Source organism: Bufo gargarizans, chromosome 2 (assembly GCF_014858855.1).
Source record: "Bufo gargarizans isolate SCDJY-AF-19 chromosome 2, ASM1485885v1, whole genome shotgun sequence".
NCBI lineage: Eukaryota > Metazoa > Chordata > Amphibia > Anura > Bufonidae > Bufo > Bufo gargarizans.
Window position 1 is genome coordinate 176,750,607 of NC_058081.1, and position 234,369 is coordinate 176,984,975.

Genomic DNA, 234,369 nt, shown 5'->3' on the forward strand with positions numbered 1-234,369 from the left:
CCTTTTTTTTAATACCGTATATTTTTCTGCATACTAAATTGTAATTTAATAAGCTGGTAACGTCAGACTGCAATCCACAGTTCAGGCCATGATGAGCCCAATTTTTAAATCGGAAAATAATAGAGATTTTCCACCTAGCCACTATGACTAGCATTTTACCTCATAGCAAGCACTGTATAATACAATAACAAAGGGGAATTCTTATTTTATCAAATAAAGGTTATTCTACATAAAGTGAGAAATGATAAAATGTTCACAACATTTCTGCATGGCTTTCAAGATTTCTACTTGCGGTGTTTCAATAGGAAAATATCATTGCTTACTTCCAAATTATTCAAGTCTGTCTGATCATGTGACTATTGCTAGGTTCACTACAAGACATATCCTGCAACTAGCCAGGCACCTGTGCGTCCATCATATGACCAGGACAGGCTTTGATGTAGTGAAAGTAAACAATGAAAGTTCCTATCAAATGATAGCAAGCAGAGATCTTGTGACCAACCACGAATTGATACAAAGAGTATATTACAAAATCATATAACTTTTCACTAAAGCAAAGCAAAATAAAATGTTTTCACTGAAATAGTAATACCCCTTTAAATGATATTTCGAGTTGATTTATTTATTATTATTCAATTGTAAATAAGTATAATTTGTATTAGAATTGTCTTCCTGCCCACCCCATTTAAATGAATGGTGTAATAGTACAACCCCAGGGCCAGAAGCCCAAAAAGTTGCCCATGCACCTTCAATTGCTGTCAGCAGATAATTACCTCTCACATACACGCTTGGGTCGACCAAACTTTAATGAGAGAGGAGACGGCAGACACTTCTGGCGGCATCTTATATCTCTGGAGAACAAAAGGACGGGTGCTGAAATTTATAGCATACTATCGTTTTCTCCCTCGGCATCATCAGCTCCCCATGTATGTTCGACTGTCGGCCTCTCCCGCTAACATGGTGGGTTCAGCGGACCAAAGTATAATGTGTATGGGGGCCTTTACTTTACGTGCCTTTTGGAGGGTCAGGCTTATCACAGGGAAGTGAAATAATTAGTTCCTTTTAGTTATAAATCCCTGAATTGAGCGCTATGTTCCTGAATTCAGATACACTGCTCCTGCATTTAAGTGGTTGCTGGGAACCCTGTGCCATTATTGATATCTCAGGGATTCCCTATTAAAGGGCTTCTGTCGCCAGAATCATGGTAGTGAAGCAGGCTGACCTGCGACATGTGCCCACGTCAGCAGAAACTAGCAGTCTTGGTCCCATCCCCATCTGTGGCCTTATTTCTGAGAAAACTGTACTTGTAATATATGTTAATGAGCCTCTAGGAGCTACAGGGGCCTAGAGGATCCATTCTCTCTGCCGCTGCCGCACCCACTGCACTTTGATTTAAAAGGCCAGGCAGTATAAACGTCATCACGCCTGGCCCTGACTTCACCTAGTTTTGTGCCTTTACTATTGCCACCAATAGTTAGTACTAGTGCTTCCAAAAGTGATAATGCGTCCCAAGAGGGCCTTTTAGTAGTAATGCCCTCCATATTGTGATGAATAATAATGCCCCTACAGAATACCCAGTAGTACTAATGCTCCACAGTGTCCCTAGTAGTGATAAAGCCCACATAATGCCTTGCAGAACCCCCAGTAGTTACAATGCCCCCTATATTGCTCCCAGTAGTTGCAATGCCCCCTTAAGTACTCCCAGTAGACATAATACCCCATGTTCCCAATAATTATAATAACCCTGTGTAGTGCCCCCCAGTAGTTATGCCACATACAGTACCCTAAGTACTCCCAGTAGATGTAATTCCCCCTATAGTGCCACCAGTACTTATGCTTTGAGTTTTAAAAAAAAATACTCACCTGACTACCTGCCACTGTCTGGGATGCAGGCCACAGGCCTCTTCCAGTCTGCAGCCAAAGTTTCCATCTTCCCAGCTTAGGCGGTCACATTGAAGTCAATTTGCCTCTTGCATCTTGACACAGACAATTACATCATCATGAAGCCTGAGACCCGATGTAGATGGCAGCTTAGTGACATACTGGCGATTTTCTGTCTGTGGTCTGTGGCCTATGAGAGAGAATGGCAGGGCAGGGAGAAATTGCCTCCTGTGTCTCTCCACAGTGATTCAACTGTATAACTGCAGCTGTATAGCCAGCAGCCAGTACATTCGAGGCCCTGGCCCCAGATCTTTTCACTTACCATTGCCCCTGATGGGAGGACTGAGGATTAATTTTTTGTGGTAAAAAGTGTCAAAAGTATGGGGCACATGTATTAATACCGGCGGATCCTCCACCGCTTCCTAGCCCACTTTTAAGACCTGGTGTGAGCGGGAAGAAGTCGCAGATTGCGATGCAACTAGCTGTTTCGCCGCAATGTGCGCCTGAAATACGCCTAATGTAGGCGTTTTTGAGCTTAATAAATGACCCATGTTTTTATTTTTATTGATTCTCAACATTCTTACCTAAATAACTCTTACAAAATTAAATATTACTTTCAAATTCCAAGCCCTACTCAAAGTAGGTTAGACTGAAAAATAAAATTAAAAAAATGTAAAAAACATCAGATTTATACAACCATTTCTGGCCCAAGGGCTGCATTGTCAGGGCCATAATAAAACTTAACCACTTTGTGACCCCAGACATACCTGCACGTCTGAGCTAAGCCCTCTCCTTGCAAAGACAACTCCAATCTTGGTTATTTTAACCCCTCAGATGCTGTGGTCAATAGCAACTATGGCATCTGAGGGATTAGACATAGTGAGGAACCACACTCTGTCCACTCATCAGAGCCCCAGTGACAAAACTGGGGGGGTTGGTATAAAGGCTTCCTGTCCTACCATGGCAAATTTTTTGTTAAGCCTAGAAAGCCTGTCAACATCCCACATACTGTAACAGTATTCTATTGCAGTCGATGGAATAACTGATCAGAGGATTGTATAATAAAGTTCCCTAAAGTGACTACAAATTACAGTAAAAAAAATATATATTTTTTTTAATTCTAAAAAAATATAAAAAACTCAACTCACTCCACTTTTCTAATTTTACAGACCCAGTGATATAGAATGCTACTGGAGTATATGGTATTAGTTGGAAGTTTACTATGGCAGGCCATGGAGCCTTCACTGATCAGAAACCTGCGATTTCACCACAGTAAGAACTCATGCACACAAACGTATTTTTGGTTCGCATCTGATCAGCATTTCTTGCGGGTCAGATAAGGACTCATTCACATCAATGGGACCACAAAATATGCAATAAAAGCACACACGTGTGCTATCCGCATCCGTATGTCCGTTTTGCAGCACCTGCAAAAAAATAGAACATGTCCGTTTTACGGACAAGGATAGGACAGTTCTATAGAGGGCAGGACGTTTTAAACAGTCACTGTACTTTCAGGCCATTTCATTTAATAGAGAATGTTGTAACTAGAACATTTCTAAATCACTATACAGTGATACCTCGGTTCACGAACTTAATTCGTGAACTGACTCTGGTCGCGAACCGAATTGGTCGCGAACCGAGGCACATTTTCCCATAGGGTTCAATGTAAATCCAGTTAATCCGTGCTGACCTTTTTTGGGGGGGTTTTGAAGCACAAAAATATGAAACAAATTACAATACACATTAGTACAGTATAGTAATGTATAAAGAGAGGACACTAACCTTGCTTGAGATGACTTCTGGCATGGAGGAAGGCAGGTGGGAGGCAGTTATTGTTTGGAGGGGGAGTCCCCCTCCATAATTACATCAGGGGGAACTGTACAATACAGTAAGTACAGTACTGTATGTGCTAAAAAGCACACCAAAAATAAAAAAAATCACTTAAAATGTTTGCAGAGTACTCACAGTACTTCTATCTGTGTCTCTTCTTCTCTCCACGGTCTTCCTACAGGAAGTCACGACCATGTGACAGCCTGGAAATAGCATTAAAATGGCCGCGGCTCCTGTTCGTGAACCGAGGCGGAGTTCGTGAACCGGAGCATATTTTTATGAACTTTTCTGTTCGTGAACCGAGTTGTTCGTGAACAGAAGCGTTCGTGAACCGAGGTATCACTGTATTCTGCAGCGCTTTACAGACATTAGCATCACGCTGTCCCCAATGGGGCTCACAATCTAAGTTCCTATCAGTATGTCTTTGGAGTGTGGGAGGAAACCCACGCAAACACAGGGGTAACATACAAACTCAAACCTAGGACCCCAGTGCTGCAAGGCACCAGTGCTAACCACTGAGCCACCGTGTTGCCTCAGTTCTGTTGGTTTGGTCCTGTCTACTAGTGCAATCAATGCCTTACTTACTTGTACACTAGATCTGCCTAGTGAAAAGGCGCATTGTTTGCATTGGCCCCACCAACCAGCATTATGACCATGCCTAAGGCCTTTTTCACACGGGCGAGTTTTCCATGCAGATGCAATGCGTGAGGTGAACGCATTGCACCCGCACTGAATCCGGACCTATTTATTTCTATGGGGCTGTGCACATGAGCGGTGATTTTCACGCATCACTTGTGCGTTGCGTGAAAATTGCAGCATGCTCTATATTGTGCATTGTTCACGCAACGCAGGCCCCAAAGAAGTGAATGGGGCTGCGTGAAAATCGCAAGCATCCGCAAGCAAGTGCGGATGCGGTGCGATTTTCACGCATGGTTGCTAAGGAGACGATCGGGATCTTTATTAAAAGGGAAAATAATAGCATACTTAATACAGAATGCTAAGTAAATTAGGGATGGGGGTTAAAAAAAATAAACAAATTTAACCCATCCACTTGGTCGCATAGCTGATCTTTCTTCTTTCTTGAGGGCCTGGGTAAAGCGCAGTGATGTCATCAAAGGTCCTTTACCCAGGTCCTAAAAAAAGAAGAGGAGATCCGCTACGCGACCAAGTGGATGGGGTGAGTTAAATTTGTTTATTATTTTTAACCCCTCAATGGACATTTTACTAAGCATTCTGTATTAAGAATGCTATTATTTTCCCTTATAACCATGTTATAAGGGAAAATAATAAAATCTACACAACACCTAACCCAAACACGAACTTCTGTGAAGAAGTTCGGGTCTGGGTACCAAAAATGACGATTTTTTTCACACACGTGCAAAACGCATTAAAAGGTTTTGCACTCGTGCAGAAAAATTGCACATTTTCCTGTGACGCACCCGCTTCCTATACGGCCCTCACACGCAACGCCCGTGTGAAAGAGGCCTAACGGTTTGCTGACCCAGCCTACTTGGCTTCTACCAGTTTGGCTCCACCTACAACACATGGCCACTTCTACATTTTTAAAACCTTTGTGGTGGCTGCTACGTCTGTCTTCCTCAGCACCTCTTTCATCTCTTAATTAGACAACAAGAGGAGGAGGAAGTGGTTGAGAAGGCACCAAGACCAAACCGGTATTCACTCTGGAGATGATCCGTCGGGTGGTCTGAACTGACTGATGTGCTGCCTCCTTGCTCCTTCCTTCTTCTCCTTCTCTGAATCTGAAGTGATGCTGGATAAAAAGGGGACATGGAGGAGGCACAGTGCTACCGTAAAATTCTGTCTCAAAATAAGTCAACCGATAGTTGGTATAGAGTTAGACAAAAGTGTTTATCCCTGCACCACATCTATCATCCAGCCTGGGCCCCTTTGATAAATCTGGTGCAGGTCTAGACAGCCTAAACTTACGCCACCTACAGGCATAGTAAATCCGCCCCATTGTAAAATCTGTCACACTGCATGGTTAAAAAGTTCATATATTCTGATGTTCTCACTATGCCAGGTTGCGGCCAAAGTGGCATTGTGCCACCCTTTCCATGAACCTAAATGTGGAGAGTGACATCATGGCATGCTCTATAGATATATGTGGAGCTACAGAAAATGGCTGACAGCTGCCTTGGCTGCCATGTGGAATCATAAAGTGGAAGTGAGAGTTTTCATTAATTTACTTGCCGTTTTTATTGGACCGATTTGGAGATTTCTGTGTCGGTATTGTGATTATCATCACTCACATGTAAAATGGCTGTTTTTAAACCATATGTAATTAGTAATTGAATAAAAACATCTTGGTTGAGAGCTCGAAGACTTCCTCTGCCAACAAGCTCCTTGGTTTATAATATAACACAAAGCAGTAAGTGCTGAACAGAAATGAAACAGAGTTTAATAAAACATGAGGAACGGAGAGAGAGAGCTGTGTTGTCCTTCCCTGGCAAAGCTCCTCAATTCTATGAATAAACCACCGTTATTCTTAGACTTCAATTTTTACTATGAATGGAGTATGTTTTCAGACTAATATTTTTTTTTTAAAGGCTGAAAGTACAGTACACGTCTTCCTAAGGGCTCATGCACATGAGCATGTGTGCGAATAGAGGTCCGCAATGTACAGGCACCATCCGTGTGCACGCCATTTGCTGACTTCTATGGGTCTGTGATCCGGTAGAGATGGTCTGCAACCGAAAAAAATAGGACATATTCAATTTTTTTGCGGTGCGGAGGCACAGACCGAAATCCCACAGATGTCATAGTGCTTCCGTGGGCTTCTGATCCGTTCCTCTACTCCACACCGCTCAGTATCTTGAGAATTGCAGACCTAATGAACTCAAGGGGTCTTTATCCGTGATAAAGGAGTGCACACGGCCAGTGCCCGTATATTGTGGGCCTGCTGTTTGAGCCCTAAAGCAGCATTTTGTGTATATATATATATATATATATATATATGGGATGTGTATAAAAAAGAGCAATCCAATAATATTCAAAATGTAGTAAATGTCAGATCAAACTTCATTAGAGTCAGATCTTTTGCATTGCATCTAAACCCTTAGGCCTCATGCACACGGACGTTTTTTTTCACGGTCCGCAAAACGGGGTTCCGTTGGTCCGTGATCCGTGACCGTTTTTCCGTCCGTGGGTCTTCCTTGATTTTTGGAGGATCCACGGACATGAAAAAAAAGTCATTTTGGTGTCCGCCTGGCCGTGCGGAGCCAAACGGATCCGTCCTGAATTACAATGCAAGTCAATGGGGACGGATCCGTTTGATGTTGACACAATATGGTGCCATTTCAAACGGATCCGTCCCCATTGACTTTCAATGTAAAGTCTGGAGTTCTGTTATACCATCGGATTGGAGTTTTCTCCAATCCGATGGTATATTTTAACTTGTAGCGTCCCCATCACCATGGGAACGCCTCTATGTTAGAATATACTGTCGGATATGAGCTACATCGTGAAACTCATTTCCGACAGTATATTCTAACACAGAGGCGTTCCCATGGTGATGGAGACGCTTCAGGTTAGAATATACAAAAAAACTGTGTACATGACTGCCCCCTGCTGCCTGGCAGGTGCTGCCAGGCAGCAGGGGGCAGACCCCCCCCCCCTGTTTTTAACTCATTGGTGGCCAGTGGGCCCCCCCTCCCCTGTTGTTAACTCGTTGGTGGCCAGTGTGCGCACCCCCCTCCCTCCCTCCCTCTATTGTTTTAATACATTGGGGCCAGTGTGCGCGCGCCCCCCAACCCCCCCTCCCTCCCTCTATTGTTTTAATACATTGGGGCCAGTATGCGCACCCCCCCACCCCCCTCCCTCCCCCCATTGTAATCATCATCGGTGGCAGCGGAGTAGAAGATTTTCATACTTACCTGGCTGCTGGCTGCTGCGATGTCTGCGTCCGGCCGGGAGCTCCTCCTACTGGTAAGTGACAGCAATGCGCCGCACAGACCTGTCACTTACCAGTAGGAGGAGCTCCCGGCCGGACGCAGACATCGCAGCAGCCAGCAGCCAGGTAAGTATGAAAATCTTCTACTCCGCTGCCACCGATGATGATTACAATAGAGGGAGGGAGGGGGGGGGGGGGGGGGGGGGGGGGTTGGGGGGGGTGCGCACACTGGCCCCAATGTATTAAAACAATAGAGGGAGGGAGGGGGGGTTGGGGGGGCGCGCGCACACTGGCCCCAATGTATTAAAACAATAGAGGGAGGGAGGGGGGGTTGGGGGGCGCGCGCACACTGGCCCCAATGTATTAAAACAATAGAGGGAGGGAGGGAGGGGGGTGCGCACACTGTGCCACCAACAGTTAACAACAGGGGAGGGGGGGGCCGCACAATGATATTCAAACTGGGGAGGGGGGGGGGGGTCTGCCCCCTGCTGCCTGGCAGCCCTGATCTCTTACAGGGGGATATGATGGGGTTAATTGTACTATCATATCCCCCTGTAAGAGATCGGGTGCTGCCAGGCAGCAGGGGGCAGTCTTGTACACAGTTTGTAGTGTATTCTAACTAGAAGCGTCCCATCACCATGGGAACGCCTCTGTGTTAGAATATACTGTCGGATCTGAGTTTTCACGAAGTGAAAACTCAGCTCTGAAAAAGCTTTTATGCAGACGGATCTTCGGATCCGTCTGTATGAAACTAACCTACGGCCACGGATCACGGACACGGATGCCAATCTTGTGTGCATCCGTGTTCTTTCACGGACCCATTGACTTGAATGGGTCCGTGAACCGTTGGCCGTGAAAAAAATAGGACAGGTCATATTTTTTTCACGGCCAGGAAACACGGCTCACGGATGCGGCTGCCAAACGGTGCATTTTCCGATTTTTCCACGGACCCATTGAAAGTCAATGGGTCCGTGAAAAAAAACGGAAAACGGCACAACGGCCACGGATGCACACAACGGTCGTGTGCATGAGGCCTTAGTTTAACGTATTTTCCAAAAAAACTCCCAAAATATAAAGTAAATTTATTCATAGGGCTACTGTCACCTGATGGAGGTCAAAGAGGTGTCCTTTTGGCCTCTGTTGAGTCAGTATGTGTTATGTGTGTAGGAAAACAATGCAGAAGGCTACTGCAAAAAAACTATATATATACTTTTTTTTTTTTCAGTGGGACCCTATGGGCAATTTATGTCACTGTAGGCCTTTGCATACATCAGTGCATAATATAACACAAAGTTTGTTTTTATTGATATTATTTTGGGGTGTGTATGACTTTTTGATCACTTTTAATAACATTTTTTGAAGAGGTGAAGCGACGTCAAAACAGCTATTTTGATATTTTTTTTTTCCTTATGCTATTCGCCATACGGGCTAAATATTTTTATATTTTAATAGTACGGGGAAAGGTGTAATATAATCATTAGATTACCATTTATATTCACTAATGGAATTTTATCCATTACTGAATACAAATTTCGGTATATTCCAATGCAGTGCTGCCACCTGAAGGCCCGCATTGGAGTATACCAGTGATAAGCCTAGAAGCCTTGTACAGGCTCTGGCCTATTACTACTATGGATCTTAGCCAGGGGAAGTGTGTGCATCTGGGTTTCTTACTTTTCAGATGCCATGGTTTCATTTGACCGTGGCATCTGAAGGGTTAATGGTCCGCAATCAGAGTTATTGCTGATTGCAGACATTAGCTCCGGGGGAAACAGCATGTACCCAGTGGCTATAGCCAGGGGCGTCGTTAGGTCAAAACATTCGGGGCTGGAGCCCCGGATGTTTTGACCAATGCCCCGAATGCAGGGCCGGCAGGGGCCCACGGTGCCGCCTCCTAGCTAATTTATTCACTTCACTTGCCTCTGTGTAGTCTCGCACAGGCGCACTGGCAGAGGCATCGTTGAGCGCAGTGCGCATGCGCCGTCTTCCAGCGCACCTCGTTCGACGATGCCTCTGCCAGTGCGAGATTACACAGAGGCAAGTGAAGTGAAATTAGCTAGGAGGCGGCGCTGGGCGGGGAGGGGATCTGTGGATGACACTTATGGGGGATCTGTGGATGACATTTATGGGGATCTGTGGATGACACTGATGGGGATCTGTGGATGACACTTATGGGGGATCTGTGGATGGCACTGTTATGGATGATCTGTGGGGTTGCCCACACGGCTAGGCCCTTCACTGTAGTTATTAACCCCATTCAGCAGTCCCCCATTCACTGAAGGGGGGACTGCTGAAAGGGGTTAATAACTACTGTGTAGCCCCCCCGGTGGTGATGAGGGCGTGGCTTCACGTGGGCTTGTGCCCCAGATCTCTTCAGACTCTAGCAACGCCCCTGGCTATAGCGCTGGCTCAACTTCAGAGTGGACTCCATCATTACAGACTACTACTGTGGATGTCGGGAATTAAGTAAACTTGACACTTTTGTGTCACGGTCATATTGGTGTTTGACCGTGATGCAGTTGCCGTGCAGACTCGTTGCTTGTTGCAACGTGTAATTTGTGGTTTGCACGTGCACTTCCCCTTTAAGTTGTGTCTCCCTGTTGTGTGCATGAGGTTAATACCCTGACTTGGTTAGTTCAGGGCGTGGTCTCTTATAGCTATTTAGCCTTTGCTTGTAGCTTGGAGGTGAGTTGTGCTCTAGCCTTGCTTTCGGCTGGAAGCTATGCGCCATTCTGTGGCTATTCCATCTGCCAAGTCATTGAGGGCCACCTTGTTGGACATCGAGGTCTCTTAGCAATGTCATTCCTTTGTCTCCCTTGTATCCTCTATGTACCCAATCCTCACTTGTTGTCTGTTTGGTGTGGATTTATGTTCAGGGTTTGTTGTATGTCTTGTTTGCTGTAACATGTCTGAGATGTTGTTGGTGTTTGTCCCTGCATGTGTGCAAGACGTTTCCCTGTGTGTGTGTTTTCCCTCTGGAAGGCGGCTGGTTTCCTGGAGGGGTGAGCCATTTTCCTAGGATCTGCAGTTGCTGCAGTCCTGGTTCCTGTGTGTCAGTTAGGGTTGTTGCGGGTATCGAAATTTCGATACCCAATCGATACTTTTGTCCCGGTATCGATACGATACCGGGATTTCCGTTTTTTCGATACTGGGCTGCGCTTCTGCGCAGTCTAGTATCTCTGAACATGAGCGCGCTGCTATCGGCGCGCTCATGTTCTCTCAGCAGCACGGGGAGAAGGAAGCTGTCCTCCCTCCCCCCTGTGCTGCTGCCGCTGCCACCAATGAGAAGAGAGGGGCGGAGGAGGGGCGGCACCACGGAGGAGGGGCGGCAATGAGAAGAGAGGGGCGGAGGAGGGGCGGCACCACGGAGGAAAGGCGGCAATGAGAAGAGAGGGGCGGGCGCACTGCGCCACCAATGATAGGTTTATTTCCACACAGAGCGGCGCCGAGCGATGTCTCTGCACTCACCATTAGTCCTGGGCGCCGTTCCGTTCGCCCGCAGTGCCCCATTACTGTCTCCTCTCCTGCTCCACATGCTGCTGATTACTATCGGAGCGATGGGAGGAGACATCAGCTTCACTAGTGGGCGTTCCTTCTCCCTGCGCTGCGATTGGACAGCGCTACAGCCAGGAAGAAGGAACGCCCACTAGTGAAGCTGATGTCTCCTCCCATCGCTCCAATAGTAATCAGCAGCATGTGGAGCAGGAGAGGAGACAGTAATGGAGCACTGCAGGCGAATGGAGCGGCGCCCAGGACTAATGGTGAGTGCTGAGACATCGCTGGGCGCCGCTCTGTGTGGCCTGATAGTGAAATTCTGGAGTCCCATATAGTAGTCAGTCTTTAACACATACAGGAGGCGGGTGCTGGCAGCAGAATCGCATTGCCGGCACCCTGCCCCTGACAGGGAGCTGCGATCAGCGGCAGTTAACTGCCGCTGATCTGCCAGTACCCGCCTCCTGTATAAAGGGGTAATTATCATTGGTGGTGCAGTGTGCCCCCCAACCCATTAAAATCATTGGTGGCACAGTGCGCCGGCCCATCTCAACCCCCCAGTATTAAAATCAGGGACCTCTCCCCTCCCCTCATTGGTGGTGCAGTGGCAGCTTCTGATCGGAGCCCCAGCAGTGTAATGCTGGGGCTCCGATCGGTTACCATGGCAGCCAGGACGCTACAGAAGCCCTGGTTGCCATGGTAACATCCCTGATGCTGTGTGCACAAAGCACAGAGCAGCAGGGACAGTGTGAAGTCCTATTCACCCTGATAGAGATCTATCAGGCTGAATAGGAAAAGGGATGAAAGATCCCAGGTTCTAGCCCCTAAGGGGGGGAAATAGTTATTAAATAAAAAGTGTAAAAAAAAAAAAAAAAAAACACTAAAATATGAAGTATAAATCACCCCCTTTTCCCAATTTCACATATAAAATATATAAATAATAAACATATTACGTCGCCACGTCAGAAAAGTCCAAACTATTAAAATATAAAAAAAAATCTAGGTGGTGAATGCCGGAACAGAAAAAATAAAATAAAAACTGCGCGATTCGCCATTTTTAAAAATGAGGAATGCACGTGGCTTTTTTTTTTTTTTTGCGTGGTATCGAATGGTATCGAGTATCGCAATACTTTTTCATGGTATCGAAACCGAATCAAAAATTTGGTATCGCAACAACTCTAGTGTCAGTACGGACTGCATCCGGAAGGTGTTTGGATGGCAGCTCGTCTGTTTGGGTTCCAGGTTACTTCAGCTGTGTTCTTCGGTGTCTTCCAGCAGCTGCAGCAGGTAAGTGACCAGATTTACTGTTGTGGCTAGTTCAGTTGTCTCTGGCCACTGGTTACCTACCTGTCATTTCCTTGGTGTTGTTGTCCTTTGTTGCTAGGCCTGTGGGAGACTTTGGTTCATCCGTGTCGTGGATGTACCAGTTGGTCTCTTGTCCCTTTCTCCTTAAATCAGGGTATTTTTTTAGGGTTCTGAGGATCCGGCGTAAAAAAAATTCCGCCAAGATTTTTTGGGTTTTGACATTACGGCATTCAATGTGCACTGGGAATGACACAACATCCTTATTCTGCAGCTCAATATGATTACGGCGATACCAAACTTGTATAGTTTTTATTTTGTTTTATTACTTTAAAAAAATAAAAACCTTTGAAAAAAAAGATTAAAATTTTCTGCCATATTCTGGCAGCTATAACTTTTTTTATATTTTGGTCTAGAGCTGTAGAAGGGCTTGTTTTTTGCAGGGCAAACTGTAGTTTTTATTAGTACCATTTTTGGGGTACATGCAGCTTTTTGCTCACTCTTATTCAACTTTTTGGGGTGGAGGTAACTAAAGTGGTGAATCACGACTTTGTTTTTGTTTTCCATTACAGTTAGAGATGAGCGAATTTCATATTTTGAAATTCGTTCACACTTCGTTTGGTAGTAAAAGGTGAATTGCGTTATGGATTCTGTTACCATGGACCTTCTGAGACACTTCAAGCTGAGACTTTGACATAACATAGGAACCATTTTCCTACGTTCTTTTGACATCTAGCTTCTGTATCGAAGCTGAAACAAATGGTCAGGGCAATGCTCTCCATAGGATGCAACTCTCTGATGTGACTGTAGCTTAAAGTCCAGAGAAAAGACACAGCCTTTGATGACTTTAAATAAATGTAATTTATAATCTTCTTTATAAAGAGGACCTTTCATCTGGCAAAACATTGTGAACTAAGTGTCATGATCTGTACAGTGGTGCCCAGGGATCTCACTGCACTTACTATTATCCCTGGGCGCCGCTCCGTTCTGCCACTATGCACTCCGGTATGTTTGGTCACTTGGTTATAGTAGGAGGAGACTGACCTTGTTCTGCAGGCTGTGAGCTCTGCGCTGCGATTGGCCAGTGCTACAGCCTGGGAGAAGGCGACGCCCAGCAGAACAAGGTCAGTCTCCGCCTCGTATAACCAAGTGACCGAACATACCGGAGTTCATAGCGGGAGAACGGAGCGGCGCCCAGGGATAATAGTAAGTGCAGTGAGATCCCTGGGCGCCGCTGTAGATATCATGTAACTTAGTTCACAATGTTTTGCCAGATGAAAGGTCCTCTTTAAGCTTTTAAAAGCATAAAATAATGTTATGGTTCCCGATTAGATACATCTCCTCACATTATTATCATCTCACAAACAGCAATTGCCAGTGATGTCAGAATGAGTTATTAGTGTGGATGGGCAGCAGCTCGTCACATGAGACAGTCAATCGCCTGCATCTTCCAGGATGCGTTGAAATTAGCTCTAGGTAAGCCATTCCTCCCTGCGGTAAAACAGTCCCACACATATAGCCTCAGAAATACATATGGTGTGTCCCTACAATTTCCTTTCTGATTTAAATGGGTTCTATACCGTACGACTGCGCACCAAGAGCAGGAATCAGGACAAAGAACAGCTTTCAATGATTGTGGGGCTAACAAATATAATAGCTGCATCATAATGACACGTCCAGGAACTGCTCTTCACCAACTTCACAGATGAAAGATGCCAACATTAGTGTGCACTCTGTTGTACTTACCAGGCGCACTTGTACTAGCTAACACACTGCACATACAGGTACTGGTTGACAACTAGAAGTGCAGCCCAATAATGAGTGGTGAGCCACATGCAGATCCCATTGCTGGGGCTAGAACGTGTACGGGCAGTATAAGAGTTCATTTTTGTAGAAAGTGACTGAATATGTGCAGCAACATCTCCACTGATAATTCTATTTCTAAAAAAGTTTCATATATGGCACAGAAAAGTTTTCTTTAGTCAATTACACCTTTATGAGATATCTGACATTTTAGAGCAACGTTTTTACATTCCACCTGCTGTGCAGCATATATCCTTGGACATACAAGATGTGAGTCCTGAGAATTCACGTGTCGTGAAGCAAAATGATATAATTCTATAAAGCATCAAGATATTATAACCCAATCGGTGTTCACATGGCGATTCTCCTGCAGTACATCCCGACTTTTTGCTTTTATTTCTGAAAATGTTCCCCTCCCTGAGTTCCCTGCATGTACCTTTCCTTTATATTCATTGCTTATACTGTTTGTTTGATTTTCTATCATTTCAGTGTAGATTCAAGGGGTATTTTTGAATTTATGAACTATCCTCTGGATATTTTATCAATATCTGATCATTGGGGGTCCGACACCTGGGACCCCTGCCGATTTAGCTGTTTGAGAAGGCACCGGTGCATTTAGCAGCGCCGAACCCTTCTCTCAGCTGACCAAGCACAGCGCTGTACGTTGTATAGTGGTCGTACTTGGTTTTGCTGTTTTTGCTGTACAGCTGCACAGGGGTCCAGTAGGTAAAGGGGCTTACTGCTACCCTAAAAGCATTTTATTGCCATTTAATACATTTCATATAAGGGTCTGAATGAATGCATTAGTACATCAATTAGTGATTAATCATAGCTCATTCTAACTATTAGATTGTTAGACATAAACGGGTGCTCTATGATTAGCTACTAGAAATCAAAGGGCCTGTATACGGTCCTAGAACATGGGCCATCTGCTGTCTGCCCCGTTCCTGGAGCTTCCTTAAAGGGGTTTTCCAAGATATTTTAACTCTCTACTACAAGTGCTAGTGTCTTCTCAAACAGCTGAACGTGGGTTCTCGGGTGCCGGACCTTAACTATTCAGATACTGATAACCTATCCAGAGGACAGTTCATCAGAAAACCCTTATGAGAGCATAAAAAGGTGGCGTTAGCGAGATGGTTCCTGGGAGATACCTCTTTTATAACTGCAGAAACACCTAATTTATTAATTTACATTATTAGATGCTACTCATAAATAGAAAAATACATGATCAGGGTTCAAATCGCACAAAGTCCATAAGGAGTATACAGGACATCAGAACAGCATTTTGGATTACTTGTCCTGCACACATTACTTTTTACTAATTAATAGTAATTAGAATGGCTTGATGATTATTGTTAATAGATAAAAAAGGCACAAACACTACATCTGAACCTATAGGCTGTAGAGGGTAGAGGGATACCTTGTCTCTCCTAAGAGCTAGCATCTTATTCTAGAAGAGAGCTGCAGATCTCTCAAGATGATTTGGCTTCATGTTTTGTAATAAAGGTGTGCACACTGGCCACATGGCCAAACAGAAGTGTCTGTTGGAGGAGGTAACCACCACTTCCTATATGGAAATGTTTGCATACTTTTAATTGAAAGCTTCTTAAGGTGTTACTGAAATAAATAATACAACCTTCATTGCCTTGTACACCTAAGTGATGAGGGAACCTGTTACCATAAAAACGCAGTGCAATCTGCAGGCATCATGTTATAGAGCAGGAGGAGCAGAGCAGATTGATATACTGTATAGCTTTATGTGAAAGGATACAGTATAACTGATTTATTTAAATCTCTGCTCATTCTGAGTTTAAGTCCAGCGGGTTGCGGTCCAACTAAGTAACTGACAACCTTTTCTGTATGACTCTGTAGGACCGCCCTGTAGACTCCTAAACTCAGAATGAGCAAAGATTTAAAGCAGTGGCAGAACTAGAAATGACTGGGTCCCACAGCAAATTTTGAATAAGCCTCCCCTCAGTAGCGACTTCTTTGCAACCCCCTCCTCCTGTGCAATCCCCACTTCTGTGGCTAGTCAAGATCGCTCTCTTAGACGAGGCCCAGAAGCCGCTTCGTCCGTTTCCTACAGTGTCTCTGTGTATAATCTCATTTTAAATAATGTTGAGAGAGGCCCTGACAATAAAAATCATTTAGTCCCCCTCCTTGGTAGGCCCCTTTTGAGTTCGGGCCCCAAAGCAGCTACTTCCCTTATAGCTACACCCCTTATTAAAATAATTTAATAACAACTTATATTGACTCATTTCCCACAAAGCTATATATCAATCTGCGCAGCTCCTCCTGTTCTATAACATGTTGTACTGCATTTTCATGGTGACAGGTTCATTTTATATACAGTCAGGTCTATAAATATTGGGACATCAACACAATTCTAACATTTTTGGCTCTATACAGCACCACAATGGATTTGAGATGAAACGAACAAGATGTGCTTTAACTGCAGACTGTCAGCTTTAATTTGAGGATATTTACATCCAAATCAGGTGAACGGTGCAGGAATTACAACAGTTTGGACATGTGCCTCCCACTTGTTAAGGGACCAAAAGTAATGGGACAGAATAATAATCATAAATCAAACTTTCACTTTTTAATACTTGGTTGCAAATCCTTTGCAGTCAATTACAGCCTTAAGTCTGGAACGCATAGACATCACCAGACGCTGGGTTTCATCCCTGGTGATGCTCTGCCAGTCCTCTACTGCAACTGTCTTCAGTTCCTGCTTGTTCTTGGGGCATTTTCCCTTCAGTTTTTTCAGCAAGTGAAATGCATGCTCAATCGGATTCAGGTCAGGTGATTGACTTGGCCATTGCAGAACATTCCACTTCTTTCCCTTAAAAAACTCTTTGGTTGCTTTTGCAGTATGCTTTGGGTCTTTGTCCATCTGCACTGAGAAGCGCCGTCCAATGAGTTCTGAAGCATTTGGCTGGATATGAGCAGATAATATTGCCCGAATTCTTCAGAATTCATCCTGCTGCTTTTGTCAGCAGTCACATCATCAATAAATACAAGAGAACCAGTTCCATTGGCAGCCATACATGCCCACACCATGACACTACCACCACCATGCTTCACTGATGAGATGGTATGCTTCGGATCATGAGCAGTTCCTTTCCTTCTCCATACTCTTCTCTTCTCATCACTCAACAAGTTGATATTGGTCTCATCTGTCCATAGGATGTTGTTCCAGAACTGTGAAGGCTTTTTTAGATGTCGTTTGGCAAACTCTTATCTGGCCTTCCTGTTTTTCAGGCTCACCAATGGTTTACATCTTGTGGTGAACCCTCTATATTCACTCTGGTGAAGTCTTCTCTTGATTGTTGACTTTGACACACATACACCTACCTCTTGGAGAGTGTTCTTGATTTGGCCAACTGTTGTGAAGGGTATTTTCTTCACCAGGTTAAGAATTATTCGGTCATCCACCACAGTTGTTTTCCGTGGTCTTCCGGGTCTTTTGGTGTTGCTGAGCTAACCGGTGCGTTCCTTCTTTTTAAGAATGTTCCAAACAGTTGTTTTGGCCATGCCTAATGTTTTTTATATCTCTCTGATGGGTTTGTTTTGTTTTTTCAGCCTAATGATGGCTTGCTTCACTGATAGTGACAGCTCTTTGGATCTCATCTTGAGAGTTGACAGCAACAGATTCCAAATGCAAATAGCACACTTGAAATGAACTCTGGAGCTTTTATCTGCTCATTGTAATTGGGATAATGGGGGAATAACACACACCTGGCCATGGAACAGCTGAGAAGCCAATTGTCCCATTCATTTTGGTTCCTTAACAAGTGGGAGGAACATATGCCAACTGTTGTAATTCCTGCACCGTTCACCTGATTTGGACGTAAATACCCTCAAATTAAATCTGACAGTCTGCAGTTAAAACACATCTAGTTCATTTAATTTCAAATCCATTGTGGTGGTGTATAGAGCCAAAAATGCTAGAATTGTGTCAATGTCCCAATATTTATGGACCTGACTATGTTTTTAAAATATAGTAGCCAGTTTCAATACATGTAATTGCAATACTTTGTAATGCTATGTAATGTTCATGTGTATCTTAGAAGACATGGAGAATGCAATACATGATGGGAAGATGTGTCAAACTGGTGTAAAGTAGAACTGGTTTAGCTGTCCATAGCAACCAATCAGATTCCACCTTTCATTTTTCAGCGCTCCTTTGGAAAATTAAAGGTGGAATCTGATTGGTTGCTATGGGTAACTAAACCAGTTTTCCTTTACACCAGTTTTAATAAATCTCCCCCGACATGTCTTTACCATATACGCAATCAAAAGAGAAGACCACTCCCAGAACGTTACAAAAGTCTATTTATTTTTCCAAACCAAAAAAAGAAAGGAATAAAGTTAACTATAGAAAGGTAACAGGTGGGCATCTGATTGATCTCTTCCATATATTCTAGAAATAATGGAAGACAAATAAGGTCCATGGCTTTCTTGTCTCGCATATTCATTTTGGCTGGCAATTAACAAGTCCAAGTAATTTGGTAGAAAACAAATACATGTAATACTGCAACTGTCATAAAATAGAAAAATTCATAAGATGCAATGGAAACAAGGCAAAGTGGATAAACCGAATATATACTGCTGAGAGGACCCAAACATACTGATAGATCTTCATGCTTTATCTGAAATTGGACAGTGCAAATTTATAAATAAGGATTGGTGGAAGAAAGGCTATTTTTGTTCAGAGATCCTCTGTAAGCACTGCTTCATGTAAGAGCTCTTATCACGGACCTCGATTACTGCATCTCTGACAAGTTCAATGAACATCTGGGGCCACAACTTCTGCAAAGACTCATTCTTCAAGTTGATATCATTTGCTTCATTCACAAGGTCCTTAACATACGCCTGGCAGAAAGCTTTCTTCTCTGTGAGTTCCTGCATAGAGAGTTTATAGTTACCAATAAGTAACCAAAAATTCAATTAAGGGTATTTTCCCATTAGTGGCAGGGGACTCCGGCAGGCTGTTCCGGCAGATGAACAACCTGCCGGAGCTGTCCTGCGGCTAGTCGACCTGTGCCCCGAACTGCCGCTCCTCCCCAATTGACTAGAATGGAAGCGGAGTTCCAGCAGCGCACGGTGAGAGGAAGCCGGACTAAAACTACGACATCCAGTACTTTTAGTACGGCTGCCTCCCGCCGTGCGCTGTTGCCGGAACTCCGCCCCCGCTATAGTCAATGGGGACGGAGCGGCAGTCCGGGGGCACACGTGAACTAGTGGCAGGACGGATCCGACAGGCTGTTCACCCGCCGGAACAGCCTTCCGGACTCCTCTGCCGCTACTGTGCGACTAGCCTTACTTATCTGAACACACATGCAGTTTTGATGCAGTTTTTGAGTCAGGATTGGATACAAAAAGAATGGAAAAAATAACAACAATGAACTTGCATTATGTTACATTATGTTAGCACAACATAGCAGTCCGGACTGTGTATTTTCAGCACAGGTTTGAGTGTTGACAGTGGAAGAAGGGGAGGAGGGGGAATGGGAAAATGGGGGGGAAAAAAAGCTATTTGGACTCCATATGTGCAGTACTACTTATGTATTATTGCAAATGATAGTCCATAATCATGGTGACAAATTGCCTTTAAATATTACAAATATGAGATTTCCATCTGATGTTCAATCCCAAATTCCCCCATTATTTTCTCAATAAGATCAGCCATAATATGAAATGTTAACACAAAAGTAAAGTCAAATTTAACAAGTTATTAATTTAACATTTAAATATATTGCATACTTTCAAAATACAATAAAGTTTCCCATTAATAAAATGACTTATTTACATTGTATCAGAAGCCATTAGACGTGAAACCAACGTCAAGGAAGGGTAATTGTTTTGTTCCTGCCTAAAAGCATTAGATTATGACTTGGATCATGTATGGTGATCGTGAGAATTAAGTTTGAAAATACACAAAATCCTTTCCAGCAAATTATTATGGTGAAGTGTGTTTTTCTTTGCAAGTAATCCCAACTGGGAATCCTCATTAACGGTGCTTTTTGTGGCAAATCATATTTAATTTGCTGCCTAACGCTAATAAAGAACAAGTCTTGGCACGTTTTCCTATGCCTTAAAAACCGCTACATAAGGGAAAAATGCAGACTATATTTCAATATAGTAGACATTGATATTACAATTTTATTTTTTTTATTCAACTTAATTTTGGTTCATTTTACCACTAATCTGGGGCCTGACGAAATTGTAGCAGGAAAATCTGCAACAATTTACTGTACAATACTAGTGGATTTGTGTAATGTACACATCATCTAAGGACATGACCTGTATGCAACTGTAAGGGGTTAATCCATTTCCACTCAATCTTGCAAATTGAGCATAAAACAGCCCACCACCACCCTCACACACTCAAGACCCTCCAGATACACAGCTTGTTGCCACCACTTAGAGAGTTTAGGCCAGTAGGTACCAGATGCACACACATACTGCTCTCTAGCAGTCAAAGGGTTAACACACTTTAAGAAACACTACTTTTACACAGGCACATTATCGGGAAGGAGCGTTTACCCAAAAGATCATCCCTTGTCCTTTAAAATAAAGACTAAAACAATTACCTTACCTTTTCGGCAAATTACCTAGATTTAAAGGAGTTTTCTGAGAGTTTTTTTTTTCTACTGATGACCTAACCTCTGGATACGTCATCAGTATCTGATCGTGGGGTTCTGGGAACCCCGCCGATCAGCTGTTTGAGAAGGCAGTGGTGCTTGCATTAGTGTGCCGGCCTTCTCTCTGCTTACCAATCACAGCATCATACATTGTATAGCGGCTGTGCTTGGTATTGCAGCCTAGCTCCATTCACTTTAATGGGGCTGAGCTGGGTCTAGCCTACGAACGTGACATCACATGGCCTAGGAGAAGCTGGAGAAGGGCGCGGCGCTACAGGCAATGACTGGTAAAGATATGGCGATGTCCCTTGTAAAACACTGAATCCTAAAGTGAGTTTATCAAATGCCCCTGTGGCTCTATATTCATAAAAAAGAGGTTTATATCACCTGTCAATCACTTCGAAATGTGGGACGTCTCATGGTTAAAGGTGCCCGGCTGCATCCATCTCATTTAGGTGCCCAGCGCCCAGGGCCGTCTTTACCAAGGGGCAGCTGCCCAGGGCCCAGTTGCTCCTAGGGGGCCCAAGACAGCTGCCTCTTAAGCCCTGCTAGCTACTGCCTGGGTGTCAAGCTGGCACTGAGTCCAGGCATCACGATTGTACTGTGTTAAAGTTTTGATCTAGGACCTTAATGACATCATCACCATGTGACCAGTAACCTAGCAATTGCTGGTCACATGGCTATGAGGTCATCACAGGTCCTGTGGAGTGTTGCAGAAGTTAACTGTGGAGCTTTTTTGTGTGAAGATTACATCAGAAAAAGGTGACAGGGGCTGTTATGTTAATATTCCTTAAACTACTGTATAGTGGGGTTCTGTATACTGTGTGGGGGCTTTATATTGTGTGGGGGCTGTATATTGTGTGGGGGCTGTATATTGTGTGGGGGCTGTATATTGTGTGGGGGCTGTATATTGTGTGGGGCTGTATATTGTGTGGGACTGTATATTGTGTGGGACTGTATACTGTGTTGGGGCTGTATACTCTGTGGTGGGCTGTATAGTGTGGGGGGCCTGTATAGTGTGGGGGGGGGCCTGTATAGTGGGGGGGTCTGTATAGTGGGGGGGGGCTGTATAGTGGGGGGGGCTGTATAGTGGGGGGGCCTGTATAGTGTGGGGGGCTATACTGCTGTACTGTATACTGTGGGGGTCTGTATACTGTATACTGTGGGTGCGGTATAGTGTGAAGTGCTATACTGCTGTACTGTATAGTGTGGGGGGCTGTATTGTGTATAGTTTGGGGTGCTGTATACTGTGAGGTGTTGTATACTGTGGGGTGCTGTATACTGTGGGCTGCTATACTGCTCTACTATATACTGTGCGGTACTGTATAGTGTGGGGTGCTAAACTGCATACTGTGTGGTGCTGTATACTATAGGGTGCTATACTGCATACTGTGGGGTGCTGGGGTACACTGTAACACTAGGGTGAGCCGAGCCCTGGTCTACTTCCTGCAGAGCGGTGCTCACTCCCAACCTGAGCCTCCTGCCTAGAGCACTGATCCTGAGCCGCTGGAGTCTTCTTCAGAACTGGAAGTATTTACAGTCATTCACTGTACTCTACCAGGGGTGTGGATTTTTTGTGTGTGTGTGTTGTGGTGGAGGGCGTGATTGCCTGCTAAGGTGTGGGAAGGCGGGATCCAGGGGGCCCAAGTAAATTTTTGCCCAGGGTCCAATCAATAGTAAAGACGGCCCTGCCAGCGCCGCCTTCAATGCTGAATTCGCCGCTCTCCCTTTCTTTCGATCCGCCTACCTCAGTTCAACGCCGCCTCTCGTACGTCCGCTCGCTTCAGCCAGATCCCGCGCGTGCGCACTAGGTATAACCTGATGAGCCTGTGTGGACTACTGGCAGCGGCCTCATTTAGCAAAGTGCGCATGCGCCGGCCGGCGCACTTCGCTCGAGCCTCCACTGACTGCCCTATTACAGCCCATCCCAGCCATCCAACCTCCTACAGCCGGGTTCAAAGGATTTGGTTTGGATCGCACAGGTGGGATCTTGCTGAATCGAGCGGACGTACGAGAGGCGGCGTTGAACTGAAGTAGGCGGATCGAAAGAAAGGGAGGGCGGCGATTTCAGCATTGAAGGCGGCGCTGGGCACCTAAACGAGATGGATGCAGCCGGGCACCTTTCACCATGAGACGTCCCCTTGGACACATTTCGAAGTGATTGACAGGTGATATAAACCTGGAACGTCCATTCAGAAATAGAGAACCACCTCCCGGACGTTTATAGTAAATGGGCGGACGGGAGGTGGTTAAACCAAAAGTATGTCCTTACAGCTCTTCATACCTTCTTTCCATAAGTTTTCTTTTCCCTTGGAGCTCGCTTTATATCTTCATAAAAACCCACGCTTATCCTTATGCTAATGAGGCAGTAAGGTGTCCAGAGGGGTGTTATTTTCATTCAAAAGGTGCCCAGGAACGCCCTTGATCGAGTGCCCAGGTCCACCTCCTTGCAGAGCCCAAGCCCGCCTCTATGTCCTTTTATACAGTACGCCCCCAGCATTGCCATTATGCCCCCTCCCGGCGATGTCGCTAGTAGCCGATAATCCCGCCCACCCTTTCCTTCAGCTTCACCAACAGGCGCAGGGCAAAACAATTCCGTCACCTGCGCTCTGAGGGCATCAACCTCACCTGTTTCACTGGGCATGTGCCGAGCCCAGTGATGTTTTCGGCGCATACCCATTTGACTCATTAGCATAAGAAATGGAAAAGAAAAGAAAACCTATGGAAGGAAGGTATGAAGAGCTGTAAGGACATACTTTTGGTTTAATATTGATTATCCAGGTGTCAGATTCCCTATAAAAACATTGCCAGTTATTGCCTGTTTAGCCAGGAGCTCAATAATTATAAGCAAGTCAGTATCTACAAAGGACGATTATCTACCATGTATTTTTCTAAGATTTTGCTGATTTGCAGCTTTGTAGCTCGAGTCTATAAAAGGCAGAGCTGTGATGGCAGACTCCAGTCTAGCTGCAGTGTCTACAGGGAGTCAGAGGTGGTCTGAACACATCTCATGTCTCGTCGGTGGTTTAGGCTCCTGTTCTCTCCCTACCTCTGAAGCTCAGGCTCCTCAGATTGGCTGTATAAACAAAAGCCTATCAGACTCATCAGGAAGTCAGTCCATGGATTTATATTACAACACGGGCAAAATTATTATAAAGTACAGATTGCCGAACTAGTGAGAAAAAAATGATCGGATAATTGCCACACATAAACTGAGGGGAATGACCTTTAGTAAAGGGAAGCCTGGAAGGACATTTTAAAGGATCACTGAGTTTTAATAAAACTTTTGAGATGTCATAGTGACATATCAAAGGTTTTTATTGGTGAGGGTCTTAGTGCTGAGGCCCCCGCTGATCACTAGAACAAGGAGAGAGAAGTCCTCACATATAATGCCCTTTCTCCTGAGACGGGCTCAACACAAAGTCTATGGGCATGTCTTGATTTTGTCTCCTGCAGCAATGACAGAGAATGCAATATACGAGCGCTTCTTTCTCTGTGAGATCTCAGCATTTAGACCCCCACTGATTAAAACCTTTGATGTATCTATATGACCTACTGAAAACTCTTTTAAGGTCTTCATCTTGGCTTCTTAAATGAGGTCTCTTTTTTTCCTTTTGACTCAGGCTAGATTTACCTCTGTGTTAGAGGCTCCGTAGATTCTGTCACAGTTGCTGAAAAAATTATGCTACACGCAGTGCACTTTTTTTCCAACAAATGAGTGGACAACTTGGCAGGACCTGAATAACCCCACTGCAAGTTAGTGTGGTAACTTAGGCATTGTTGGTGTCCATTGGACGATAGATCTGCCACCACATCATGGTTTCCGTTATAAATGAAAACCACCATACATACTATACAGGTGAAACGCGAAAAATTTGAATATCGTGCAAAAGTCCATTTATGTCAGTAATGCAAATTAAAAGGAATCGCATTAATGCAGCTTAAAATTAGAATTTTGTGAAGAGGTTCAATATTCTAGGCTCAAAGTGTCTCACTCTAATCAGCTAATTAATCCATAGCCCCTGAGCAAAGGGGACCTGAGATTGTGAATTTGGGGTTTTCATAAGCTGTAAGCCACAATCATCCTAATTATATCAAAGGCTTGAAATATCTCGCTTTGCATGTAATGAGTCTATCTCATATGGTAGTTTCACCTTTTAAGTTGCATTACTGAAATAAATTAACTTTGCACGATAGTCTAATTTTTCGAGTTTCACCTGTATGTGAGGATGCGCCAATTCAGTAATAAGTCATTCTATGAATACACCAATTTACCTCTAGCTTCTCAGTGAGCAGATCCTGTGGAATGTATTGTAGTGCTGCTCGAGTTGGGGTTTCTCCGACAATTCTCTTATTGTCAATATTTTCTTCACCGCCTATCGGAACCTTCTTAGACTTAGTCTCTAGTAGGTGATGTAATGTCTTCTTTCTTTTAAACACATATAAACTATTGTCAACAGAATGCACATGCTCAGGACTTACTAAAACAGTAACTGAATAGTAGAGGTACAAAACACTAGAACATAAAAAAAAATTTGAAAATAATTTTTTATTAATTTTTACCAATTATACATACCAGAAAGTACATGTAAAAATATAGAAAAATAAAAACTACCCAACAAAGTATATACCTCCCCAACCCCTCCCCCAACACTAGAAAATAATAACCATACGTTCAGTTAAACTCACCTTAAAGGGGATTTCAGATAGTGAAAAACACATCAAATAAACAGTAGAAATTATAAATAAAAGAGAAAAAGTGTTCATCTGTTAAGTTCCCAGCAGCTCCAGAGGTCCCCCGCTGATCCTTTTTTAATGTCCAGGAGTGATGATGTGTTGTACCAGCATGTGACCACTGCAGCCAATCAGCAGTAATGTGAGGAACCTACTGGCATCAATGCTGTGGCCAATGATTGGCTTCAGCCAGCCCATCATCGTTCCTGGAAAGCAAACAAGTACCAGCAGTGGACAATTGAGGCACCGCTGCAGGAGTGGAGTGAAACTTAACAGGTAATTTTCTTTCCTGATACTATATTTTTTTATTATTATTCTAGGACAAACCATTTATAAGTGTTACCTCCACTTTGGAACACCATTTTACCGTTCACATATAGCATAAATGTACATAGAAAACTGATGCGCAAAGAGGTATCTCACAGAGAGAGAGAGAACCATCTCGCTAGTGCCATCTTCTGGAAGTGGCTCCCTGAGAGTCAATGTCTGACTTTTTAACAAGTCTCGGAAGATGACAAGGGAAACATAGAAATCTGAGTTACTTTGGAATAACATAGGCTACCAATCTGTACTATAGTCTTAACCCCTTAAGGACACAGGGCGTACAGGTACGCCCTTGTGCCCTGGTACTTAAGGACACAGGGCGTACATGTACGCCCTGTGCATTTTCGATCACTGCCGTGCGGCTGGCAGTGATCGGAACCCGGTGCCTGCTCAAATCATTGAGCAGGCACCTAGGCTAAATGCGCGGGGGGGTCCCGTGACCCCCCCATGTCGGCGATCGCGGCAAACCGCAGGTCAATTCAGACCTGCGGTTTGCTGCGATTTCTGCAGTTTCTGATTTAGTATTCCTAAAGTGCATCTGTATCCCCCCCCCCTGCACCCCTTAGTGATTTTTGCCTGGTGGGAGGTGCAGGGGGAGGGTTGCGGGCGGTGCGGGAGGCGGGCGGTGCGGTAGGCGGGATCGCGATCCCCCGCCCGCCTCCCATTGCGTAATCGTTGGCGTCTAGTGGGTATACCAGGGTGCCAGCACATTGCTGGCACCCTGGTATAAACGGCTGACATCGTGATGCGATGTCAGCCGTTTAACCCTTTCCATACAGCGGTCCGTACGGTTAACAGTAAGAGGGAGCTCCCTCCCTCTCCCATCGGGGGGCTGCTGTGCCTTTGCAGTCCCCCGAATGGAGAGGGAGAGAGCTTCCAGGCAGCCCCCCCAAGCCCCGTCCTTACCCTTCCCCGTCTGCGCAGTTCTGGCCACTACTGAGCAGACGGGGAAGGTTCCCATGGCAACAGGACGCCTTCTCAGGCGTCCTGCTGTCCATGGTGCTGAACAGATCTGTGCTGAAAGGCATAGATCTGTTCAGACAAAGTGTAAAATACAGTATAGTACTATATATTGTACTGTACTGTATTATGCAGACATCAGACCCACTGGATCTTCAAGAACCAAGTGGGTCTGGGTCAAAAAAAAAGTGAAAAAAGTGAAAAATAAAGTAAAAATCAAAAAACACATTTATCACTGATTAAAAATGAAAAAAATAAAATTCCCTACACATGTTTGGTATCGCCGCGTCCGTAACGACCTGATCTATAAAACGGTAATGTTACTTTATCCGAACGGTGAACGCCATAAAAATAAAAAATTAAAAACTATGATGAAATTGGAATTTTGCCCACCTTACTTCCCAAAAAAGGTAATAAAAGTGATCAAAAAAGTCGCATCTATGCCAAAATTGTAACAATCAAACCGTTATCTCATCCCGCAAAAATCATACCCTACCCAAGATAATCGCCCAAAAACTGAAAAAGTTATGGCTCTTACACTATGGAAACACTAAAACATGATTTCTTTTGTTTCAAAAATGAAATCATTGTGTAAAACTTACATAAATAAAAAAAAGTATACATATTAGGTATCGCCGCGTCCGTATTCACCGGCTCTATAAAAATATCACATGACCTAACCCCTCAGATGACCACCGTAAAAAAATAAAAATAAAAACGGTGTAAAAAAAAGCCATTTTTTGTCATCTTCCGTCACAAAAAGTGTAATAGCAAGCAATCAAAAAGTCATGTGCACCCCAAAATAGTGCCAATCAAACCGTCATCTCATCCCACAAAAAATGAGACCCTACTTAAGATAATCGCCCAAAAATTTAAAAAAACTATGGCTCTTAGACTATGGAGACACTAAAACATTTTTTTTGTTTTAAAAATGAAATTATTGTGTAAAACGTACATAAATAAAAAAAATTGTATACATATTGGGTATCACCGCGTCCGTGACAACCTGCTCTATAAAATTACCACATGATCTAACCTGTCAGATGAATGGTGTAAATAACAAAAAAAAAAAAACGGTGCCAAAAAAGCAATTTCTTGTTACCTTGCCGCACAAAAAGTGTAATATAGCGCAACCAAAAATCATATCTACCCTAAACTAGTACCAACAAAACTGCCACCCTATCCCGTAGTTTCTAAAATGGGGTCACTTTTTTGGAGTTTCTACTCTAGGGGTGCATCAGGGGGGCTTCAAATGGGACATGGTGTCAAAAAAACCAGTCCAGCAAAATCTGCCTTCCAAAAACCGTATGGCATTCCTTTCCTTCTGCGCCCTGCCATGTGACCGTACAGTGGTTTACGACCACATATGAGGTGTTTCTGTAAACTACAGAATCAGGGCCAGAAATAATGAGTTTTGTTTGGCTGTTAACCCTTGCTTTGTAACTGGAAAAAAAATATTAAAATGGAAAATCTGCCAAAAAAGTGAAATTTTGAAATTGTATCTCTATTTTCTATTAAATCTTGTGCAACACCTAAAGGGTTAACAAAGTTTGTAAAATCAGTTTTGAATACCTTGAGGGGTGTAGTTTCTTAGATTGGGTCACTTTTATGGAGTTTCTACTCTAGGGGTGCATCAGGGGGCTTCAAATGGGACATGGTGTCAAAAAAACTGTCCAGCAAAACATGCCTTCCAAAAACCAAACGGCGCACCTTTCACTCTACGCCCCGCTGTGTGGCCGTACAGTAGTTTACGGCCACATATGGGGTGTTTCTGTAAACGGCAGAGTCAGGGCAATAAAGATACAGTCTTGTTTGGCTGTTAACCCTTGCTTTGTTAGTGGAAAAAATGGGTTAAAATGGAAAATTAGGCAATAAAATGAAATTCTCAAATTTCATCCCCATTTGCCAATAACTCTTGTGCAACACCTAAAGGGTTAACAAAGTTTGTAAAATCAGTTTTGAATACCTTGAGGGGTGTAGTTTATAGAATGGGGTGGTTTCTTATGTAAGCCTCGCAAAGTGACTTCAGAGCTGTAGTGGTCCCTAAAAATTGGGTTTTTGTAAATTTCTGAAAAATTTCAAGATTTGCTTCTAAACTTCTAAGCCTTGTAACATCCCCAAAAAATAAAATATCATTCCTAAAATAATTCAAACATGAAGTAGACATATGGGGAATGTTAAGTCATCACAATTTTTGGGGGTATTACTATGTATTACAGAAGTAGAGAAACTGAAACTTTGAAATTTGCTAATTTTTCCCAATTTTTGGTAAATTTGACTTTTTTTTATGCAAAAAAAATTATTTTTTTTTAACTTTATTTTACCAGTGTCATGAAGTACAATATGTGACGAAAAAACAATCTCAGAATGGCCTGGATAAGTCAAAGCGTTTTAAAGTTATCAGCACTTAAAGTGACACTGGTCAGATTTTCAAAAAATGGCCTGGTCCTAAGGTGTAAAAAGGCTGTGTCCTAGTACATTCATAGTTTTGTAGGGTTTAGGGGCTAAATGTCCCAGCATTCCTTTCTGACTCGAGTACTATAGAAAAGGCTGATGTAGTAACCATGAACTGTCCTGCTGCAATATATGAGCTCAGCTAAGTTGTTGAGAATGTGTCTGATGACAGATTTTCTAACTGTATCTAATCAGAACAAAAAATGCTGCTCTGGGCTATAATATGGGTTATACATCAGAATTACTAAGTAATGAATGTAATGTAATCTCCGGTCAATAGTGGATGGTGCCGGGCTCCAACACCTTTCCTTTCCACCCAAAAAAGGTCCAATCTTCCACAGATGGTTTCCTCTATAGGGTTCAAGGAAATTGATACAATAGTGAAGCACCCTTTGGCTTGATGTTATTAAAAGGTTTTATTGTACTCACAAGAGTCGATCAACAAAAGGCATATATCAATAGATACAATCGTCTGGTTTCTGCCCGACCCGGGTTTCGCTGCCTCGCTTCTTCAGGGGCGACAACTGCGCATATGCGCAATGGGGCCCTTTAAATAGCCTAGCTTATTTCGATAAATGAGCCGGCGGTGATCCGGATCAAATCCCAACATTGCAGAAAAGTTTCCCATCATGCATTTTACAAGTATCTTCATATACCTTCCCATTCCGCATAAAAATTAACACATATACATATAAATAGATACAAAATTATAAAACTCTTGTTGTTATAAACAACTTGATCTCCAACACATTTATCTCTTATTCCTCATTATTTTATACACCGCAATATTATTTAGTGGATATAGATCTTCATCCCACTTAATTCACCTACAACATTACATAAATCGTCCGATTTGCGATATGCTCAATACTTAAATATTCAAATATTCACAAAGCCATCATTAATCCTCCACCCACTTTTGTGACGTCACTTGGGTGCTCCGAACCCCGCCTCCCCCCTCCGACATCCGCGTCACACTCCGTCACGCGGATGTCGGAGGGGGGAGGCGGGGTTCGGAGCACCCAAGCGACGTCACAAAAGTGGGTGGAGGATTAATGACGGCTTTGTGAATATTTGAATATTTAAGTATAGAGCATATCGCAAATCGGACGATTTATGTAATGTTGTAGGTGAATTAAGTGGGATGAAGATCTATATCCACTAAATAATATTGCGGTGTATAAAATAATGAGGAATAAGAGATAAATGTGTTGGAGATCAAGTTGTTTATAACAACAAGAGTTTTATAATTTTGTATCTATTTATATGTATATGTGTTAATTTTTATGCGGAATGGGAAGGTATATGAAGATACTTGTAAAATGCATGATGGGAAACTTTTCTGCAATGTTGGGATTTGATCCGGATCACCGCCGGCTCATTTATCAAAATAAGCTGGGCTATTTAAAGGGCCCCATTGCGCATATGCGCAGTTGTCGCCCCTGAAGAAGCGAGGCAGCGAAACCCGGGTCGGGCAGAAACCAGACGATTGTATCTATTGATATATGCCTTTTGTTGATCGACTCTTGTGAGTACAATAAAACCTTTTAATAACATCAAGCCAAAGGGTGCTTCACTATTGTATCAATTTCCTTGAACCCTATAGAGGAAACCATCTGTGGAAGATTGGACCTTTTTTGGGTGGAAAGGAAAGGTGTTGGAGCCCGGCACCATCCACTATTGACCGGAGATTATAGTCCAGAGCAGCGCGGTTCCAAAAACTCTCATTACCTGCATTTCCAGTGTGATACACCTACCACACTACTCCGGAACCAGCAGCAGCGCAAGCAATTTGTCCGTGTGAGGATACAGGACTGACTTTTTTATTGTTGATTTAATGAATGTAATGTATTCACAAAATGAAAAAAAAAAACTTTAATTTAAACACCCTCATACCACTGAAGGTTAAAAAATAAATAATCATCCTATCCTCACCTGTTTCTCCTCCACCATCTTCAGCGCTGCAGCTCCGTCCTATACCCATTGTTTGTATACAAGGCTGCAGTATAGCCATAGAGGTATACTGAAAGTGACCTTACAGCCAATCACTGGCCTTAGTAGTATACAGCACAAGACTGCTGAGGCCAGTGATTGGCTGCAGCTGTCACAGGCTGTATAAAATACCAATAAGAGGACCGGAGCTGCAGCGCTGAAAACTGTGGGAGAAACAGGGGAGTATGGAATCATTATTTATTTTATAAAATGTACTGTACCTGCATGGGGGAAATTGTGAATTAATTCAAACAACTCTTTTAAGTGAATTTTATCTGATAATAGGTTGATAACTATTATTAGGACACCAGAGCTCTCAATCCATCTTTCTTCTAAAATTATGAGCAATTAGAAGCATTATTTTTTAAAGGTTCTGCCCAAAAGCACATACAAGCATAGGACATAGATCAACAAAAAGACACATTCATGAGAACAGCACTGGTCTTCCCGTGAAATAGTAGCATGAAAACAGTAACAGCTGAATTCTGAAGTATCTATATTGAAAAATGAGAATGTACCTGGAATCACCGAGGAGTGCAGCGAGTCTGTAGTGTGGTGACTCTGAAGCGGCAACATAGGCAAGAATTCCAAAGAGCCTTTCTGACATAACCACATCATTCTGAGTAACCTGCCAACACACAAAAACATATGGCACTCCGTAGTGCTAGTGGAATACAGATGTGTGTCCCTCCTTAGCTTTCCTCATGACTCCAGATATCCCCAGATGACTAGCACAAGATGAAGCAAACTTTCTTAAACTGTTCACGTCAGTCCACCCATCTAGGGATCTCTAAAGCCAAGAGAAAAGGTAAGAACGTACGTCTGTGTATATGTTTTACTTTATGAACTTTGAGGCCCTTACAAGTCTTGGAAATAAAATGCTTATTTAGGACAGAACTTTGTGTATCAGTATGCATTCACATGTTGTGTCAATGGTTTAGCACAAAGCCATACCACTGCCAAAACAGCATACCTTAAAGCGTACCTGAAAAAAAGTTTGCATAATGGCTGTGCTTCATAACTGTGGAGGAACAGTTATGTTTGGGCTTCCCTAATGTTATTTTCAACCATATTATTCCGCTTTTCAGCTGCACAGCTAGATGCATTTCTCTCAGAAGAAGGGGGCATATTCATTCTATGGAAGACACCCAGGATGCTCCTGTGATGTTCAGAAGTGGTGTGGAAGCAAGAAGCAGTTGCTTTATCAGGTTCAGGGTCTCAGCTAGCTTTGACATGCCCCTTCCTCCTATGAGCCGTTTTCTGTGTCTCTGTTGCCAGGGACGGATTTTGCCTGCCAACAGGCAAGTTAGATGGACATAAAACCCCTAGTGGCGATGTCTTTACATTTTTTTTCAGGTGGATGCAGGCATAGTTTTTAAATGAAGTGATTCAGAAATTAGCCATTTATACCATTCTCTATAAAATGAAATTTTGTTAAAAGTACAGTGACTCTTTAAAACCCCCAAAAGCCCCATCCTCACTACATCAGTACATGAATAGCTGAGTGGAAAATGCTTTAAGAAATAATCTTAATGTTTGGAAATAAATTTATACTTGCTGACATGGCTTGTCATACCTCATTTTCATTGACTTTCTGAATGCCGAAGTTGTTCAGTCTGAAAAGAACATAATACTTCCAAAGAGTAAAATTAACAACAGGGTTTCCCTGAGGATCCACAGTCAACTGATCAAGCCGACGCAACTGAGCCAAAGCGTTGAACTGATTCAAGGTGATCAGATTGTTTTCCTTAAATTTAAGGTGCTGTTAAAAGATAAAAATATTTAGTTGGTGACATACTGTATAAAATATAGATGTCATCAGAAACATGATAATCTAACATTCAAATTCATTGACAAATGGTGTAAGATATGTTCTCCAACTCAAAGCATTATGCCCAGACATAATATCTAACAGGCTATGTTATTCACATTAATCTGTCAATACACGTCTGTTCTGCATCTACAATACATTAAAGGGGTTGGCCACTCTGTTAGCACTTATTAAAACTGTAAAGAAAGGTGGGAGATATTACACTCACTAATATATCTACTTAAGCAGATCTGCCTCCTGTCCTGCTCTCACCACGCCCCCTCCTGTCCTGCTCTCACCCTGCCCCCTCCTGTCCTGCTCTCACCACGCCCCCTCCTGTCCTGCTCTCACCACGCCCCCTCCTGTCCTGCTCTCACCACGCCCCCTCCTGTCCTGCTCTCACCACTGCCCCTCCTGTCCTGCTCTCACCACGCCCCCTCCTGTCCTGCTCTCACCCTGCCCCCTCCTGTCCTGCTCTCACCACGCCCCCTCCTGTCCTGCTCTCACCACGCCCCCTCCTGTCCTGCTCTCACCGCGTCCCCTCCTGTCCTGCTCTCACCACGCCCCCTCCTGTCCTGCTCTCACCACGCCCCCTCCTGTCCTGCTCTCACCACGCCCCCTCCTGTCCTGCTCTCACCACGCCCCCTCCTGTCCTGCTCTCACCACGCCCCCTCCTTGTATAAGAGGTGCTTTCCTTCTGTGACTGGCCCTCTTGGCTGTGCAGGGCTGGCAGGGGCTTAGCAGGGACACTTGTTAGGGAGACTGAGGGGAAGCTGTGATGGCTGATCTGACTGCAGGCTCTGCCCCCTCTGTACTGAGAGGATCCTGCCTACATGTGAACTAAAACTATGAACAATTCCAGTGTCTGTCCTGTTTATGGCCCCTCTGTTCTCCAGTCACTGGTGTCACCATCTAAAAATGTGTGCCCTCTCCTTCCTACACTCTGTATATGGTGATATGTGACCCCCACCACTGCATATAGGAAACACAGGTGGGCGGGGATGTCATGTGACTGCTCCTCTGTACATGCTTGCTGCAATGCATGCTGGGATTTTTACTTTCACTTTGCAGCTGCTCCGCCCACACAGCCAGTCCGAGGAGCTCCTCCAGGGAGGCACGTCATGGTGAACAGGTTAGAAAAATGATATGTAGCCAGTACATGTCACATGATAGAAATACTTCATGGTTTTGGCTATTGTCTGGGGCAGTTTGGATTTTTGATACTTAGGGTGGCCAACCCCTTTAAGCACATAAAGGAATATCCAGTCACTTAAATTTCCCTAAAGAGTTACACTAAACATAATAAAACCCAATAAAATCATCCATAGCTCATCTGATGCTACACTTACTGTTCCATTGGGAAACTTGATTCTTATTTTTGGCAGAATCTGAACTATGTCTTCAAAATTTATAAAAGTGAACGAGATGGTGTTAACCGAGCCAGCTGTCTGTACACTCCATGTCCTGTCAAGAGATTCAAGGGCTCCCAAGCCATACAGGGACAAAGTATCTCCTTCGAGCTCCACAAGATGGGAATCCACCACAGAAAGTCCTTGCACAGCACTGCTAAGTACGGTATCAAGCGATCTAGAGAGGAAGAAGGTATGATCATTAATATTCTAACAAGGTTCCATTGTCTTGACAGCTCTGTAATATTGGTAACTTGCTAAAAGGGATCCTGTATATATTTTGTAAAACATACTGTGAAGACAAGTCATTGACTTCCTTAAAGGGGTGTGGCCATCTAGGACATTGATGGCATATCGCTAGGATATGCCATGTCAGACAGGTGCAGGTTCTACCTCTGGGACCCTCTGCTATCTACACAACAATGCCCTCTGAAGTGAAGGAGAGCGTGCTGCGCAAGTGCGGCGAGCTTTCCATTCATCCCTATGGGAGTTCCTAAAATAGTCAAGCAAGTGTGTGCTCCATTCACTGCTAGGGGACTGCTGGAAATAGCCGATCCAGAGCTCAGCTATTTTGGAAACTCCCATAGCAGGTGGTTGCGCATGCACAGTTGCTTTCTGTTTACGTCAGGGGGCTTGTTCTGGAGATAGGAGAGGGTCTCAGAGGTGGGACCTGCACCTGACATTGATTCCATATCCTAGTGATGTGCCATCAATGTGCCAGATGGACCAATCCCGTTAAATAGATAATTACAATGACAAATACAATAGTCAGCAGCCCTTAAGGGGGTTTGCATCACCATCCTTTAAAATAATGATTTAAAAAGGAAGATGGAATTCTGTATTTTAATTTTTTTCCCCTCTTCTGCTTTGAGCTGTGGTCACATGACCATGTCCATGCAGCTCTTTCTTATTTCCTGTAAAATGATGTCCATGGGGATGTCAAAGTAGCAACAGCGAGAGATAAAGGGGCGTGTAAGTAGCTGGGTGGGAGGGGCTATAAACTAGCTGGGGCGTGGTTAGGGGTGGTGCTGGAGCTGTGGCAGAGAAAAGAGAAGTGCATCATGGGTTTGGTTGGAGCAGCAAAAGGAAGTTCTACATCCAGGATGGAAACAACCCAGAGTGATTGGTCTACAAGGTAAAAACGGGTCAGGAGAGTCCAAATTGAAAAAGAAAGACCAGGTGGAAGATGTACATGAGGTAAGAATTTGACTGAGTGTAGTAGATGGCCGGAAAGCTGTACCTCAGTACAGCGATGTTTATAGCCGTAGCTGGATGAAAAAGTGACCCTATGGCTGCTTCCTGTGTGATCCAGATTATACCACTGAAACACGTTACTATTATATATCATCAAAGAAAAGGTATAGAAGAACATAAAGGAACAGACAAGCGAGAGACAGTTTAATAGCGTTGTCTTCTCTGAGTCACGCAGTTGTCTTTGTATATCTACTTAGAACAAATATTTCTATTTTTACTGTATAAAGGGCAGATTACATCATGAGTTCTCAATGCCATGTTTTTCTATCTTGGAGGCTCAGGCTGTGTTCACATCCGCTTTAGGGGCTCCATTAGAAGCCTTCAGTGCAGATTCCAGCAAGAAAGCCATGCTGGGTATCCTGATGTTGTCTCTCTGGTGTGTGTCTGAGACTGAGTAGGTGGTGAGCCCAACTGGGGACAGGGACTAAATGTGAGTGACAATCTGTACAACACTGCAGAATATGTTGGTGCTCCAGAAGCAACAGGAATTAAATAGGAAATGATAAAATACAAAACAAATACAATGTTAAGGACCGTTTTTGGATAGCATCTTATCTGCCCCCAACATTAAAGGGAACTTCTACTATGCTACCCTCACTGAGCGTTTCTAAATGTTTATTGTGTTACCCTAAACATATAAATTACACTTTAAATTTCATTTGCAGACTAATTCAATAAGTATTATGCATTTTGTACTTCCTGCCTTTTATGCAAATTAACATAAAAGAGTCATATCTTACTTGTGTGAGAAGAGTCATATTTTCAAGCTCTGACTACTCTCTGGTTAATTTGCATATGTATCAAATCGGTTTATTTTACACAATAAAAGCACACAGAGCTATGGGGACTGGGTATTGCGGATGTGCTAGCGGCCATCTAGCAACCCATGTCCTCAGCTCTATACCCCAAATCCAGGTGACAGGTTCCCTTTAAAGGGATTGTCTCACTTCAGCAACTTGCGATGTATTATGTACACAAATACAAGGCACTTACTAATGTATTGCGATTGTCCATATTGCCTTCTTTGCTGGCTTGGTTAATTTTTACATCACATTATACACTGCTCGTATCTAGGGATTCTGACCACCCTACAATCCAGCAGCAGTGGTTGTGCTTGTACACTATAGGAAAAAGAGCTAGCCTCTCTGGTAGTCGGGAGCATGCGAGCGTACATAGGCACACATGCGCAGCAGCTCCTGTCCCGACCACCTCATATCTGCGCTGCAGTGGTGGCTGAAACCTCTGGAAACGAGCAGTGTATAATGTGATGTGCCTTGTATTAACATTAGCTACATGATAAATGCATGTGCTGAAGTGAGATAACCCCTTTAAGGGGCCATTATATGAACTGATCGAGCAGGCAATTATTTATTCCCAATAATTGCCTTAGTGGCAGCAGAGCTGCAATCATGTCCAGACTATTGATAGTCCCCATACAGACTCATTGGGGGAGATTTATCAAAACTGGTGTAAAGGAAAACTGGCTTTGTTACCCATAGCAACCAATTCCATGTTTACTTTTTCAAAGGAGCTCTGACAATTGAAAGGTAGAATCTGATTGGCTGCTATGGGTAACAAAGCCATTTTTGTTTTGCACTAGTTTTGATAAATTTCCCCCACTGTCTGGGCAGCAGGTCGCTGTTTGCGCAGGTTGTTCTGTCCAGAAATGATGATTCCACACCGACAATGCTGCTGAACGACCGATTGCTTGGCGGCACCTTTATACTGGTCATGGTCAATTATCGAGAACGAGTGTTTATATGGATGTTCATTCATAAATACAGACGTGGACAAAATTGTTGGTACCCTTTGGTCAATGAAAGAAAAAGTCACAATGGTCACAGAAATAACTTTAATCTGACAAAAGTAATAATAAATTAAAATTCTATAAATGTTAACCAATGAAAGTCAGACATTGTTTTTCAACCATGCTTCAACAGAATTATGTAAAAAAATAAACTCATGAAACAGGCATGGACAAAAATGATGGTACCCCTAGAAAACACAGAACATAATGTGACCAAAGGGACATGTTAATTCAAGGTGTGTCCACTAATTAGCATCACAGGTGTCTACAACCTTGTAATCAGCCATTGGGCCTATATATATGGCTCCAGGTAATCACTGTGTTGTTTGGTGATATGGTGTGTACCACACTCGACATGGACCAGAGGAAGCAAAGGAAAGAGCTGTCTCAAGAGATCAGAAAGAAAATTATAGACAAGCATGTTAAAGGTAAAGGCTATAAGACCATCTCCAAGCAACTAGATGTTCCTGTGAGTACAGTTGCACATATTATTCATAAGTTTAAGATCCATGGGACTGTAGCCAACCTCCCTGGACGTGGCCGCAGGAGGAAAATTGATGACAAATCTAAGAGACGGATAATCCGAATGGTAACAAAAGAGCCTAGAAAGACTTCTAAAGAGATTCAAGGTGAACTTCATGCTCAAGGAACATCAGTGTCAGATCGCACCATCCGTCGTTGTTTGAGCCAAAGTGGACTACATGGGAGACGACCAAGGAGGACACCATTGTTGAAAACGAATCATAAAAAAGCAAGACTGGAATATGCCAAACTACATGTTGACAAGCCACAAAGCTTCTGGGAGAATGTCCTGTGGACAGATGAGACAAAAATCGAAGTTTTTGCCAAGGCACATCAGCTGTATGTTCACAGACGAAAAAATGAAGCATATCAAGAAAAGAACACTGTCCCTACTGTGAAACATGGAGGAGGCTCTGTTATGTTCTGGGGCTGCTTTGCTGCGTCTGGCACAGGGTGTCTTGAATCTGTGCAGGGTACAATGAAATCTCAAGACTATCAAGGAATTCTAGAGAGAAATGTACTAGCCAGTGTCAGAAAGCTTGGTCTCAGTCGCAGGTCATGGGTCTTGCAACAGGACAATGACCCAAAACACACCGCTAAAAACACCCAAGAATGGCTAAGAGGAAAAAATTGGACTATTCTAAAGTGGCCTTCTATGAGCCCTGACCTCAATCCTATTGAGCATCTTTGGAAGGAGCTGAAACATGCAGTCTGGAAAAGGCACCCTTCAAACCGGACACAACTGGAGCAGTTTGCTCATGAGGAGTGGGCCAAAATACCTGCTGAGAGGTGCAGATGTCTCATTGACAGTTACAGGAAGCGTTTGATTGCAGTGATTGCCTCAAAAGGTTGCGCAACAAAATATTAAGTTAGGGGTACCATCATTTTTGTCCATGCCTGTTTCATGAGTTTATTTTTTTACATAATTCTGTTGAAGCATGGTTGAAAAACAATGTCTGACTTTCATTGGTTAACATTTATAGAATTTTAATTTATTATTACTTTTGTCAGATTAAAGTTATTTCTGTGACCATTGTGACTTTTTCTTTCATTGACCAAAGGGTCAATTTTGTCCACGTCTGTATCAGCCCAAGTGAAGGGTCTTTAGGCAAGCTATAATATTGCACAAGTAAAATGTAAGCTCGGTGAGCACCAAATCTGGCCTTCAAATGGAGCCACCCAAAGCAAATGGAGCCAGCCCACAAAGACCCAGTTCACGCAGTAATGTATTGCAGGCAAACCCCAGAAAATTCTGTAGGCTAAGCGTACTTTCACACTTGAGTTAAACTTTTCCGGTATTGAGTTCCGTCCTGATTAGTTTTATCCTAATGCATTCTGAAAGGAGAGCAATCTGTTCAGTATGCATCAGGATGTCTTCAGTTCAGTCACTGTACAGTTTTTGGACGGAGAAAATACTGGAGCATGCTGAGGTATTTTCTCCTTCCAAAATTCCGGAACACTTGCCGGAATGCCGGATACGGCATTATTTTCCATTGAAATGCATTAATGCTGGATCCGGTCCCAAGTGTTCCAGAAAAACAGATCCGGTTTTGCATTTATTGGGAATAAATAGTCTCAATAATTGCCTGCTCGATCAGTCCATGTAATGGCCCCTTAAAGGGGCTATCTCACTTCAGCACATGCATTTATCATGTAGCTAATGTTAATACAAGGCACATCACATTATACACTGCTCGTTTCCAGAGGTTTCAGCCACCACTGCAGCGCAGATATGAGGTGGTCGGGACAGGAGCTGCTGCGCATGCGCAGACCTTTAAAAATGTGAAAAAAGATAAATACCGGATGTTTTTCCGGATGACAACCGGAGAGACGGATCCGGTATTGCAATGCATTTGTGAGACGGATCCGCATCCGGATCTGTCTACAAATGGTATCCGTTTACATACAGATTGCCGGATCCAGCAGGCAGTTCCGGCGACGGATCCTACAACACAAGTGTGAAAGTACCCTAAGTGTTCATCCAGTGGCCCGGAAGAAGCCGAACGGGAGCAAAATCCTCGGTTGGACATTCTGGTCAGCGTTTTGCATATTTACTTTTAGATATGCAGTTTTTATATTTTCCCTTTGTATGAGGAATAAAAATTCAGTTTTTAAAACTATCCTGGCAGCCTGCACTAAACCTCCTTTCTCTGTTAAGCAAATCCAGCAGCCTAACCAGCAGAACTGTGCTACTGAACCCTGTGGATGACGTGCGCCAGATGAACACTTGGCCTACGGCACTGCATAGAGCACGTGGAGATTTTTTATGGAATTGAAAGACTGCCTAGGAGACCTACTGACTCTCTCTTGCCCACTTCTTGTTTGGGCAGTGGTGAGTGGACTTTGAGTATTGTGCTTCCAGATTCCAAACACAACAGCCCTGGGTTTTGCTTGCGATAATTTATTAAACTATAATGTGTCCACCATTTCCCAGACACAGAACCTATAGTTTAGAGTTTTCATAGTGCTGTGGTCTCAGATACATATGCAGGGGTGTGGAAATTTAAAAAAAAAACTACTTGTCGAAGGACTAAAGCGGGGTCTCAATCTACTTGTCCCTCATGACAATCTACTTGTCCTGATACAAAAAGTAATTTTAAATCAAAACCATATTTAAGTGAATCCCTTTAATGTACATGCCATACTGGGCCAGTAAATCCCTTTAATATACATGCCATACTGGGGCAGTGAATCCCTTTAATATACATGCTAGGGGTGCACCGAAATGAAAATTCTGGTCCGAAACCGAAAATTCAGGATGCCCTTGACCAAAAACCAAAACCGCCTTTTTGCCCAAATACTTTTAAAATACTTTTTCTAAAATGATTTTATTAATAATTCTTTCACATGCACCCCACACACAGCTGCTCTGGGTAGGCAGACACACACAGCTCTGCTACATACACCACACACACTACTGTTCTGGATTCACACTATACACCTATCTTTGCTGCATTATACACATGAAGCACCCTCAGCTCTGCTACATGCACCCCACACACAGCTGCTCTGGGTAGGCAGACACACACAGCTATGCTACAAGCTCGCTGTACATCTTGTTTGCAGATTTGACTAAATCTGCAATGTGTGAATGAGGCCATACACATCATCCCTGCATTAACCCCTAAGTACCCGGAATTGTAAGTGCTAGGGTGCTAACCTCATATGTTCAACAGTTCAAGCCAAAGTCAGGAGCAGATGAGGATCATAAAGGCGCTACCAGTCCACAGCCTGGCTCCTCCCACCCACATGACCGGTCACATGGTCATGACATCATCAAAGGTCCTGTAGCTTAGAAGGATCTGGCATCTACACTGAGCTGCAGGGCGCAGAGCCCCTATGTCTGGTATACTGGGAAATGGGGGTGCAGAGCTGAGGGATCCCCATATGTTTAGCTCTGCAGGGATAGACAGTGCACGCTGCCGACCATATTTTCTGCCGATATGTACCAATATCGGCCGAAATGGATTAGGCCCATTTTCAGCCGATATTTTCGGCCGCCGGAATTTCGGTGCACCCCTAATACATGCCATACTGGGGCAGTGAATCCCTTTAATATACATGCCATACTGGGCCAGTGAATCCCTTTAATGTACATGCCATACTGGGGCAGTGAATCCCTTTAATGTACATGCCATACTGGGGCAGTGAATCCCTTTAATGTACATACCATACTGGGGCAGTGAATCCCTTTAATGTACATGCCATACTGGGGCAGTGAATCCCTTTAATGTACATGCCATACTGGGGCAGGGCAGTGAATCCCTTTAATGTACATGCCATACTGGGGCAGTGAATCCCTTTAATGTACATGCCATACTGGGCCAGTGAATCCCTTTAATGTACATGCCAGTATGGGGAAGTCCCCGCCCCCCCCCCCCTATTCATAGAGGGTGAGTGGCTGGAAGTTGGATCCTGGCAGCACTCCTATTGACACTTCAATGCCAGGGAGAAGAAGCAGAGCGGCAGCCTGACAGCAGAGCATAGCTGACCCAGAGCAGTCACCACACACACTACCTGCTGGGCTATCTATCACGGCACGGGCTGCCACCATGACAGGAGCTCCTACTACAGCCGCTGACTAACGTGTGCCTCCGCTGGGAGCTGACTTCCGGCCCGTGGCGCCCGACTTCCGGCCTGCACAGGAGCGCTGATAACTAGTGATGGGAAGTTCGGATCTTTTAGGTGAATCGGTTCATTTGAATCAGCTCATTCAAATGAACCGATTCATGAATCGGATCTTCGGTTCACTTGCTGAGTCACTGACTGCTGAGCTGACTCGCAAGTGAACCGAAGACTCTAGGTGCCGGTGCGCATGCGCAGATGCTATACAGTCGATTCACAATCACTTGCTGCTGCTGACTCAGTGCAGTCGGCTCTTCAGCTCTCTAATTAGTAATGAGTCAGGATCAGGAAGAGTGATTTATTATAGTGATAGTGAAGGGAAGCTGAGGCCGGACAGGAGGACGCAGGACAGGAGTCAGAAGCTGTCACTGTGGTGTGCAATGTGCATTGTTACCCACAGTGACAACAGTCTGACACTGATATTAGTACAATGAACCAAGTGAAGTGATGTGAACCCACCCTTAGTTATATAGCTACTGAATGAGATGCCTTTAACATATATATCTCCTGACAAGCCAATTTGATCCTAAAGGGTTAATTTAATTCAACCTGTAATCTAAACTCTTGTGTCATCTGTCACTTCTCCTATCTGTTGCAACAAAAGCAGCCTCAGCCTCAGTGTAATGTAACCTGCTCTACACTCTGACTCACTGCTCTACACTCTGACTCACTGCTCTACACTCTGACTCACTGCTCTACACTCTGACTCACTGCTCTACACTCTGACTCACTGCTCTACACTCTGACTCACTGCTCTACACTCTGACTCACTGCTCTACACTCTGACTCACGGCTCTTTTAACTCAATGAATCGAATGAGTCACAAACTAAGTCGGATCTTTAGATTCTTTTAACTTGTGACTCATTCGATTCATTTCTATTCTTAGACTCCCTGCACTTGTGTGACTCAGACAGAGCTGCTAGTGTGCTTGCCTTGCCCCCTCAGCTCTGATTGGTTGGTGGGCGGGGAGGGGAGGGGCTGGCAGAAGCAGCTTCCACTCTAAGATCATATTACGCTCCTCCCCGTCCCTCCCTCAGGCTCCCTGCTGCCAGCGTCTCTGCATCGTCCGTGTGACTGAGCTGAGCCGTTTCAAACGGATCGGAATCAGTCAGCCCTGCTACTTGCCCGCAGGGCTAAGCTGCCTGCACAAACTACCTGCCCGGCGCCCGGAACTGCATGTCCCGGGCGTCGGGCGATAGGAATTCCACACCCCTGATATGCATTGACTTTATTGTGTGTATTCACACATCAATGGTTTTCCACAGACACTGGGTCGGTTCTGACACTACGGAAGCATGCCCTATTTTTGTCTGTGATTACACGTACATTATAGTCTATGGGTCTGTGAAAAACCAGGGACACAACATGGATGTTATCCGTGTTTGGTCTGTGGTTCTAATGACCACTGGTAGAAGATGCTCTGGAAATACATTTTCAGCCTAGCAGTGTACGTGGAATACAGACGATACAAGGAGAGCAAAGGGACACGTCCTCTTCACGGATGAACCACTGACCATCTTGTTACGGATGTCATGAAGGACAAGGATGTGTGAAAGAGGACTTACTGCTAGTGTAGATTTCTCCCAGACTTTTCAGAATGAAGTTGGCCTCAAGCAGTTCACCTTCGGTATTTTGCTTCATTGTGTCATGCATGAAAAGGTACATTACAATGGCAGATCTGGACACGTATGAAATGGTAGAACTTTAAACATGTCCACACTGTCTCAATGCAGACTAGAAGCAGGCATTTCTATGGAAAGTCTCTATAACACTATGTAGCAAATATGATATGGTTGTTCTGCCATCACAATGATCCTCAGCCAAACTTTTAGTATTGAAGTCATCAGCCTTACATTCACCCAACTAAGCCTGCCTGCAATGCGGATCGTATTAATTTAGCTCATGTTGGCACACACATTCAGCTCCAAGAAATTACTACTTGGCAAGAACATATAGTCTTTTTCTAAGCAATACTTTTTTTGTTTGGTTTAATAAGGGGCAAATCCAACTGAGCACAAATCCCAGTTCTATTTCCAGGTCTGTACAATCATGGGCAAGTCATTTCCTTTTCCTGAAGTGCCAAACACATTTGGTAAGTGCTTATATAGGGTTGTCTCGACGCAGAGGCTGGAGCTTAATACAATAAGCATGCTTCAGATTTTTTTTGCTTTTCATATTTATTGCCAGATTATAGGTTATACAGTAGGCTATAATTAATTTGATCATGCCTGCTATGTCATATAATGAAGAATATTTCCCGCATGGCAAAAATGACAACTTGAAAAGTAATAATATATTGTAATATTATATAGTTTTTAGAATGGAGATGTACTACCGTATTTTTGGGACTAAAAGACACAGTTTTCCCCAAAAGTGAGAAAAAGTGGCAGTGCGTCTTATAGTCTGAAGGCTAATGACCGCTTCCATAATGGTGGTCTGATCTGAGGCTGATGGGGGCTGATCTGACGCTGATGGGTAGTGTTAAGCGAATCGAAGTATACGAAGTGGAGTTCAATCTAAAGTTTAGGAAAAATTAGATTCACCACGAATCCCAATTTCCTTGTGCTTCGTGGTAACGGCTGCTGCACATTTTAAAAAGTGAGCACAAGAAGCTCAGGAATAAGATATGACCTATAATGCTGTGCAGCCTGCCAATGCACAGACAGCCATCCCCTGTGATGTCGCAGCCCTATAAAAGCCTCATCCCATGCGGTCTCCTCACTGTGAGCTAAGCTTAGGGGGAGAAGTGACAAGCACTTATGCACTAGGGACAGTGTTGCAGAAAGTTATTAGTAGAAGAATATCAGATAGGGAGAGTGCAGTGACAGTGCAGGGAGATCGTAGGGAGAATTTTGAGACTGTAGGGAGAGCATAGGGAGACAGCAGGGACAGTGCAGGTTGAGTGTAATCGTTATGTGCATCTTGTTGAACTGCTGTCAAATTCCCAGTATACAATTTTGAACAGGCCCCCCCCCCCCAAGCAACTTATTCACAACCCCCTCATCCCGTATAACCCTAACTCCTGTGGCTAGTCAAGATCGTTCTCTCAGACAAGGCCCAGCAGCTGCTCTATCCGTTTCCTACAGTGTCACTGTTGCACTGACTATAAATTTTTTAGTCCTCCTCCTGGGTTCGGGCCCCTGCAGCTATGCCCCCGATATATTGAATTATTGTGCCTCAGTATTAAAGGGCGGTCTAATATATCGCCATATACATCTTTTTGAACTGCTGCCACATTCCCAGTTAATCTGCTAGTTTATACATAGAATTGCTGTTCCTCAGTATTAAAGGACAGTCTAATATATTGCCGTGTGCATCTTGTTGAACTGCTGCCACATTCCCAGTTAATATGTAGTTTATACATAGAATTACTGTGCCTCAGAGCAGCACCACCTCCATATGCAGCAACTTCAGTCTGTGATGAGCAGCTTTCTTCAGCTGCCTACTGAAGAAACCACCCAGCAGCAGCAGGACATGCAGCAGAACCTCAGCCATACTTGGACTGCACTCTGTTACCCATGATCCAACATCAAAGATCCTCTGGAATACTGAGAATCAACCAGGATTTCCAGACGCCGGTGCCTGATGCAACAGAATAGGTCAATCTAACACTAATAATCATACTGTAGTGTGCTGCCACACCAGTATATTCTACACAATGGGCCATTACTTCTGGCCACATCCTGCTGCCACCATTCTGATGCTGCCACCTGCCTGCTGCCATTCCTACAATGGGGCTTCTTGGCCTACTAATATGTACATGTTAAATTTTTAAAAGGATATGCATGCCACTGGGTCTTGCTATCACACTGCTGTTTTTAAGTTCTGCTACTACTGCGACCTGCCACCATCTTGAGCTGTATGCCACTGCTGCGGCCCCCCTCCCCACTCTGTCATGTAGCAACTATTGTCACTGTCACTGCTGCTGTGCACAGGTAAACCTTTCATACCTTGAAAAGTCAGGTCTTAATTAGTATCTACCCAGTCACTTCAGGTGTCAGCAACCAAAAAATAAGCCCAACACTGTTTCCACAATAAATGTTTCAGCCACAAAATACCATTACCATCCATACATACAAATTTACATTTTAATTTGCTCTGACTTCCTATATTCTCTCATTGGAAATATAAACGTCTTATAGCGATTCAATTGCATATTCATACTTTGTGCCATGCTGTCGACACACTGGGGTGCCAAAATAATGAACGTCACACTGACAACGGCAGCCCTAGTTAAAAGGTCAATGAACTAACAAATGTTTATGCAGTATATTTAATTTCAGTTATTTAATTTTCATGAAGAAGTGTTCTTTTTCAGTAAGGGTTGGAATAACATAAAAACACCTCGTCATCTTTATGTTCCTGTAGGATTAGGTACAAATTTGTATGCTGTACGGTATTAAAATCTGTAAAAAGCATAAAATACAATATAAATTGTATTCTAAACCAAATCAGTCATTACAATGCAGATTTTGTAGAAATCTAAGTAACATAACACATAATTTGCACTAGATGAAGTTTATTTTCAATGGGATCCCTCAGAAGTCCTACTCTAAGATGACGTAATTTTTCTGTCACCTGAGACTGTCACCTTTGAAAACCTCCCTAAACTACAGAAATTAGTAAATGACTGACAAAAAACACGGATTCTGAACCTGTAATTTTTATCTTTCTAATTATTTGCATTCCCTCGCTGTACATTTGCAAATGGGCCGGAATAATCATGGGAGATTCTGTGCTGCATTGCCTTCAAACAGCTGATTGACGGGGGTGCCAGGAATCTGATATTGATGACCTATCCTGAGGTTGGAAACCGGACAACCCCTTTATGTTTTGGTTCAGGTGGTTGGAAAGCCCGTCAAACTGATTAAAGCTATAATGATCAAATGTGACTTTTTAAAAACTTGCATATACTGCTGCAATCTTAATCCAGCAAAGAGATGGGGTAAAGTGGAGTAACATCTCAAGACACAAGTGTTAAAGGAGTATTCCCATCTTAGACAATGGGGGGCATATCGCTAGGATATGCCCCCCATTGTCTGATAGGTGCGGGTCCCACCGCTGGGACCCGCACCTATATCGAGAACGGAGCGGGAAACACTGTGGCTGGAGGACCCCAGATTTACCGGGGTCTGTCCACCACCAAGTGCTAATCCCCGCCTCTCCCACAGAAGTGAATGGGAGTGTGCCGCGCATGCTCCCATTCATTTCTATGGGGCAGACGGCGATAGCCGAGCCAGCGGTCGGCTATTTTCGGCGGCCCCATAGAAATAAATGGAGGGCGGCTGCGCATGCGCAGTGCGCTCTCCTTCACTTTCGGGGCTCTGTTCTCGATATAGGTGCCCGGTTGGACCCGCACCTTCAAGACAATGGGAGCATATCCTAGCGATATGCCCTCATTGTCTGAGATGAGAAAACCTCTTTAAAGATGCCCCAAATTATCAAACATCTTGCAACATTTGATAAATTTGGTGCAAATTATGCAAAGTCCTGCAAAACCAACTTTAAAAATCTCCCTCCTTACAGAAAGAACCCCTCCATAGAGTCTTAAAACAAATGGAAAGGACAAGACACAGCACAGAATGTGACAATGGCAGCAGCTGGTCAAATACCTTCTGAAGTTCCTGCACTGTTGTAAGGCCGATTCCTCTATTGCAAGCCGTAACCCACCCATAAACCAGTGGCCGCATAGGTGACAATACGGACTAAATTGCCATAATTAAATCTGGAGGCTCACATTATCTCACTTTTACACCTTGAACAGGGTTCCTTTGTGGCACGGTTATTGCTCTTGGGATCTTGCAATCATTCTGACAGTATAATTAAGGACAGCAATACGCCGTATAAATCACACTGTGTTCAGGAGGAATGCATACTACTTTAGGACGGGATTTGAACATTGAGCCTTGGAGGTACACATGGAAAGCTGACAACTGAGGTAATCCTGTACAGTTAATGTGCACGTTCTAGTCTCTAAATACGTGGCAGACTGCAAGACTCCAGGCAGGTATTACTTGGAGATACAAATACCTCTCAGGTTTCCCTTATAATTTCCTTATGTATGCAAATTACTGAAGTGGAATAATAATTAGACGAAAGGCAAGACAAAGGGTTTGTGTTTTTGAAGTCAAATCCTAGACTAGCCTGGATATAGGTACTTGCTTGGTTCGGTCATGCAGAATTACTTTACACTGGTATCAAAACTGCACAACATTTATGGGAATCTGTATGTCTGTAAATTACTTATAAAAGCAGATAATGGCGGCCATTTTATTACTTATATCACCGGCACAAGGTAGGCCTCTTTTGCAAAATTCTTAAATTTTTTCATGAAGTGGATGTGTTGCAGTCAGATGTACCTCTAAACCACACCACCACATTGTCCAGCCGGAGGGTCTGCTTTTTTGTCAACTTTATTAGCTACATCACATACAAGTCAATTCTTAGCATGGTCAAGGCCATTAACCAAGGCATCCAATTGATAAGAATGGGAGGTACCGTAAATGCCTTGGGACTCTTTGGCACAGAATTTGCCAGAAAAAATGCTGTGAGAACAGCCTAGTTTTTTATTCCAACGTATTAACATCTGCATTAAGGCTTTAACTTTCGCAAGTGGTGAGGCGAATCCTCTACGCTGCTTGTCTGGAGAAGCAAGTCTTGAGCTGAACTGGTAAGCAGCGCTGGTGCAGCAGAGCCAACAAACCAGTGTGGTGGATATGGATCTGGTGCAGTAGAGTGAATAGGAGAAGTGGAGTTGTATTTGCTCAGTACCCAAGTAGATATTGTGATGTAGCAGACTGGAAGCAGAGATGCAGAGGAGTTGATGCAGCTATATAACAGAGTTAAAGAGATGATACAACAGATTTGATGATGCAGTGACCCAAACAATGTAGCAGAGTTGAGACGGTGATGCGGGAGAGTAGTGTGGGAGACTATGTAGATGAGTGGGAGTAATGGGGAGTAGCAGAGCTGAATGGTAAAGACTTATGTAGCAGAAATGTAGGATTTTTTTACAACCAAGTTTTGATGTATCTAATTTTGGTGCAGAGGTGAAAAAAAGAATCTACAGGTGACAAAGGGACAACTGGCTAAGATCAGGAACACTGTAGACTGCTAACCTGATGGCATGACATCATACAAATGTGCCGGGTTGCTGCTGCAACTCGATGTGCTGAAGAGGAAGCAACAGAGAAGAAGTGATGCAGCTGGACATGGGACAAGTGAATACCAGTAACCCCTCCCACTTTTAGGGCCTCTCCTAAAAATTCCAAAAGAGAAGAGCGAGGATGTTCGGCATGGAACATCATGAGCAGAATAGATGCATTCATGTCCTTTATAGGCCTCGTTCACATCACCGTTTTTCCTTTCAGTTCTCCGGCTCCGTTGAGGAGGAGAATGGAAAGGATGGATTCTGCAGATAACTGAGACCTAACTGAGCGTAACAGAGCCTAAACACCCCATAGACTATAATGGGGTCCGTTCGGTGTCCGCTCAGAACATGATTTTTGAGCGGGTCTCAGTTATCTGCAGAATCCGTCCTTTCCGTTCTCCTGCTCCTCAACGGAGCCGGAGAACGGAAAGGAGAAACGGTGATGTGAATGAGGACTTAGGAACCCAACAGCTCTCTTCTGGACTGTATCCCTTACAGTAAATTAAGTAAAACAGGTTCCCAAGGACCTTTTTGCTGTCTAGGATTTGGTTGATTTTGTATTCAGTGTTGGAATCTTGTACCGAGACAGGTGATGTTTTGACTTCAGTGAAAAAATGTTTAACAACCAGAAGTCAAAGAAGGGAAGCACTTAAACTATTAGGAATCCTAAGAACAGAGTATAACTTCAAATGGAAAGTGACTGGATTAATTTCTTCAAGCACTCTAAAAGAACTGATAAATCTTGGAGCAAGGTTTGAGCAGGAGGCCTTAAGATGAAAGGTTTTAGTGGAGAGCTAAACTTTAGGGGTAAGATGTGTATGTTTGTCTGCACTTCATTTAGCCTTAGCTGCCCATACACATTCAATAGCTGGTGGACAATCATTCAGCCAACAGCTATCTCTCCTGACTCCCTCCCAGGCTTCTCCATACACATTCACCTTTGTCGAACATATGTGTATTCTATGGGGATAGAGGAGAAAGCTGCTGCCAGACACTAAAGGCAGCTGTTTATCTCCGAGAAGAACAGAAGGATCGGGTGAAAATATTTATTTTACCAAATCCTTCTTTCTCCTGACATTATCTGTCAGGAGAGAGACGGGAGCTCCCCATACTTATTAAGTATATGTCTTTCTCAAGTATATGCCACTCTTGCTCCATCAGAGTAGAACTGGTCATATCACAGTTCAATATGTACCCTTCATTGGTTGATAAAGCCCTTGCACACATTAGAGTTTCCATCAAAACAGACATGTGTGGGTTCCCCTAGTGGTAGCCTCAGAAGAGGTTCCAGGGCAGTTGGAAGCTCTGTCAGGGTGGCACGATAGGCATCCATCTGTGCTTAGAGTTCATGTACAGCCTGTATTATCTCTCATTTACTTGTAGCAAGCTGAATCACCAGTCCCGCCAATTCATCAAGGTGAAGCAGCAAAGTTATAGATGACAATGTACCTTTGGGATCCATGGCCTGATTATTCTGTTACGTTCTCAGCTGGTGAGGTGGATATTCAAAACTGTTTGTCCAGAGTTACCCTCAGAGGTTGGCGGCACTGGCACAGCAGAGCGGAGAGCCAGATGTAGTTGTACCTGAGAACTGGTGTAGCGGAATATGGACCTGGTGCAGTACGGTGAATAGAAGAAGTAAAGCTGTAGCTGCAGAGTATCCAATAGATGCTATAATGTAGCAGAGTTGAGGCAGCGATGCAGCATGGTTGATGCCATGATGAAACAGAGTTGAGATGGTGATGCAGTAGAGTAGCAGTGGTGTAGACTATGTAGGTAGGTGGAACAGCGGGGAGTTGCAGAGCTGAAGGGCAGAGACTTTATGTAGCAGAGGAAAGTGGTAAATCTGTACAGCAGAGTTTTGATGTAGCTGATTTGTAGTGGAACAAAAGTAAAGGTGGGGAAGAGGCTAAGATCAAGAATGCTGCAGACAGCACTGAATAATCAGGTGGCATTCCATGGACAGAGCTGGATTCAAAGAACTCATCATCCTGACTTCATGGAGGCAAGCAGATGCACTGGAAGGAAACCGTGTCACCTGGAGAGAGGGCGCGAATCAGCACTTATCGCTACACTACAGGTGATTAACAGGCTGCTAAACCATTCCGCGGTTCTACTGAAGGGACCTAGATCACCACAGTGTTCTATGTTAGTTTGAACAGAACTATCAAAGGTCAGGGCATTGTGGCAGCAATACAAGTAATGAAACATGCATGTGAAACCAGCCTAGAAGACTGAAGATTAAAGGGTTGTCCCATCTCAGACATCAATGGCATATGGCTAATATTTGCCATCAATGTGATATAGATGCGGGTCTCACCTATGAGGACCCACTCCTATCTCTCGAAAAGGAACCCTGAAGTGAACTGCACGTTCACCGCCGCTATGGGAGTTCTCAAAATGGTCAAGTGCTGGGATGGCTATTTCTGGCAGCCACATATTGGTGAATGGAGCAGTGGCTGTGCTTGCGATGTGCACTCTCTATTCACTGCAATGGGACTTGCAAAAACTGTTGAGCGTGCTAACGAAGCTAATGATATGAGAGTATGCTGCACATGTGTGGCATGTTCTCCTTCACTTCAGGGGCTCTGTTTTGGAGATAGGAGCGGGTGAGACCCACACCTTTATGACACTGAAGCCATATCCTAGCGATATGCCATTAATGTCAAAGATGGGTCAAGCTCTCTAAAAAAACATATCCCGTATCCAAAGGATAGGGTGCGATAAGTGTCTGATCAGCGGGGATCCGATCACAAGAAAGGAGTCCCCATTTGATTGAAGTATAAGACACACATGTATGTCCACTGCTCCACTCAACTCTATGTCTTAATGGGACAACCCCTTTAAATAGGAACCTGTCAAGTTGAACCTTTAGTCCTACCTGTGGGCAGCAAGTTATAGAGCAAGATGAGCTGAGCAGATTGATATACAGGTTTGTGGGAAACGATTCAATAACTTGTATTTTATTCATTTTTCCACAAACTATATATCTATCTCCTCCTCCTCTATAACACACCTCCTGCAGATCAGACATCATGTTCAAGGGTACAGGTTCCCTTCAGGTTGAAACTAAAACCATGCAATTGCAGAAGATTTACATTTCCCATTCCAAACGTGACCTACTGGATTGCTACTTGGTGACCATTAGGCCACTGGAATTTGAACTTATTGTTATATTTATGGATCCAGAGGTCAGCAACTACCAGGAAAATGTGCCCCACATAATTAGACCAAAAGCCTGAACTACTGACAGACTATGGCTTCATGCACATGACCGTATGTATTTTAATGTCCGCGGATTTGCAGGACGGACAGTGTGTGCTGTTTATTGAAATGAATGGGTCCATATCAAATTCCCCAAAAATGCTGATCGTATGCGGGAAAATAATATGTTCGTGTGCATGAGGCCTAATCAACATTTTTCCAGTGTTAAGCTGGCAGGACTACTCAGCATTATTTTTGTGCTTTTACTTGACAAACCCAGAACCTGCAATGGCCTTCTCCTGTGATAGCCAATCCATCAAGGTCTAATGTGCTGTACAGAGAGGTTCATCTACTGTGCAATCCACTGTTGTATCCCATGGTTATTTGAGTTAGGCCTCTTTCACACGACCGTGCTTGATCAGTGATTGTGAGCCAAACCCAGGAGTGAAGGTCAAAAACATAGAACAGAAGCAAATCTCTTCCTTACACCTTATCTCTGTGCAGCCTCCACTCCTGGTTTTGGCTCCGACCATGATGGAAATCACTGACCATACACTGACGTGTGAAAGAGGCCTAGTGGTACCTTCCCAGTCAGCTTATAAAATTAAAGTAACAAATAGAAGTGAAATTGAGAGAAGAACAAGAAAATTATAGTAAAAATAAATCAAAAAAAAAAGACAGCAGTGGGGCCTAAAACTGCCCTGGAAAATATAGCTTATAAACCTTGCAAATGACATCACAGACCTGATCCTATTTAATGGTTTCCCAGTGTTTATATACTGGTTAGTAATTTCACTTGCACAATCTGCTGTGTAAAATGTGTACTCGTAGTTGTGTAAAACCTTTCTAAACACATCCATCTGAAGCTCATAAAAAAAGATGCCGCTGAACGTTCTGCTGTGCTTTTATAGACTGACATCAGGAAAGCTTTAGAGAGCTCCTGATTGAAGAGCCAGTATGGTCCTCCAGAAGGCTTCCATTACTGGGACATAGCCGGACTTCCTTTATAGCTGCACTCATGATCATGGCTGTATACATCCAACACAAACTTTAACCTACTCTCTACGGAACAAAATACTGTATCTGATAAGATTTTGGTTGTAGTGTTTGCATCCTGAGTCTATTAGGTGAAACCTATGTGGCACATTTGAAACACTATAATACAGTATATATATATATATGTATATATATATATAATGGAAAGTAAGCCATTTGGAGTCGTGCAGGTAGCAATGTTATCAAATATCTTTATGAGGATACCCTCTTAGAGCTATACCTCTGTAACGGTGCGCCCACCTGGCGCAGACGTGCTTCGGACACCACGTACCAAGCAGCTGTTCAAGGGGGATGGCAAGACGATCAAATTGTTTCATTGCTAATGTCTGCACAGTTTGGCGGGTTACTGCATGACCATTAACAATGAACACCGAATAAACAATTTGCCTTTAATCAGTTCATATGATTCCCCTGAGGATTGTGCAGTACTCAGCTGCATGGTGGTTGCATTCCAAATGCAGGATGTGTGGGTGTACTCTTAAAAAAAACCTTAGTTGGAGGAACACTCAGCTACTTCCCCTGCTCCCCTCACCATGTACATGAATGCTCGACTATGCGCGCATGAAAGCCACGGTCAGACACCTCTGGTGGCAGTTTATCTCCCGTGAGAACAAAGAATTGGGCATGTTGGATTTCAACATGATGATTATTCAGGCGTTTCTACAGCCCTAACAAATACCAGTACACAATGTGTGTGTGGGGACCCTAACAGGCTACAATCAGATCCTGATCCTGCAGGAATACTCCCTTTCTTTTGCCACGACTTCTTGAAAACATTCATACTGCACCATCATACCATCAGTTGCATTGGTATATACAATAAATTATATTTTATACTAAAAATTAGATCTTTAGATTTTTTTTGCTAGTGTCCACCAGTGATGGCCAGTTCGCATTGTTCGCCCGCGAACATATGCGGCTGCCATCTTTTTTTACAAGTCCGGCGAGGCACAGGTAAGTCCTTAACTTTGCCTGTGCACGAGGCGGTCTGAAAACAAGTGCAGTCAGCGGGAGCAGGCAGTTCCGAGAACAGCCACCGGGGGCCTTCATCGGGCTGTTCTCGGAACTGCCTGCTCCTGGTGACCGCATTTGTTTTCAGACCGGCTCGCGGCACAGGCACAGGTAAGGACTTACCTGTGCCTCGCCGGACTTGTGAAAAAAGATGGCAGCCCGCATATGTTCGCGGGTGAACAATGCAAACTGGCCATCACTGGTGTCCACCAACAGCGTCATTAAGAGGTAAACATCTCAAAAGACAAAAGTGCATTTTTAGTGAATACGCTCAATTACTAATTATTCCTTAAAAGGGCTTCTAAAAGAGAAACTGGAAAAAAATGATAAATCCTGTTAAGTGCCTTTAAAGAAGCAATCACAATTTTTTTAAATTCTCTGGCCTGTTAGAAAGGTATATGATATAGACTGTAGTGAAGGCAATCTTTTTACCAGTCGATGTATTTATAAGTTATAACCTCCCTTCTGGTCCTCAGCTGTGTCATGTGACCAACACTTTGATCTCCAGCGTCTTATGTGTGGTTAGGAAGACAGTTTCTCTATTCATTCCTGAAAGAGTCAGTTAAATCATAGGAATTAATAGAGAAACTGACTTCTTATTCCCTCATAAGACGCTATGTCAGTTGGAGAGTCAGAGTGTTGGTCACATGACATAACTGAGGACTAGAAGGGAAGGGATAACTTACTAATACAGCCACTTGTAAAAAGATTACCTTTACTACAATTTATATCATGTACCTTTCTAATGGGCCAGAGAATAAAGATTTTTATGGGAGAGTTTCTTTAACCCCTTGGCGGAAATCGTCACCTTAAAGATTGTGCCCGCTCGCATGTGCAGTGGGCATCAATGGTTTCAAACAGCAGAGGCCCGGACGAAGGTATGCGATCAGCTATAAGGCCAATCGTATACATTTAACCTCTGAGATGCTGTGGTCAAATGTGATCACAGCATCTGAGTGGTGCAGAGGCAGGAGCTGGGAACCTCTGGTGGCAGTTTATCTCCCGTGAAAACAAAGGATTGGGCATGTTTCACTCCTGCACCCCTAACACCGTTCCCCGGCTGAGACAGAGGAATCTGTAGTATGCCTGTGATGGCTCAGAGCTTCAAGCAGGCTCTGATACCCATCATTGGTATATACCAATATAGGCCTGCAGGTGGCAGCGTTGTACTGGTATATGGTGAATGGTGTTTTCTGTGAAGAATAAATACCCATCACAGAATAGAACTGGTAATCTGATGATTGCTAGTTATAGTCACCCAGGGTGACTTAAAAGAAAGTAGTAAATATATATATATATATATATATATATATATAAATAAATAAAATCTAGAAGTTAAAATCATCCCCCTTATACCAAAAAAATAAATAAAAATTCAAAACAGAATTATAGGCATTGCCACGTCCAAAACCACCGGTACTATTAAAATATAACAATATTTATGCCATACGGTGAATGGTGTAATGGAAAGAAAATTCAAAATGGCCAATTCACCATATTTTTTCACTTCGCCCCCCAAAACAAATTGAATAAAAAGCAATGAAAAGTAACACATGCTTCAAAATGGTATCACTGAAAAGTACATATCACCCCACAAAAAAATGAGCCCTCGCACAGCTCCGTACACATAACCACAAAAAAGTTATAGGGGTCAGAATATGGCGATGAAAAATAAATACATTTTTTCAAGTTTTTAAATTTTTTTCAGTATTAAAATGCAAGAACTACTATGTGTGGTATCGTTGTAATCGTACTGACCTGAATAGGGCAATTGAGTAATGGCCTATTTATGTGATTATTAACCTTTTAATGTCTTGTTTTTATATCTTTATAGGGACTGTAGCTCAGTTTGATATAAAGTTATTAAGGGATCAACATTATTTTTTCTAATCTTTTTATTTTTTGATAGATATGTTTGTATTAGTGGTCATCTTGCCTGAGCAACCCTTAACAGCATTCTGAGATATGCTTTATAGCAGCCTTCAGGAGATGTTCAGTGACTTCTATGGCAGAAGTTAAGGTGCTGGCAGGGCCAGGAGGTGATCTGTAACTGTTTTAATTAGGTGTTACTTTTCATTGTGATGGTATCCTTAGTCCTCTTGCACACGGCCGTAATGCTCCCGTGGCCGTATTGCGGGCCGCATACGGCGGTTCTGCAATACACAGGGCACCGGTCGTGTCTGCAAATGAGGGTCCGCAAATCCTGAGATGCGGTGCGGAACGGAAGCACGGAACGGAACTACGGAGTGCTTCTGTGGGGTTCCAATCCGTGCCTCTGTTCCGCAAAAAAATAGAACTTGTTCTATCTTTTTGTGGAACGGACGGATCACGGGCTCATTCAAATTGCGGTCCACAATGCACGGAATGGAACCAATACGTTTGTGTGCAAGAGGCCTAACACTGCACTTAAAGGGGTTGTCCGAGTTTTATGCAAACAAAATATATATATTTCCTCATTTCTCTGGTTCTTTTCTGGCCCTTTGTTTACATGCAATAAAAACAACCTCTGCCCCCCCCCCCCTCCCCCTGCACTGCTAAGGGAGTGAATACAAGAGCTGCCCTGAGTGACATGTCTGCCTGCTGGGAGACTCTGCAGCATGTTGTATGTGTAGGACTACAAGTCCCAGCTGTATAATGACACTGCTAAGGGAGTGAATACAAGAGCTGCCCTGAGTGACATGTCTACCTGCTGGGAGACTCTGCAGCATGTTGTATGTGTAGGACTAGAAGTCCCAGCTGTATAATGACACTGCTAAGGGAGTGGATACCAGAGCTGCCCTGAGTGACATGTCTGCCTGCTTGGAGATTCTGCAGCATGTTGTATGTGTAGGACTACAAGTCCCAGCTGTATAATGACACTGCTAAGGGAGTGAATACAAGAGCTGCCCTGAGTGGCATGTCTGCCTGCTGGGAGACTCTGCAGCATGCTGTATGTGTAGGACTACAAGTCCCAGCTGTATAATGACACTGCTAATACACACAGGATCTTCTCCCTACCTTCTTGTGCAATGCTCTCTCTAGTCTGTCAGATCCTGTGCCCAGAATTGTCTACTCACTGCCTGCTGCAGCCAGCCAGTATGTGCAGCTGAAGGGGTTAAGAATCTTAGGAGAGAGAGGGCAGAAGGCAGTTAGGGGGGCGTGGCCAGCACAGTTACATCTCGTTTACAGGCTTGTAAAGGTCATATGACCCTCAGTGAAATCTGAGAAACCAGCCACTGGGGATAAAGGGAGTTAATTGGAAAGCTGTTACATTTGCTTAGTTAGGAACATAGAAAGAACAAAAAAATAACTTGGATAACCCCTTTAAAAGGCTTTTCAAACAGCTCAATTCAATATTAATGGGCAAGAATGATCACTATTACGATCATTTGACCCTGTATTAATTCAGTTTACACAAACACTGCTGACAAAATTTTAGATGACCCATGAAAGATGTGATCACCCAAAAAAAGCGTGTTTTGCTCATCGTTGGGCGATCAGTGGCATCTTTATACAACCAATTACTGTTCATTCCCGATAATTAGCCCAATCCTTAGCTCCTGCAAAAGGGTACAAATCCTGTCCGTGATGATAATGAGATAACTACTGTCAGTGCCAGTCTATTACGAGGTTCAGTGCTATGAAAAATTCTATATGTTAGTATGTTTTTAATGCATGAAAAATTAAAACATTGGCAAAGACTTTAAAAAATATTAACATATATAGACTGGGAAACTGAAACTTGTATATCTCATAAGGGAAACAGGTTCTTGGCAATAACCAAAGACAATTACCTCTTCTAACTGGTTCAGGACCCGACTAAAGGGACGGCCATACTGGACTTAGTATTAACCAATAGGCCTGACAGAACAACAGACGTGCGGGTTGGTGGACACCTGGAAAATTGTGACCATAAAGTAATAACCTTCCAATTATCATTCAAAAGAGCGTTTCTACAGGGAGGAACAAAAATACCAAACTTCAAAAAAGCTAAATTTAGCCAACTAAGAGAGGCCATAGGCCTAACTAACTGGGACAGTCCTCAAAAATAAAAATACAGCCACAAAATCGGATATCTTTAAAAATATCCTAAAATCTCATTGTGAGAGGTACATACCGTATGGGAATAAAAGGTTAAAGAGGACCTTTCACCGATTATGACCATGTGAACTAAGAATACAGACATGGAGAGCGGCGCCCGGGGATCTCACTGCACTTACTATTATCCCCGGGCGCCGCTCTGTTCTCCCGCTATTCCCTCCGGTATCTCCGGCCACTAAGTTATTGTAGGCAGAGATTTCAGTCACTAGGTTATGGTAGGCGGAGTCTGCCCTTGTTCTCCTCTAGCGCTGGCCAATGGGTTATTTTCTCCCAGGTTGTGAGCTCTGCAATGCGATTGGCCAGCGCTACAGAAGAACAAGGGCAGACTCCGCCTACCATAACTTTGTGACTGGAGATACCGGAGGCCATAGCAGGAGAACGGAGCGGCGCCCAGGGATAATAGCAAGTGCAGTGAGATCCCCGGGCGCCGCTCTCCATGTCTGTATTCTCAGTTCACAGTGTCATAATCGGTGAAAGGTCCTCTTTAAGGAACAAAAAGAAACCAATGTGGATAAATAGAACTGTAAGGAAAGCAATAAATGACAAAAAGAAAGCATATAAATCACTAAAACAGGAGGGTAGCATGGAAGCACTGAAAAACTATAAGGAAAAAAATAGAACATGTAAAAAACAAATAAAAGCGGCCAAACTAGAGACCGAGAGATTAATTGCCAAAGAGAGTAAAAATAAAATGTTCTTCAATTATATAAATGTTAAAAAGTATAAATCTGAAGGTGTCGGTCCTTTAAAGAGTAATGAGGGGGGAGTCGCAGAGAGCGACGAGGAGAAAGCAAAGATGTTAAATAAGCTGTTAAATAAACTGGAAAATAAACTGTCAGATGACATTCAGAATGTAAAAATAAATTCCCCATTAAAAGTGTCCTGTCTGACCCAGGAAGAAGTACAACAGCGACTTAAAAAGATTAAAATAGACAAAAGACAAATCGCCAGGAACGGATGGCATACACCCCCGTATCCTAAGGGAATTAAGTAAAGTCATAGCCAGACCCCTATTTCTGATATTTGCGGACTCTATACTGACAGGGAATGTCCCACAGAATTGGCGCATGGCAAATGTGGTGCCAATATTCAAAAAGGGTCCAAAAACAGAGCCTGGAAACTATTGGCCGGTAAGTTTAACATCTGTTGTGGGTAAACTGTTTGAAGGTTTTCTGAGAGATGCTATTTTAAAGCATCTTAACGGAAATAAGCAAATAACGCCATATCAGCATGGCTTCGTGAGGGATCAGTCATGCAAAACTAATTTAATCAGTTTCTATGAGGAGGTAAGTTCTAGACTTGACAGCAGCAAATCAATGGATGTCGTATATCTGGACTTCTCCAAAACATTTGACACTGTACCACATAAAAGGTTAGTATATAAAATGAAAATGCTCGGACTGGGAGAAAACGTCTGTATGTGGGTAAGTAACTGGCTCAATGATAGAAAACAGAGGGTGGTTATTAACAGTACACACTCAGATTGGGTCACGGTCACTAGTGGGGTACCTCAGGGGTCAGTACTGGGCCCTATTCTCTTCTATATATTTATTAATGATCTTGTAGAAGGCTTGCATAGTAAAGTATCAATTTTCGCAGATGACACTAAACTGTGTAAAGTAATGTACACTGATGAGGACAGTATACTACTACAGAGGGATCTGGATAGATTGGAGGCTTGGGCAGATAAGTGGCAGATGAGGTTTAACACTGACAAATGTAACGTTATGCACATGGGAAGGAATAATGCAAGTCACCCGTACATACTAAATGATAAAACACTCGGTAACACTGACATGGAAAAGGATCTAGGAATTTTAATAAACAGCAAACTAAGCTGCAAAAAACAGTGTCAGGCAGCTGCTGCCAAGGCCAATAAGATAATGGGCTGCATCAAAAGGGGCATAGATGCCCGTGATAAGAACATAGTCCTACCACTTTACAAATCACTAGTCAGATCACACATGGAATTCTGTGTACAGTTCTGGGCTCCTGTAAACAAGGCAGACATAGCAGAGCTGGAGAAGGTTCAGAGGAGGGCAACTAAAGTAATAACTGGAATGGGGCAACTACAGTACCCTGAAAGATTATCAAAATTAGGGTTATTCACTTTAGAAAAAAGACGACTGAGGGGAGATCTAATTACTATGTATAAATATATCAGGGGTCAGTACAGAGATCTATCCCATCATCTATTTATCCCCAGGACTCTGACTGTGACGAGGGTACATCCTCTGCGTCTTGAGGAAAGAAGGTTTGTACACAAACATAGAAAAGGATTCTTTACGGTAAGAGCAGTGAGACTATGGAACTCTCTGCCTGAGGAGTTGGTGATGTGAGTTCACTAAAAGAGTTCAAGAGGGGCCTGGATGTATTTCTGGAGCGTAATAATATTACAGGCTATAGCTTCTAGAGAGGGGTCGTTGATCCAGGGAGTTATTCTGATTGCCTGATTGGAGTCGGGAAGGAATTTTTTATTCCCCTACAGTGGGGAAAATTGGCTTCTACCTCACAGTTTTTTTTTTTTGCCTTCCTCTGGATCAACTTGCAGGAGAACAGGCCGAACTGGATGGACAAATGTCTTTTTTTGGCCTTATGTTACTGTTACATACAAACGCTATTTAAATAATGAGTCATTTTCTGAGGATACATTTCCTCCATAGACATAAAGTTAAATTATACAATTCTGGTATCTGCTACATTAGCAGAGGGAGCTTAGGAACTTACCACATACACCAATATTGAGTTCAAGGTATAAAACACACTAAAGTTCCTGCTATCACCAAACAATATGTGCAATATGCTTCACATGACAGATGTGCTTAAAGGGACACTGACAGCCCCAATTAGCATATTTAGGTATATATACATGAGTACAGGTCTTATAAAGTCTATTAAAATGATCTAAGTATCCCCCCTGTCCACCTTATAAGTACCAAAATATAAAGTTATATAACCTGCTTGTCCGGTCACCAATCTGCCCAAGGGGCGGCGTTTCATCACAAAATGCGCCCAGCCAGCCGCTCCTAACTGCCGTTCTGAAGCCCCGCCCAGCTCATCAATATTCACTTAGCTGGGCGGCGGCTACAACTCTTCCGACTCAAGTGCCCGGCGCATGCGCATAAAGCAGAGGCTGCAGCACTTGAGTCCGGAGAATTGTAGCCGCCGCCCAGCTAAGTGAATATTGATGAGCTGGGCGGCGCTTCAGACTGGCAGTTGGGAGCGGCTGGCTGGGCGCATTTTGTGATGAAACGCCGCCCCTTGGGCAGATTGGTGACCGGACAAGCAGGTTATATAACTTTATATTTTGGTACTTATAAGGTGGACAGGGGGGATACTTAGATCATTTTAATAGACTTTATAAGACCTGTACTCATGTATATATACCTATGCCAATTGGGTCTGTCAGTGTCCCTTTAAAGGGAGTCTGTCACCACATTTTAGCATGTTAGACCGTTAAAATAGGGTTATGTGATCCAGCCAGAACATAAAAACGGTACCTTTGTGGTAGAAAACGGACTTTTCAATTTGCAGAAAACGAACTTATAAGATTATCTTCTGAGCCCTCTCAAGTGCCCAGGGCGATCTCTCAATCCTCGGAGCCCCAGGCAGGCACCTCCTAAACGGCTGATAACTCCGCCCTCCGTGCACCTCTGCCCGCCCGTTTACTCCCCTCCCCTGTCCCTTTCCACTGCGGCTGTGCGGTACAAATCGTAGCAGGCGCATGCGCAATGCGATGCCCGCTCCTGGCAGGGCATCGCAATACCTATTGCGCATGCGCCCGCTACGATTTGTACCGCACAGCCGCAGTGGAAAGGGACAGGGGAGGGGAGTAAACGGGCGGGCAGAGGTGCACGGAGGGCGGAGTTATCAGCCGTTTAGGAGGTGCCTGCCTGGGGCTCCGAGGATTGAGAGATCGCCCTGGGCACTTGAGAGGGCTCAGAAGATAATCTTATAAGTTCGTTTTCTGCAAATTGAAAAGTCCGTTTTCTACCACAAAGGTACCGTTTTTATGTTCTGGCTGGATCACATAACCCTATTTTAACGGTCTAACATGCTAAAATGTGGTGACAGACTCCCTTTAAACAAGTTTCAATATGGCCATTAACGCAGCAGATAGATGCTTTTGTGCATGTGTGAACACACTGTAAGGTAACCCAACTTATCATCTCAACCAGCACACTCATCAAGAGTTCGCAATGCATATGGAACGGCAGCACCTGCACTTACAGTGAAATATACCTCCTATGGATTCTAAAAGCATAAAAAATAAAATCTGATCTGATTTACTAACTTCGAAGAACTATACTTTTAGGAGAACAAACATTTTATTACAAGCATTTAAGTGGACATAATTTATGAAGCAGAGAGCTGAAAAGCTATTTAAAGGCCTTGACGAGCCCAATATTTTGGCTTCTTAAACCTTAGGGACTGTAATACTCAATATTTCAGCCTGTAATGACAAAATAGATCAGGATATTGAAACCCAGATGTCATGTATTTTAAATGTCTTACACTAAAATATCCCACTGCTAGCTAGACAGTCATAGCGGAGATTAAGTTACAGCCCTGCAAGCTCGGGAAAACTACTTTGGCACTAAATATTAAATCCATATGTAGGGCTGATATGACTAGGCACATCTACATTTTTTCCAGTTCTTCAACCTTAAAGGGGTATTCCCATACTGGATATGTATGGCATATTCACAGGATATGCCATAAATGTCACACCTCTGCATCATACACCTTTGTGGAGAATGGTGGTACGCAACCATTCTCGTGAGCTGGCCTGCATCTAGTTTTAAACTTGGTAGAGGTGGGCAAGACTATGCTGGATGTGAGCTCTGTAGTTCATCGGGTAATAGGCGAAACGCTTGTTCATCGGGTAGTAGGATTGTTAGTGGAGTCACCTTTATCATCTGCCGGCAGCAGATCGTGGTGTCTAAACAGAACTCTGCTGCCAGCGCACAGTGATCTATATAGGGATGAGCAATGGCATTAGCTATAGCTCTTCCCCATACTGTGGAGGAGATTGCTCCAAGTAAATGCGGCTTTCTTCTCCACTTACGAGCAGGCAATTGTCAGAAAGGTATTCTTCTTGGTAGTTAGAGCGAATAGATGATAGCAGCATGTCAATCAGCACTCTCGACTTGCAGCAATGGCATTAGTATGGAGCTAAACGATCATTAATGCGATCATTCCTTCCCATACAGTTTTCTTTTGTCAGCAGCACAGTTCTTGTTTACACAGGGCAATGTGCCATTGACAATGGTTTCAAAAGATGTGATCACAGTTTGTCAGGTGATCAGCAGCATGTCTAGACAGGGCAATGATCAGGAACAAGTCTTGGAATGGAGTTCATGAGGAGACATAAAGTATAGGGAGGACAGACTGTAGTAATGCCTTGCTCTGGTAAAGGAAACTGCATACAAGTGCTGCTGCTCCCCATCCTTCCCTGTGTATTTCATGTCTCCTCATGAACTCCATTCCCACAGAGATTCAGCTGAAGATCTTATCAGCTGAATTCAGAAAGTAACTTGTCCCCCTGTGCGATTACGACAGGTTTTGTGTGTAATAATAGGATGGCGGCGATTTTATCTCTCCTAATGATTGCTCCCCAGACAAAATGAGCCATTATAACTAAATTAAATCAGGTATAAAAAATAACCCCACAAATAACACTAAAAGAGAAAATGAAAAGAACAGCAATGCATAAGTAGGATTAGCATTAGATACACTGTGGACCGGGTGTTCCTGAATTCTCCAAGATGCTGGAGGGGACAAACCACTTTCTAGACATGTGGTGCTCCTGCATAGGGGTAACCCTAATACACTGCGCTTCTCGATGATAGAAACAATTAAACATTCTATCAGTGGAGGCGACATTGATAGTATCTTAAAACAAAAAGAATCGAAATGGATCTATGTTGAACACCATGTCACCATCAGGACTTAATGAGAACATCGATTTCTCATGCTTTTTATAGCTGGCCATTACATTACTTTATCAATGAGACAGTGGACATCTGATCATGGTTCTACATGTTGGTAGGGGGTTACTGTGGCCACCCCCAACACCTGATTTTCCACTCTCTCTAACCCTTTTTTCCCCCACATCTACCTGGTATAGTAACAAGATGCAAAACATCGATGTATCTAGTCAGACATGGGCTTAGTATCTAATACCCCTCCCCTCCATTTACCATCTGCCCTTACCTTCTTCCTTTTATCTATCATAAATATGTCATCACCTGTATAGGTTCCTAATATAGGGGACACAATATATTAAAGTGTCATTATACCTAACCATACCAGTGCTCCCAATATCTACCCTCCTTTGATGTTGTCTGATATGTGTTGGTCCGTTGTGACCTAACATAGATCCGATCATGTGATCAGGGCCGGCAAAGGCACGCCAGGCCATGACGCGGTGGGATCATGTGACCGAAGGGGCGAGGCATCGTCATGTGACGAGTGATGTATCAATGGGACGCGTATTACGTCACTAGGCCACGCCTCTCCCGGCTTATCACACATGCGCGATGTCTGGCGCTACACGGCTCGGCAAAAGGCCCTCCCCTTCCTAGATTAGGCGGGGTATTTAAATTGTAGAATGAACCGTCACCTGCGACCTCATTTTCAATCCAGTGAGGCACTGGCGCAGGTGGGTTCAAAGTAGCAGGGGCTACTTTGACTATCGGACACTAAGGTTGGTAGTAATTTTATTGTGACTGTGATCTCTTCCCTTACAGACTATCGGCGATGCGGCCGGACTATTGTAGTAACCATACTTATCAGTTACTCCATAAGATCACCTTGATCATCTATTCTGGGGCACGCAAGTACCATTGGCATATCCATTTGGTGCAGTATCTTCTATGCACCACATTTCCCTGAAGCCTATGGGAATCTCTTTCACCAATACTTTTGTTGAGGGGCTGGTTATGGTCCATGTGTTGGACTAGTTAGAATGGTTTAGCACAATAATTGTCTGCTGGAAATGACAAATCCATCACTGTCATTAGTGATTGTCTGCTGTTGATAACAAATCTATCATTGTCATTTAGTGGGACAGTTGATTTTTATCTATGTTTGATGCCTACTGGGACACTGTATTAGGTGTCCCCTGATGAGCCCAGGTTATTGTTGTAAGCGAAACGCGTTGGAATTTAGGGACCTAAAGCATGGTGTTGCCAACTGCAACAAGCTTAGGCACCTATATCATTGTATCATAAACTGGCGAACAGTGTACTTGGCATCTAGTTGTCGATAGTTATACTTTCTATTGCATAAATGATATTATGTACTCAGCAGTTACTTGATATCTATAAAGATAACCATGTGTACTGAGCATCATTATTTTTTTGTATTCAGAAGAACGACATCGTGTACTCAGCATTTATTTAGTATTGTGTACTCAGCATTTAATTAATATCCACTATAACAACTACGTGTACTGAGCATTTATTATTATTTTTGTACCTAGAATAGGCCACAATACATCAATATTGGGCATCCTATATGGCTCTGCCTGTGTCACCTATCCTTAGGGCCATTCTAGGGCATATAGGATGTTCCTAAATACGGGATTGCCCCTACCGGGGCGGCCATATCGTTCTTTAGGCAGGGGCCATCAAGAAAAGGGTCAGCATTAGGGACAGGTCCCAAATCGAATGCTATAACCCTGCCCAGAGAACGGTCCCCTCCAGCATCTTTGAGAATTCAGGAACACCCGGTCCACAGTGTATCTAATGCTAATCCTACTTATGCATTGCCGTTCTTTTCTTTTTCTCTTTTTGTGTTATTTGTGGGGTTATTTTTTATACCCGATTTAATAAAGGCTACTTTTTATAATAGGTGGTACTCTGTGATTAAATGATATATACATACCGCCCATAAATACTCTGACGGGTTATTGTCTTAGCTGTGAATTCTCCATTATAACTAAAGAAAGGTATTTGGTAATATACTTATAATAAATTAATATTTAAAGGGGTTGTCCGGGTTCAGAGCTGAACCCGGACATACCCTTATTTTCACACAGGCAGCCCCCCTGAAGCTAGCATCGGAGCATCTGATTCTCCGATGCGCTCCCTTGCCCTGCGCTAAATCGTATTGTTTTCAATAACACACTGCTGGGCGGAAACTTCCGCCCGGCAGTGTGTTCGGTGACGTCACCGACTCTGATGGGCGGGCTTTAGCGCTGCCCTAGCCGTTTTACTGGCTAGGGCAGCGCTAAATCCTGCCCATCAGTGCCGGTGACATCACCGGGGTTCCTGGCAGCCTCATAGAGAGCCCCGGTACGTCACCGGATCTCCAAAAAATAGGAATGCTCCGATGCTCAGGTCAGGGGGGCTGCCTGGGTGAAAATGGAGGGATGTCCGGGTTCAGCTCTGAACCCGGACAACCCCTTTAAGTATTTTCACTGTCCTAGTTCCTGTAGTTCCCAGTCCGCCCCTGGGCCATTTCCTTTTTTTTTTTATCCACAGAGCGCATTTTGGGTTGTAAATACATCTGCTGCATTTCATCTTCTGAATTCCTTGCTTCGTACCATTAGGCTTTTTAATGGTTCTTTCACTACTTCATTATGCATGTGAATAGAAATTACACTTCAGTAACATACTATCAGTTTCTAAGCCTCATGCGTTGTTTAGATTACAGCATCCTCCATATTGGTGAGTGGAACCATAGGCTGAGTCCACATAAACTGATAAGGCAAAAAAATAAATAAAAAAAATACAGAGGTCTATGCAGAGTGTATATATTTTACACTCATCTCTTTTTGACCCCTTTTTGAATATTGCAATGTGTCAGTACAGTAGAACAGATTCGGTCATCACAGAATGCTGTTGAATTTCTGTGCATTTCCCCAACAAAACAGCTTGCGTTTTCTTTTTGGTGCAGATTTGGTGCAGTTTTGCGGCAGGTCTCACCCTTGCATTGAAATAGGTTAAATCCACACAAAAGAACAGCACAAAGAATAGACATGCTGCAGAATTCATAATCTGTACAGAGGTAGGAAATTTCTCTGCCTAAAAAATTGTATCAGCATATTTTGTGTTAATAATTTGGGCAACATATCTCTACTCTTGTTTTAAGGGGTTATGCAATACTATAAACAGCCCCCCCTATTGCTGGGCCCCTCATAGTAAATATACTTACCGCGCTCCCTGCGCCGCTCCTGGTCCCCGTACCTCCGCTGCTGCTTCTCCCCGTGCGCGGATGAAAACACCTGGTGAGGTGACGCTTAGGAGGCTCGTCCCCGTCTGCCATTGGCTGCCCCCCCCCCCCGAACACTGGATGTTTTCCACTGTGCACAGGGAGAAGCAGCAGCGGAGCGGGGTAAGTATATTCCCTGTGAGGGGCCTGGCATATGGGGGGCAGTTTATAGTACTGGATAACCCCTTTAACCACCAGCCCTAAAAAGGCAGGTATCTATCTCCATTAAAGTGAAGAAACATGTTTATGATTATATATTTTAAAAATGAAAGTATTTTATGATATTTAACACCTTAAGGACCTTGCCACTTTTCACCTTAAGGACCAGGCCGTTTTTTTTAAAACATGACGTGTCACGGCCATGGTTATGGTCGTGACTCCTTGAACCGCATGCAGTTGCCTGCGGTCTTGTTCTTGTTGTCAATCACAGGTGAGGGCTGAAGTATGTTGCCTCACCTGTGGTTGCCGCTGGCAACATTATGTATTGGCAGTATAGCAGCCTGAGCTGTGGCTAGGCAGCTTGCTGTCAAGTGCATGTGGTTGCACCTGCAACGTGTGTTTATATGTGTGCACTTTCCGTTCTGGTGTGCACAGGGTTTATTGTGTGTGTATTCCCCTTTTAGTTGCTGTTTTCCCTTTGTCAGGTGTAGGAAGGGTTAACTCCCTTCTTTGTGTGAACACTGGGTGTGTCCATGTGTGGGTGTGGCTACATGGGCTATTTAGCCTCAGTTTAGAGCAGAGCTCTGAGGGGTACTTCAGCCATTGTAAGCTGGAGTCATCCTCCTGGTTATATACCATCTGCCAGTGGGGGCCAACCTTGTGGTCATACTGTCACAGCTGAGGATGGGGATACTCCTCAGCCGTGCGATGCCAGAAGATGTTAATGGATACTCGAACAGCACAGAACAACCCTCAGGGTGGCCCTGGACTAGGAGCTGGGTAGACAACCTGTTCCTCCTGGACGCGGAGAAACAGGAGTCTAAAGTGGCCAAGCTACATAGAAAAGGGAGACATGAACAACTTATGGTAATGGCAGGTTTATGTTACATGATGTTATGAAGATGTTTGTTTGGTCTTTATTCTGTGCAGCTTATGGTCCTGGGTTCCTGTGTGATGTGTGGTGTGTGCTGTGTCCGTTTGGGTTGTTGTAGACATCAGCACTTGTACATGGGTTCCAGGCTTTGTTTCTGTGGCAGGTAGGTGTTGTATTTGTTACATTTACCTGCCATTGCCATAAGTTGTTCATGTCTCCCTTTTCTATGTAGCTTGGCCACTTTAGACTCCTGTTTCTCCGCGTCCAGGAGGAACAGGTTGTCTACCCAGCTCCTAGTCCAGGGCCACCCTGAGGGCTAGCAGGGACTATTAGGTTCCGGTGTATGAGCCCTCCTACCATCAGGGTTGGCTCATACGGTTAGGAGTCAGGGTCAGATTAGGGACGCAATAGGAGGTGACCTGCTCCCTAATTCTGTTGTTCTGGCCGAGTACTCATTAACATCTTCTGGCATCGCATGGCTGAGGGTTTTCCCCATCCTCAGCCGTGACATTATGTGGTGATAACTTCAGAACGCTTTTACTTATCCAAGCCATTCTAAGATTGTTTTCTCGCGACACATTGTACTTCATGATAGTGAAAAATGTTAGTCCAAATAATTCACCTTTATTTATTAAAATTTTTAATTTCCAAAACCCACTTTAAGGACCACTTCAATTCTAGAGTCACTTTGTGGGGCTTACATAGTGGAAAACGCCAATAAATTACCCCACTGTAGAAACTACACCCCTCGAGTTATTCAAAACTGATTTTACAAACTTTTTTAACCCTTTAGGTGTTCCACAAGAATTAAAGGAAAAGGAGGTAACATTTAAAAATTTTACTTTTTGGGCAGATTCTCCATTTTAATTAATTTTTTCCTGTAACACATCAAGGGTTAACAGCCAAATAAAACTCAATATTTATTACCCTGATTCTGCGGTTTACAGAAACACCCCATATGTGGTCGTAAACTGCTGTATGGGAACACTGCAGAGCGCACAACTTTTGAAAGAAAAACAATTATGTTTTTATGTCTTCGTTTTCAGGGCTTAGTTAGGGTCTCATGTTTTGTGGGATAAGATGACGGTTCGATTGGTACTATTTTGGGGTACATACTATTTTTTGATCGTTTGGTATTACACTTTTTGTGATGTATGGTTGCAAAATATATATATATATTTTTTATTTTTTTAACGGTGTTCACCAGACTGGTTAGCTCATGTGATATTTTTATAGAGCAGGGATGCAGTGATACCTAATATGTTTTTTTTTTTAAATATATTTTGGTTTTAAACAATAAAAGTATTTTTGAAACAAAAAAATTATGTTTCTATGTCTGCATTTTCTGAAAGTCATATCTTTTTAATTTTTTGGCCGATTGTCTTATCTAGGGACTCATTTTTTGCGGGATGAGATGACGTTTGATTGGTATTATTTTTGGGTACATATGACTTTTTGATCCCTTGGCATTACACGGGGACCCGATGGGGATGTACAAGCTGCCGCAAACCCCCTGTATGCCGCGGTCAGCGTGACCACAGCATACAAGGGGTTAATCCGCCGGCATCAGTGTTTTCACCGATGCTGGCAGATACAGCGGCAGCGCGTGTGGGGCAGCCGGTTAACCCTAGGACGAGAATGCTCGTCCTAAGGCGTTAAGTACCGGCCAGTTTGGACGAACATTCTCGTTCTAGGTTGGCAACCTGTTAAGATTAATTTCATTTAGTTCGAAAACATAAAGATAAATATGGATACATGATACACAGTACCTTGACAGTACATGACAGGACATCAAAGAGGTTGTCAAGTTTACAATATTGATGACCCATCTTCAGTCCAATACCTGGTCCGACACCCAGCACTCCCGCTGTTTGAGGAGGCTGCAGTGCCCTGGTGTGCCACTGCCTCCTCACAAGATTACCAAGCACAGCGCCGTCCACTAGATTGCGGCTGTGTATGGTATTGCAGCTAAGCCCCATTCATTTATGGGCTGACTGCTGTCTAGGACATGTGAGCGATAAATGTGATGTCACTGGCCTAGAAAGTGCTGTAGCCTCTTCACATAGTTGATTGGCGGGTTTCCGAGAGTCGGGCCACCACTGATCACATATTGATGAGCAATCCTGATGATAGGCCATCAATATAAAAATCTCACACAACCGTTTAATGGTATTTTATTTTCTGATGATTATTTAGTGTTCACATACTTTGCACCGTTGCACACAATACATTCACTGAGATTTACATTTTATATTACCTCTTGTCTTCATTGAATTCATAAGGAGTAGATCCATTCAAATGGCATGGTTTATGAGAAGGGCTTGCAGAACCTCCACCTTCCTGGTCTGAATTTGTGCCAGGTAAGACTCGGTTTTGCTGAATATCCCACTGTCGTGCAGCATTGTGAATTGCAATTCTTTTTTTCTCCTGAAACAACAATAATAATTAAAACTGTATGCTCCAATTTAACCAATTAATGACTGCCTCTTTTGACCCTCAAGGGGTTCTTTGGGAATTAAGTATTAATTACCTAGTAGTTCCAGTTGACTGGTAGGGCGCCAGGAGAAGGAACCCCCTGATAGCTCATTGATGACCTATCCTAAGGGCTCATGCACATGAGTGTAATGGCTCATTGCCCGTGCTATGGTCTCCAAACAGTGGTCCGCGATGCATAGCCAGTGGCTGTGTACACTCTGTTTGCGGATGCAGACCCATTGACTTGAATGGGTCAGTGATCCACAACATACGGCCAAAGACAAAGCATGTTCTATCTTTTTGTTTGGGCTTCCGATCCGTGCCTCTGCTCCGCAAAAGATAGGTGAAGTCCTATCTTAGGTCGTATCTTTCAGATTGTGGACCAATTCAAGTCTATGGGTCTGCATCCTTACCACAGAGTGCACGTGGGCAGTGCCCATACATTTTTCAGCCATTTCTTTAAGCTATTTAAGAGCTTGTTTTTTGCAAGACAAGTTTTTTTTTTGTGTAGGTATTTTTTTTGGGGGGGGGGGGGGGGATGAGAAAAACAGAAATTCCACAATTTTCATTTCTATTTCATTTTTATGGTGTTCACTGGTCAGTACAATTACGACAATACCAAATATAGGGGGTCATTTATTAAGATAGGCATTTTAGTTTCTTATGTTTTACTACTTCTGCACAATAAACACACTATTAAAAAATAAATAAATAAATGTTTTTGTGTAGCCATATTCTGAGAGTTATGACTTTTTTTAATTTCCCATCTATGTGAGAGCTTATTTTTTGTGGGATGAGTTGACATTTCACTGGTACCAATTTGGGGAAGATGTGACTATTTGATTGCCTTCTATTTCATTTTTACTGTGTTCACCATGAGGGTGAAATAACCTGATAATTTTATAGTTCAGGTTGTTATGGACAACTTTGTCTTAATATTTAAAAAAATTTCAGTCCTACTATCGGACTTGAACACTAAGAAACTAGATCACATTTATAATATACTGAAATACTTCTGTATTGCAGTGTATTATTCCTGTCATCATTATACTGACAGACAGCCTATTAGGTCCTTGTGATCCCGTTGCCGTGGGCTAATGGCTCCTACCAAACAGTCTACCACATATCAAATATAAATAATCTTTATTGTTAGACACCATAACACATTATATATATATATATATATATATATATATGTATGTATATATCACACACACATTAAAACATGGGATAAATAAATAATAAATAAAGTCTCCAATACATGCATAAAAGTAATAGTAACACCAGAAGGAGGAAAGTCCCACCCCAACTTATGTTTCGCCTTAGCTTCTTCTAGTCCTATATGGTATGTAATCAATAGACCCTCATTTTTTATATTGGTGTTGTGGGGCTGATGGCATTACAGCTTTCTCCCTCTGTCTAGCCACTTAGATGCCATAGTGGTTATTGACCTTGGAATCTAAGGGGTTAAACTACTATGATCAGAGTTCTATTTGATCCCTCCAGTCGCAGCAGGAACAGATCTCTGTATTACAGCACCCTCAAGATCCACGACCTTAATTTTCATCATAGGTTTTAATTACATGCAATTACAGTTGTATCTCAAGTTACAATAGGTTCAGTTAATTGGTTCCAGGACGGCCATTGTAGGTTGAAACCATTGTAAGCTGAGTAATCGGTTCCAAAGGCCCAAAATGTCATCCAAGATAAGAGAAAATGAAGATTTAAGAAAAAATAAGCAGATAACTAAGACAGATAAAACAGTCAGGAATATTGTTACTTATAAGTGCTGTAATAGGGAAGGCGCTCCCCACGTCCCCGGAACTAGCATTGCTCTCCTTTGAGCTGGAATGTTTAGAGTTAGCGGACCTCACTATTGCTTTTCATATACTAACAGCAACGAGAGTTGCAATAGCTAAAAGGTGGAAGAGTAGGGACATCCCAACCATACCAGAAATCATTGCTAAAGTCCACTATAATTATGGCATGGAGCTACTGATTGCAAAACAGCTTTGCCGATTATCATGTGTCAGTGCAAGGTGGCGAAAATGGGCGTCTTATATATCCAAACACTATCCATCTTTGCCAGATCTACAAGTGTAGAAGATACATACCTCAATTTTACTGCTTGATTTTAAATGTGGCGCAGTGTTTATTATTGTTTGTTTGTTGGTCGTTCTCTTACGGCCTTGTTTTTTTTTGTTTTTTTTCTTTAATATAAATGAAAACTTTACATCCAGTGTCTTTTATCCTGCAATGTGATGAGCAAATTATACTGTACTGTACGGTAATTTGACATTGTGGAAGATGATGTATGCTATGATTTTCTAATAAAAAATTTGTGAAATAAAACAGTCAGGAATAGCTGCTAACTAGTAACTAATCCAGCTACTTTACCAGAGACGTGGCCTTGTCTGGTTGGATCTGAATCTGGGGCATTGTACGTTGAGTCTAGTTTCAATGTTGAAAATATTGTGGCCTGAAGCCATTGTATCTTGAGGGATCACTGTACAAAAGTATTCAAATCCAGGTGCTGGTTTGAAAACTGTAGAATAATTTTCATGGGACAACCCTTTTAACCTTAAATTTTTGGGAGAAATATCAGGGGAATGGGACAGCATTCTAAGAAAAGATGCTTCAGAATTGCTATATAATGTGGCATATATTTACTAAGCAGGTATGTTAGGAGAACTGACAGGTCATGCCATTTACTCATCACTTGTCATCATATAGGTTATAGAGAAGGAGACAACCTTCAGGATGACTGACATACTATAAGCAGCAGTCCTATAAGAGCTAATATGACTAGGGCCTCATGCACAATAACAAATGTAGGTCTGCAAAAAATGTGTAAAAATCTTTAATACACAAAAGGATTTTTTCGCACTTAATCTGTAGAAATAGAACCTGCAGTGGGACTCTGTGGTTGGGCACCCAGGTCCCTGAAAAAAAAACAGATGGCCCCACTGACTTGTATGGGTCAGTGTGCCATCCGTTTAAAAAACGGATGAATAGATTTGTATACATGAGCCCTAAAAAATCCAGCCCATCATTCCCCATACCACAAACTGAAGCCTCTAAGTGAATGATACTGGAGCAGAGTCAAGTTTTCATTTTGGGTTGGAGGTATGCTGTTGAAGAATTTAGAGCATAAATAGTTTTTTTTGGGTCATTTTCTTTATTTAGTATTCAGTGCCAGGAATTAATTTATCAGTTTGGCGTTAAGTATGCAGGGTTCACAATCACAATGCAAGGGCATGTTTGTCAGTGCTGGCTTGGAACAACACGGGCTCATTAGAAAATACCAGAATCCAAACACAACAGGGATTGGAAATCAGAATTTTTTTTTTTTTAACATTTGAAACATGGAGGAGTTGTTTAATTGACAGTCCCTAGGATTTCCGAGCCAGTGGCAATGACACGGGGAAACCAGGTGAACCCAATGGGATGGCTCCACCCATGTGCACCGAAAACCTTTTATGCATAAAATAAAAAAGAAACATTTCTTAGGATTAGTGCTAAGGCACACAGCTGAAGCCGTCTTTGCGGTCCGCAAATTGTGGATTCGCAAAACACAGGTACAGACCGCGTGTGTTCCGTATTTTGCAGATTGAAGACATACAAATGCATGTGCTTTCCGCATCTTTTGTGGCCCCATTGAAGTGAATGGGTCCGCATCCAACCCACAAAAAATGTGGATCAGATGTGGACCTAAAATACGTTCTTGTGCATGAGCCCTTAAGGTACTTTCACATTAGCGTTTTTCTTTTCCGGCATAGAGTTCCGTCACAGGGGCTCAATACCGGAAACAAACGGATCAGTTTTATCCCCATGCATTCTGAATGGAGAGTAATCCGTTCAGGATGCATCAGGATGTCTTCAGTTCAGTCATTTTGACTGATCAGGCAAAATATAAAACCGTAGCATGCTACGGTTTTATCTCCGGCCAAAAAAACTGAAGACATGCCGGATTTTTCCCCATAGGAATGTATTAGTGCCGGATCCGGCATGACAAGCGGAGAGACGGATCCGTTCTTGCAATGCATTTGTGAGACGGATCCGAATCCGGATCAGTCTCACAAATCCTTTCAGTCACATCCAGATCGGTGGATCCGGCGGGCAGTTCCGACGACGGAGCTGCCCGCCGGATCACACTGCCGCAAGTGTGAAAGTAGCCTAAGAGGATCAGATTTTGACAAGCAAGGTATGTTTATGTTTCGGGGAACACATGGCGGTATGCTTACTTTGAATTTGATTTTGAAGGTGTCAGACTCCCTTTAATATTGACTCAGACAGAAGCAAAGGATAACCATGAAAGAAACCTCAAATAAGCGGCATATTCTTTTTACCGCTTTTGCTTCTTTTCCTTTTATATTATAACCAAGTCCTCCTCCTCCGCACAATAATGAGGAGCGAGTGGAAAGTAAAATGAAAAGCATGCTATGTCTCAAGGTGTCTGGGAGTTATTTATATCCGTATTAACAGGGTATTAAAATGCGGTGTCTTTGCTGGTGTCTCGCTGGCAAATGACAGGAGTTTGGAACGTAACAGATTTCAAATTAGAACTGTCGTACAGTAGGGGAGGCTAAGGTCTGCCAACTGGCTATGGTTGAGCACACCTTACTGGACAGAAAATAGCAATTAAATAAATTAAATGTATTCATTTGAAAGAGTAGAAGAGTCCGAAGTAAGAATATGAAGTCCACACAATGTGCCATTCACAGCTCCTGGAGGATTATGTGATCAAGATATATGGGAACGACTTGAATTGCTTGAACGTTCTAAGACAATGAACTGAAGCATCAGGTCTGCAAAGGCTGCTCTTTTTTCATTAATTTAGTGGGAAAGCTAACCTAATTTGGGCCAAAATTAGAGTCTCCTTTCTTACCTACAGTATACAGTAACATATCATTTGCAATTAAAGTAGGAGGCTATATGTTAGCTTATATGTTGTGCTATTCCTTTATTATTCCTGCTAGTTAGGAATGAATTACTAGCAGTTTGCAATAAAGGTCCAGATGGATATTACCAGTTGGGGTTGTGTTCCTGCACAGCGTGACACTATCCAATCAGTGCTGTCAGTGTCAGACTGTGAAGGGACACCCCCCCGCCTGGTGACACCCATCTGGCACTGCAAACCATTAGAAATCCATTCCATAAAGGACTGACCCAACATAAAATCATAAGAATAGATGCTCCAGATTTGTTATTACATGGGGAATGTAGGTAGTTACTAAAACAGACGTGTCAGGAGTGACAAGTTCAGTTTAACCCCTTCCCCTGCATGCATTTTGGACGTTAGTGAACATGCAATATTTTTTTCCATTTTTTGATTGTTGCCTATAACGGTTGTTTTTTTCAGTTAATGTAGCCATTAGAGAGAAGTGAATTTCATATATTGAAATTCGTTCACGCTTCGTTTGGTGGTAAAAGGTGGTAATGGAATCCATAACGCAATTCTATGACGGAATGCCTTTAGAGGAATTCCGTCATAATAGAAGTCTATGGGCTGCAAAACGGATCCGTCCAGTTTCCGTTATGCAGGGAAGGCCTCTAAAGGCATTCCGTTATAGAATTGCATTATGGTCCGTGGTAACGGAATTCATAACGCAATTCACCTTTTACCACCAAACGAAGTGTGAACGAATTTAAAAATATAAAAATTCGCTCATCTCTAGTAGCCATAACAAGGGCTTATTTTTTGCTGGACAAGTTGTAGTTTTTAATGCCCGCATTTTGGGGTACATATAACTTACTGATTAACTTTTATTAACTCTTTCTTTGGGGGAGATAGGGGAAAAAAACTGCAATACTTGGTTTCAGACATAAATGACATGATAACTTTATTCTCTTGGTCGGTACAATTACACCGTTACCAAATACATACGTATTTTTTAATTTTTACTACTTTTGCAATAAAAAAAGTTTTTGCATCACGGCATTCCAAGACCTAAAACTTTTCTTTTTTTCGATTTCTGTGGATCTGTGTAATGGCTTGATTTTTACAAGACAACTTGCAGTTTTCATTTGTATCATCTTGGGGTACATACTACTTTTTATTCATTTTTTTTCTTTTTTTTGTGAATAAGCAAAAAAACTGCAATTCTGTCTTTTTTTTTTTTTACGGCATTCACCATACAGGATTAGTTACATGATAATTGTATAGTGCGGGTCATTATGGATGCGGCTATAACAAATATGCAGAGGGGATTTTATTTTTGCTATATTTTTTTTATTGAAAAGCTTTTTTTCAAAGAAAAAAAGTGTATTTTTAACTTTTACATTTTTTTCATTTAATAAAGCTTTTTACAAGGGGACTTTTAGTATGCAATCTTTTGATCACTTCTAGAATTCTCTGTATTGCTTATGCATTTCAAAGAATTACACTGTCAGTGCTATACTGACAGTCCTTTAATAGACTGCACCTAAGAGGTGCAGCCTGCTAGGATACACTACAGGCAGTGTTGGGGGCTTCATTAGATTACAGCCTGCCATGTACAGAAAATGGCACTCCACAATCTCATTCTAGTTTTTTTAGCACCAGGATACAGTGGTCACATTTGACCAAGGCATTTGAGGGGTTAAATTACTTGAATTGACATGGTCAATCTCAGATATTAGCCCCAGGTGTCATGAGGCAGGGGTGCTGCAGTATGCCACGGCCTCAGGAGGAGAGCATTTTATGTGGGGGCATTATTCTAGAGGGGGACAGCATTATATGTGGGGGCATTATTCTAGAGGGGTAGAGCATTATATATAGGGACATTATTCTACTGAAGGAGAGCATTACATATTGGGGCATTATACTAGAGGGGGAGAGCATTATATGTTGGGGAATTATACTAGAGGAGGAGAGCATTATATGTGGGGGCATTATTCTAGAGGGGGAGAGCATTATTCTAGAGGGGGAGAGCATTATATGTTGGGGAATTATACTAGAGGAGGAGAGCATTATATGTGGGGGCATTATTCTATAGGGGGAGAGCATTATATGTGGGGGCATTATTCTACTGAAAGAGAGCATTATATGGGGGGCATTATACTAGATAGGGAGAACAGTATATGTGGGGCATTATTCTAGAGGGTAAAGCATTATATGTGGGGGCATTATACTACAGGAGGAGAGCATTATATGTGGGGGAATTATACTAGAGGGGAGAGCATTATATATGGTGGTATTATTCTATAAAAGAAGAGCATTATATGTGGGACCATTACACTAGAGAGGGCAAACATTATATGTGGTGGCATTTTTCTAGAAGGTGAGAGCATTATATGTGGGGGCATTATACTAAAGGGGGAGAGTACTGTATATGGGGGAATTATTCTTCAGGGGGAAGTATTATATGTGGAGGCATTATACTAGAGGGTGAAAGCATTATATATGGGGTCATTATTCTTGAAGGGGAGAGCATTAAAAGTGGGGGCATTATTTTAGAGGGGGAGCATTATATGTGGGGCGTTATTATAAAGGGAGAGATCATTATATGTGGGGGCATTATACTACGGGGAGTGCATTATATAAATGGGGACACTATATGGGGCATTATTAATATTGGAGGTACTGTGGGGGCATTATTATTGGGAACAAATGGAGGGCATTACTATTGTTGGAGTTGCTATAGGGGGTTCTGCAGGGGGCACTATTACAGTTGAGAGAAGTCTGAACTATTGGGGAGACTATCTGTGTGGCACTATCATCTCTGCAGTATAGTATTTGTGGGCATTGGAGAGCATAGTATTGGGGATATCAGCAGGATGACTGTGTTGGGGCACCATACAGTATACATTAATGTCTCCTTATTGCCCCCATACAGTATAATTTCTCCTTGTTGCCGCCATACCAGATATAGTAATGTCTCCTGGTGGCCCCAATGCTATGGGGGCAACAAGGAGATATTACTGTATAACTGTATGGGGCAACAAGGAGACATTATAATGTATGGGGGCAACAAGGAGACATTATACTGTATGAGGGCCCCCAAACAGTAAAATGTCTCCTTGTGGCTCACTGCTCCATAGAGTATAACCACTTCTTGTGGTCCCAAGTGCTTTTTTACTTCAAAATAAGTATTTATCGCGATATATATAGTTATCGCGATAAATTTCCTTATATTGTTATCGTTGGAATATTTTTGATATCGCCTAACCCTACTTTATACCTGTGGAGATTCACTCCAGTGCTTTGTGAACATGAGCACAGCAAGCAGAAGAAACAGAGGAAGAAGAAACTAACCAAACTGATAGAATGTGAGTGCACAGAGGAAAAAGCCTGGTCATGCCCCATTAGTAACCAGCATGAAGGCACTGTCTCAATATGAGTACATCCTATCTACTTATAGTCACATCATTAACCACAAAGCACATTCAGCCACCATTAAAACATGCTCTATCCTAAACACCCACATTTTCCTGTTTAAATCTGAAATGTGTTCAAGCAGAACAGGAATTTTATGTCAACGAGGGCACTGTATCACAACATTTAGATTCTACAAGTGAATTATGAGCTTAAAGGTCACTTAATTATGTAAAAAATTCTGCCTACGACACATTTTAGAACAGGGAGGCCAAACAGCCAATCTTTCCAACAATTTCCTTGAGACTCTTGGATTAGCAAAAATCCCTAAAGCTCTTGTTATAAGTAACCCTAACCATGGAAATACTTTAGTATCCCATATAATATATGTTTCCTATATCAAACCCGCATATCATCACGATTGGTACTGATGATGAGGGTGACTGCTGTATTACTGCTGCAGACAGTGGTGTTTTAGTAAAATCTTCGATATCTAGCAGCATTATATATCGCCAGGCAGAGGTCGCGCTACGTTTTATCCAGAACAGTAAAAATACTCCTCTTACCTTTTTTTAATAGTATCTCTTTATTAAGTTTCAAAGAGTACAAACTCCAAATAAAACTATTAAAACAGACAAGTACATCAGCAAATGGACTTCGGTGAGCTCCACTAAAGTAGAGACCGTGTCACAGCACAGGGTAAAATTCACAGTAGACATCTCTCTAAGGAGATGGTAGCAAAGCCCTAGGTACTAGATATAAAGTGCATCAACAAGACACAGTCATTCATACACACATTCAAACATCCCCCCCCCCCCACCCGGGACTAGACCAAAGAAGCCTACACAATCAAGGTACCGCTGTTTGAGTGTTGATCCAAGGATCCCAGATTTTCAAGAATCGGTGCTCATAGACAAGCTTGTATAATTCTAAATCAGAGTTGACTAATTGTATCTATTGTTGTTTGGTGGGAGTCTTGGGGGTCTTCCAATTTGGAAGGATGGTTTTCCTTGCATAGTACAGAAGTAACCTGTATAATCGTCTACCATATTTAGTGGGGATAACCTCATTAACTAGTCCCAAAAGACTTGTTATTGGCGTGCAAGCATCTGGAAAACCAATTTTAGTATTTATATAGGCATGCACCTCCACCCAGAAGCTCTGTATAACTGGGCACTGCCACACCATATGAATGAAGCAGCCACTCTCGTGCCCGCATCTTGTACATTGGGGACTGGGCAGTTTATGCATCATAAAGGTGTTCTCCGGGAATTAAGAAAATGAAAATACTTAAATATTACTTTATTATAAATATATTCTCAAATACCTTTCATTATGGCTCATTTTGTCTGGGGAGCAATCATCAGGGGAAACAAAATGGCTGCTGTCCCATTAGTTCACACAAAACCTGTCCTGATCACACAGGAGGACAAGTTAATTCACAATACTGAGGTAAAGAGCTGCCTCATCCTCCTCTCCTATTAATGTCACATACAATGTGGACACCGGCTTAGCTAATTTAACTCATATCACCACCGCCTCTTTAAGGTTACACTCCAATCTCAGAGGGCCTCCACCAAATAGAGCAAAGCAGGCATGCCTGAGCTGGAAGTTTCTATACAGACAGTGTTGAAGTAGATTAAATTCCTGTTTCAGACTATTAAAAGACCTGAATAAGCCCTTGTCATAAAGTTGTGTAATATATTGCAAGCCTTTCTGGGGCCAAAACTCAAAGTCTGCTAGAGATAACAGTCCAGGCAAATCATTATTACTCCATAACGCCAAACATGGCGACCACCTCTCCCCACCATCCTTAATCGTATGTATCGTCACCCACTTAGCCCACATCGCCACCGTAGCAGCCATAGTAGGCGTAAAATAGCGTGCTGCATAAGCTTCCTTCCTATACACTAGGTTCGTGAGGGCCCCCTAGGAACCCACTAAAGCAGCTTCCAACACCACTGCTAAATTGCTTGCATGGGGTCTAATCCACCATGCCACATAGCTCAGCTGTACTGCCACATAATAGATAAAGAGATTAGTCAGTGCTAGACCTCCCTGTATATACGGCGCCTGAAGGGTATGTCTCGCTATTCTTGGACAGAGTTTGCGCCACAGAAAGGGAGTAAACATCCTATCTATGAGTATCAAGTGTAGTTTCGGTAGCACTCGCGGTGCCACCCTATAAAGATATAACAACTTAGGTAGGAGGACCATCTTTATAACATTGACATGGCCTATCAAAGTCAGTGGCAAATTCTCCCATGCCTCGATCTTCCTAGTAATATATTCCATTGTGGGAGCTACATTAAGCTGATAGAATTTTGCAGGCTCCCTATGAATAACAATTCCCAAATATTTAAACTGTTCTACAACCTGGAGTTTAGACTGTGATGACATATGAATAGGATCAAAATCATCAAACCAAGACTCAATTTAACCCAGTTCACTCACAGACCAGAGAAATTACCAAACCAAGACTTAATAGCCAGCTCAATCTCAGAGTCTGTGATCTGTGTCTCCAAGATTCCCCCCTCATCTATCACAAGCGTGGGAAGTGCAATCCCAGCGAAAAAGTGGGATATATTTGCTGAGGTACAAGTGGTTTTAGAAGCATATACAGCCAGGTCTATAAATATTGGGACATTGACACAATTCTAAGAATTTTGGCTCTATACACCACCACAATGGATTTGAAATGAAACGAACAAGATGTGCTTTAAAGGGAACCTGTCACCGGGATTTTGTGCATAGAGCTGGGGGCATGGGTTGCTAGATGGCCGCTAGAACATCTGCAATACCCAGTCCCCATAGCTCTCTGTGCTTTTATTGAGTTAAAAAACTGTTTTGATCAATATGCAAATGAACCTCATATGTGTCCTGTATCCGGAGATGAGTCCAGCGGAAAGGAGCCCAGCACCGCCCCGCGTCCTCCGAATCTCCTCCTTGCTGGCTGACGTCACAGAGCTGGAGCGCAGTGTCGGCATAATGTTCATTCCCTGTGCTGGCATCAGCACAGGGAACGAACTACGCATGCGCTAGCTCGCGCATCGCGAGATTTCGGCGCTCCAGCTTTGTGACGTCAGCCAGCAAGGAGGAGATTCGGAGGACGCGGGGCGGTGCTGGGCTCCTTTCCGCTGGACTCCATTTTGACCATCCCTCTAGTTTTCCTAAATCCTTTTCAATTTGGTGTATCCCTCCAGGAACATCAACCCTGTTACAAATATGTGTGTCTTCAGCAAAAAGACACACCTTACCATCGAGGCCTTCTGCAATTTCGCTGATAAAGATATTAAACAATATGGGTCCCAGAACAGATCCCTGAGGTACCCCACTGGTAACAATACCATGGTCTGAATATACTCCATTGACTACAACCCTCTGTTGTCTGTCCCTCAGCCACTCCCTAATCCATTCAACAATATGGGGAGTATAAGCTCAAAGACTGCAATTTATTGATAAGCCTTCTATGTGGGACAGTATCAAAAGCCTTACTAAAGTCCAGATAAGCGATGTCTACTGCACCTCCGCCATCTTTTATTTTAGTCACCCAATCAAAAAAATCAATAAGATTTGTTTGGCATGATCTCCCTGAAGTAAACCCATGCTGTTCTTCATCTTTCAATCCGTGGGAGTAACAGGGCGCCGAAAGGCGCGCTCGGTCTCCCATCAGCCGCAGACCTGCTGCTTAGCTTCGGGAGCGATGATCTGTGTTTGGCCTCGTTCCCAGTACAGCTTTGCTAGCTGGGAGGCTCCCTGCTCCTAGGTCTGCCTTGAGCACCGAGCTGATCACTCGGTGATCGATTTGTCTGTCTGTCGGTCATGTGACGCTGGCCACGTCACATGACCCTCACTCCCCACAATAAATACAGGCGGCCTGCTGGCTACAGGTTGCCTGTGATTTTCGTCTCTAGGGCTGTGTGTACTATTATAATTGCTTCCTACTTGACCTCTGGTATTGACCTTGTTTGTTTCCTGACCTCGCTTTGCCCGCTCCCTTGGTACCTACGCTATCTCTCGGATTTGACCTCGGCTCGTTTCAGATTTCGTCTCCTGCCTCATCCCTTGTATTGACATGACCTCCTGCACCGACCTCGGCTAGTTGACCCGCCATTGCCTTTCCCATCACTGGGTACTGTTGTCTTATCTACCCCCCTGTCTATCCGTTTGCCTTAGTCTTGTGTACCGCCTTCTGCCTTTCTCTGTTCGCTCTGCTCTACACTTACATAGGTCAGGGACCGTTGCCCAGTTGCTCCCCGTCACCTAGGGCGGGTGGTGCAAGTAGGCAGGGGCAGGGTTGAGGGTGGCAGTTTAGGGGGTGCACTTCCTCTCTATCTTCCTTACCAGTGACAATGGGATTTTAGATGTTCCCCAATCCTCTCCTTAAGTATGGTTTTAATTAATTTCCCCACTATTGATGTCAGGCTTACTGGCCTATAGTTGCCCGATTCCTCCCTACTACCTTTCTTGTGAATGGGCACAACATTTGGTAATTTCCAATCTTCTGGGACGACTCCTGCTACCAGTGATTGGGTAAATACATCTGTTAATTGTTTTGCAAGTTCACTGCTGAGCACTTTTAATAGCTTTGGGTGTATCCCATCAGGCCCCTGTGACTTATTTGTATTAATTTTAGACCGCTGACTTAGAACCTCTTCCTCTGTAAAGACACATGCATCAAAAGATTTATTAGTCTTCCTTCCTAACTGAGGTCCTTTTCCTTCATTTTCCTTTGTAAAAACTGAACAGAAGTATTTATTGAGGCAGTCAGCTAGTTCTTTATCTTCTTCCATATACCTTCCTTCTTTTGTTTTTAATTTAGTAATTCCTTGTTTTAATTTCCTTTTTTTATTTATGTATCTGAAGAATGTTGTATCGCCTTTTTTCACTGACAGCTAATTTCTCTTCTGCCTGAAGCTCTTATAACTTGTTTGGCCTCTCTCTGCCTAATCTTATAAATTTGCCTGTGTCCGTTCAGAGCCTCGGTCACAAATTCTGTCAAAAAGACAGGACAAAAGGTCATGGCATGCATTGTCCAGTAAAAAGATCCCAAAAAGAACTCGAAAGGGAATTTGTATTATATTTTTGCTGGACTTTGCAGGATGGAAAAATGTGGTACAATAAGCTTTCCCAACTATCATATGTGCATTTCATGGAATTTGTATTAACAAAATTCTTCAAAGAGCTGTGCTTACAGTCACCATTTTTGACTATAAAATATACAAGTATTATAAATGTATTACTGTATCATACCTGTGCCTAGCCTTACACATAAAGAAAGTCCATTTGAAAACGGATCAGAAAAGGTTTAAAATTAAGTTTCTCTACTGCAGCACTACAGGGGGCAAGGGCAATATAACCATTGGGGGGACTACAGGGGGCAGTATAACCACTGGGGCATTACAGAAGGGCATTGCAACTACTGGCGCACTACAAGGGGCATTACAATTACTGGTAAACCCAGGGGGTATTATAACCACTGGGGAACTACAGGGGGCATTAAAAGTACTGGGGCATTATAAACACATTTCTAAAGGTAGTCACAAAAATCTCCATGGAAAACCCTTTAGTAAGATCAAGGCAAGTAAAAACAGTGGCTTTCATAGCCCAAACAAAAAAAAAAAAAAAAGGGGTTGTCTGGGTTCAGAGCTGAACCCGGACATATCCCCATCTTCACCCCTTTGGCCCCCCGATATGAGCTTCGGAGCATTTCATGCGCCGATGCTCTCCCTTGCCCTGCACTACATTGTGCAGGGCAAGGGCTTTTTAGTTTACAATGGCACACTGCTAGGCGGAGGATGGGCAGGCTTTAGCGCTGCTCTAGCCGTTTTAAATGGTAGGACAGCGCTAAAGCCCACCCATTAGTGCTGGTGACGTCACCGGGCTCACTGCTAGGTGGAAGCCCGGTGTAGATCTTCCAATACAAGTTGAGAAAGCTACTTCTGCATATGTCAAATGTATCCATAGGCCTCCAATTCACACAATAGAGGACAAAATTCTGTCCTTCTGCTGCAGTAAAAAAAAAAAAGTATACAATTATTTTTTACATATGGAGCCTACAGACCACATTATTTTTTACATATGGAGCCTACAGACCACAGATGCCACTTTATCTCAAACCAATGACATCTGTTGGAGGCATACATCTGGAAATCCTTCTACGTATACCTCAGCAGGACACTATGTCTGCCACTTCCCTGCAGAGAAAGGCAAAATGGCAGGAGCAGAGAAAACTGAGGTGCAACTAGAGACAAGTATATCTCGATAACGGTTTATGGATGAGCTGAGACTGCTGAAACCTTATAAGTGAAATGTTCAATTTGCCTTGAAATTCTTGCCTGACAGATATTACCTTTAACAGTGCTTGCTTATGGCTTTCACGCTTCCTCTCTTCCTCTTTTCTTGCCAGAACAGATGCGGTACGTCTTTCTTCTTCCTAGAAAGATTAACAACACAACGTAAAAGATGAACAACCAATACTTCTAAGTCTCAACAATACTCAAGGGAACCTGTGAGGCTGTTCATCTGTCTTCACTGAAGGTAGCAGGCAGTAGCATCCAGGTGGCTGTTTGCTGCCTGGTTTTTCTGCAATTAGTGTGTATATTGGGGCTAAATTCACAGTTAACTTGTTGCAGCAGCCTATCAATGTTGTGAATGATCCCATCATTCATGATATGACGGATTCTCCTTGGTCTCTGACCGCTGATTGACAGACTTCTGACCATGCACAGTAATAGGGAGAAAACAGTCAATAAGTGGAGAAGGGGGGGTCCAGCATCTCATAAATACATTGGACTCTTGCTCCACAGCACTATTACGGAGGTGCAACTAGTAAATTCTAAGTTTAGCTGCGGATGATTGACGGCTTTCTTCCTATCATGTGTATAGGAAGACCATCAGACGGGGAAGAGGGTCAGGGGATCATGAATATGACTCTCCGGAACGTGCTGTGCATTAAACAGCTTCAGCGCTCGGCTTCTGCTAGAGCTGCTCAAAAGTGATTTTGACAAAAGCACTGGACCCAGCATCATAATCAGGGTCTCACCTTATGCTGCCCTCAGGTAAGGCAGCATAGAGTCCTTTTAAAAAGGGACTGTTAATTCTTGATTGATAATGACCGTGCAGTTTTGTGGGGACTGAAATTTCAGTATAAAAAAAAAACAAAAAGCCTCTGTTGCTATTAACTTGTTACTATAATGAAAATATAATTACTCATGTATTATTATTGCCTCCTTCTGCTCTTTTCTGTGGGTAGCCCCTCGCTTGCTGCTTTGCCACTTCCTGTCCCTGTCAATCGAAGCAGCGAGGGAGGGGCTGACCACACAAAGGAGTGGCGTTTGGGTGCAATAAGAGCAAAAGTAATGCCCTCATTGCAATAAGGGTCTCATTTGCATATTAAAGGGGTTGTCCGGGTTCAGAGCTGAACCCGGACATACCGTTATTTTCACCCCGGCAGCATCCCTGAGCCTAGCATCGGAGCATCTCATGCTCCGATGCGCTCCTGTGCCCTGCGCTAAAACTTCCGCCCGGCAGTGTGTTCGGTGACGTCACCGGCTCTGAGGGGCGGGCTTTAGCTCTGCCCTAGCCATTTTACTAGTTCACCGGAACTCCTAAAAATGCCTTTGCCCTGCGCAATTTAGCGCAGGGCAAAGGAGAGCATCGGAGCATGAACTGCTCCGATGCTCATGTCAGGGGGGCTGCCGGGGTGAAAATGGAGGGATGTCCGGGTTCAGCTCTGAACCCGGACAACCCCTTTAAGAAAATCAGGAATAGAGACTTAAATCTACAAAAGAAAATCTGAGTTTTAATTAGGTGAACCACAGTGTCTATGCAAACAGTTGGATAGGGAGGTCGCTGGTGACAGATTCCCTTTAATCTTTTATTATTATTATTTATTTTAAAGCGGCATTTATTCCATGGCACTGTACATCCAGACGGGGTTACACAAATATAAAAATACAAGAAACTACAAACACACTGATACAGAGGGATAGAGGACCCTGCCCACAAGAGCTTACAATCTATTTTCCATGAAAAGTGGAGACAATCAAAAAGACTGCTGTTTCAGTCCTCACAGGGGTTGTCACATAGTTTCTTAGAGACTAATCTGCTCATTTATTCAAATGTATGATGGTACGGTATATCTAGGCAGGAGTCTGTGAAAGCCAACAACATGTCATGGATACAATATTGATTGAGACCTCGTATTTCCACTGCAAAATTTTTACATGGACCCAATATATTGAAATGGACTTGTCCAGATGGGACAACTCCTTTAAAGGCTATGGATACCTTTAATTCAATAGTTTTCATTAAACTGCATCTATTATGTAATAAAAATCATATTTGTAATTGGCTGCAATTAAAAATCCTCAACAGTTTGTATTCTGCAGCCTGCACGTCTTCCCAAATATTGCAGGCTGCTCAATCCAAATCAGAGCGAAATCCAACCGACAAGCTGTTCAATGTATATCTCTGCTCTCCTGAATGGCCTTTTAGGCTGACATCTTTTTGATTTAAAGGGAACCTGTCACCGGGATTTTGTGCATAGAGCTGAGGACATGGGTTGCTAGATGGCCGCTAGCACATCTGCAATACCCAGTCCCCATAGCTCTGTGTGCTTTTATTGTGTAAAAAAAACTATTTTATACATATGCAAATTAAACTGAGATGAGTCCTGTCCCTGACTCATCTCAGGGACAGGACTCATCTCAGGTTCATTTGCATATGTATCAAATCATCAAAACAGTTTTTTAACTCAATAAAAGCACAGAGAGCTATGGGGACTGGGTATTGCAGATGTTCTAGCGGCCATCTAGCAACCCATGTCCCCAGCTCTATGCACAAAATCCCGGTGACAGGTTCCCTTTAAGTTTATTTTACTTGGTCGTAAAGGAGTCTGCCACCAGTGAACTCCCTATGTAACCAAGTGTAGTGTCAAATCGTTTTTCCTGATTAGAATGCTGACCTCGGTTTGTAAATCCTGAGTTCCCCTGCAAGAACATTCCTTTTGTTTTCTTCAAATCTGGCTGTAGTGCAAGGAGGGCATTGCTGTTGCACTCAAGCCCCGCTCCTATTCTCTTGCCAGCCCCTCCTTTGGACAGCTGACTGACAGAGACATAGTCTTGCATGGATCTGTCAATCGGCGGTCCAAGGGACAGGCTGGCAAGAGCGAGGAACAACGGTGACACCCTCTTGCACCAAAGCCTCATTTGCATATTGCTAAGATACAACAGAACTTCTTTGTAGCGGAACCGCGCATTTACTAATCGGGGACAGCCTTGTAATCAGGTAAGGAAAACAGATTTGACGTTGCCCTTGGATTATATAGGGATGTCAGTGGTGAAAGACTCCATTTAAACGATAGTTCAAGAGAGATGAGAGCTAGAATGTGAGCCTTCAAACAGATTCTACTCTGAACGGGACTGAGCAGCATGCAATGTATGAGAATACATGCATGCTGCAGAATCCAAATAGGAAAATAAGTCCTAATTAAACAAATAACAAAGATGATTTTGATCCCATAATAGTTGCAATTGAATTTTTAAAATAGTATTTTTATGCTTTACATAAAATAAATTCTGAGTATAAAGTATGACGAGCATTACATCCATCCAATTGTTTATATATCCCAATATCACGGCCAAACAATTACCTGTACTCCTGCCTGCTTATACAGTATACACACACTGCAAACACTTTAATGAGTGAACGCTGTGAGATCACTCCGATTCCTTCCCATTACATCACTGGGACAATGTAAACAATGCACAGCTACAGTTACAACAGCGAGAAAACCATTTACGAGGTGCTGGTAGTCATTCTTATGTTTTGGTCGCAGGATAAAATGGATAATTGTGTTTGACATTGCCATTATAGAACATATTATTCATGGTCTTTTCGCCCCAATTAGTTTTTAGCATAAAATCTATTGTGGTAACTGTCAAAACACATTTTCTTCACAAAAAAATTGTGTTCTCATATGGCTCATCATAGAGTAATTTGGGATACGGTTTGTCTTTTTTAGCTGCTATTAAACATAACTTTATAGTCAACTGGCAAAAGTGTACTAACTAATGTTTAGTTGCCATAGCCTATTAAATAAAATTGATTTAAAACCCCCATTTTCATATATCCTCCTATTAGGAAATTCTGAGTTAAAGGGGTTGTCCAGAATTAGGAAAAACATGCCTGTTTTCTTCCCAATAAGCAGCACTACCCCTGTCCACAGGAGGAGTACAGTACTGCAGCCCTGTCCTATTGACTCCACTGGAGCAGAGCTGTAATACCAGACACAACCCATGGATGGGGCGGAGCTGTTTTTGGAAGACAGCAACCATGTTTTTCTAATCATGGACAGTCCCTTTAAAAGAGGGGAGTCCCTGCACAGGATCTTCATTTCTTGGCCAGACTTCAGAATTCCTACCAGGGCACTTACAGGTCTAGAAGACTTGTCCGGCCCTGCATTACAAAGACAACACACTGATTTAAATGGATGGAGTGTAATGCTTAATTTCCCCTGTGGTGGCGCTGCAGGGTAAATAAACACAAGCAGCTTTCTCCAGAGATTACAGCTGATCGCTGGGGATCTACCTATTGTCGAATGACCCTTCTAAAGGAAACGGCTGGAAGGAGCGGCCAAGCCGCGATCACCTGCAGCAGTCAATGGTCGCACAATTTTAGGATACAATTGTGCAGCCATTGGCACTTGCGGCCAGTCACACCATGAGGCCGTACCATAGGTAGAACTATTGCAGATGTGTATATAAGTCAACGAAAAATATGACAAAGGGGTTGAGACCTCAGACAGGGACCATAATTTAAGTCCATGGCTGTCCTTTTACTAATATCTACAAGATGTTAGAGACATCAGCCTTCATCAGTGCATTAACACATATCAGCCATGTAGAATGATTAGCTGCATATTACCTGTGTAATTAGTCGTTACTATAGAATAATTACTTCTCCATGGTCATTTATCATCGTACTTTGAATCATAGTTAAGCACAGAACTGGATCTATCTGAACAGACGTCGTACTATTGCCATGACTTGTACTACAGCTCATCCCTGCCACCTAGTGGCTCATCCTGTACCTTCAGGAACAAAATTCATCCTGCAGTCGGTGGGTCAACACAGGACTAATGTCAATATAAAACCAAGAATTTAATAAAAGAAAGAATGCTTCATCATTTTTGCTAGTCTTATCAGATGCTCTGGAAGCATTGCTACATAGGACAGCACAAATAAAAAAAATGTTCCTTCATCATGCTTAAAACTATTGTTATTCTCCATAAAATCCATATGATAAGAAATGTGCACTGCAAAGCCTTGTTCGGACCAACTCTGGCCCTTATTCATAGCATATTGCTGCTCTAAAGAAAGGCTAAATTTAACAAAACCTAGCCAATAAATAGACACAATTTTGGAACGTGATCCTCCCAGATTAAGATCTAATAAAATTACAAAGGTAAGTGACAAAGGACAGTGTTTTTCAACTTTTCATGCCAAGTCCCCCCTAATAAAAAAGAAGTTCCAACCGAGTTCCCCCCAAGAAGCGAACAAAATAAGGCTATTCTGACGTCACTGTCATGGGCTCTGTTCCAAGCCTCTCACAGCCGTTTCTTCAGATTTGCTGGAAAGAATAGTGCAGCGTGCAGCACTAATCTTCCTGTCAAATTGACAGACATCACATTAGGACCCATATTGGATGGCTATTACTTTTTAAATTACATTCCACACTACCTAACATTTAGTAAAATGCAGCACTACATACCTCTTACATCCAGTGAAGTCTCCTCTAATGTAGACATTCTTTTTTTTCTCATCTTCTCCATTCTGACCAGACCTCAATGACTACTTCTTTTAGCCATGTCTTATCTCTGCAGAGTTTGCCACACAGAATCCTTTGGTTCCTCACTTTTTCATCATCCTCCCCACCTTCTCAACATCTCATCCTGGTTCCCCCACTGTGTCATCCTGTCACCCCCAATATGCTGCCTGCTGAGCCCCTTAATCCTATACTGCAGAAACAGATAGTCCTCCTGAAAATACCATTCAATAATTATTGCCCCTCAGTGTCAGCACAGGCGTCTAGATAGTTAGTTGAAGAGGGGCTCTATATCTTGACCCCCCTCTTCCCTCACAGCTAACCAGCCCACCTTTGATCTATATCTGGATCGTGGTGTTACTTAATCTCTATGCAGAGTGCACTATTGACATCTCTGTCAGTGCACCCTGCACAGGTTTAGCCCAAGCAGACCGTTTTCCCCTGATGAGCCTGTCACTCATCTTTTTCAGCGAAACGTGCATGTAGGGATCAGGTAAGCGAGGGCCTTCTAGGGCGCACAAATTCCAGGGTGAGGTTCCTGTAGGTGACTGGTGGTGGTTTACCACCATCCGGTCACATAGGCCAGTGTAGGGCTCCAGGGTATTACTAGGGCCAGCCAGCACTACAGACCACCCTGCATCACGCAATTGCCAGCACAACGGTGTGCACATCCATCAACACCAGCCGGACAATTGTAGATCCAGAAGCCTTTCATCTGAGTGGTAGGACCAGACGGTTTTTATTTTGGTGCTGCCGAGCATCTCTTTTCAGTATTTGACTTGGTATAGGGTACCAGCCTTTCCGTGTGGCAACCCGCCGCGTTGCTTCTGATTTATGTTTATGTATCGTCATATCTTGGGACCAATCTTCTAATTATACCCATTAAATGTTAAGTTTTAATTTTGACCACTTATTACATAATTTCTCTGTCTGATTCAGGTGGTCGTCCTCTAGTATCCTAATCTGTTATTTGTGTTTAATTTCATTGGTATGGCAGGTTTCCTGTCTGTCGGTCTTAATACGGACACATGGTTGGATGAGGCGAAGGAGGTCTTCTGTGACAAATCATATGTGCAAAAAAAATTCATTCCCTCCTTTAAAACTGCCTTTAAGGAACTGAATAAATTATATAAGGAACATTTATCGAGCTGGTGGGAGGTGCAGAGCCTTGACAACTACATCAAGCATGGCATTGTTCCTAGGGGCCTGAGGATTTTAATTACTCCTGTCAGTCGACAGAGAAGTCCCGGCTTCAGTAACCGTTGGGAACAATTAGCCACCACTAGCTCCCTCCAGTTCATGGCATTGCTGTTGGAGGAGGAGAAGCTCAATCTTGAGAATCTGGGGGAAAGACTAAAAGCCCAGATTGAAGTCACCAAAACCTTTACCCAGGATCCTGACTTTATTAACAAAGAAAAATTGCTACAGTCTTCTATAGAAAAGTATCAGTTCTATTTGAGGGAAAGGAAACACCGGCAATTCAATAAGGACCTTGCCGAATTTAAAGAAAATAAGGCGTATTCTGTCCTTAAAGATAAAGCCACCCTCAGGGAGGCGGCCTCCGAATTATCTACCACGGAGACTGACCTCTCTGATAGTGAACGTGAGCAAACCAGCACAGTTCCAAGGAGGAAGACTCAGTCTAGGAGGGGTAGGGGACGGGGAGGCAGGGGAAGGGGTCAACCCCAGAGTTTTTTAGATCAGGCAATCCCCTATCCACTGAGAAACAGGCTGCAGACTCGGGACCAGCAGGCCCCCAGGTAATAAATCTGTCTAAAAGAATACTTAATAACACTGAAATGGCTGTTCTGAGTAAAGGCCTATCTTTCGTTCCAACACGCCGTTTTGACGCCTTCACCTGGACTAAGGACTTACATCTGTTCATTAGGAAACTTAGGTGGCGCAAATTTTTTAGACATAAGGATGTACGACAGTGTCAGGAATTGGGGATTCCCCTAAATATTTTACCTGATGTTAGGCTGCTGTACAATTTGGATGAACCAGATGGAGGTTTTTCTGGTCTGGGTCCTTTCACGACCCTTAAAAACAAAAGTACCAGGATGCCCCCCTCTGGGGATATATCATGTTTGGATATTTTTCTCCAGCTTGTGACAGCAGACCTTAAACACATCACATCTCTCCCCTCGTGCCATAATTGCACCAGGGAAGAATGGGAAGCCATTACTTCACTCAAGAACGACTCCACGATCACCGTCAAACCCTCAGACAAAGGGGGCAATACGGTGATCCTGGACACGGCCGACTATAGGACAATGTGCGAGCAGATCCTCCAGGATAAAAAAAGTTATGAAGTCTTACTATATAATCCAACAGACGCATATTTAGTTGAACTTCTTGATATTCTACAGGATGCCAAAACTAAGAAACTTATTTCTGCGGAAGAACTTGAATTTCTGTACCCTAAACATCCGGTTATTGCAACCTTTTATAGCCTACCTAAGGTGCACAAGGGGACAACCCCCCTAAAAGGTAGGCCAATTGTGTCAGGAGTTGGCTGCATCAGCCAAAACCTGGGCATCTATATTGACAAAATCCTTATGCCCTTCGTGGTGTCCCTGCCTTCTTACGTCAGGGACACCATGGACCTGCTGAGGAGACTTGATGGGGTGAGCATTGAACCACAGGCCATTCTGGGTAGTATCGATGTCGAGGCACTGTACTCGTCGATCCCCCATCAAGTCGGTCTCCAGGCAGTAGGACATTATCTGAGTATGAGGGGCTGTCAATTTTCTGAACATAACATCTTTGTCCTGAAACTCCTGGAGTATCTGCTGACGCATAATTTTTTCTATTTCGGACCGAAACTCTACCACCAGCTCAGGGGCACGGCGATGGGTTGTTCTTGTGCGCCGACTTATGCCAACCTGCTCCTGGGCTGGTGGGAGTCCACCAGTGTGTTCTCTGAGGAGATGTCGTCAAGTACCGGGCCCATAGGGTTGTGGGCCCGCTACATTGACGACGTCTTCCTCATTTGGAATGATTCCAAACCGTCTTTTTGTGATTTTGTTGAGAAACTTAATCGCAACGACATAGGCCTGAGGTTCACACACGAATCTGACCCAGTTAGCCTTCCGTTCCTTGATATATCCATATCTAGGAAGGACGGCAAGGAGCTTTCCACAACCATTTTTAGGAAGCCTACTTCCACCAATTCGGTCCTTCACTGGAGCAGCAGCCACCCCACCCCCCTTAAGAGGGGCATTCCGTGCGGTCAGTATCTGCGCCTTAGGCGCAACTGCTCCGAGGGATCCGAATTCAAGAAAAAGGCTAACGAATTAAGGACCAGATTTCTTAACAGGGGATATCCTGACATGGTACTCAGGCAGGCTTATCATAGGGCGGTCGACACGGCTCGTCCGGACCTCCTGGTGCCCAGGGTAAGATTGCCTCAAGACCAGAAGATCCGATTGTTAGGCACCTTTGATGGCTGTGCTGATAGAATACGAGGGATCCTTAATAAGCACTGGCCCATTTTGCTGATGGACCCTGATATTAAGGAAGCCGTGCACGACTACCCCCAGATAACATTTAGAAGGGGTAGTAATTTGAAGGACCTTCTCGTACACAGCCACTTCACGCCAGTCCCTAGGCAAGGCACCTGGCTCGATCGCAGGCCCACGGGCTGTTTCAGGTGCAGTGGATGTGTGGCCTGTGGTTTCATCCAACCTGGCAAAACTTTTTTCAGCTCAAACTTGTCAAAAACCTTCCCCATCAGGGATTTTATCAATTGTAAGACGCAGGGCGTCATATATAAGATCACCTGCGAATGCGGCCTGGAGTACGTGGGGAAAACGAAACGTGAGCTGCGCAGGCGCCTTGGCGAGCATCTTGGCGACATTGCCAATAACAGGGACACTACAGTATCTAAGCACGTACATGACTATCACCAGGGGAACGCAAGCTGCCTTCGAGCTATTGGAATTGAGAAAGTAGCGAGTTCGGTCCGTGGTGGAGACTGGGACCGTATGTTATTACAGAGAGAATCCCGCTGGATTTATACTCGGTCCACAGTCTCACCCACGGGTCTTAATGAACAGCTTAATTACAGCTGTTTTATTTAGTACACTGGTGACGCTCATAATTACATAGCTCTTCTTATGACATTATATGATTATCCTTTTCCCTTTTCCCCGTCCACCTACTGCTTCCCTGCCCCTCTCTTTATTTCCAATTCTGCCTATGCCCCCTATGTGTGTCCGCTTGAGACCTCTACAGTCTTGATTCCTATATTTATCTTGTGCCATTAAATACCAAATCTAAACTGTGCGCAGCTACACATCAGGAGCTGCGATGCCGGACGGTGCCTGGAAATGCGTCCCGTTTGCCAGGCAACCGTCATGTGATCACGCCTGTATCAGCGTGATAGGACGCGGTGACGTCATCGCTGTCATGTCAAGTCCGCCCCTTTGCCTTCCTCCTCCTATGCGATGCATCGCTCCACGCATGCGCGGGCGTGCACCGCTCATTCCGGATGTGGGAGGCGTGTCTTTGCCAAGCCTCATTCTGAGGCTGGCTCGGTTTTTAAAAGGTAGCGATTCTCATGTGCTCCTTAAGCTACATAAGCCCAGGCGTCTAGATAGTTAGTTGAAGAGGGGCTCTATATCTTGACCCCCCTCTTCCCTCACAGCTAACCAGCCCACCTTTGATCTATATCTGGATCGTGGTGTTACTTAATCTCTATGCAGAGTGCACCATTGACATCTCTGTCAGTGCACCCTGCACAGGTTTAGCCCAAGCAGACCGTTTTCCCCTGATGAGCCTGTCACTCATCTTTTTCAGCGAAACGTGCATGTAGGGATCAGGTAAGCGAGGGCCTTCTAGGGCGCACAAATTCCAGGGTGAGGTTCCTGTAGGTGACTGGTGGCGGTTTACCACCATCCGGTCACATAGGCCAGTGTAGGGCTCCAGGGTATTACTAGGGCCAGCCAGCACTACAGACCACCCTGCATCACGCAATTGCCAGCACAACGGTGTGCCCATCCATCAACACCAGCCGGACAATTGTGGATCCAGAAGCCTTTCATCTGAGTGGTAGGACCAGACGGTTTTTATTTTGGTGCCGCCGAGCATCTCTTTTCAGTATTTGACTTGGTATAGGGTACCAGCCTTTCCGTGTGGCAACCCGCCGCGTTGCTTCTGATTTATGTTTATGTATCGTCATATCTTGGGACCAATCTTCTAATTATACCCATTAAATGTTAAGTTTTAATTTTGACCACTTATTACATAATTTCTCTGTCTGATTCAGGTGGTCGTCCTCTAGTATCCTAATCTGTTATTTGTCCCAAAAGTCCCACCAATAGTAATAATTGTCTCCCAGAATGCCTGTAGTAGTAATAGTGCCCCAAATAGTAAAAATATCCACCATTGTATACCAGAAGTAATAATGCCCTAAGTAGTAATAATGTTCCCAAAAGCTACTCAGGAGAAGTAAAAACCTACCATAATGCCCCAGCAGTAATAATACCTACCAACAGTGCCCCCAGTAGTATTAATGCCCCTTTATAGTGTCCCGAATACCAATTAAAACCACTATAGTGTCCCCAGTAGAAATAAAGCCCATTATAGTGTGCTCCAATAATAATAAAGCCTACCACAGTGCCCCCTAGTAGTAATATAGCCCACTTTAATGCCGCTAGAAGTGCTAAAGCCCCAAAGAGTGCCCCAGTAGTAAAAATTCCCACTTATAGTGCCCCCATTAGTACTAATACGGGGAACAAAAAGGACTTAATGAGAGGAGCAGTTTATCCTACTTAATAGAATAATCCCTATCCTTCCAGCTTTTTCACATCCACTTGGCATTGCCATGGAGTTATAATTCCTATTCCTCCTCTTGATAGTCCAAGAACCGTGTAGTAGTCCTACTTGACATACATAGACAATACCATTCCTTAAAGGTAAAGCCTAGGGCAGGGATGCTCAACCTGCGGCCCTCCAGCTGTTGCAAAACTACAACTCCCAGCATACCCTAATAGCTGTAGGCTGAACATCTTCCCTATGGAGTGATTACATTGACACATACAGTGTCTGATACATAGGATCAATCCTTTACTTCTTGGTAGGGGTAGGATTGTTATTCTTGTAACATACAGCCTGTACTTCCCGGCTGCCGTATACTCTCATATACCCACGTATCAGGGTAACTTCATTACCTGTTCATCATAACACTCCTGGACTACTAGTACTTTTCCCCTTTTTTGTTTCTCCTGTGCCTACTTTGTTACACAGTGTTTTACCTTTACTCCACGTTATATGCGAGCTGCATATGAGTTTATCAATCAGGTACTTTATCTCCCGGTCTTTCTATTAACCTCACAGTTTCTGTTACCAAATATGAGGTTACATATACCCTGTATTATACTATTTAAGCCACCTAATGGTCCCCAAACAATACTCTGATGGGTAATAGACACAAATAATATTATCAAAGTATGGAACATCGAGCGCTCCCGTCCTTTCTTGGACACGCCCCCCTCCGCAAGTGTCCACACTGTACAGCGCCTACCTCCCACCTCCGGCTCATCCTGATTTAATGACCGAGAACGTCGGTCTTAATAAATGTGCCCAGCTTCCCACTACATTGTATTCAATAGTAAATGGTTCCGCAAAAAAACAAGCACACATATGACAATGTCAACAGAAAAATAAAAAAGTTATGGCTCCCTTAGCCTGTGGATAAGTAGTAATGGAATAACCCCCTTTAATAATGTGTGTCCTGTTAAAGGCACCATCACACGTTGAATTCCTTGACCACTGAAGGCTGAGGTTACTCCACCTTGTACTGAGGCAAAATAGAGAGAGTCTGCAGACACATTATTAGTTTTTGTATGGGGTACAGCTGCGAAATGTTTCCTGTGACCTGGTTTTAGATTATTTGAACTACATCCTACATAATGGGAGTTTTAAATAATTATACAACATGAGTCCTATTACAAAGCAGTTATTGTTGTATATGGAATGGACCTTAGATTTTAGACCTCTTGGCGGTCCACATTTAAGAGCTCATACACACGAACGTGTGCCGGCCGGGCCTGTGCTGCAGACCGCAATTTGCGGTCCGCAATGCAAGGTCATCGACTGTAGGGCTGCCATATGCGGACACAGGACCCATTCACTTGAATGGGGGTCCGCCATTCGCATCCGACAGTCCACATCACAAAAAAGTAGTGCATGCACTACTTTTTTGCAGTGTGGAGACATAGACAGAAAACTCCTTAGTGCTTCCGATCCGTGCCTCTGTTCCACACCGTTATCTCCCGGCTTACGGACCCATTCAAGTGAAGTGAAGCTGTTAGCAGCCTACAATACAGGCACGGCCGAGCAACGGCTGTGTGTGTGAGCCCTAACTTTGCAAAGAAATTTCTGAATGTCTTTGAAAAATTTGCAGCAGGGAGATAGGGTAGCCCGATATCAGTAATAGCCGGGCTCCAATCGGGCTCATAACTATGAGTTAGTCCCTATTAGTGAAATGTACAGTGGACCTGTCCCTGTAATATGCTCCCCTTACATAGCAAAGCAATTTCGCAGGCAGATCCATTTTAATTGCATTAGTGCAGGGCCAACCTGCAGCTCTCCAGCTGTTGCAAAACTACAACTCCCAGCATGCCCAGACAGCCTACAGCTATCAGCCTACAGCAGGGCATGGTGGGAATTGTAGTTTTACAACAGCTGGAGATCCACAGGTTGGCCAGCCCTGCGATTAGTGTATCAGAAAATACAACCTCAATGCAAGATTTTTCTAGGAAGTTTTTACATCTTTTTCCTTACCGTGATTCTCTTCATATCCAGCTGGCGCAGCTGCAGCATATGTCCGAGAATAGTTTGTCTGTACCATGACTCTTGAGCTATAGGGTTGCCATCAAGTGTGACATCTGAAAGTGATGTGGAGTCAGCAAGGCACAGGATGTCATGGAGTCTGTCATAGAAAATAAAATATTAAGTCAACAAAACTCTTATTCCAAGCTCGTATTCTAGAGCTATTAGTTCTACATGTAATACCACATAAGAAATATCTTAAAGGAAAAGTTAAAAACTAAAAATGAAAACATCCAACAGGAAAGGGTATGTAAACAGACAAACACTTTAAGGCTAGTTTCAGCAGAGTTCAGAGCTCTGGCAGGCTGGATCTGGCACTGGTAGACGCTGCTTGAATGCCCGCTGGCCCCATTAACTATAATGGGAACCGGTGGTAACCTGACCGCAACCTCGCACATATGCTGAGAATCAGCCGGACTGACCGGTAAATGTACTATTAGCTTGGGAGCTACTATCCCATCTGGGCCTGCTCATCATACACTCACGAGTTTCAAATGACTACGAAATACCTTTTTTTGAAAGAACTGATACTTCATTCGCGAGGTACCACACTACTAATGTACAACGCCACTCTAGTTCACTTATGAATAGGGCAGCACGCTACGGTAATAGAGCACATGGGAATAGGAAGACCTGGGGGGAGGGGGGAGGCACAGATATGTAGCTGGATTCACCTCCAGGCTGCTGCTGCTGAGGGTGTGCTATGGAGAGTTAGGGGAGCAATATCTCATCATTGCTATGTGCAGTGTATGAGAGACATTATAGCAGCTATACTCCACCCGCTAGCTCGGAGAAAGCTGACAATTATAAATGGAACTGGAACTTACAGGGGGAAAACTGGAAAAACAGAGTCATATAATTGCCAGACTACTCCTCACGTACATTGTAGCTTATCCTGAAAAGTCACCTGTGATTACACATACAGTTTAAAGAGGTTGTCTGGGCTTTTACTATTGATGTCCAACACCCGGCACCACCGCCGATCAGCTGTATGAGGTGATGGAGTGTGCACGTGCCGTCTCCCTTTTCTTCTTCTGCTCTCTGATGTATGTCTATGGGACAGCAGCAGCGGACAGGAAGATAGACAGGAGACGGCATGTGCACACTGTGTGCCGTCACCTCAAACAGCTGATCGGCGGGGGTGCCAGGTGTTGGACCCCCACCGATCTAATATTGAAGACTTATCCTGAAAATAGGTCATCAGTATATACCACCATGGGCCATGGACAGGAGCTGAACTCAATCAATTTTATGGGAGCTTTTCTAGACATGGTCTAGTGGCGTACCTACAGGGGAAGCAGCTGCTTCGAGGCCCGAGTTGAGAAGGGGCCTGGGAGCAGTTTATTTTCTAGTACAATTTAAGCCGGGCCCCCTCCAGATACAGTCACATTGGGGGCCTGTGCCTGTCATAGGTGTACATACCAGAGTATGAAGGACCTTAGAAAAATAGTAATTGTAGGCTAAAGGACCTTTGATGATGGAGAAGGAGGAGGAGAAGGAGGAGAATGGAGAACCTGCAGAATGCAAGTAAATGTCTCTGTGTGTGTTAGTGTATCTGTGTCAACATCTGCTTATTCTGTACCAGCGTCTTAAAGGCTATGTACACCTTTGGGGGAATTTTTTTTATTATTGCATTTTACTCATTTTAAGCTAAAAAATATAATTTCTATTGGTCTATGGAACCCTTTTTTATGTACAGAGCCAAGATGCTGTAGCTGACAGGCTCCTTATTTCTGCTCTATGACTCTCATCAAAGCTGAATCCTTATCTTACTGATAAGAATGTGGCTTCAATAAGTGTTTATGACCTCTTAGTAGTTTACATATAAGGTTTATTAGATGACCAGTCACACAGCTAGAAAAACAGTTAACCCTTTGTAACAGAACCACCCAATATAACAATCCATAAAAACTGTAATATGTGTGAAAATATACAACAAATCACCAAATTAGAAACACACATATAATATAATACCATAGTTTATTAGTAATACAAATCATACAACATATAACATATAATATGTTGTATGATTTGCATTACTAATAAACTATGGTATTATATTATACTGTATGTGTGTTTCCCTTTGTAACAGAATAGCTCAATACTTTTAATAAAGGCCAATAGAAAATTTTTGAAGATTGAAGATTTTTAGCCAAAAATTAGTAAAAGGCCTTTAAATATCTGGATATGAAGAATATGGGGGACATTTATCAAGACCAACCTTTTAAGTGCCAGTCTTGATTCACTCTGTGCTGACAGGGGATGCAACAAATTGATATTGAGGCACAGGCCTCCTATTAATTGTTTGCCTCCTCCGGCAGTCCGTGCAAAACACTTAAAGGGGTTGTCTATTTGTTTTCACTATTGGTTTACTATCATACGAGCAATGCCTTATCTGCTCTGTTTATCTGCTCGCTGCAGCAATTGCAGTAGCAAGCAGTGTAATTACATGTATGGTGTCCCCATTCACTTCTATGGGACGGCTCTGTAGTATTCACTTGAACAGATGGTGCCATTCCATAGAGGTGAATGGGGGGGTCACCATACTTGTAATTACACCTGCTCACCACTCTTCAAACAGCTGATCGACAGGGGTGACTGGTGTCGGACCCGCATCTATCCGATATTGATGACCTATCCTGAGGATAGGTCATCAATAGTAAAAAGCATTAATCCTTAGGATACTGGAGATTTTTTTTGTTTTTGCGTTTTCATTTTTCTTCCCTATTTGCCGTGAGCCATAACTTTTTTATATTTTCAGTTACATAGCTATATGAGGGCTTATTTTTTGCGGGACAAGTTGTACTTTCTAATATCACCATTAATTATAGCATAAAAGGTAGTGGAAAGCGGGGGGAAAAATTCCAAATGGGGTGGAATTGGAAACAAAAACGCAATCCCACCACCGTTTTACAGGTTTTGTTCCCACAGCGTTTGTTTACGGCAAAACTGACCCATGCCCTTCATTCTCTGGGTCAGTACGATTACAACGATACCCCATAGTGTAAAAATTAATGTAAACTTTGAGAATTGTCTTTTTTGTATTTTTATTTTTTTTACATCACCATATTCTGACCCCCATAACTTTTTTGCGGGACAATTCCTAGTTTTTATTAATACTATTTTTGGAGTGTGCATGACTTTTGGATCACATTTTATTAAAAAAAATTGGGTAAGAGAAGCAATAAAAAAAATGGCAAATCGGCCATTTTGACAATTTTTTCCGTTACGCCATTAGTCGTATTGTATTTTTTAATTTTAATTTTTTTTAAAAACTATTATGGACTTTTCAGTCGCGGTGATACCCAGGATGTTTATATTTATTGTTGTTTAGGTATTTTTATTATACGGAAAGGGGGGTGATTACAATTTTTATATATTTTTTAATTTTTTATGATCATTTTAAGGCTCATAAATGATGTTTTTGAATTTTTCCTTTTAATCGATTAAAATAAATGACAATTTCTTAGCATTTTGCTCATTTCTTATGTTGGCCTGCCATCTGGTGGCCAAAATAAGAATTGCAGCATTAATGCTCTAAATTTCTTCATAGAGCATTCAGCTCATGCACTGAAGTCCCAATTGGCCACACGGGGCTTCAGTACTAAACATTTTTGCACATTCAGGTGCCGTGATCTCACTTGATCACGGCATCTAAAGCATTTAATTACCGCTGTCTGCATTATTGGCAGTTGCGGTAATTAGCCGCAGGTCTCTGCTGTTTGTAACAGCAGAGACTTGCCTGCCATGACGCCCACTCCACGCACGAGCGGGCGTCATGCTTGCACAGCACTACCAGCGCAGTACATGTATTGCGCTGGTAGCGAAAAGGTTAAAGGGGCTGTGCAGGCTGGTTATATATTGATGACATATCCTCAACCATCACCCCCGATGATCAGCTGTTCAGTTGAAGAGGAGGTGGCGATCCATGCGTCCACTGCTTCCTGGTCATTACACTGCGCCTCGTTTCCTTTGCAACGGCAGTGTAGTGTAATTACAAGTACTTGCTCTATTCAAGTGAATGGAGTGAGTATTTGCAATTACACAGTGCCTCTGAGATGACAGGCAGGGTAATTACTACTGTGAAGGGAGCACAGAGAGGTCATTACTATTGTAAAGGGAGTGCAGAGAGGGCATTACTACTGTGCAGGGAGCGCAGAGAGGGCATTACTACTGTGAAGGGAGCACAGAGAGGTCATTAGTACTGTGAAGGGAGCACAGAGAGGTCATTAGTACTGTGCAGGGAGCGCAGAGAGGGCATTACTACTGTGAAGGGAGCACAGAGAGGTCATTAGTACTGTGAAGGGAGCACAGAGAGGTCATTAGTACTGTGCAGGGAGCGCAGAGAGGGCATTACTACTGTGAAGGGAGCACAGAGAGGGCATTAGTACTGTGAAGGGAGCACAGAGAGGGCATTACTACTGTGAAGGGAGCACAGAGAGGTCATTAGTACTGTGAAGGGAGCACAGAGAGGTCATTAGTACTGTGAAGGGAGCACAGAGAGGTCATTAGTACTGTGAAGGGAGCACAGAGAGGGCATTACTACTGTGAAGGGAGCACAGAGAGGTCATTAGTACTGTGAAGGGAGCACAGAGAGGTCATTAGTACTGTGAAGGGAGCACAGAGAGGTCATTAGTACTGTGCAGGGAGTGCAGAGAGGGCATTACTACTGTGAAGGGAGCGCAGAGAGGGCATTACTACTGTGAAGGGAGCACAGAGAGGGCATTAGTACTGTGAAGGGAGCACAGAGAGGTCATTAGTACTGTAAAGGGAGCACAGAGAGGTCATTAGTACTGTGAAGGGAGCACAGAGAGGGCATTACTACTGTGAAGGGAGCACAGAGAGATCATTAGTACTGTGAAGGGAGCACAGAGAGGTCATTAGTACTGTGAAGGGAGCACAGAGAGGTCATTAGTACTGTGAAGGGAGCACAGAGAGGTCATTGGTACTGTGAAGGGAGCACAGAGAGGTCATTACTACTGTGAAGGGAGCACAGAGAGGTCATTACTACTGTGAAGGGAGCACAGAGAGGTCATTAGTACTGTGAAGGGAGCACAGAGAGGTCATTAGTACTGTGCAGGGAGCGCAGAGAGGGCATTACTACTGTGAAGGGAGCACAGAGAGGGCATTAGTACTGTGAAGGGAGCACAGAGAGGGCATTACTACTGTGAAGGGAGCACAGAGAGGTCATTAGTACTGTAAAGGGAGCACAGAGAGGTCATTAGTACTGTGAAGGGAGCACAGAGAGGGCATTACTACTGTGAAGGGAGCACAGAGAGGTCATTAGTACTGTGAAGGGAGCACAGAGAGGTCATTAGTACTGTGAAGGGAGCGCAGAGAGGTCATTACTACTGTGCAGGGAGCGCAGAGAGGGCATTACTACTGTGAAGGGAGCGCAGAGAGGGCATTACTACTGTGAAGGGAGCACAGAGAGGGCATTAGTACTGTGAAGGGAGCACAGAGAGGTCATTAGTACTGTAAAGGGAGCACAGAGAGGTCATTAGTACTGTGAAGGGAGCACAGAGAGGGCATTACTACTGTGAAGGGAGCACAGAGAGGTCATTAGTACTGTGAAGGGAGCACAGAGAGGTCATTAGTACTGTGAAGGGAGCACAGAGAGGTCATTAGTACTGTGAAGGGAGCACAGAGAGGTCATTAGTACTGTGAAGGGAGCACAGAGAGGTCATTGGTACTGTGAAGGGAGCACAGAGAGGTCATTACTACTGTGAAGGGAGCACAGAGAGGTCATTACTACTGTGAAGGGAGCACAGAGAGGTCATTACTACTGTGAAGGGAGCACAGAGAGGTCATTACTACTGTGAAGGGAGCACAGAGAGGTCATTACTACTGTGAAGGGGGCACAGAGGGGGAATTACTACTGTGAAGGGGGCACAGAGGGGGAATTAGTACTGTGAAGGGAGCACAGAGAGGTCATTACTACTGTGAAGGGGCACAGAGGTGGGATTACTACTGTGAAGGGGGCACAGAGGGGAAATTACTACTGTGAAGGGGGCACAGAGAGGTCATTACTACTGTGAAGGGAGCACAGAGAGGTCATTAAAACATTTGCTGTGGGGCCTAGTCAGTTCTAGCTATACCCCTGACTGTCACTTATTATATATGGTAGATCCTGTGTTATCTATGAATAGGTGATATCTGTCACTGTAAATCTGCCTGTAATGATAATGAGATGACTGCTGGAAATTGATATTTACAGACCAAGAAGTGGCATCTATCATAAGGCTTAGTGGCCAGTGGGAAAACTGAAAGAATTTTGGATTATTTTGTTTTTAAATATAGACAGTGACATGGGAAATTGTAAATAACACCAACATTTTATAAAACATGTTTAACAGAAACTTACTTATTGTAAACAATAGATTATTTTCTGACGACATTTTTTTTTTATAGTGAACCCGTCACGTTTAAAATGCAGACAGCAAGGTACACCGCAGAAGGAGCTGAGTTAATTGATATATAGTTTGTGGGAAAAGACTCATTTCAATTCCTTTTCATTCTCAAGGAGGTGATCTTGATTGCCAGCTGCAGCATCTCTGTATGCATATAGGCTGTCAATCACTGAATAGGGCCGTCTCTTATATAAGTCCGCTCAGCTCCTCCTGCGTGCAGATGAGATGGTGGCAGTCTCCCTTTAGGCAGTTGCAGCCAGAAAGTTCTGATTTCTGCTTACCTGTGAGGATTTAGTACTGATTAGCTAAATAAATGATCTCCATGGGGATCAAGCTTTGCAATAAGAAAGAGAAGTACTTGCATCAATTAACTTTTTTATATAATTTTTCCTGTTTTCCCAATAAATTTATCAGTGATATAATAAAGGGATAACAGCCAAATTTATAAGAAAAAAAAGATTACAATTTATTTATTAGATAGCGGATGCCAGAGAAACTGATATAAGGAATCTACAACTACTTCTTCTGCATGAGGCTAGAAGTGGTAAAGTACTGCAGGATTATGTCATTGTCATACGCTGCATCAGAGGCTGCAGGTATATACGGAGAAAACTCTGTGCCTTGCCCTGCTCGTACAGTGATACGCTTCTATCCTGCTGTCAGCAATGCATCCTTTCATAATGGTCCTTCATGGCTGGTAAACTCTGAACAATATCTCAATATCATCTGACTTCATACAATATAGTGGACCTCGGGGCTCCCTTTGGATCCTCAAACATGAAACCGTAGCAAACTGTTCATCTGTGTGTCCCACCCTTACTCCACCCGAAAATAACCCTATTATAACCTCAAGACAAGCCTGGTTTCTCACTCCAAGTCTCCAGAGCAAGTGAAGGAAAATCCATACAATTGTGACAACACACAGAACTACCCATAATACCGCCATATCGCACAGCAGTGACGACGGAGTAGTTTCCCTGCAGCAGTGTCTATACCAGTGTATATTTCTATTTCTATTACCTAGCCGTACGTTAAAGGCAGGAAGGGGTTAAAACTGCATCTTCTATTAAAGAGCCAAAAATGGGCAAGTTCTTGTAGACATCACGAAAACCTGCCTATAAATAAGCTGCAACGTCCAACAAGGTTCACTGCGGCCAAACTTCTAGTGAATCCAGAGGCCTACAACCCTCAGCGGTTGCCTGCCTGATAAGACACAGCATTAACCCTTCACAACAAAGACAAAAAAGGGGTTAACCAGCAGTACGTCTCGTCTCTGTAGCTGAATGCAGTTGGTCTAAAAGGAGGAAGGTGTGGCAGCTGCTTTCATCCTTGTCTGCAGGGTGCAGCATCGCAAGGGCATCCCCATTACACAGCACTGCCAAGGCAGCAAGACATCAATTGTATCCAGATCTTACCTTGAGATGTTGTTAAAGCTGAGATAAAGGAGCTGAAGGCTGGGCAAAGTCTCCACATCGCTCTAGAAGGAAGCACACATTGACGACATCAGTGGGATTATGTGACGTAGGCAGTCGCCTCTGCTAATTGCTGTGGTCCTGCTGCAGCATCGATGATAGGGGAGTGCCGTGGCTATCCGGAGGACAGAGCCGTTCTGCAGCGCCAGCTACACTGGCAAGGTGAACAGCAGGGGGCTGATGGGTGGGGAACAGAGGTCCTTGCTTTCAGTAGCCAACGTGCAGGCTCAGCAATTTAACTGCACGCAGGCAAAAAGGCTGTGATCAGCTGCAGAGCAGCAAATTGGATTTTACAGTGCGGTCCTAACATGACACAGCCCTGGCAGACGCAAAACCGAAGGGGGCACCAGAAAACCATCTTTACAGCCTATTGTTTGCAGCTAAGGACATGGTCAATAATTCATTATGCCATAGATAATTACTCCATTTGACGATTTCTTCCAGCTAAATCACAATATTACGATGAAAATCTCTATATAAATCTAGCAGGCTACCTGATAATGATATGTACTGTATACAGCTGGGTCCAGAAGTATTCGGACAGTGGCATGATTTTCATTATTAACCCCTGCACCCAACCGTATTTTTGGTCTGCATGCAATCTGCATTTTTTTTGCTGATCGGATGCGGACACATTAATTTCAATGGGTCCGCAAAAAAGCGGAAGGATCGCTGTGTGCTGTCGCCAGCTGTATGTCTGTTCCGCCAGCCCCCCCAAAAAAGAACATGTCCTATTCTTGTTAATTTTGCAGACAGTGAAAGGGCAATTTTAACATAGTGCAAAATGGGAAAATGAGGGACGCACATAGATGGTATCTGTGTTTTGCGGATCCACAATTTGCAGACCGCAAAACAGATACAGTTGTGTGCATGAGACCTAAAAGGTAGACTTTTGGCTTTTAGGCCTCTTGCACGCAAACGTTGTGTGCCCATGGCCGTATTGCGGCCCGCATATGGCGGGTCCGCAATACACGGGCACAGGCTCATGTGCAGTCCGCATCACGGAGGCAGACCCATTCACTTGAATGGGTCCGCAATCACGGAGATGCGGAACGGAAGCACGCATCGGAACCCCACGGAAGCACTACAGAGTGCTTCCGTGGTGTTTCAGTCTGTGCCTCCGCACGGCAAAAAAATAGAACTTGTTCTATTTTTTTGCGGTGCAGACGGATCACGGACCCATTCAAGTTGAATGGGTCTCGATCCGTCCCGGCCGCCACATGGACGTTGCCCATGCATTGGGGACTGAAAATTGCGGTCCCCAATGCGTGGAATGGATGCACAACATTCGTGTGCAAGAGGCCTAATTCAAAGGATATAACAAAAATATTGCATTAACTGTTTAGGGATTACAGCCGGTCCTCAAAAGTAATTGGGCTAATTACCAATTCTAAATATAAGGACTCATTCAGACGGCCGTAAGCAAAAATGCAGATCCGCTTTTGCGGATTAGATGCTGACCCAGCCACTTCTATGGGTCTCTTTTCTTCCATTCTACGGCTCCGCAAAACAAATGAGACATGTCCAATACTTGTCAGTAAAAATCAGGATGTGGCCCCATTGAAGTCTACGGGTCTGCAAAAATAAGGAATGCTATGCGTTTGTTTGTTTTTTGCAGACAAGCTGAACTGTCCGCAAAAAAACAGATCAGCATTTTTGTGGACAGCATACGGCCATCTGAATAAGCCCTTAGGATTATATTCAATACTTGGATAATGTCTGGGACCCATGGACACTGTTTAATACGCCGTCAGAGCTCCATCAGCCCCATAAATGTGAACAGACTGGTGGACGGACATGCACACTACTACTCCATTCAGAATGATATGCTATGCGTCCGAGCTGTTGTGTGCACGAGTATGCCGTTTCTTATCAGTTCAGAGATAAATAAAGAAATCAATGGCATCATTGTGGAGAAATGGAGATCTGATGGTGGAACTGTAAGAGTTATTATTTGGAATGCACGTCGAGACCCTCCTCCTGACCTCAATACTGGATACTGGGGGGTCTATGTGTCACGCACAGGATCGTACATTGATTAGTTCAGACAGAAGGCTCACATTCATGACTGTGGCACTGGCAGACTAGGGAAATCAGTCTCCGTTCATTAGATGCTAATAATGAGTCTTATTTAAGGGGTTCTGGAAGTAGATAAGATTATCTTCTGGAAGAGTTCTTAGGCCACACGATGACCACGCATTTCAGAGTGCCCTTTGCACAGAAAAGAAAATTTACTTAACTGGTGGTTGTGATTTCATAAAATGTATCCTTATTGTAAAAAATACCGGTACTTGTGTACAGCAAAAACATTAAAAAAAAGAAAGAATTCAATAATTTAAATAAAGTTCTGTCAGCCCAGTACTAAAAATCCAGAAATCCTGGCATACTCTGAAAATAATCCTTAATTTACAGTATATGAGTTGTCTCAGAATGATAATTTATCACTTATTCATAGGATAGCGGATAGGTAGGGGTCCACACGGCTAGTTACATAGATTTTAAACAGAGCGGTAGTGGGCATGCTCACCCACCACACCATTTAAATGGGGGGACTCTTGATCTCATGATTGGTGGGAGGCCCAGCAGTTGGACCCCCACTGATCAGACACTTATCACCTATCCTGTGTCATTCTGAGACAACCACTTTAACTCCTTTAAATCTGCATTGAAATGCAATAAGCCCACTCAACCGGTGAATAGCTGCAGCACTGTTTAAGGAAGAAAGCAACCATGTTTTCTTCATAATCCTGGGAAAACGATGTAAATATCTACATCATTTAGAAAATAGAAAAGCTCTGTGGGGGTCATTTATCAAACTGATGTAAAGTAGAACTGACTTAGTTGCCCATAGCAACCAATCAGATTCCACCTTTCATTTTTCACAGCTCCTTTGGAAAATGAAAGGTGGAATCTGATTGGCTGCTATGGGCAACTAAGGCTACTTTCACACTAGCGTTCGTCGGTCCGCTCGTGAGCTCCGTTTGAAGGGGCTCACGAGCGGACCCGAACGCAGCCGTCCAGCCCTGATGCAGTCTGAATGGAGCGGATCCGCTCAGACTGCATCAGTCTGGCGGCGTTCAGCCTCCGCTCCGCTCGCCTCCGCACGGACAGGCGGACAGCTGAACGCTGCTTGCAGTGTTCGGGTGTCCGCCTGGCCGTGCGGAGGCGTGCAGATCCGTCCAGACTTACAATGTAAGTCAATGGGGACGGATCCATTTGAAGATGCCACAATATGGCTCAATCTTCAGGCGGATCCGTCCCCCATTGACTTTACATTGAAAGTCTGGACGGATCCGTCCGAGGCTATTTTCACACTTAGCTTTTTTTTGCAATTTTAATGCAGACGGATCCGTTCTGAACGGAGCCTCCGTCTGCATTATTATGAGCGGATCCGTTCAGAACGGATCCGCCCGAACGCTAGTGTGAAAGTAGCCTTAGTCAGTTCTACTTTACACCAGTTTGATAACTGACCCCCTGTGTTTTCTGTCCCATTAACCAACCATCACACAACTACATATTTGTCACCACCCTCACATCCTGTACCATAAGTGAGCCAGGGATCCTGCATTTTACTATTTTTGTTCTATTTTTGTTGTGATTGCTTCCCATTTTTCACCCATTAGGTCTACACAGCAAATTGTCTAATTGGCTCCTATAATATAGAGTAATTTTTCTTTACCCATTTTACTGAAACACTTTAAAATTTGACCAACGGCATTTGCAAGGACTTTACTAGATAACAGACGTCATGTATATTATATGTCCTTACTATATACAGTCCTCACCACAACACTGATGTTGTTATGCCTCAGGTTGAGCTCGGTCAGCGAGTCTAGACCATTTAGGTTTTCCACTTGGCTTATTTGATTTCGAGCAAGGTTTAGCACTCGCAACTCTCCCAAGTGACTAATATTCTCTATTTTCGATATCTGTAAGAAAACAGAACATCAAACAGATTAGGCTATGTTCACACCTCCAGTGTGAATTCCAGCAGGCTGTTCCTGCAGACAGACAGACTGACAGGATTCTCCGGAACAGGCACATGTCCAATGACCCTATTCCCGAAGAGATCCGTACACATTCCAGCAGACAAGTGGAGAACCGACGGGACACAAACCACTGCATGCTGCAGGGTTTTATAAAGGGGTTTTCCATTTACAACCACCTATCCCTTATCTATGTCTGATTAGCAGGGGCTCCTGCCATTTACGAGAATGTGAGCCATGCTCCCCTGTATGAGTAGAGCGACACACACGTGGGTCCACCGCTCCAATTAGCTCTATGGGAATGCAGGAGGTAGCCAGATACAAGCACCCAGCTACGTCCGTCGCCCCACAGAGTTGAATGGAGCAGCAGAGCGCATGTGTTCAAATGGGGAGATGCCGGCCCCCGTTCTCCTGATCAGCAGGGACCCAGTGGTCGGACTCTGCCAATTACCTATACTTTGTTCCTTATACAGTCATGTGAAAAAATTAGGACACCCTTTGAAAGCATGTGGTTTTTTGTAACATTTTTAATAAAAGGTTATTTCATCTCCGTTTCAACAATACAGAGAGATTAAAGTAATCCAACTAAACAAAGAAAACTGAAGAAAAGTCTTTTCAAGATCTTCTGTAAATGTCATTCTACAAAAATGCCTATTCTAACTGAGGAAAAAGATAGGACACCCTCACATGTATTCCCTCTTAAATTGGCTCAGATCTCACACAGGTATATCACACCAGGTGCACATAATTAGTAGATCGTTACTCTGCATGTTGAATGAGGCTTGCCCTATTTAAACCTCAGACATTTAGTTTGGTGTGCTCCTGACTGTTGAAGTGAGAGTGAGCACCATGGTGAGAGCAAAAGAGCTGTCAGAGGACTTCAGAAAAAAGATTGTAGCAGCCTATGAGTCTGGGAAGGGATTTAAAAAGATCTCAAAAGATTTTGAAATCAGCCATTCCACTGTCCGGAAGATAGTCTACAAGTGGAGGGCTTTCAAAACAACTGCCAACATGCCCAGGACTGGTCGCCCCAGCAAGTTCACCCCAAGAGCAGACCGCAAGATGCTAAAAGAGGTCTCCAAAAACCCTAAAGTGTCATCTCGAGAACTACAGCAGGCTCTGGCTACTGTTGATGTAGAAGTACATGCCTCTACAATCAGAAAGAGACTGTACAAGTTTAACTTGCATGGGAGGTGTGCAAGGAGGAAACCTTTGCTTTCCAAGAGAAACATCGAGGCCAGACTGACATTTGCCAGAGATAAAGTTGACAAAGACCAGGACTTCTGGAATAATGTTCTTTGGACAGATGAGTCCAAAATTGAATTATTTGGACACAACAGCAGAGGACATGTTTGGCGTAAACCAAACACAGCATTCCAAGAAAAGAACCTCATACCAACTGTGAAGCATGGAGGTGGAAGTGTCATGGTTTGGGGCTGCTTTGCTGCAGCAGGACCTGGTCAGCTCACCATCATAGAATCCACGATGAATTCTACTGTGTATCAGAAGGTGCTTGAAGAACATGTGAGACCATCAGTTAGAAAATTAAAGCTGAAGCGGAACTGGACCATGCAACATGACAATGACCCAAAACATACTAGTAAATCAACCAAAGATTGGCTGAAAAAGAAGAAATGGAGAGTCCTGGAATGGCCAAGTCAAAGTCCAGATTTGAATCCCATTGAGATGCTGTGGGGTGACTTGAAAAGGGCTGTACGTGCAAGAAACCCCTCAAACATCTCACAGCTGAAAAAGTTCTGCATTGAGGAGTGGGGTAAAATTTCCTCAGACCGATGTCGAAGACTGGTAGATGGCTACAAGAACCGTCTCACTGCAGTTATTTCAGCCAAAGGAGGTAACACTCGCTATTAGGGGCAAGGGTGTCCTATCTTTTTCCTCAGTTAGAATAGGCATTTTTGTAGAATGACATTTACAGAAGATCTTGAAAAGACTTTTCTTCAGTTTTCTTTGTTTAGTTGGATTACTTTAATCTCTCTGTATTGTTGAAACGGAGATGAAATAACCTTTTATTAAAAATGTTACAAAAAACCACATGCTTTCAAAGGGTGTCCTAATTTTTTCACATGACTGTACCTACTATATATCTTATGAACAGAGAATAAGATGTTGTAATGGGACAACCCCTTTAATGAACATAAAATATCAATAATGCCATCATCTGTGGCCTGTGCATACATTACTGACAGATGTACAGTCAAATTGTTCAAAGGCTTTCTTGGTTTAGAAAATTTATTTATACCCAATTGGAGCGTTCTGAGTAAATGGAGGTCAGCTCCTTATCTGTCACTTCTATCAATTAGCCCGTGTGGAGCGCGGATACAAACAGCATCTCTTCATGGAGGGCCCAGAAAGTCCATGTATTACGTAGACAGCACACTGCTCTCAATGGAGACCATGTGGCCAGCCGTTGTAACACTACAACCCCAGGCATGCTCCATCCCCTTCTATGGGAGTTCTAACAGGCACGCAAGTATGCATGGTGGGTTTTGAGGTTGCTGACCCCCGATTTATTTCCTGATTAATTTCTACGTCACATTCAGTTAACCCTATTAAAAGTATTTATCACAATTAATAGCTTCTTGCTTTTCCTAGTCTCACGTGTCCGCCGCCTCACTTAAGGCCTATCTTTGAGACTATACATTCAATCCCTTACCACCTTCTGTCACCTTCAGATTTATTGAATCCACTCTTTACAAAACCCCAGGTCAACAAACATGCGGTGGATCACATCATCACATCCCGCCTAGACTACTGAAGTACTGTCCCATGCGGCAGCACTCTATTCACACCATGGTTAGAAGCCAAACTCCCAAAATATTTGCCAAATATATCAATGGGGGTCCATTACCTTCAAGACAAGACATTGTTCAGAGCCTAAACGTGGGTTTACACTGCCAGATTGTCAGCTACTGTTCTAAGAATGCTTAGTCCCAATAATCAGTCTGTCTAAAGGTGCCACAGATCACCCAAGGAACCAGTGAATTGCACAGTAATTGCACAGTGTAATTGTATTCTGCACTTAGGACCATTAAAATATACTGATACTAAGATAATTAGCCGTTCACTAGGAAATTCACTGGAAAACTGCCTTGTAGGGCTCAGCTAAATGTAATAATACCTTTAATTTAGTGATCTGTTGCTTCTTTCCGGAGATAAAGTACTTTTAATACATATGCAAATGAGCCATTAAGGGGGCGGGCCCAAGCCACTCAGTGGATCCTTGCTCCTCCTGCTTCCTCTGCCAGCCCTTCTGTCTCCTTGATTGGCAGAGTCTGGTTACCGCATAGTCATCTCTCGCCTTTGCCCTGTCAATCAAAAAGAGGAGGATGGCAGGGGAAGCCCAAGGCGCAAGGTTGCACAGAGTGACTTGGGGCCACGCTCAGTGCACTTAACTGCTCATTTCCATACGGATTAAAAGTACGTTTTCTCCAGAATGAAGAAATGAATCACTAAGCGAAATGTGTTATTACAAGACATTGTACCTGAAGTAACAGGGAATTTCCTGCTAACAGAATCCCTTTAAGGGCTGGATAGCTTAAAGGCAAAAGATATGTCAGTTTTTATTTTTCTACTCACTTTACTCCTCCGGAGTCAGTCTGCAAAGGGTCAATGATCTGAAGCATTTAGATCTTGCCATTAGATCTCTTAGCTTACTACTCCATGGTATACATTAGCATAGCATTAGCATTAGCAAGCAGTTCCGTCGCTGGAACTGCCTGCCGGATCCGGCAAAATGTATTCCAACTGATGGCATTTGTAAGATTGATCAGGATCCTGATCAGTCTGAAAAATGCCTGATCAGTCAGAAAAATGCATTGAAATGCCGGATCCGTCTTTCCGGTGTTATCCGGCAAAACGGATCCGGCGCATGCGCAGACCGGAAGGACGGATCCGGCATTCTGGTATTTTGAATGCCGGATCCGGCACTAATACATTCCTATGGAAAAAAAATCCGGCATTCAGGCAAGTCTTCAGTTTTTGGGGCCGGAGATAAAACTTAGCATGCTGCGGTTTTATCTTTTGCCTCATCAGTCAAAAAGACTGAACTGAAGACATCCGGATGCTTCCTGAACGGATTACTCTCCATTCAGAATGCATGGGGATAAAACTAATCAGTTCTTTTCTGGTATAGAGCCCCTAGGACGGAACTCAGTGCCGGAAAAGAAAAATGCTAGTGTGAAAGTACCCTTAAAGAGAATCTGTCACCTGGTTTGACCATATTGTAATAAAATACTTTCTCTCCTGCAGCGGTTTTATTTCTTATTTTCATGCTTTCATTTTGCTAAAAAAGTTATCTTTGTGTTATGCAAATGAACCCTGAAGGTGCCCAGAGGGGCGTTATTCTTAGAAACATAGAATGTGTCGGCATATAAGAACCATTTGGCCCATCTACTCTGCCCAATATACTGAATACTATGGATAGCCCCTGGCCCTATCTTATATGAAGGATGCAAAAACACAAAATGCAATCGCACTCTGCAACCAGCACTCTGCCCTGCCTTTATGCTGGATGTTGAATGAGGCATTGGTGTACATTTTGGCCAAAGCGCAATAAGCCACTCACCACGTCAAGGTCGCCTCTATGAGTGGTCCCTAACACTAGTTCCTACCTGTTATGGGCCATGACAGCCACACAAAGTCCAGGGAGCGCAGGTACAGCATGCACGCCAAGCACACTCTGCTTTTAACCCCGTCCGGTGCCATAACAGCCCTGGAGGCTGGTTTTAAAGTCAGTATAAAACTCTGAGTCTGCTTTCATAGCGCCTACCAGTAGCCATTTGGCTCCAGGAGAAGTATATAGTGGGCTCAGCATGCATGTTGGTACTTGCATCCCTGGATCCGATGGAAGCTGTTATGGCACCGGGCGGGGTTAAAAGCAGAGGAGGCGTGCTTGGGCTATAAACTAAGGCGGGCTAGGCACTACAGGGGGGCGTTACTGGGCTCAGAGGGTGAAGAATAACGCCCCTCTGGGCACCTTCAGGGTTCATTTGCATAACACAAAGATCGCTTTTTTAGCAAAATGAAAGCATGAATATAAGAAAGAAAATCACTGCAGGAGAGAAGGTAATTTATTACACATGGCAATGGTGAGAGCTTAATATGGTCAAACCAGGTGACAGATTCCCTTTAAGCACGCAGACACAGGAATGCAAATGAGAAGAACATGAACAATGAGTCATTCTGAATCTGTGTCTAAGCTATCCAGGCATGACAGTACTTTAGAGCAGCTTTCTATGGTGATGGATTCCCTTTCATGAGTAGAATACCACTGGCATAGGTCTCTATATCTGTGAGCAGACTTCTACAGCAGTAGTGCTGTTCATACAACAAGTAAAAGGCAAATGACAGTAAATGTGCAGTGTCACTCACCTGCGAGCATACATGGCAGGTGGAGAACTATTCAAGACGGACATCAGGCAAATCTCAAACATGCAAATAATAGTAAATGTGGTCTTCAGCATTGAACGCCACATCCACAGACATTACATTCACGGCACACAATGTATAGAATAGGAAAATAATAGCTTATTTGACAAGCTGATATGGGCTTTTAATATTGGTGACGTATCCTCAGGATAGGACATCAATATCAGATCGGCGGGGGTCCGACACTCAGCACCCATGCCGATCAGCTGTATGAGGAAACTGTGTGCGCAGACCATAGACAGCAGCAGTGGAGACAGGAAGAGAGAAGGTAGATGGCATGTGCGCGCTGTGTCCTCATACGTCTGACCGGCGGGGGTGCCGGGTGTCGAACACCCATCAATCTGATATTGATGGCTGGAGAACCCCTTACAGTATATAAAAGTAGGATTTGTGTTATCACATGATAAATGTAAAGCACTTTGGTGGTCTGTATGGGGGAAATGGCAACATATGGTACTCTATTCCTGGTTAACTGTATGCACAAACTACCTCTATTGCTGATTTCCTGTCTCTGGACATCAAACTTCAAATGACTGGAAATTAATTTGCATATGTATCAAATCAGGTTTTTTTACACAATAAAAGCACACAGAGCTATGGGGACTGGGTATTGCGGATGTGCTAGCGGGCATCTAGCAGCCCATGTCCTCAGCTCTATACCCAAATTCCAGGTGTCAGGTTCCCTTTAATACTTCCTCAAACCTTCTAATGAACTTCACACTGAACCATTAAAGGGGATATCTGTAATCATATCATCTCTATGTACAGATAACACATGATCCACCATTCATAATAGCTGGTTGTCAAAGCTTATCTACTCTAAGTATGCCTACAAAACTCTAAAAGAAGTCAACTCCAGACCAATGTGTCTATGGCCCCTGTGCATAATCATGTCCAGGAAATAGAATTAAAAAAAAAACTTGCAATCAGAAAATAAAAACTGTTTAGAAAAAAGGACACATGTCGCTATCTGGTTTTAACTGGTAGAAAAAAAATTGATGACACATTTCTTTTAACCAACACTACTAAGATTAGGCTACTTTCACACTAGCGTTTGATCGGATCCGTTCTGAACGGATCCGATCATATTAATGCAGACGGAGGCTCCGTTCAGTACGGATCCGTCTGCATTAATAACTTAGAAAAAAATCTAAGTGTGAAAGCAGCCTGAGCGGATCCGTTCAGACTTTCAATGTAAAGTCAATGGGGGACGGATCCGCTTGAAGATTTAGCCATATGGTGACATCTTCAAGCGGATCCGTTCCCATTGACTTACATTGTAAGTCTGAACGGATCCGCTCGCCTCCGCACGGCCAGGCGGACAGCTGAACGCTGCAAGCAGCGTTCAGCTGTCCGCCTGTCCGTGCGGAGGCGAGCGGAGCAGAGGCTGAACGCCGCCAGACTGATGCAGTCTGAGCGGATCTGCTCCATTCAGACTGCATCAGGGCTGGACGGAGGCGTTCGGGTCCGCTCGTGAGCTCCTTCAAACGGAGCTCACGAGCGGACCGACGAGCGCAAGTGTAAAAGGAGCCTTAAAGGGGTTGTCCAGGTTCAGAGCTGAACCCGGACATATCCCCTTCTTCCCCTACTCAGCCCCACTGACATGAGCATTGGAGTATTTCATGCTCCGATGCTCTCCCTTGCACCAAACTGTATTGTGCAGGGCAAGGGCTGTTTGTTTGTATTTTTACACTGCTAGGCGGAGGCTTTCACCTAGCAGTGTTCCCAATGACGATACCAGCATTGATGGGTCAGCTTTAGGGTCCATTCACACGTCCGTAATTTGGGTCCGCATTCGTTCCGCAATTTGCGGACCCATTCACTTTCAATGGGGCTAGAACGGATGCAAATCCACATTTCCTGGATCCGCATCCGTTTTTTCGGGATCCGCAATTTAGTTCCTGAAATAAATAGAACATGTCCTATTCTTGTCCGCAATTGCGGACCAGAAAAGGCATTTTCTATTATAGTGTCTGATGTGCGGTCCGCAAATTGCGGCTCCGCAAAACACTTACGGACGTGTGAATGGACCCTTAGTGCTGCCCTAGCCATTTTACAGGATAGGGCAGCGCTAAATCCTGCCCATTAGTGCTAGTGATTTCACCGGACTCACTGCTAGGTGGAACCCTCCGCCTAACTTACCCATGAAGAGCCCGGTACGTCACCGGATCTCCAGAAAAAGCCTTTGGCTTGCACAATTCAGAGCAGGGCAAGGGAGAGCATAGGAGCATTAAATACGCAGATGCTCATGTCAGAGGGGCTGAGTGGGGATATATATATATATATATATTATATTTGTAACCACTTTATCATTGTAGACTTTTCCTACTCATTTAGGCTACTTTCACACTTGTTGCAGTGTGATCCGGCAGGCAGTTCAGTCGTCGGAACTGCCCGCCGGATCCGCCGATCTGCATGTGACTAAAAGCATTTGTGAGACGCATCCGGATGCAGATCCGTCTCACAATTGTATTGCAAGAACGGATCCGTCTCTCTGCTTGTCATGCGGACAGACGGATGTGTTTTGCAACTTTTTTCACATTTTTATCGGTCTGCGCGTCCAGGACGGATCCAGCATTCTGGCATTTTGAACTTATACATTCCTATGTGGAAAAATGCAGAATCCGGCATTCCGGCAAGTCTTGAGTTTTTTTCGCCGGAGATAAAACCGTAGCCTGCTACGGTTTTATCTTTTGCCTGATCAGTCAAAATTACTGAACTGAAGATATCCTGAAGACATCCTGATGCATCCTGAACGGATTACTCTCCATTCAGAATGCATGAGGATAAAACTGATCAGTTCTTTTCCGGTATAGAGCCCCTGTGACGGAACTCTATGCCGGAAAAGAAAAACTAAAGTGTGAAAGTACCCTCACATCTGTATTTCTCTCCCCTTTTCTCAAAAGTGGTTTCCCAGAGCCAACTGTTTTTCCAGAAACAGTGCCACATCTGTTCATGGGCTGTGACTGGTATTGCAGTTCAGTCCAAAACTAGATTCATACTCTGATTTTCAGTTTTTAAATTAAGTCTACATATCTACAACATTTAAATGGAGTCTGTCACCAGAGATCTCCCTACATGTTATTATAGTTCTTGTTAATATGAAAATTAGGTGTTTGGTGCAATCAGGGCATCACTGTTGCTCTCATAGCACCAAATCCCCCCAGCCCCCACCCGTTCTGTGGCCATCCCTGCCTTAGCCACTTTGATTAACAGGGCCAGGCAGTGGCAACGTAATCTTGCCTAACCCCGTGTTCTCACACATGCGCTGTTATTTCGCATATCAGAGCATCCGGAGTCCAGCCTGGGCCAAAAACAAGTGTACTGAGCGTGTGCCAATGACATACAGGTCCTTCTAAAAAAATTAGCATATTGTGATAAAGTTCATTATTTTCTGTAATGTACTGATAAACATTAGCCTTTCATATATTTTAGATTCATTACACACCAACTGAAGTAGTTCAAGCCTTTTATTGTTTTAATATTGATGATTTTGGCATACAGCTCATGAAAACCCAAATTTCTAAAAAAATTAGCATATTTCATCCGACCAATAAAAGAAAAGTGTTTTTAATACAAAAAAAGTCAACCTTCAAATAATTATGTTCAGTTATGCACTCAATACTTGGTCGGGAATCCTTTTGCAGAAATGACTGCTTCAATGCGGCGTGGCATGGAGGCAATCAGCTTGTGGCACTGCTGAGGTGTTATGGAGGCCCAGGATGCTTCAATAGCGGCCTTAAGCTCATCCAGAGTGTTGGGTCTTACGTCTCTCAACTTTCTCTTCCCAATATCCCACAGATTCTCTATGGGGTTCAGGTCAGGAGAGTTGGCAGGCCAATTGAGCACAGTAATACCATGGTCAGTAAACCATTTACCAGTGGTTTTGGCACTGTGAGCAGGTGCCAGGTAGTGCTGAAAAATGAAATCTTCATCTCCATAAAGCTTTTCAGCAGATGGAAGCATGAAGTGCTCCAAAATCTCCTGATAGCTAGCTGCATTGACCCTGCCCTTGATAAAACACAGTGGACCAACACCAGCAGCTGACATGGCACCCCAGACCATAACTGACTGTGGGTACTTGACACTGGACTTCAGGCATTTTGGCATTTCCCTCTCCCCAGTCTTCCTCCAGACTCTGGCACCTCGATTTCCAAATGACATGCCAAATTTGCTTTCATCCGAAAAAAGTACTTTGGACCACTGAGCAACAGTCCAGTGCTGCTTCTCTGTAGCCCAGGTCAGGCGCTTCTGCTGCTGTTTCTGGTTCAAAAGTGGCTTGACCTGGGGAATGCGGCACCTGTAGCCCATTTCCTGCACACGCCTGTACACGGTGGCTCTGGATGTTTCTACTCCAGACTCAGTCCACTGCTTCCGCAGGTCCCCCAAGGTCTGGAATCAGTCCTTCTCCACAATATCAGGGTCCGGTCACCTCTTCTCGTTGTGCAGCGTTTTCTGCCACACTTTTTCCTTCCCACAGACTTCCCACTGAGGTGCCTTGATACAGCACTCTGGGAACAGCCTATTCGTTCAGAAATTTCTTTCTGTGTCTTACCCTCTTGCTTGAGGGTGTCAATGATGGCCTTCTGGACAGCAGTCAGGTCGGCAGTCTTACCCATGATTGCGGTTTTGAGTAATGAACCAGGCTGGGAGTTTTTAAAAGCCTCAGGAATCTTTTGCAGGTGTTTAGCATTAATTAGTTGATTCAGATGATTAGGTTAATAGCTCGTTTAGAGAACCTTTTCATGATATGCAAATTTTTTTAGATAGGAATTTGGGGTTTTCATGAGCTGTATGCCAAAATCATCAATATTAAAACAATAAAAGGCTTGAACTACTTCAGTTGTGTGTAATGAATCTAAAATATATGAAAGTCTAATGTTTATCAGTACAAGATGGGGAAAGGGATCTGTGCACTGTTATGCCCATAACAGTGCACATATCCCCCTCTCCATAACAGCGCCACCCACAGATCCCCCTCTCCATAACAGCGTCGTCCACAGATCCCCCTCTCCATAACAGCGTCGTCCACAGATCCCCCTCTCCATAACAGCGCCGTCCACAGATCCCCCTCTCCATAACAGCGCCACCCACAGATCCCCCTCTCCATAACAGCGCCACCCACAGATCCCCCTCTCCATAACAGTGCCACCCACAGATCCCCCTCTCCATAACAGCACCGTCCACAGATCCCCCATAATAGTGTCGTCCACAATTTGTTTTAATATGGCCTTTGAACATAATTTTTCAAGTAAGATCATATAAACCTCTCTGTTTTGTAATTTTGTCGTTTTTCCCGATTAATCGTAGAAATGAATCGGCAACTAATTGATTATTCAAATAATCGTTAGCTGCAGCCCTAGTATTTTTAAATGCCATTAATTCCAGGGCGCTATGCATCTAAGGGTACAGCTACACGGCACAGTGTTATCCCATAAAAATGTAAGGGGTTGCAGCACAAGTCATAGGTCTGCCACTGCAACCCCTGAACTCAAAAAAAAAATCAAAAAAAATCATTTCGAAGGGGTAACTGCTTCACTGCAATTCCACTGCGATCCTGGCCACGACAGCTGTTGTGCAACCAGTATCGCCGTGTAACCCTACCCTACAAGGGGGAATACATACATACATGGTATAGAACAAAACAAGAACAATGAGAATGAACTGATTAACAGAATAGTGAAGAGGTGGGTGAGGCCCCTGACCACAAGAGCTTGCAATCTACAAGGTAAAGTAAGTTAAGACAATCACCTAATGCGAATGGTGAAACCGGTGTCGTTATCTATATGTAGGTGATATTTGTTATTGTAATTCTGTCTGTGATAATAATGAGATGACTGCTGAGAAGTTATGTGTACAGAACAGGAATAGTCAGCCTATTATTGTCTTTAGTGAAAATCGCAGGATATTAGTTTTTAACCCCTTAGTGACCACCTATATGCCTTTTTACGGCGGTCACTAAGGGGACAGGCTGGGTCGCCGCCTTTTTACGGCGGTCTCGTCTATGCGCAGCACGGGTCCCACATGCAACGGAGAGAGGGGGCTCGGCTCTCACATGAGAGCCGCTCTCCTGCGCTAACAGCCTGGACCGGTAGGAGTGCCGATCCAGCCTGTTTAACACCTTACATGCGACAGACAATGGCGTCCGCTGCATGTAAGCGGTGACAGAGGGAGCAGACTCCCTCTGTCTCCCATCGGGGTGCCAATGGGAGACAGAGGGAGTCCGATGTGTAAAGGCAGACTGGGACCTGGTGTAAGTCTGCCTTGAGTGTTTTGCAGAGAGACACAACATGTTGGTCAATGTCTGTATAGCACTGACATTAAAATTCAATGTACAATGTACATTGCATTTTAGAAGCAATCAAAAGATTGTTATAGTCCCCTAGTGGGACTATTAAGGCTAGGTCTACACGACGACGCTTTTCAATGAAAAAAATTGCAAATATACAATCCCCCTACGTCTGGTATTGCCGCTTCCGTAACGACCCGCACTACACAAATATATTGTAAATTATCCCGTACAGTGACCGTTGTAAAAAAAATGCTAGAATTGCTCATTTATTTTTTGTTGCCACCGAAAAAACGTAATAACAAGCAATCAAAAAGTGTTATTTACCCCAAAATGATACCAACTAAAAATAGTCCCGCAAGATTCAAGCCCTCACAAGACAAGTTATAGGTCTTGGGATGTGGCGATGCAAAAAGATTTTGTTCGTTAAAAAAAAAAGGGGGTTTATTGCACAAAAGTATTAAAACATAAAAAAAACTATATGTATTTGGTATTGTTGCAATTGTACTGACCCAGAGAATAAAGATATTATGTTATTTATGCTGAAAAATTAACGCCGCAAAATTTGTAACGTAAAAACTCAGTGGCAGTATTGCTGTTTTTTCCACTATTCCTCCCACAAAGGGTTAAAAGAAAGTTATGTGTACCCCAAAATGCCACCGTTAAAAACTACAACTTTTCCCGCAAAAAACAAGCCCTCATACAGCTACATAGAAGGAAAAATAAAAAAAAGTTATAGCTCTTGGAAGGCGACGATGAGTAATACCCAGTAAGACCCAAAATAGGCTGGTCACTAAGAGGTTAAATATAGATAGTGACATGGAAAACTAAAAATAACCACCAATAATCCTTAAAAAATATGCATAACAGTTGGAAATTTTATGATGACACATTGCCTTCAAACATATGTCCATGCATCCTATGTATTGCTACAGTGTAATTCTGATATATTTTCTTCTATATACACAGTACATAGATATTTTGGACAATTACCTGATTGCCATGGAGATCAAGGACATCAAGATTTTTAAGATTTTCCAAATTTGATATTTTCTGAATCCTGAGAGAGTTAAACCAAGAAAATAGTCAAACATTGTTCATGTAGGAACTGGTTTGGTTCTACACACACTTTTTACATTTAGCTGTTAGCAATGCATTATAGTCTGCAAAACGGTCCAGAATTCATGAATAATAGACCATAATTCCTGGTTTGCACAATGATAGTGGAAAGCGAGGACATAAAGACTGGTATAGTATAAAGCCACACACGGGAGAGGCCTATGGCCAAGGGCACATATAACCTGAACGATGTCACCACTTGTCTTTGGACTTCCTATGCACTGCCCAAGGATTGAACATTATTGTCCATTGATCCAAAGGAAAAGGAAAAGATAGTGTTGAAGATTCTACCATATTTAAGAGGGCCTAGAAAGGAGGCAAACCTATGGCACGGATGCCAGACGAGGCACTCAGAGCCCTCTCTGTGGGCACACGCGCTGTGGAAAAAAATCTATGATGTACCAATATGCCTTAGACTTTTCCTGCCATTCATCAGCGCAGGGCTGCACTATGAACAGCACATTGAATGTAGGCAGGCTATTATAGCTACATGATAAAGTAAGATAAATAAGTGGGTTTTGAATTGCAGTTTGGGCACTCGGTCTCGAAAAGGTTCACCACCACTGGCCTAGAAAGGCGGCTATGGATGTCTGAGCACTGTGTAGCAACCAATGTTCATCACGTCTGCCAGAGAGGCACACAACTACTATATGTAGCTGGTGCAGTACTGCGTGGTGGCCTTTGTTTTTGTGGTGCTGTTCTGGTGGTTTGGTGGGACCCAGTGCCATGGGGGCATTGTCAGACAGCAGGGATGCTGCTTTGACTCCTGGGTCCCGCCGCCTACCAGGGCATTACCGCTTTGCCACCGCACTGCGCTGCGCCCTTTTGTCAGAGTAGGTCCCACTCAAAAGAGGCGACCTTGGCGTGGTGAGTGGGCTTATGCCTTTTGATCAAAATGTACACTAATGCCTCTTGTACAGCATGTAGTATGGGGGCTGTACACTTTAATATAGCACTGATAAGCGAGTTAGATCAAAGCATAGCATTGTGGATATGCGATCCAGTTCTGTTTCTCCCCCCCCCCCATGTATGCTATATGTAGCTGCCACCAGTTCACTATTAGCTGCCTCAATTCATCTGCAGTTATCTCCCCTATAGTGGTAAATACTTGCAGCCAGAACAATATGGTGGTCCCTCAAGTTACAACGGCCTCAGCTCACTTTCCAGGGACACTGAAACCAAATTCAATGTACTTTGCCACAGACAATTAGGATCTGTGGCGTGTACGATTGGTTGGAAGAGCCAACCAATCAGCATGCAATGATAGGCTGTCTAGTAGCGCCCTCTACAGTGCTCCATGTTGTGTCCTGCTCTTTGCAGGATGAGCTGCTCCTTTGGACACCAGGTGAGGGTAGCTCCCCGCTATTGTGTACTGTGCTTCACCCTGAAGAAGCTCCTATCCTCAATATAGAAAGTGATTCCAGCTCCCAGCAGCTATTTCTTTGTTTTATTATGTAAATGTGTCCTGTATCTACAATATTAATCTGTTCAGAATTATTGAATCTTCATTTTATTCCTATTTTGAGTTGACATTTTGAGGCTTTCAAACCAATGACTAGTTTTAGCAGTTTTAACTTGCCCAAAAGGGTTTTCCAGCCACAAACTAACCAGAATGCGGTGGAAAGAAAAAAAAAAAAAAAAAAAAATCATACTCCCACCATTGATGGGACGTTCCCCTGTCCACACCACTTCCTGCTACCTGGTCCAACAATGATGTGTCCACAGAGAAGTACTTGGTTGTCAGTAAGTGGTTGCAGTAGTCACATTGCCATGTCGACATGTCATTGCTGGACCAGGAAGAAAGAACAGTGGGGGGAAGTATCAGAAAGGGATCAGATGAGGGTTAGTGAGAAGAGTATGGGTTTCTTACTTTTTTCCACAGTATCCTAAGCAGTTTTACATATATTTTTTTTAGGCCTGGAAAACCCCCTTGAATATTGTAACTTCAGGGACCTCTGTATAATATATAATCAGAAAAACAGAGCCCGTATATATTCTATAAATGCCTACAGTGGGACACCCCCTTTATAAAATGATTCATGTAATGCAATTCCTAGTAGTCTGGATACACATATAAAGTAATGGACACTTATCAATATAGGTGAAAATAGTAAGCACATACCTGTTTTTACCAAGCATAAGCACACGTAAAGATCTCAAAGAAGACAGGCCATTTATTTCTTCTATCTGGTTATCATAAAGATCTATGAATATTAGACGGTTAAAGCTTGAGAGATTCTGGATTGTTGTTATAACGTTGTGCTGAAGATATAATAGCCGGAGCTGTTCTTCTCCTTCTATTACAGGGAAGACTGTGAAGCCTTGCCTTTAAAAAGAGAAACAAAATATATAAGACCTTATAAAGTGGTGCTTCTCATCCAAGGGAGTGGGCTCAATCATAATTTTGCCATGAATAAAGAATGGAATGAAAACTCCCCCCAAGAGCAACTTCTCCAGCATGATGGAGCACCATGTCACAAGGCAAAAGTGATAACTAATGGTCTCAGTGAACAAAACATTGAAAATGTGTGTCCATTGCCAGGAAAACTCCCTAGATCTCCATCCCATTGAGAACCTGTGGTCAATCCTCGGTAGACAAACAAAAACCTGGAAACTGTGATAAACTGGTAGCACTGATTAGGCAAGAATGCCATCAGTCAGGATTTGGCCCAGAAGCTGATATCCAGCATGCAAAGCTGAACTGCAGAAGTCTTAAAAAAAAGTATGGTCAACACTGGGAAGATTGAGTCTTTGCATAAACTTGATGTATTTGAGAATAAAAAAAAACTATAAAAAAAAAAAACTATAAAAAAAAAACTACTTAAGCTACTTTCACACTTTCGGTAGCCTTTTCTGTGCTACCGCAAGTCCACTGTGCCGCCGGAAGTCCGCTTGAGCCCCATTCACTATAATGGGGCATGCCGGAGGTTCGGCTGCAGCACGGCAAACATGCCGAGAGGAGGCGGGACAAAATCCGCAGCGTGCTGTAGTTTTATTCCGGCCGCCTCTTGGGATGTTTGCCGTGCTGCAGTCGGACTTCCAGCCTACCCCATTATAGTGAATGGGGTCGGAGCGCACTTCCAGTGGCACGGTGGACTTGCGGTAGCACGGATCCGGCAGGCTGTTCCTCCGCCGAAACAGCCTGCCGGAAAAGGCTACAGAAAGTGTGAAAGTAGCCTTATGAAATGCGTATTATTGTACTTCAGTATATAATGGAAACAACTAACAAAAAAGATCTAAAAACACTGAAGCAGCAAGCCTTATGAAAGTCAAAATTTGTGTCAGCCTGAAAACTTTTGGCCATGACTGTATACTCAGGTCTGCAGATTGCACTCAATTGTAAAGGGAATGATACCAATAATATCGCTCTGTTGCTTTTTAAGCACCTCCCTAATATAACCTTCAAACCACGTGGTGTATTTCTTGTGGATTTTACACATGGACTCTGCAGCAAAAATCCTGAAAATGCATATGAATAAGGTTTTACAAAAAAGTATTCACATACTGTAGAAAAAAGCCTTACAGCATTGAGGGCATGCTGTGGTATTCTTCCAAATGTATTACAGATCCTCTTCCCTTTCACACTTCCTCTTGTACAATGGTGTTAAAATAATAGCAGTGTGTTTACAAAAGGGAATAAAGCTCAAAATCCTTCTAATAGCTTCTATTTCCATACACACAAATGCATTGGGAGCTCTACACATTCTATTCCAAATCAAAACATGAAGAAAAATATATCAAATTTCTGTTGTTCCTCTAAATAAATTTGAGAAAAGTGAATATTAGACAGTTCAAAAAAATTGCAGTGTTTGTATTCTTCTTTACAAACTCAAACATTCACTATATAAACTGAAAAATGTTTGAAGATTTTGCTTTCCTTTGAATCACTTCACTAATATTTAGCTGTATAACCACTGTCTCCGAGAACTGCTGTACATCTGTGTTGCATGGAGTCAACCAACTTCTGGCCCCTGTGAACAGGTATTCCAGCCCAGGATGATTGGACCACATTCCACAGTTCTTCTCTATTCTCTTATTCCAGACCCCCATTTTCTCCTAAATTCCTGGTAGGCCTGGTCTCCTCATCCTATAGTCAACAGAAACTGCCCTTAACAAGGTTTCAAATGATTTCCTGTCAGATAAGTATATATTGTGACTACTTTGATTCTTCTGGAGCTTTCTGTGGCGTTTGACACTGTAGACCACCAACTCCTACTAAGCATGCTTCAACTCTATTGGGATTAAAGGGAACCTGTCACGTTGAACATGGTGTTTGAGTGCGGGCAGCATGTTATAGATCAGGAGGAGCTGAGGAGACTAGTTTTGTGGGAAAAGATTCTGTATAACTTGTATTTTATTCATTTTTATATTCCTGCGCATTCTGGGCTTTGAAGTCAAGGAGGCCCCTCTTCATAACTTCATAACTTTGCTGATATGGGGAGGAGAAGCGTTTAAATAGAACAACAGTCAAGTATATAATACACATCTGAATGGCATGGGTAACTTTGCCAAAGCAGTCTTTTCCATATTATGTTGAACAACCGAAGGCCAGAGACACATATACGGTATATATTTTTCACAAGTTTCTGGTATGAAACTTTACCACTGGACAGATGGTTCATATCATAAGTGTATCGTGTTAGACACAGGCATAGAGCAGTATTATGCTGAGTAAAAACTGTTTACAGTGTATAGCGTATGCTTGGCCCAAACCTGACTGCAAACAGCTGTCCTTTATTAGCCATTCTATGTAACCCCAGATAAGGTCACCCACCGGCTGCTGTAACCGTGGACTAGGCACAATCACTATGTGCACTCATTGTCTGCTGCTTACCTCTCTAAATTGAGTTTGTCTGGGCTGACTGCTTTCTCCTCCGCTGTGCGGTGCACAACAGGACATCCAAGTTCTGATCTTGATAGAGTTTTCAAACAATGAAAATGGTTTACTGAAAAAAAGTCAAATAATACAATTTCAATACAAACAGTCCATGAACACTGTATGAAGTATAGAAAAAAAAAAACAATCAGACTTTAAAGAGTTCTAAAGTTTATCGTAAATCTTTAGAGAGGTTTATTCATGACAAGAAAATAGAACTATGTAATATAAATCCGATCTACATCAAGGGACATGTATAGCTATATGTACAGTTTTTCTTTAAAGGATATTGGTTGTGTTTATTTTTTATTTTCGTTTTTGTTCTACAGCCTGCTGTGCTTCCTATGCACAGCAGGCTGCTCCTCAGTGAGTTTACAGAGAATCCGTCATCTGACAGATTTTCTGTAACTCCTCCTGTGTGCACATGGGAGCGTGCACTGTCTCGCTCTCCTCCCCCCCCCCCCTCCGAGATCCTGTGTGCACCATGAGACCCTCTGTGCACCCTGAGATCCCCTCTGCACCCTGAGATCCCCTCCTCGCTGTCCCCCACCCGCAGCTGTACACTATATAGTGTACTGCAGTGTATTGTAAGCCATCAGACCCACTGGATCTTCAAGAACCAAGTGGGTCAGGGTCCTAAAAATGTAAAAAAATAAAAAAAAATTCCTAGATCCACACATAATTGGTTAAAAATGTAAAAAATAAAAAACACTAAACATGTTTGGTATCGCCACGTCCATAAGGACCTGATCTATAAAAGGATCATATTACTTTTACCGCACAGTGAACACCATAAAATGACCTGCTCTATAAAATTATCACATGATCTACCCTGTCAGGTGAACATTGTAAAAAAAAAAAAAAGTGCAAGAACAGCCATTTTTGGGTTACCTGGCCTCACAAAAAGCATAAGATATAATATATATACACACACACACACACACACACAACTACCTCTATCAAAAGATTTAAATACTGCATGAGTATCTCTAAATATATATATATATATATATATATATATATATATATATACACACACACACACACACACACACATAATGGCAGCACATCAGGCCAAATATAAATATGGAAGTGCAGGCCAATGGATCCGGCAACAAATCTCCACTTATCAGGCTCCTCTCTTACTTCCCCCTTACTTGTTAACTAATGGCCCTTTACATAGGACAACTATCTAGCAGATTGTCAGGAACGAAGCATTCCTTCCCGACAATCTGCTGATCATTAGCGGAAGAGACCACTGCTATTATATGCAGCAATCTCCTCCAGAGTATGGGGAGGAGCGATCGCTAATGCCATAGCTCTTCCCCATACTGTCTCGTTGTTTACACAGCACAATCTGCCACTGGGAAGCTCTGATCCTTAGTGCTGCTCAAAAGATACAATTACCTGATGAACAAGTGTTTTGCTCGTTCACCAGGTAATCAGCAGTGCGTTCATTGCTCGTTGAAGGATCAGATTATATCTGCAGCCTATATATGTCTATAGAGAGGGGAGGGGGAAAAGGAAGAGGGATGAGCTGCTGCTGAGAGACACACAAATTATGCTGCTGGTTAGTAAATAATGTACTATGTCGTTTTTGTACATAGTTCTGCTGTACAATGTCCTCCAAGCTGCTGCTTCTAATGGTTTGCTATATAGAGACAGTGGAGCAGAATCTCCAGTTTACTCCCTGTGTACTCTTTGGGAGACATCATAACAGCTAAACCAACCACTAGCACAGGGAAAACTGAGAATTAGAGATAAAGACTGCAGAGGGCAAACATGAAAAATACAAATGTCATATAATGGCCAGATATAACACTACTCCTTATTAACCCACACATGTAAACATATTTTGAGAAGTCACTTGATACAACAGCTACACCTTAAAGAGCTTTTCCCATAGAGAACAATCCTTATCTATCCACAGGGTGGATCACTGGGATTCACACAGTTGGGACCCTCACTGATCACGAGAACGGATGAACTGTGTGAATGGTGGCGGTGCGCATGCCTGTCCACTGCTATATTCAGTTCTACAGGCCTGACTGAGATAGGCTAGCACTGTACTTGGCAGGCAGCCCATAGAAGTGAGTAGAGAGATGGTCACACATGCGCACCACTGCTCCATTCAGGGGCTTGGGAATCTAATTATTATGGGGGTCCCAGCAGTTGAACATTCTGCAATCATACATTTATTATACAATTTAAAAAAATTGCGTGGTCACCAAGGGGTTAAGAGAAATGAAACTTATGCATGCTTACAAAATAATATAAGGCATTTGTATATTAGTACAAGTGGTCCCTTAAGATACAATGGCTCAGGATACAATATTTTCACAATGGTCTTTTCTGGGCCATCGTAAGTTAAAACTAGACTCAACGTACAATGCCCCAGACTCGGATCCAACCAGACAAGGCCACGTCTCTGGTAAAGTAGCTGGATTAGTTACTAGTTATCAGCTATTCCTGACTGTTATATGTAAGAACTTGTTTTATCTGTCTTATCTGCTTTTTTTTTTTTTTAATCTTTTATTTTCTCTTATCTTGGACAACATTTTGGGGCTTTGGAACCGATTACTCAGCTTACCGTACAATGGTTTCAACATACAATGGTCGTCCTGGAACCAATTAATATTGTAACTTGAGGAACCAGTGTATATCCATAGCCTCGAAAAATGACATACTTTTACACATATGCACATATACATGTTCTTGGGTGCAGCCAAAATGAAACTATGTAACATAGTAACATAAGGCTGAAAAAAGACATCTGTCCATCCAGTTCGGCCTGTTATCCTGCAAGTTGATCCAGAGGAAGGCAAAAAAAAAAACACAGCGAGGTAGAAGCCAATTTTCCTCACAAAAAAATTCCTTCCCGACTCCAATCAGAATAACTCCCTGGATCAACGACCCCTCTCTAGTAGCTATAGCCTGTAATATTATTACACTCCAGAAATACATCCAGGCTCCTCTTGAACTCTTTTAGTGAACGCACCATCACCACCTCCTCAGGCAGAGAGTTCCATAGTCTCACTGCTCTTACCGTAAAGAATCCTCTTCTATGTTTGTGTACAAACCTTCTTTCCTCCAGACGCAGAGGATGTCCCCTCGTCACAGTCACAGTCCTGAGGATAAATAGATGATGGGAGAGATCCCTGTACTGACCCCTGATATATTTATACATAGTAATTAGATCTCCCCTCAGTCGTCTTTTTTCTAAAGTGAATAACCCTAATTTTGATAATCTTTCAGGGTACTGTAGTTGCCCCATTCCAGTTATTACTTTAGTTCCCCTCCTCTGAACCCTCTCCAGCTCTGCTATGTCTGCCTTGTTCACAGGAGCCCAGAACTGTACACAGTACTCCATGTGTGGTCTGACTAGTGATTTGTAAAGTGGCAGGACCATGTTCTCATCACGGGCAGCTATGCCCCTTTTGATGCAGCCCATTATCTTATTGGCCTTGGCAGCAGCTGCCTGACGCTGTTTTTTACAGCTTAGTTTGCTGTTCACTAAAATTATCTGCCCAAGCCTCCAATCTATCCAGATCCATCTGTAGTAGTATACTGTCCTCTTCTGTGTTAATTACTTTACACAGTTTAGAGTCATCTGCAAAAATTGATATTTTACTATGCAAGCCTTCTACAAGATCATTAATAAATATATTGAAGAGAAAAGGGCCCAATACTGACCCCTGAGGTACCCCACTAGTGACAGTGACACAGTGTGTACCGTTAATAACCACCCTCTGTTTTCTATCATTGAGCCAGTTACTTACCCATATACAGACATTTCCTCCTAGTCCAAGCATTCTGATTTTATATACTAACCTTTTATGGGGTACAGTGTCAAATGCTTTGGAGAAGTCCATGCTACTGCTAACTATATATGTCTCAGTCCTACCTTGACATAGGCATCCGTGCTATAGTATGTATCGTGCGGTAGTTCTTGCTTCTCTGCTATATGTGATATGCACAGGGAAAGCAGGTCACAGGGAAGATGGCTCCAGCGTAGACTATTAAGTGATTTAAAGTTTTTGGAGAACGCCCCGGCCGGTGGCGATATGCTCCCGTTACCTTTTGCTTGCACTCACGTCTGAGCGGGTGACGTCACCGCAAGTGAACTACGGATGGCAGTAAGGGTCTAACTTCCTACTCGTTTCGAGTACATACAGTACTCTTCGTCAGGGAATGTTACACTCACTGCACATATTCTCACTACTTATAGTCTATGTTGTCTGTCCATCCCCCCTATGTTTCTCACTATTCAAAACCAGTTCTATTTCAGAGTTCAAACCTCTTGGTAACAATGTATCTAGGTTGAATATCCACTCAGTCTCCTTTTTAGATTGTTTCTTTATATAATCTCCACCACGGGCATCTTTTTCTACCTTTTCTATACCCATGAATGACAGTCCTTCTAGTTGTCCTTTGTGCACCTCGGTAAAGTGTCTAGATAGGGGGTGTTCTATTGATTTTTTCTTTACATTGTATATATGTTCGCTTATGCGTTTCTTTAGTTTTCTCTTTGAACGTCCAATATATAGCTTATTGCAGGGGCATCTAATAGCATAGATTACCCCTTCTGTATTGCAAGAAATATGTCCCCTTATTTTCTGTTCAAAGTTACCCTCATAATTTTTTATATTTTGTATTTTCACTCTATTTTTTGCTGTATTTTTACATGGTGCACATCTTTTACATGGGAATAAACCTTGTGGGAGGTTCCCTTTGGTGTGGTTTTTCTTTTTTGTTGTTAGTCCCGCTCCTTTGCTGGTTGAAGCGATCTTATTGCCTATGTTCGCTGCTTTTTTGTATATGAAAATGGGTACTGGTGGTATAAGGTTGTCTACAATTTTGTCTTCCCTCAATATGTCCCAATATTTCTTTACAATCTTTCGGAGAATATACGTCTGTGTATTATATGGGACTATAATGGGTGGTATTTTGTCTTTTGTTTTTGTTTCTGCTTCCGTTTGTTTCTTGTTGTTTTCCCTCTTTTGTGTTAATAATTCTTCTCTCTCTATCATTTTGACTTCTTTCTTCTGCATTTCTATTCTATCCCCATTATATCCCTTTGCTTCAAATTTTTTCCTAATATTTCTGCTTCTTTCTCATATTCTTTTATTTCAGTGCAATTTCTTCTAAGACGAAGAAATTGGCTCCTAGGTATATTATCTAACCATCTAGGTAGATGGCAGCTTTCTCTATTGATATAGCTGTTTGAGTCTGTGGGTTTGGAATAGGTTTTTGTGCTGATGCGGTCTTCTGTAGCATAAATGGTGAGGTCTAAAAAGTTAATTTCATGTTTACTATAAGTTAAAGTAAAATCCAGATAAAATTTATTTTTATTAATCTCCTCTAAAAATAATTTTAATGCGTGTTCCCCTTTATCCCAAATAAAAATGACGTCATCTATGAAACGCCGCCAGAGGACGAGGCCCGCCCGGAGATCGCCGTTGGGGTGTACATAATCCTCCTCCCAACGTCCAACGTAAAGATTTGCGAACCCCGGTGCGAACCTGCTGTTTCAGTTCACCGAGGGGAAGAAACGAGCACCTCTGCATTGTAGTGTTTGCCACATTCCCTCCCCTTGATTGACAGGTCAGGAATCATCACTGCCCTCTTGCCTGGCCTTGTAGCCCCATGCATGTGCCATAGATGCTATAATTGCCGCATGCTCAGTAGATCTCTTTCCGGTTTCATCGCTGCAGAGATGGTTACTGTGCATGTGCTGATGACAGACTATATGGAGCGTGAGCAGGATCACAAGGCCAGGCAAGAGGACACTGACAATGCCTGTCCTTATCAGTCAAAGGGAAGGGATGTGGCAAACGCTGAGCTAAGCTGCACCGAGGGGCTAGTGTTTGCACATAGACTGAAGGTGGATTTGATCAAAGCTCAGCAGTCCTTGTACTTCTTGAGAAGTTTGAAAAAAAAGTACAGCCGTATAAAGCATTGAAAGCATCTTGACATATTGCATTATAGGCTTGTATGGTAACTGCTCAGTTCGTGATCGAATTAGTATATAGTGGGTGTTGAAGATGGCCTAATGGGTTATTGGAAGCCAACTACCCTTGGTTTACAACGCTGCCTAAGTCGGGCAAGGGGAATTGCAGAGGATATCTGGCACCCAAATAATGAGCTATTTGCACTTCTGCCATCAGGAAGCCGTTATAGGTGTTTCCCCTAGATTAAAGAAGACCTTTTTTCCGGAGTCCACGAGGATTTTAAATTCCAATATGCTTTTCTACTAGCACTGAGCTGTTGAAGACTATTTTAATTAGACCATTTTACATGTATTGTCCGTGTCCTAGTCTGGATAGATGCAAACAGTGTTTCATTGGCGTTGTATTTGATATGTTCTCAATGACTATAAAGTTGAATCTAATCTACATCACCCAAATATCAGTCCGATTATCGAACAAACACTTATTCCCGATAATCTGCCAGTCTAAAGGAGAAACGCACATTTATCGGGTGAAATGATCCGAGGTGCGGACACCTCAATCAGCGTTCCTGGGCAGCACATTGAGCTGTCTAATAGCACTCTGCTGCCTAGGAGCAATCATTTTGTATGGGAAAAAGTGACAGTAATAGCGATCGCTCATCCTTATATCTTCACCTCCACTTAATGAGCTGCCAATTTTTTTTCAGAAAGGAACAAATCCTTCCCGATATTTGGGTTCTCCTCGGAGTGTGTAAATGCGCCTTTTTTCTCTGAAACAGATTATGACCATACAGGTACCATTTTGCTCACAAAGATCAAATCTGTCAAAAATTGATCCTACTCATAGGTCCTCTTTAACATAATATTTTGCTTTAAACACTGGATCATTATCTGACAATACACCCCCCTGTATTGGGCAGCTTCTTGATTTACATGGTCAGTATCAGTGATAGAGGCATCCAGATATCAAAATTATTTTTAGGAGCTTCCTTTAAATTCCAGTATTGGGTCATAACATTGTCCATTCTAGCCATAAAATCAGTAAGATGGAACCACTTCATAGAGACCCCTATTATAAAACCTGAAGATAGCATGAGGGGTGTACACAAGCCTTACACAGACCAGAACCGTTAGCGGGGTCAGGAAAAGGCTGGTGTCCTTTCCAGCCGAGGTCACACATCAAATCTCTATTTTGCGATATACATCAAATAAATACGTGGCCTAATCCATATTTGGGCCATGTGTTTTCTCCTGAGAACTCAGGACATGTATATGCTTCTACGGTACCCAAATCAAATAGATCCCAGCTCAGTAACAGGGAGCAATTAGATAACTCCGGCTATCCTGCCATTACCTCCGCCATGTTTGGTACGCACGTGTACGGGACATTAGGATGGAGGTCATATGAAGTTTCTAGGATGCATTCCCATAACAATATTTGAAAACAAAGATTTTGAGGCAGACCTGATGGGTAGCAGAGGTCGTAAAAACTGTTGTGACAGGTCATTACCATACTCACTGGCTGGGAGGGGGGAGTTGTGGGGGAACCTACAGACCCTTTTTAACATGCAAATTGTGATTTCTTTGGGGATCAGTAGCTTTATGGACTGACCAATATTTCTGCTTCCTCAGGCAACCAACGCATAACGTATTAAGTTCTGGTTTTATCCCTTTTATTTTCCAAACTGTTATTTAGCATTCTATGTATATTTTATGTTGCATTTTGTGTGATAACCTCATTGTTTGTACGCACTGTCCTTTTTTTATATTAAAACTTCACTTTAACCACCTCAGCCCCCCTAGCTTTAACCCCCTTAATGACCAGACCACTTTTTACACTTCTGCACTACACTACTTTCACAGTTTATTGCTCGGTCATACAACTTACCACCCAAATGAATTATACCTCCTTTTCTTCTCACGAATAGAGCTTTCATTTGGTGGTATTTCATTGCTGCTGACATTTTTACTTTTTTTTGTTATTAATCGAAAATGACCGAAATCTTTGCAAAAAAATGACATTTTTCACTTTCTGTTGTAAAATTTTTCACTTTCTGTTGTAAAATTTTTCAAATAAAACTACATTTCTATATCAATTTTTCTCAAAATGTATTGTTCTACATATCTTTGATAAATAAAAAAAATCAAATAAGTGTATATTTATTGGTTTGCGCAAAAGTTATAGCGTTTACAAACTATGGTACAAAAATGTGAATTTCCGCATTTTGAAGCAGCTCTGACTTTCTGAGCACCCGTCATGTTTCCTGAGGTTCTACAATGCCCAGACAGTAGAAACACCCCACAAATGACCCCATTTCGGAAAGTAGACACCCTAAGGTATTCGCTGATGGGCATAGTGAGTTCATGGAAGTTTTTATTTTTTGTCACAAGTTAGCGGAAAATTATTATTTTTCTTTTCTTTTTCTTACAAAGGCCTCATGCACACGACCGTTGTGTGCATCCGTGTCCATTGTGCCGTTTTCCATGATTTTCTGCAGACCCATTTACTTTCAATGGGTCAGTTGAAAACTCGGAAAATGCACCGTTGTTCATCCGCCTCCGTGATCCGGGTTTCCTGTCCGTCAAAAAAATATCTTTATGTCTAATAAACGTTATATATATTTTTAATATTCCCTCATTGTCGGATGTGCATTTATGGGGTGGCTCTTTCTCACTCTCTCTTGGGTCAGGTAATTTTTTTATATGCAGCTATACCACCCTTTGCACTGCCTGAATCATTTGGTGTGCCCCCTGTTTCTTTAAGCTTCTAAAAATTGCTAATTAACCATGGCAACCAGGACTGCAGTAGCGTCCTGGTTGCCATGGTTACCGATCGGAGCCCCAGCGATTAAACTGGGACTCCGATCGGAACTTTAATTACGCAGTGGTTCACCTTCAGTCATGGAAGAATGGACCGTTCCTTGAAGAATTGACCCTGGTTTAACTGGGGGTTAATTGTGCGGATCACAGCCCCCTGTAAGAGATCAGGTGCTGCCAGGCAGGAGGGGGAAGTCATATACACAGTTTGAAGTATATTCTAACTTGAAGCGTCCCCATCACTATGGGAACGCCTCTGTGTTAGAATATACTGTCGGATCTGAGATTTCACGATATAACTCAAATCCGATGGTATATTTTAACATAGAGGCGTTCCCATGGTATTCGCCATGCCCCTCACGAAATACCTTGGGGTGTCTTGTGTTTTGGGGTGTATTTTTACATGTACCCATGCTGGGTGAGAGAAATATCTCTGTAAAAGACAACTTTTCCCATTTTTTTTATACAAAGTTGTCATTTTACAGAGATATTTCTCTCACCCAGTATGGGTATATGTAAAAATACACCCCAAAACACATTGCCCTACTACTCCTGAGTACGGCGATACCACATGTGTGACACTTTTTTGAAGCCTAGGTGCGTAAAGGGGCCCAAATTCCAATGAGTACCTTTTTAGGAGGGCATTTTTAGGCATTTGGATTCCAGACTTCTCACGCTTTAGGGCCCCTAAAATGCCAGGGCAGTATAAATACCCCACAAGTGACCCCATTTTGGAAAGAAGACTCCCCAAGGTATTCCGTGAGGGGCATGGTGAGTTCATAGAAGTTTTTTTTGGGGGGCACAAGCGGAAAATGTTTTTTTTTTCCTCACAAAGTCTCCCTTTCCGCTAACTTGTGACAAAAAGTTCAATCTTTCATGGACTCAATATGCCCCTCAGCGAATACCTTGGGGTGTCTATTTTCCGAAATGGGGTAATTTGTGGGGTGTGTTTACTGTTCTGGCATTTTGGGCGGGGCTAAATTGTGAGCAACCCTGTAAAGCCTAAAGGTACTCATTGGACTTTCAGCCCCTTTACGCACCTAGGCTGCAAAAAAGTGGCACAGATGTGGTATCGCCGTACTCAGGAGAAGTAGGACAATGTGTTTTGGGGTGTATTATTACATATACCCATGCTGGGTGAGAGAAATATCTCTGTAAATTGACAACTTTGTATAAAATTTTTGGAAAAAGTTGTCATTTACAGAGATATTTCTCACACACAGGATGGGTATATGTAAAAATACACCCCAAAACACATTGCCCTACTACTCCTGAGTACGGCGATACCACATGTGTGACACTTTTTTGCAGCCTAGGTGCGCAAAGGGGCCCAAATTCCAATGAGTACCTTTTAGGATTTCACAGGGCATTTTTTACGCATTTGGATTCCAAACTACTTCTCACGCTTTAGGGCCCCTAAAATGCCAGGGCAGTATAAATAGCCCACAAGTGACCCCATTTTGGAAAGAAGACACCCCAAGGTATTCCGTGAGGGGCATGGCGAGTTCCTAGAATATTATTTTTTTGGCACAAGTTAGCGAAAAATGATTTTGTAAGAGAAAAAAAAATAACAAATAATCATTTTCCGCTAACTTGTGCCCAAAAAAAAAATTCTGGAATATAAATGTCTAAAAAATGTTACGCATTTGGATTCCGTGAGGGGTATGGTGAGTTCATGTGAGATTTTATTTTTTGTCACAAGTTAGGGGAATATGAGACTTTGTAAGAAAAAAAAAATATATATAAATTTCTGCTAACTTGTGCCAAAAAAATACAACTTCTATGAACTCACCATGCCCCTCAAAAGTGAACTTTATAGCGCCGCAGCGATTTTACAGTGTTTTTGCAGTGATCAGAAGAAAAAAAAAATTCTGCCACTGCGGTGGGGCAGACTGAACGCAAGTGTGCACACAAGATCAGGCCTGATCGGGCGAACACTGCGTTTTTTTTAGAGCCTATAGAACATGTCCTATTCTTGTCCGCAATTGCGGACAAGAAAAGGCATTTTCTATATAGTTCTGGCAATGTGCGGATCCGCAAAATGCAGAAAGCACATTGCCGGTGTCCGTGTTTTGCAGATCCGCGGTGTCCGTGTTTTGCGGATTCGCTAAACACATACGGTTGTCTGAATAGAGTCTTACAGGGGGGTGATCAATGACAGGGGGTTGATCAAGGGTTAATAAGGGGTTAATAAGTGACAGGGGGGGGTGTAGTGTAGTGTGGTGCTTGGTGCTACTTACAGAGCTGCCTGTGTCCTCTGGTGGTCGATCCAAGCAAAAGGGACCACCAGAGGACCAGGTAGCAGGTATATCAGACGCTGTTAACAAAACAGCGTCTGATATACCTTTCAAGGGTTAAAAAAAAAAAATCGCATCTACAGAATGATCGCTGCTGGCAGGCTGTAGATCAACTCGTTTACCTTCCGATCCTGTGAACGTGCGCTCACAGGAAATCTCGCGTCTCGCGATATGACGCGTAGATGCGTCAAGGAGGAATAAACCGACCGCCAGCAGGACGAATCCCTGCGTTAGGCGGCCGGGAGCTGGTTAATAAGAGCCTTTTGTGTTCTAACGATTCCATGACCTTAGAAGAAGCCCTACCTACATTGCCTTATTAACCTGTGAATGCCAGCAACAGTAGAGTGTACTTAGGTGTTATTTAATGCAAGATGTCTCGTCAGTCTGATATGACGAGTGGTGGCAGCTAGGAATGATTAGTTTCGGATGACGGAGAGCTGACAGAGGGAGGTCCAGCGTGACCCTGCAAGCTTCCATCCTGAATCTAAAGGCTTGTTCACACAAACGTGTGTGTTTTGCAGTCCGTTTTTAACTGATCAGTTGTTCCGTTTTTGCGGTCCATTGTTTCCGTTCCATTCCGTTATTCCGCAAAATATGGCTTCAGTATGGTTTCTATTGCTGTTCCGTTTTTTTGCTGTTGCTGTTCCGTTTGCTAGCTTCAAAACGGTCCCATAAGTTAAAGGGGTATTCCCATCTTGCTATTTCATCCTCACCTACAGCCAGCTCTGCTGTTCACTTCCTGGTTTCCTGCTGTTAAGGCTGGGCGGGCTTAGGCAGTTTGAGTGAAGGCCTGCCACGCCTCCTTATGACATCACTCTGAGAACTCAGTGTTTGCGTGCGTTAATTGTATGAGTCATCAGCAGCCTGCAGACTGCTTTTCCATGTGCCCATCAAATGTACAATGACCTCCTATTCCCTAAATGTGGACCATTTGTTCTATCCACTCCATATTTGTCTTCCCCCTATATTCCATAATGGAGTTATATCGTTAGTGGATTTGGTGGTGCATATAGTATTTTAAAAATAATACTCACCTCTTTTGAACTTGCCTGTGGTCCTCCGATCCTTCTCCGGCACGTCCTCACACTCCTCTGTAGTTTCGGCAGTCTTCGGGAGGCCGCGCATGCACAGATATATATTCTTTTGTGCCGTTGCGAAAATTAAGCAGCGCACGCGCGGATCTGTTTTAGCCACGGCACTAAGGAATAAACATCAGTGCATGCGCGGCCGCCCTGCGCCGTGCTTGTTCGCAATGACAGGGAGAGGCCGGGCACTGGATAAAGCTAGTTCTTCTGCGCAAGCGCGGCCCATGGATGCGGCAGAAAAGAGGTGGCTGTATCCATGGGATACCAAACATATACAATGAGGAAGGAGGCAACAAATTTTAGGGGGAACGCTTGGAAATTTTTAATAAGATAGATTTACAAAAATGCTTAATGGGACATATTTATTAACTTAAACTATGATAACTGAGATGGCAATACCCCTTTAAGTAAAACGCCAGATCTTAGTGTGTATAGATAAAATATTGCCATGTTGCAGTGCAAGGCTTGTTAAAAGTAATTATATTTTTTCTTGTTATGTTTTTTAGATTTCTGACAACTGAAAATTCATTTGCATCACTGCATTTTGAGTTCCTGCTGGGCGTCTCAACTATTTCTGGAATTGTTCGTCAAACATGTCAAATGATTTGGCAGCAACTCCGGGACACAGTGATGCCAAAGCCCAAGGCTGAGGATTGGATCCGAACTGCTGAGGGATTTCATCTAGATGCACAGTTTTTAAACTGCTCAGGGGCGATGGATGGCAAACACATACGTGTTAAGAAGCCGCCTTACTCTGGGTCCCGATTCCACAATTATAAGCAATACTTTTCAGTAGTGCTGTTTGCTCTGGCAGACACTACTTATAAGTTTATAATTGTGGATATTGGGGCTGTGGGATTCGCTCTGGTAGTTAGGACTAGCGGATGCAGTATAGAGGCAAAGTACACAGTTCTTGAATCAAACAGCGGTGTTTATTCACTCATTGGTGTACAACAAAATGCAGATAAGGTGCATCACAAAGCGCAGATGTTAGCAGTTCAGCCTCATCAAGTCTATAGGCGGCCTGTTCACCTTTAGAGGGGCCTGAGTCCTCCAGCTCGGCTCAAACCTCAAATCCCAGCACAGCACTCAGTTCACAGCACACAGACTCCTGAGCTCCTGATCAGCTATGACAGCCATGCTAAATCTCAAGGTGTCAATTAACAATAGCTGCTGCTGACATAAAATACCAGCTCTTACTTCATCTACCTTCCATCCATGATGATTCCAGGTACCTTCTTACAGGGCCTATGGGAGCACTGCAGATGCGCGCATTTTCAGTTCTTCTAAATGGAGTGAGAGACTTCATGCCAACCAACTTGCCCTTCCAGAGCCCAGAAGACTGCCCGGTTCTGCGGGACCACCGGCACTATTTGTAATTGTGGCTGATGAAAGGTTTGCTTTGACACCACATGTTATGCGCCCCTCCCCCAGACGCAACCTCGATGACAAACGACGTATATTCAACTATCGGCTGACAAGAGCCCGTAGGCATGTAGAATGTGCGTTTGGAATACTTACTAACAAGTGGAGAGTATTCCTGTCATCCTTACAGATGGCACCGGAGAATGCCACTTTGGTTATTCAAGCATGTGTGATCCTACACAACTTCCTCAGGATTCACGATGCTCTCTTAGATGCTTGTTTGGAGGAATCAGGAACATATTCTTCCTCATCTGGAGGATGTGACCTGACTCGTCATGGCCAACCTGGAACTGCAGTACTTTTCTAGCCCTGAGGGTGCATTACCGTGGCAGATGGACACAGTTCCGGCAGACAATACTTACATCTGGACTCGGACTAGTTTTGTTTTAACTTTTATTTGTAGACAGCCTTTATTTTATTTTTTAAAGATAGTGTAGGGACTCGCAAGACAAAGAGGACCCTTGACGTGGGCTTGCGGGCTGTGATTGATAGCAGGACTAAATATGATAGCAAAAGTGATCTTGATTGCCAGTGCACTTTAAAAGGTGTACAAGTATACATAATGTTTACGCTGACATATTTAGCCCTAACTGTGATCCTCAAATACCTCTTTTAAGGTTGTAATAACAACCAAAAATAAACATGTATTGTGATGTGTGTTATTTGTAAATGTAGTTAAATTTAGTTGATTTGCGCTAGCCAATACTGAAGGGATGCGTAAACTGCGCCCCTCAAGCTGTTGACAAAGTACAAAGCCCATCATGTCCTGACAGCCTACAGCTATTATTCTCCACCAGGGCCTGTTTATAGAGTAGTATTTTGTCAGCAGATGTGGTGCTGCAGGTTGGCCATCCTGGAAAGAATAGCAACGAACTGACACTTGAAGGCACTGTCCAAGGTACCATAAGTGTATGGCCCTGATATTTGAATGAGCTAACATACAAATCTGATAGAAAATTCCACTTTGGCTTTCTGTACATTGGCTAAGTTCTAATAAAATTTAGTACACCTAATTTGTGATAAAATATTTTTATCTATAACTGTGTTTGAAGAATAAACTAGTAATGAAAGTTATGTGTACTTAATAAATGTGAACATCAATAAAAAAAACATTCAAACCATGTTTTAAATAATAAAATATTTTTTGTTGCATAAATATAACTAAAAGTTGGCTTTATTTTCAGCATTAAAAATATTAAAAAATAAAAATATAAGTCATAACAGAATAATTACAGTATATGTCAAATAAATCCCTGGTGAAAGGGACACTCACAGGGCCTGGTTGCCCCCTCACTGGGCCTGGTTGCCAACCCATAGTTCCCTGTGGTTGGTATTGTGGGTGTGACCAGAAATAGGGCTGTGGCCACATTGGTTCATGGTCCTGTGAATACAGGGGCTGTGAATAAGGGGCTGGGTGGGGATGTGTTTGGGTAAAACTTGGCCCTAGCTGGGGATCCGCTGCCATGGCCACTGCACGCTGCTTCATGTTATCAAGGAATCAATGCAATTCCACTCGATCCAGTAGAGAGTCCATGATAGCAGCGACAGTGGCCATAGAGCTCACATAAAGGCGCAATTTCTGCGCTGGCCAATTTTGGATCAGGGGAGCTAGGCCCTGCAACAGCATCTCCTCTGCACTTTTACTTCTCCTCTGGCTCAGATAGAAAAAAATGTCCCTATCTAGCCTTGCTTGAGGATCTGAGCCAGAGACAGGAGTGACTCTAGCCCCCCTTCTCCGACGTGGCTCTCTTATTTGGGTTTGCGGCCTACTTATTTGACCCCCAGCTGCCTCCATGCCCGACTCTTCGGGAAAAGGTTGGTCATCCTCGGGGTCCTGCCTTGTAGCCACAACAGCAGCTTCTTCTTCCGAAGATGACTGGGGATGGTCTTCTGCCTCTTCAAGGCTGTCAATGGTTCTAGGAGACAACTTATTATAATTAGACACATGTAATTAATTGACTATTCGTAACTGTCTTTTAGTCATACAGATTACTATAGTTAAATCAATTATTACTCTATGTGTATACTGCATGTTGTTAAAAATGAAATCATTTACAATTGGTGATATTTATCTTATATATTTAGAATTAGAAAACTTAGATATCATTATGGCTAAATTTTCACACATTGGAATAGTCATATTAGTACAAGTAAATAAAACTTCAAACATAATGTCACCAGATATATCTGGCTATTCGGGAAGCCATTTACCTCGTCATGAAACAATAGTCAGACCATTTACAAAGGGCACAAACAACACTGTATAAAAATTACATAATTCCTAAGAACCCTATCAACAGCTATTGGTAAAGAGTGGATAAGTTAACATTGAATTGAAATATATATAAATTTCTAGAGAGAGAGAGATGCACCAGGTTACCCTAGAAAATTACAGTTGGTGCTTTCCCATTACATTGCAAGTTTGGGGGACTAGTCGCCTTTACTACTTGAACCCATCCTTTGCAAACATAAAACATGCACTCCCATTATACACACAGAAAGTACAGTATGTTCTTACGGCCTTAACTCCAGAATAGGCTTCAAAAATTGCAAATGCCGGGTGTAGAGATATGGCCTTTTCTTCGAGCCACCATCCCCATTGTGGCCATGTGCCGAGGACAGTTCCGACCTAAAATGGTCCCTGCAGGACTGCTACCACGTTGTGACTTTACGAACTGTGAAAATACAACAGAAAAAAAAACATACACAATGCTATTAATATATTACATTTTTTAAATGAGAAAAATTGTAATAACATTTAGCAGGCCAAAATGTGTCTGCTAATTCTAATACAAAATCACATCACTTTCATATTTATAGCTAAACAAATGGTTTAGCCAATTGTGTCGATGCCCCCACATTGGGCGTATCCCTTTTATAGAAGATACTTCTGGTGTCCCCAGCACCTGTGTCACTCCTAATCCAGTGATGAAGGCCATTGTATGTCCCTGTTGTGGCTAAAACAACATCCAGAGAGGAGGTGTACAGACATTATCACAACACTTCGGCGACAAGCTGCCTTGCATTGTGTGTGACATCACCCATGATGATAGGCTGCTTTTTAGCCATGTGGTTTGATCATGTCTGTGCACCCCCTCTCTAGATGTTTTTGTAGCCACAACAAAGCCCTCCTTTGCCAGATTATGAGGGACACAGGTGCTGGGGACACCAGAAGTATCTTCTTTAAAAAGGGACACGCCCATTGTGGGGGCATTGACAGATTTGGCTAATCTATATAAACATGTGTAGGCCATAAATCAAATACTGATATGCAAATGCACAATGTGCAAAAATACATTATCTCAAACATATGTGCTAAGACATTCAACTGGTCTACACCAGAACTGGCTTACTTGACCATAGCAAATAATCCAATTTAAAACCGTCCAAGTTCAACATGAGCTGACCAAAAATAAGTTTGCATTAAGATTGTTTGCTAGGGGCAAATTAGCGAGTTAGTACTATAGACAAGTTTTAATAATTTACACAATAAAATATTGGGCATGGAAGGTCTTACCTAAATCTGTCCGCTTCTTGGCATTGGCCTTCTCCCATTGTTGGGGCAGCATTGTCTGTGCCAACTCATCCCAGGCCCGCTCCTTTGCTACCCGCTTGTGGTACAGATCACTCCTCGTGTCCCATATCTCCGGTTGTTCTTGGATGACAGTTATCGCTCTAGATCCATCTTCTTCCTTTGTAAAGTCTGACACCTCTTTGCATCCAGGGCTTTTAAGGCCTCAACATGTGCCAAATCAATGTTGCTAAACACAAAGCACATGGCAAAAGTGGGTTTGGCCTATAATGAAAAAATCACGAATCTGCAAAAAACGGATGACATACGGAGGCGTTTCGTATGCATTCCGTTTTTTTTTTTGGAACCATTGACTTGAATGGAGTCACCAAACGTGAATAATAGGACAAGACTCAAAATGTAGCGGAACGGAAACGGAATGCTCACGGAGTACCTTCCAAAAAACTGAATGGAAACAGAAAGAAAAAGGACGGGCGTGTGAACAAGCCCTAAGTCCATGATCCTGACAATTATTTTTAAACAAATGCAGTAATAGTTCAAGACCGATGGTATTTGTGCACGTCATTGGTTTCTTTAAACAAATACAATATGCGCAGCTTCTGTTGAAAAAACAAATGGCTCCTGGCAGAAAACCCCATTGAAAGGATTTCCAAGAATTTCAAGACTGTAAATAGTCCTTTACAAGTGTGGAGTCCATAGAGTGACGCCTGGACTGATTTGATGTATGACTCGTGTGCGTCGGTTTACACCAATTTCAGTTATTAATATTTATCTGCAACTACAAATGGCGTTTTTCCAGCTCCGCAACTAGACAGACAATTTCTAACATATACTACTAAAGGCTCATTCAGACAGCCGTATGCTGTCCGCAAAAATGCAGATCCTTTTTTTTGCAGACAGTTCAGTATGTCCGCAAAAATACGGATTGCATTCAGTTTTTTTGCTGACCCATAGACTTCAATGGGGCCATGTCCTGATTTTCACGGACATGTTTCATTTGCTTTTGATTGGTCGCTGTGCACACGCTGAGTGCGGGAAGAAGAAAAGAAGGTGTGGGCAGTGTCGGACACCCTGATTGGAGGGAGGTCCGCTGGTGGGCGGGGTTGTAGCGCACTGGTGTATTGTGTGCTGAGGCAGGAACAGAGCGATGAAAGGAGGATTATGCTAAGAAGAGAACGGGGGGAAGGGTATGGCAATAACAGGGAATTGATGAAGACTACAAAGAACCATGATTGCATGGCAGTGACCGGGCGAATTGAAAGGGGGGTAAGGAGAGGGATATAAGGAGGTAAGGTGAGGGTCTCAATAAACAGATTGGAACAAGGTGTAAGACTACCCAATGAGGTGGGGTAAAGCTAGACAAGATGTGATGAACCTCGAAAGGACGTAATAAACCTTATGCCAATGTACACTTTAAATCATTGTGAGGCCAGTATTCTGTGTATGAATGAGCAATGTAGTGAGGTGTGATGGAATAGGTAAAATGAGCTGGACTGAATGCTGTGGACAAAGGATAACCAAAAGATGGGGGTGGTGGGGGGATGATATATGAGGATGGGGTGTAGAAATGATGGTGAATGTGGAAGGGTATGGAAGAGGATGTGGGCCCATCGAGTGGAGCACCTGCTGAGTAAATGGCTGAGTTGACAGATGTGTAAAAAACACTTGTTCTCTAGGCTTACGTTTAAACCATAAGGTTCAAGGGTCTGTAGCTTGAAGATCCAAAACATCTCCCTTTTTTAGAGCGTCCTGAACCCATCTGAATGGGTATCATAAATTTGTTCAATGGGTGTAATAGTGAGTGTGGAAGGGTCCTTGTTATGGGTGAAGGAAAATGCTGAGACACGCTATGTTTCAGGAAACCGCGTGTAATATTCCACCAATGTTTATTCAATCGCTCTCTAAGAGACTGGATCGCGCGACCCACATACTGTAGGCCACATTCGCATTCCAACAGATAGACAATGTATGAGGATGAGCAGTTCAGAAAGTACTTTATGGGGAATTCTTCTCCTGTTATATTGCTCTTAAAGGTTTTAATCCGTTTAGAAATGCTAGCACAGCATTTACATAGGGTATTGCCGCATTTGTAGCTGCCCATACAACCAGAAGAACCTCTTGTGGTGGTTATTGACAACAGTGCTTTCTTCTTCAGTCTACTTGGTACCAGTATGTTCTTCAGGGTTCTCGCTCTTCTGAAGGTCATCTGTGGTTTGGACGGAATTACATTCTTAATATAGGGATCGTTTTTTAAGATATGCCAATGCTTTGCCAGGATATTTCTCAGGACCTCATGGTTGGTGTTGTAGGTAGTGATAAATGCAGATCTGTGCTTTTTACCATTCTCTGCTTCTTCGGACTTGTCTTTAGTCAATAAGCACTCGTCTTGGCTTTGTTGGATGGCCCACAAAAAAGCCCCTTCAATACTCCCCCTGGGGTATTTGTTATTGGAGAGTCTTGACCGTAAGATTTGGCTTTGTTCAGTGTAATCACTCGTAGTGGTACAATTTCTTCTTAGCCGTTTAAATTGACTGAAAAGTATATTAAACTACCATTTTTTGTGTGGTGCGCACTCCTATAATCCAAATAGCTGTTGCCATCAACTTTTTTGAAAAATTTATTTGACATGATAGTTTTGTTGTCTGCATATAAGATTAAATCCAGATGTTCAATGGATGTACTTCAGTTGATGGCTCTTGAAAATGAGATTCCACGTGTCGTTGTTGAGGTGAGAGATAAAGGCCTGAGCTTCTGCACTGTTGCCTCTCCAAAAAACAGATCGTCTATATACCGTTTGTAAAAGATAATCTTGTCCTTCCAGTGGTGCTCACCGTAAATGTATTCTTCAAAACAGCCCATATATAAGTTTACAAAACTCGGTGCGAAGCGCGTCCCCATCGCGGTCCCCTTCCGCTGTCTGTAGATCTGACCATTGATTGAGAACACGTTGTGTGAGAATGAAACGGATCGCATCTGAGATAGAAATTCTAGGTCTTAGAGAGAGATCACAGTCAGTCTGAAGGTAATAGCGGGCTGCATTAATTCCGGCCGGATGTTAGAATACAATGCAGCAACATCCAGTGTTAACCAACTGTAGATTGATTCCCACATGATATCCTTTAATAGTAAAATAAGTTGTGAAGAGTTCCTTTGGTAGAAGGGGAGGTTCAGAACGTGTTTTTGTAAAAAATGTTTACACATAATGGGAAAGGTTACTGGTTAGTGAATTAATACCAGAGATGATGGGTCTTCCTGGTGGATTATTGACGTCTTTGTGGATCTTTGGTAAATGGTAAAATAATGCTGTGTTCGGGTGATCTATTATAATGTATTCCCTTTCCTTTTTTGTTAGGATGTGGTGCTCCTCTGCTGATTTCAGCAGGGTGAAAAAGCTATTTTTATCTTCTATGAGTGGATTATAGGGGAGGGGTTCATAATACAATGGATCTCCCAGGATCCTATTTGCCTCCCTCACGTAATCATCTCTATTCTGTAGTATTATTCCCCCTCCCTTATCTGCATTCCTAATAACGAGGAAGTCGTTGTTGTTGAACTCATCTAGTGAGTCCTTTTTGTCCTTCGTTAGGTTGTTTTGGGTTTTAATACACTTACTGATGTTTCTCACATCTTAAGATACTAAGGAGAAAAAGTATTAATACGATTCCCTTTGTGGTGGGTGGGATTAAACGTTGATTTCGGTTTTAAGTCAGTATGGGTGGTGGGTGTAAGGTCCATATGTCCTGTATTATCCTGCTGTGCACTGGTATTGGGCCGCCTCGTTTCGATTGCAAAAGGTCTTTGGAGTGTGAGGTTTCTAATGAAAAAGTGTTAAGGTCGACAAAGAGCTCAAATTCATAGAATTTTTCCGCAGGGCAAAAAGCCAAGCACTTCTGTAGAACAGATGTTTGAGCCGAAGTAAGGCGGAATCCAGAAAGATTGAATATTTTTACTGTCGAATATTGGTGTTCTTCTTGGGACTCTGGGAGTTCCATGTGTTCCTCTTTGTGTCTCTTGTTTTCTTTGACTTTCCAGTTTGTGGATCCCCTCTTCCGCCTTTTTTGGCATTTTTTCTTTTTACCCCCTTCCTCGTTATTAGGAATGCAGATAAGGGAGGGGGAATAATACTACAGAATAGCGATGATTACGAGAGGGAAGCAAATAAGATCCTGGGAGATACATTGTATTATGAACCCCTCCCCTATAATCCACTCATAGAAGATAAAAAGAGCTTTTCCAAAGATCCACAAAAACATAAAAAGTCCACCAGGAAGACCCATCATCTCTGGTATTAATTCACTAACCAGTAACCTTTCCCATTATGTGTAAAAATGTTTACAAAAACACGTTCTGAACCTCCTCTCCTACCAAAGGGACTCTTCACAACTTATTTTACTATTAAAGGATATCATGTGGGAATCAATCTACAGTTGGTTAACACTGGATGCTGCTGCATTGTATTCTAACATCCGGCCGAAATTCACGCAGCCCGCTATTACCTTGAGACTGACTGTGATCTCTCTCTTAGACATAGAATTTTTATCTCAGATGCAAACCATTTTATTCTCACACACAACGTGTTCTCATTCGAGGGTCAGATTTACAGACAGCGGAAGGGGACCGCGATGGGGACGCGCTTCGCACCAAGTTTTGCAAACTTATATATGGGCCGTTTTGAAGAAGAATACATTTACGGTGAGCACCACTGGAAGGACAAGATTGTCTTTTACAAATGCTATATAGACGATCTGATCGTTATTTGTAGAGGCAACAGTGAAGAAGCTCAGGCCTTTATCTCTCACCTCAACAACGACGCATGGAATCTCATTTTCAAGAGCCATCAACTGAAGTACATCCATTGAATATCTGGATTTAAAATCTTATATGCAGACAACGAAACTATCATGTCAAATACATTTTTTTTAAAAGTTGATGGCAACAGCTATTTGGATTATAGGAGTGCACACCACAAAAAAAATGGAAGGATAATATACCTTTCAGTCAATTTAAACGGCTAAGAAAGAATTGTACCACTACGAGTGATTACACTGAACAAAGCCAAATTTTACGGTCAAGAATCTCCAATAACAAATACCCCAGGGAGATTATTGAAGGGGCTTTTTTGCGGGCCAGCCAACAAAGCCAAGACGAGTGCTTACTGACGAAAGACAAGTCCGAAGAAGCAGAGAATGGTAAAAAGTACAGATCTGCATTTATCACTACCTACAACACCAACCATGAGGTCCTGAGAAATATCCTGGCAAAGCATTGGCATATCTTAAAAAACGATCCCTATATTAAGAACGTAATTCCGTCCAAACCACAGATGACCTTCAGAAGAGCGAGAACCCTGAAGAACATACTGGCACCAAGTAGACTGAAGAAGAAAGCACTGTTGTCAACAACCACCACAAGAGGTTCTTCTGGTTGTATGGGCAGCTACAAATGCAGTCATACCCTATGTAAATGCTGTGCTAGCATTTCTAAACGGATTAAAACCTTTAAGAGCAATATAACAGGAGAAGAATTCCCCATAAAGTACTTTCTGAACTGCTCATCCTCATACATTGTCTATCTGTTAGAATGCGAATGCGGCCTACAGTATGTGGGTCGCACGATCCAGTCCCTTAGAGAGCGATTGAATAAACATCGGTGGAATATTATACGCGGTTTCCTGAAACATAGCGTGTCTCAGCATTTTCTCTCCACCCATAACAAGGACCCTTCCAAACTCACCATTACACCCATTGAACAAATTTATGATACCCATTCAGATAGGTTCAGGACGCTCAGGACGCTCCAAAAAAGGGAGATGTTTTGGATCTTCAAGCTACAGACCCTTGAACCTTATGGCTTAAACAAAAGCCTAGAGAACAAGTGTTTTTGACACATCTGCAAACTCAGCCATTTACTCAGCAGGCGCCCCACTCGATGGGCCCACATCCTCTTCTATACCCTTCCACATTCACCATCATTTCGACACCCCATCCTCATATGTGATCCCCCCACCACCCCCATCTTTCAGTTATCCTTTGTCCACAGCATTCAGTCCAGCTCATTTTACCTATTCCATCACACCTTACTACATTGCTCATTCATACAAAGAATACCGGCCTCACAATGATTTAAAGTGTACATTGGCATAAGGTTTATTACATCCTTTCCAGGTTTATCACATCTTGTCTAGCTTTATTACACCACCTCATTGGGTAATCTTACACCTTGTTCCAATCTGTTTATTGAGACATTCACCTTACCGCCCCATATCCCTCTCCTTACCCCCTTTCAATTTGCCCGGTCACTGCCATACAATCATGGTTCTTTGTAGTCTTCATCAATTCCCCGTTATTGCCATACACTTCTTCTTCTTAGCATAATCATCCTTTCATGGCTCCGTTCCTGCCTCAGAACACAATACACCAGTGCGCTACAACCCCGCCCACCAGTGGACCTCCCCGCTGCCTAACAAACGCTCCACATCCCGACCAGCAATGATTGTGCCTCCAGCTGCTCACTCTAAGGTAATGTCCTCCCTACTCCAGTCTAATCAGTCGTTTGTCGAACAAGTGTATTTGAGTATTAAATCAGACAGATCAAGTGTATATCACGGTACACTGAATTGGTGTTATTCTTTATTCTCTTTTTTATAACATATATTATATACTATGCTACATACATTATAAGCTCTATATGGATGCATTCTCATCATTTTATTGATTTATTCCTTCCCCTTTTAAACAGAGTTCCATCCCCTCTTATGGAAGTATGTGTTTTTTACGGTGTTCATTTACATACTTATTATTTTATTGATGTATGTCTTTATGTATTCTTATCATGCTCATGTATTTATCCATTTTTTATACCCTCTACACTGATGTACATATATTTATCTTTTTAGACTTGATAAAGGGGTCATGCACCCCAAAACGCGTTGTCTATGAATAAATTGGAATTCATTTAAATCCTGGTTGTGGTTCTGCGCCCTGTGTTGTCCTCTTGCTCGCTTGACTTCTATGGTCCAGGGTTTCTTTCATATTGCTATTGACATCCGTCACAGGATCTCGAAACCGCCGCAAAACGCTTCAGTTTTCTCCCCATTCATTTTCAATGGGAACAAAACTGAATGAACTTGAACGGAGTGCATCAGAATGCACTTCGTTCAGTTTCGTCGCGTTCCCATGGTGCACACAAAAACGCTGAATACTAAGCAAGACAAATCCGTCATGAAACTAAATGTAAATCAACGGAGACGTATCAGTTTTTTCGGACCCAAAAAAACCCCGGATCCATCCCCCATTGACTTACAATGGTTTTATTGACGGATCCATCTTGTTCATTTTGAAAATAATAAAACCGGATCCAGTATGAACGTATGCAGACGATTGCATTATTGAACGGATGCGTTTCTGCTGATCCCCTGACGGATCCAGCAAAAATGCAGATGTGAAAGTAGCCTAAGCTCTGTAGCCACTTCCATCTGAGAACATCCAGCTTGAAGCTTTGCAATGGTAAGGTACTGTTGATCAATTGTTAGGGGTCGTCTTGGTCTCATGATGTCAAAATGTGAACAGCATGATGAGGAGGACTGTTTAAATACCAATTCTAATAGATCTAGTAAATTTATTTGGTGATTCATGGATCATACACCTGTTGTGAATTTTGCTGTTAAGCTTCTGAAACATTGAACAGTTCGACATGTGCATTCAAAAGTTTAGAGGAGGTCACATTAAGGTCACTTTAGAGGTTAGAATGCATTTTAGGTTCATCCTGAAATTTCACCCACAAGCCAAATACACCTAACCTTTTGTGAGTAGTGTATGCTGAACCTTAGGTTCAAATTCGTTAGTGAAGAGAAATATTATAAAAATATCAGCGTATAAACACTATATAACAGTATGCCTAATGAATCAATATTACAGTACTTTTTCTACTACCTAGATGACTGAAGTTTCTTGGCCCAGCAATATGTAATGACATACATGTAGTGAGGCAAGTATGATTGGGAGAATCAGTAACAAATGGACAGCTTGATCGGGACTAATACTGAGTTACCAATACCTTTTGCTCATTACAATGGGTAAACTGGCATCTTGAAAGTATAAGGCTTCGTTCACATCTCCAGTGAACATTTCTCTGCCGGAGTTCACCGAATCCGGCACTGTCAGATTCTCTAAATCATTGCCGGATCCCCATTGACTGTAATGAGGTTTGGAGGTGATCTGGCCACTTTCCAGCATAAATGCCGCGTTTCGGCCCGACAAGTACCACTGCATATAGCGTTTTTTGTTAGGCTAACAGCTGGCATTTATGTCAGATCATCTCTGACAGAGATGTGAACGCAGCCTAAAACAGCACTTTTCTACAGACATAAAATACTTGCCGGTAGATGGATATTTGTGCCACAGTTAAAGGGGTTTTGTGGGATTTTGATACTGATGACCTGTGATTGACAGGGCCAGGCGTCTGAATCCTGTTCACATCTGACTTGGTAATTTCGTGTAAGCACTGTGAATTCTGTGCATGCTCACTACAGTCTCTTGTTTCAGCGGTGTACTGTAAATGCCCCAAAAGCCTGGTGCACAACACCTAGCCAAGTCAATCACAAAGGAAAAAGAGAGGCGAACTTTGCGGAGCACTTCAGTGCTCTGAGGGGGTAGGACTTGCCCTCGGTACACTGAACTGCTCATTTGGATATTTGAACAAAGCTCTTTTTTTATCACAATGCCAAAAATAGATTTTCAAACAAGGGGTAGTGTTTTAAAGGTTTCTGAAACCGCTATCAGTCACTGTCAAAGGCTGACACACTCCCTTTAATACTACTTTGGGCTATTGTTTCTATAGAAGCACCAGACCTACCTTTAGATTGTGGAGCATCTTCATTATTATTATTTGGACTGCCACAATGGGGGACGGATCTAGATCTGCTTTTTCTGGATACACGGCCTGGAAGCTCTCCAAATGCTCCCAGTGACATGGAGTCTCTACTGCATCTTGAAGCAGGGCCAAAAACCTCAGTGACATTAGAAGTTAAAGGAATATAAGGCTGCTGATTCCGAATCAGGGGACTTGAAAGTCTTCCATCTAGTAGAAAAAAACAAAAAAACATTAAAATAAGCAGTGTACAGGTATTGCGAAGATATCTATACAAAAATGGAAAAGCAATGACTGATGAAAAAAAAAAACCACACATTAAACATTTGATGGCTTGCTATAGGACAGCGTGAACATTACACAATATGCTCATCTATAAAAAAAACACCTATATATTAGATATTGCCCCATCAAACCAAGAAAACCAGAAAGATCCAAACACCTATACAATTCTTAGTATCTCTTTTCCATGATGACAATAACATATACATATATTATTTCTTTTATTCAATGTCTTTATTGATCATTACACTAACACAATTACCCAAAGCCCAATGGCTGAGGAAGGTTTAGCGTAGGACCCTGCCTGACCTGAGAACACCTTGGCGCTTGGTAGGCGGGCTCAGATGTGTTTTGATCAAAATATATTGGCTAAGTGTCTCAGATATTATCATATCAGAGTGAGGACTTTGTCCATATATAATGCTTGCATCTACTTTACTAAGTGCATTATTATCTTATTTCTGTGATTTTCTTCAATAATATGGCCAGGGACATCCGCACATTTGTATATCATATCGTGCAGGATGTTTTTATCTTAGTTTTTTCTGTGATTTTTTTGTCTATGTAGTGTTTGCTTGAGGGAGTGGCACCTTCAAGTGTGAATGCGCACCTATTTTAGCTTGGGAGTAGCATTACTTTGCACTTTTGCCCTTCCTATCTCATAGAGCGCCTTGATTAGGTGGTACATATGGGTGTGCTTGCTCCTCCTGCCATTGGTTGCTTGATGCACATGGAAGTGACTAGGAGCAGCATACCCTATGTGCGGCGTCTGCGCTACTGAACATAGAAGCCCAATTGCTTAGGTAGGTTTAGCGTAGGACCCGCCTGACCTGAGACCACCTTGGCGCTTGGTAGACGGGCTCAGATGTGTTTTGATCAAAATATATTGGCTAAGTGTCCATATATAAATGCTTGCATCTACTTTACTAAGTGCATTATTATATTATTTCTGTGATTTTCTTATATTAGATATTGCCCTATCAAACCAAGAAAACCAGAAAGATCCAAACACCTATACAATTCTTAGTATCTCTTTTCCATGACGACAATAACATGTACATATATTATTTCTTTTATTCAATGTCTTTATTGATCATTGTACTAACACAATTACCCAAAACCCATAAAATCAATTAAAAAGCATAACCAGAAGGACCAATTACAAAAACGCTATATATAAAATGTAACACATATCTCTATATACTGTATAAAATTAAACGGGTTTCCTGAGACTTAAATACTGATGACCACAGATCCCCCATAACAGTGCCATCCACAGATCCCCCATAACAGCGCCATCCACAGATCCCCTCCATAAGTGCCATCCACAGATCCCCTCCATAAGTGCCATCCACAGATCCCCTCCATAACCGTGCCATCCACAGATCCCCTCCATAACCGTGCCGTCCACAGATCCCCTCCATAACCGTGCCGTCCACAGACCCTCCATAACCGTGCCATCCACAGATCCCCTCCATAACCGTGCCGTCCACAGATCCCCTCCATAACCGTGCCGTCCACAGATCCCCTCCATAACCGTGCCATCCACAGATCCCCTCCATAACCGTGCCATCCACAGATCCCCTCCATAACCGTGCCGTCCACAGATCCCCTCCATAACCGTGCCGTCCACAGATCCCCTCATAACCGTGCCGTCCACAGATCCCCTCCATAACCGTGCCGTCCACAGATCCCCTCCATAACCGTGCCATCCACAGATCCCCTCCATAACCGTGCCATCCACAGATCCCCTCCATAACCGTGCCATCCACAGATCCCCTCCATAACCGTGCCATCAACAGATCCCCTCCATAACCGTGCCATCAACAGATCCCCTCCATAACCGTGCCATCCACAGATCCCCTCCATAACCGTGCCATCCACAGATCCCCTCCCATAACCGTGCCATCCACAGATCCCCTCCATAACCGTGCCATCCACAGATCCCCTCCATAACCGTGCCATCCACAGATCCCCTCCATAACCGTGCCATCCACAGATCCCCTCCATAACCGTGCCATCCACAGATCCCCTCCATAACCGTGCCATCCACAGATCCCCTCCATAACAGTGCCATCCACTGAACCCCTCCATTACAGTGCCATCCACAGAACTCTCCATAAGTGCCATCCACAGAACCCCTCCATAACAGTGCCATCCACTGAACCCCTCCATTACAGTGCCATCCATAGATCCCCCATTCACAATTTGTTTTAATATGTCTTTTGAACATAATTTGTCAAGTAAAATCATATAAACCCCTTTTTTTTTGTCATTTTGGTGTTTTTTCCCGATTAATCGATGAAATTATCGACAACTAATCAATTATTCAAATAATCATTAGCTGCAGCCTTACTGTATATACAACAAAATCATATCAATATTAGTACAATATTATATAAAAAATACTGTGTTAAATCTAATGTTGAATATATAAATTAAAGTGCTTCTATGGGCTTTATTATTTACCACTATGCATCTGAAAAAACTGAAATTTTGTATTATTGTATCATAAATTATATACTATAGACTAAACTGGATCAGTTTAGTACATATGTACGTTGAAGAAGTGTGAGTGCCATATCATTGCTAGTCGTAATGCCATTAACAATACCGACCAGACATAGTCATTAAGTAGTCCTCCTACACCTTGATGCATTTCGCAAGCAAACTTCCTCGGGAGGTATAAAGAAATATTATATATATATATATATATATATATATATATATATATACATACATACACACACACACACACACTAGCAGAAGAACCCGGCTTCACACACGTATATTTCATTTAATGTTTGTGTGTGTCGTTAAAAGATATCGACAGTATCCCCCAAAACAGTGACCTCTACCTGACCCCGCCACTTTAACAGTGAACTCCACAGTCCCCCACCCCTTAACACTGACCCCCCCCCCACATTGCCCCGCCACTTTAAAATGGGACCTCCACAGCAGCCTATCCCCTTAATTTTGACCTTCACAGCAGACCACCCCTTTAACAGTGAGTTTCACAGCACCCCATTCCCTTGACAGTGACAGGGGCCTGCCCCACTTAACAGTGACCTCCACAGTACCCCGCTGCCTAAAACAGTGACCTCACAGGACCCTGCTGCCTTAACAGTGACCTTCACAGCAGTTGCCCCTTTAATAGTGGCCCCTGCCCCTTTAACAGTGACCTCCAGTGTCCGCCTCTTTAACAGTGACCTCCACAGTGGCCACCGCTTTAACAGTGACCTCCACAGCACCCTGCCCCTTTAATGCTAGGGCTATACGACAATATGTGTCGCGCGACATTTTGTCTCAACAACTTTTATAATGATAGTCTATGGTCCATGTGATATGCTGCGACTGCAACACGACAGTTGCAAAAAATCCATCAAAGTCGCAGCATGTCACATGTGGTTGGTGCGACATTGGTGCGACATTATGTTGCGCAACACATGTAGCAGTGAAGTTGTGCCCTATGTGTCGTGCGACTTAGGGTCCATTCACACGTCCGCAAATGGGTCCGCAATTTTGCGGAACGGGTGCGGACCCATTCATTTTCTATGGGGACGGAATGGATGCGGACAGCACACAGTGTGCTATCCGCATTTGCGGAGCGCGGCACCGATCTTCGGGTCCGCAGCTCCGCAAAAGATAAAACATGTCCTATTCTTGTCCGCAGCTGCAGACAAGAATAGGCATTTCTATAGGGGTGCCGGGCGGGTGTGAATGGAGGTGTGAATGGAGCCTTATTGTCGCGTGACATGTCGTCGTGTAGCCTAGCCTAAAGCTGACCTACAGCAGTTAAGAAAAATGGCTGGGTTGTTATGGAAACCTGGAGTAAAACTGTGTGTATGTGGAGACTAAGGGCCTGCGAGCTTCTATTGGCTGATAAGGGACATATGACCGTGTGTATGGCAGTTGGGATATGAAGAGAAAGACTTGCAGGCTTGTATTGGTTAATGCAGGTGATTTTTGGGCAATATCTCAGGAATGGTAATTGTCCTAGAGAGCTGAGACCCGGTCTAAAACCTTCCCGGACACATGATGTACCTGTGTTCCAAATTTGGTGAAGATCGGTCCAGTCGTTTGGTCGCGCATAAAGAACAGACAGACAGACGTCGGGACATACAGAAACTTATTGTGTACCAGCATGTTACCACCACAGTATTGTTTTCCCGGATAGTAAGTGATATGTGTACCAAGTTTAGTAGGAATTGATTAAAGAGTTTTTGAGTTACAGAGCAAAATGTGTGTAGCAAAAACAGTTGGAGCATACAAACTCCATGGAGCTGCTGTATAGGAGCGTATGACCCCCACAAGATTTATTTCCAGGTAGCAAGGGATGTGTATACCAAGTTTCGTTGAAATCAATGGTTGCGTTTTTGAGTGATATATATATATATATATATATATATACACACACACACACACACACACACACATATACACACACACACACACACACAGCACCTTTACTATATATATATATATATATATATATATATATATATATATATATATATATATATATATACACACACACACACACACACACATACATACACACACACTAGCAGAAGGACCCGGCTTTGCACGGGTATATTTAATCTATTTCATTTCATGTTTCCGTGTGTCGTAAAAAGATATCAAGAGTATCCCCCGTAACAGTGACCTCTACAGTACCCGCCACTTTAACAAGGACCTCCACAGTGCCTGCCCCTTTAACATTGACCTCCACAGTGCCCACCCCTTTAACATTGACCTCCACAGTGCCCACCCCTTTAACAGTGACCTCCACCGTGGCCGCCCCTTTAACAGTGACCTCCACAGTGGCCGCCCCTTTAACAGTGACCTCCACAGTGCCCGCCCCTTTAACAGTGACCACTCTTTTAATAGTGACCACCACATTGTCCGCACCTTTAACAGTGACCTCCACAAAGCCCGCCCCTTTAACATTGACCACCCCTTTAACAGTGACCTTCATAGTGGCCACCCCTTTAACAGTGACCTCCACAGTGCCCGCCCCTTTAACAGTGACCTCCACAGTGCCAGCCCCTTTAACAGTGACCTCCACAGTGCCAGCCCCTTTAACAGTGACCTCCACAGTGCCCGCCCCTTTAACAGTGAACTCCATAGGCGCCCGTCCGTTTAATAGTGGCCCCTGCCCCCATGCATGTATCAGTATAGTTGTGCCATCATACGTCATATGACTGAATATTTAAGGACCTGCGAACTGCTAAAACCTGTGATCAGTTGTTATGGCAACCTGGAGTAGGACCTGCAAGCTTCTATTGGCTAATAAGGGACATGTGACCATGTAAATGGCAGTTCGGATTTAAGTGAAAGGCTTGTTGGCTTCTATTGGCTAATGCAGGTCATATTTTGGGAATATCTCAGGAATGGTATGTCTAAAACCATCCCGGACACCTAATGTACCTGTGTGCCAAATTTGGTCGGTCCAGTCATTTGGTCGCGCATAAAGAACGTCCAGACAGACAGACAGAAACTAATTTTTTGGGAATATTTCAGTAACGGTACGTCCTAGAGAGCGGAGACCCAGTCTAAAACCTTTCCGGACACCTGATGTATCTGTGTGCCAAATTTGGTGAAGATCGGTCCAGTCGTTTGGTCGCGCATAAACAACGTCTAGACAGACAGACAGAAACTCATTTTTATATATATAAGTATATATATATATGAGATTATATACAGTTGCAAGAAAAAGTATGTGAACCCTTTGGAATAATATGGGTTTCTGCACAAATTGGTCATAAAATGTGATCTGATCTTTATCTAAGTCACAACAATAGACAATCACAGTCTGCTTAAACTAATAACACACAAAGAATTAAATGTTACCATGTTTTTATTGAACACAGCATGCAAATATTCACAGTGCAGGTGGAAAAAGTATGTGAACCCTTGGATTTAATAACTGGTTGAACCTCCTTTGGCAGCAATAACTTCAACCAAACGTTTCCTGTAGTTGCAGATCAGACATGCACAATGATGAGGAGTAATTCTTGACCATTCATCTTTACAGAACTGTTTGTAATCTTGGGACATCTGGTGTGAATAGCTTTCTTGAGGTTATGCCACAGTATCTCAATCGGGTTGAGGTCAGGACTCTGACTGGGCCACTCCAGAAGGCATATTTTCTTCTGTTTAAGCCATTCTGTTTTTGATTTACTTCTATGCTTTGGGTCGTTGTCCTGTTGCAACACCCATCTTTTGTTGAGCTTCAGCTGGTGGACAGGTGGCCTTAAGTTCTCCTGCAAAATGTCTTGATAAACTTGGGAATAAATCTTTCCTTCGATGATAGCAATCCGTCCAGGCCCTGACGCAGCAAAGCAGCCCCAAACCATGAAGCCCCCACCACCATACTTCACAGCTGGGATGAGGTTTTGATGTTGGTGTGCTGTGCCTCTTTTTCTCCACACATAGGGCCAGATTTATCATTAGCTCAGGTCAGAATAATGGAGTGAAAAAGTCCCAAAAAAGTCCCAAACGCTAAAACTGCGCACAAATTTGCGACTTTTTTCTCACCAGTGAGGACCATGCCTATCTTATGAGACTTTTTTTATAGAACATGCGAACTTTTTCATAAAAACTTGCGAATTTTTCGTAAAGATGTGCGACTTTTGTAAAGCTGCTTACTGACGGATAAACTGCTACCGTCAAACCACATTTATTACAGTCTTAAAGGGCCGATCATAAATCTGACTTGGCTAAAACTGACTTTAGCCATACGTTAAAGTGGACTGAGCTGTCAGAGTCATGATAAATCTGGCCCATAGTGTTGTGTGTTTCTTCCAAACAACTCAACTTTGGTTTCATCTGTCCACAGAATATTTTGCCAGTACTGCTGTGGAACATCCAGGTGCTCTTGTGCAAATGTTTTTGGACAGCAGTGGCATCCTCTGTGGTATTGTCACGAGACGCCGGGGCGCTCGCTCTCCTCAGCGCCGCCGGCGTCCCGTTTCTGTGCAGGAGCGAGGACGCGCACTGCGTCCTCGTCTACTTGGTAATAGGGGGCGGGACGGACCGGCCACGCACGTCTCCTCCGCGCGGCCAGCGTCCTCAGTTTCCCCAGCAACCAAGGGAGGTCTGAGCACCGAGCTGGGCACTCGGTGCTCAGATGTTCTTCCTAGTCCGGGTCATGTGGCGCTGGCCACGTCACATGACCCCAGCTAGCCAGTATTTAACAGGCAGCCTGCCGGCCACAGGTTGCCTGTTAATTTAGGTTACTGGCAATTGTTTGATTCCTGTATGCTTACCTGATCCTGTTCCCTGACGATCCTCTGCCTGCTCCTCCTGTACTGCGCATCCCTCCTGGTATTCTGACCTCGGCTTCCACTTTGACGATTCTTTGCGGACTCCTGTTGTACTTCACTACTCTCCTGGTATTTGACCCCGGCTTCTCCTGACTATTCTTTGCCACTGAGGAAGGGGCTGCTGTACCCCGAAACGCGTTTGGTTTGCAGACAGTGAGGGACAATATAAGGAAGAATTTAACATCTATGATCGGATACTGAACAGATTTGAAAACCCCGCCTGGAATTGAAAGTCACGTGACCTATCCAGTAGCACCACGTGGGACGCCACAAGCAGGTCCTGGAAGGCCAAAGTAACAAAGATCATCGCTAAACAGCCGGGTGTTTTAATCTGAAGAGACCGGATTTACATTCCTACGCAGCTCACAGAGCGACTGCATTCTACAGGAAATCCAACCCATAGGAGTGGTAAAGTACATTTAAACTCCCAAGCAACATTGTATCAATACAAAAAACATATTGTGACTTTTTTACAACGTAACATTAACTCTTTGCTTCTTTGACTTTACCCTGGTGGCTATCAGGGAAACCGCACATTAAAGCCAGACAGACCAATTAGCGCTCTTAGAGGGGATCATGTGCTATATGTTTTTATATGGTTCTATATAATTTTATTGTAATTTTATTGTGATTTTTATGCAACATGTTGCGAGTATAAAATAATATTTTCAGATCATATGTTGTTGTCTGATTGTTGCCCGATATTGAGTGACGCCAAATCCTGCCTTTTTTTAACTGTATTTATCAGCAACAGGGAGTGCTGTGTGGTAGAGCACCTACTCCATAGGTAAACAGTGAGTGAGCCGCCAAATCTTTTTGCTATTCTTTGCTTATCCCTCTGTGCTACGCTGCTCTCTTGGTATTGACCCGGTCCGTTCACTATCCGTTATTTGTCTTGTCTGTCCTCCCAGCACGTTTCCAAGTTAGGGACTGCCGTCCAGTTGTCCCCTGTCGTCAGGACTTATGAGGCAAGTAGGCAGGGCCATGGGTGAGAGTGGAGTGCAGTGGTCACTATCCTTCCCCCTGTGTGTAGTGTACGTGACCGTTACAGATATCCTCCCATAAAATCCATTCTTGTTTAGTGTTTAACGTATCGTAGATTCGCTAACAGGGATGTTAGCATATGCCAGAGACTTTACAGGATGGCGCTGTGCTCTTGCAGTCATCTTTACAGGCCACTCCTAGGGAGAGTAGCAGCAGTGCTGAACGTTCTCCATTTATAGACAATTTGTCTTACCATGGACTGATGAACAGCGAGGCTTTTGGAGATACTTTTATAACCCTTTCCAGCTTTATGCAAGTCAATAATTCTTAATCGTAGGTCTTCTGAGAGCTCTTTTGTGCGAGGCATCATTCACATCAGGCAATGCTTCTTGTGAAAACCAAACCCAGAACTGGTGTGTGTTTTTTATAGGGCAGGGCAGCTGTAACCAACACCGCCAATCTCATCTCATTGATTGGACTCCAGTTGGCTGACACCTCACTCCAATTAGCTCTTGGAGATGTCATTAGTCTAGGGGTTCACATACTTTTCCCATCTGCACTGTGAATGTTTACATGGTGTGTTCAATAAAAACATGGTAACATTTAATTCTTTGTGCGTTATTAGTTTAAGCAGACTGTGATTGTCTATTGTTGTGACTTAGATGAAGATCAGATCACATTTTATGACCAATTTGTGCAGAAATCCATATCATCCCAAAGGGTTCACATACTTTTTCATGCAACTGTACATATATATATATATATATATATATACACACACACACACATATACACACACATACAGTGGTCCCTTATCCTTATGATGAAAGGAGGTTGGCAACGCCATTAGACTTTACAGTTTGTGTCGACTATATTAAAGGGGTTTGGTCACTTTCTGGTTTCTGTTGACCAATGTGTTTGTGAGATGTCTATATGGCACTTACTAATGTATCCTTTGTTAAAATTCTGCACCATTTTCTATATTTTATTAGTTATGCCTTCTTGTTTACAAAGTATTTTGTGCTGCCCACAGGGAAGTCCTGTCCAAAAGATGGCCGCTGATGGAGGGTAATGTGACCAGGCAAATCACCTCCGTGTAATGCCTCCTCCATTCAGACACACTGCACCTGCTCTAAACACCCAACAGAACAAGTACAGATGGCAGGGGCAGTGTATCTGAATAGAAGAGGCGTCATATGGAGGTGAATTGCCTGGTCACATGACCCTCCATCAGTGGCCATCTTATGGACAGGACTTCTGTGTGGACAGCACAAAAGACATTGTAAACAAAGGGGCATATCTTATAAAATATAGGAAATGGTGCAGAATTCCAAAAAAGGGCATATTAGTAAGTGCCATATAATCATCTCACAAACACGTTGGTCAACAGTAACCAGAAAGTGGCCAACCCCTTTAAATGGTTCCAGGACTATCATTGTATGTTGTAACCATTGTAAGTTGAGTAATTGGTTCCAAAGCCCCAAAATGTCATCCAAAATAAGAGAAGATGAAGATTTAGGAAAGATAAGCAGGTAACTAAGACAGATAAAACAAGTCCTTACATACAACAGTCAGGAATAGCTGATAACTAGCAGCTAATAAAGCTACTTTACCAGAGAAGTCTGAGGCATTTTCTGTTGAGTCTAGTTTCAACTTACGATGGGTCAGAAACGACCATTGTATGTTGAAAATATTGTATCCTGAGGCCATTGTATCTTGAGGGATCACTGTATATTTATATAGGATTATGTAGGAGGACCATAATGCCCTACATGATGACTGTGTTACGTCGGTATAGTTAATGACAATATGGCACTTGCACTTCATTTATATAGTTGACATTATATGTACTGGTCCAGCTCAGTCTATAATATATCTATAATATATATTTTACAATATACCCGTAGTAAAGCCCATAGGAGAACTTTATGATATACTCAACAGTAGATTTAATACTGTGTATTTTTATATAATACTGTACTATTACTATTTAACACTGTATTTTTTTATAATACTGTACTATTATTAATATATAGTTTTGCTGTATATAGCACTTGCACTTTACTATTTAATTATATATAGAGATCTGTGTTATATATTATATACAGCGTTGTGTAATTGGTCCCTCCGGTTATGCTTTTTAATAGATTTTGTGGGTTTTAAGTAATTGTGTCAGTATAATGTCATCTATATAATAAACTACGAAAAGAGCACACTTAGGGTACGTTCACATGGCAGATTATTATGATATGCATATCCATGCAAACTACAAGAATTAAATCCAATGTCATTCAATGGGGCTAATATTTGCATTTTTAGCCTAAAATAACATGACACTTACTTCTACAGCAGAACAAATGTCTGAATTCTGTGCCAAAATTTACCTAGGCAAATTTTTGCGGAATCCCCATTCACATGCATGGGATGCAGAGTGCAGGCTTTATGGGATAAACATAAAATACTAGTACTACTGTTTACTTAGTACTGCCTTAAAGTGGTTAACCCATGAAAAATCTTCAGGATAGGTGATAAATGTCAGATCGCTGGGAGTTCTGCTGATTCTGAGAAAGAAGGGTCTCAAGTCCCCTACGAGAATGGCCCATTTGTGCTCCAATTACTTCTATGGGACTGATGTAGACCCCTGTAAGGAGTCTTCTCCTCGGTTACATTTATCACCACCACTCCTTTCAAACTTTCCCTGATGGCAGTAATGTAGGTAAAGAGGGAACAGGGGACTTTCAAGTGCTTGGTGGAAGTCCCAGCAATCAAACGTTATCATTTATCTAGTGTTTGATGGAAGATGATTGCCAACAGTCTCATTTAAGCTTTTGTGCTTCTTCCTGGTGGTGAGCTGATGATTAGTGACATTCTTATATCATCCTCTGAGAGAAAAAGAAATTGTAAGGTGCATAGATCTGAAGATATGAAAACAGAAGCACCTAAATTCACATTAATACAAAAAAGAAGTTCAGTAATGAATATGCACTGTGCAGGGTAGAGTTGTAACTAGAGGTTCCCTGATGCAAAAGTTATACCAGAGCCCCCAACTTACAATGGAAAGTACCAGTATGTGGCACCATTATATGAGGAACCATTGCACTACTTTAGATGCCAATGCACAAGAGGAACTGCAAACTCTACGGCTCATATTTATGTACCTGATGACCCATACGATAAATCACAATATGGGAATAAAACAGGCAGTGATGTCACAGAACTGGGATTAGAAACACAGTTATTTATAATGGAAAAGACAGCAAGAGCATAGAGCACCAATTAAAGGGGTTGTCCCACAAAAAATATTATACAATTTTCAAACCAGCACGTGGCTCTAAATACTTTTGTAATTGCATGTATTTAAAAATGTATCTGTATAGCGCAGCCTGCTGGTTTTTTTTTTTTCTTATTTCTTTGACCCGGTCACTGAGAAGGCCGCACATGCTCAGTTTCATCCTTCAACTGCCTCCTAAGCTGTAATAGGGAGAGAGCTACACATGAAAGACACACCTCCTGAGCTGTGATAGGGAGAGATCTCCAGCAGAAAAGACACGCCCCCTGAGCTCCAACAGAAAAGACACCCCCCTTGAGCTGCCATGCAAACTGCTAGATTTATATCCTTGTAGAGAAATGAACGGGGAGATCTTTGGCTCCATGTGAGGTACAGGGCTGGTTCTAGCTTAGTTAGAAAGAGGCTGCATTTTTTATATTAAGCATGGAGTAACCCCTTTAAGAGGAGCTGAATGCACAGTCATCAAAGACCCAAGGTCCATTTCCAGGCTGCATTTCGAAACAGAATCCATGTAAAAGTTCACATTTTTACTATGCAATTACATTGTACATCCAAAACTGGCAATTTTTTTACTAAAAGAATGGGTCTTTCTCATTATAAGGTCACAATTAGGGATGAGCAAATCAACTTTGGATGAAACATTAGAAAACATTGTACATCCAAAATTGGCAACTTTTTGACTAAAAGAATCGGCCTTTCTGGTGGCGTTACTAGAAATGACTGGGCCCCACAGCAAATTTTTGAATGGGGCCCCCCTCCCCCAGTAATTTTTTCGCAACCCCTTCCTTTCATGCCGCCCCCATTCCTGTGGCTAGTAAAGATCGCTCTCTCAGACCAGGCCCGGCAGCTGTTCCATCCGTTTCCTACACTATACTGTCACTGTATATCATTTCATTGTGTAATACTGTTGAGGGGGCCCTGACAAAATCTTTCAGTCCTCCTCCTCCTCCTCCTGGATGGGCCCCTTCTGGGTCAGGACCCCAAAGCAGCCGCTTCCCCTGCTTCCCCTATAGCTAAGCCCCTGGGCCTTTCTCATTATAAGGTCACAATTAGGGATGAGCGAATCGACTTTGGATGAAACATTAGAATACTGTACGGAGCGAGCGCTCTGCACAGTATTAGAATGTATTGGCTCCGATGAGCCAAAGTTATTACTTTGCAAAGTAAAATGGTACCTTGGAACCGAACTGGAGGCCGGTAAAAGCTTTTTTACAGTAGAAATTAATTTCTGAAGTTATTACCCGAAGTCTCGCGAGATTTCGCAAAGTAATAACTTCGGCTCACCGGAGCCAATACATTCTAATACTGTGCAGAGCGCTCGCTCCGTACAGTATTCTAATGAAGTTTTATGCGAATGAAACATCCAAAGTCGATTCTCTCATCCCTAGTCACATCCCATAGCAAACGACCTCAACGAGGACAGAGAACGGGGATAATAAAATTAGCATTGTAATACAAAGATGGTGAACACAGTGATGTCATAACACAGGGATAATAAACACGGATGTCACCGGTAAAATGGACATGCCCATAAGTAGCACAGTAGCCATAACCCCTCATAGGGCCCATTTGTAACTGCTACCTCTGCCGGCCCCCCTACAGTTGCGCCTTTGGGGATACAAAAAAGGGTTAACCATAAACCACACTTAAAGGGGTTACTCCATGATTAGTGTAAACATGTTTTTTACATCTGACATCATATAGTACATGACAATCTCTTTCTACCAATGCTAGCCCTGTACCTCAGAAGAATTCAGAGCTCTAAACATTCATTGCTCCAATTGCCCGGCTACATTTTATTCATGGCGGCAGCTCAGGGGGAATGTCCTTTCTGCGGAAGCTCTCTCCCTAAAGGGGAAATATACACAGCAGTGTAGTTGCCGTTTTCTCGTGTGGTTTTCATGGCGTTTCTGCACCAGATCCCATATATGTTACTTGCAGGTTTTGATGTGGATTTTCCCCAGATCTCTCAGTTTGGTTAAATCTGCACTGAAAATCGGCACAAACAATTGACATACTGTGGATTTAAAAATTTTCACACCGTGTACATGAAATTTAGAAAATCTCATCAACTCAGCGGGTACTGCATTATGCTTCGGATTTCCTGCACGAAAACCCACACATAATGTGAATATACCCTATCCGTCACAGCTTCTAACAGTAGATAAAGCTGGTGGCAGGTGAAGGACAGAAATGAGCATGTGCGTCCACCTCAGCAATGTTACAGAGGTGGACAAAGAAATAAGGGAAAGAACAAACAGCAGGTAATGCTATACAGATGAATTTTATTATTAGATGCATTTTTAATTACATGACATTTAAAAAATGTAGAATATTTTTTTGGGGACAACCCCTTTAAAGAGGACCTTTCACCGATTTTTACACTGTGAACTAAGTATGCAGACATGTAGAGCGGCGCCCGGGGATCTCACTGCACTTACTATTTTTCCTGGGCGCCGCTCCGTTCTCCCGCTATTCCCTCCGGTATCTCCGCTCACTAAGTTATAGTAGGCGGAGATTTCAGTCCCAAAGTTTTGGTAGGCGGAGTCTGCCCTTGTTCTGCTCTAGCGCTGGCCAATCGCAGCGCAGAGCTCACAGCCTGGGAGGTTATTTTCTCCCAGGCTGTGAGCTCTGCAATGCGATTGGCCAGCAGCTACAGAAGAACAAGGACAGACTCCGCCTACTATAACTTAGTGAGCGGAGATACCGGAGGGCATAGCAGGAGAACGGAGCGGCGCCCGGGGATAATAGTAAGTGCAGTGAGATCCCCGGGTGCCACTCTACATGTCTGTATACTTAGTTCACAGTGTAAAAATCGGTGAAAGGTCCTCTTTAAATTAAGCATGCAAGGGGACATTTCAATCTTGCAATATGGGAACATGAAGAAGGTCACCAGCAATCTTATCAATGTGTAGCCGCCATACCTTGCCTTCCAGTAACGTTCTTTTCAAGGTCATGTTGAGAATGTCTGTTGTTGAGGGGGGCTGCGTCCTTACTTAACCTGAAGTCATACTGTAACACACAGAACAGTTTCTATTAAAACCACATGGACTCGTGCCGATTGCTGACTTTTTATTCCAGTTGTTAAACACTTCTTTTTTTTCAATTTTTGTACCTCTGAAATAAACAGGTCACACTTACCGGATGTGACACTATGGTTCAGAAATGCTTATTACTGTATCTGCAACAGCATACAAGAACTTCCTAGTCAGAGAATATCTTATATCAAATATCACACCCCTCATCCATAATACTTATACACTGATTGCTATATATACAGCATTTCACCACAAATATCTCAAACTGGCAATCAGTTCCATACAGCTACATGATTTTTTTTGTGAAATTTGCCTTTAATGGGCAAATCTGCAACTCTAAGGATTTGGGCGATGTATTTTGTCAACAGAATATCTGGATTGAATTTGTTTAACAAAAAAAAGTGTCTGAAAGGGGTTTTCGAGGCTGGCAATATTGATGATGTATCCTCAGGATAGGTCATCAATATCAGTTTGGTGGGGGTCCGATACACGCCACCCCCACCAAACAGCTGTTTTAAGAAACAGGTGCTAGAAACTAAACAATGGACGAAGATGAAAGCAGAAAGTGCCTTCCACTGTGTCATGGCCGTGCCAGGGTACTTAAGATCAGCTCGGAGTGAAGTGGCATACAGTGCATTCGGAAAGTCTTCAGACACTTTCATTCTTTTCACATTCTATTATGTTGCTGCCTAATGCAAAAAAAATAAAAAAATTCAAGTTTCCCCGAATTAATCTGTGCTCAATGCCCCATAATGAGAAAGTGAAAAAATTTAATTTTAAAACTGTTTGCAAATTTATTCAAAAGGAAAAACTGGATTTTTGCAAGGACATAAGCATTCAGACCCTTTACTATTAAACGTGAAGCTTAGCTCTGGGGACCTCCCCTTTCTCTTGGTCATCTTTAAGATGTTTCTACACCTTGATTGGAGTCCACCTGTGGTAAATTCAGTTGACTGGACATGATTTGGAAAGACACACACCTGTCTATATAAGATCCCAGAGCTGACAATGCATACCAGAGCAAAAACCAAGTTATGAGGAGGTAAGAACTGCCTGTAGAGATCAGAGACAGGATTGTGTGGAGGCACAAATCTGGAGAAGGGTAAAAAAAAAAAAAATTCTGCTGCATTAAAAGATCCCAAGAGCACAGTGTCCTCCATAATTCTTCAATGGAAGAAGTTTCAAACAACCAGGGCTCTTCCTAGAGCTGCCCGCTCCACCAAACTAAGTAATCGGGAAAGAAGGGCCCAATGCTCACTCTGGCTGAGCTCCAATATCTCAGATAAAGTCAATAAAATCAATTCATTTCACTTTCAGCACGCATTTCATGTATCTTTCTATTTTCATGTAGTTATGAATACAGCTTATATCACAACCAATATTATATCTTATTTTCTCTATTTTAAAGGGAACCTGAAACCGGGATTTTGTGTATAGAGCTGAGGACATGGGTTGTTAGATGGCCGCTAGCACATCCGCAATAACCAGTCCCCATAGCTCGGTGTGCTTTTGTTGTGTAAAAAAACCTGATTTGATACATATGCAAATTAACCCGAGATGAGTCCTGTCCTGGAGATGAGTCAGGGACAGGACTCATCTCAGGTTAATTTGCATATGTATCAAATCGTTCTTTTTACACAATAAAAGCACACAGAGCTATGGGGACTGGATATTGCGGATGTGCTAGCGGCCATCTAGCAACCCATGTCCTCAGCTCTATACACAAAATCCAGGTGACAGGTTCCCTTTAAACATTAGGCTGGTCCACATTAGAGGCAGATTGTTCGAAAGAATTCCAGCACATCAGGTCCATAACAAATACCCCTTGGCTCCATCCAAACACCAAGGTTAAAGAGGATAGGTAATTAATATCTGATCAGTGGAGGTCCAACTCTCGGCACCGATGCCGATCAGATGTTTGAAGAGGCAGCAGCACTCCAGTAAGTGATGTGACCTCTTCACAGCTTACCAAGCACATAGCCTGCATCATATAGAGACTGTGCTTGGTAAGGCAGCTCATCTCCATTCACTTCAATGGGACTGAACGAGGCCAAGTAACTAATGAATGTGACATCACTGGCCTAGGAAGAGGCCCCAGCACTCACAGGACCGCTGCGCAGGGTGCTGGCAGTCGGACCCCAGCAATCATATACTGACGACCTATCCTGAGGCTAGGCCATCTATATCTATATCTCAGACAATCCCTTTGAAAAAATAAAAAGGGATGTACAATGCCCACGGGAGCTCAGGGGTAAGATGTACATTTGCCGTACTCCCTGCTAAACAGACAGCCGCTTAGGAACACTTCACTGCTGAGGCCAGTGATTGGTTGCAGCGGCACACGTGACCCTGTATATGCTAGAAATTTACATGTAGGGATGGAAGCACAATGAAGACAGACAAGGACCCATGGAGCCAGAAGCAAGCAATGGGGGAGCAGGTAATTATGTTTCCCTTTACATGTGCAGTGGGGGAATTAAAAGAAAACCAAAAAACAATGGAATATCCCATTAATAATCCCAATGGAAAGGTTTTCACAGTAATTTCTAATGATATTAAAGGGGTTGGGCAGCCAGTAATATTGATGACCTATCCTCGCTTGCAGCGGCGGCGCAGTGCAATTACAAGTGCTTGTTTTATTATAGTGAATAGAACAAGTACTTAGAATTACACTGCGCATCCAAGACAACACGCAGTGTAATCTTAAAGAGGAAGGAGCGCCCGTACGAGCACCACCTCCTCTTCAAAGAGCTTAATGGAGGGGGGGGGGGGGGTCCTGCTGGGATTTAGACCCCCACTGATCACCTGTCCTGAGGATGGGGCATCAATATTATTGGCTGCACAACCCCATTAAGACTAACGTATACATACTGTATTTCCTAACACGCCTTCTTGTAATACTTTATTACTGTTATTGAAGTGGATTTCCAGTGAAAACCTTCTAGCTATGCCAGCGGGAGTGTAATAATTCCGCTGTAGGATTTTGTGTTCTTAGTCACTTGTCTTACCCTTTCACCATGTTTCAATGCACTAGGCTGCACTCTGGGGAAAACATCAATGCCGGACTCTCAATTATTCAGCAGGAGGGATTCATCAATACGATTAGATTAGTTAATTGCATTGACGAGACATGGCATGCAGCACTAACATCGCATTTATCAGGTCCTCCCCCCACCTTCAGGGGCAGTTCACATCACATTTTAGCCCTCTGTCGAGCTTTCCGCCTGGGGGATTGCATCTGAATACCCAAAAAGGGTATTCCAAAGTACCCCTCGGCAGATACATTGACCATAGACTCTGTTTGACCTGCTTTTTAACTATTTTTTTTGTGGTAAAATATGTCACTGTGTTCAAACGGAGTAAAAAGTTTAAAGTATAACTGTCATATTTTTTTTGGGGAGTATTGGATTGTGGTGATTAATATCTCCTTGGTGGTCCTATTTCAACTTTTCACTGTGTACTCAATTACCCCTTAATTCCACAGTTTTGTTCCCTCTACTGCCTACTTTTACCGGTGCTTAAAATAGTGTTGCTATACAGGGTCCGTCTATGTGTTGAAGGACGGAGCAGGCAGAAGCAGGCTGCGTGCAAGGTCAGATTACTGACAGCCAGGGACTGTAAGTAAATGATTAAAGCCAGGTCCTCCCCAGCAGCTGATAACAGTGCCTGGGCTGTGTGCACTTCTCCCTGACCCTGCGCTTGGCAGACGCGCCCTCACTCAGCAGACTGGGACAATGCAGAGTTGGTGCAGAGCAGGGAAGGGAGATCTGCTGTCTGCTCAGTGTATAAATGACAGCAACATGTGGTAAGAGGACCCCTTTGTGCAGGAGATTAACCCTTTAGGGGGGCTATTGTTACTGGCTAGTGAGGGCAGGCGGGATTAGCCTCAGGGGGAGGGCATGGGCGGCCATCTTAACTGAATAGTGAAATTGCAGTTTTATGCAGACTGGTTGCTAAGGGCTGAATCTTATTAAATATGTGATAAGTCAAGCTAAGGCCGAATGCACACGGCCGTTGTTCACGGCCGTGAGCGGTTCGTGGAACCGCGGCCTGGATTCCTGCTATAGATCATACCAGTGTATTACTGTACTGCGGCGGCAGCAAGGAGCGCACGGCGTCATAGCAACCCATGACACCGTGTGCTCCTGCACTCAGCAGGAATCCAGGCCGCGGTTCCACGGACCGTGTGCATTCGGCCTTATAGTAACTGATTCTGGAATATCATGTTATTAGTAACTACATATATGAAAATTGAAATTAGGGTCTAAGTGTGACAGTTATCCTTTAATCTACTGGACTTCACTTGCCTTACTGAACTGAATGGACCTGCTGAGGGATTTGTCAGAATACCACTTTCGGGTATCCCCCCGGTGAAAAGTTCAGAAGCGTGTTTGGAAAAGAGAAGTGGTTTTCCATTTATACTCAGTGTGACTCATTTACTAACGTTTTCTACCACATTTGTGTTCAGTGAACTGCGCTTTTCCATGAGGAAGCTGTATACTAAAGGGACTGCACGGTGACTCAGACAGAAGGTCATATTATTAGGAAACCTGTAGAACCGTAGTTAGCCGCTACACTGAAGGGCAGGTTGAAAGTATGCAATATGAAACACACAATAGGGAAGATTGATCAAATAGTGCCCAAGACAGTGGACTCTGGGACAACCACTTAGATTGATGCTTTTGTTCTCCTTAGAACTTCTGATAGGCTTCTGTAGGCAACTACTACACTTCTCGCCCATTCTGTCTTATGAATCAAAATTGGGTAGGAGTAAAAATAAATCAGACTAGTGGCTCATTGCCACTGCCATTGGCAACATGGCAAACTTTATTATTAAACCCTTACGATGAAAGGAGGTTGGCAGTGCCATTAGACTTCACAGTTTGTGTCGACTATCTTAAAGGGGTTGTCCACTTTCTGGTTAGTGTTGATCAATGTGTTTGTGAGACTAATAAATGTCACTCACTAATATAGCCTTTGTTGAAATTCTGCATCATTTCCTATATTTCATAATGTATCTTCCCTTGTTTGTCAAGTCTTTTGTGCTGTCCACAAGATGGCCGCTAACGGAGGGTCATGTGACCAGGCAAATCATCTGTGTGTGATGTATCCTCCATTCAAATACATTGCACCTGCCATGTGCTCTTGTTCTGTTGGAAGTTTAGTGCATGTGCAGTGTATTTGAACTGAGGAGACATCTCACACAGATCATTTGCCTGGTCACATGACCCTCCATCAGCAGCCATCTTATGGACAGGACCTCTGTGTGGACAGCACAAAAGACTGTGTAAACAAGGGGGCATAGTTTAGGAAATATAGAAAATGGCATGGAATTTCAACTACAAGGCTACATTAGTAAGTGCCACATAGTCATCTCATACACATTGATCAACAGTAGCCAGAAAGTGGTGAACCCCTTTAAGGGGAACCTGTCATCATGAAAATGCAATGTAAGCTACAGGTAGCATGTTATAGAGCAGGAGCTGAGCAGATGTTATATACCGTATTTTTCCCCCTATAAGACGTATCTGCCCATATGTTGCACCTAGGTTTAAGAAAAAGGAAAAAAAGAAAAATATTTTTTTTTCCATCAGATCTCAGATTAGACCCCCAATCAGGCCGCCAATGTTAATCAGACCTCCAATGTTAATCAATCCTCAGATCAGACCCCCAATGCTAATTAGACCTCAGCTCAGACCCCCAATAAGACCTCAGATTAGACTCCCAATGCTGATTAGACCACAGGTCAGACCCCCAATGCTTATTGGAACACAGCTCAGACCCCCAATCAGACCTCAGATCAGACCCCCAATGCCGATTAGACTGACGCTCAGACCCCTAATCAGACCTCAGATCAGAAAAAATAATAATAATAATTCAACTCGCCTTTCCTGTTCCAGAGGCCGCTCCTGAGATCCAGCACTTTTCCTGCCACACTGTGCTGTGACCTGGCGTCCTCACACTGTGCGCAGGTCACAGCGCAGCGTGCAGAGCCCTGCAGGAGAAGACCAGGAAGCGGTGAGTACATAGCCAGCATGGGGAGCGCTGCATTCACTGCTCCTCGGCCCTCTTGTACTAATGAGCGATTCCATAAATTAAGTGCTCATTAGTATTCCGCCTATAAGACGTACTGACATTTTTGCCACACTTTGTGGGGGGGGGAAAGTACGTCTTATAAGGCGAAAATTACAGTAGTTTTATGAGAAAAGATTCCGTATAATTTATACATGTAAAGGCTATGTACACCTTGAGGGGAATTTTTTATGATTGCATTTTAAACATTTTGTGCTACAAATACTTTTTTCAATTGGTCTTTATTAAAAATGTTTAGCCGTTTCTAAAATACAAGAGTTAAAATATCAGTCTGTTTGCAAGCTGTCACAGCCCGTTTTCTTTGAATCCCATCACCTGACGGCTCAAGTGTACCTCTTATGTCTGATCTCCTGACCTCATGAGCACTCATGATAGCTTAATTCCTATCAAACTGGTAAGGATATGACTTTAATAACTGGTTATAAGGTCAGGAGATCAAAGATAAGAACTACACATAAGCTGTCAGATGATGGGATTCAAAGAAAACATACATAGCCTTTAAATTCCTGCTCATTCGGGGCTTTGAAGTCAAGAAGATGATTTTATCATTAATTGACAACCTTGCTGTTACGATTGTGTATATAGAGATAGCTAGCAATCATAACAGGAAGGCTGTCAATTACTGATAGAACCGCCTCCTTGGGTTCAAAGCCTAAATTTCCAGCAGGAATTTAAATGTATTAAAAGTACAGGTTATAGTGAATCTTTTCTCATAAAACTATTTATCAATCTGTTCAGCTCCACCTGCTCTATAACATGCTGCCTGCTGCTCAGACACCATGTTCAATGTGACAGGTTCCTTTTAAAGTAGTTATCCAGGAATTCGGTCATCAAGATCAAATCAGTGCATGCAGACACCCATCACCCCCACCAACCAGCTGATTTAGGCAGCCACTGGCACTGGAAACTATATTGTGGATGGCGCTGGAGGCAGAAGGCTCAGTTCACTGTATAGTGATCATGCCAAGGTACTACCGCTCAGATCCCATTCAAGTGCAGGAAACTACACAGTGGATGGCGCCTTCTGCTTCCTGCTCTGTCCACTGTATAGTTTCCAGTGCCAGTGGCTGATCATAGGACTGCCATGTGTCTTTCCCCCACTGAGCTGATAGGTCATCAATATTGAAGTATCTAAGTACAAGAAAGCCATTCATTCTTTGAGTTGGTCCCTCATATACATACGGGAATTACAGCTTTCTCAGTATTACCAGTATTATGTGTAAAGTGAATGCAGGGGGCAGGACAGCAGAAAGCACGAGGTACAGATTCAGCCAATAGAAACAAAGCAGGAAGTCTGTGAGGTACAGATTCAGCCAATAGAAACAAAGCAGGAAGTCTGTGAGGTACAGATTCAGCCAATAGAAACAAAGCAGGAAGTCTGTGAGGTGCAGATTGAGCCAATAGAAGCAAAGCAGGAAGTCTGTGAGGTGCAGACTGAGCCAATAGAAGCAAAGCAGGAAGTCTGTGAGGTACAGATTCAGCCAATAGAAACAAAGCAGGAAGTCTGTGAGGTGCAGACTGAGCCAATAGAAGCAAAGCAGGAAGTCTGTGAGGTACAGATTCAGCCAATAGAAACAAAGCAGGAAGTCTGTGAGGTGCAGATTGAGCCAATAGAAGCAAAGCAGGAAGTCTGTGAGGTGCAGATTGAACCAACCAGCCAATAGAAGCAAAGCAGGAAGTCTGTGAGGTGAAGCGCCAGCCAATAAGCCAATAAGCTGTAGAGCAATGAGTGATGTCACAGTATATGTACAGCCCACTAACATGCAGCCATCTTGGTATTTCCTGAGGTGTTATGGGCCTATAGTGTTCAGAGCCCCTTGAAAACGTACATATGAGGGACCAGGATAAAAGAATGTAACATGCTAGTGTTATATAACATGCTAGTAGTTCCCTTTTACTATGCTTAGAGTTTCACTGTTTACTTTTGGTCATAAAACATATGTGAGGTGTTGAATTGCTGGGAAAAAAAAATATATATGGTGTCTTCCCAGGATGTTTGGCTGCAGGAGCAGTTCACCTGGGTACCGCTCAGGGAAGTAAAGTATATGTAGAGAAGGGGAGCAGTAACAGTTTAAAACTTAGCTTTTAATATGTCTATTCTCCCAAAATAGGGAGTAAAAGACCCCTTACAAACAAAAAAAAACACACAAAGAGACAGACATAACCCCTGGAGGGTTGCGCCGCGTATGTAGCGCTGCGCACCAACACAGGTGTCGTCCTCCCTAGGCCTATGGTGATTGTCACAAGGGCCTATGGTGGAAGGACCATATGATCCCTAGTATCTGGATCCCTTAAGGTAGTATAAGGATCAAATGGATAAGAAATGGAAAGGTCTTACCAGTCCTTAAGAGGGCCTCACTTAATAACCGCGTGTAATGGGTTAGTACAGGAGGTGGTCACATGCAGCAGGTAGGTACTTCATCAAATGTCCATAGGGCGGAAAAGGATATCCGAAGTGTCTATACAGCCTGGTATTAGAGTAGCCTCAGAAAAGAAACTCACCCTAGTACCTCCCTGCTTGACCTATCCGGCCCTAGTGACCTAACACAGGGTCCGTGCCCCGCAAGGGGTGGCCCCGTCCGGAACCTTGCCCTGATACGGAATCCCTAGGTAACCCTATCACAGGGTGACTAAGGGAAGAGTCCTATATATCAAGGCAGATGGAGATATAAGTTATATTATGTTGCATATATCTCAAAAATCAATAAAGTGAAGAAAATAAAAAGCACAAAATGGAGTGCGTATCTAATGATATGTAAGCGTGTCCCGACACGTTTCATTAGTATAACATATCTTAAGTCCACTTTCTTAAGCCTAAGGCCCCATAAATCTTCAGGGGACATGGGGCTTAGTATTGTGGCTCCTGTCAGTCTAACTATTGCCACTGTATTAGGTATTCTAGTGTAGCAAGTATATGGGGGTATTTACTCAAGGAAATTCCTCCACATCAAAGTAGACCACTGACAGAGTCCTCCGTGTGAACCTACCCTTAAGTGAATGGAGAAGAAAGAAAATGATAGTAATACTTGATTTACCTGCTTATTTTTATCCGTTACAGGGGTGGCCTGTAAAACCAAATGAAGGCCACAGTTATTTACCTGCAGAAGAGAAAAAATATTTCATTTACATTTAGAGGGGGAAAAAAATGTAACACCAAGTTATCATTTCAAGTCATCTTAAAGATTAAAGGTGCTGTGATTAAAAGATAAAGTATTAAAGGGGTTTTTATTATGCACCCCCGCTGATCAGCAGTTTAAGGAGACTGTGCGTTGGGTGCTGCGGGCTCCTCGCAGATTAACAATGGATAGTCTATTGGATAGCGGAAGTGCTTGGTGTCGCAGTTCAGCCCCATTCACTTGAATGGGAATAGGTAATCTGACAGATGTATATGACATCCCTGGCCTAGACAGCCGATTAGTGGGGGAGTCGTGAGTCGACGGAACGGCCTGCCGGATCCGTCAAAACGTATGCCGACAGATTGCATTTTAAGACTGATCAGAATTCTGATCCATCTTAAAAAAGCATTAAAAGAACGGATCCGTCTGTCCGTTTGTCATACGGACAAACGAATCCGTTAAAAAAAAATATATATCACAATCTTTCTGGTCTGCGTATTTTGAATGCCAAATCCGGCACTAATACATTCCTATGGAAATTCAGGCAAGTCTTCAGTTTTTTGGGCCGGAGATAAAACCGCAGCATGCTACGGTATTATCTCCGTCCTGAAAAGTCAAAAAGACTGAACTGAAGACATCCTGATGCATCCTGAACGGATTGCTCTCCATTCAGAATGCATGGGGATAAAACTGATCAGTTATTTTTCGCCATTGAACCCCTAGGACGAAACTCAATGCCGGAAAAGAAAAACGCAAGTGTGAAAATACCCTAAGTCCTAAATCGTAAACATTTATGACAAATTATGTAAGCAAAACCCACCAATTTTGGCAGGATCGGCTGACCACGTAAGGTGTATGGGAGCCGCACAGCTCCCCTCCTGACAGCAGATGTCAGGGCAGCTAGAGATTGGCTGTGTTGGAATGTAACTGCCCAGTCATTTTGTTCTAAGGGAGACAAGTTACTGCCGAAGGTGTCTGCATGAGAATTCAGCCGTCAGCGACAGATACTACACCATAGGACAGAGGAGTATTCTGCCATCGGCGACAGATAGTACTCCATAGGACAGAGGAGTATTCTGCCATCAGTGACGGTTAGTATTTAATAGGACAGAGGAGTATTCTGCCATCAGTGACAGGCACTACTTCATAGAACAGAGGAGTATTCTGCCATCAGTGACGGTTAGTATTCTATAGGACAGAGGAGTATTCTGCCATCAGTGACAGACACTACTTCATAGGACAGAGGAGTATTCTGCCATCAGCGACGCATACTTCTCCATAAGACACAGGAGAAATCTGCCATCGGCGACAGATACTACTCCATAGGACAGAGGAGTATTCTGCCTTCAGTGACGGTTAGTATTCTATAGGACAGAGGAGTATACTGCCATCAGTGACAGATACTACACCATAGGACAGAGGAGTATTCTGCCATCAGTGACGGTTAGTATTTTATAGGACAGAGGAGTATTCTGCCATCAGTGACAGACACTACTTCATAGGACAGAGGAGTATTCTGCCATCAGCGACGGATACTACACCATAGGACAGAGGAGTATTCTGCCATCACAGACAAATACTACTTCATAAGACAGAGGAGTATTCTGCCATCAGTGAAGGATAGTACTCCATAAGACAAAGGAGTATTCTGCCATCAGTGACAGATATGTAGTACTCCATAAGAGGAGTATTCTGCCATCAGTGACAGATACTACACCATAGGACAGAGGAGTATTCTGCCATCACAGACAAATACTACTTCATAAGACAGAGGAGTATTCTGCCATCAGCGATGGATAGTACTCCATAAGACAAAGGAGTATTCTGCCATCAGTGACAGATATGTAGTACTCCATAAGACGGAGGAGTATTCTGCCATCAGTGACGGTTAGTACTCTATAGGACAAAGTAGTATTCTGCCATCAGTCACAGATACTACTCCATAAGACAAAGGAGTATTCTGCCATCAGCAACATATACTACTCCATAAGACAAAGGAGTATTCTGCCATCAGCGACAGATACTTCTCCATAAGACAAAGGAGTATTCTGCCATCAGCGACAGATACTTCTCCATAAGACAAAGGAGTATTCTGCCGTTAGTGACAGATACTACTCCATAGGACAGAGGAGTATTCTGCCATCAGTGACAATTACTACTCCATAAGACAAAGGAGTATTCTGCCATCAGTGATAGATATGAAGTACTCCATAAGACGGAGGAGTATTCTGCCATCAGTGATGGTTAGTACTCTATAGGACAGAGGAGTATTCTGCCATCGGCGACAGATACTACTCCATAAGACACAGGAGAATTCTGCCATTGGCGACAGATACTACTCCATAAGACACAGGAGAATTCTGCCATCGGCGACAGATACTACTCCATAAGACACAGGAGAATTCTGCCATTGGCGACAGATACTACTCCATAGGACAGAGGACTATTCTGCCATCAGTGACGGATACTTCTCCATAAGACACAGGAGAAATCTGCCATCGGCGACAGATACTACTCCATAGGACAGAGGAGTATTCTGCCATCAGTGACAATTACTACTCCATAAGACAAAGGAGTATTCTGCCATCAGCAACATATACTACTCCATAAGACAAAGGAGTATTCTGCCATCAGTGACGCATACTTCTCCATAAGACACAGGAGAATTCTGCCATCGGCGACAGATACTACTCCATAGGACAGAGGAGTATTCTGCCATCAGTGACAATTACTACTCCATAAGACAAAGGAGTATTCTGCCATCAGTGACAGATATGTAGTACTCCATAAGACGGAGGAGTATCTGCCATCAGTGACAGTTAGTACTCTATAGGACAGAGGAGTATTCTGCCATCAGTGACAGATACTACTCCATAGGACAGAGGAGTATTCTGCCATCGGCGACAGATACTACTCCAAAAGACACAGGAGAATTCTGCCATTGGCGACAGATAGTACTCCATAGGACAGAGGACTATTCTGCCATCAGTGACGGATGGTACTCCATAGGACAGAGGACTATTCTGCCATCAGTGACGGTTAGAACTCTATAGGACAGAGGAGTATTCTGCCATCAGTGACAGATACTACTCCATAAGACACAGGAGAATTCTGCCATCGGCGACAGATACTACTCCATAAGACACAGGAGAATTCTGCCATTGGCGACAGATAGTACTCCATAGGACAGGGGACTATTCTGCCATCAGTGACGGATAGTACTCCATAAGACAAAGTAGTATTCTGTCATCAGTGACAGATACTACTCCATAAGACAAAGGAGTATTCTGCCATCAGTGACGCATATTTCTCCATAAGACACAGGAGAAATCTGCCATCGGCGACAGATACTACTCCATAGGACAGAGGAGTATTCTGCCATCAGTGACGGTTAGTATTCAATAGGACAGAGTAGTATTCTGCCATCAGTGACAGACACTACTTCATAGGACAGAGGAGTATTCTGCCATCGGCGACAGATAGTACTCCATAGGACAGAGGAGTATTCTGCCATCAGTGACGGTTAGTATTCAATAGGACAGAGGAGTATTCTGCCATCAGCGACGGATACTACACCATAGGACAGAGGAGTATTCTGCCATCACAGACAAATACTACTCCATAAGACAGAGGAGTATTCTGCCATCAGTGACAGATATGTAGTACTCCATAAGAGGAGTATTCTGCCATCAGTGACAGATACTACACCATAGGACAGAGGAGTATTCTGCCATCACAGAGAAATAGTACTCCATAAGACAGAGGAGTATTCTGCCATCAGCGACGGATAGTACTCCATAAGACAAAGGAGTATTCTGCCATCAGTGACAGATATGTAGTACTCCATAAGACGGAGGAGTATTCTGCCATCAGTGACGGTTAGTACTCTATAGGACAAAGTAGTATTCTGCCATCAGTCACAGATACTACTCCATAAGACAAAGGAGTATTCTGCCATCAGCAACATATACTACTCCATAAGACAAAGGAGTATTCTGCCATCAGCGACAGATACTTCTCCATAAGACAAAGGAGTATTCTGCCGTCAGTGACAGATACTACTCCATAGGACAGAGGAGTATTCTGCCATCAGTGACAATTACTACTCCATAAGACAAAGGAGTATTCTGCCATCAGTGACAGATATGCAGTACTCCATAAGACGGAGGAGTATTCTGCCATCAGTGACAATTACTACTCCATAAGACACAGGAGAATTCTGCCATCCGCGACAGATACTACTCCATAAGACAAAGGAGTATTCTGCCGTCAGTGACAATTACTACTCCATAAGACAAAGGAGTATTCTGCCATCAGCAACATTTATTATAACCTGCACCATAATTAACAGGTAATATCTGCTCTGCCAATGGGGTAACTACCAGGCCAGCAGTTGCTCTGGGGCCCAACAACTACATTTCCACTCATAAGTCATACGGTGCAGTTAGTGGTGACTTTAGATGGTGGAGGGGGTGGAATATGTAATGCACTGTAAGGTTTACTTTGGAGCCCTGCAGTTACCTTGCTGTGTGCATTATCCCATCTCTGTAGCTTTACTTCTTGCATTATTCCGTTGCTACCATATTACTGCATTATCCTGGCACTGTGACATCATGTTTGTATTATTCTTGCAAGTGACATTATATAATTATTTTTTTACCATGCTGTGATTTACATGATGTCCACCGCGTGCGTGATCCCTGTACCGTGACCTCACCGCGTGCGTGATCCCTGTACCGTGACCTCACCGCGTGCGTGATCCCTGTACCGTGACCTCACCGCGTGCGTGATCCCTGTACCGTGACCTCACCGCGTGCGTGATCCCTGTACCGTGACCTCACCGCGTGCGTGATCCCTGTACCGTGACCTCACCGCGTGCGTGATCCCTGTACCGTGACCTCACCGCGTGCGTGATCCCTGTACCGTGACCTCACCGCGTGCGTGATCCCTGTACCGTGACCTCACCGCGTGCGTGATCCCTGTACCGTGACCTCACCGCGTGCGTGATCCCTGTACCGTGACCTCACCGCGTGCGTGATCCCTGTACCGTGACATCACCGCGTGCGTGATCCCTGTACCGTGACATCACCCTGTGCGTGATCCCTGTACCGTGACATCACCGCGTGCGTGATCCCTGTACCGTGACATCACCGCGTGCGTGATCCCTGTACCGTGACATCACCGCGTGCGTGATCCCTGTACCGTGACATCACCGCGTGCGTGATCCCTGTACCGTGACATCACCGCGTGCGTGATCCCTGTACCGTGACATCAGCGTGTGCGTGATCCCTGTACCGTGACATCAGCGTGTGCGTGATCCCTGTACCGTGACATCACCGTGTGCGTGATCCCTGTACCGTGACACAGTTGTGCACGTGACCATTTACTATGACATCGTTGTGTACATGATCCCTGTACTGTGACATCACTGTGCACATGATCCAGGTGACGTCACTGTGTACTATCCTTGTATAAAAGGGGCATGAAAATCATCCTAGGTTGAACATGCTGCTAATCATGGTGGAGTCCCATGGTTACGCCATAGACTACAGTATAGCCATAGTATCCAGCCTTATGGCCTGTGATCAGCTACAGGGCTATGACAAGTGCACACATGGAGACAGACATGGAGCCAACACAAAGCCATTACTCACATTAGACACCAGCCGTCCTCGGTATTTGCCAGGCAGCATGTTTTATCCCCGGGGGCACATGGCTGGCAGGAACCAGGAGAGGCCACGGGGTAAATGGTGAGATATAGTCTCTGATCGTCTCTCCCCTTCTATGACCCCTCACAAACAATACGAAGATGGTCTCTCCCACGTCTGTCAGGTGGCACTCGCTGTTGCCATAGAAACCGCCCGCCCCCAGTTCCCCACACACTGAATGATCCGGCAGCTTGCCGGCCTCCATGGTAACGCTGTGTTGCTACAAACGATAGCGGCCGTACTGGAATGGCGCATGCGCGTCACTTAAACATGCAGCGGAAGTGGGTGCAAAAGATAAGGGGAATTTGCTTCACGATTCTCTTGTGATGTCCTGCCGGGACAAGGAGTCTCCAAGGGGTGGTGTCTCCAAGGGGCTTCGTATCTTGTAAGGATTTAGGACCTGGAGTAATGATTCCATGTGTGACAGGGTATAACAGTATTAGACAGGGGCGGATTGGCCATAGACCACAGGGAAATTTCCCAGTGGGCTGGTACCCAGGGGGCCACCTGGGCCCTCCTCACCGCCGCCCAGTGGAAGTTTTTGGGGCTATATTTTGTGCTGCTGTTAATATTTTGTGGTAGACTGTGGTATTTGGATCTTTTGGGATGGTATAATGTGTTGCAATATGGTATCGCTGGCCCTGCCTTCCATCAGTTTGGACCCAACTACAAAACGGGCCACTTTTCGTATTTTTTCCAGGGACATTTTAAGTTCCCAGTCGACCCCTGGTATTAGATCTTCACATGATGCTTGTGGTTTACATTTGGTGTATATGCCATTGGAAAGTTTCTGGCACCATGGCTGCTAATTGGCAGGGGTGCCGGGAGTAGGACTGTCCCCAGGGTTGCCAGACGATTAGAAATTCCCGGACAGTCCGTAAAAATAGGCCACTTTTTTCCTGTGTCTGTAAAAAATAAAATAAAAATTGTGTCCATGATTTTTTTGAGGCTGGTAGATCTTGACTAGACTATTTTGGTGGTAATTATCATAATTTTACAGCTCACAGTAAACGCTCGTAGGGAGTTCTTATCAGTATATTGAGCTATAGACATGTATAAGGCTGCTTTCACACTTGCGGCAGCAGGGTCCGGCGGGTGAACAGCCTGCCGGATCTGTGTTAACACTAGCCCACCGTGCCACTGGAAGTCCGCTCTGGCCCATTCACTATAATGGGGGTAGGCCGGAAGTCCGGCTTCAGCATGGGAAACATGCAAAGAGGTGGCCGGACTACAAATATAGCACGCTACGTTTTTTGTCCGGCCGCCTCTCGGCTTGTTTGCCGTGCTGTAGCCGAACCTCCGACCCACCCCCATTATAGTGGAACAGCCTGCCAGACCCTGCTACTGCAAATGTGAAAGTAACCTAACTTATAATCTCTTTCATTCCTCATGGTTTTCCAATTTGTCCGTAAAAATGTTGGCTGTCTGTGATTTTGGAATAAATTGTCTAGAAAAAAAGAAAAATTCTGTCTGGCAACCCTGACTCCCCCCCTCGTATCCTGAGGATAGGTCAGCAATATGCGTAGCCTGAAGAACCCCTTTAATGGATCCAGTTAGTATTAGTAATGGCAGGAAAAGTTTACTCTGTCTGTCCAGTCTGTCCTTTTTTTCTGTAGGTTATGTGTTGACTTAATAAGGGTTAACTATATGAAACATAGGTTTGCGTTACCATGAAAAATAAACTAATTTACTGCCTGAAAATGAATGCTTAAAAATTACTTTTTTACATTAACGTATTAAAAAACTGATGTGTGGCTAACCACCACTCCTTACAATCACTGTGCAGTCAGAGCCTGAAGCGAGGCATAAAAGTTCTCAACCTAAGCACAACCTGCATGACCAGGCATCTAAGTGCAAAGCATGAGCTGCAGTGAAATAGACACCTCAAAAACCAAGAAAGGTCTCTGGCTCCTCCTGCTTCCTCTTCTGCTGCAGTCTCAGCCTCTTCATCCACCTCTGGAGTGACAGTGCCACCTGCCACCCCGCAAACAGAGGATCTGCCAGCAACACCAACACCTGGGTCACCAAGCATCTCCACAATGTCCCAAGGAAGCGTTCAGCTCTCCATCTCCCAAACGCTGGAGAGGAAAGGGAAGTACCACCCTACCCCAGCAATCCCTGGCCCTGAATGCCAGCATTTCTAAATTACTGGCCTTTGAAATGCTGTCATTCCGTCTGGTGGAGACGGATAGTTTTAAAGGCCTTATGGCGGTGGCTGTCCCACAGTACATCGTGCCCAGCCGCCACTACTTTTCAAGGCGAGCCATCCCTTCCCTGCACAACCAATTAGGGGACAAAATCAGGTGTGCACTGCGCAACGCCCTCTGTGGCAAGGTCCACCTGACTACGGATACGTGGACCAGTAAGCACGGTCAGGGCCGTTATATCTCCATAACAGCACACTGGGTGAATGCAGTGGCGGCTGGGCCTGAGGCGGATAGCAGTGTGGCGCATGTCCTTCCACCACCGAGGATTGCAGGGCGCTTCAGTTTGCCTCCTGTTGCTTCCTCCTCCTACTCCGCTTCCTCATCCTCTACCGGCTCCTCATCCGGTCAGCGTAACACCTTCACCACCAACTTCAGCACAGCCAGGGGTAAACGACAGCAGGCAGTTTTAAAACTTATCTGTTTGGGGAACAAACCACACCGCGCAGGAGCTGTGGACGGGCCTTGAACAACAGACCGATGAGTGGTTTGTGCCAGTCAGCCTCAAGCCCGGCCTGGTGGTGTGTGATAATGGGCGAAATCTCGTAGCAGCTCTGGGACTAGCCGGTTTGACCCACATCCCTTGCCTGGCTCATGTGCTGAAATTGGTGGTGCAGAGATTCCTTAAAAATTACCCCGATATGTCAGAGCTGCCGCATAAAGTGCGGGACGTCTCTGCGCGCTTTCGGCGTTCTCACCCTGCTGATGCTCGCCTGTCAGCGCTGCAGCGTAACTTCGGCCTTCCCGCTCACCGCCTCATATGCGACATGCCCACAAGGTGAAACTCCACCTTGCACATGCTGGCCAGACTGTGCGAGCAGCACCATGCGATAGTGGAGTTTCAGCTGCAGCACGCACGGGTGAGTCGCTCGGTGGAACAGCACTACTTCACCACTAATGACTGGGCCTCCATGCGAGATCTGTGTTCCTTGTTGCGCTGTTTCGAGTACTCCACCAACATGGCCAGTGCCGATAACGCAGTTCTCAGCGTTACTATCCCACTTCTATGCCTCGCGTTACTATCCCACTTCGATGGCGATGATGGAAGAGGATGTGGCACAGGAGGAGGAAGAGGGATCATTTTGTAGGGTTTCCGGCCAGTCATTCCCAAGTGCCTCCGAGGGTGGGTTCCTGCACCCACAAACCCAAGGTACACAATTGTCCAGCCAGGGCACAGTTCTGGAGGAGGAGATGGAGGATGAGGAACCATGTTCACAGCAGGGTGGCACCCAGACCAGCTCATGGCCATCACTGGTGCGTGGATGGGGGGGGATACAGAGGACACATACGATACACCTCCCACATAGGACAGCTTTTCGTTGCCTCTGGGCAGCCTGGCACACATGAGCGATTACATGCTGCAGTGTCTCCGCAACGACCGCCGAGTTGCCCACATTCTAACTTGTGCTGATGACTGGGTGGCCACGCTGCTGGATCCCCGTTACGAGGACAACGTACCGTCTTAATTCCGTCACTGGAGCGCGCATCGTTGTACACGCTGGTAGCATGCCCACCTGACAGCGGGGGCATAGTGGAAGCACAAGGCGAAGGCAGAGGACAAGGAAGAGGTCGCCAATGCAGCTGGGGCACCACCAGCACCTCAGAAGGCAGGGTTAGCATGGCCGAAATGTGGAAAAGCTTTGTCAGCACGCCACAACAACTAGCACCACCAGCTGATATGGAACGTCTTAGCAGGAGGCAGCATTTCAGCAACATGGTGGAGCAGTATTTATGCACACGCCTACACATACTGAATGACGGGTCTGCCCCCTTCAACTTCTGGGTCTCCAAACTGGGCACATGGCCTGAGCTTGCCCTTTACGCCTTGGAGGTGCTGGCCTGCCCTGCAGCCAGTGTATTATCTGAACGTGTTTTCAGCACGGCAGGGTGCGTCATCACAGACAAGCGCAGCCGCTATGGACAAGCTCACGTTCATTAAAATGAACCAGGCATGGATCCCTCAGGACTTGTCCGTACCTTGTGCAGAATAGACATGTATAATGGCCGCACCCAGCCATTGTTATCCTGCAGCGCAATTGCCTATTTTTGTATTTTGGATATTTTACACTCTTAGAGTGTACCCTAATTTAAAAATAAATAAATAATTAAAACCAAAAACCTGTGTTGTCTACCTTGTCCTCCTCCACCGCCGCTTCCACCTACACCACTACGTCCACCGCCTCCTCAAACTCCTACTCCATATGGAATTCCATTTCATAAATCACATTTTTTTATTTGTGCGTATTTTATTTTATATAATTTCACTACTTTGTCAGTTACATTTTCTGGTGAAATTCAGCAATTTTTGGGTGTATAGTACCACTGCTATACCAAGTAGACAGGTTTAAAAAATAAAAAAAATTGTCATTTACATTTTAGGGTGAAATTAACCAATTTTGGGATGTATAGTACCACTGCTATACCTATTAGGCCGGTTAAACAAAAAAAAAATATTATAATTTACATTTTCCGGTGAAATTCACCCATTTTTGGGTGTAATATACCCCTCCTGTACCTAGTTGACAGCTTAATAAATTTCAATAACTTTTCTGTTACATTTTTGGGTTGACATTATACAATTTTAGACGTGAATAAACACCTGCTATGCATAGGTGACAGGGAATAAAATGTAATAAATTATTCAGTAATTAATGCGCACCACATCTTTCATTCAATTCTTAAACTTTGAAAAGTTGTCACACTTTTATGCTTTAATAGTTTCTCCCATATTTCAACTCTATAATAAAAAATTTGAAAAAATGAATCCTTCCTTGGATGTGGTCTCTCTGTCTCTGGCCTGGAACCCTGATTCCCCACCACCCATCATTACCATGGTAGGAGCGTAAAAGAACAATCGAAAGTTGATAGAGCAGATATCAAATTGGATCGTGAACATCAGGGGGACGTGCGACATGGTGGGGCAGTAAGTGTGCACACGCCTACACAAACTGACTGACAGGGGTCAGCCGCTGCAACTTCTGGGTCTCCAAATTAGGCACATGTCCTGAGCTTGCCCTTTACCCCTTGGAGGTGCTGGCCTGCCCTGCAGACGGTGTATTGTCTGAACGTGTGTTTAGCATGACTGGAGGGGGTTATCACAGGTTATATTTTCCAATGTTTTGGGGTGTACCCTAATTTTAAAAATAAAATTTAAAACCAAAAAGCAGTGTAGACTACCTCCTCCTCTTCCACCGCTGCTTCCACCTACACCGCCACATCCACTGCTTCCTCAACCTCCTACTCCATATGGAACTCGTCCTCCTAGATCAAGATTATTATTTTATATTTTTACCTATTTTATGTTATGTAAAGTCATTTCCCTATCCACATTTGTTTACAGAGCACTTGCTATGCTCTTAACCCCCTCTAGCCCTTTCCATGACATTTTTACAGCCATTTTACTGCTCAAAAGTTCGGGTCCCCATTGACTTCAATGAGGCTCGGGTTCGTGGTCAATTTCGGGTCCCGAATTCGAACTTTTTTCTCAAGTTCGGTCGAACCCGAACATCCAGGTGTCCGCTCAACTCTAGTGGCAAGCACTAGATGTTGGATGTCAAATGTTATCCCTACAATAGCAGAGATTTTATCCAAAGTGCATATTAACTGCCTGTTCGAGAAAACCATGGCCTATAGGGACTAGGGATCGACCGATTATCGAAAGTACGGATATTATCGGCCGATATTCAGGATTTTGTACTTTATCGGTATCGGCGTCTTACCTTGCTAATATACCGATAAGGCCTCATGCACACGACCGTGCCTTTTTTTGCGGTCCGCAAAAAATGGAAGCTGCCTGTGTGCCTTCCGCAATTTGCAGAACGGAACAGGCAGCCCATTGTAGACCTGCCTATTCTTGTCCGCAAAACAGACAAGAATAGGACATGCTATATATTTTTTTTTGCGGGGCCTCGGTACGGAGCAGCGGATGCGGACAGCACACGGAAGTGAATGGGTCCACATCCGGGCCGCAAAGACTGCGGCTCGGATTCGGACCATAACAACAGTCGTGTGCATGAGGCCTAATGCGTATAAAGCGAATAATAGTGAGCGCTGCCATTATGGAAGCGCCCACTAGTATGCATCAGGTACCAGGAGCGGGTAATTAGTAGTGCAGCAAGCGCTTCCGATACTCACCCTCTCTGGTCTTCTTTGATGGGGCCCCTGCTGTACTGTCCTGACCCCGTACAGCATCAGGACATAGTACGCGCAGGCTGGAGAACACAGGGGAGTGAGACGCCAGACCCAGAGATGAAGAGGAGCCGCGGCGCAGGAGAGGTGAGGAGTTTTTATTTTATTTTATGCATCTGAGGTCTGATAGGGGTTAATAAAGGTCTGATCTGAGGTCTGATAGGGGTTAATAAAGTCAGTAAGGAGAGGGGGGGATGGTGTGTAAATTGGTATTTGGCACTAGTATATTATAAATGTAAATTATAAATTGACTACAAACTAAGGGCTTTATTAATTTATAATTTACATTTATAATATACTAGTGCCAAATGTAAATTTCCACCACCTCAGTGACTACCAACTAGTATAATATATATTATGAGATATAAAATATCGGTATACATTTTTGGCTATCGGCTCTAAAATAAATCTAACGGAATATATCACTCTAATTGCCTCCAAGATGATTGTTTTTGTTTTGTTCCATTTGATTAGGTGCCTAAGCTATATATTGCTTGATGTTTTCTCATGTCATGTCAGCCTTTATGATACGATCTATCTCCAACAATCTATACTGTCGACTGCTTAACATGACAATTGGAAAGCTTTCTTATCTGTATTATGTACTTTACAAAATTTCAATAAAAATGATTGAACTTAAAAAAATAAAAAATAAAAATATCAGAAACCTGACTGTGTGACCGTACCCTTATTCTGTCTGCAGTGTTAATGACCATTAAAGGTCGTCTGTCAGCAGATCTGTACCTATGACACTGGCTGACCTGTTATATGTGCGCTTGGCAGCACAATTTCGATAAATCTGCCCATTGTGTTCTGTGGATCAGAAATATGTTCCTGAATGAAAGATTATCATTAGTTGCTGCCACATCCCCCCATTACTGGTGTAAATACCTTAGGGATGAACAAGCAACCATCGCAGTAATGAGCAAACAGTGCAGATTATTCAAGGATTACTATTTTGTGTAACTGTACGTCTTTTGAACAACCGACTTGCTAAGGCCTCCTGCACACGAACGTGTGTGCCCAGTGGTCGTGGTGCGGGCCGCAATACACGAGCACAGTCCGTGGGGCAGCCACAGCGGATCGCGGACCCATTCACTTGAATGGGTCCGCGATCCGGCTGTTCCGGAAAAAGATAGAACATGTCCTATCTTTTTGCGGAATGGAAATACGGGAGGAAACCCCACGGATGCACTCCGTGGGGTTCCGTTCCATGCTTCCATTCCATACCATTCCGCATCTCAAATGAATGGGTCTGCAAAGCAGAATGCCCACGGAACGGCACCCGTGTTCTGCGGATCCGCAAATGCGGTCCGCAATACGGCAACGGGAAGCACACGTTCGTGTGCAGGGGGCCTAAGGCTGCTTTCACATGCAGGTTTTTTGCAGCAACATTTTTTGTGGCTCTATGGCTGGCATTTTCATTAAGTGTCATTTTTGCCTTTCTTGCTTCTTTTAACCCCTTCTACCCCAGGTAGGTTTTTTTGACTTTGCGTTTTTCGTTTTTTTGGGCTCCCCGTCTTCCCAGAGCCATAAAATTTTTATTTTTCCGTTCACATAGCCATGTGAGGGCTTATTTAGTGAGGGCTTCATTTATTAAGTTGTAATTTCCAACTCCACCATTTATTATTGCATAAAATGTAGTGGAAAATGGAAAAAACAGTTTTGGTGGAATAAAAAAAAAAGCTATTTTTAATTATTATTATATTTTTTTTTTACAGCGTTCATTATACGATAAAACAGCCATGTGATATTCATCCAGCGATACCACATATGTATAAAAAAAAAACTAAAATACTTGTTTGCTGTCATTTTCTGACTTCTATAACTTGTTTGTAGTTATGTTTGCGGAGTGTGGTGTGTATGAGGGCTAATTTTTTTTTGCGGGGCGATCTGTACTTTTCAGTGATACCATTCTGGGGTGTGTACAACTTTTTGATCACTTTTTATTTAATTTTATGTAGGAGGAGAAGCGACCATTACCGCCAGTTGCAGACATTAGCTGCAGGTGCCTGCTGTATGAAACACCATCTTTAAAGACCCGACATGTGACGTACTATTACGTCACATGTCGGAAAAAGGTAAAAAAAAAACTGAGCATGCTGGCGCTGTGGTGCTTTTGCAGGTGTTTTTAAGAACAGCTTCTTTATGGGGAAAATGCCAGAAGATGACAGAAAAGAAACACGCTGTCTGAGGGCATGGCTTAGCAGGGTCTGGGGGCGGGGTTTTTAGGTCCATCTTTTGAGGGTGGCCTGAACGGCCACCCTACCTGCCCACTTGACTGTGACTTCCACAGCACTCCACTCCCTTAACAGTGTCATCCACAGCGTCCTGCCCCTTTAAAGCTGACCTACAGCAGTGAAGAAAAATGGCTGGGTTGTTATGGAAACCTGGTGTAAAACTGTGTGTATGTGGAGACTAAGGACCTGCAAGCTTCTATTGGCTGATAAGGGTCATGTGACCAGGCTTCTATTGGCTAATGCATGTTATAGGGATATCTCAGGAACGGTACGTCCTAGAGAGCTGCGACCTGGTCTTAAACCTTCCCGAACACCTGATGTACCTGTGTGCCAAATTTCGTGATTGTAAATGCGACGGTGCGGATTCCTTTAGCGGACATACACACACATATACAGTTGTGTTCAAAATTATTCAACCCCCAATGCTGTAAAGGGTTTTTGGGAATTTAGTGTACATTTGTAATTGTGTTCAGAATGAAATCTAGGACTTTTTAAAGAACCAAATGCAACTAAAATGACATCAATTGTTTTTGTAATACAGTATTAAATGTTTTTTTTGTGATTTCTTCATTGACACAATTATTCAACCCCTTAAAGACTACCACTCTTAAGAACAGAGGTTCATTCAAGTGTTTTCGATCAGGTATTGAAAACACCTGTGGATGTCAAGGAGCAGCAATCAAGCATAATAAGCACCAATTAGGCAGATTTAAAAGGACTGTGATACTCGGCTCCTTCTAGACATTTACTGGTGTGTTTACAAACATGGTGAAGTCAAAAGAATGGTCCAGGAAGACAAGAGAAGAGGTGATTTCTCTTCACAGGAAGGGCAATGGCTATAAGAAGATTGCAAAGATGTTAAACATACCAAGAGACACCACAGGAAGCATCATTCGCAAATTCAAGGCAAAGGGCACTGTTGAAACGCTACCTGGTCATGGCAGAAAGAAGATGCTGACTTTGACTGCTGTGCGCTACCTGAAGCGCAAAGTGGAGAAAAGTCCCCGTGTGACTGCTGAGGAACTGAAAAAAGATTTGTCAGATGTGGGTACTGAAGTTTCAGCTCAGACAATAAGGCGCACACTGCGTAATGAAGGCCTCCATGCCAGAACTCCCAGGCACACCCCCTTGCTGTCTCCAAAGAATAAGAAGAGTCGACTGCAGTATGCCCAAAGTCATGTGGACAAACCACAAAAGTTTTGAGATAGTGTTCTGTGGACTGATGAAACAAAATTAGAACTGTTTGGGCCCATGGATCATGTTTGGAGGAGGAAGAACAAGGCCTATGAAGAAAAGAACACCTTGCCTGCTGTGAAGCATGGCGGGGGGCCAATCATGCTTTGGGGCTGTTTTGCTTCTACAGGTACAGGGAAGCTTCAGCGTGTGCAAGGTGCCATGAATTCTCTTCAGTACCAGGAGATATTGGATGAAAATGTGATGCAGTCCGTCACAAACCTGAGGCTTGGGAGACATTGGACCTTTCAACAGGACAATGATCCCAAGCATACCTCCAAGTCCACTAGAGCATGGTTGCAGATTAAAGGCTGGAATATTTTAAAGTGGCCATTGCAGTCACCAGACTTGAACCCGATTGAGAACCTCTGGTGGGACTTAAAGAAAGCAGTTGCAGCGCGCAAGCCTAAGAATGTGACTGAACTGGAGGCTTTTGCCCATGAAGAATGGGCGAAGATACCCGTAGACACTTGTGTCAAGCTATGCTTCACGTTTAAAAGCTGTTATAACTGGAAAAGGATGTTGTACTAAGTACTAAGATTGAATGTCACTTGGGGGTTGAATAAAACTGATAATGATGTGAGCACAGAAAAGACATTTGTGGTTATTTCATTATAAATGTTATGTTATATTTGTCTGACTTACAAGTGCCTCTTTGATTTAATTGTAAACAAGATTACTGAAATGATCAAAATCAATGTCGCCAAAACACTCAATTTCAGTGGGGGTTGAATAATTTTGAACACAACTGTACACTCAGCTTTATATATTAGATGAGCTCTAGCTATTGATGGCATGGCTCTTTATGTTTGAATGGGAATATTCAGTCTTTCCACAAATTAACACTAAGGGAACCTGGGCACTCCTGTCCTCCTCCAGTTTACCATGGTAATGGATGGGGAGTAGGTACCTGGACCGGGCAGAGCAGTGCGCAGGAAGATAAAACAGATGCTAGGGGCAGTAATATGCTTTACAGTATTTGCTCAGAGGTGACTAATGCTGACAACACATTTTACGGTCACTGCGCTAAGCAGAACAGGTGCACCCCCTCCGCCAAAGCTGCTCCGGTTTCTAAGTCCCAGCACAGAAAGGTCAACAGAGTACAGCCAAGGCCTATCTCTCTTATCAGTCAGCTGTGTCTGGCAATGCATCAATGTTTTTCTAATTTCAAAAAACCTTTTAGGACTGTGTCCACAACAGTCCAACAAGCATGCTGCAGCCCGGCTTTGTGTTACTTTCAATGTTGCCCATCAACTCTCGCCATGGCAGAGCTTATTAGCTTTCCTTATTAGGCCTCATGCATACGGCCATGTCCATATTGCGATCAGCAAACCACAGATCCGCAAAATAAGGACACCTTAGGCTACTTTCACACCTGCGTTAGGTGCGGATCCATCTGGTATCTGCACAGACGGATCCGCACCTATAATGCAAATGCTTGTATATGTTCAGAACCGATCCGTTTGCTTTACCATGAACAAAAAATGTTAATGCAAACGGATCAGTTTTGACTTACATTATCAATGGGGACGGATCAGTTTTCAATTGCACCATATTGTGTCAGTTAAAACGGATCCGTCCCCATTGACTTACATTGTAAGTCAGGACGGATCCGTTTGGCTCCGCATCGTCAGGCGGACATCAAAACGCTCCAAGCAGCGTTTTGGTGTAAGCCTCCAGAGCGGAATGGAGACTGAACGGAGCCAAACTGATGCATTCTGAGCGGATCCTTATCCATTCAGAATGCATTGGGGCTGAACTGATCCATTTTGGGCCGCTTTTGAGAGCCCTGAAACGGATCTCACAAGCGGACCCAGAAACGCCAGTGTGAAAGTAGCCTAACTTGTACATTCTGCATTTTTTTCACTCCTATTGCTAGAAATGACTATTATTGTCCATATAATACGTTTTCTATAATTTGCGGAACAGACATAAAGATGCGAATACCATATGAATGACCTCCAAGTTGACCCATAGAAATGAATGGGTCAGTGTGCAATCTGCAAAAAGTATGGATCAGACATGGATGCAACAAAAGTCTTGTGCATGAGCACTTGGTCACAGCAGGTTCTCTCTTCCCCCAGTAGTGGAAGCACTTGTATGGCAGCTGCAGACACCTCTGATGTTTAGTTCATTGGCCAATTTAAATGTTTTGACAGGTTTTAAAATTATCATTTGCTGACGGCAGATTGTGCTGTCTAATCATGATCTGCTGCCGGCAAACAACTGGTCAGCATGGTGACGGGTGATGACATTGGAGGAGATCACTGCATGTAATAGCAGCGGTCTCCTCCGCTAGTGAGCAGGCTAGGAAGGAAGACCTTCCTGACAATCGCCGGCAGAACCGGGCCGTGTAATACAGCCCTTATCCTCTTCCACAACATCTGTCATCAGGAAAAAGTCAGGACACTTCCATGCTCACTATATGACATTCACCCGTCGGTAGTCTAATGTGTATGGCGCGCTTATGCCTTGTTCATAAGGGCTCATTTTTCTTGAAGAGGCAGCCCTGCTGACCTAATGTAAAAGTCTGTCTTGTAGCAGTGTACTTGATGATCACTACTGCTCAAAGTACCGCCAGTGAGAGGACCTCCTAAGCTACAACCACATGGCTTCCCAGGATACATCAATGAACTCGTGTAGCAAGAATATACAAAACATTTATCAAAATTAAAATCTAGAATGGCCATTGACCACCTAGAATTCACTGTTCCATACCTTACCTATTCTACTCTACTCCGCCACTTCACCACCATATGTATTTTCGACAAGATCAGATCTCATGACATTATTTTATTATTAAAGGCCATGTACTCCTTGGGGGGGTTGATTGCATTTATTCATTTAGGGCTACAAATCAATTGGTCTTTATAAAAAAAATAAAAAATAAACATTTATGAGATATAATAGGTAAACATCAGTCTATTTGCAAGCTGTTGTATTGTATTTTCTTTGAATCCGGTCATCTCATGTGTAGCTCTTGTCTCCTGACATCATAAACACTCATTATAGCTCAATTCTTATCAAACTAAGACTATAGATTAAATAAGTGTTTATGGTGCACCACCCTCCATGCGCCCATGGGCTAATTAGCATAAAATAAAAAGCCTAATTTCTCCACAATTGGGCCACCGATGACAATACAATCAGCACCATTAGAACATATTGACAAGCGCACATCTGGAGTGTAAGATGGTTTCATAGCAAGCTATGTGGTGACCGATTCCCTTTAAAGGGTTTTCACTAACAATGTTGATGGCCAATCATCAGGACATATCAGATTGGAGGGGTCTGACGAGCACACATCTGCTATGGTTTTATAGCGAGCTATGTGGTGACATATTCCTTATAAGTTGAATATTATTAGAATAGATGATTTGCAGAAAAAATGAAGCCAGAGACTAAATACCTCACATTCTTCTTCAAGGGTGTGACAGGGAGTCTCATAAAATACAGTAAAATAGCTTGAGAGAGCATGCTAAATGTCACTACTACCCACCCATTGCTATTGAACGCCCTGGTCTCTTGCACTGGATAAAAAACTGCTGCTGCCGTCTCACAATTGTGCAGCAGGAATTGTTTTCACTAGAGATCCTGGACATTATAATATTTTGAAGACCAGGTGAGAAATGGGCCGTGGTTAACCGGTCGAGCTGATTTAAAGGGGTTGTCCTACTGAATCTAATGGCGTTTTTCATGTTAATACAAGACACTTCCTAATGTATTATGATTATCCATATTGCCTCCTTTGCTGATTGGATTCATTTTTCCATCACATTATACACTGCTCGTTTCCAGGGATTCTGACCACCCTGCAATCCAGCAGTGGTGGTTGTGCTTGCAGGAAAAGGCATTGGCCTCTCTAGGGGCTGGGACCGCAGCAGTGCACATAGGCAAAGCAGCTCCCATCCCGGCCACGTCATATCTGCACTGGATCGATAACTGTAACCCCTGGAAATGAGCAGTGTATAAGGTGATGGAAAAATGAATCCAGCCAGCAAAAGAAACAATATGGATAATAACAATACATTAGTAAGTGCCTTGTATTAACCCCTTAAGGACCCGTGACTTAAGCGACGATCAATATAACACCAACAGCGGGGGGCACACCTTATGATTGTAATGGGGGAGTGCTGGCCTTGGTATCAAAAAGCAAAAAAGAGTAAATAAATACCACAAATAGGCCGCACCTCCAAGAATAAAACATGATTTATTGAGGCATACTAATTAAAAACATTATTACATGGAGCAAACCCCACAGCTGGGTAAAATCATGTACAAAATTTCATCCAAAGTCACCATAGAAACAATCAATGTCTATACAAATCAACAAAGAAGATAGCAGCAAATATCTACAATCTCCTAGACAATATACTTATCAGAGACACAGTGGTGGCACATAGGAGCTGTACACCCATAAGTGAGGAAAGCAAAGAACCCTTACGCGTATCGCTAGTACACGACTAGCTTCCTCAGAGGTCCATGTGGATATGCATTGATGTTTCAAGACTATTATAGTCATCATAATTAGTCAATAATTTAGTATGGCTGTGGTCAGAACAATAAAATAATGAAGGAAGGAGGAACCAGGGAAAAGCGCATGTGGGCGTTACCTGGATATTCCCCGGTGCATGGTCCGAGCGCGAATGCAGGCGCCGGTGAAGACCAACGTGGTGCATAAGTAAGTGCGCATGCGCAAGATGGCGCCCAAACGGAAGTCGATGCCGCGATGCGCTCCAAAGGCCGGAAAGTTGGGTCCTCGATTCATTGGCCCATACCCAGTGACACAAAAGATCAACCGAGTTACGTACAAGGTTGCTCTTCCACCGTCGATCCGAGGAGTGAACACCTTTCATGTTTCACTTCTCAAATCGGCAGCCGACTCCGCTCCCTTCATTCAGACCCCATCCCCGCTGGAGGTCCAAGGGGTACCGGAGTTCGAAGTGAACAGAATTTTGGACTCTCGTTTTGTCCAAAGGTCTCTTCAATACTTGGTGGACTGGAAGGGTTTTGGTCCAGAGGAGAGATGTTGGATACCTGCTCGCCAGGTGCATGCGGATGAGTTGGTGGCAGCCTTTCACCAGGATAATCCGGGGAAAGCTTGCTTGGAGTCTTCAGAGCCGCCTCCTCGAGGGGGGGGGGGGGGTAATGTAAGATCCTCACCTGCTTTGCACTCCAGGGGAACCAAGAGGGGTCCTCGTGGAGTTGCGGGACAGGTTATGCGTGTCTCTGATGCACCAGCGCTGACCCCTTTGCGAGCCAGTGCGGAGATGCGTTCGCATGGACATCGGAGGGGAGGACCGTCGGAGTCCCGGGGACAGAGTGGCCAGGCGAGTGACAAGACGCGGCGGCCAGGGTTGTCTCCGGTGTCTCCTGCGACTTCCGTTTCCGCATCTGGGTCCACGCGCTCGCATACTCACGCTGAGTCAATCATGCGTCCGTGCGTACGCACGAGGGCAGGTTCGCAAAGGGATACACGGTCGCGAGTACGCGTTTCTTATGCACTTCGTCGACCAGTGGCGCATATTATACTGACTCACAAGAGCAAAGTGGATTAGGGAGCCAGCCATGGGTTAATCAACTTGTGATTGCCTTAGGCCTTGTACTCAGGTGCAGGGCAATTTGTTCACCTATGGTAGTGGACACTTGGCACCCTGGGATTGGTCAGCAGGCATTTAAAAGGAGGTCTCTCAGGGTGATCAGTGCCCACTGTTATTTTCCCTCAACCAGGTATAGGTCACAACTCCTAGTGACTGAAGACTGCCAGGAACTTTGTCCTTACAGCGGACCCAAGATCTGGAGTGACTCGACTGCCAAGTGCACAGCATCATTCAGCACTGGTTGGGACTATTCCTGGAATCTCCTTGCCTGTTTTTTTTGTTATTATTCCTTGTTACCAGCAAGTGTCCTGGACGTTTATGTTTCTGGTGAATAAACACCTTTTTGCTTTCATCACTGGTCTGTTTGTTGGTGCCTTGCATTACAGTCCCTCTGTAATATTGGCTGGTATGTATGTGTAACTAGTATTTCCACAGGCCAATACCTATCCTGTTAGTGGAGGAACATGTTTGTCTAGGGATGGTACTGTTTTTGTAATATTACATTGCATATCCTTTCCTGATACTATCTCTTTACAGCTACCTAGATCTCCATCGCAAATATTTGGCTTAATTTTGTTCTGCATTTTTGCTTGTATGCAGGGAGGTAATAGTTTCTCATCACAGGTGAAATTATAACATATTTCTGCTGCTGTAACAAGACCTGTGATTATTTCTATCATATTACTTTGCAGAGTCTCATATGTAGGACAGTCATAACAAGTATGATAAGGATTTACATATCCATATTTAACATCATGATCCTGCAAATCTGTGTCATTCCATTGGGAATGTAGGAGCCCTGTCCATACATCTACTGCGGTGGGGACTGCTACCAGACATGTCTCCAAAATTTTTGATGCAGACAAAGTGGTTCGGAGACCGAAATCAGTTAAGTTCAGAGTTTTGGCCAGGTACAGCCATGAGTTCTCCTTTGTCTTCCACAGATTGTCTTCCCCTCTGCATTCCGTTTTCAGGTATGTCTGTCTGTTCCACAGCCTTGAGACAGTAAGTAGGAGACACAAAATTGCAATTATTAAGGCACTGCATCTCAGCCATCTCGAGGAATTTCCCGACTGCGTCATCTCGTCGGGGGTCAAGGCTGTCTGCCTCCGTTAGTACCCCTTCTGTATCTTCTTCGAGGTCAAGTCTGTCTGCCTCCGTCCCTGCCTCCTCTCTTTCTCTCACAAGCTTCACTCGGGTGGCGTGGATCCAAATTGGAGATTGTTCAGTCAGCACAGCTGTTCTGGTTACTGCAACCATGGTAGTAGGTGGGCCATATACGAAATCACCTTGAGCTTTTACTTTCTTCAGTGTTTCGACCACACCTCATCCCCCACCCTGTATAGGTGGGTGGGTTCCTGTGGAAAAGAGGGAGACTTACAAGCAACTTTGTCCTCAGTTTTGTTAAGTACCTGTATCAATTTGGTGACATAGTCTTCCCTTATTAAATCAAGGTCTCGTTCCTGCACTATCATTGGGCCCAGGGGGTGGGGAAAGGCCTCCCCATGAGTATCTCAATGCTATTTATGTCCTACTCTGTGGAAATGTGCTATTAAAGTGGAAGCACTGTGTTGGGGAATGCATAGCTTCCCCTCTTTGCAGACTAATCCTGGCTTAGGATTTTACTGCAATACTGGATAACACCAGTCTTACTGTTCCTGTTAAGTGGCATACCATTGAAGATCAGTAAGCATTTGCAACATCTCAGGGGTTGGAGGTGCCATGGCATCTCCCAATGGTTACACAAACCTGTGGGGTTGCATTTGGCCACTCGTTTCACCACCTTATCTACCTGCGCATTGCCCTGTGAGACATGATCCTTACCATCTGCTGCCGTGAATCCTCTTCTCTGCCAAACCATACCATGGTACCACACTACCCCATGTGTGTACCTACTCTCAGTATAAATGGTGACAGGTCTATCAGTATGTAGAATAGATGCCCTAGTGAGTGCAATGAGCTCAGCTGCCTGCTATATTGAGTGTGGATGCACTTGAGTAGGCCTACAACATCATGAGTAGTGTGCAAAATGGTGTAATGTCACATTGTGAAAGGAGTTGCCAACTCATACAGAAGGACGCAACTTGCCTCTGTTTTCTCGTGTCAGTACACCCGCCATGGTTTTCCAATTTTGGCGTGCAAACATGTGGAAGGGCATATTATAGTCAGGGAGGCCCAGCCCTAGACTCGACATGAGTGAACATTTCAGATAATCAAATGCATTGTACATTTCAGAAGACCATTTAATCAAATCTGGATTTTCGTCCAGAGCGGCTTGTCTCAAAAAATTGTCATAATAGGAGCAATCAGGAATCCATTGTCTACAGTAGCTTATCATACCAAGGAAAGATAACATTTCTTTCTTGGTGTACTGGGTGACCAGACCCGCAATAGACTGGGCTCTTTCTGTGCTGATTCTCCTTTCACCTTTTGTGAGGAAAAAGTATTTAACCTGCATTTTACACCATTGCATTTTCTCAAGTGTCACTTTGTGACCACATCCTGACAATCGTTATAACAGTGATAAACCATCCTGAATGCTGGCCTCCGCTGACATGCTACACAGTAACAAAACATCAACATATTGCAGCAGCACAGAACCTTGGGGGGAGTACCATGGTTTTAACGTGGCTTGGAGCACTATGCTGTACACTACAGGTGAATCAGCATATCCCTGGGGCATTCTGCACCAGGTCAGTTGACGTCTGTCAAAGGAAAAAACTAAAAGTAGTCTGGTTATCTTATCAACTGGGATAGAAAAGAATGCATTTTTCAGATCTATCACACTGAACCAGACAGCGTCTGCTGGAAAGGCAGATAATAATTGAGTGACATCAGGCACAACAGGAGCTATAGGCACAAATGATGTTGTTGATGACCCTCACATCCTGTACAAAGCGGGTAGTACCATCTGCCTTTGTCACTGGATTCACGGGCGTGCTGTAGGGTGAAATCACCTCTTCCAGGATTCCCTTTTGTAGGAATTCTTCTATCATTGGCCTAAGTCCATCAAGTTTCTCTTTTGACAACGGGTATTGTTTCTGGAACACTGAGATGAAACCTGGTTTCACAGTAGCTTTGTAAGGTGTGCAATCTATGAATCCTGTGTAGTATTCATTTGAAGACCATAATGCAGGATTAATGTTGTTAAATTCTGGGTGGGCCCGTATGTTTGCAAGAATCAGTGGCAGTGGTGTAGAGATTGGAATGAGATCTGAGTGTACTCTTAAGCCCTGATTCTTTGCTGATACCTGCAAGTCAAGCGTAATGAACAAATCTCTCCCTAACAGGCTGGCTGGGCAATCTAGTATAATGCTAAATACATGATCTGTGATGTATTCCCTGTCCATGGTCTCGAGTGGTAGTGAGTCAGTTTTGAAAGGTTTTGTCAAAACCCCATTAATTCACATAGAAGGCTCAGATCCTCCTTCCTCCCACTCTTAGTCATCTTAAGTCCACCCCTTTTAGTCGGACGCTGTGGTCCTCCTTCTGTCTGTCATTAGTGTCCCAGCTGCCCATGAGAACAGAGCTCTGATGTTAAGCACAACACTTAACATGTAACACATAACTTCAAACATTGAAAAAAACAGATCTGACGATACAGATATAAACACACAAAGGGCCAATAAAGACTTTTCATTGACTTCAACTATAAAAAAAAAATGTACAGCTTGATCAATGCTATTGGCACCAATAAAACAAAAAAAAAATTCCAAGAAAAATATATGAAAACAAATACCGTACTCCATACGCATTCACATTTTCATGTACTCATTTTCACAAACAGCTCATAACCTCGCCCTCATACATAAAAACTGAATTGCACACACAGCTCTTTTAAAAACATCTCTCAGTCTTCACACATTTTCAACTACACTACAACTCAAAGCCACACCCATTCACATTCCACTGAATCATGTATCTTCCAACCCATTCACACAATTTCTTTGTTTCATTCCAAAACTTGCAGCACAAACACAGCTTTCCTGCAAACAGATAACCACACCCAGAATTGCTAATGGACAATATCACTATTGAGCTGTGTTTTCCAATGTCTTCTGGTCTTCACTCTGTGATTAATCAACTCTTATAAGAAGACAATATACATGTTATAATCATACAGTAATTTTGTTAAACCCAAATCATCTTATATGCCAGGTGGTCTTAGTTAGTGTTTGCACATATATAATAATTGTTGTTAAAAGCTGGATTGTTACACATATAACATCACTTATTCTGCATAATTCCATATCCCATGAAGGGTCAGGTTCAAAATATGGCCAGGCGGCAGTGTCGCCTAAGCATAGACCCTTGACCATGTCCATGTGATATATACTATTGTCTCCTTCCCTGGGAAAGGGGTCTACCGCTTCCATTGCTTCTGTCCACCCTGCCAAATTATCTACCCATTGGTTAACAAAGGTAATACTTTGTAGGACTGACTCGGGCAACATATTGTTTACATGTTTCTCCTGGTTCTGGTTTAGGGTATTCTGTCTTAGATTTTTGACTACCCATTATCAAAACTTATTTTCTTACAAAAAGAATTCAAAACAGTAATAGCAAAAAACAAAACAGAATGTTAGTCTTGGGACGACAGCTGTATACTTACGACCCAGACTGTCACCATCCTTATATAACTGTGTTAGACAAAACAACTTATCATGCAAAACTTCTACAATTATCAAACAACTTATCATGCTAAACTTCTAAAATTTTTCTTATTAAGGCCTCTTTCACACTTGCGTTGTCCGGATCCGGCGTGTACTCCACTTGCCGGAATTACACGCCGGATCCAGAAAAACGCAAGTGTACTGAAAGCATTTGAAGACGGATCCGTCTTCATAATGCTTTCAGTGTTACTATGGCAGCCAGGACGCTATTAAAGTCCTGGTTGCCATAGTAGTAGCGGGGAGCGGTATACTTACAGTCTGCGCGGCTCCCGGGGCGCTCCAGAGTGACGTCAGAGCGCCCCATGCGCATGGATGACGTGCCATGCGATCACGTCATCCATGCGCTTGGGGTGCCCTGATGTCACTCTGGAGCGCCCCGGGAGCCGCACGGACGGTAAGTATGCTGCTCCCCCGCTCCCTGCTACACTTTACCATGGCTGCCAGGACTTTAGCGTCCTGGCAGCCATGGTAACCATTCAGAAAAAGCTAAACGTCGGATCCGGCAATGCGCCGAAACGACGTTTAGCTTAAGGCCGGATACGGATCAATGCCTTTCAATGGGCATTAATTCCGGATCCGGCCTTGCTGCAAGTCTTCAGGATTTTTGGCCGGAGCATAAAGCGCAGCATGCTGCGGTATTTTCTCCGGCCAAAAAACGTTCCGTTCCGGAACTGAAGACATCCTGATGCATCCTGAACGGATTTCACTCCATTCAGAATGCATTAGGATAAAACTGATCAGGATTCTTCTGGCATAGAGCCCCGACGACGGAACTCTATGCCGGAAGAAAAGAACGCAGGTGTGAAAGAGCCCTAAGAATCAAATCAAGCTGTAAAACCTTCTGTTCCCTGAACAGATTTTTTACGGGACTCCCTGAGCCCTCTGAAGTGCACTTTCCTTGTTACTGGACTTCCCTGAGTCCTAAGGCAAAACTCCCTGAGTTATGCTTACTGTATCCCTGACACAGTACTTCACTAGAAGTCTATCTAAGGGTCCCTTATGTACTTACTTGAATCAAGGCGTGGTCAGTGCCCTCGGATTGGCCAGAGGACAAAAATCTGTGTCTCTTCTCACCAGACCCGCGGATGACCTTCTCGATCCCGGACAAGAGTCCCCAAATTGTAAGGAATATTCTTTTCTTTCCCTCTTATTGGTACTCCTAGACCAGACTTCAGTATTCAGCTTGATTTGATTCTTATCTGGCGCCAGAGAGAGCAACGTTGACACAAGACACACTTCTGGTGTTGTTCAAAGTCACTCTAAGTTTTTATTGATCTTGTGAGACATATATAGTCCTAATCTAATGACATGATGTTTAAGTTAACCAATCAAAGTAACACACGTCTTAGCCAGCTACACATTTCAGTTATCTTATCTTTTATCAGAGTCCAAGGCTATATGTGAGCAAAACCACTTAGTTCTTATGAAATTTTTTCCAAGAACTCTTTGCCCCCTATGTGTTCCTGTGCATGTGATGATGTATAGATAGTGATGGAATATAAGCTTATATAAGAAATAGACTTTGGACTGTAATAGAACCCTTCAGGTATATGTAAAAATACACCCCAAAACACATTGCCCTACTTCTTCTGAGTACGGCGATACCACATGTGTGACACTTTTTTGCAGCCTTGGTGCGCAAAGGGGCCCAAATTCCAATGAGTACTTTTAGGATTTCACAGGGCATTTTTTACGCATTTGGATTCCAAACTACTTCTCACGCTTTAGGTCCCCTAAAATGCCAGGGCAGTATAAATACCCCACAAGTGACCCCATTTTGAAAAGAAGACACCCCAAAGTATTTTGTGAGGGGCATGGCGAGTTCATGTAAAATTTTATTTTTTGTCACAAGTTAGTGGAATATGAGACTTTGTAAGAAAAATAAAATAAAAATTCAATTTCCGCTAACTTATGTGCTGCCCATTGTGTTGGATTGTCTGTGAAGATACGAGATGTGCAGCACCTGAAACTACGGATACTGGAAGCCTGTGCTAGCATTTCTCCTGCGGTGTTGCTATCAGTGTGTGAACAGTGGGAGAAGAGGGTTGCATTGACACAATCGGCAACACATTGAACACATTTTATTAGTGGTCAGAAACTTGTAAATAACTCATGAAAGAATAAAGTTACGTTAAAACCAAGCACACCGTTGTTTTTCTTGCGAAATTCCCAATAAGTTTGATGTGTCATATGACCCTCTACCTATTGAAAAAACTAAAGTTGGATTCAAAATGGACGACTTCAAAATGGCCGCCATGGTCACCACCCATCTTGAAAAGTTTCCCCCCTCACATATACAGGTCCTTCTAAAAAAATTAGCATATTGTGATAAAGTTCATTATTTTCTGTAATGTACTGATAAACATTAGACTTTCATATATTTTAGATTCATTACACACCAACTGAAGTAGTTCAAGCCTTTTATTGTTTTAATATTGATGATTTTGGCATACAGCTCATGAAAACCCAAAATTACTATTTAAAAAAATTAGCATATCATGAAAAGGTTCTCTAAACGAGCTATTAACCTAATCATCTGAATCAACTAATTAACGCTAAACACCTGCAAAAGATTCCTGAGGCTTTTAAAAACTCCCAGCCTGGTTCATTACTCAAAACCGCAATCATGGGTAAGACTGCCGACCTGACTGCTCTCCAGAAGGCCATCATTGACACCCTAAAGCAAGAGGGTAAGACACAGAAAGAAATTTCTGAACGAATAGGCTGTTCCCAGAGTGCTGTATCAAGGCACCTCAGTGGGAAGTCTGTGGGAAGGAAAAAGTGTGGCAGAAAACGCTGCACAACGAGAAGAGGTGACCTGACCCTGAGGAAGATTGTGGAGAAGGACCGATTCCAGACCTTGGGGGACCTGCGGAAGCAGTGGACTGAGTCTGGAGTAGAAACATCCAGAGCCACCGTGTACAGGCGTGTGCAGGAAATGGCCTACAGGTGCCGCATTCCCCAGGTCAAGCCACTTTTGAACCAGAAACAGCGGCAGAAGCGCCTGACCTGGGCTACAGAGAAGCAGCACTGGACTGTTGCATGTCATTCGGAAATCAAGGTGACAGAGTCTGGAGGAAGACTGGGGAGAGGGAAATGCCAAAATGCCTGAAGTCCAGTGTCAAGTACCCACAGTTAGTGATGGTCTGGGGTGCCATGTCAGCTGCTGGTGTTGGTCCACTGTGTTTTATCAAGGGCAGGGTCAATGCAGCTAGCTATCAGGAGATTTTGGAGCACTTCATGCTTCCATCTGCTGAAAAGCTTTATGGAGATGAAGATTTCATTTTTCAGCACGACCTGGCACCTGCTCACAGTGCCAAAACCACTGGTAAATGGTTTACTGACCATGGTATTACTGTGCTCAATTGGCCTGCCAACTCTCCTGACCTGAACCCCATAGAGAATCTGTGGGATATTGGGAAGAGAAAGTTGAGAGACGCAAGACCCAACACTCTGGATGAGCTTAAGGCCGCTATCGAAGCATCCTGGGCCTCCATAACACCTCAGCAGTGCCACAAGCTGATTGCCTCCATGCCACGCCGCATTGAAGCAGTGATTTCTGCAAAAGGATTCCCGACCAAGTATTGAGTGCATAACTGAACATAATTATTTGAAGGTTGACTTTTTTTGTATTAAAAACACTTTTCTTTTATTGGTCGGATGAAATATGCTAATTTTTTTAGATAGGAAATTTGGGTTTTCATGAGCTGTATGCCAAAATCATCAATATTAAAACAATAAAAGGCTTGAACTACTTCAGTTGGTGTGTAATGAATCTAAAATATATGAAAGTCTAATGTTTATCAGTACATTACAGAAAATAATGAACTTTATCACAATATGATAATTTTTTTTAGAAGGACCTGTACTAATGTGCCACAAACAGGAAGTTAATATCACCAACCATTCCCATTTTATTAAGGTGTGTCCATATAAATGGCCCACCCTGTACTTCATGCTAGTCATAAATTTGAGTCAATATATTTCACCTTTATTTATGAAAAAATCCCAAATTTACCCCCCAAAAATTTAAAAATTCGCAATTTTCAAATTTTCTATTTTTCTGCTTTTAAAACAGAAAGTGATACCTCATAAAATATATTACTTAACATTCCCCATATGTCTACTTTATGTTGGCATCATTTTGGAAATGTCATTTTTTTTTTTAGGATGTTAGAAGGCTTAGAAGGCTTAGAAGCTATTCTTAAAATTTTTAAGAAAAATTGCCAAAACCTAATTCTTAAGGACCAGTTCAGGTCTGAAGTCACTTTGTGGGGCTTACATAGTGGATACCCCCATAAATAACCCCATTGTCGAAACTACACCCCTCAAGTTACTTAAAACTGTTTTTACAAACTTTGTTAATCCTTTAGGTGTTCCACAAGAAGTAAAAGAAAATGGAGATGAAATTTTAAGATTTCACTTTTTAGGCAGATTTTCCATTTTAATTCAATTTTTTTCTTTAACGCATCGAGAGTTAACAGTCAAACAAAACTCTATATTTATTACACAGATTCTGCGGTTTACAGAAACACCCCACATGTGGTCATAAACTGCTGTATGGGCACACGGCAGGGCGCAGAAGAAAAGGAGCGCGACATGGTTTTTAGATGCCATGTCCAATTTGAAGCCCTCTGATGCAACCTTACAGTAGAAACTCCCAATAAGTGACCCCATTTTGGAAACTAGGGGATAAGGTGCCAATTTTATCGGTACTATTTTTCGGTACATATGATTTTTTGATCATTCATTATAAATCTTTATGGGGCAAGGTGACCAAAAAAGTGGTTGTTTTAGCACAGTTTTTATTTATTTATTTATTTTTACAGTGTTCACCTGAGGTGTTTGGTCAAGTGACATTTTTATAGAGCAGATCGTTACGGACGTGACGATACCTAATATGTATACTTTTTCTTATTTATTTAGGTTTTACACAATAATAGCATTTTTGAAACAAAAAAATTATGTGTCCATGTCCTGAGAGCTATATTTTTTTTTTTTTTTTTATGATTTTCTTATGTAGGGACTCATTTTTGTGGGATGAGGTGACTGTTTTATTGGTACCATTTTGTGGGACATGCACCTTTTTGATCACTAGGTGTTGCACTTTTTGTGATGTAAGGTGCCAAAAATGGCTTTTGATCATGTTATATATTTATAGAGCCGACCGTCGCGGCAATACCAAATATGTCTATTTTACAAAAAAAAATTCTATTTTTAACATTTTATTTTTATTCATTACGTGGAGAATTATTTTTTTACATGTGAAACCTTTTTTTTTTTTTTTACACTTTGCATCCCCCAATTTTCCACAGTTGATTTCTTCTGTAACTGCGGCTGACATAGTAGCCCCAGTTACAGGAGAAATACTCCCCCAGAGAGGCTGTACAGCAGAATACAGCGCTGTACAGCCTCAGTGCAGGGCTGATTGAGGTCTATGGAAGACCCGACAGCTCCTGCACTCACCCGACAGCTCCTGCACTGACCGCCGGGCCGGAACAGGAAGCGCATAGCACTTCCTGCACTGTATACACAGCGCTCGGTGAGCGCTGTGTATGCAGCGATCTAGAAGGCAGAGCCACCTGGGCACTGTCCCTGCCTTCTCTAAGGGTTGCCCTGCTGTCACTGACAGCGGGCAACCCGATCTGCAGCTGCACTATTAGCATGCAGCTGCAGTCTCTGAATGGACGTTCAGGAACGTCCATTCAGAGATAGAGAACCACCTCCTGGACATTTTTAGTCTATGGGCGGATGGGAGGTGGTTAAAATTTTCCCAGTGAAATCTGCCTTCCAAAAATCATATGGCGTTCCATTCCTTCTGTGCCCTGCCGTATGCCCGTGCAGCAGTTTACAACCACATATGTTTTTACAACCACAGGTGTTTCTATAAACTACAGAATCAGGGTAATAAATATTGAGTTTTGTTTGGCTGTTAACCCTTGCTTTCCAAACGCCTCCACAGCAGTACGGATTCACAGGAGGTTACCCCGCCTCCCCTAGGGACAGGAAACAATGTGGAGATCTTTAAATAGCCCCCTCCCCTTACCTGCTCCAGTTGTTTCCCGTCCCTCTGGGATGTGTGGAGATCCTCCTGTAAAGGGCACAGGAGTTTTTCCCCAGCTGAAGATTCCCGGAGCTTTCCTATTGTGCTGAGCGGAGAACAGGGTCGCGGGGCTCGCGGTGCGGCCCTTCCAGCTTCTCTGGCAGAAGTCCTCCGGTGGAGGCACCCCCGAGCAGCGTCCGTGCGCAGTATCGCGATAGGATGGGTGGGTCATGTATGCGCAGACTAGATCTCGTGGGCTCAAGATCTCAGGAACCGCTGTAACTGGATACTTCCATTAAGCAACGAGTGCTTTAAAAACAGAAGAGGGAAGACTCCAGGTGACTCAGACAGCGTCCAGAGGTCTGCAGACCCGACCAAAGCCCTCAGCCCGGTAAGCTCTCCTCCCCGGGGGGTAAAATATGATTTTATAGCTGTGTTGCACTTGGAGGTGGCAAGGAAATTTCTGTCTCACCAGGGGTGAGGGATATCCGTATTTTCCTTTATGGCTAAAGGTTGCTTCCTTCAGATTTTTTTATTTATTTTTTATTGGCAGAAAATGACAGGGTTGTATATGACTTGACATGTCACAACAAACATTACATGTGGAAGTAAATCGCATGTCAGTAAATACAGCAAAAGACATCTCTATATCACATTTCTATTATGGCAAGTTGCCTGATGTAAAAGACATTGTGACTAATACACCCTCATTTTCTCCATTATCTCCTTTTATTATTTTTGTGCGCAAAACACCCCCCTCCCCCCCAGAATCAAAAAAAATATCCCCAACTAACAAAATTAGCTCCTTATGGCTCACCATGTGTGTCACCTATTGCCTAAACCTGAATTCCGTAGCTCACTACTTATCTCAACCCTCATGCCACTCACTGTCTAGCCTTCCGAGCTTCCCCTTTGTTTTTTCCAGGAGATACCACTGAGTGCCCAGGAACCAATTCCATTATCTCGTCTTGGGGTAGTACCTTTTCAATGAAGTTTCTCCATTTATTAAAAAAAACTCTTTGTGGCTCTACCCTTACACTGTTCTGTGTCTAATCTTTCCATATACATTATCTGTTTTGCTGTGCCCAAAACCTCCTCCAAAATGGGCACCGAAGGGTACAGCCAATGTCTCAAAATACTTTTCTTTGCTGACAATAACATTACATGTATCCCCTTGATTCCAACCACCTGCGAGGAATTCCCATCCGGGTCCGTCGGGATATAATGAAAGATACATTGTTGAGGAGAGAGATCCAGTCCAACATTCCATATCTCCTTGATCTGGTCTACTACTGCCTTCCATAGTTGGGATAAGGACGGACACTCCCAGAGACAATGTAAGAGATTTGCCTTAGGTAACTGACATTTTGGACAGGCTCTGAGATAATGCGCCGGAGCATCCTTGTAAGATAGATCAAAGGCATATGTCGCCTTATGAAGGATTTTGAACTGCATCTCTCTCCAATCTTCACAGGTCACCGCCTGTCTCACTCTTTCTAATCCCGCCCTCATTTTTGCTGTCAGCGAGTCATCCTTGAGTTCCCTCTCCCAGTGGCTAAATACCTTGTTACCCAGCCCTATGGAGTGGGTATTTTGGAGTCTGCCATACAAATCGGACAATGTACCAGCCGAGTTGTCCCGGCCTATCAAGCCCTCAAACCAGGCAAGCCTATCCGGGTCTCCCAACACCTTTGCCTGGTCCATGCAATACGACTTAACCTGGGCATATGCTAGAAAATGTGATGCTGGTAACTGATACTGAGTCTGAAGTTGTGACCAGGGAATCAATTTGTATCCCGTGGGGGTTAAAATGTGCTTCAGGGTATGGATTCCCTTCTCCCTCCATTTGTGGAATAGCGAGGATTGTCTCCCAGCCTGGAAAGCAGGGAGCGTCCACAGGGGCATATATGGGGTGATGTACATTGGTAACTTATACACTTTCCTGACTGCTCTCCAAGCAGCTGTTGTATCTCTTATCATGGAATATCGCTTTATTACTCGGGGCATGTCTCTAATTCTGGAGTGCAAAAGGGCCACCAGGTCCTCCGGGGCTACCAACTCTGCTTCTAGAGCCCTATTAGAAAAGAAGGAGGTATGCCATATCCAGTCCTTAATATGCCTTGTCAGGGCAGCTAAATTATACCCCCTAATATCCGGTAAATGGATCCCACCCTCCCATTTCGTCAAACAGTTTTTCGTAGCTTATTCTGGGGCGTTTCTTGTTTTTCCACAGAAACTTAATAAAGGCGCTTCTAATTTTGCCTACATCTTGATGTTTAATAAGAAGGGGTATGGTTTGCATCGGATACAAGAGTCTAGCAAAACTAATCATCTTCAAAAGATGTGCCCTTCCAAATAGGGATAGTGGGAGATTAGACCATTTCTCCAGTTCTTCTCTTATTCTTCTAATCAAAGGGTCATAGTTCAGAGAATAGAGAGCATTTGGATGCTTCCCTATTTTAATCCCTAGGTATGTCAGATGGTTTGAAACAATCTCCACTCTAGGATTGGGGTCAGATCGTGGAGTATGTCCCTGTAAGTATAGGAGCTGGCTTTTGCTCACATTTATTTTATAACCAGTGGTCTCTTCATAATAAAGGAAGGTGTCTAACACCTTATTTAAATGATCTCTAGGGGAGTCAAGAAAGAGTAATATATCATCAGCAAAGCAAATTAACTTTACCTCTTGCTTTCCTACTCTAATACCTCTGTAAACATCTGACCACTTTAGATAACGGACCAATGGCTCCAGAGCTAGATTAAAGAGGAGTGGGGAGAGAGGACAGCCCTGCCTGGTGCCCTTCATAAGTTGGAAAGTTTCAGATAGGAAACCCGGGAGGCTGACCCTAGCTTGCGGTCTTTGGTACAAACCCTCTAGTGCCGATCGAATCTGACCTTTAAAACCAAATGCGTCCAGGGACCAACGCAGCCACTGCCAATTGACATTGTCAAAAGCCTTTTCTGCATCTAATGACAGGAGGGCCGGTTGGTTCCTGGAGGCTCCACTCTGACCAAGAAAGTCCTGGACAGCGAGTACCGTTCGAATATTCATAACCGCTGCTCTGCCCTTGGTGAAACCCACCTGATGGCGACCTATCAGATCTGGCATATAGTCTGCCAATTTATTCGCTAGAATCTTCGAGAAGATTTTCAGATCTTGGTTAATTAATGAAATCGGCCTATATGAGCCTACCAGACTGGGGTCTTTGCCTGGTTTTAAAATGACCTTAATATGGGCCGTGTTTCCCGTAGGCATAATTTCCCCGCCTTGCATTATCGAGTTGAAGATTGACTTCAAGGGTAAGATTATCTCCGGGGGCAGCATCTTATAAAATTCGCCTGGAAAGCCATCTGGTCCTTTTTACTTCGTCTTCTGTGATCTGAGCATTAATATTAGCTAGGGCTTCTTCTGAGATCTGGGGGAGTCTAATTTCAGATAATAACTCTTTAGCTTTATTACTATCCCATGGGCTTTGTGAGTATAGTTTGGCATAAAATCGTGCAAAGCGGTCAGTTAAACTTTTCATATCTTGCAATTTCCCTCCTGTTTCATCTAAAATGTTGGACAGACACAATGTGCCCCTGTGTGTCTTGGCCAAGGATGCCAACAGCTTACCAGCCTTATTACCAAATTTATAAAAAGTGGCAGCTTTTTGGTTTAGAAATAATCTGGATTGCGCCTCTACATAATGATCATATGAGTGCTTGGCTGTCACCCACCCTGTTCTATTTTGATCGGAGGGGTCTTCCATGAAAAGCGTATAGGCTTTCCTAACACTTTCTGATGCCAGTTTATATTGCTCTCTGATCTTCTTCCTTTTGGCGGATACGTGGGAAATGATGCGGCCTCTCAACACTGATTTTGCCGTTTCCCAGAAGAGGACATGATCCTCTACATGAGCTTTATTATCTTCTGCAAACTCCCACCACCACCCTTTCAGTCTATCTAGGAAGTCCTCATCAGTAAATAGGTGGCTAGGAAGTCGCCATGTGATATCCTGACCTCTGGGGGTGATACTTGCTAGATCAATCATCACTGGGGAATGATCAGATATGACCATGTCTAAAATCTCAGCTCTTTCCACCCTGCGCATTAATTGTTGTGAGGCTAATATATAATCGATTCTAGACCATGAATTCTGTGCATGAGAGAAATGCGTGAATTCTCTCTCAATAGGATTAAAGAATCTCCATACATCTACTAGATCTGCAGCCTGTAGAAATGGGTCAATCGAGAAGCCGCCACTCTTAATAGATGTCTGCGAGATCTGAATTTGCTTACGATCCTCTCTTACATCCCTGACTGCATTTAAATCCCCAGCAACCAGTAATTGATCATCTCCTTCCTGTAATACCTTCGATGTTAGTTCTTTAAAGTATGTTGCATGGGCTGTGTTGGGACCATAGACATTGATAATCTTTAGCCTCCCCACATCTAACTCCAGTGTGACAGACATTAGACGCCCAGGGTCATCACCGTGACTCTCAATAATATTGTGCCGCACCAGTCTGTGTATAAGGGTTAAAACCCCCGCTTTTCTTCCTACAGATGAGGATCCCAGGACCTGTCCTACCCACATACGTCTCATACGCCAGAAGTCTGATTCCTCCAGGTGGGTCTCCTGCAGAAGGGCGATATCCACATCTAACCGCCTAAGATGCTTCAATATGGAGACTTGTTTTTGAGGGGCTCTCAGCCCCTTGACATTCCATGTCACTATTTTCAGCATTTGACAAAATCACATGAAGACACCAAGAGCCAGACAGTGGACCCACCTGGGAGGAAGTGAGCTATGTTTTATCAGGTTTCTTATAAATTGGACACCATATCTGTGGAGCAAAACAGAACAACCAAAAAACATAAATCTTTCCCCCCAACCCCCCCACAACTTACTCCTAGTGGGAGTTAAACAATACCAGCCAACAGTCTCTCTGAACTTCACTTTTTTCACCCAACTCTGTCTAGACTGGCTGACATCTAGAACATCAGAGTAACACATCATGTTTAAGAAGCACATTTGCCACGCCAAGGCTCCATGTGCCCCTGGTTATGTAACCGGTATACCGCTCCTCCGCATTGCAACAAGAGATACAGGAAGATTTCATTACCCGCCTCGAGTATCTCAGGCATATCGGCCCCGATAACCTTTCTTGAAATACCCTCCCTTTTTTCCTTTTTTTTTTTCTTTATATAGTTTTCCTTTTCTCCCCCCTTCTTCATTTTCATTCTTTTCCCCTCTCTCCCTCCTATCCCTTATGTCATCAAAAATTCCCCCCGCGTTGACTTTCACTAGCTGGCAAGCTTCCCACTTACGGTCCGTGACGGGCGCCGAACTAAACAGAAGTCTGCTCGCTGGGTCAGTCAGTGTATGAAATCAGGCAGGTTAGGTGGTAAGTAAGAGTCATCAGTCCCAAGTAGGGCTCGAAGCTTGGCTCGGGCTCCGTCGTGGGGTGCGGGGCAATGGGCTCGGAGGGTGAGACCTCGCCAGGCCTTGATGATGGTTGCCTCCCTGGGACGCTCTGCGGTCCGCTCTGCTGTCTCCCAACGCTTCCTTTGCGTCCGACAGCGTGAGGTAGGTGTCGATGGTTCCGTCTTGATTGAAGACTCTTAAAGTCGCCGGATATACCAGAGCAAACTTGATCTTCTCCTGGGCTAAATAGGAGCATATCTCAGAGAAGGCCCGTCTTTTTTTTGCTACTTCAGCAGAATAGTCACTGAATAGGAGGATTTTATGCCCCCGGATCTTTTCAGCATGTCCCATTTTTCTGTATTTAGCCATGAGGGACTCTTTTTCTGCATAATTTAAGAATCTGGCAATCGTAGCCCTCGGCCTCTGTTTGGGATCCGTCCCTGATGGTTCTCTTGGCGGTCCAATACGGTGAGGTCTCTCCACCGTCAAGCGGCCCGGCAGTCCCAGTGCTTGGGGGAGATCTACTGCACATATCTGCGCAAGTTGGCCCGGAAGGAACTCCTCTGGGAGGCCCACAATCCTGAGGTTGTTCCTTCTGGAACGGTTTTCTAAATCGTCCAGTTTGTTCCTCAGGGATTGGTTTGTCTGGAGGGATTCTTTCAGCAAGGATTGTGCCCGTTCTAACTCATCCTCTATTAATCCCACTCGCTGTTCGACCTCTTGTATTTGGAGGGCATGTTGAGCCACTTCACTTTGGATCTGTTTCAAGCAAGATGCGACTGTGGCTTCTAAGGAGGCCTTAATATCTGGCGCCAAAAGTGTCGCTACCTCTATGGCTAATGCCTTGCAGGATATTTCTGCGCCCTGCGAGTGAGGAAGGGTCTGATGGAGAGGGATTGTGGATACCTCATTGACTGGCATAGCGGGAGGTTGCGATGAGGAGCGAGTGGGTCGCCTCTTCATGTCCACCATATTTGGCTCCAGCCGTGCCGTCTCTCTGTCACGCTGCGGGAGCGAAGCGTTCAGTGCTGGGGAACCGCTTCGCAATAGAAATTTCTCCATCCGTGACCTCCCGATCACGGGTTATAATTCCAGACCTTTGTAGCTCTAATTAAGCGGCGAAACCCCGTAGGGATTACAACAGGGGCACGGAGCTTCAGCTACCTCCGTCCTTACATCGGCGTGCCGGAACCGGAAGTTCCTTCTGATTTTAATATATTCCCCTAGGTCAGGGATGTGCAAAAATCGGCTGAAGTTTCTCAACGTGTCCAAAAAAATTCTATTTGCAAAAGAGACTGCCTTCCGGTCATAAAAAAAAAAAAAACTCTGTGTGAAGTCTCTGGAAAAAATGGTATCAGAAGAATCTCCTTCCCTTCTGGATAACATCAGAAACATTATCAAAGAGGAAGTGAGCAGCGCTGTGGACTGTAAAATGTCGTCCATATCTAAAAAACCTTTTCACCTCCATGTCAGCAATGTCCACCCCTTCTGAAATAGATCCGCAGGAGGAAGAGTTTGATGAAGGGGAGTTACTTTCCGGTTCCGACACTGATTCCTCTGAAGACGAGTCCGGTCGTCCCTTTTGCTCCATTGAAGAGACAGATTCTCTCTTAAAAACAGTAAGGGCGACCTTAAATCTGGAAGACTCTAAAACAAAAATCCATCTAGTACGTTATGTTTAGAGACTTGGGGGGAAAAAGGAAAAGGGTTTTCCCCTGCATTCTAATATTACCAGACTTATTGATAAAGAATGGACTGACCCAGAGAAAAAAGTCTGGAGTCTCCAGAATTCTTAAAAGGAAGTATCCATTTACTGAGAAGGATGCCATCCTTTTGGATAAATGTCCAAAAGTTGATACTCCGGTTGCAAAAATAAAAATCTGCTCTCCATTTTGAGGATGTAGGTCTTCTAAAAGACCCCATGGACAAAAAAAGTGAAGCCCTTTTAAAAAGATCCTGGGAAGCCTCTATGGCCATTTTAAGACCAAGTGTAGCAGCTACTTATACTGCCAGGTCCATCGCCATTTGGATTAACCAGATGGAGGAGCATTTAGTGGCAGAAGCCCCAAGGGAGGATATTTTTGCTTCCTTGCCCATGTTAAAACAGGCAGCAAACTTTCTGGCGGATGCCTCTGTAGATACTGTAAAATTGGCAGCCAGATCTGCGGCCCTCTCCAATGCCATTATAAGAACGGTATGGCTGAGGTCATGGTCAGGGGATTCAGCTTAAAAAAAATTTATGATGCGGAATCCTCTGTGAGGGAGACAGAGTATTCGGGTCCGTACTCGATATCCTTGAAAAAATTAATTAAAAAAAAGACACAGATAGGAAAAAAAAAAGTTTTCCGGCAGAACCCAAAAATTTTCGACTCTTCCACAAGGGGCAGGCAGGACCAGAAAAAAAGTTTTTTTCCAGGAAGATGGCAGACAGGTAGTGGTAGGGGTAGAGGATTTCTCTTTAACCCAGCCAATTCCTCTCAAAAAAACTTAACAATCAATGACGCCAGAAGTACTGTGGGAAAAAGGTTAAATAAAATTCTTCCCGCCTGGGAAAAAATATCTAGGTCCCCCTGGGTATTAGATGTAATATCGTCAGGTCTAAAAATAGAATTTTCCTCCCTTCCTCAAGATGTGTTTTGCATTACCAAGGAGCTAAAAAAATCAGTCAGTACTAATAAATCAACTAATGAGTCTGCTTCAGAAAAAAGCCACCGTTCCTGTTCCACCTGGAGAAGAGAAGTCAGGTTTTTATTCCACAATTTTCTTAGAAAACCAAACGGCTCTTACAGAGCAATTGTAAACTTAAAAGGCCTAAATCATCAGGTCCAGAACAGTGGCGGATCCAGAGCCTGGTCTCGGGAGGGGCAGATTTCAGATTATTTTCTGTCCGCCGCCACAAAACAAAGGTGCTTATAGAACAGACTACACAGTGTAGGCTATATGTGTATAACAATCATATTTCACATGAAAACTTACAGTTACTTGGCTTGGCCCTTGGGGATCTCGGACACCACTTCCACACTTTGGCCGGGGGCTCGGCGGAGCTGATGTTGTGTTTTATCCTAATGAGAAAGATTTCATAATAAGTATTTGGAGAAGGGGCAGAGGGATAGCAAAGCAGGGAGAGGATGGTGCTGCTACTAGGGGGCTCATACCATAGGGGAGTAATAAAGCCCACCATAATGCCCCCTTCCCCAGTAGAAATAATTCTCCTTATAATGTGAAAGTGCAAAAAATACCCCCTTGTAATGCCCCCAGTTGAGCTAATGTCCCCATAGTGCCCCCATAATGTGCCAGTATAAAATACCCCTATATAGTGCCCCTAGTAAATGACCCCATAGTGCTCCACACCCTCCTTCCTCCTAGTGCCCCCCATAATGTACCAGTATAAAATGCTCCAGTAGATGCCCTCAGTGTCCCCCATAATTTGCAAGTATAAAATACCCCTTCTTAGTGCCCCCCGTAGATGACCCCATAGTACTCCTCTCCCCCCTTCCCCATAGTACCCACCATAATGTGTCCCAGTATAAAATTGTACTGTACAGAGAGCCCATATAAAATACCCCTTCATTGTGGCCTCAGTAGATGCCCCTATAGTGCCCCCAATCATGTGCCAGTAATAATAGCCCCCTGTGCCAGTAATAGCAGCCCCCCTGTGCCAGTAATAGCAGCCCCCAGTAATAACAGCCCCCCCCTGTGCCAGTAATAACAGCCCCCAGTAATAACAGCCCCTCTGTGCCAGTAATAACAGCCCCCAGTAATAAGAGCCCCTCTGTGCCAGTAATAACAGGCCCTCTGAGCCAGTAATAAGAGCCTCCAGTAATAACAGCCCCCAGTAATAAGAGCCCCTCTATTCCAGTAATAACAGCCCCCCTTTGCCAGTAATAACAGCCCCCAGTAATAAGAGCCCCCCCCTTTGCCAGTAATAAGAGCCCCCCCCCCTTTGCCAGTAATAGCCCCCCTTTGCCAGTAATAACCGCCCCCAGGTGCCAGTAAAAGTATTGTATATAATGAAAAAAAAAAAAAAAAAACACTTATACTTCCCTCCATGTCAGCGATGCGATGCAGGCCTCTTCTGGCCTGTGTCCCACGCTGTATGGCTCAGGCGGCGCGATGACGTCATCGCGCCACCTGCACCGGCCTCTGATAGGCTGCAGGCACTAGGCCGGCAGCCTATCAGAGGAAGGAAAAGGGACACGCCTCTCCCTTCCCTGCCGCAGCACAGGCAGGCATCTGTATCGCTGTCCTGAGGATGGCGATACAGATGACTGGAGATGAGCGCTTCCACAATGGAAGCGCTCATCTCCCTGTGCCCCGCTGCCGCCAGCTCGGGGGGGGGGCAATTGCCCCGTTGCCCCCCCCCCCTGGATCCGCCACTGGTCCAGTACAAGCGTTTTTTTTAAATGGAAACGATAAAGTCTACAATAAATCTTCTCAGAAAGGACGTTTATAAGGCAACCTTGGATCTGACCGATGCATATTATCATATCCCTATATGCAGCGGTCATGACAAATATCTAAGGTTTGCGGTTCAGCGGGGGAAAAAGGTGTCCCATTTTAAATTCCAGGTCCTTCCCTTCGGCCTAACGTCAGCCCCCAGAAGTCTTCTCAAAGGTTGTCAGATTTAGTAGCAAGTTTAGTAGAAAGGGATACTTGTTATCCTTTATCTGGATGATTTCTTCATTGCCGCAGATTCAAAAGAAAAATTGAAGAAATTACTTGAACGTGGTATAGCAGGATCTGAAAGACCTAGGCTGGATTGTAAATCTAGAAAAATCAGATCTTCAGCTCAAAAAAAAGATTATTTTTCTTGGCATGTTGTTGGACTCGCATCTTATGAAGACTTTCCTCCCAGTAGAAAAGCTGTCAAAAATCAACCAGGAAATTTCTATTTTTCAGAGCAAAAGAAAAGTAGCTATTCGGGTAGTGATGAAGGTACTGGGCCTTATGTCATCTTCAATTCCTGCAGTAAAATGGGCACAAACACACTCTTGGGTCCTACATGCGTTCATGTTAAAAAAATGGGAGTATATATATTCTCGTTAGAAAAGAAAGCGAGAGTCCCTCAACAGGTGAAAGACTCTTTAATATGGTGGCTAGACAAAAGAAACCTATCCCATGGAGTGTCATGGCGACAAATAGTCCCTATAACAATAACAGACGCCAGCAGATCCAGTTGAGGGGCTCATTCAGACCTGTCTCTAGTACAAGGGACGTGGTGCAAAAATCTAAGCCTATCTTCCTTAAATCTAAGGTGAGTTATCAGCAGTGTGGGAAGCCCTAAAAGCTCTTCATTTGAAAGTAAAAGGAGAGGGGGTCAATACCACACCTAGACCTGTTTGCAAAGCGGCAGAACAAAATGAGAAATTTTGTTCCCTATCCTAAAAGAGAATGCCCTTTGTTCGTGGATGCACTCTCCCATCCTTGGCTGAACGAGACCCTGTACGCATTTCCCCCATTTGCTCCAATTCCATAAATTCTGTCAAAAGTGTTACAAGAAAAGTCCAAACTAATCCTAGTCGCTCCATACTGGCCAAGAAGATCTTGGTTCCCCCTACTATTGAACATGTCAGCAGGAGATTACTGGATCCTGCCGCCTCTCCCAGACTTTCTTCATCGGGGTCCAGTCTTACACCCGAGGTCGGCACAAGTACGTCTGGCAGCTTAGAACCTGAGCGGGAATTGTAGAGGGAAAAAAAAGGCTTTCGGAGGCGGTAATCTCTACTATTTTATATAGTCGAAAATCTATCACATTAAAGATTTACCATAGAGTCTGGGAAACTTTTTTTTACATTTTCTAAAAATAGATTAAAAACTGCCGATGCCCTAGATGTATCTGTCATTCTAGATTTCCTGCAGGAGGGCCTAAATAAGGGTTTAAAAGTCAGTACCATTAAAGTCCATATCTCAGCCCTAAGTGCCTTTCTAGATACAAAATTGGCAGACACATCAAAGATTTGTAAAAGGGGCACAGAGGAATGAACCTATAGTCAGATCCACAGTCCCTCCATGGGATCTAAATTAAGTATTGTGTGTTTTAATCGATTCCCCAGTTGAGCCGTTATCTGAAATTCCTTTAAGATTGTTGTCCTTTAAAACAATTTTCCTCATTGCAATTACTACAGCTAGAAGAGTGGGCGAAATACAAGCATTTTCATGTAGACCTCCCTATCTAACTGTAAGAGAAGACAGGATAGTGCTGAAAAATTCTCCCAAGGTTGTCTCAAAATTTCACTGTCTGCAAGAAGTTCCATTGCCATCATTCAGTTCTCCATCAGGTTGTATGGAAGAAAGGCATTTTCATAATCTGGATGTTCGCAGATGTGTGTTAGCTTACCTTAGGGCAGGCATCCTCAAACTGCGTCCCTCCAGCTGTTGCAAAACTACAACTCCCAGCATGCCTGAACAGCCTACAGGTATGAGCCTACAGCAGGGAATTGTGGGAGTTGTAGTTTTACAACAGCTGGAGGGCTGCAGTTTGAGGATTAAAAGGAAGACAGAATAACTCTTCATTCAGTTTACTGGGCCAAATAGAGGACAGGCGGCAAGCAAGACAACCATTGGAAGATGGATCAGATCGGCAATCCTTTTTTGCTACAACTTTAATGATGTCATTCCTCCGAAGGGACTAAAAGCTCATTCAACTCGATCAGTCGCAGCTTCCTGGGCAGAGTCAGCCGATGTCTCTCTGGAACAAATATGCCAGGCAGCCACCTGGTCTTCGCCTTCTACTTTTTTTTCGTCATTATCAATTAGATGTGTTAAGAAATAGGGAATTCTCGTTTGCTCACAGACTGTTATCTGCAGTTTTCCCACCCTAGTTATTAATTTCTCTGTCATTCCTCCTATGAATCCGTGCCAATGTGGAGGCGTTTGGAAAGATTATAATTACTTACCGGTAATTGGTTTTTCCTCTAGCCTCCACCGCGGCACGGGAAATTTCCCCCCCACGTTTATGTATTAGGCTACTTTCACACTTGCGTTCAGAGCGGATCCGTCTGGTGTCTGCACAAACGGTTCCGCTCCTATAATGCAAACGATGGTATCCGTTCAGAACGGATCCGTCTGCATTATATTTGAGAAAAAATTCTAAGTCTAATTGTTAGTCAGACGGATCCGTCCAGACTTTACATTGAAAGTCAATGGGGGACGGATCCGTTTGAAATTGCACCATATTGTGTCAACTTTAAACAGATCCGTCCCCATTGACTTACGTTGTAAGTCTGGACGGATCTGTTTGGCTCCGCACGGCCAGGCGGACACCCGAACGCTGCAAGCTGTGTTCGGGTGTCCGCCTGCTGAGCCTAGCAAAGGACAAACGGTGCCAGACTGATGCATTCTGAGTGGATCCGCATCCACTCAGAATGCATTGGGGCAGTACGGATCCGTTCGGGGCCACTTGTGAGAGCCTTCAAACGGAACTCACAAGCGGAACCCGTTCGGCAAGTGTGAAAGTAGCCTAAATTTGATGCTGTACTCTGGTATTTTGTTTTGCTATTTAAAAAAACTGATAAATAACATTATGTTGCATCCATTTCGGTGTTTCTCGGTTATTTACTGGAGCAGGTAAGGGGAGGAGCTATTTAAAGATCTCCATGTTGTTTCCTGTCCCTAAGGGAGGCGGGGTAACCTCCCGTGAATCCATGCTGCTGTGTAGGCTAGAGGAAAAAACAATTACTGGTAAGTAATTATAATCTTTGTTAGCGGGAAAAAAAAAATTTGATTAAAATGGAAAATCTGCCAAAAAAGTACAATTCAGAAATTTTATCTACATTTTCCTTTGATTCTTGTGGAACACCTAAAGGGTACAGAAAGTTTGTAAAATCTGTTTTAAATACCTTGAGGGGTATAGTTTGTAAAATGTGGTCATTTTTGGGTGTTTTCTATTATGTAAGCCTCAAGTGGGTCAAACAAGTGGGTTTTAGAAATTTTCTGAAAAATTTCAAGATTTGCTTCTAAGCCTTATAACGTCCCCCAAAAATAAAATGTCATTCACAAAATGTTCCAAACATAAAGTAAGCATATGGGACATGTAAAGTAATAACTATTTTAGGAGGCATCACTGTTTTAAAAGCAGAGAAATAAAATTTTGATTTTCTTCAAAATTTTTGGTAAATTTGGTATTTTTTTAATGAATAAAAAATGAAATATTTTGACTCAAACTTACAACGGTCATGAAGTACAATATGTGACGAGAAAACAATCTTAGAATGGCTTGGATAAGTAAAAGCGTTTAAAAGTTATCACCATATAAAGTGACACATGTCAGATTTGCAAAAAATGGCCTGGTCCTTAAAGGGACTCTGTCACCACTTTCTAACCCCCCCTTTTAAAACTATTGTTCTCTCCATGCCGCCCTTGTGATTACAAAGGTGTTGTTATAACATAAATTCGCCGTCTCGTTTTGATAAAAATACCTTTTATGTAACCTGTCAATCTCTTTGGATAAGGTGCCCAGGGCGTTTCTGAGGGTCTGAAGCTGCCGCCCGCCGCCGCCGCCGTTGGTGCCCAGCTCCTCCCCTGATCCTTTCAGCGCCGCCTGAATGTAAAGAAATCCGCCTCCGGCTCTCGCTCAGTCTGACTGAGCGAGAGCCGGAGGCGGATTTCTTTACATTCAGGCAGCGCTGAAAGGATCAGGGGAGGAGCTGGGCACCAACGGCGGCGGCGGCGGGCGGCAGCTTCAGACCCTCAGAAACGCCCTGGGCACCTTATCCAAAGAGATTGACAGGTTACATAAAAGGTATTTTTATCAAAACGAGACAGCGAATTTATGTTATAACAACACCTTTGTAATCACAAGGGCGGCATGGAGAGAACAATAGTTTTAAAAGGGGGGGTTAGAAAGTGGTGACAGAGTCCCTTTAAAGGGAACCCCTCTAACCTAAACATATGCTCATGTGCAGACTAATACGAAGATTCCTAAGCTGGCCTTATTAAATCTCACTGTAGCTCTATTTGCCCAAAAACAGGTTTTTATAACCTGTCAATCACTTGTTTAAGGTGCCCAAGGGGAGGTCCGTTAATACCGGGTGCCCGGCCGCAGCCCTCGCCGCCCGGTGCCCAGCGCTGCCTTCCCTGTCAGCGTGCTACAGATCCTCCATCCCCATTGACTTTAGTGGGACGGCTCCTTCCTGTTCCGTGTGTAACAGGTATCGGTACGGAAGTTATACTCAATATCCGGTATAGACAGTGTAACATGGACACTTTACTGACGTTTGGTGCGACTTATTTGTCACTGTGAACTGGACACTGGTAAACATCTGGGTCATAGCATCAATAAAATGAACTATCTAGGACAGTGATGGCTAACCTTGGTACTCCAGCTGTGGTAAAACTACAACTCCCAAGATGCCTCCCTTGCTTGGCTGCTCTTAGAACTCTATAGAAATAAATGGAGCATGCTGGGAGTCGTAGTTTCACCACAGCTGGAGTACCAAGGTTAGCCATCACTGATCTAGGACTACAGTATAGGACCTAAAGGGGTTGTCCAGACTACAGATATTGATGTCCTACCCTATTTGTCATCCAAGTCAGACTTGTCCAAACTTTTTAACTTTCCTGAGCATAGATCATCAACATCCGTAGCCTGGAGAACCCCTTTATAAAATGCATGAAAATGACGCAAGCAACATTTTTTAATGCAATTTATAAAGGGGTTGTCCAGGCTACAGATGTTGATGAAAATGCCTGAATAAAAAAGAAAACAGCCAAAAAACACTTTTAAAAACACATGAAATCCTCGTAAGACATTGGGGGCTATATGACAATTATTACATGAATGTCCAAAAAGAATAAAGACAAGGACAACGATGTTGGGGGCTAAAAAGCCAATTTTATTTACAGATAAAGGGGGATTTATGTCATTATTTTGATACGTGTTAAGACTATTACTCTGCATATGTAGATTATTTATCCATCCTATTAAAACCCTATAAGCATTAGCAATGCGCCGCACAGACAGAAGGAGTGCCCGGCTGCCACGGCGCACGTGAGTATAATGCTGCTCACTAACATACCATGGCAGCCAGGACTTCAGTAGCGTCCTGGCTGCCATGGTAACCGATCGGAGCCCCAACATTACACTGCTGGGACTCCGATCGGAACTGACCACTGCCACCAATGATGGGGGACGACGACCCTGTGGCCACTGCCACCAATGATTAATACTAGGGGGGGGGTTCAGTTACCAGAGGGGGCTGATAAGAGGCAGAGGCTGGGGGGGCTGATGAGAGGCATGGGGCTCTTATCTAAGGTCAGAGTGGGGGTCATTCACATTGGGGTCTGAGCTGAGGTCTGAAATCTAAAATCTAGGTGCGTCTTGTAGAGCGAAAAATACGGTAGATAGGAGATAGATAGAAAGATATGGGATAGATAGATATTAGATAGATACATATGAGATATAGATAGAATATAGATAGATATTAGATAGATAGATACAAGATGGATAGATAGAAGATAGATTATATATAGATAGATATGAGATAGATAAATAGACAGATGAACCATATATATATAATATAGGAGATATATAGATATATAAGAGATAGATGATAAATAGATAGGCAGATAGATATATCAGAGATAGACTTACATGTTTGTACTGTACTGATCACTTTATTTTCTGTACGGTAATCATCTTTATTCATTGCTGGTAATGGGAGATTCTCCTCATTAGGGAGCATTCACATGACCGTGTTTTTCTTCCGCGTCTGTTCCGCAATTTTTGCGGACAATGCACAGACCCATTCATAGCTATGGGTCTGCAAAAATTGCGGAATGCCTTTCATTGTCATCCGTGTGCTGTCAGTTCTGTGTGTCCGTAACACGTCCTATACTTGGCCGCAAATTGCGGTCCGTGGACACATAGAAAGTCATTGGGTCCATAAAAAACGGATAGCACACGGAAATGCATCCGTATGTCATTCTAGGAAACCCCATTTAATTTTTTTGCGGACCGTGAAAAACGGATGAAACACGGAAGCACCACATCCGTATTATACGGACTTACGGAACAGAAAGATGACTGAAGACATACGGAACACACGGATCCGTGATTTGCGGACCGCAAAACAAACACGGTCGTGTGAATGCTCCCTTATGCTGACTTGTCTGTGATGAAATGACACCTGAGGTGCTGTTGTTACTACGGTATCACAGACGGCCAGGGATGTCATGTGACGACTCCTCTGAAGATGCTTGCTGTGATGCATGCTGGGATTTTTACTTTCACTTTGCTGTTGCTCCGCCCACACAGCCGGTCATCTATGGGAGCATACTATGCTGAACACATTAGAAAAATTATACATACACAGTATATCTCTCATTATACTAATACCTCTTGGCTTTAGTTATTATCTGGGACAATTTTGAAATTTTTTTTTTGCATATGGTGGCCGACCCCTTTAACTAAGGGGAAAAATTCCTTCCTTACCTTAAATATGGTGATCACAATAAATCCCACTCTCTAAATCTCTCTACTATGTGTCGGTGTTTATACCTATTATGTAGTGCGAGTGCCTATACCTATCATGTAGTGATGTGGATACGATGTGCAGTACTTACGTGGCCTGTGCTGGGGTGAGTTCAGGGATAATAGCCACTCCAGTGTATTCTCAGCAGCCCCAGAATTACAACATGTGGCTATTGTCCCTGAACTCCCCAGACACAAATGAAGCACAGGCCACTTCTGAGGTCAAAGAGGATCTTTAGGCTATATAGTGATGTCAGAAGCCAGCCTGGGACAGTGGTGGATGCCAGGTCAAGGGCCTGGGGAAACCATGACAATGGTGATACATGATGATGGTATCAAGAAAGAGGATGTTTTAGGGCAGCCGAGGTGACATACAGCAGCAGATACATAAGACATGGGTCAGGAAGAGGCACAAAGTTCTGGGCAGTAGCAGTAGCTCATCCTGCAAGACATCTATAATACATCCATCTACTGCGGCTCCTGTTGTTTTAGGGGAATGAGTTATAATGAGGCAACCAGCTATACAACATCACATGTAATGATGGCTGTACTGTGTGTATAGTGGTCACTCATCAGATGATCGTGGATTCCTTCACAGCCTAAGGCCTCATGCACACGACTGTTGTTGTGTTCCGTGTCCGTTGTTCCGTGATTTTCTGCGGACCCATTGACTTTCAATGGGTCAGTTGAAAACTCAGATAATGCACCGTTTGTCATCTGCGTCCGTGATCAGTGTTTTCAGTCCGTCAAAAAAATATGACCTGTCCTATTTTTTTCACGGACAACGGTTCGCGGACCCATTGAAGTCAATGGGTCCGTGAAAAAACACGGATGCACACAAGATTGTCATCCGCGTCCGTGATCCGTGTCTGTTTTTTTCCTATCATTTGCAAGGCAAACTTGACTTAGATTTCTTTTCACTTTCCTTCATGTCTGGTGATCCTCCAAAAATCAAGGAAGACACACGGAAACAAAAACGGAAACGGATCACGGAACAACAGAACCTCGTTTTGCGGACCGTGATAAAATACTGTTGTGTGCATGAGGCCTAAATCTTCTCATCCACCTAAGAAACAGAGATATAGTCATTGACATATACAGAAGACGGCGAGTTATCCCCAGAGGAGGATGATCTCACTGAGCCCAGCTCTGTGACATATAGCTAAGTCCAGCCACATGGTGAAGGACTCTCATATGCCTTGGCCAACGCAAATGTTATTTCTCTAGAATTGGCTGAAATGGTATAAATGACCTCTTCTCCTCCATTTTCTCACCGCTGATGGTGGAAAACAATGGATGCTCTCTAATGTTTCCGCACACACCCAGGCGCAGCTCAAGATTCTTGCACAGCAGATTGGTGACTAGATGTTTCATGTCAGCATCAAGCCAAGTTGGATTTTTTGGCTTTTCAGTGGTAATGGCAGTGAGAGCCATTTTTCCACAGCGGCTGTTGTAAAATCGGTGGTGTCCAGATGCCATGCTGGACACCACAATCCCCAGGCTCCAACAGTCAACTGCTGTGTCATAGCTTATTTTTTTTGAGAATCATCGCAGGGGCATGGTTCCTGTCACTCCGCAGATGTTAGGGGCAGTGACACCATCTTGGGACATCCCGAGGTCGATGATTTGGATGTGGCCATTAACATCCAATTTGATGTCCTGTGGCTTTATACATATCTGTAATAAAATAATACAAAAGAATGACAAATCGGCAAGACCAGAAAACAGCTGTTCAGTACTCAAATAAAGCTGGGTGCATGATTTCCTGCTTGTAAAGGACACAGAAGAGGGAAAGTTCTGCTCACCGGTGGAGGATGTTGTGTCCATGGAGGAACTGAAGGTCACATATCATCTCTGCTCTGTACAATCTGCCGCCGCCAGATCTTTCTGCATGCTGAAGGATCTGGATTACCTGACAAACTAACGTTTAGGGTCCATTCACACGTCTGTAAGTGTTTTGCGGATCCGCAACTTGTGGATCCGCAAAACTCGGACACCTGCAATGTGCGATCCGCAATTTGCAGACCGCACATCACAGACACTATAATAGAAAATGCCTTTTCTGGCATGTTCTATTTTTTTTCAGGAACAGGATTGCGGATCCCGAAAATGCAGATCCCGGAAATGCAGATTCGCATCCGTTCCAGCCCCATTGAAAGTGAATGGGTCCGCAAATGCGGACCCAAATTACGGATGTGTGATTGGACCCTTACTCGTTCATCGGGCAATCGGCGGGAGTATTATGGTCCATTCACACGTCCATAAGTGTTTTGCGGATCCGCAACTTGTGGATCCGCAAAACTCGGACACCTGCAATGTGCGATCCGCAATTTGCAGACCGCACATCACAGACACTATAATAGGAAATACCTTTTCTAGTCCGCAATTATTTTTTTCAGGAACGGAATTGCAAATCCCGAAAAAACGGATGCGGATCCTGAAAATGCAGATGTAGATCCCGGAAATGCGGATTCGCATCCATTCCAAATTACGGACGTGTGAATGGACCCTTACACTGCAAGATGATTGCTAACGAAAATCTGCCCATGCAATACACCCTTAATTGTCATCAACTCCTTCTCTGATGGCTTCTGTCTGGCCACCAGCAGAGAGGAGGTGCTGTCTATATTCTTTCAATTCTCTGCATTGCTCTCCATCTGACATTCAATTTGCCGCCATAGACCTGCATCTAAATACCCTGCTCAAAGAGCTACCATGAATTACACCCCCACTTGGCACCATGGGACATGCCTGTCTATCCTCTGGTAATTATACCACTGACCTCCGCTTTTATTTTCCACCCCGCTCTGTTCTCCCTTTGGTGTATTCCCCATTTTCTCACCTCACACTGTTGATGTTCAGGTAAAATAGTCTCTAGGCTGCGTCCAGATACTCGGTGATGAAATATGCATGCTCCTGAGACTGATGTGTGGCATACAAACAGCTGATGATCTGATGACCCCCTGATGATCTGCTGGGCGCAGGTGAAACGCGCTGGGGTCTGTTTCATTAATATTTATTTTCAATCTGTTACTATCTATATAGGTAGGGCCATTATAGGTCAACTATAGTCATAGGTACGGGGACAGGGTATCTCTACCATCTGGGATATCCCTGGGCTGAGGGCCTAGGTTGTCAGGGATATCTAGGGAGAGCGATTCCCCTCCCGCCTGATACCCCTTATTACCCGTCCATGGATTTAATACCAGTTTGACTATAGATTCCCTTCTATCAAGTTATTTAACAGTTTTGTGGCATCCTAATCTAGGTAGGAGTTTTCTGAGAAAAAAAGACTTAACCCAATCTTTGTTAAGTCATAATCACTATATAAGCAGCTTTCTGCTCCATTTACCCAATAATGTATAATAATATACTATAATTTTCTATATACGCTTAACACTAAAGAAGTGTTGACTATCTATTGTATTGTATTTACTTTCTTTTTTGAATTAGAGTAACTCTTTGATTCAAATGTCACAAATCATAACTGACAGCTCTGGCTTCTAACATCCTTAGCCTTGCCTTGAGTGTACACTCCACTGCTAGGAAAGTTAGGCCCCTTTCACACGGGCAAGTATTCCGCACGGATGCGATGCGCGAGTCGAACGCATTGCACCCGCACTGAATCCTGACCCATTCATTTCTATGGGGCTGTTCACATGAGCGGTGATTTTCACGCATCACTTGTGCATTGCGTGAAAATCGCAGCATGCTCTATATTCTGCGTTTTTCACGTAACGCAGGCCCCATAGAAATGAATGGGGTTGCGTGAAAATCGCAAGCATCCGCAAGCAAGTGCGGATGCGGTGCGATTTTCACGCACGGTTGCTAGTTGACGATTGGGATGGAGACCCGATCATTATTATTTTCTCTTATAACATGGTTATAAGGGAAAATAATAGCATTCTGAATACAGACTGCATAGTAAAATAGCGCTGGAGGGGTTAAAAAAAAAATATATATACTTTAACTCACCTTAATCCACTTGATCGCACAGCCAGCATCTCCTTCTGTCTTCATCTTAGCTGTGTGCAGGAACAGGACCTGTGGTGTAGTCACTCTGGTCATCACATGATCTTTTACCATGGTGATGGACCATGTGATGACCGGAGTGACATCACCACAGGTCCTGTTCCTGCACACAGCTTAGAAGGAGATGCTGGCTGTGCGATCAAGTGGATTAAGGCGAGTTAAAGTATTATTCATTTTTTTAACCCCTCCAGCGCTATTTTACTATGCAGTCTGTATTCAGAATGCTATTATTTTACCTTATAACCATGTTATATGGAAAAATAATACAATCTACAGAACACCGATCCCAAGCCCGAACTTCTGTGAAGAAGTTCGGGTTTGGGTACCAAACATGCGTTATTTTTCTCACGCGAGTGCAAAACGCATTACAATGTTTTGTACTCGCGCTGAAAAATCGCGCGTGTTCCCGCAACGCACCCGCACATTTTCCCGCAACGCCCGTGTGAAAGAGGCCTTACCATTTTCTTCCTCGTATGCTTAGGAGCAGTTGCAAGCAGTCAGCAGCACACAGGGCATTGCTAGGACCTGTGCTCTGTAGCTTACTTCTGGGGATGGTCCGTGCCCCCCCGACAGGGTTGGCAACTGTTCAGAAATTCCTGGACAATCTGTAAAAATAAATGTGCTTTTTTCCAGTGTCTACGACAAAATTAGATATGTTCATGATTTTTTTTTTTTTGGAGGATGTGGGTACTTTAGCAGATCATTGTGATTGTAATCACCATAATTTTGTGGCTCACACTAAAGACTGCCAATCATTGAGATCCGTATATTGCGCTGTATATAATCTTAAGCATTCATGGTAGTTTTCCAATTTGTCTGTAAAAAAAGTTGGTTGTCTATGATTTTTTGACACTTAGGAAAAGAAAAATCCAGGCTAAGGCTACATTCACATGAACGTATTTTGTTTCCGTGTCCGTTCAGATTTTTTTGCGGCTAGGATGCAGACACTGTGTGCTATCCGCATCTGTAAGTCCATTCTGTAGCCCTGCAAAAAAAATATAACATGTCCTATTCTTGTCTGTTTTGCGGACAAGGATAGGCATTGTTACAATGGATCCACACAAAAAAAATAAAAAATAAAATTAATGGATGCCATACAGAACGTCAACCTTTTTTTTTTGCGGATACGCAATTTGCGGACCGCAAGACTAGGGATCGACTGATATTGATTTTTTACGGCCGATACCGATAATCTGTGAACTTTCAGGCCGATAGCAGATAATTTATACCGATATTCTGTGAATTTTCTTTTTTGAAAAAATAAAATAAAATTCCTACACAAATCTGCTGAAAATGAATGTGTTTATTGTTAATGTGTAGGTTTTTTTTGGGGGGGAAATCTTTCTTTTTCATTTATAATTAATATTTTGGTTACACTGCTAGGGCTCCGATCGGAACTTCCACTGAGGAGTAGAGAGGGGACCCTGTGGCCACTGCCACCAATGAGTAATACAGGGGGGCGCACTGCGCCACCAATGTCTTTAATACCGGGGTGGGGGGGTGCACTGCACCACCAATGATTCATACTGGGGTTGGGGGGGGGGGGGGCACTGCACCACCAATGTTTTAATACTGGGGTTGGGGGGGGCGCACTGCGCCACCAATGAAGATAAGTCTCTCATTAATTCATATACAGGAGGCGGGAGCTGGCTGCAGAATCACATAGCCAGCTTCCGACCTCTATGAGCGGTAGCTGCAGGGGTTAACTAGCGCGGATTGCAGCTACCGCTCATAGAGGTCGGGAGCCGGCTATGTGATTCTGCAGCCAGCTCCCGCCTCCTGTATATGAATTAATGAGAAACTTATCTTCATTGGTGGTGCAGTGGCCACAGCTCCTCCCCTCCTCTTGTCCTCCCTCCTCTCATTGGCAGCGGCAGCATAACTTAACTACTGTGGGGGGGGGGGGGGGCACAATGTGGGCTTAACTATTGTGGGGGGGGGCACAATGTGGGCTTAACTATTGTGAGGGGGCACAGTGTGGGCTTAACTACTGTGGGGGGGGGGGCACAATGAGGGCTTAACTACTGTGGGGGGAGACAATGTGGACCCGGTAGAAAAGCAACTAGGCCCGAGACTGGGAAAAGGGAGCAGGACACCTCCTATAGCTTCCCTAACACTCGCCCTAACTCCTACCCGTATGAGCGGATGGTAGGGCGGCTCATACCAAGGAACCTAGATCCCCGAGTCGCCCTGATAATCCCTCAAATAGAGAACGGGCTGAGACAACCTGTTCATCCCAGACCCGGATGAACAGGAGTCTCCACCGGCCTAGCTGCAAGGAAAAAGTGGAAACCATATACAGCAACTGGATCAGCAGTTAAGCACACTGAACACACCTGCCACAGCCACCACAACTGGAACCTGTGCATGAGTACTGGTGCCCACACACCATACAGGACACAGTACAAACA

General features: G+C 43.5%; 1 protein-coding gene across 2 annotated transcripts; it reads right to left on the reverse strand.

The window, feature by feature from the left end:
* Positions 1–18,631: 18,631 nt before the first annotated feature.
* On the reverse strand, positions 18,632–184,999 carry LRRC49 (leucine rich repeat containing 49). 2 transcript variants are annotated; one of them, XM_044283297.1, is made up of 17 exons: positions 184,811–184,999; positions 179,076–179,138; positions 169,834–169,921; positions 155,012–155,236; positions 129,011–129,122; positions 126,299–126,502; positions 124,051–124,117; positions 111,120–111,263; positions 107,278–107,339; positions 99,405–99,552; positions 86,140–86,223; positions 71,274–71,443; positions 34,495–34,732; positions 32,912–33,097; positions 31,854–31,963; positions 25,147–25,300; positions 18,632–19,129 (listed from the first exon to the last, which is right to left on the reverse strand). In XM_044283297.1, the coding sequence occupies exons 1-17, from the start codon at positions 184,847–184,849 to the stop codon at positions 18,926–18,928; spliced, it is 2,298 nt and encodes a 765-aa protein (XP_044139232.1). In that variant the 5' UTR covers positions 184,850–184,999; the 3' UTR covers positions 18,632–18,925. The 2 variants fall into 2 exon arrangements, with proteins under 2 accessions (XP_044139232.1, XP_044139233.1); XM_044283298.1 differs by lacking the exon at positions 179,076–179,138.
* Between the last annotated feature and the right edge of the window lie 49,370 nt (positions 185,000–234,369).

Excerpts from the sequence above, each read along its gene's own strand:
- LRRC49 (XM_044283297.1), bottom strand. The coding sequence starts at position 184,849 with ATGCTGCCTGGCAAATACCGAGGACGGCTGGTGTCTAAT. Across the intron at positions 179,139-184,810 it reads GAGGACGGCTGGTGTCTAAT|GTAAATAACTGTGGCCTTCA; the intron begins GTGAGTAATGGC and ends TCTCTTCTGCAG. Across the intron at positions 19,130-25,146 it reads TGCTCACTGAGAAGCTAGAG|GAACTCACAGAGAAGAAAGC; the intron begins GTAAATTGGTGT and ends CTCTCTATGCAG.